Source organism: Aquila chrysaetos, chromosome 2, assembly GCF_900496995.4.
Source record: "Aquila chrysaetos chrysaetos chromosome 2, bAquChr1.4, whole genome shotgun sequence".
Taxonomy (NCBI): domain Eukaryota; kingdom Metazoa; phylum Chordata; class Aves; order Accipitriformes; family Accipitridae; genus Aquila; species Aquila chrysaetos.
In genome coordinates, this window is record NC_044005.1 from 18078136 (window position 1) to 18333628 (window position 255493).

General features: G+C 41.3%; 3 protein-coding genes and 2 long non-coding RNA genes across 14 annotated transcripts; 2 read left to right on the forward strand and 3 right to left on the reverse strand.

Annotated features, from left to right (window-relative positions):
- Positions 1 to 19524: 19524 nt before the first annotated feature.
- LOC115334744 (translation initiation factor IF-2-like) lies at positions 19525 to 23774 on the reverse strand. The gene is made up of 2 exons (XM_029999328.2): positions 23092 to 23774; positions 19525 to 21779 (listed from the first exon to the last, which is right to left on the reverse strand). The coding sequence occupies exons 1-2, from the start codon at positions 23772 to 23774 to the stop codon at positions 21584 to 21586; spliced, it is 879 nt and encodes a 292-aa protein (XP_029855188.1). The 3' UTR covers positions 19525 to 21583.
- A 176-nt stretch (positions 23775 to 23950) lies between these two features.
- PRIMA1 (proline rich membrane anchor 1) lies at positions 23951 to 78957 on the forward strand. Of its 2 annotated transcripts, XM_029999362.2 has the most exons (5): positions 23951 to 24055; positions 30282 to 30432; positions 54273 to 54402; positions 70796 to 71026; positions 74502 to 74609. In XM_029999362.2, exons 1-4 carry the CDS (start codon positions 23963 to 23965, stop codon positions 70809 to 70811), a joined length of 390 nt encoding a protein of 129 aa, XP_029855222.1. In that variant the 5' UTR covers positions 23951 to 23962; the 3' UTR covers positions 70812 to 71026; positions 74502 to 74609. The 2 variants fall into 2 exon arrangements, with proteins under 2 accessions (XP_029855222.1, XP_029855213.1); XM_029999353.2 differs by lacking the exon at positions 70796 to 71026 and having other exon boundaries at positions 74502 to 78957.
- A 25310-nt stretch (positions 78958 to 104267) lies between these two features.
- On the forward strand, positions 104268 to 106185 carry LOC121233865. Its single transcript, XR_005934149.1, has 3 exons — positions 104268 to 104280; positions 105829 to 105831; positions 106152 to 106185. It is a non-coding gene; the product is annotated as an uncharacterized LOC121233865 (long non-coding RNA).
- Positions 106186 to 107674: 1489 nt separating this feature from the next.
- Positions 107675 to 222882, reverse strand: UNC79 (unc-79 homolog, NALCN channel complex subunit). 9 transcript variants are annotated; one of them, XM_030000924.2, is made up of 52 exons: positions 222736 to 222882; positions 217142 to 217262; positions 211081 to 211226; positions 207469 to 207639; positions 204389 to 204481; positions 203018 to 203073; positions 201647 to 201776; positions 200024 to 200088; positions 198112 to 198200; positions 196899 to 196939; positions 195595 to 195623; positions 194279 to 194508; positions 193794 to 193965; positions 191196 to 191426; positions 189095 to 189285; positions 188064 to 188187; positions 186706 to 186846; positions 185115 to 185336; positions 184292 to 184519; positions 182743 to 182884; positions 182251 to 182330; positions 182018 to 182166; positions 180794 to 180951; positions 180260 to 180441; positions 178753 to 178954; positions 176923 to 177102; positions 175832 to 175897; positions 172561 to 172847; positions 168694 to 168876; positions 167685 to 167847; positions 164622 to 164774; positions 161930 to 163153; positions 159504 to 159611; positions 155665 to 155781; positions 153672 to 153755; positions 151175 to 151277; positions 149261 to 149401; positions 145223 to 145261; positions 144142 to 144254; positions 143970 to 144055; positions 142830 to 143003; positions 140968 to 141036; positions 140244 to 140354; positions 134429 to 134533; positions 129053 to 129130; positions 126406 to 126495; positions 121232 to 121407; positions 119361 to 119547; positions 117747 to 117944; positions 115467 to 115544; positions 109408 to 109449; positions 107675 to 108716 (listed from the first exon to the last, which is right to left on the reverse strand). In XM_030000924.2, exons 1-52 carry the CDS (start codon positions 222755 to 222757, stop codon positions 108516 to 108518), a joined length of 7971 nt encoding a protein of 2656 aa, XP_029856784.1. In that variant the 5' UTR covers positions 222758 to 222882; the 3' UTR covers positions 107675 to 108515. The 9 variants fall into 9 exon arrangements, with proteins under 9 accessions (XP_029856784.1, XP_029856824.1, XP_029856758.1 ...); XM_030000964.2 differs by having other exon boundaries at positions 164622 to 164771; positions 211081 to 211385; XM_030000898.2 differs by having other exon boundaries at positions 211081 to 211385.
- A 9368-nt stretch (positions 222883 to 232250) lies between these two features.
- LOC115338610 lies at positions 232251 to 237822 on the reverse strand. Its single transcript, XR_003922453.2, has 3 exons — positions 236612 to 237822; positions 234972 to 235778; positions 232251 to 233568 (listed from the first exon to the last, which is right to left on the reverse strand). It is a non-coding gene; the product is annotated as an uncharacterized LOC115338610 (long non-coding RNA).
- Between the last annotated feature and the right edge of the window lie 17671 nt (positions 237823 to 255493).

Genomic DNA, 255493 nt, shown 5'->3' on the forward strand with positions numbered 1-255493 from the left:
GGCATATTGTGTTTGCTTTGGCCACACTAGGCAGAAAGTCAGGAATGAAGCACAACGGCATGTCCAGCTGAGATGGGGTGTTCCTGCTGGTGGAGTCTGAACTGACACGACCACTAAAGGGAAGCCCAACTAGGAGGCATACGGTGAATTCATACCCACAAAAACACTATAAAATAACACCAGCACTGCCATATTGTCCAGTTTGGAAGGAAACCATATAACCACAGATTTGACTGAGCTTCTGCTGGGAAGTCAATGTAATCATCACCTTCAAAACTAGGCCTGTTGTCTGTAACATAGAGACAAATTGTTTACGATAAGCTTTCAGCAGTTCAATTATTCTTACCTATAGCAAGATTGAAAAGAGACTTCTCAGGGTGCTTTTTATCACTTTCCTTCCCTTTGTAGCACTAGCGAGGGCGCTTGGCTTTAGCAGGTCTTTTGACTCCCTGAGCTGAGGAAGTTACCCTTTCCAAACAGCTGGGTCCAGGGCTTATTGAATCCCATGTTGCTCTACAAGGACCTTTGGGAGCTGGCCACAGGCAGGCCAGCATGAAAAAAAGGTGGCAGAGATCTGCAGGATGTCACTGGCTTCAGCTATTTCATCAGCACATATTACACAAGGCAGAACTTGCCCTTAATATTCTTTTGTTGTTCTCACATCAAAGGGCTAAATTATGCCCCCTAATATGTGTAAGAGGCTTTTCAGTTATCTTTCTGATGCAAATTATATCATTTTGCATTATCCACTGATTATCTGCAGTTTGAAAAGTACAGCAGATGTTGAGCAAAGCCTATATGTCAGTTCTCTCCTGCTCTGAGAACAGCATCCAAGCAAGCAAAATAAAACAGCCCAATGGTGAATTCAAGTTTAGCTGTAGCTCAAGGGTGGAATCAGTCTCGGCTTTAGGAAATTTGTCAGGTATTTGATGAAACTGGGATTAAAGGACTGGGTGTGCCCATCTCAGCACCTGGATGTATACCTGGTCATCTCCAGCACATACATCCTCTCCCCTTGCTAGATGTCTATATTTAGGACAGTGCATCATTACATTTAACAGGCGCTTCAGGTCCATTAGACGACAGCCCAGTGTGAGATCTGCCCTCAGCTCTCATTGCACAACACGGAATAAGTTGCATTTGATTGTGGCAACATGCCGACAATGCCAAGGTTAATGAATTAAAGATGTAAAACAAAGAATGCTTAATGAAGTCAGATTATGAGTGATTGTTTTACGAGGTGGCATTTAGTATTAAGAGTAATCATTACAAAGTAAATCCTCTACCTTCCTCTGACTGGGCTCTTGTAAAGGTGCACAGCATTTTAAAACACAGCTGAGTTGAGAAAAAGCAAATACTCAAAAGGTCTGCAGAGCAACATCAGTCAAACGTGGTATTATTTACTGGTTTTAAGGAGCAGTGATAGGAATGTATGGGGGCAAAGAAGGAACAATATCATGACTCTACGCCTTGTAAATTTTATTATCATAACGTGGATAGACCATCTTTCTGGTTCTGTCTGTGTTAAATCTCAGCAAACTGGCTCCTTTGCAAGTTCAAGCTTTTGTATGTCTATACCATAGCCTGGGACTGTAGTCTACAATTACTAATTTAATGGTGGATCTGGACCATATCTTGTTGTCTAGTCAGATACACTACATTATGACAGAAGACCTCTCCAGAAGTTCACTGAGGGCACTCCCTCAAAATCAGAACACTCCCAGATGGTCAAACATACGAGACAGAAAGGAGTGAGAGGAGCCTTTTCACCCAGTTCCATCTATCCCTCTGAAAGTCTGAAGTTTTGTCAAACTCACCCAGTCCTTGTCTCATGGAAGTTAGGGAAGATATGGCTCTGTAGAGCTCTCCTTCTTCCTCCTATGCTGAACAACCTACAAGGTTGTAACGGGACCACGACATGCCTAAGGCAGGCCTCGACCACACCTCAGAGGACAGAGCACGAAAGGCAGCTGCCAGAGCTGGAAGAATCAATGTTGGCTCTTTCTCTTTGCCAAAAAGACTATTGATTCTCTATACTTGCTCCTATAACTTGGCTGACAGGTTCATAGGACAGCAAGAATCTCAGCTAACAACACTGCTGCTTCAGCCAGTTGTTCTTAATAACCCTGCCAAGGAAAGATTTATAGACAGGCACTGAGCAAGGCAGGAGGTTTTGGGGTTTTTTTAATGTAAGCACATATCTCAGGACAGTTTGCTTGTGTATCAGTTGTCTCATATTCTTTTCCACAAAGCTGCAAGAATACAGTCTCTCTGGAGTGTTTGATGGGTAAGAGGTTATATATGAAGCTGGGGTAAGAGGATATATATACATAAAGCTGTTTGCTCCGTGTGTTCCCTCACATAGGAGCAGCTGTACAATAGCATGGGTTCTTAAATCATGACTTTCTAGACTAAGGACTAACCCGTTCCCCCTTGAAGTTAATTAGAAAACTCTTGTTGATCTATATGGAGATTATATGCTTACCACAGTCAAGGTTTGGCCCTCAGTATGTCCTCTTTCCCTAAGGCTATCAGCTTGTTTGGCTGCTATTGCCGTGTGCACATTCTTCTTCAAAATTAATAACCAGGTCTTTCCACATGACCTCTCTGCTTTGTCAGACATCTATACCATGACCTTCTGTTTCAGATACACTACAAAATTGGCACAACGCACTGGCACATAAAGGCAATACCATAAAAATGGGAACAAAGGTGATTGGTTGGATGCTTACTGCTGTGGTAGAATATACGTCAAAAGAAGGAATAAGCCATGCTGAATATAGGATAGCTCTGATTTACTGTACTTTCAAACCATATCTTAAATACCCTGTTTTTGAGCATCGTCTGTAATTTTTTTTCCTCTCACCTTAATGCAGTCCTTTCTATCCCTTATCTTTACGTACTCTCTGTCCTCCAAAGAATATCTGGGTGGAAATATCAACCACCACAAAGCATCTTGCAGGCTGGCAGTTTGAGCATTACAAAGCTTTTATGGGAGCTATAAAGAAGACATCCAGCAAAAGTAGGTTGATATGTAAGATAGCGTCTGCACATGCTTGATACGTGACTGACTGTGACAATGTCACAAGATGGAAATAGACATTTCTCAAGCTTTACTCATCAAAAAGAAGCAGAGAGAAGCACGAGCTTCTTTCGTTCTGTTTTCTTTTTGTAAATGATCTTTCAGTAAAACACATGGGTGAAAGTCATGTTTATTTTGAACTTTAAGTCTTAGCTATTTGTTCGAACATCAGGCAGGTAACGTTTGGAGAACTTTTGAGGACTTAAAGACTCTCGCTTTGGTCTTCTACAGGATATATTCAATACTGGAACAAAAAGCCAGCATCCTTAGCAGCAAAACATCACAACCTTGTAAAAAACTTTACCCCTCTTGGATTCTGGCAATGCACTGAATCGGGAGTGAGCTTTGAACTCTGAGACTACAAGGTGTGCCTGGTTAGTTTTAGTGCCAGGGTGAGGAAGCCCCATGGAGACCAAGTATTGCAGGAGAAGAATTCAGTTACTAAGGTGTTTCCAGGTTGGATTAGGCTGAAATACATTCACAGAATGTGCTGACAGGTTTCCTCCAAGCAGGAACCAATTATAAAAGAAAGGCCATTTGTTTCTGTAAGTGCAAATCTAATTTCTGGTTATTCTTCTGGACACACAATATAGAAATTATCCTACTTTAATAGATAGGGATGGATCCTAAATTGTGCCTGAGCCTCCCAGTGCTAAGCAATTATTTCTCCCTTTTTCTCACCCAAAAGTCTTAGGCCAGTATATTAAAAATAACAATACCTTTCTAAAAGATTTGACTGTCACTTTGCTGAACAGTGGTTTCTGGCTAATAGGACACAGTTCACATTCAACCTTAAGAGGCCTGTGGTAGAAACTATTAAATACCCCAATTAGGAATGAGATGGAGCAGTCCCCTAGGGACCTTTGCTCTCTGATGTTCTCACTGCCACTGGAAGAATAAATAAGTGCAAAGCCTGTCATCCTAGCTAATAACTCCCAGAGACAGAGGTTACAATTACGCAATGAGAGTTAGCCCATGTTTCAATGATGTTTTGCAATTAAATTTGCCTCCCTGAAAGGCTTTTTATGACTGTGAGAAAAAAAGAGGTGGCAGACTCAAAGCATATGACCCAGCGGTCTGGGTTTCATGAGAGCCAGCACTAATCAAGCACAAAAGACATTTTTTATTTATAATGTACTAGTACCTTTCCTTTGGAGGGGAATATGAATCAGAAGTGACCAGTCTACAGGGAGTACAGAAGTTCCTTTACCAGGCAATGTCCTGGACTGTACAGGACCCTCCAGGGGGTCATCAGGTCCCCAGTAACCACAGCAAGGAGGAACCAGGGGAAGGACAAGGACTCAGCATTGCAGTGCCCTGTGGCAGCAGACCTTGCATGGGGCATTTGAACCCATACTCCTTTCACTAGGATGTTCTTCATGCTATAATCTTGTCCTGCTACAATTTTGATCACTGCTTTATGAACAGATTAATGTCTGATCTCTCATGATTACAAAAAAACAGGGTTTTTGCATGGTCCAAACCTCATATTTAGAAAAACATGAACAAAACCCAGTGCTCTGGAGGTATTTTTTTAAGTGGAGCTAAATTTTATATACATTACCAGAAGATGACATGTGCAGCAATTTGGCTTCAGAGCTACAGAACATTTAAGGTGGAAATTTTGCTGATGGGAAAGTCGGGAAAGGAAATTATAGCTGGAGCCTGCAAGGCTGGGAAGGGCGACATAGTAAAAATGTTTAATGCTTTTGAGGGTTGTCTGTATGTGCATGAATCAAAGTCAACTAACAAGACAGCTGGTGTTAAAGTCATTAGTGACAATTACTAGTTCAAGGAGTTAAGAAACAGCAATGGAAATTAATGATTTGGGGCTTTTATAATGCGACAAGAACGAGTGAGTGACAGTGCTGGTTAGAGCAGCCAGTATGATGGATACACTGGGAGGTCGGTTTAGGCAAGAATGGAGAAACTGTGGTTTTCTTACAAAGATTTTAATTCTTTACCTCCATCATATGTCTTCTATTAACTTTCAAGTAAAAAAAAGGAGCTGGATGTTTCTGTATGGACCAAACTGCAGCAGAAATAAATAGAAAGGCAGCTTTACAGTGTGCAGGGATTTCTACTAGCTGCCCTATGAGGGCAGATTTACAATCTCTTTACAACACAGAAGCAACCTAAAAAGGCCAAATCGGAGGATCTGACCCCTGCTTGAAAAAAAAAAATTAGAAATAAGTGAAGTTATAACACTTCTCTGGCACTTTTTCCATTTGCAACCCTCAAAGTGTTTTACAAACATTAACTTAGTGAAGACCCTAAGGAGTGCTTCGATAGTTTTCCCCTGCTCTCTATTTTACAGGTGAAAAAACAATGCTGAGGTGAAATGTCTTTCTCAAGGTCACATGCCGCCTGCCTTGTAACCACCAACTTCTATGCTCCTGCTCATACCACGAGATCACACTGACAAGTTAGCGTGATAGTTCCCAGTGTGAAATGGTCTCCTGGGAATGAAATGTGTAACCCGTTAAATATACAGCTTGCTTACATTTGCTTACTTTTAAAGTACATCTTTAAATAATACATTTTCAGCAAGCAATTTGAATAGTTCATCATTTATAACATTAAATCATGGCAAGGTGTTTTTTTGAAGTCAAATCTAATTAAATGACTGTTAACTTCAAACAAGAAGTTGAGCCTGTGATTCATTGAAGGGTTTATCTCTGTCAGATTTGCAGTTACACATATTAAAAATTGATCCAGTTATATATATATATATATATATTGCTGTAGTTGAAGTTATCAAGGTTATAAATTCTGAACAGTTCCCAAGCTTGTGGTGAGTAATACCAATTTTAGGATGACAATATTTAGCATAACCTTTCTTTTTGCACTAAAATGCATTTTTCTCTGCAACCTGCATCTTTAACCTCTGATATTTTCCCCTTCACAAAACACAAAGACTTCTGTTTTACTTGTGTGTTTTAGAGATCACTGAGAAGTAGTATACTTTCTTTTTCTTTTCTTCAGTGAGTGATTACTTCTGAAATCACTTTAAGTGCAAGGCATGAAATACGTCTTTGTGAGTTTACATGCCTCTTCCAAAAGCAGTGGAGATGCCAGGCCAACACATTCAAAACAGATTAGGTTTGGCGTTGTTTCCATATTTAGATGTCTGATTTGGGGTATCTGAAAAAGGCCCGATTCAAAGGGTGGATTTTCAGCTTGATGAGTGTTCCAAAAGATCATGTACATTTATATATGCAGTCTGTGTGCCTATGCATTGGGCTCTCTGAGCAGGTGAGTCTGGTTTCTGCTGTGAATGTCCCCAACCCCATTGAATGGAATCAAAATCCCAGATTCCAAATCCTGTATTTGGGTGGGAGGTGAGCTCACATGTCTCGTCTCGTCTGGCCATCACGGTGTCGAACAGTACTGGGTCACCTCCTAGGCCACAGCTTCTTCCATTCAGAAGAAACAGCATCATCCACTTGAACATCCTCCATGGGAGCTAAGATTTTTCTCTTGCTGCAAGTTCCTGCCGGTCTTGTTTCTCCTAACTGTTCATCTCAAGCCTTCAGATTATTCTCATTCTTGGATCTATTTTTAAAACCTTTTTTTTTCCCGTGATATATAATCAGCACTCACCTGACAAGAGAGTGTACTCAAGACTTATGAAAAAGCTGCTTTAAGACCACATGATAATAAATTCTCCTTAATCCCAAATATATACGAGATACAGAGCAGGGCCCACAACAAGTTTTATAGAAAGCATTAGTGTCAGCAGTTTAACGAGAATTAAAAGGAAAAATAACATTCCATCCCTGAAGAAAAATCCAAGTAGTGCATAAGACTAAAAGGAACATTTCTATAGGGAATTGCTTATGAAAAAGATTTTTAGTTCAAAATAAGGAAATCACCAGGCACTGCAGAAGAGTTACATTGATCAAAAATAGTCTTCTGAAATATCAGGATCCAAAGAAGAGCTCAAGTAAAAGACACAAATGAAAGGAAAGTAAGCAAGCCCAAATGCAAGAGAAACTCCATCTTTCATTTGCAGCAAAGATTGTTTGTGATCAGACTCCCAAATAAGACAGATGCGACATGCAGTTGGGAACATTTGAAAACTGACTTATAGCTATGATCCATAACAGTGCTAGATTTATTGACCACCTGCTGTGAAAATAGACCCTTTTTTTCCCAGCAAAACTTCAGCTTGTCATTTGTGAAGTATCTCCTGTGCTATTTTCACAATTTCCTAGAAGACGTGATTAACCAAGATGCCAGTGCTGCTATATTCTTGCACGCTCACCAATCAGTGCAGTATTAATAAGATGCCAAGTGAGACCACTGAACCTCCTGTTGAGCTATTGAAAGGAAAGTGAGCATGCTAAAAATATTTAAAGACATTTATTTGATTTCTCCACATGAAGTCCTCTATAATTTATCACTTCAGCTCATACTTGTTCTGTTTTCTGCTTTGTTTTATTTTAGAAGGGGGCCCTTCTCTCCTGGTTTTTACTGTAAGCACAGCAGAGGTTTAGAACGATGATGGTTATCAGTGTATTTCAGTCTCTGCGTTTAGCTATTTGTCTTGTCTGGTAAACTAGCAGACTTCTCCAGTTGTTCTGCTGAGCACAGAGAGGCTGAAATGATATACATCCCAAATCTGTATGCATTGAGCAATAAGGTTACAGTATTCTCTTCTTTGCAAGTATGTATTGTGTCCATAAATACCCAGAGATATGAATGGGCACAGTGCTGGGGCAAGCAGGGGATTGATTCTTATTCTGAGCTGCAGAAGAAGCCTGCTCGGCTTCGCTAAATCACAGTGAAACAACCCCCTCATCTAATGGTTATTTAATTTAATCCAACAAGTCCCCTTGGAACATGCAGGTTTTCTGTGAGAAGCTGAGAGCAAAATCAAACATGACATTTTGGGGTATTCATCAAAAGCGGTTGAATGAATGAATGTCTGAAAATAAACACCAGTTTTTCTCCAATATTTCAACAACTAGGATTGGAGATATGACAAATTTTAAAAATAAAAAGATCACCGTGTTTCCATTGTAAATTGCTGACGAAAAGAAGTGATCTGTTAAGTTTATTTGAAAACTTATGTTTACTTAGCATTATAATAGAAAGTCTTATAGGCATAGCAACAGCCCTGTGGAGTTTTTGGATGCCATGCATGCAGTAACGGCAACTATTTTTTGCATGAAAGTATGTCACAATCAGTATGGACTGCAAAGTGCAAAGGCAAAATACATACACGAACATACAGATAGTGGATGAAGTTGCCATTCTGGATTACCCAAGACTGGGTCTCTTACTACATTTACTAAGAAAGGTAACAAGGCATGTCTGTTTCTGACACTTCTAAGTGGACACCAAAACTAACTATAACACAAGCACAAGGACTAGATTGGTTGATAATAGAGAATAAAACTAAGTTTTTACTATAAAGCAAGTCCAAAATGCCCAATCCTAGCCAGACTGAGATGTCAATGTATATCTAGCTACCTCACAGGTGATATTAAAATAGAGAAATGGGTTGATTCATATGTGCTTGGGTGGAAAACTGTCTGAAAATGTAAGTAAATATATAAATAAATGGATTTATTCCATTCAAGGGAGGGCTGTGGGCATGTTATATATGTCTCCACTGAGCATAGAATAAGAGCTTAAGTGCCTGTGGAAAGAAGTAAGGGGTGAGTACTCCTGAAAGAGGGAGCCAGGCATTGCCTGTCCTGTGTACTGCTTACTACTCTTTTATTGTTCGGTCCTAGTTTCACAGGACTTAACCCCAGGCAGAGATTAAATGGAAACTTTTTAAGAGTTTAGACAAACTTACTGAGCCCATTGCATGCAACAGGACATTTTCCTTCAAAGGTGATTTATCTCCTCTATGTGGCTGGAGCAACAAATACCCTGCAAACGAACTCCACGCTCGCTCATAAAATAAAATCCACATTAATCTCAACTATCAGAGACAACTATAAATTGAATGGAAGTGAAACAGGGTAAAGAAGGTTTGGAAACAACAGCCACATCACTGGCAACACAGCCCTAAGCAGACGTCATGGCAATGCCGGCTGAGTTCAGCTGTTGAGAGGCCCCAGAGAACTGACTCTTGGGTCACCTTCAACATGGTTGAACATGAAACTTCAGGTCTCCATGAGCCACATGCAGGTCCTGGAGACCACTGTGGAGAATAATTATCTCTGCTCCAGGAAGGAGATCAGTAGGAAAGCTGAATTTTTTGTCCAGGGGTCAAGGAGCAAGTCATTGGAGAGAGGGAAGAGGGACATAGCAGAGTCTTTAAATTCTTTGAGTTATCCTAGCTCTATCTTTCTGCAGCCAGACTTCTGGGAGAATCACATTATTTAAGTCTTCTATAAGTAACTGGTTCTAAATGTCCTTTCTTGGGTTAAAGGTCAATACTGTTCTTTTCAAGCTAGCTCTGAGGAACCTCCCACATAACTAAACATGCTGTATTCCATACAAGCAGTACCTCCGGCTGGCGCCAATAGGATGGCATGGAGGGAGCAGGGGTTGTTCTAGATTGGAGAGCTAAGATAAGGAGGAGAAGAAGAAGCAGAATACATTGCTACTTCAGAATTTGGGGGCGGCTATTTTTACTGGATTATGAAATATGGTGAAATTCCTATAGTTTTCTTAGCCTGAATAAATGTATCCATTAGGGCCCCTTTTCATCAAAGAATACTGTATGCAAGTATCTGTAGGTGCATGGCCCCATACATCCTACAGATGATACACAGATTCAGTGTTAGATATGCACTTATAAAGCCTCCTGAACTGCCATCTAAACAAGCATCATTTGCTACCAGATTTGCAGTACACTGATATGCTGTGCTCCAAATCAGTCCTGGGTGAATTCCATCTCCGCAGCTCACCCATTTTTCTATTACAGCTAATCCAATTACCTCAGACTCTTATCTTCCTACCAGTGAGCACATATGTCATCTTCCTCATGCAAGTCATCCTGTAGAAAAGTTAATGAGCATATTTATGTGAGAGAAGTTATGGACCAAAGTGTTTATGGGTGCAGGAGTTTATTATCTTTGTGGTAAGCAAGGCAACATATTGATGGACAAGATGGATGAGTGTAATTTAAACAAATGAAAAGGAAGCATGAATGAGTATCTGAGAAAAGCTAACCTCACCCCCAGTTCAGACTGGAAATAGCAGAAAGAGAAATGTTCTTGAAAGCAGAAGGTTAACACTGGAGAAAGCTTTTGGACACAGATTTTTCCCCCTTTCCAAAAAGAAACTATGCAGAGTGCCCGTTGCTGATGGAGTTTCACACCCTGTAGGTGCCAGCGGGCTCTGACAGTGCTCACTAGAACTCTCTGCTTGAATCAAGCCAAAGCTAAAACTTGCTTAAAACCTGGTTCTAGCTAAAATTGGTTGTGAAGAGAGGACAATCAGTTTTTTCTTGCCCTTGAGGTAGTTATAGAAATGAGTTTGAACTGTGAGAGACAGAGGATGTTAGCAGAGCTGAAGGTGCCTGAAAGCCTCTGCATGCAGGTGTCTCACTGCAGGTGGGTTACCCCACTGAAGCCAGCATGTGAAAATGCACCCAGAGTATTTGTCAGTTTACCCCAAGTAATCCCAACCAAAATCATTCTGGTGCAATTATTCTCTTTCTGCAGCAGTGTGGTGGCTTATTTTCCAATCTGGCAGTGGCGAGTTCAGCTTCCAGATTCAAAGAGCGAAATGGGATCCAATAACTGCTCATAGGACGTGCTTGGGAAGAAGCCTGATGACCAAGTTACATTTGAAAAGATGAGGAGGGTGAGACCTGTACTAGCTGAGAGCTAATCATGCTCCAGTACCATAAAATTGGAGAGAAAAGGACTAATGCATATCCTGAACAGTTCTGCCAAACCCCACCAAGGGGGGCGGGGGAGAATGCCTTGGGACTCTGGAGCTGCACCCCAGAGAGTGCCTCTGCACCACCACCACCAGTGGAGCTGGGGAGAGGCGGAGTCAGCACTGGGTTAACCTGTAGGAGAAAGGAGGAAGGAAAAAGGGAGCTGAGAACCAGCCTGTTTGCTCTGGGACCCAAAACACCTCTTAGCTGCTCTAAATAGCTCTGTGTGGGATTGTCAGCATAGCTGATGCTGGATTATTTCGGCAAAAATGAGCATTATGAGAATATACTCAAGTGCAGGAGAGGGATGGGACAAACCAGCATCTGGTAAAACAGCTTTGTTGCGAGGCAATTCTTTTACTCAAGTAAAGATTTGTTCCCCCAGGCAAGAAGTCATCCCAGCTAAAATCCCCCATAATGAAAGAAGCCATAGGATATACCATCTTCAGGAGCCTGTTTCCTGGGAGCACACATTGCAAAGACCTTCAAAAGGACAGTGGAGGTTTGTTATGGAAAGCAGCATGGCAGACCCAGGGCTTCCTCCTGGCCAGGAAGGTCCTAACTCTGGTCACGTCCCAACTCTGGTCACGTCCCTTTCTGAAGGTAACAAAGACAACGCGGTCCTGCCTGCAATATCCAGTATACAATGGCAGAATTATGTTCCTGTAAGTCTAGGACAAGTGTGTGGAGCTGGACTCTGGATTTCCAGTTCACTGGACAGTGCTCTACAGACATGGGCACACACAGGCTGCTGCAGGCATTTCAGCTCCTCTCCCACAGCTGGGTCTCTGCAGGACTGCTGCTGTCACCTGGCTGATACATTCAAGGGAAACCAGAAAAGGGCAGCTGAGGAGCTGATTAGACAAATAGCACAGTGTTTCCAAGAAAAATTAAACTGTCCTTTGCAAACAAAGATACTTCAAAGACAGAGAATTACTTATCACTTTCCACTAATGCTTGCATTTTATACCTTCTCACTGTTCTGCTCTTTAAGACCACAAGTAAACTGGGGCATCACTGCCTATTTGTCCACATTTGACCAGGACCTTATTAAGTGAAGCCCCAATATTAGCTCATCCCTTGGCACTGCAGTAATTAGCACAAGGAAATAATATTCATATTAGACAGCCACTATAGCTTTGGATACAAAGAAAGCAAAATGGATGCGCTTGCTCATAAACAGAGAAATGTTTCCTCTGATTATGGGTTTCCTCCCTGCTCACTACAAACAATTGTCAACTATTCCTGCCTATAGGTGTATCGAGATTACTCATCAACAAGTTAACAGCAAGGCAATCCACAGTTGCTTCTGTAATTCAGGTTTGGGGTTATTACAGCAGCACAAGTCAGAAGGATTAAATGAGAAGAAGGGTATGCTGAATACAGGAAAATATTATATGCAAATTGTGATTATTCATTACTGAGTCACAAAAAATACGTATTCAAAATCTGTCATGGTTTAAAGTTTTAACAATAAAATGCTTTGCATTTATGTAATGACTTTCATTGGAGGATCTCAAAATGCTTCAGAGGCACTGAGAAGAATGCAAAATAATGTCAGTCTCACAGGGGGGCTTTGGGTGCATTTTTTTTCAAATCAGCTGCTAGTGGTGGGGTGATATGAGGCATAAGCTAAAGGACATACGAAGTGTCAGCAGAGGCCTAACAGTCGGTTAAACAGGATTGGACCTTCAAACATGGGGACAGACAGAACAGTGTGAGCGGCAGTCAGCAGTGTGAGAAGTACCAGACGTTAGCGTGTTACCTCCCAGGGAGCAAGTGTCCCCAGCCAACACATCTGAGACTGTGTGTGTCTGTGGGCTTAGGAGGACGCTGTGCCAGGGTAATCTGAAACGTGTCGTCATTAGCAAAGATTGGCTACTGTTGCCTCAATTATCTCTTCGTGACTCCTTGCACACCAGTTATCTCCCACCACTGCATCAGAGACATGCATGGGAGGGTTCCTCAAAACAGTGGCTCCCAGGGGTTTCCAAGACATCAGAATGTGAAAAAACAAACTGTAAACTTAAAAAAAAAAGCACACAGACTCTTCCCCCACCTCCTGCACAGACAAGTGGGACTAACAAGCAAAAAAAAATTGAAAAAGTGAAAACATCAACATTCAAAACCTAGCCCATTTTGAAACGAAAAACATCATGAAAATATGGCACAGGGTGATACTTGGTGGTCTGGGCAACAAAAAGGGCTGACAAAGATGGATCTGATCCATCCTCCAATCCCCAAACAGGTTCAGCCTCTGTTGATCCTTACAGATGCATTTCTAATATCCTTTAAAATATCCAGTGATAGGGTACTTAAAATTATATCCAGCCTCTTTCTTCTCTCTGATTATATCACATTGCCTACAGGTAAGCAGCAAACAAATATGTTGCAAACACAATAATACCCTGAAAATGTACTCACTAGCCGAGTATTATTAGTGCCAGCGAAGACATGATGTGGCCCATCACTCAACACAACAAGAAATCCCTTCCCCAAAGAGAACATGGGAATTTTGCAGCACGTTCCTTCATCCCTTTTCACATAGACTGAGCAGGGATGGTGGAAATTTAAAGCAAGAGAGAGCACACTTCAATCTGTGTGGAACAGAGCATGGGCACTGGCGTTAGGGGATGTGGCGGTGGAAACCTTAACCACTGTCTTCCTGAGAGCTCTCTCACTGTTTGGTGAGACAAAGCAGACTGCAAGATAAAGAGTGCTCCAAGGTGCAAGTTCTTCAGCTGGAGGTACTATGGGCTGCCAGGCCCTATATAGAGAGCTTTCTTCTTCTACCTAGTGCATGTATTTGGTAAGATGAAGAAGGAAAAGGAACAGATCAAGGATTTGAATGTTTCCAATAATAATGAAAAACAGAAAACTATAATCTTAGAAAGCTAAAGATGGGAGCTGAGATTTTATTGATAGGAGCTAATTTTTTCAGAAAACAATAAAGCCTAAATCCACTGGCTGATCCAGAGCAAAATCAACGGTGTGTTGAAACTGTAGACTGATAAATGTCTGCTGATATTGGTGGCCTTAGTAAGAGGACATCCTAGCATCCACACATTTTGCATAAGATTCTGCCAGGGAAGCAATTTGGAGTTAGTGACAACTTGTGATATAAAAGAAGTTACAGGCAGTGTAATTTGTGTTTGATTTCATGAAAACATCCATAGCAGAGGCTCAAGGTAAAGCATTTCAGAACTTACACTTTTTTCCTTAGAATTGTAATTTTCTAAATATATTTTTGTCTTTTCTTTATGTCTAGCTGAGAAAATACTTTGCAATGTGTATGCCACCGGGCCTACACCTGTGGTGAGCCTTGCTCCCAGACAAATGCCTTCTGACCCTAGAAAATACTCAGAGGGGACAATAGAAACCCACAGGATAGTGCCTGGTAGGACTGCTTTAGGAACACAAGCATGGTTGTTGCTGAGAGAAGTAAAATGCTTTGCAATACCTCAATGTCTAAAATATTTTATAATGTAGATTTTTGAACTTCCGTAACGGTGTTCATCTATGTTCTTCAAAGGCCAAGCAAGGATTAGTGCAGTAGCCAGTCCTGTTTGGCTGTCTTCTGTACAAGGAAGGTGACAAGGTCTGTCAGGCAGTCTGTGTGTGACTTTTTGATAGTCAGTCTAAGACACGAGGAAACACGTTCCCAGCTACTGGCCTAATCTAACAGTTACTCAGCTGTTGGATTAGGCTGGCCTAACAGATGAGTCTGTCAGATTAGGCGAGCCTAATCTAACAAGATTCTAGCAATATCTTACCAGATGTGAAGATAACCTACCACCCTATGGTCAGCAGGCAGATCTCAGTATATCTTCTGCATACCAGAAAGCATAGGCACCAGTTTAGGTGTCTTTCTTCTCTTTCTTCAGATAGATACAGACCACATGGGATCTAAGAAATGACAGCAGTGGCCAACTGGATTGGTGTGCGTGCCTTATGGTGACTTCAGACATAGATGATGCAAAAGACTTACAGAGATTTAACACCCTGTAAAAGCCTAGAAACCACTGACAAACTGGTAGATCTTCCTTCCCAGCTGCAGACAGAACCACAGTATATTTTCATGAGAGTACAGCTGTACTGGACAGTTTTGAATTAATATATAAAACAAAGGCCTGTATTACGTACCAAACACAGACTGGTTGGGAGAACTGGGAGCTGCTACCAGTAATGCCACTGGGAGCTGCCAATGTTTGTCCCAGAGCAGTGTTTGGTTCTCAGCATCCAGATGTTGGAGAGAAACTCTCCTGATTAACCCCAGTGCTATCCAGCTGCAGCGGATCTCAATGGTGAGCTGTCATGGTTTAACCGCAGTCAGCAACTAAGCACCACGCAGCCGCTCACTCACTCCCCCCCACCCAGTGGGATGGGGGAGAGAATCGGGAAAAGAAGCAACTTGTGGGTTGAGGTAAGAACGGTTTAATAGAACAGAAAAGAAGAAACTAATAATGACAATGATAACACTAACAAAATTACAATAGTATTAATAAAAGGACTGGAATGTACAAGAGATGCACAATGCAATTGCTCACCACTTGCCGATCGATGCCCCATTAGTCCCTGAGCCACAATCCCCCCCCCCCCACTCCCCCCAGTTTATATACTAGGCATGACGTCACCTGGTATGGAATACCCTTTTACCCAGTTTGGGTCGGCTGTCCTGGCTGTCCCCCGTCCCAACTGCTTGTGCCCCTCCAGCTTTCTCGCCGGCTGGGCACCAGGAGCTGAAAAATCTTTGACTTTAAACTAAACACTACTTAGCAACAACTGAAAACATCAGCATTATCAACATTCTTCTCATACCTAACTCAAAAACATAGCACCGTACCAGCTACTAGGAAGACAATTAACTCTATCCCAGCTGAAAACAGGACACAAGCTCTGCTGCCAGTGGTGTCTTTGTGATAGTCCCCCACTAGCTATGACTAATAACCGATCAATAGCTCTTGTTATGAGACAGATGGGCCCATTACAATCTGACCTGCTCAGAGTCTGGCTCTTAACTCTTAACCTTGGCTGTTATAAAATATTCACCAAAATTCTCTGTTAGACATTGGCACAACCTCATATTTCTTTCCCTGCCATTAAGAAATGTCACACATTCATCAGTGGCACGAATTACCACATCCACCTCACCACAATGGATGCCACATTTGTTGAATGTATTGTTAAAGAAACAGTAGAATGGCTCTTTACCAAAATCCACTGTGGAGCTTAGGGGTAAGTGAAGAGAAACAAAAATAACTTGGGGTGTGTTTCTACCAGTGTTTTTTTCACAACAATTAATAACACCTTCCTGATTTCCTCTTGAAACCAGGGCCAGACACAATTCACCCTGATGAAGTTTGGCAGAGTTTAGTCATGTTTTGCTAAATGGCAAAGGGCCTCCACGTTGCCCACCCAAAGGAGTGTAGGTTTGCATGTTTGCTGCAGCCTGGAGTGCCCTTGGTAAGGGATCTCTGCGGAGGAGGCTACAAACCCTTCCGAAGGGACAGAGGTAGTACTCTAAGTGATGGTAAGGGGAGGGTGCTCACCGGTGGGAGGAGTTCTCTGGGGCGCACAGTTTATATGCACATTCAAACCATGGTTGTACAGGTACCACAGTGATTCAAACCACAGTGATTCAAACCTGAAACTCCTTTTACTTCAGCCGTCCACATAAGGACACACTCCCGCTCTTCCCTGTGTACAGGCTACACCTCACTTCGACATCCAAGCATCTCCAAGTCTTCCTGATGGGGATTGCAGAGTAGGTGGGATGGGGAAAAGTGAATGAGAACACGGCACACACATCTCAAAAAAACCTCATTGTTATAAAGTTTCTTTCTTTTCCCTTTTCAGTGACTGTTCGTATGTGCATATACACATGGGTAACTCTCTCCTTCTGCCCCACACATGGATATTCCTCTCAGAGCCCCTTGCACTGTGGGATAATCCTCAGGTGAGAGAATGGCCCAGTGCAATTTTGCACAGGATTTTCACAGTCGGTGCCCTCTCCGACAAGGTGCAGGTCTGGTGTGCACTAGCAGTAGAAGAACTGAGGGAGGCAGACCACCGAGAACAACCTTCCATCCCTTCCTTCCTAAGTCTGTGCTCACACAGAGGTGAAGGCAGCGGCACCGGTTGCTCAGTTCTTCAGAGAATACAGTCACTCCCTCCTTCTGTCATCCCGTGTTAACTGCTTGCTTGCCAAGTCGTCTGCTTGGCTTCCTGTGGCAGATTTCAATTTCTTCTGCTCACCTGTAACAGAAACAGCCATTGCCTGGCAATAAGTGAATCCCTCACATCCATTCCCCCATACACAAATGTAGGCAGAGAGGTGATATGTCAAAATGGAGGGACCGCTGCCATCGTGTTTCAAATGTATCCCACTGACCAAAACAATAAGGAAAAACAATGGTGAGAAACTATTTACAAAGCTTGTTTTCAGTGGAGTGTTTCTGATTACTTCTATTAATTATTGAATAATGTCATATGTTATTCAAGCTTTTCCTGCAGTTTATACTACCATCTAACGCCCTTATGGACTGGAATCAATCAACCAGCACCTTGTGTTCCTGCCTCCTGTGTAAACGGTGTGCTTGCACGCAGGTCGAGAGGGAACCTCCGTGCGCCAGGGCTTTGCTCTGCTGGCTGCTGTTTGTCCTGCTACCCTGTGTCTGAGAAGCTCTTCTTGGATTATGTCCAGTCACGCTCTCCTGACCGCACACAGCAGCATGATGGTCTGTATTAAAATGCAAAAGATGTAGATACAAATCAGCTCTGCTCTGCTGTCTTTCATCCTCTGAGGGTTTTGTACCATGTTCCTCATCCTCTCACCTGAGTGCTCAGGCTGAAGCATCTCCACAGCTTTGAAAACAGATATTAACCCAGATGGTCTGTGTGCTCGCAGCCACAGAGACAGGTTGGACAACCTACACCTGAGATCCGCAGACCGACAGCTTTCTAAAATCTGGTTCCTAATGTTTCAGACTGGGAATCATGTCTATTAGAGGTAAGAAATAAGAGAGAGAGGGCAGAAAGATAAAGCAATGTTCTGTGAAATGGACCATATTTCACATATTTTTTGAAGAAACTTTGTCAAATATACAGACCTACAGACAATGGTTTTAGTCACCAATTCAATCATATTTTTGCTGGGCATAGAAACTCTTGGACTTGTAGTTTTGGGGAAGATTCTGATACTTGGGATTCACCAAACTAACAATCAAAATTAGATCAGTCAGACCACACAATTAGACCAAAATATGTGCTGGTTTCTATTTGCAGGGGGAGTTAAAAAAAGAAGCTATACTGGTAGTTTTTTTCTTAGAAATAGTGATTCTCCATCCTTGCCTTTCAGCTGGAACTACTTACACTCTCGTACGTTTACTTAGCCTTGTCCTTGCCATCTATCAGTTTCCATAATGGTCTGGGCAATCATGGTTCTGGTCTTATTTTATTCTGCATCTATAACAACCTCAAGGACAGTAGAGAAACACATCCTTAATAGTAGTATGGAATAGACAATGTGGTATCTTTTCAGAGCTTACTAAGGTTTGGTGAACATCTGTCACCTGATCGGCCATTTTCCAGTGGAGCAGCTACAGACCATAACCTATTAGGCAATTGTACTGGATTTCCACGGTAAAGCAGATGAGGAATTCCTCCTGGAAATTTGTAACCAGTCCTGCCTTTTACATTGGATCTGCAAGGGACCCAAACAGAGTCCAAGAGTAAATGTGAAGGCAATATGTGAAGGCAATGTTTTCACACTGTCTTCTACACATTCAAATAACAAGTATTTAATCTTCTGAAAAGACAGATGAAACCTAAGCAGCAATGAATATTGAGTGTAAAAGTGACATAGCACTTAAGAGATTCCTGCAACCTGCAGTTCACTCAGCGTGTAGGGACTTCATTATAGTAGCCACAAGGGACTAAGAATGCAATATCTGTAAGGAGAAGCAATGTGTTGTTTGAGCAATTGATAGAGCTGGAAAAACCAGACATATTTGGGACATACAAGCACTTCCTTACATCTGGGACTTTTCTGGACACTTTAATAACTAATCCCACACATTTTACCTTTACATTTATAAACAAAGAACAGTGATACTGCTGAGCAATCCATTTGCTGAAGAGAACAAATTGTGAGAAACTACCGAAAGTGAGTGAGCAGGAGGCTTGTTTATCACTGAACGCGGCATTTCAGAGCGAGAAAACTGAAAAGGCAAGAACACGCTTACATGATGTATAGCCATAGCTTTTCTGGCCATGAATACAAATCTGCCATGTCCTCTAATTTCAGGTGCTGGGGCATGAGCTAAAGATTACATGATGCAGTTTCCCACGTTGGTCCTATTCACTCCTCACCTAAACTGACGTGGATCCATTGATTTTGATGAAGGTATTCCTGAGCTATACCAAGGGAAAGGAGACAACCTGCCTTTGTTTTCCAGATGCAGTGCAATAGCCCATATTTATCTGGGAGAAAACTTGAAGAGCACTTCCTGAAATTCAGACACTTTTAAAACTTAAAACCCACTTCTAATATTTGATTAACTATTAAATTAATAGAACAAAAATGAAAGAATCAGTGTTATAACAATTTATTCTAGATGTGCTCAAAGTTGGGAATCTTTTCCCACAAGCTGGAATTATCAAACAATTGAACGATGAAGTCTTCCAAAAATCAAATCTGTTACTTGTATATGTAAATGAAATTAAGAGTCCTAGTGTTGTTCTGTATTCTTTAAAATAATTGGGATCATCAAGAAGAACCCTCTCCTCTCCCTGAGAATTGATGACGGTGATTGGAAAACTGCAAATTCCTCCACTGTTTCTGCTGCTGTGACCTTTGTTAATTTGTGGTCTCCTAAAAACTTCCCAGTAAGGTGTGGATTCCTGGGTAGAGACTCTAAACCCCAAACCAATAAATTTGCCTTCCACATGCTGAGAGCACTACTTTAGATATACGGACCAATAAAAATATCTTTAAAAGAATAGCAACAAAAATATTTTCAGTGCAAGTCAAGGTGATGCTGTACATTTACCAGCCTGTTGATGGTATTCTAGACTCAAAACCAAAAATTAATCTGAGAGATGGTGCTTTCAGGCTGCAGAAGGCTTTGAAATCCCAGTGCTGAAATGTTTTCTGTTTATGTTTTGGCTAGCATTTCACCAGTTCGGACACTCTTCTTGAGTCCATTGACTCACATCCAGAAATGTCATTAGCAAAAACAGCTTAAGTGGATTCTTCCTAGGCCTGACTGACCACAAAGCCTGAGAAGTGGTCACCTTCGCTTCCTCTGCTGCTGGGTCCGGCTAAAAGCCCACTCCGAAGACATAGGGACAAATTCTGCCTGAAGCCAGATTGGTGAGTATCTATTGATTTTAGTGAAGTTTTGACAAGTCAACCTGGAAGAGAACCTTCTCCCGTGCCCTCTGAACACTTGAATACATGTTGTAAACTCAATCTATACCGATAAACTAAATAGCCTCTTAGAGTCCATTATAACCATTATGGCTACTTAGATTAAAGGAGTACGGTAATATTTGTTTGTACAGCTAATCAGTGTTGCAGTCCTTACTAATGTTTCCTGAGTAGTTGCTGTATTGGAGTGTTAATCATGATTGTTCTGATTATCCGCAATTGTTTAAAAAAACCACAAAGCGAGCAAGATAAATACTATTCTGTGACAACCAAACCAAAGATGAGAAGGAAAAAGAGTAATGGTCATCATTCTATTGAGTGTTAATATTCATCTTAAATATTTGAGAGACTGCTTGAATGATGCTGTTTCTGCAGTCTTTTTCTGAAAACAAACAAAACAATCTTTTCAAATAGCTTAAGTTATCATTTTGAGGTGTGACACTTACTTGCAAGGCACTTTTCATCTCCAGAGCACGGAGCCAGAGCATGGACCTGTGTTGATCACACCAGCAAAGTATCTGGCATTGCTCCCGATTTCTGTGATGTGCTAAATATTTCTTGGAGGACAGGACCCCATTACTGCCTCCACCACCGAACACACCGCAGCCTTCAGGTAGCTGGATTTGGCCATGTTGTTTTGACAGGCAGGGAACCTTGTGCAGGTAACTTTAAAAATGTGCCCAAGGTAGCAGAGGAAGTCGTGGCTAGTAGTGGGACTACAACCCAAGAAATCCTGGTTCTGGTTCAGGGATCGTAGCCCTAGCCAATATCCACCTCAACACTTCAGTAGTGTGACTGCTGCAGACAAATCATCACGTTCTTCCTCATACCAGTCCTGGTGCTACAAAACACTTAACGTGTTATTAAGCAAAACATATTTCAAGCCTGTCATTTATTCAGGGCCTGCAGTCTTACAAGCACCATGTCATCTATCTTCCTTATAAGTGGGAAAAACTCCTGGACTCTATTTTCTCTCCATAGAAACTACAGAATAGAAGCCAATGCAATTAATGAAAAGCACTGGTATCATGTGGACAAGAATAGGGCACAAATTCAGCCCTTTCTTCAGCCATTCAGTCTAATGGGAAATATGCCTGTGTGTGGACCACATGATTGGGGCCAAAGACTGGATTTAATATAACCACAGCCCAATCATTTCCCCAAGGGAACTGTCAACTACCAGTGCAAAACAGAAAAGATGCTGATTACCTGGGCCAAACTATGCTCTTGTTTGTGTCAGAACAATATCCCTGATTGCACTTGCTTCCGTGCGACTGAGGGTCGAGTTTGACTCTGTGTCCTCAGTTCCCTGGGTTGTCTTTGAAGCACAGGAACAACGCTTCGAGACAGCGACTTGGACAATTGCTAATGGCAGAAAAATCCACCGTTCTTCTGACATTAAGGCATTGTAAATACTGAAAGAAAAGAAATCTGTGTTGTATTTTTTTGGCGTACAATGCCTAAAGCCTTATCTCTCATTCTGTCAGGAACCAAGAACTATGTATACAGATGGTGCAATTTATTATGTTCTGTACTGTGACCAAGTGCTGAAATACCTTCAGGAAATCACCAGAAAGCCTGAAAAGCTTTGCTGTCTCTTGTGACTCCAGCTCACTAAAACTATAATTGAATGAGCACAATATATTAAGCACTGCGTGTTACGCAGTAGACTTACAGAAAAGGACGCCATCTTTTTCAGCATCATTACAGAAAATATATTTGCTGTACAATTACTGCCTATACCTGTGGTAATAACATCTCTGCCTCTCTGTATTCTGCCCTTACAAAGCCCCAAGATGGGGATTTACAAATAAATGTCTAGGCTCAATGAGTCTACCTCAACTCATGTGTAACTCCTTTAAATTCCACTATGCCATTCTCATTTGTAAGATGTTGCTGGGCCTGATAGTCCTAACATTTAAACCAATGTCTGTTGGGGCTGAAATGAATGGAGATAGGTTGGTGTAGCAGTGGTACGAAAAGAGAATTTCAGCCCTCTATCAGCTGAGAGGTTAATGTATTTCCATTCCTGCTTCACTGAGCAGATTTTTATGAAACTGATTATTAAACTTGGCTCAGTGGGTGCCAGAAATACAAAGAAAAACTAAACTCAGTATCCTTAAACTCATTCATCTCTGGGTATGAAATATAAACCCTGGGCCCAACATTTTGTCCAAACCCATTTGCTTACTGCATTTGAAACACTGAAAGCAGCACCCCTGTGCCATGGACCCAACAGCAGACATTTATGGTCATCCTGATACCCACCAAGGCCAAGCTGCAGCAATGGCCACCATTCACAGAGCAACTGTTCTGCTCATTAACTGTTTCACTGGAAGCAAAACCATCTTCATCTTTGATTTTGTACTCTCCATCTTCAATTCTCTACTGTTTCCTTTCTGTGGGGATGGGAAGGCCAGGCTGCGGCACCTTGATATTGGGGGACGCTTTATCCACTTCCCCGCAAGCACTGTTAAAACATTTCCGCGTGCTTTGTTATTACATGGAAACACGAATGCCATGGAGCGTCCTCCTTATTGCATCCCAGAGACACTGGGCTGGGGACGCAGACCGGACAACTCCCACCTGTCACAGGACGAGCCCTTGCATCACTCCAGGGGAAAAAAAAAGAAATAAAATAAAATAAAATAAAACAAAAAAACCCAAACAACCCCCCCCCCCAAACCCGCCCCCCCCCCCCCAAAAAAAAAACCAAAACCAAACCACCTGGCTGCAATTTGGGATGAGGCTCCTCCAGGACACGGGGGTGCCGCGGTGGGTCCCTCGCCTCCCCCTCGGCTTGGTCCCGCTCCCGGGTGCGGGCAGCGGGCGGTTGCGGCGCCTGCCGGCCCCGCCGGAGCTCCCCGAGCCGCCGCGGGGGCCGCCCCCGGCCCGGGCCGGCCCCGCCGGGGCCGAGCGGGGGAAAGCCGCCGCCGGGAGGAGCCCGGGCGGGGAGGGAGAGACGAGGGGAGCCGAGCGCGCAAGGGACTGCCTCGATGGGCTTGAAAAATCACTGCAGCAGCAGCGGCGGCGGGCAGGGGGGAGATGCAATCCCCGGGCTGCGCTGCCACGCCGCTCTCCCCGCCTCTCCGGCTCCGGCAGCGCCCCCGGCAGCGCCCGGCGCCTCTACCCCCGCGCCCGGCTCCAAACTTTTTCCGCCGCCCGCTCCCCACGCCGGGGTGGGAGGGAGCCCCGGGCTCAGCGGTGAGCGCCGGCCGGGGAGCCCCCGGCGCGGGCAAGCTGCCGGCGGCGGCCGGCGGAGCATCCCGGGGAGGGGAAGCCGGCGGGGCGGGCGGGGAGGGAGGGGGGCGGGCAGGGCGGGGGTGGAGGCACGTCTCCCTGCTGGGGGAGCCGGGACTTGCAGGGCGCTGGGTTTTCCCGACCACCCTTTCCCCTCCCCACCCGCCCATCTCCCTGCCTCCCCCCCCCCCCCCCGCCTTCCCTCTTCCCTCCCTCCATCCCTCCCTCCCCTCCAGAATTAAAGTTGGGACAGTCGCGCTCCGGGGATGGGTGCGAGCCAACGCCTCTGCTGCCGGCTCGCTCTGCTCCCTCCCCAGGTCGCCCGGAGCCCGCGCCCCCGCCCGCCCGCCCAGGAGGGATGCTGCTCCGGGAGCTGCTGGGGCTGCTCCGCTGCTGCTGGCCCTCCCTGCTGCTGCACTGTGCCCTCCACCCGCTCTGGGGCTCCGTCCAGGTAGGGCCGCCCGAGCCTGCCTGGAGCTGCGCCGCGCCCGCCCGCCCGCCGGGAGCGGGGGACGGCGGGGCGGGAGCGGGGGGCGCGGCGGGCAGAGCCCCGCGGGGCCGGGAGCGGGGCCGGTGGTGGCGGTGGCGCAGGCGGCCCCCGGGGCGGGGAGAGCTGTTGCTCCTCTCGGCGCGGTGCCCCCCGTGGCGGCCGCTGCGGGACGGAGTGCGAGAGGGCTGGGCGGCTGGCTCCGAGCCCCCGGCAGCGCCGGACTCGGCGTGGGCTCTCTGAGCAAGAGGTAGTTGACTTTCTTCGGCGCGCCGGCGGCCGGAGGGTTTGAAAGCGCATTTTGCTGTAGGCGGCAAGGTGCACGGGAGGAAGCGGTGCACGGAGCCAAGCTCCGGCAGCCTAATTTTGGTAATGGTTTGCCGTGGGTTTTCGATGTTGATTGCGAACTGAGGATTCCCTGGGTAAAGGGCCGAATCGGCTTTCGCCAACTCCGACGCTGTGATGTCGTGTGACCTTGCTTGCAATGTGGGGTGGCCGGCGAGGCGGACTGGGAGAGATGAGTATACGGTGAGGGAGAGCGCCCATCCGGTTCCCAGAATCAGAACGGCAGCAAAGCTCAACTCAAATGCGTCACTTTGATATTTTAAAGTTTATTTATAATATATGTCTTAAGAGGAGTGATTGATGAGCCAGCCAAGTGCTGTTCGAGAGCAGAACAATTACAGTTTCTTTCTTGGAGAAAACACGGTGGAGACTCCACGTCTTTTACTCCCTGTTCTAAACTTAGTGACTCCCGAAAGATTAGAGAGAGATGTTGTTTGTTTTAGCATCTTGTCTCTTGCCGTGAGTGACACAGAGGATTTGTGCGCCTTAGAGATTAAAAAGAGCAGAAATACAGTAAAAACAACCTCCTTTAAACCAATGCCCCCATCGTAAAAATCTCTGCCGGCGCTACCTTCCTGCTGTCCTGCTCAAGTATTCAGGTAGCTAAGCTTAAGTTAAAACTGTAACCGCATTTTTAAGCGAAGTGCAGTTGTGTAAAAAGAGATGCCTTCTGCAACCTCTCTCCTGTAATCAGTCAGTCAATCAAGCAGGCAAAAAAAAAACCTTGCATAAATATCTTTCTGGCAAACTACTCAGATGATCTAAGCCAATCTTTCAAAAATAATTAACATTTGTAAGAAGTGAAACAGGCTCTGAGAAATGCAAAAGCCAAGGGGCCCAGCCTTTGCTTGCAATAATTTGGAAGTTTTGTTGTCCCATTCGTCAACTGTACTTGTGCTATTGCCTGCTGTTCTGTGGAAGGGCAATCAATAAATCTCCTCATACTCAAGCTTTTTTCCAGCTCTCCCAAAACCAGGATGCCAAGGCTCCCATCAGCAGGTACCAATGGGAAGGGCAGGTGTGGAGCGCTCACCGGCATGCTGGCCTTCCTGTGACTGAAACTCCCTCATCTTTGAATCCCTCCCATGACTCCTTTCCCTATGTTGAGTCATAATCCTTGCTCTTATCTTCAAAGTCCTGCAAGCCATACTCTCCTTGAGTAATTCAGTAATGTCGCATCATGTCGCTCCCCTGCCCCTGCTCCATCTATAGCAGCCATCGTGTTTTCTCACGTCTCTTCTCCCAGCCCCACTTCAGCCATTCGTCCCTGCGATGACTTACTTGTGGTGTGGCCTTCCCTCCCACATCTTTGCATTCCCTCCTCAGGCCCTGCCTTGAGGCACTTAAGAGAATCAGTCAGATGCTAATCAGAGGAGAAGCATTTATCTGATTAAAAAAACCCACAAAACTGAACCAAAACCCACAATCTTTTCTTATTAGCATCGTAGCCAGCACTGTGACAAGAAGGAAGGGATGATTCTGTCTGAGGCTTTTGACATAATTAAAAAAAAGAGCAGTAAGTGTCATGATAAATAGCAGGGTCACGTTTTTTCTGGTTTCATAAACATGGATCTGGATTAACTCTGATGTGAATTATGCAGAGCCGTCCTGGGATTTACGCAGCAGTGTTGAGATCTCATCTCTGTAGACTGCTTCCAAGAGAGAAAGCTCTTGCCACATCAGCAGGCTTTTAGAGGTCTCTGTGCCTTTTCAGTCAACTGCACTTTTCTGTTCAAGCTTTCCTCCTTTCACCTGATTCAAAAAGTCACAAGAGGGCCACCCTCTGGGGACTGTATTAATCCTCTTTTCCCATCCCACTCTGTAGAGCATGCTCATGGACTGCTGCAACCCCGGGGGAGTCTACTGAAATACTAAACGGCTCTGACCACATGCAGATTTATTCTTCCACTCTGTGCAAAGCAGGACTAGGACCACTGTTTCCGAATGAAACGTCAGATTAAAATAAATACGTCACAGGCACAAACTTCAACAGAGAGGCTGCAAAAGGAAACCATCAGTTACCACTTTCTGTTTGCTTTTCCCGTGACATTTGTGGATCAGATTTTCATTTCCATGAATATTTAAAAACATTCCTCCTTTTTGCAAGGCGTGTTCATATCAAGTGCCCAGATCCATAAAGTCAACTCTATGTATTTTCAGAGCAGGGCAAAAAATGCATCAGCTTGAAGTCCAGGCAACATATATGTCCAAACTGGCCAACTGCTGAGTGTGTTAAGAAAGCCTCATGCCAAGCAAGCAACCAAGTTTTAGGCAGGCCGAGGAGACACCTGCATTCCTCCTGCACCTGGAACAGCTGGAAGGTGCAGAAGTAACAACTCGGGAGCAAGCCCTGTGTGGTCCATCTCCAGAGATGTCCTCTTGCCAAGGCAACCTCTGTGCCATGGACTGCCTGGCAGCCTGGTGGGTGTCTGGTTAGTCATTATCTATGAAGTGCTTCCAAAGTCTTTCTGGGGCTGTGGTAGTGTCCAGCAGAATAAACAAGCAGTAAAGTTTGAGGCCGGGCTCAAATTAGCTGACCTGGCCAGAGAACGATTAGGCTCTTTCAACATGCCTTTTTTCTCCTGCCATCTCCTGTAAAGGCAGCTTACTTTGAATTGCAGACAGTAAGAAAGAAACATGGAGTAATTTATTTCATCATCCTCTGCCAGAGCAAGATTGTTCCCTAAAGCATATTTTCTAGTGATTTGTTCTGCTTACCTTTAGAAGACACAAGTAATAGCCTTCATTCCCTTCATAAAAAGACTAATAGACATCAACAGTGGGATTTATTTTTTTCTTGAAAAGGAGCCAAATGTCTTTTATTTTTTTCTTAATTCTATCTTGCTACTGTTAGTTAATCTTCTTGCAGCAGTCCTTGACTATTTCTCTCCTCCTCGAGGCCCTCAACCTCGATTTGGGTCTTTCCCTTTCCTGACAGATTTCAGCCAGCTTATGATATCTTTGTAATTTTAAACTAACCCTCTAAGACAAACCCCTGGTGAGGTAGTATCTGTGTTCCTGCAGGTATCTTCTAACAACCAGACATTTTACTGAGTGACAAGAGAAGGGAAACAAACAGGTGCTAAAGCCCATGCTTTTAAATGAGCATTTTAAAATGATAATGGGGAATTTTGATAAAGGTTCAGACTAAGGTATTGAGAGACAAAGCAACTTCCCCCCCCCCCCCCCCCCAGATAATACTTTACAAGTACACAGGAGCAGGGAGTGGCTGGGCATGTATAGGGTTAATCTTGTCTGCAAAGTAATTGAGAAAAATATCCACTGGTTTCTGAGGACACTCTATTACTAGCCTAAGGTAGGAGAGCCTCCAGAGATTTAAAAGCAGTCAATAGCTCTAAAAAAAGACAGAGAAAGCCTTTGGTTCTGGTTGATATTAAGTTAGAGCAATAAGTCAATGTAGCTTTTCCATACCAGCACCGTCTTCAGACTTTTATACACAAAGCTGCTTCTGGTCTGCAAAAGCAGCTGGCTCCAAGTCTGCTGAATGTTATTCCACCCTGTCTCTATCCTCTCCCATTGCACTGGCTCCTGCGAGACTGTAGCGAGCCGTAGGGGTCAGCAACCGGGGAACTAGGTAGGGGACAGTAATTGTAGCTGGGAGTTAATCGTTGCTTCCTAATCAGCTGCTGGGGCCAGCGGAGAGATGTCACCTTGCCTCTTCTGTCAGCACAGCAAATGTTGTCACACCAGTACAACTAGGAGGTACCCCACTGCGCGGAGCGGGTGCTCTTCTGACGGAGCTCCTCTTGGGAGAGTCCCTAACACCCCAACCCAGCGTGTGAACAGCATTGGAAGAGCTGAAGCAGTATGGAGGATATTCTGCTGCCTGTGATCACTTACTTGAAAAATAAATAAGCCTGCTTAGCAGACAGATTTATTACCAGCCGTGAGGGATTATGAAGCCGAGTCACTTTGATTCATTAGAGCATTCAGAGAGTTTGTGTAAGTTGCTGGCTGCTGTCTGGGATGGTCTTTAACCGTTCTCTTACTGTTACCTGATGGTGAAGGGGAAAGTTGGAAAGCACTTGTGCTGAATTTGTTTTTCCCTATGTTTGGTAATAGATTTTGACAAGCTGTTTAAAGAGCTGAGCCTTCTGACTTGTGCTGTGCCGAGCCATCCTTCCAACTCAGCTACACGTAGCCTCTTCTATTCTTTCCTCCCTCTCTGTAATATTTAAGCAACAAAGCCCTACCTCCATTTCCCCGAGGCCAGAGTAATGCATCTTTCTGCATTTAGAAACCTCCTACGCATGTGAACATGTCCTTTGTGCAGTGATGTTGTTTTAATTAGCCACGTCTCTCTTTTTGGCCAGAAATACATGAAATGACTGTGTACAGCTTTCCTGCAGCCAAGAGGCAGCACAGCACCCTTGGTGCCCAGCCGTGGGTGGTGGGAGAGGCTGGCTGGCCAGGCTGGGGGCTGGGGGCTAACGTTGAAAGGGGAGAGGAGACACTGTGTGCCCGGAGCTGGCAGGGGAAGTGAGACAAAGCTTGGGCAGGAGAGAGGAGGGGGCAGAAGGCAACCCTGGGTGACCCTGGGGGTAGGCAGGGAGGCAGAAGAGGCCTGCCTAAAACAGGTCAGAAAGCATGGCGTGAGACATCCTCTTTGTAATGACAACATGTCGTGGAAAAGAGCTAATTAAAGAAGATGATGTTAGGCCAAAACTATTAGGACAATAACCCGCCCAAGACCGAACCAGACAAGGCAACAGCTGAATGCTAGCATAACTATCCTTAGCTTAAGCAAGACACAAGTCTGTCCCAGGTGGTCTCCTAATTCTACATTCAAGGTGCTCGTTAGATAACGTGCTTATTCATCTTTTAGACTTTGTCTCCTTAAAGTTGTATCCAGTATTTTCCATCTATCAGTCCATTCAAAAAGAGCTGCTTAGAGACCTCTGAAGTTAACACCTCTCAGAAGCTCCGGCGATGTTCAGCAAATTTCCTTTTCATTAGGGACTTACTCCATTTTGTAGTGTTAGATTAGGAATTTTACTGAATATTCCTTAAATCCCTAGTCATGTAAATATTACCGATGGTAAGAAAAATGTGCTGTTAATAAACGGTCCTTGTCACAACTAGATCAACCCATTCGATATATTGTATACCAATACTGGCTAAATCATTGTCCGTGGCCAAGCGTTACCTACACTTGGGTTCTGCAGTGCCCACCTTCAACTTTATTACTAGCCAACACTGCATGTTACAGAAGCTACAAGTCACAGTCTGTGGCATTTCCATTTTGAGCATGTCATTGCTGTGGTGCACAGATGAGGAAAATGTGGGCTCCCTCTCCTCCTGGTGGGAAGTGAAACACTGTGAAATGCTCTCTGAACATCAAAGCCAGGCTGGCAAAGCAGAGGAGAGATCTCTGGCTTTCTGTTCTGCCATAAGGAAAATGAACATAATCCTGACCCTAACTGTCTTGTAATTTTTATTAGCTCTCTTTGGCTTGCAGCAATGACCCTGTGAATAATGCATGCTGCTAGATGGCTTTCCTAAGGAAAGAAGGCTTACGCAATCATATTGTCTGCCACTACCCGCCTTCTCCTTACCCCGTAATAACTCAGAAAGCAGCTGGCCAATTTCAAACAAATTTGACAGAGGGAAAGAGGTCTTGAAGATATTGTGTTAAGTAAAAAAATAAAAAATGGAAACCATGTAGGGAAGAGACCTCCTTGTAGTGGCCTTAGTGAGGGACATGAGCTCAGTTCTCGCTACAGGTCTGAGGTGCCACTCGGGTACTCAAGTCCGAGAAACACAATTCATGGAGAATCAGTTTTCACTGTTTCTGCTGCTCATGCAATGACTCGTTTCTTCACAGGTCACTCAGGGTGAGCCCCAGAAGTCATGCTCCAAGCCTGTAGCAGAGAAAGTCACAGAGAGCTGCCAGCAAATTTGCCAGTGCAGGCCGCCTCCACCGCTACCACCGCCTCCTCCACCTCCACCGCCCCCGAGGTTGCTAGTGGTGCCGAGTAAGTAGCCACTGGTATGGTTGTAGTGCACTGAGGGAGGGTGAAGCGATGGGGATGCCTGGACAGACAGAAGGAGAAAGGATGTGGGAGAGGACACAGCTAGCTCGTTTGTCATTTTCCACTTAGCAAATGGAGGAAAAAATGTTCTCAGTAGAGATGGAGATCTGTTTTCTGATCAATGAATAATGCTTGGCTTTTGGAGGAAAGCCAGAGAAATTCCCTCCTTTCATTGTATTATGTATGATTCCCTAGCTTTGAATGGTTCCCTAATGCCCTAGCCCTGGGAAATGCTTTCCTATGGAGATGCAGCGCTCTGCTTCCCCTTGAGTTACGTGACCTCCTGTTTCACCAGGTGTGCAGCTTGGAGGTCTGGGTGCTCCACGGCAAATTAATTTATAAGCAGGCAAAAATTCAAACACTCTGCCTAGACCATCCTGCAGATTGGCTGTCTTCAAGACACCGGAGCTCGACTGGTTTACCACAGCAGTGAGTCAGGCTCACTGGTTTTAAATTGCTTACAACTGTAACAAAAGTCAGAGGCATGTCAGGAGTCAATGGCAAGTGGGCAGTTTTCCCACTAATGCACATACAGGCTAAGACTCATCTATTTCTCTTTATACAAGTCAGTGCTCCCAAGCCTTATGCAGCCCATCCGAGCTCCTCTGAATTTCCAGCTGTGCATCCCCATGTCCAGCACACCTTGTGCCTGCAGTTCCTGCTGGCCACCTCTGCCAGCTTCCTTCCACTTCAGTATTTCTGTGATCCCCGACGCACAGATCCTTTCTGGAGAGCGATAGCCGGTGGTCCCCAGAGCGGCAGTCCCTCCACAGTGGGACGGAGCTCACCGGCTCTACCTGCACTGACTGGGTGCAGGGACATGGGCTGGACCCTGCACAGACACTTTTAGGTCTCAGGTGTTTGGTATTCCAGCAAATCTCCTTAACGCTTCTGTATCTTCGCAAATTTGTCTCTCCCTAAAAGGCTGCCTATTAATTCTTCTCCCTGCTTAGATAAACTCCCCTGGGAACAGTGTTGCAAAGTATATCTAGTATCCTTCTCAGCGCTTCCCCCAAGGGAAAAGAAATCATTAGGTAACATCATTTGGCTGTTTGTCTTTATCAGCGCTATCCCCAGATGTGCAGAAGACGCGAAGAAGGCTTCTGCACAGCTTTTAGCCAGGCAGAGGACAGGCAGAATTTTGCAGTGTGTTTTCTGCCAGGAGCGTGCTTCGTATTTGTGCCACACTGCAGAAATTTAAGGCAAAGGCAGGAAAAAAACCAACAGTGAAACACTTGGGAAAGGAAGTACAAAGACAGCTTGGAAAGCAGAGATGAAGGGTTTTTTTATAGCAGGAAAAATCTCTTTCAATGTTCAGGAAAATGTCATGGGCAGTAATATTGAAAATTCCCTTGATCTTTTTTCTCACAGTCAGAAAATAAAGAAAGTACTTTGCCACTCTGTTTTGTTGTCCCTGGGGTACCCCGTTGCCCTGAGGGAGCTGCTCTTGCCCACATGAGCCGCGGCAGAGCAGTGTCAGCGCAGGGACCAGCCCTGCTGCTCAGCTGTGCCGGGAGGAGGGCACTGCTGCCAGGCTGCTTCCCCTCCCCGGGCTGCCGCGTCTGAGCACATGGATTTGTCTCCTGTGAAGTGGGAAGGAAATCATATCAGAAAAAAAGAAGTCTGTCACACATTGCAAAAAGAGGAAGGAGAAATCAAACGGGCCTGCGACTGGGATAGCCTGATGCTTACTCAGGCTGGACTGCCAGGTGCTAACCCAGTTCTAAAAATGAGCTGTATAAATCCAGATGACTAATATTTAAACAAGTTATTTCATTTCAAATGCAATAAAAAAAAATAGATTACACATTCCTTTCACCAGTAAGCTTTAGAGTAGCAATCAAGTGCCTCATCTTGAAAGATGCTTTCATTATTATCAGCTGTCTAGGCACTGTGATTTAGCCCACATGTACAAAAATCCCCATCCTTGTGAGAATGAGCAGCCCTCGTGGTTAAATATTGATGTTATAGACACTGCTTTTAAACGGCATTCAGAGGAGAAGGCAGTAAAGGGGCAAGACAAGCTATTGTTAAGTGGTGGATGCTAGACTTGCACTTTCCACTTTTTAAGTGATTAAGTACTGGAAAGACCTCTGCAAAAAAGCAGCAGCCCAGGAGCTGCAAGTGTTTTTTTACCTTTACAAGGTACAGTGTCTGCGCTATGAGGCACTTCATAAAGATGTTGGCATTGCTCTCAGAAGCTTTGTGAGCCACAAAAGGCTGCAGCCTGCTAGGCACTGTTCTTAAAAGCTCTTTTTCCAATCAAACTGAACATTGTTGAAGGTTTAGATCATCTCTACATCCTTCTAAAACAGCTACTGTGGTTTGGGCCTGATGATTAAAGCCAACAGATACAAAATTCCTGTCCATCCAGTTACTACAGACACTGACAGCTCAGTTATCTGCTAAATGAAGTCATCTCATGCTCTTTGACATGTCCTGTCTGGTCCCCAGCTGCTGCTATGGAAAAGCAGGGGACCCTCTTTGTGTCCTCTCTATCAGTCCCACCTGAATGTTTTGCAAACCCTACTTGGATGTATGGGATAGCACTGAGTAACTGTTTGTGAGCAGCTGAATCACTCCCTGAAAGGTTTTTATTGTGCTTGAGGACAACTGAGGACTTTCAGGAACAATTACAGTGCATTTAGTGTCTCTTTAGACATTTCAATATTGACAGGTTGATCCGGCAGCAAATCTTTAGCTCTGCTTCCTGCAGATAGATTCATACAAAACCTGTTAAATGTTGTGAATTCCAGAATTCATGTATAATGACCGGTAAATGTGTTTACTCTGAGGGACGATAAGCTAATTCCCTCCGCAGAGGATGAGTAGAATCACACACAGCTTAGCAGTCAGTCTAAATACATGAGCGGTAGTAGAAACACCAACTTTACAGGCTTTAGGAGACACCTCACTGTTAATAGCCATGTATTTACAACAGCAATGTGTGCGGTGTGTTTCAGTGCACCCTGAGAAGGCATATCATTTGTTCAACAATATGAATATGGGAAATTAAATTAGATCATGTGGCTCATGTATTTCCAAATATGGACAACAAAGTTATGGACTGGTGAATTCAGAGAACATCTCTGCCACCAGAACTCCAGGCCCCAGGGAAGAAAACATAAACTGCTTTTGTCTTCCTTCAGCCATGACCCCAGGCCTCCTTTCCCCACATTTCTAACAACTCCTTCACACAGACCACTGGCATTTCCCATGTCCCTTCCAACCTCTGTCCTTACCTTCACTGCATCTGCTCTGCAGCTGTCATGGGACTTTCCCTCGTGGCAGCTTATCCATGTGCCTCCTCCTCACTAAGTGGAGGTCTCCTGGTCTGCCCCAGTGAATGTCTGCTTTACGGTATCTAAATGAAGGCTAGGATCAGCCATGCTGGTCCCTGTGGATGCTGATTCTCTCAATATTGCTAATTCAGCCTTGCCTCTTTCTGTAAAGTAGGACACATGGAGCATTTCAGTTTTGAGTTTCCCGAGCTTCATTCCAGATGCAGTTTGTTGGCGTCCCACTGAGATACTGCTGTCTTGTTCAGTATAGATGTGTACCTTACTGAGGGTCTTCAAGGAGAGGGGCTTCAGCCTGTATTGGAAGTAACTAGGATGGTGGGGACTGTCAGAAGACATGGTCGCTGAGCCAATTGCGGTTCCTCCAGATGGTCTGGCATATTGATGTTTCCGCAGTAACTCTCCTTACGCAAGCAGCAGCCTGCTCTTTAACCTGTGCCTAGAAAACTGCTTGTTGATGAAATGAAGGGAAAGCTCATGAGGCTTTCAGGGGCCTAAGGCCAACTAAGCTTAGATGCTGACAGCAAAGAAAGGAGGAACTTTCAGTGAAATTGAGTGTGTTCCCTAGATGTGGCTGTAATGACCTGAAGGAGATAGAGATGCTCAGAACCTGGCCTTTAATTAACTGTTTCTTTTTTTCCCCTCATCTGCTTTCCTCCTTGTCTCTGGATTTCAGCCAGGACTAAGGCAAGGTGGATGGAGTACTTGTTTAGGCAGCACTTCTAACTCAGCTTCACAGACCCATGAGATTAAGCTAGTTCAAATGATGTTGACCCTTCAAAATCTAAAGTACTGCTGTTGTCAATTCTTAAATGCGTTGTGTGCACGCAGGTTTCTCCAGGGGCATTGCAAGGAAGAAAGAACTTTGTTCGGAAGTAGAAGCTAGGCTTTCAAAACAGGAAAGGGTTAAAGCTAGACATACACTGCAGTCAGTACCAGTTTTAACCTGTGTAACATTTGAGGAAAAAACATTTCAGAAGTGACTTCTTCGAAATGGTACAAGGAAGAGAAAGGATGTTCAGCATGAACTCCTACTTGCTATACCCATCTCCCACATTGGGTGAGGAGTCCATGGCACTGCCATCCCTTCTCTGGATGATGGAAGCGTCCAGTCAAACATTGCTTCAGTCAAAATTTAGAGGAGGAAACTTAAATGAAAGTTTTTATCTGAGATCGTTACAAGCTGTACTAGTGCAGCTGAGTCTGGATACACGAACCAACCTCTGACTTGTTGGACACTTGCACATAGGTACATAGTGAAGCCTTTACAGCTCCTGACCTCAGTGAAAGTTTGCCCTGATCTATCAGTTGAGATAAAGCACAATCAAGTCAGTGCAAAGCCAAAGTGAATGACATCACTGCAGAGGATTCTAATCTCCAGGCTGTAATTGTATGGTTTTGTTTTTCAAGGTGAAATCTTTTCCTTTATCTTTGGAGATAGTGCATCTAATTAACTAATTATTTGGGCTGGTGAAAATGCCAAAATAAAAATGACCAACTGCAGGAAGGGTGCAACTTTTTGGCAACTATATCAGCACAGATGTATAGCTTAATTTCAGAAAGTGTGCAGCATCCCTTCACTGCAAATAGGAAAGCTAAGGACATTTGGATCTTTTAGGACAGATGGTCACAATGTGTGCATATAGGCAGGAATCTGAAGTACAGGAATGCTCTGGAACTTCTTAAACTTTGAGTAGATTTTAAAGCAAGTAAAATTTGCAGATTTGGCTTGCTGACTGTTAACAACATAGCCTTTCACAGCAGGAACCTCTTATAGAATTAAAAAACGTATGGCTCTGGGACATAAAAGAATAAGAAACGTTTTTTCCTTAGGCTTTTCTACGACCTAAATCCTGGTGGTAGAACGGACAGTGTGGATCCAGAGAATGAGTTTGAGCCGCATGCTGAGCACTGTCTCCACATGGCCATTCAAGCAGGAGAGCAGAGCATGGTCCTGATGCTTACCACATCACTTCTTATACTGCATGGGTACAGATGTTGATGCGCTTGCCTACACAATGCCAAAAGGACTTTTGTCCTTGGCAGAGGTCTGTGATTGTCCCCCAGGAGTTGAGGGGAGGTTGTGATTGCAAACTGAATTGAAATCCTCCTGGAGGCCACCACATGTTTTAAAACATGAGGTGCCAAAGAATTTGCTGCAGGCAGTCTGGTGTAGCTGCTGCAATATAGGTTGAGCTTCTCAAAGAGCTCTGACCTTAAGTTTCCCTTTGGGAAGGCCTTTTGTCTTGTGAGTGCTTTGCACCTTTCTAAACAGCCGCCGCAAATGCAATTCTGACCCTAGGGGCTCAGCTGGCAGCACCAGCATTTACCTACCACGCTTCTGCCAGAAGGACCGGTTCTGAGTAGTTTTGAGATATTTGGGCACACTTGAGGAGTCTTGGATTAACTTCTCCCAGGTGCTGATGCCCAAAGGAATTGCTAGCAAACAGATGGGGATGGTTTTGTTTTATAATATGGAGAAGATGTTTTCTTCCATACTTCATACAACATAGCGACTACCAACACTGAACAGTAATGAAAGAGAAGTATAGTAGCACCAAAATGGCAGGGGGCACATTGCCTGCTACACCAAGACATTTATGGTAATGACAGCTACTGTGAGAGAATATTGTTTTACCACAAGTCTGGTCTAGACAGTGATTTTTTAAATGCAAGCAGAATGCTGAAACAGGGAAGTCCTTTCAGTTTTGGTAACACAGCTGTCATACTGTGAATTACAGTCTTGTGTGAGAGCATTGTTTGTAATTTACAAAGCAAAACCAAAATTCAGTTCTTGTCTTCTCCCCCATACACTTTCATTTTACTGAAGGATTGTGACTCTAAGAACTGGCAGTAGGATTTTGAGGCTTTCAAATCTAAATTGAAATCCAGCCCTGCAGCCTGGAGTCATGGATGATGGCACATGCAGAGTCTAGTCCAGTTCCCCATCGCGTTGTTTTCACATCACAGACACTACCTTCTCTGTTAGCACAGTGAACCAAATCATTAAGCGTCCAAGATGGGATTTGGGCAGAGTTCACCCACCTAAATCAGAAATGCAATGATTAGATTTCCTGCCACAAACTGCAGCCACTTCTGATTTTATCACTAAAGACATAAAGACTTCACAATCCTAAAATTTTTTGCACTTAGCACAGTTATTTCTGGCATAAGAATAAAAGTTACAAGTCCTCACCTCCCAGTCAAAATAAGAAAATTATTTAGGGTGAGGAGATATCTTAAGCAGCAATCAAATATGAAGTTTGAAATAGCTTGGACATCTGGGATGTTATAGTAAGTCTGAAGAGCTGGATTAGTGACTAGAAAGCCTGTAAGACTGGAAAGGTTCATGCTAATACTTTCATGATAGGATTCTGCTATCACTCGTGCACCTAATATCTCCTCACATTAAGCTGTCGTAAACTCTCTGTCTATCTTTGTAAAACACTGGTTAGATCAGACTGTCAATCACAGCTTCCATTGCTTTCCCAATTCACAGTTTTTCACCACAATAAATTCTGAAATGTTTTGTCAAGTCTAATTTTTATTTAGGCAAGTGATGAATCTTCCCCCTGCTCTGGGACCTTGCAGATTTGTTTTGAATTTTTCATGCAGTAATAAATCCATATTATGGAAAAACCCACTCTCTTGAAAATGCACTCGTTCATACATTTTGAAGTATTTAAAAGTAAGAGCCTCAGGCCAGATTTTGCAGTGCGGGAATCAGTGGGAGTTCTGTTATCTGTAGATTAAAAACATTGTCTGATTTTGAAAAAAGAAGCATCAGATATTAAACTGATTCTGCAATTTCTACTGTGAGATGCATACTCCAACAGCTTGATTTTTTTTTTTTAGAGCAGAAGGAGTTGGCTAAGCTGAAGACATTAATTCCCTGTGTGGATGGCAGTCCATTTGTACATGCCTACCATTTCACTGATTGCGAAGATAACAAATCTTTAGTGAAGTTACTGTTGAGTCAGAGGCTGCTGATTTACAAGTAGTTGTAGGTTCCCCTGTCCATGGCAGAAGAAGTAGTGCCTCATCTCAGCAAGTCAGAAGTAAGCTGTTCTAACAGGGAGGGCTAAGCAACTGACCTTGGTAAAGCAGACCCACAGTAATCTATGTTCTTGGAATGGTTTTGTGCATTGTCTTTGTTGTAAACATGATATAAAGGTGTTGGACTGCCTGTGTAATTGCAACTTACGGGTAATTTCTAAGTCGATGTAGCAGATCAAGGAAGCAGCAGTCTGCACATTTAGGATGTTATCCCAAAATGAGTACATAGTGTCCATTAATATAGTACAAACATAGGTTAATAACTGATGCCACTGCCCAAAACTGTCATTAATAATTATGCAAGTTAGTTTAACACTTCTGCTATTAAATCATATCACATTATAACCACATATATATAGTAGCAAATTGTGAATTCCTAATTGTTATTAAAATTAATCATTTTATAGTTTTGAAGTGTCTTTTAAATGGAGCTGATATTTCATCAGTTCATTGGTTAGAAATATTTTACACAAAAATCTGTTCCTTGACAAATGCTGCTATTAAACAGGACTTTTACCAGGAGCACTGCTGCTATTAAACTGGACTTTCACCAATGGAGCAGATTCTATTGAATCATCCCTGGACATTTTCATTTCCTTTTAGAAGCAGTGCATAATCTTATTTCATAGCCACTATCAAAGGAAATGACTGTCAGTGGAGCAAAGGGAGGGTTTTGTTTAACCCTCGGTTTGATTTGGCAAGCTGCAGGTGCTCTACCTCAGCTTTACCGGGCATCATTCTGCAGCACTGGCTGCCTACTGCTGTAGGCTTCAGGAGGGAGTGATGGTGAGCAGCATCTCTGGAAAAGCTCACCTACCTGTGCAGGTTCAGACTTCTGTGTAAAGCCTGAGGGAAGTGCAGATGATAGCAACCAATTTGCTAGCTTTTGCGACTGTAAGGTGGCCTGTGCCTTGTCTTTTAGCTTTCAGAGAGTTACAAATATACTCTGAGTGGTGACTGAGGACTTCATGTTGGGCATTTGGTATGGTGAAATGACTTGATCTGTCAATGTGATGTAATTGTCATTTTAAGTATTCTATATTTTATGGAAACTGCATGAAAATTTATCAGTTGAATCATGTAATTTTATTTTTATTAGAATTAAACCCCTGGTTTGGAAGGCATTTCATACTTCAGCTCCATTTTACTCTGGGTGGGTCATCAATTTTGCTTCCCTTAAGTTGAACCTGAATACAATTTGGAAAAGGAACTTGAGTGTACTAGGTATGGGAATTATTAATTGGTCTCCTCAGGGACATTTTTAAGTGATAGCTGTGGCCCTTACTTCCAGCAATAACTGAGCCACTGAAGTGGTACGACAAATAAACTATGTAATATCAAACAGAAGGATTATGTTTATATAGATACCATACACTAACAGAAGTATCTGCTACATAGTCAGCCGGCTGTTCCCTAAAACTCAGACATATGACTTGCAATATGGCTTTCTTTGTGAAGTGAACTCTTTAAAGCCGTCTATACTTACCAATCTAAATTATATGTCTATTGTAGTCACTTTCTCCATATAGTGTCTGAATGCCCAACAGGCAAACCATTAATTTTTCAGAAATGGACACAAAACAGTGCCTTAGAAACTGCTGCTACTAACACATTAGGAAAATATTCCAAGTATTCCACAATCTGTGTCAGGAAATTCAGTCTGCAGTTGGCTGAAGCTAGTTTTGTATCTGCCTTCCCTGAAGGCACTAATTTTGAGAAAGTTTCGGCTCTAAGATGTGAGGCTTGTCCAATCTTTGCTGTTATCTGGAGGTTCCTGAGCTCTTTAAAAAGCCCCTAAGGATCTAAGAGATATCATCTTAATCATACCAGTAGCACTGAATTTTACTCACATTTCATAGCCTGTGACGTTGATGGCACCACTCATGTGAATACTGTTCAGCCTGAAGAAGTTGTGCAGATTTGGACCTTAATTTGATCTATATATAAAACATTATACCAAGAAAATCTGTCATCTTTCTGTGGAATTGAATCTGCCAGCCCTGAGGTATCTTATTAGTCATTTGGTGGCGAAAGACTGGTCATCAACGTAGGAGCTTAGACTTCTGAAATCATATTTCAGCTGCTTGAATTTCAGCCTATAGCATCCCTCCCTTGAAGGCCTGAGGGTTCACTGCTAGAACTGAAAGGTGGATAAGCTTTCAGAATACTCGACAGTGACGTACTGTGACTCCCGCAAAGGCGGTGTCCTGCCCACCCTGCGGGGAACGGTGGAAAGAGAGTCCAGGGTGCTGCTTCTCCCTCTGCCACCAGCCTGCTGGGAGGTCCCAAGAGAGTCAACTATGCTATCAGCCACTCAGAGTTACTGTATCTGAAATGGAGAATATTTTTTCACCTCCGTAAACTTTGGATTTGAGACTACTGGACCTCAAGCACTGAAGATTATTATTATTTTTAGGCTGAAAAGTGGACAGTAATTGCTATAGAATTGATCAGCTATGTCCTGTCCTACCACCCATTGAAGAGGAGGCTGCACCACCACGCAGCAAGGAGGACGAGGTGTTCACCATGCCGGGAGCAAGAGGCAGAGCCTATGGCCACGCCGCCACCGCACAGTAATGAAAGAAAGGAGGCAGCCTGAGGGGCTGGGCAAGAACCCATGGTGCAAAACAGCACCGTGTCATGTCTTATTTCTCCTCTGTCAGTGATGATACGGCTTCAACAAAACCCTGACACACGAGCGTGTATCGGCAGATGTAGGAATTAGCAGCCTGGAAGGGCTATCACTGTATGTACTTACAGCGTCCATACGGGTGCCACTACCACAGTACCTTAACAGGCTCAGCTGTACCTACCTTCACAGCACCTGTTGGGTCATGAATTTCATCCAAGGGTGCCTGTGGCTCAGTAAAAGCAAGGGCTAGCTTTTTAAGGGCTTTCATCACCTAAAAAAGCAGATAGGTGCTGAATGAGCTCTCTAAACCACTTAACTCCCAGCAAGTATCCTAAGCCATGGCCCATTCCACCTTATTTTGGAGAGGACAGATGCTTTCTATGTGCTATTTACTAAGTACTTCCTCGCTGTTGATCTGAGGTGATTGTGGCCAGCAGGTCACGAGGGAGGATGCCGGGAGGATGAGGCTAATTTTCTACTCATGTCCTTGCTCTTTGGCAGTCACTTCTTCATGAGATGCCCTCTGCAGCTGCACCGCCCCATGCAGGAGCCTGTCTCTCCCTGAAATACCTGTAGCTGGTCACGAGCGCATCTTCTGCCCCAAAACATCCTCTGAAAGAGCCTGAAAGCAAGCTAGGTTGACTGGGGGAGACAACTGTCCAGAAGACTCATTTCTCTTCCTACCTATCTTACTGTGGTGGATATGGGAGGTGATATTGGCTATGTGATGGAGGAGGAAAGCTGTGGGAAAATGCATCTCCTGTCCCCAGTGAATTCCACTTTGGAAGTGACCCTTTACTTCTTTCACTGGTCCCTACTTTTGTCTGACGTCAAATGCCTCAGGACCCAGTGCTGCAAGCCTGCAAGCAAAGGTAGCCCTTTTCCCAAGAAGCTTGAAGAAGCCTCCATGTATTTGATTCATAGCAGCAAACCTCCTCCTGCCCGTGTTAAAGTTGCTCAAACCTGTACCGAGCTCTGCGGGTCTCAGCAGGCAGGAGGCCTGCCACAGCAAATGCCGGAACAGAAGCTTCTGATTTTCTTCAACCTTGTTATGAGACGCAGTGAGGAAACCAGAGCCTCGCACAGCGGGGTGGCCGACCAGCTCCTCGCAGAAGCGGCCACGGCACAGGCATACCTGGGACACACTGGCAGGGGATGGGCCGCAGTACTCGCTTGGTCTGCAAGGCTGATTACAGCCTGTTACAGGTGTTAAATTCATTCTTAAAACATGTTGGGAGTCCACTCATGAGCATCATACTCGTTTTTAGATCCTCTCTAGGAAATCTGTGCCAGCCAAAGCAGAATGAGGGAAGGACATATATAGATATCTCTATGTATGTATGTATGTGTGCATGTGTGTGTGCTTGATGAATACTGATGCTAATATGCTTTCAGGTATCAGAGTGCCGAAACGGCAAAGGCAGACTTAGCATGAAGGTTCAGTGTTTTCAGGCCTCTTTTCTCCAGGGTGCTCTTTTCACTGCCATAATGTGACGAGGTCCCACAGTTTGCTGGGGCAAGCAGATGATCCTCAGCACTGATTTTTCCCCACTGAAGAATAGCCGGTGCTCTCTGTGTGCGTTGCTCGCCGCTGGAGAGCCAGACTGTGTGTTTGTGCAATGAAGTGGATGGTACTGTGCTGGCACATCTCTGTGCCTCTCAGTGGTGTCTCTGTTCAAAAGAACTGAGAATTACTGTCCCCAGGTCAGTGCTGTGCTGCTGTTGTTCTGCCATAGACCATGGCCTCGCTGCTGTGTTTGCTTGAATAGGTAGTTGAGGGGAGGGTCAGGGAAATACAGCTAGATCTTGTAGAAATATAGATGAAGTACTTAAAAATTTACATATTTACCCTATTAGAGAATTGGGAAAGGAATAACAACAGTGCTGACATGCAGCCTTATGTTGCACTTTTTTTCCCTACATCTTGCAACAGCTTGGAAAGCTGAGAGGAATTTCTGTCTTCTACCCACAGTGACACTCTGCCTAAGTAAACAGAGGTTAAAGCCTATGTGATAAAACTCAGAAGATTAAACTTATGGTTATATAGCTACATACCCAAGTTAGAGCATCCTGGCTTTTTGAGTGCTCAGAACCTCTGGAAATCAGGTTACCTTCTAAAATAAATTCCAGGCTACTAATTTAACAGCAGATTTTCAGGCACTTGTGACCTGTTTCTTAGAGGCACCAGATACCCACTAATCTGATCGATGACTCCTGCGTTTCAGAAAGCAGGCCACCGAGTATGGCAGGATTCACCTGAGTGACGGCTTTCATGGGGAGACAGCAGTTAGGACTATCTGCGGGTGTCACTAGGACTATCTCGGTGCTGCCCAGCTTGGCGCTGATCCAGGTTGTGGAGAGCAGGGAAATGTGAGGGTGCCCACGAGGCCCTCCAGAATGACCACGTTGCTGCAAGGAGGAGGCTGCCTTGCAAGGCACAGGCTTCAATTCTCATTTGCTCGGGACAGAAACCCATAGTGTGTGATTTAATCAGGGTAAAAACAATTCAGTCCTTTTTGCTGAGGGAGAATCAGATGGTGAGGGAGAAACGGCGTCTCATCGGGAGACTGTTGGTTAGAAAAACATGTGACAAAGTCAGACCAGAGGGCAGTGGCTGACGTGAGCGTCCATTGTAAAGATAAATGCCAGAGCCAAGTGTTAACACAGAAACTAGCTATGATGTAATCTCCTTAAAAGCCTTTTTTCCACAAGGCCTTTAAATGCTACCGCTTCTCCAGATCATGCTTTAGAGAACAGACTATCCTTCTGTGCTCGCTAACCCCACTGTCCTCCAAAAGACCTTGGCAGCTGAGACCATGTTTTGCTCCTATTTGTGGGGTCGTACCTCAGTTCTGGCAGGTCCCATGAGCTTCACCAACAACCTAAATAGGATTGAGGCTGGCAGATCTGGCCCTCAGCCTGTCGATCGCTTGGAGAACAGACTTTGCCTCCCTACCTTTTTTGATAGTCCTTTGACTGCTCTGCTGTATGCATCATCGTCTTTCCATAAGCATGTAGGACTCTGAACTGAAATACTAGTTTTCCTCTGCAGCCATGCAAAACTAATAGAAGTTATCCCACAAGCTTAGCATCAGCCCTTCCTGGGCACCTTACGGGATCCCACCTTGTTTCTGTCCATAGGTCTCGGCCGCACAGAGGTCCCGGGCAGGCTTGGGGCAGAGATCTGGCACCTGCCCGGAAAGTCAACAAGGGAGTTTGCTGCTTCCACCCCTGTAATGTAGTTATGGCCAAATCCGGTGTTTGCGTCTACTCTCAAGGAGGAGGCAACATGATCCAGAGGGTACGACTGGCTGGGAGTCAAAAGACATTTTGTTTCCTGGCTTTTTCACTGAGCTGCGGTGACTTTGCGCAAGCCATTTCCTCACAATGTACTTCGCTTATACCTGGGCTACCGATACTTTCATCTGCTATTATTTTTATTTTGGTCCTAATGATATGTTCATTATCTAAAGGACTCTCAAATCTGCCAGGGAAAAGCAGTTGCACGAGACCTACCAAGACAACAGAGCAACATGGGGCTTTAGTGAAATCCACTGCAAAACCCAAACCTAAATGCATGCAGGTTCAATAACCTCTAAAGCTTAGATCTTAAGCACCACACTTAAAACTCCCCCACCCAGCTCCTCTCTTTTTCACTGGCTGTATCCAGGCTCAGTTTTTTTCACTGACGGTTCCAGTTCTATTTCTTGCAATGAGCCACGCACTCTTCTATCGTCCATGACCTTCAGAAAACTCCTGCAGAACTGCCCCTTTCCTCCACCTCCTGCAAACTCCAGTATCCAAAACTAAGCACAAAACTGAGCATGTTTCTTGTTTCAGAAGGGAAGTATTTTTAGAAAGGGGGAGAAAACTAAGGAGATGAGGGAACCGAGAGTGTAGAATAACAGCGTCTACAATGTAAAAGCTGCGGGGGAGGGAATTTCTCCAGCATCATCCCACACATGTTTTTATTATAGCAGAAGTTCCCACTGCGTAGTGATTGCAGTATCCCCCTTAAAATTGTAGTAGGAACATATGCACAGAGCAGCTGCATGATATAAACTTGTCTGCAACATAATGTGATAAAGAGAAGTATCATCTGCTACAGGAATAGCTGATTTCTACCAGTATTATTAATCTAGCTACTCCAGGGAGACAGTAAATCAGGACAGGCTTTCTGCTGAGCACACCGCTATTGCCTGGTAGTAGTTGTTTACCCGACTAGCTCATGGCGCTCTGGAAATGGCCCTAAGTTTACAAGCAACAGGAAGGGTGCAGATCTGTAAGGAAGTAAAAAAATGAAAGAAAACCCACATAGATTTTTTTTTCTGGATCAAAATTTGCTCCAAAATTAGGGGATTCTTATTTTCTTTAAGCCAGTCTATTGCACATTGTGTACAGTTACAGCCATGCTCCAGAGGTGAGGGTGGTGGGATAGGATATTGCTGATCTATAACAGTTCTTTGGTCTTTCCTCACTGGCTAGCATCTTCCTCCTGTACAGGTTCTTTGTAGCAGGTTCTCAGGGAACAGGTTCAGGAGAGCAGCTTTCTGGGTCACTGCTCTTTGAGAACTGTGGTAATCCAAATCCTTTCCATCATGTTTGGATTTACTGGAGGTGAACTCGCCCCAAGTGGACTTCATCTGTTACTGAAACTGTCATCCATTCCTGCTTTACATTCCTGCTGCATTGGCCCAGTCCCTTAAGTTAATGATGGCTGTTAATAGATCTGGCTTTCTGTGCTGCCCATCCTGCACCCTTTTCCCCCCCGACTTTCTAAACGGGTAACAGTATGTCCATCGCTTAGAGCAGAACAGCCCTGGGAAGCCACAGTGCTGTGGGAATCTCATATTTTATTGTATTTGCTGGATTTAATCCACTCGACACTGCTTTAGCATTTGGAGCTCTCCTTTGGAGCTTGCTTTGTTTGTGCTTCCTGGGGAGGAAGCAAGGACGAAGCAGCAGCAGGGCTGGGGCCACGTCCCAACCGTTGTGCCCAGAAGCTGCAATGCCAAAGCACCTCCCTGTTGGACATTTAAATATCATAGAATCGCAGAATGGTTTGGGTCAGAAGGGACATTTAAAGCTCATCTAGTCCACCCCCCCTGCCATGGGCAGGGACATCTCTCACTAGATCAGGTTGCTGAAAGCCCCATCCAACCTGGCTTTGAACACTTCCAAGGATGGGGCATCCACAACTTCTCTGGGCAAATATGTGCAAGCATACGGCAGTGCATGTGATACCGTCTTGCTCCTCTAAGGTGGTCTGCTCCCAGTATCTCCTCTACGTCATTTCATACCTGCTAGGGGGCCGAGACTGTAGCTGCCATTGGGGTGCCAGGAGGGGGGCAGTCTGTGCCCGAAGCCCTCCAGCCAGCAGCTAAGTGGGTTTGGTTATGACCATGGCTTACCACGGGGCAAAGAAGTTGCCCCATTGCAGTTGTGGCCAAATCCAGTTTATCTTTCTTCAAGGTTAAATTGTGTGTACACGTCGCTGGCAGTGGTGCCTGGTGCCACCACCGGCTCAGGCAGTTGAGGCTGGACCTTCTTGGACTCCTCCTGTCTTGGATCCCCTGTAGCTGAAATCTGGGAATGCCTCTACCTTCCCCTCCCTGAGTCTGCTCACAGTCTTTGCTCTGCATTTGCTGTGTGGTCTGGAGGCAGCCCAGAGGAGGATTATGGCCTCTTGCGGGCTGCCTCCAGGGCCATGGCCAGCCAGTTGGGGAGCGGGGCTGACCCAGCCCCGGGCCTCCTGTTGATACCGGCATTGCCTTTGGCATTTGATGTGATGTGCTCCTGCATCTCCTTTTCAGCAGCTGAAGCGTGGCTGGGTGCGTTGTCTGCAGGCAGCAGCTGTGAAGGGAGGTTGATGAGGTGATTTTTGGACCTGTCAGGGAGACAGCAAAGTGCATCCATTCATATCTTCTAGCTCCTGTATCTTCAAATGAATCATTTCAGACACATACAGAGGTGCCCCAAATGTGGATGTTTGCCTTTACATGTTCAGCCGATGTAAGGAATCTCAAGTGCAGGGAAGAGGGAGAAGAAAAAAAGGAGTTGGTGGAGTTTCTCACATATTCTGTCACCAACACTTACTAATTAGTCCTGAGGAGCCACTCAGAATGCAAACACATTTAACAAAATTATTGGCAGCAGTTTCATTTACATGGATGCATATGTGTACCCCTTTATATACATACATTAAATATATGTATCATATATATCCTTTGCACATATATATGTGTGTTTATACACATAAATATACATGCATATGTGTATGCATATATGTATATACATATACATATGCACATATATTGTGTGTGTATATGTACGTACACAAACACCAGGGAGCTCCTCTCACAGCACACAGAAACCTGACACAGTTAGACAAGCCTCTTCTTCACGTGTCAGTGGAAAATGGCAATCCTTCCTTCTGTGAGCCTGTCTTTCTATTGATCACCAGGCTGAGCATCGCCTTCTGTGGGCAGCTGTGGTTGCGATGTGAACACGAGCTGAGGTTTCCCCCTGGCCACGCGCAAGCCCCAGGGCCTGCGTGTCGGGGCAAAACGTGAGGCTGGGGTGAGCGGAGGAGCCACTGCATGGCATGCACGCATGCGTGGCTTTCTGCCCTGGAAGGAGGCACCAAGCCCCCCCCATATCCAGGTCCCCTGTCCTCGCAGGAAATTTTCCCCTCAAATCCAAGAGTGCTCATGGATATGGTTCGAAGGGAACATATATTTTGCCTGTTCCTGAAATGCCTTTTAGAATAACAGCTGAAGATCTATATTTGTATCAAGGTCTAGCAGTACCACAAACTTCATTAGAAGGCTCTTTTGAAGGATTTGTTTTTCCTGTGCTGGCTGCCTCTCGCTGTTAGCAGCCCTGGGTACACACAGCATGTTCCTACCACGTGGATTACCCAAACACATCTGTAGCGGTTCCTACGTGACGAAATACAGCAAACAAAAAGGGGACGCTTGAGCGGATGCTGACTCACAGATCTCTCCACGTCACCCCAAGTTAGGTAACAAAACCTGCACCCAGGGAGCCCACAGCCTCCAGGGCTCTGGGGACTGAGCTCCTGACCTTCAGCAAAATTTGGAGCAGCGCTTATGACTGTCATCATGCAGATGCTGGGACAAGGTCTTCAGCTGTCTCCAGTCTCATGGCTGGGTGGACTTCTACCAGTTTACATCACCTGAGCTCTTGGCCCTTCTTAATTAGCTGCCTAAGGCTTCATTCTGATGTACAATTAAGTTAATCAGCATTAAGTTAATGAGCACTCACTTTGGGGTGAATTTACACTGCTGGGGAGAGTGAAGGGCCTTACGTGAAAGTAGACAAGTGATCTCAGGCTCAGCACTGAAATCAGCTTTCTCAGAAAAGATGTGGGCATGTGATGGAGGCTCTCCTTGTTTCTCATCTTTTACACAATACAGTGCTTATAGAGTTAGTGTCCGAGCCTTGGTGTCTGTGTGCGTGTAACTGTTCCTCTGTAGGGTTTCTCCTACCACAACCCAAGTTATTTCACATTAGTAAGGGGATTCATTGAACTCTATTCCACAGGGGGTTGGATGAGACACCTTGATGTGAAGAGACCCAGACTGCAATAGATTCAAAATCCCTCTCCATATTTAACTGGCCATGGAGTGTCCTGGGAGTGTTTTCATATACCTTGACATCTGAAATCACATCTAAACCTCTCCACATTTTCTAGGTTTGTTCCTGCATCCCAGTGTGAAAATGGCTGTAGGCACTAGTGGCTTCTCTCTGTCTTGCAAATGGGGATGCCAGCATGCAAATTATGTAAATATATTGAAATAATAAGGCAAATAAGAATGAAGATGAGACTAGAACCCCAAACCCTGCCTTAGCCAGCAGATCAACACGTCTCTAAAGTATGTGACATACATAGAGGTTGCTAGAAACACGTTGCCTGCATCTCCAATTCCTTTTTAAGTTCCAACCAAGACTGATAAAACATTTGAGGCCCTCAGAATATGATCCTGCCTTCAAAATAAAATCCAGTCTCGCTTCCTAGCATGCTAATTAAAAGTGCATGGCTGATTCAGGCAGCCCTACAATAGCAAGAGGAGTGCTGCAGGCATAGAGATGGCAGGGTTTAGCCTGTTGTGAGTGTACACTATTAAAAATGGGCAGATGTCTGATAAAGATGATTACACCAGCACTCTTGACCTTTCTGCAAGAACAGGAGTAAAAGCAGGAGGGAAAACAGTAATCAGTTTTGATTTATCTTGAAAGCACTCTTCCTTTTTTAGGCATGAAGTTACTGTTGTTGTAGAGAGGTGAGGGTGGTCACTGTCACCCCTCCACGTCGCATCAGTGCACACTCACCAGCTCAGCCCTGTGTTTGGTTTGGTTTGGGTTTTGTTTTGTTTTGTTTTGTTTTATTTCGCTTTGCTTTGCTTTGTTGGGCTGGCCGATGGGTGAGGGCCAGTGGAAAGAGATGCCCTGATGCAGGCTCCCTGCCTCGGCATCGCTGCTGAGGGCTGCACACAGGCACCCACTGAGCCCAGTGTAACCCCCTTGATGGAGCGCTTACTCTCTCCTGACAGACTTGGTGGTCTTACTTGCTAATGTCCCGGCATTCCTATGTGAAGAGCCATTAGCCTACAACCCATATTGCAATGGAAAGTAATAATCCTAATCAAAATAAATGACAGGAGTACTAGATTTCCAAAATCTGAGGTTTATAAAGTACAGCCTTGTCCACTAAAGATAACCTGAGGGCATATCCAAGGATTCCAAGTCCCGTTTCTATATTCTGTCGCAGGCAGTACAAGTATGTGTGGCTTTTATAACATACACAAAATGATTTAATGCTTAATCCAGAAGATTAAGACAGCTTCATCACTGTTTTCTGGTTTTAGTAGCTCAGGACAATTTTGAGAGTGACCCAGTCTGAGTTTTGCTAAAAAGAAATCAGAGACTTCTTTGCAATTTTATGGAAACTTCCTTTCCAGTGACACAACCTCTATTTTTGTGCCTGGACATTGAGGGAAACCCTCCATAGCTGAGCTAATCTTTCCTGGTATGCACATTTCTGGCTAGAGCCATGTGTGTACAAATACCTGCTAACATTAGAACTGGAGCTGTGTCTTTATGCTGAGCCTTCAAAACAAATTTAGTCAAAGAAAGCAAGTGTGTAAGATTTTTGTGGTGCTAAAAGAGTTTGCAGGATGCCTTTGCTCTAAAAGTACTTTTTCATGAATTTGTTTTCAGTAAGTTGGATCCAGCCACCCACTGCAGGTCTGAAATGGGTCTGTTTATTCATTGTATTTATTTAGGCCTGGTACTTTTGGGGATAGGAGAAGGTGTCGGCCCTCTAAGAGTAAACCTAACCAACATTTGTACTTCATAAATTTTAAGGCCAAGAGAAAAAAGGCATTGTGGTCATGTGGACTTTCCAGAGACAGAGCATTTTCTTTACTTAATTCTTATTCTGAGTCCAATCTCTTTAGCTGAATTTAGACTTCTTTTAGCAAAATGAAAAGTCTACCTTAAACTAAATTTTTCAGTTAAATACTCCACCAGAGCTGGTAGACTATTATAATGGATAATTACCCTTAATGATAATAATTACCCTATTTCTAATCTAAACATGCTTAGTCTCCACTTGTAATGGAGTACATTCCTGAGTCATTTACAAACTCTACCAGTATCCATCACCCTATTTTAGGGGGAAGGGGGAAGTCATTGTTAAAAAACAAATTCTCTCAGCAGAGACTTTCCATTTATAGTTAGATTTTGAGACATCCCAGTTCTCTGGCTTTTAACTCAATTTACGTGTGCCACGCTTACTGTGTAGCTTTATAGTTTTATAACCCAACTTCATGTGGAATTAAGTCAAATGTCAAACCAAAGTCTAAAGTTATCAGACCAGCTCTAATACATCTATTTACCAAACTAGTACTCTCCTCAGAAAATATGTAGTTAGTTTGATGTGTTTTCCTAAACACATCATGAGAATTGATGCTGTTTAGCATCAGTTATTTATTATAATATTATATTAATTGAATGAGATCTTCATTATTTTGGCAGGATTTCTGTCAGGATGATGGGCTGTGATTGCTTAGCTCACCCTGCTTATCTTCTTTAAAATGTCATCACTTTCCTACCACTTTCCACCCAAAGGTGTGTTCAATGTGCAGAACGACACTTCAGGGCTTAGGAGGAAAAGCACATTTTCCTCAAGTTGTTTTGCACTGTGAAAATCACTTTCTCTATTCAGCTGATTTTGAGACCAATGAAGAGCAGCCAGGAATGAGTCAAACCAGGAGGCAATCATGCTGGGAGCAGCTGAAGCTGCTCACATGAGACCAGTGATGGGTGCCAAGGGAGCAAACACCATGGCCAGGCTGGCCAGCCCTCAGCTCTTGGTAGTCCTGTGGTGATGACAAAGGGACTCCTTGTGCCCAGGGATGTCCTCCACTCCCCAAATACACTGCTGTGAGTGATGGCAGTACGTGGCTGGCTGTTTCTTTACACGACAAGGGAAAGGGCACAATTGGGTTCTGAAACCATACACATTTTGGGGGTTTATAATGGATTTGAAAGAGATGGTACAAAGAAGGAGGTGACCATAAGAATTGTTTTCCTGCATTTTGTCAAGGGTTTTGTAAGACGATGAAACAACTGGATATTGTCATTGTTACAGGTAGTGTGGGACATCTTCTGCTCGGTTTTTTTTATAATAATTTCAGTATCTCCGTAGAGGAGGTTTTGGGACCCATGTCTTCGCTCCTCCGGAAAGTTCCCGAGAAATGCACTGCTATTCCATGCAAAGTGGCACAGTTGCAAGAGGGTGCTGCAGGTGTCCTCACCCCAGGATAATTTCTGATTGAGGGCATGACACGTGCAGGCTCGGCCCCTTCCAGGTGCAACCTGTTTTTTTTCTACACTGCCAGTGATGGGTCTGGGAGGCAGGCACAGGAGGAAGAACCTCCCCAGCCCTGGGCTGCCCCAGGGAGCAGAGCTGTGAGCCCCAGCCCAAGGGGACGGAGACATCAACGCCTCCCTAACATCAAGAGCTCACTGTGGGACTCACCAAGAGGCACCTCTCTGAGGACATGGCGCTTCCCAGGCACCTTGCTGGCTTTTTGGGAAGTTCCCCTCTCGGCTGACTTTCCCAGCTGCACACAGAGGCATCCATGCGGGCCGGGCTTGGGTTTCCCATCAGCGCAAGGGGATTAAAAGCAGCTCTGCTCTTCCTCAGAGGATAACTGTGAGGAGAAATGCATTAAGGATGCCACGGTAATGAGGGCTATGTGAATGCCTACTGAGAAAGGCAGAAAAGAGCGCGCAACTAGGAGCTTATTGGAAAAAGAGTGGACATTTCTAAGGAAAACAAGATTACCTCGCACTGCAATAATAAGGGGTAGAAATAGAAAAGAATTTTTATATAAACCCGCCAGCCACTAAGAAACTGACTTTGATAGCTTCCAGTGTGATTTCTTACGCTTCTGAGTGCCTGGTCTGGATCAGTGGGGAAGGGAACTGAGCCAGGTGGATTAGGGGTCGCCTCCACATCAGCAATTCTTATTTCCTGTCATTAATAACTACATACAGGCTGTCAGGAGTCATATTCACTATTCAATCCCATGTATATCTGTTTATTCTCCATGTAAAAATGCTGCAGTAAACCATCAAGGAGCACGCGGTGCACAGGCACGTGGCAAGCCTTGCTTTATACCCTGTCTCTGCCATTTGTCAGTCTCATTTGTTGTGCTGAGGAGCAACCCAGTCTCACCATCTCATTTTGCTTTACGACTAGTTTGGTTGATCCTGCCTTTGAGGAAGAACAAGGACTAGCAAAGGATACATGTACTTGCCCCATTTTTTTATGATCTCATCTAATTTTACATGGCATCTGCTGATGGATGTGTTTTCTTTGATTTCACTGCAACCTTTTGTGTTTTTCAGGACAACACCAGGAGCATAGAGTTGACCCTGACACTGCCTGCTCCTTCATGCAAACATTTTGTCATCTTTGAAATGCCTTCTGTTCTGGACTCTTAGAAAATAACAATATTGAAAACTTTCAGAGAATATTAAAAACATTAGCTTTATCACAACACAATAAATAGTTCCATCACCCTCTGAAAACTGACTTCTGCAGCTGACATAGTAATAAAGTAGAAATTCAGTTGCTGAGATAGTCTGGGAGTGGACACATTGTCAAAAGACGAGCCAGGAACCACTAGTTCTTCAAATCACTTAATTTTTCAGCTTTATTTTTCTCTCTCGTAGGAAAAAAAAACCCAAACAAACACAAAAAAACCCACCCTCACAGTCAATATATATACAATAAATTGAAGACAATTTTTGCTAGACGAGTATGATCATGCTGATAGCATGTGTTGAAGGCTGATGCATGTGAGAAAGATAGGACCTCTTATGTGGCACCAAATGCTGAACTGCCTATAAATTATCAAGCTGTTGGCTTTATTATTTTGATTGCTTCTTACAGTTCTTTACCTAGTCTTTTTCTAAGGTGCTCCTGCAGATTTCTCGGAGTGAATGTTGCTAGTTCTTCTATAGATCATGCAACTGGAAAAAATCTCTCAATAATTGTGTACTTCAGGATTTAACCTAATGAGTGTTAACCGAAGAGTATGTGTATGTCTTTTCCTAATCAAACACGAGAGGCACAGGAGATGTCAGATCACAATAAATGATGCAGGTGTGATGCCATATTTGAACTTGTGCAGCTATTTGTGATGTGTATAACAGGAAGTTCAGAACACAGGATATATCGGATCAAATAATTAGACTCACCAAAAAAAAGCGCCTTTTGCTATATTTAATTCTCTCCCCTACTTAACTGAACATGTAGATTTAGATAGTCCCATTGACTGATTCATTATTAAACTTCATTTAAAGTGACCCAATTTCTCATGGAGTTTATGGGGTTGCACACACTGTGTTAAGGGTCTCTCCCCCCCTGCAATACACTGGTACTGCGCGTGGCATTGTCTCTTGCTCACCACCCTTCAGGAAGCAAGTGACCCCTCAAAGCATGGGAAAAGGAATATGGCCCTGACGGAAATTATTTTAACTAAATGCCACCAGTATTCCTTCTGATGCAAAATACTGCTTGTTTTGAGCAGTACTTACATAGACAAGTCTAGCCCTAAATCGAGTAAGAAAAAGTGTAATAATAATTGCTTGTATTTTCACAAGTTAACATTTCTTCTTGTTAACATTTCTTAACTATTGGACTTACAATTCAAAGACAATGTAACAGGAAAGAAGCTTGTCAGCTATAGTCCTCTAAAAGCAATTAATAAGTGTAATAAAATTCCTGTTCTTTTAAAACAAATCCCCCTTCCTCGCTCCAGGGTTAAAATGATAGCGGCTGCAATACTGATTGGTAGGCACTGCTGCAGCTCCCTGATAAACCTCCCCTAATGGGGTTTGAAAGCCCCAACATCTCTCTCTAAAACTAAATCTGATGCAGCAGGAGATGGCACATGCAGAGGGAGAAGAGGTTTCCCATGGGTAGCAGAGCTGAGCCTTTCTGTTTCGTGCTGAGCGCCAGTTGTGGACAACACTGAAACAGAGAGCTTGGTCATCTGGGGACCATGTCAAGAAATATCTAGTACCAAACAGAGGAGTTGATTGCTTGGAAAAAAAATGGGTCCTAAATGTGAAATAACCTCTTTGCATGTATCTATGGCCCTGGCATAGTACTATTGCATGGGTGACTGAAGCGTATCTGATTATACACTGTTCATTTGGGAGAACTCATGTATTTTTCCACACTGTTTTTACAGCTCCCAAGTCTACCTTTTGTCCCACTGAAGAGACCTGGTGGCCAGGCCTGGTTATTATCATTGCAGTATGCTGCGCCACACTAGTGTTCCTCTTCGTAGTTGTCATCATTTGCTACAAAGCCATAAAAAGGTAAGACTCCAGATGCTTTTACTATGCTTAGGGCAATGCAACCCCATAAAGGTTGTCCCAAGACTTGGCTGACACCGTGTTCTGTTTATAGGCATCCTAAAGGCAAAATACATCCTGTAGTCAATGTGCATTTTCACTGGAAAGTCACTTTATGTACTGTATCCTGCCTATGTAAAGGGTGAGGTTCAATGCACGGTCATGGGCATGAGGAGGCGAAAAACTAGAAATGGGACAGAGCCACAATGTTCAGATTAGTAAGAACTTGCCCGAAGTCAAATTGCTGCAGGTTGCTGGGGAATGTCAATAGCTTTGGCTTGGCCAAGTGTAGAGGTAGGAAACCCTGTCCTATCCACTTCTGGTAGTATTAGAATCAAATTCAAAACTTGTCTCTTTTAATGTAAAAGCCTGTGTGAAGCTTATGTACAACACAATGTGTAGTAACCATTTCAGCTCACTGTCTTTGCAATAGATGTGCTTGCATAGGCCTCTGGTAGTTAGAAAGTTACATAGAAAAATGGGAGTGGGAATAATTTCTTCACCTAAGTAATATTTCATATTTCTGGTGGAAAAAGTCAAAACTTGAACGTTTCTGTCTGAAGGCTCCAACTGCAAGTCCACAGTGTTGATTTAGAGAAGAAAGTAACTTGTGGGAATTGTAGCCCAGATGGATGGAGTTTCTTTTCTCCTCTATTGTTTTCAGTACGGCTCTGACAACACCCCACAGTCGTGGCTTCATGGTGTCACTGGTTTATACCATGGGAGTCTTGGGCAGGAGCTGTTAGTACAGCTGGGACACCCAGCCTGCAGTAGAGAATACAATATGCAATCCATAACTCATGAGATACTGCAGTGACATCTGAATTGTGGCTTGGATTAAATGATGTTTTTCTCAACTTTGTGATTTTTGAGTGATATTTTTGGGGAAAAAAAAAGGAAAAGAAATTAAAATACCTTTCATGAAAAATGTTATCTGCATGCAAAGCAATCGCAAGATTTTTTTTATGAGCCTTATCAGGGATATCGCAATGGTGGAGCACTGCACGTGCTTTGTGGTTGCCTGAAAACTTTATGCAGGATTTGAAGGATGGTGTATCCAAGAGCATCAAAACGGGAGAATTCAAACAAGAAGACAGAAGTCTGTATTTAATTTCTTATTAGATTTACATAAGTACCTTTGCTATTCTAGTTTAGCTAAAATGAATGCTTATTAGTTTTGAGGAGTTGGAAAGCTTTCACTCTAGCGACTGCATTTTTAAAAAAGCATCTATGGATGACTGAGATTGGAGTCCAATTGGATTGGTACCATAGTGCAAAATCTCTTACCTCTAGTTCCTAATCTACCATTGGCTGCTCATAGGGGATTGATCCAATTCCATGTGGAAAGTTGTATTAGTTTCAAAAACAGCTATTGTATTGATCTGCCTAGTGCCAAATTATGAATGATTTCTGCCAAGGCTGCAAAATACACCTACAGGAGCAGTAACTCTCCAGGGCAACTTGTGGCTAGCGAGGAATTGTTCTTCAAATCTGCTGTGATGCTGGTAGATGGGAGGAACAGAAAAGAAATTTAAGCATACAAATTTAGAGCTGCCTTGAAAAGGCTTTGGGAGTTCACGTAACAGTCTCATGCTTCATGTCGGAGAAGAATAATACCAATACTTGATGAAGACACCCATTATTTGTCAACAGTGTGAATATCAACATACAAGTCAGCCACTTGAATAGGCATTAGGCTCAGGGAAAAGTGAAAATTCCTCTTAGATCTTCTTATTGTTGACATTCATACTGCTGAGAAATGCTAAGCTGAAAACTGCTCAGATGTGGGCTGGACAGCTATAAAATAAAATCTTATTAATTATATTTTTATAGAAAACTAGAGCATTTCTTTTCATCAATGAGTCCTTCCTAAAACAGCTCTGCTAAAAGGATGCCCTAAAGTGCCTGGCTGCATTCCCCAGTAGTTCAGGTTCCTTAATCCGCTGTAAAAGATATCTATTGATAAACGCTTGGAAATAAGATAAGGCTTTTCACAAGAGAAGCATCTCTGCCTTTGACACAGAGTATTATCATGTATTGTTGAGCTGAATTGACTTTAGCTAGTGTGAGAAATCCTTCACTCTAGTTTTTACTGGGAGGTGGAGGTGGCTAGAGAAAATGTAAGGGGATTAATCTGGGTGATGCTGAAGCCAAGAGTCCCTCCAGTGTGTTTCAAGCCTCCAGCTCCACAGCCGTGCTCTGCCCCATTCTTTCTCACACCCCCATCCCACCAGCTCTCCTCTGCCGTCCTCCTCCTGGGCCCTTGTTCCTGCACATCTCCAGGAATTGGGACCTCTGTCACTGCAGCATCTCTGACAAATCTGTCTCCCACCTCCACTGAAGAGATAGTGAAGAGTGAAATAACAGCAGTCATCTGGTTGTAGGGTTTAGCAAGAGTTAAATACTTTAGCAGGAAAGTGCAAACAGGGATTTCTTTGCATAGAGCTTGGATCTGTTTTATTAATCCCTCACTTTCATAAGAATCGAACTTGAAGTAGAAAGAAAAAGAAAAATCCTGTTGTGTTAAAATCTCATTTACTGGTTTCAAAGGGCCAGACCCAATCAAACTCTCTGCTTTTCTGTAGCAGGAGGAGAGGGAGTGACTGTCCCCGAGGTAACATAACTCAACTGTATTTTTATTCAATCTATATAAAACCTGTTTCTCCTGGGGTGGTTTGTTTTCCCTCGTAAAAGCAAAAACTTCAGCATATGACCAATTTTAGGCACTAAGGCTTTTTGTGATAAAGTACAACCTAGTGGATTGGTGTTTCTGTGTATAAAATAACTACCAGAACCAAGCAAGCATGCTGCTGCCTCCATCCCTGCATCTCCCCTGGAAATACTCAGGTTCTCCCAATATGAAATGGTCATAAGAAATGCTGAAGTCCATTCCGGTGGGTGGATTTGACCTCTCTGGTCCATGAGGGAACTACTACCAAAACGTGTCAATCAGCTTTAATACTCAGAACTGCTAGACAGGTTAAAATCTTGGGAAGACACATATGGGGCGATTCTTCGAAGGCTCTTAAAGCAACCTCTAAATTTCCTATGATGTGTGATGCTGATGTCTGCAGTGTTGGACACTGCATGACTGGCACACCAGGTACAGATGTGTGCTGCTGCATAGATCAAGCACCAGAGGAGATCGCAGGTGATACTGTGTTGTGCTGCAGCATGGTTACACATGTGGTGATAGCACCCTCAGTTTGGCAGTGGAGGAACAGCTATTTTCTCTGATCTTGGTGACAGAGGGGTATTTCCTCTTCTTACAAAATGTAAATTTACTCTTAAGAAACTTTTCCATGGCACTTTAAAAAAAATTGAAGGATTGGCACTTAGCACCGGCAGCAATCACAGCCTGTGACGTCTGTAGATTTCTAGGACAAGCTTAATCACTGGCTAGGGCTCAGACCCACTGTAAGCAGTGGGACTTTTCTGCTCATTTCATGGATAAGGAAAGTGATCTCACAACAAGCGATTTCTGTAACACATAGCAAGAGCAGACGAATAACTGGTTCAAAATCTGGAATACCTGCAGGTATTTCTTTACCATGTGTCTGTCTGTAAAAGCCTGCCATTCTTTCTCTTTCCCTGGAAGACTGTCTCCAAGAAGTAGAAGCAGCAGGTCCAAGGACAATTCATAAACTAGCACAGGCTAGAGGAAGCTGGATCATTTCACTATTACATGGTTTGTGGACTTGGTCAAGTGCACCGTGAATGCCAGCAGCTCTAAACAACCTTCATCTGGTGTAAATCAGTGTGGATTCAAAAAACAATCAGTGGAGTTCAATTGATTTTAATCAGCTCTGGAGGTGACTGTGTCTTAAGCTTTTTTTAAACATCTTCAAGCACCTGAATAATAGTTAGACAGTAAGACTGGAGGGAATTGGGAAGCAAACACAGTAAAGAGGATTAACAAGGGTTGTTTGGTAAATAAGCAACTGAGATGGGGGAGAGAGGGACCTGCAGTACGTACTCCTATTTCTGCAGCTCACTGGTGTGTCAGTGTCTGTGAGGGGAGTAAGATATTTGCATAAGCAGGAAGAATAAATCCCTGGCTCCCTGTATAAAACTAAGGTACTGGAGCCATCTTTCAAACCTCAAAAGGGAAAGCAAAGCTGAGCATCCTGGTCTCCATGCCAGCTGATGCACCAGCTATGCAACCTGGCAGGAGGTGGTTCAGATGGTTTTCCAACACGTGAAAAACCTGCACTTAGTATCTCCAGAACATCCGTGTGGTCTGAGATGACCCATGAGCAGCCCGTTGTGCCTAGGGATGTGACTCCTCGGCTCTGCTGGATTTTAGGTAGGATGGATACCTCTGCTCTCAGATGTACCGCAGGGTTTGCTGCCAAAGAGCCCTCTTGCTAAGTCAGCAGAGAAAGCAGGCTGATGATAGCAAAGTTTTATATGTTGTACCTTTTACTCACTATTCTAACTTTGTCAAGCCACTGTTTTGTATGTGTCCCATAGCCTGAGAGAAAGGTACCATAAATGCCTACATATGCATTTCCTTAAATAGGCGCTGAGGTCACCTTCAATAATAATTAAATGGAAGAAAACATTGTACTGAAATAAAATGACAGGTCATATTTAAACTGTCTTAAAATTCATTGCTCAGGTATTTTCTAGGGTACTTGGCATTAGTGTATGATTTATGGACCCTGTATACTGCAAGGTCTAGTTTCAGTAGCAGGAGCAAGGTTCTGAAAGTTGGTTTTGTTTAACAAAATGGGGCAGGTGCTTGCGAGGGGAAAACACCAAGGCTTTCCTAAGGAGGGCAAAAAGTGGGAGTTGGGGCTGTGGTAAGCGTGTCCCATGGTGCAGGGATGTATGTCCCACCAAGCAGGCCATGGCCCTGCACCTCTTCCCCAGCCCATTTTGTACCACTTACTCCCCAAAGAGCAAGGACTGTGTAGTCCTCCACGTGGCCATCTCCTATGAGGCACTGAGGCCAAGCACAATCTAGTCCAAAATCATTATTAATTGCAACAAAGCAATGCTTCTCAGTGGGGGAAGAGAAGATGGAACAGTGTCCTAAACTTACTTAATTGCTTTGAAGTGGATATTCACGTCATGGCTGAAGACAGACAGGTCAAGGTGAATTGAGATTATTAATCTCTTCTATTCTCCCTGACACATTAGAAGGGTTCGTACTGAAATGGTGCCTTAATTCTCAGCAGGTCCCTGGAAAGACAGTAATTACTCAGAAGGTAAAGTGAGATAGTTGGTGGAAAAGCCGAGTTAAAAAGTACTGTTTGAGTGGGGGACACTCAAAGGGAAGAAGAAGAAGGTCTGTGGGGGCAGATCTGTGTGTCTTTGATGCAATTCATTGACGTCAAACCAGTTCAGCTCTGCAAAAGGGGTCAAGCCCGAAGAAGTGCCATTCAAAAGGGAATATGGTCTTCATTGGAAAGACCTGGGAGCGTCACTGAGAGCAGCTGAAAGAAAGACAAACTTCAAAATTTTGGAAAAGCAAGGAAAAGACAGTCACACTGTAGACTGATTATCTTTTCCACTGGCTGAATGTTGATGCTTATCAACAACAGGTTCAGCATCTACTGCTGAGCACCACTGTCCAGGTCTTCTGTCACCTCTAACCAAAACCCAATGTCCCCATGTGTTGCTTAGCCTCTATGCCTAATCACGTCCCAGTGGTGAATTTACTCCCATCCTTGGAATGATGTTGCAGATGATCTACTTATGACAATTTAAATACCCCGAGCAACCAGCAACCAATCTTTCTGCAGGAGATCCCATTTTTTAACCATCAAGAAATGAGTTCATAGAATCACAGAATGGCTGAAGTTGGAAGGGACAGCTTGAGATCATCTAGTCCAAACTTCTGCTCTAACAGAGTCAGCTAGAGCTGTTCTTTCAAAGCTATCACTATTTGTTAAACTAAATGTAGCCCTGCTTGATGAAAACTGAGTGCTAGTAGAAGGAAAATCAGTTGTTCTTCCAAACAGTATCGAAGCCTGGGTGTTGGTTGTGCAACAGTTTCCAGGGTAGTATATATGAGACAAGCTGTTGAACAGCTTTACAACTTGACCCAAGCCCCCTGGAGATGCCAGAGCTCTGCTGTATTTATTCTGCTGATTCCATGGCATCATTGGGGATTTTGGATGGGGGACTAATAGTTGGCGCGGCCCTATGTTTTTTGGGTGCATCAAGATGAGGAAGAGTTGGCCTCATTTTTTAAATAGAATAGCAAAAGTATTGCTACTACTTGTTAGCAGGTTCATTTGAGAGATCAAGGGTTGATGAGTGAAGTGGATAAAATAGCCTTTCAGTCAGAGAGAGATGGCTGAGCCAAGCCGCATGGGCAGTGCTGTGCAGGAAAGTTTGTTTTGCTGTTGCCTGTGCAGTATGCGTTGGTCAGATAAGCAGGAGGATCTGCTCTTCAGTGCTGTCAGTCTGGGATTTTTATAAGCACTACATGTTTGCATAACTATTACAGGGCAGGATTTCTCTGTCTCTTTTAAGTTATACCAAAGTCACATTCTGCTGGGGAGGAAGTTTGCTGTCATAAATGAGTAAAATGCCCCACTGTTTCTCATAACTGGGAACACTGGAAGCCTTAAGGAGGCCTTAGTCCATAGCATAAAACAAGTGGTCCAAATGTTTCACAGAATACTCTCCTATGGATCATTTTTCACTTGTTCACTCCTAATTTGTGATGTCTGTAGAGCATTATGGTCTATCCTGTGATTAATTAACTTTTCACTGTTACCAGAAACAAAATTGCCATTTTCCTGTTTTCTACTGCAGATGAGGGTACCACATCGAATGGGCAGAAATCTTGTGATAGATTCCAGTATTGTACAGTTACTGCCTTAGTGCAACTCTGTAATAGCCATGGGTGGATTTTACAGGCTCGTGCCAGAATGTAATGCTCGTGCTGGTCTGATTGTATTGCCTGAAATATTCCTGATTTACCCCAGCACAATTAGAAGATACAAGTGGATACTAGAGCTTTGAGACATATAGGAGAGTTGCCAGGTTTACTATGAGGTTTTTTATTACATTTTTTCCTGAAGCTGTAACTTCTGAAGAAATCTGAATAAGTATGAGATCAAGGTTCTCTTTACCTACTAGTCTAAAAAGTGACATTAAACTCAGGACTCTTACATATTCAAAATCCTACAAGGCAAAGAAATAAAGTTTTCTTAGAAATTCATTTAATTTTTAAGCCAATCATAGTTTTTACAAACTGACACGAGGGCACTTGTGGCTGACCCTGCTGGTGAAAAGTCACAGCTGTGGCTGAGATGTACCCAGCACAATGTGCAGGGACATTTGAAGAAAGTTTTTGGCTTGATTATCTAGGATATCTGAGCTTAGGACTGTGTTTGTTACAGCCTGCAAGAACCCAGCAGAAGCATCCTGGGATGCCTGGGACAATCTTTTTTTATGACTCAGAGGAAATTGTACCCACGATAGTAGGGTGGGAGGTGTAGATCTGTTACTCTAGCTCTGTGTCACCCAACAAGATCAATTCCCTCTACACAACAAGAAGCCCATAGGAACCTGCTGGGTGCCTTTATTGCCGCCTTTCGCTTTCCACAAAGGATTTGCAGTGCATCTGGAGTAAAAGCGGTAAAGCCTGTCTCCAGTGGCCGAACAACTGCAGCTCCCAGTGGGTTCAGCGGACACGATGGCTTTGCAGGAGCTCTAAAACCCTAAAAGTTAGAAGGAGAAAGCCAGAAAAGTATGGGAATGCCCTAGCAGCTCCCAGACATGCCCAGGCAGGCTCTGCCCAGACTCATTCTGCTCCGCCTCGGGGTGACAAGAAGCCAGACCTCACCGTGGAGCAGCTAAGCACCAGTCAGAGCCCTGCCCACCACACGCATCCAACCACCTTCTAGATGATCAGGACTGCTCAGCACACCTCTCAGCCCCACGTGCATGCCCCATTCCCCCCAGTCTCTGCCCTTTCTTGTTTCCTGCGGAACTTTATTTCCTGCATCACCCCCACATTGCCCCAGATATGACCACGCAGAAGATACCCCCTTCTGCCTGACCTTTCGGCACGCTTCTGGCCAGCAGCCTTGGCTTGGTGTCACCCTTGGCTCCTCTAATTCGTGGCTTCTGCTGACTTTGATTTTGATGCCTTGCTGTAACCGGGACTTGTGTGTGCAGAGACCCTGGGGAAAGGTAGAGCTCAGGGAATGGCAGGAGCTGCACTCGGATGCACTTTCTCCTGTGCAGGGACTCGCAGCCAGAGGTAAGGAGGCATCTGACAGCGGCAGTGTTGTTTCCCACTGTAATTTATGTGCATTAGTTTCACACCTTTGTCTAACTAGTCACAACTTGGTGTGCAAACAAGATCTCAGCTTTTCCACACGCTAGCTGAGAGCAGGTGTTGCTAAAGGAAGGCTCAGGGGTGCTTCTCCACACCAGCTGGTTTCGGGGGTCCCCACTGCTCTGAAGGGAGGTCACATCACACACACCCCCACCTTGTGACTTTGCTGCCGTGCAGCCACACTGCTGGGAGGGGAAAGGGTGCAGGCAGGGTCCCTCTTTGCAGAGCTGCGACTCTCCTCGGGCGGACATCGATCGTTGGCAGCCGCCCTCGAGCCCCTTGCAGCGGGGCTGCCACCACTCCTGTGGCTGCACCGTCTGATTTCTGCTACCTCTGCCCTTCCTTCTCTGCACCCCCCATACTTACTGCTAAATATTTATCATGCTCTGGGGTTGCTAAGCAGCACACGGCTCCCCGCTTGGGAGAGCCGTGCCGTGAAGGCGAGACACGCAGTAGGTCAGCGTGGGCAGAACTGGGGGTGGGAGAAAATGGCATCTGCTGGGGTGGTCCTGCCACATGCTTACCTCACTCTGACTCCGGTGTCCCCTCTGTCAGCAGGCATGTGGCCACCCACCACCCCCGGTATGGCTGGGCTGGAGAATGATGCTCCTGGTTTGTCCGTCTTGGAGAGTTGTTGGCTAAATAGCTATGTCAGAGAGCATTTGTGGAGATGAGCATCACAGCATCCATTCCCCAAGCTAAGGCCAGGTGATGGAGTGAAACATTAACAGGGGGTCTGATGTAAAGCATCTGATCCCAGCTGTGTGCAAGGCAAGAGTGGGGAAATAGGGACATTCCTCATTGTGGCCTTTGAAAAGAGGCCATGCAAAGAGGTCCCAAGTGGAGAAATGGTGCTGCCTTTGGTGCTTGCTTTTTGAGGCAGTAGCGTGAAACCTCATGAAAGATGCTAATACTCCCAAGAAGCAGGATGTGCAGGCTAACCTGGTTCTTCCCTTCAGTTGCTCTGAGCCCTGGGAAGCTAGTGTGGAGACTGGCTGAACTCAAACCCTTCCTCAGAAATTGTCCCATTACAATTGTCTAAAGCCACTTAGCTCCCAAACTGCACAAAATCAAATCATTGCATAGACATCAAGGTGTGCACGACTTGCTGGTTGCTCTGCCTCTGTATGGATTTGCCCCGTTGCACACCTAGAGCACGGGAAGTCTGGGACCACCCTGTGCAGTCCACTTACAGTGGGTTGCATTTATCCTGTAAAGAGCAGGGTCTGGCTCTGCAGTCTCTTCTTTGTGGGTGGAGAAAGTCAGAAGCAGCTGCTTGGAAATCAATGGTCTTCTTATTCTAGTTGGTGGCGGAGACAGATTGCCTCAAATGCAAAGTGATCTAGATAGTTGCAAAGGTCAGTTCATTTTACAAGTTTTAATTTTCTTCTCAGCTCCTTGCATTTATTTGTGTTGCAGACACTCTTCTATTAAAAACATTTCTATAACAGAAAATCTGCGGAGAGTTTTGGTTCATCTGCACAGAAATTAATCATTACTATTTAAATAATTTTGCAAAATTCTATTTAAATGATTCTGTGAAATAGCAGTAGCCTTGTTCTTCTGTATGGATCAAGTCCATCATTCAGATTGTTGCCTATGTTTGCAAGGGACCAAATAGCAAGGTAGTTATTTACATTGAGCAAAAAATCTAGGCACAAAGTAGCACAGAAGATCAACTTTGGTTTGGGGATGAAAATGTCCATTGCCTAAAACGGCAGTATCTACAGTCACTTGGCTGGTAAGAGTCATACTGTCCTTCAGAGACAGTGAAAGAGCAGTGAAGAGCAGGCCTTGCTCATCTCCTCTCTCTGCCCCTTGTTATTCCAACCCTGCGTTTTTCCAGTACTGATGCCCACCTTGACCTGGAGCAGGGGGCACCACCACCCAGGCAGTTTGCAGACATGGTAGGGAATTCCTGCACCTTTTCCCTCCTGCACTTTCCCTTCCAATATAGATACCTTTTTGTAAGGACAACTTCTATTTGGGAGCCCAGCTAAGTAATAGTTTATAAATGTCTTTTGCTGGCCTCACTGTAGCTGAGCTGAAGCAGTTAGGTAGTTGTCATGTCTTGTTCAATGTATATGTTTAGATGTGTTGTCTATATAAAAAAACCAAGGTATTGATCAGGATTGGTACAGCTGGGCACTTGAAAAACATGCTTCTCCAAATTTCCTAATTAATGTTTGTTAAGCACTTTGAAGATAGAAAGCATTGAATAGTGCTAGTGTTGTTCAATCTGTTCCAGAAGGACTGGAGAATTTCAAAGGACTAAGAAAGATCTCAGTTTGGGCTTCCACTGGTGTTTTTATACTACTGAGTGGCAGATAAGCAGAGGAGTGTTTGTTGCCTTCATTCCAGCACCTGTGAGAACGTGCATATCTCAGTTTGTGGGGGTCACAGAGAGCTCACAGATGTGTGCAGAAATGAAGGATCAAAACCGCATGTGCATTCACCTTGTGGACAGAAAAGCCCAGAGAGTGTGCACAGTCCAGTTTGGGAGCAGCCTTAAATTTTTGTCCAGCATTACACAAGCTCCATGACTTTGATTTTAGTGAGACACCAGTATAATACCGCTACTGCAGTAATGCATCTGGTCTGCACTAGTCTGGAGGATATTCACAGGAGGCCTCTGGGAAATGCTACTCTCTTCCCCCTTCTGATCTGCATGAAATGGGGAAAAAACAAAGTAGGAGAGTGTACTGCCTTCATTATTAGCTGTTACTTATTCCCAGCCATCGCCCAGACCCGGTTTATAGTACAGCAACTCGCCCTGTGTCCAGCTCTGACCATAGGTATTGCCTTCATCACTGAGAATCAACCCCAGGGAAACTGAGGCTGCACCTGAAGTTCAGTGAAATGATTTCTCCTGTTACATTGTTTGTTTCAGTTCCCTGAAGCAGTCAGTGTTCCTTCTTTTATACTTCAGGGTGGCAGCCTAGACAGCTTAGTAACATGGGACTGGAACAAGACCCTTGGGTCACCCTGCCTGCCCCCAATATTGCGGGCGCTGTGGTGTTTGATCTTTTCATAAACATATCGGTCTCCTTCTTGAAGCTGTGTAGTTTTCCTTCTCTCCCTGCTCCCTCCTGCAGCAGGCTCAGTTCAAACCGTTATTCTTCTGAGAGTAAAAGAACCTTTTTTCATCTCCAGCCTAAATTTACCCATGGCTTCTTCCCATTTCTTCCTTTCAGATGCCCTTTTCCTTTTCTGGTGTTCCCTGAGACCAATCCCATCCCCTCTTTCTTTCCATTAGACTAGATTGTTCAAGCTTGTTTATTCTCTTCTATAAGAAATTGGGACAGAAATTTGAGCTGGCTACTCTGTAAATTATAGACTTGTTAGAGCAGATCGTGGCTAATGCAATAAAGCTACACGTAATCCCAGTTATCTGGGTGCTACATATATATTGACAATCCGAGGCTGTTTCTGCATTGCTTGGCAGAGCGTGGTGCACCATGAACTGAGCTCCCTGAGTGTACCTTAGCTGCCTACGCTGCTCTGCGGCAGAACAAGCCTTTGAGGTGCAGGAGTGTGCCCAGCTCACCCCCAAAGGGCACTGCCAGTGCCCAGCACGCTGCCAGCCATGGCCATGGCCATCCTCCAGACATGTTTTGGCTTTGTTCATGCCTTCATTCCATGCATTTAATGTCTGTTTTTTTTTTTTTTTTTTTTTTTTTTTTTTTCATTTAGTGGCTTTTTGCCAGGCTGGAAGGCTGGCAACATGAACTCACTTTTTTACATTAGGCCCATTCATTTTTTTATCATCAAAACATATCGACGATGTATTCCGCACTGAGAACACCTGATGGATAACGTCAGCTGTAATATCCTTCCAGTCAATAAAACCTTTTAAGGATCATTATACGGAGTGCAAAGAATGGGTTTTAACGTGAGGGGTCACTGAAAGTACTTTTATCAATTATGTCAGTGAATAGCCCAGTATCCTAATAATAAAGGTGCTTCTCTTCCTTAAGATTGGTTTTGTGTAGGAGCATAATTCTGAAGTGAGCTTAATTGAAGACCTAGTAGGAAATGTGATTGCATCACCTTAGTCTCCCAGGGACAGATCTTCCTCTGTAACATCAGAACAAATCCTCCTCAAGTCCAACAAAGTCTGTGGAATTACTCTGACTTTGCACTGCTGAAAATAAATGAAGACTAAACTCCACTTCTTAAATTTCACGTGTGGCTCAGCAATCTACTGCAATTACTTGCAATCTGAACAGGCTAAATTCTCCCTTCAGATATACCCAGAGCGACTTCAGCAGGCTGGGATAGATGCACTTCTGCAGAAAGAGATCTGCCCACCACATTTTGCAGCCTGCGTGCACCAGCTCAGGGAACCTCTAAGTGCTGATGAATGGCTGCAGAGTGGCTCCATGTGGATTTTTTTTCCCTGAGAGAAGCACTCAGCAAAGGCTAGATCTTCAATCCGTGCACAGCGAGGGGGATTTGACTGTCACAGGGGAGCATGAACCATCCCAAAACAGAAATCACCCACATGCCTGCAGGGCTTGCTTAAATATACTCCAGAAACTGGTCAGCTAAAAATGGCTTGAAAATGCTCATGTGAATAGCTGGAAAAGAAGAAGCTCTCCTTACGAGATGGTATCTTGGGGTTAGATCAAAGCCTATTGCAGCAACATGACTTGCAGTACTGTGAAAGAGAGTTTCCCCTTTTGCATAATGGTCCTAGCACTGTGCACTTGTACAGATCTTCTCCCTTTCTCCACACACGAAAGACAGACGGAAAAGATCTGAAGATGTTAAAAATTGTGTGCTTACTTTCTCTTGTAAATCTTATTTATCAGCTGACCACTAGTTTTGTTTGGCTAAGAGTGAAGTACCCAAAGGTCTCTAGGGAAAGAACGGCCTTTTCTGATCCACAAAAGACACCTCTTTTTTCTTCATAAGGAGCAAAGGGGCAATGCAGCTTGAGGAAGGAGGCTTCCATCAAATGTCCCAAACTGAAAATAATCCAATATACATAGTCCTTCCAAATGGTGCAGGTAATATCGTCCAGGTTACCTATAAAACTTTCTAGTTTGGAAGAGTAAGGCAGAAACATCACATATTGTGATAATAAGTAATAAACACTGGGGCAAGACAGTTTGTCTTTTAGATGCTGGACTATCTAGCTTACCAGACTGGAGATGAAAACACAGGGAATACATGTAAAAGCCTTGCGAGGTTGAGAGTATTGAACATTGGTCCTCGACAAACATTGAGTAGTACTGAGTGCGTTGCTGAAAGTTGTCCAGATGGAGCTGCTGGTTTTTTTTATAACTGTAAAACATTTGCTTTGTACGTGGGAGGTAGTTCAGCCAGTAACCTCTTCCTACGAGTAATGAATAGTGTGCTGCTTGTTTTCTGGACAGATAGGTGGTCCACATATGCCTGTTAACTAATTTAATAGAGAAAAACTGAGATTTCAGGGAATTTTCATCATTAGGGTTTCTTCTTTGATTTCTATCTTTACATTGTCAAATAAAGAATATCCAGACTGAATTTTTCTGGTCCCTCTGAGACAGTCAAAGGGAGAAGTCAGAATGTGACTTTCTTTCCATGACTCTGAAAACTCTTTCCAGAGAAGTGTCCTTCTTTAAGGAGTCCCATATGTCTGGGCCATAGCAGCAGGCTGGCCAGCCCAGGTTAGGCATTAGGCAAGGCTCGTTGTGGGCAGCTGCACATAAATTCAATGGCTGTGTGCCAGAAAGCAACCGTTGTCAGTGCACTGAGCCCCTGTAGCAGGGGTCCTATTCACAAACTAGTCGTAGAAAGCAAGTTTGCTTCTCCCACCAGTTGCTATTGTGGGAACTGATTCACCTCTCATAGCTGATGGCCAGCATGAATCAAATGGTTGTTTGCTGAACGCCCCCAGTACTGAGATGTAAACAGCCTCCATTCACGTTCTTTATGTTCTTATAAACATTCAGGTTATTTGGAGAGATGGTCTAGTAATCGAATAATATTACAAAATTTATTCTTCCATTCCCATCCTGTATCTGCTAAATAAGGATGTTTTTGAAGTGTGACTGTAGCCCACACATCATCTTGTCTGGGCTTCCAGCAGTGAAGTCTACCCAAGAGCTCTAAACATAGCTGCCACAGGTACTGCTAGCATCCTAGCCCAGGAGATGAAGCTGAGTGAAAATACACTTACCAGATATTTACCCTGTTTCTTGGGTGACTTTTGTAACCCAGCAAGATGCTGCTGCAGTTGTATCTCTACTGGTATGTAGGTAGCTTGGATATTTCTGCTGTGCGCTGGGGGCACATCAGGATAAACCAATCCTATGAAACAAATGGGTGTGTCGCATGAGACCCAATTTTATTGAAAATCATTAATTTTTATGTGTTGGTAGCTAATGAAATATTCATTGGTATGGAGAAGAGCTTTGAAGTCATTGCACGTATAAGCGATACATCTTCAGCTCTCTGATTTGCCTCTTCCCTTCTGCCGCTTTGCCCCAGGGATCGGCAGGCACACATGCGACCCAGCACATGCCACCGCCAACGCAGGAGGGACACGCGAGCCGCGGTGATGCTCGCCGGTACAGCAGCTCGCTGGCTGCTTATCTTTCCCCATAGCACAGCCCTGTGCTGTGACATGCAAAAGTGGGGCTGCCCACATAGCTTGGTAGCAGCTTTGCTCATGGTAGGAGCCACCTCGAGGTGAAACTGCTTTGAGAGGAGAGACAAGTTCTTTACGTGTTATTAAAAGCACCTTCATGAGAGGAACTGAAAATGCGAAAGGATTTTTGGCACAGGTGCCTTGTACATTGGCACAGGTACAGCTGTGCAAAGGCAGTACAGAGATGCGTCATAGATCTCACTGCTGGTAAAATATCAGTTGATACGATACCCATACAGTGCAGTCTTTTTTTTTGTGTATGTTTTTACAGGTGCCTTTTAAGTACGATTTACAGTTTTGTACCACTGCTCAGGAAGGAGTGGAGTTGCACTGTGGTTTTCTGAGCACTGGGCATCTCCTCCAGCAACGCACAGAGGGAGGTCAAAGCAGCCTTTCCCCCTCTAACTGCATTTCAAAAGAAGAATGACACTATTCCCATTTTGTAAGAAACAGGGTAGGTGTTTCCCTCGGAGGATAATCCAGGGCAGCAAATCCTAAGCGGAGGCAGGCGTCTCCTGGCAGTGCTGAGTCAGGTAAGGGAGCCCCAGAAGGAGGTGAATTTAAGATCCCTTCATTTCTCTGCTGTCCACCCAAGGTGACCCCCTCCTAGCTTGGCTGGGTTTCTCTGGGGCCCAGCCTTCCCAGATGCTGGCCGTGGTGCACTGGCACTCAAGAAAGACATTGCTATGGAGGTAGGCAGTAAGAAACAGGTTTGCAATGCTCAGGGTTGTCTTACGAAATCAGGTTTTATTCTAAACTCTCATCCCTTCCAAGCACAAAGCACCTTGAGGAGCATGAGCATGCGGATTGCATTGTGTCTTTTAAACTCTGTTGCAGTTTACTCTTCCGGACAAAACTTCTGTTCCCATTTCCAGGTGATCTTATTCTCCTCAAAGCTTCAATAAGCCTATAAGTAACAAGGCAAAATAAAGTCCAGATTAAATGAATAGTCTGCTCAGCTTTTGCTTGATTTTGTCTGAAAAGCCATATATAGAGATTTTCTTAAGTGTGTACAAGTGAGACACGAGGTGAAAACCTCCCCCAGTACTCTACCACAAAACTGCCATACATACTGTAGGTCTATGCCAAACTTACACCAGTAGCTAAAGCTGGCAGGGAGGGTTTTGTCAAATGTACCAACTGAGTTTTGTGACTAGACATGATAAAGGGCCAAAAACTGCGTTTCCTCTAGGAAATTTTCTAAAGACAGAACATAGAAATTACGTTTGAATGTGCATCATTACGTTGACCTTTACGCAGGACTCTGGAGAGAACTGGTACAAGCCAATATCACAAGCCACTATGAATTTCTTTGATAAATAAGAGTTATAATGTGATCAGAACCTCATGTGAAATTTAAGTTTGACATGTGAAATACACTATTAAATGGCTGTTTGATGCTTTCTTGATTTTAGGGCTCATGCAAATTAATGCATGCATGGTGGAGAGGTCATTACGGACTCTGACGCATCATTTCAGGCGTGTACTAAGCTGTACAGAGTTGCATGTCCCTTTCATTCGCAGATGTTTGGCAAGAAGAGCGCACCAATTTGTTTGCTAAACATCAAAGCACAATGTGTAGCAAATCATACTGTAAAGCAATGCAAACCACTTGTTAGCGAACAGCCTGTTTCACCTACCATCAAGTGAGTATGTCACAGATATGAATAGTTCCCTACTCATTCCCTCACTAATTTGAAACATCCCTTTTACCAATAAAGAGCAACCCTGGAATGGAAATGCATAAATACATGGCTGTAGCGCTTCATCTAAAAGGGGGCTTGCAATATTACACATAGGAAGGTCATGCATAATCTAGCTTATCAGGCAGAAAATAGGATAAAAGGGTTCCCCTTGGTGTGTAAGAGGAAAACTTGCATGTTTGGATCTCAACGGTTGTCATGGTTTAACCCCAGCCAGCAACTGAGCACCATGCAGCCACTTGCTCATTTTGCCCCCCAACCAGTGGGATGGGGGAGAGAATCAGAGAAAAAAAAAAAGTAAAACTCGTGGGTTGAGATAAGAACAGTTTAATAGGACAGAAAGGAAGAAAATAATAATGATAATCATAATAATATGGCAATAATAATAATAAAAGAATTGGAATATACAAAACAAGTGATGCACGATGCAATTGCTCACCACTCGCCGACCGATGCCCAGTTAGTTCCCAAGCAGTGATCCCCCCCAGCCCCACTCCCCCCAGTTTATATACTAGCTGTGACATCTATTGGTACGGAATACCCCTTTGGCCAGTTTGGGTCAGGTGTCCTGGCTGTGTCCCCTCCCAAGTTCTTGTGCCCCTCCAGCCTTCTTGCTGGCTGGGCATCAGAAGCTGAAAAATCCTTGACTTAGTCTAAACACTACTTAGCAACATCTGAAAACATCAGTGTGTTATCAACATTCTTCTCATCCTAAATCCAAAACATAACACTATACCAGCTACTAGAAAGAAAATTAACTCTATCCCAGCCGAAACCAGAACAGTCAATGAAATTTGAGGTAAAAAAAACCTAGTGACACACGGAGCTAGTGGCACAAAAAGAGCTGCAGTTGAAAAATCGCAACAGGCCAAAATGACTTTGTGTATCTAAATATATCGGTCAATTTTAATCACTGTGACAAGTGCATACAAGTCTGCCAAGCCAGTGATTTAAATGGTGTAACTGAGTCAAGTTTGACCCCAAATCCATACCTGACATGCATTTGGAAACAAATTGAGTGAAGGAGTTAAACAGAGCAGTCTCCAAGTCTGGACTTTTGTGTCTGCCAAAAATAAATAAATGCCTCAAATAGCCATTCCAATGAGACCCGAGAAAGTAGTTGCTCTGTTTTGCTAGCACTAACCCTGAGCAGCTGATAAGGCAGAAGGCAGAACCTTGATAAAATCTCCATTCCACTATTTGCAGGCTCTGAAAAAATACATTTCCAGTGCATGCTAGTGCCAGTGGTGTAATATCACCAGCAACCTCTCCAGCAGTGTCTGCAGAGAGGTCTCACCATCGGAGGAGAGTCTCTGAACCTCCCAGGTCTGTGCTGGGAGACCAGCCTGGGGAGGGGAAAGAGCAAATGACAGCTCTCAGGGAAGAGAAACTGAAGCAAAAAAAGAGGGAGGAAAGGAAAAAGACTTTGAGGAAGACTGAAGAAGTCAGTCTTGAAATCACTTCTAGAAAAAAAAAAATGTAGATAAAAATGAAGATATTTTTTAACATGAAGAAAAAAGAGGAAGGCTAGACAGGGAAAGAAAATGGAACTAGAGAGGTGCAGAAACACATAGGAGACCAAAATAAAGAAGGGGTAAACAGGAGACAAACAGGTAGCAAGTAGAAGTGGCCAAAATGTCTTCATTTTTTGACAACTCATAGAGCTGATTGTCAGGTTTGGAACTGGGGGGGAAAGAAAAAGAAAAAAAATGGAATTTTTGAAAGCAGTAGAAGAATTTAAAGGCGGCCACACCATTTTTCCTGCCCAGGAAAAAATAAGAGAACTATTGCCATCAGATTCTCCATTCCTCTTGTCAGGGATGTGGCGGGGTGGATGGGTGCTTTACAATGTCACAAAAGACAGAGCCACAGGACCTTGTGTCAGATACAGACAGGCACAGCATGTTAATGGCTGAAAAATGGTTCAACAAACCCTTAGTCTCAACAACTCTTAGTCTCCACTTCCTTTCCATTTCCATTCTCTAACTGCTGGAATTGTGGCTGATACTAACAAACCTTAACTCTTACCAGCTAAAGAGAGGCATAAGGTATCACAACCAGAAGTATTTTCTTTGAGATGACAAGCAAAACAAATTTATCTTCCTGTAATCATTCTCCATAAATCTTTCATTAATACTTTGCTGAAATTAAATGCCATTAACCATTTTTTATTAATTGTTGTTTGTTTTGTTAAACAATGTCAAGAACAATAGCACAGACTGACTGTTGTATTACATTTATCTGGTCCTCTTTTTGCCCTCAGAAGTACCTTAAACTCAAGGCACTAATGTCTGAAATGTCTGGGTGGAAAGCACAAAGGTTTTTTCTCCTACTATGTTTAAAGCTTCAGCTTTAAATAAAGGTCACACCACTTTTGAGAAGAGAAGTTGTGGGGGAAACACTTACATGATGTAACATTGTCTGTTACGGGACTTATGCTTAGGTCTCCCTTTTCAGAGTCACTTTAAAATCCCAAGTAAGATGATTTTGCTCCGTGATGGGCAGATGCCTGTTAGTTTTCCGCACTTGCTGAGCATTGCCTGAATTGTCTCACAGTTAGCATTGGTGGTCCTGGACTGTGTTACCAAATGGTACCAGTGGCCACCAAACCAAATACAAAGAGTGGTTGGTGTTGGGGGGCTGGTAGATCACAGCAGGGCACCATGTGTCAGTCACTAACTCAGACACCTAGAACATGGACATCTGTGTCTGGGATAGCAAACTAGCCTTCCTTCACAGACGATGCAGAGAAACACGAATGCCTTGGGCACAAAGCATCTGTCTTATTTTGGGTATCCAATTTAAGCTGTTCTGAACTGTGTTTTAAGAGTGCCTGTTTCTTTCCATTGACTGTGAAGGTAGTCTGGGGCGGTCACCACAGATGTACATACCTACACTGGTCAGCTGAGTCCTCTCCTAGTGACCAAGCACAGTGGTTTTATGATGACTGATGAGTGAGTTGGATTCTCACTGGACACGACTGGTCATCATCCCAGTTTGAGTGACGTAGCACCTTGAGGAGAAAGGCCCAGGACTGCCCCAAGGCAGAGCCTGACCCAGCACCCCACACTCCATTCCAGGGATGAAGGTGGGGATGGAGGGCTGTCCTTCCAGCAGCCCTCGTCTCATGCAACATGCGTGCCTGTATCTATATACAGACTAGCATGGGGAGACCAACAGCCTATCATGAGGCCTTAGGAGCAGACCTCTCACCTTCCAGGTGGATCATGAGGCTGGACAAAATTAACTGCTGGTTTGGCCTGTGTTCAGAAAGGGAAAAAGAGACAGGAAAAGTTCAGTATTATGATGCACGTTACATGTCCTTGCTTTCAATCTGTATTGACAAAGAAGATATTTATGTCTGTCCTTTCTTCTCCTCCACCTTGCCTATACATCACTGAACCTGGGATCACCCAAGGAAACCAATGAGAAAAGAAGAGAACGGAACCAGTCGAGCTGAATATGCAATGACCTCCTCCCAAAACAGCAAAACAGTTGATAACAATGCAGTCGTATAATCCCCGAAACCCCGCCAAGGTGCAGGAGGTGGTAAACTTTCAAAGCACACACATGGAGTATGCAAGGTGGGTGAAATAAGGCAACGAAAGGAGCTCTGTGGCCAAGGACTTCATTTCAGAAATAGCACACGCATCAGTGATTCAGAAGAGAAAAGCAGGCTGCTCTTCAGGCTTGCTGCTTCTCCAAGGGAGGATAAACTCACCCAGCCGGGCTGCCCGGAGGAAAGGCCTCACAAAGGCATGAGCATTGCATGCTGCATCTCGTGAAAGCAATGTCGCGATGCCTCCCACTTCTTCCTCTCCCCACCCCCCACTTTCCAGTTTGAATTGAGTGTCCACAAAAAGCTGCTGAAATAGGATCTTTTGAGGAGAAGGTGATCTGCCAGAGTGGGAGCAGCTTATTATAAATGGGTCTGAGGGTCAAGGGCCGGAGGTGTCACCTACACGCTTCTCCAGCCTGTGCAGTTTTATACGCTTATACTTCATTCTTATCATTCTTACTATTTCATTATTAAAAAGGGAACAAAGGTTTCTGTTAAGCCATCAAGCAACCAAAAATTGCATGAACTTGTGACTTATCCCAGGAAATTCATCTGCAGGCTGGTGACTATGCAATTTCCATGGCTGAAGACTTTTCAGGCAAAAGAAATCAAAATGTAAGATTTTAGCAATTAGCATTGCTATCAAAAGGGAGATATTATTAAGAGGTGCTTTGTACGTTATTACTTCATAATCAGCCTCCTTTTTTGCATCACACTTTATTTTTTGTCTTTAAAAAAGTTCTTCCTTTGTGAAATTCTACACGTTTCTCTGTGTTTGCATCATGCTGAATCCCCAGGCAAAGCCCCACAGAAAAGATGTTGCTTACATCTTGGCGTGAGTATTTGGGCGGGATTCTGTTGAAAGGACTAGCAGCCCTTTGAAGTCCTCCTCATTCACTGATTAGTGTTGTTTCCTGGAAGTGTTGAGTCTCCTGAACTGACCCACGGAGGACATTGTAGGTATGGCTTGGAGGACCACTTCTGAGGGTCTGGTAAGCTGGTTGTGCCCACGTTAACTCAGTCTCTGCCTCTCCTGGGCAGAGATTGCCGATTGTGCCAAATTCAGAGTAATAGCTTAGTGTTGTACTTTCCGTGATGTGGATTGCAGACTACTTAAAGCAAAGCTGAATCCACCCAAATTCATTTCATGTAGGATCTCAGGTTAGACTTGGTAAGTAACCCTTAGGATAAAGGCAATGAGACTAGCTGAGAAACTGGTCTTTCCCCACCTCCTGAAAACTTTCCTTCATTTCACACCGCCACGTGTATGTCTCCATTACCTCTGTGCTGAAAGCAGCGATGCAGTGAAAGACAAATTTCCATGTTGGCTTCTTGTCTGGACATCAAGCTTCGATATCACTTGGTCTCCGTGTCTGTGAGCAACTCCCAGGCATCGACCCAGTCTCGCTCCGGGACATGGCTGTGCCCCGGCTGCTGTGTCCCTCGGTACTGCAACACACCGATGCTTTCAGTTTTATATAAGGATGTGCCTGAACTGCAGAAATCAGACCTTGATTTTCAACGCATTCCTGTCTGCAGTTGGTCTATCGCCAGGATGTAGAGTTTGGCCTGATGGTAGAGGAAGACAATGTTCTGCAGACCTTCCCCAAAAAAGCTCTGGGATGTTCAAATCAGCAGTTTCAGCTCAGGCCCATCTCTAGTTTTCTATTACCTATTGAACAATAAGGTGTATGTAAATATAAGTATCTTTTCAATGATAAAATGAAATGCTGCTATATACTGCTGTTGAGGAATTTATGGAGTTACTAATTTAGCTTTTTAGCCTGTCATCACTATGTAGAAGTTTAGCTTCATAAAATTATTTTTTAAAGGCTAGACTTTCTTGAGAAGTGAATGCAATTACAAAAGTGAAAGGGAATAAGTAACCCTTTGCCCAAGAGTATGATCATTCCCTGCCATATTCATTTTGTGTACTTGCACAAGACACAGAGATATGTTCTTAGATCCAAAGTGTGATAAAAATGACAGAATTTACACTTTGAGTCTAGTATCCCAAATGTTGATTGCCTAAAGCACTTAGCCCCTAAATACTATAATAAAAATATTGCAAGTATATTTCTAGAATATTTTTTAAGCTATAACATTTATTTTGGTGTAGTTACCTATGTTTGCCTTTCTTTTTTTACTCCAGTTGTTTCTGCCTAAGTGTGGCAGAGTTTGAGACTGGTTGCATGTTTAGCTGAGAGTATACAGTATGAATGCAGATGAGTTTAGCATGATACTGGCTCAGGATTAGCACTTTCTCCTAAAGGTTGTTGATTTTATTTATTTCCTAATACAGCTTTAAAGGCATGTTCTGTAGGGCCAAAATCATAAAAGGGATTTGTAGCTCATTATGTCCATCAAAATGTGTCTGGTTTTGCAAGAAAAAGTCTAAAGAGATGGTCACTGAATGCTGTCTGATTTTCAGTGATGTCAATGGTAAAATGTCCTCACTAGAGAAAACCCTGGTGCATGACATAGCCCACAAGCAAACCCACCCCAGGCCCCCTGAGGTCTTCTCAGGAGAACATAAACATTAAAAACTTCATGGAGAGCAGGGAGGCAGGGCATTTCAAGAAGCAGCACGAGGACTAGGATCTATTTTCAACTCTGCCACTGATCTGCTGTTTCCTAGCAAGTAATTTTGCCTCTCTGTGCCTCAATTTACCCATCTGTATAATCGAGATAAAAATACTTACCAGCTCTGTGACAGTATTTTGAGAGATATAGATGTATCTTATTTGTATAGGCAGATATACACTATCATTACATCCAACATGCTGATGTTAAATAAATGTATTTGGGCACATCATTGCCATAGCATTTCTTAAACAAACATTCCCCACTGTGCTTTTATAATCAGTTGGCCACAGAAGACCAGCAGCACACAGGCTGAGAGCTGCTCCTCTGCTTCTCTAGCTCTCAGCACTTACACAGCTGCATGGCAGGGAAAGATGGGAAATCTTGTACGGGGTAGTTTTGCCTTTAGATTCCTGACTAAGTACAGTTGACTACATTGCACCAAAATTTAAGGTGATCTTCAGAAAGGCACTTGGAAAAGTATACTGGAAGCAGATGTAAGTCTTCGGAAAAGAGAGGCTAGAAAGGCGGTGTCACTGAGGCATGGTTTCCGAAGTTTGCTGATGTGGTTTAAGGTTGCATTTAACACTCTACAGACTACTTGCAAAGCTTTTCTAAAAGAGGCTTCTGTGCTTCCTTATAGTACTATAATTAAATACAAAGGGAAAGGAGTAGGCTTGATGGATAAGGGCTTCACTAAGCAGTGACCCTGGATCTGGGCAACTGGCAATCCAAAATGCAGCTTTACAAGCATTTTGAGTTTGTTTTTAGCCACCAAAATATCAGGCGTAGAAAGGTCCTGCATAGCTCTGTTCACAAAATAGCCAGATCCCCAGCAGGTGCAAAGGTGGCCGATTTCTACGCAGAAGTTAAAACTGCTCTGCTCTGACCACCGCCAGACAGACTCAGAAAACTGCGGTGTTCAGTCTGAGGGAGAGCATCAACTCAAAATTTCTTCTCAAGGATCACCACTAGCAGACGCAAGCAGGGAATGCACTTTAAGGGCCTGAGCTGCAAAGTGTTGAGTTTCCTCGGTCCTCGGCAGCGCCGGGAAGGTGGAGCTGAAGCCCCAGCCCTGCCGCCCTTCCTGGCCCAGACCCGACACGGCGGTGTGCCCAGGAAAGCATCTCTGCCTTGGATAGATGCTGCAGAAACAGACGTGGAAGGAAAGAGGAAAGTTCTACTAAGTATAAGATACAAATATATTTATATATATCTATACAGAGACCTAATTGTCCAGTCTTGCATGCCATATGGTCACAGCATGTGAAGCGAGTGTGGGCCTTCTGCTCCAACCAGGTCATGACCATAGATGCTGCCAAGCAATGGAGAATCAGGCCTATGGTAGATATGTATTTACAATACTCCCTGCACCTGTACAAACAAAAATATATTGTTTTAAACTGCAAAATAGTGTGTTTAAATCAATGCATGAATGTAAATATTCTAAGATCTGCCTTCTTGACTGTGTACCACATGTACAGATGAAAACAAATATTGTTTATAGGAAATCTGTATCAGTGGTTAAATGACTAAAGAGAAAAAAAATATCAGAATAAATGTTGTCATGTTTCTCAAACAAGCCATTAATGTATATTTAGTATTTAAGGATATTGCTCAATAAGTATGTTCCGTACCAAAAACTGTGTTGCATATACAGATTGTGCAGTACCCTATTTTAAAAAGGCACCATAATTAATTTTTATTTTAAATAAAAATGTACTTGTAAAAAGTTTCCTGTGTCCTGTCAGTTATGTAGCTGAGAACGGAGTCTACACATTGAAGAGAAAGGCTGAAGGGAGGAATGGCTGCAGTGCCTCTTCAGGGACTTTTCTTACTGCCCAAATTAACCTTGCTTTGTGTGAACACTTTCTGTTCTGGTTTTGGAGAAAGTCGTGGCTGCTGCTCATGCCTGTGCTCAGCTGGGTTCTGGTTCTGTCTCGCCTAACCCTGCACTTTTTATTCCCAGATACACGCACCGCTGGTGCTTCATAAACGAAGGAGTTGTTACACTCGCACACTCCTGCAGCCCCCCAAGCTCAAGAAACCCCTTCTCTTTATGCCAAAGGTGCTGCGAGTTTCCCTAACAACATACTCTAGTTTTAGAGTGATTTCTTTATCTTTCACATAATACTCTGGGCCTCTGTTTGTTTTGGTGCAAGAGATAATGTGCACCATTTTATATTATAACTCCCTGTGTGGACTTCACCCTCCCTTTTCCACGCAAGAACAGAAGCAACTTATGGACCAGTTCTTCAGCAGATCAACACTGACTTACAGTAGCTAAACCCAGATCCTTTGGCCAGGATTTACCCCTTACAGTTTTATGCCGTTACCAGACAGGGATGAAGAACACAGTCTGTGTGAGGTCCTCTGAAGCCAAGGGGCCATCACAACCTGAACCCTCCTTCATGGTGGAGCTCTTCCTTCGCCAACCACAGAAGGACGCTAAAGTAACTCCCCAGGGACCACCAGGTACCTAAGTGAGGTCAGCTGAATACCAGCCAGGGGGTGGGAGGATTTTATTTTAAATGGGAAGACATCTTGGTTGCCTTTAATTCCCAAGACAGTACTCCCTAACAGTTTTCATTGGTCCCTTGGGAATGATTTCATATCCCAGTTTAAGGAAGCCCTTAAATGAGACAGACCAACAGTAATGCAAAGTGATCAGGTGGCTGTTTAATGAATTACAGCAATAACCATTATGCCATATACTATGATATCCAGCAGACTTACATATCAGACATGTTTTGCAAAAGAAAACTTCCACGTTAAAATCTCCCTGTGACCACTGAGAATGAAAATGCCTCTGGAAGGCACTGGCCCCTTCTTCAGGCATCGAAGCTGCCGGGTCAACATCCGTACCTCCAGTCTGCAGCAGAGGAAGAAGGACGTCACTTTGAAGAGGAGACTGCCATGACTGGGAAGCGACCACTGGGAAACCAGTCAGCAGAAAAAGGTAGGGCACAGCCCTGGTGAAATTCAGGTGAGGTCCCTCAAGTCCTACTAACAGTAAAAAAACCAGCCCAGAATTCGCAGCCATTTGGCTGAGCTCTCATCATGCTTTAGTCATGGTGAGATGGTCACAGGAATCAGTGCATGAACACGTTAAAAAATGACCCGAATACTGGTGCTCTTCAGCGAGCAATGGGAGTATTTGGTGCAAATCTGATTGGACTAGAGCACAGCAGAAGAGCTCCAAACCTAAACCCGGGGTTATGTCTTGAGCATAGCTGAAAACATTGGTAAATAATACAAGACACCACAACTTGCCACTGGTTTCATCTGGACACATCCATTGCCAAGGTCTACATCATTTTAATAGATGTCTGGTACAATTAGTTTCAAATTACAGCTGTCTCCATTTCTGAAAGATGCTCTGATTTGGGCATGCTTGATTCATGCATGTGTAATCTTTGGCCCCAGAACAATCAGATGTTTAAAAAAACCCACAATTGATGTTTTAGTATGTATTAGTCTTCAGCTACTAAAGTGTTAACATTCTTAATATTAATAGATATTTCTTTTCTTTAAAAAATATCCCTTCAGAGTTGACCTTCCGTTCAATAAAGATTTTATCTAAGCCATTTCCTTAAGGTTCTTTCATAACTATTATGTCTTCAACCATTTTTATAGCACAGAAACAATTGTCTAGTTGCAAGCTAACAGCGAAGTTGCCCTTGAAAGTGGCCTGAGTCTAATTAATTTTTTTAGTATTCAGGAAAAAATACTGGGAATATTAATACCAAGATTCCTGGCGTGTTCTGAACTTGTTTTATTTTTGGTTCTAGTTAAAACAAAAGCACTCGCTGCCACATTTAAACACTTATCCTGCTGCTCCTATCTTGCACTGTGGCACAGTTTGGTATATACATGGGCATTAGCAATTCTCCTGATTAGACTGAGCATCTGAGCAGTGCCTGTGCTATGCTGGTGTCCTCCCGGCAGAGCCCGTCCTGGTGTGAGCATCCACGCAGTGCTGCAAGCCCTGGCAAGGGCTCCTTACCTGAGCAGCTAACATATAACACACGGGATGTCCTGGCAGCCACAGAGGGAGGCACCAATGCCTGGATGAAGTGTGCGGCCCCTGAAGGGTATTTTCTGGGAGGAGGGAGGGATGGGGCCAGCGGCTGGGCACAGGATGCAGCACCAACACCCACTTTGCGCCCCCAGTACAGTCAGTCACTGGACAAGTTAAGGTATAGCGACAAAATGATTGATGCTGGGGGTAGGTGGTCAAACCCCCTTTATCATATATTATAAAACACCATAAAAATATTATACCCATGAAAGAATCATTATTACACTGACCAGAGTTTCTCATCAGCCTCCGGTGCTGCTGGGGAGGGGGCTGGACAGGACGAATGTCATGCATGGAGACCCAGCTCTGCCTCCCTTAACAACTTATAAAAGAAAACCCTACGGGCTTTAATTTCTACCTCACTGTATAAATGGCAAGGCTTTGAAAAGCTGATTTTATCATGAGTGCTGGCTAGATAGATCAAATCTTCTTTCTGGCTTGTTGGTTTCCTCAATCTGTGAGCTCACAAAAAAAACCCAGTTAAATGGTATTTATATATATCTGCCTGAAAGTATTTTATATTATATATCACTGTGGCTGAAAGAGAAAGGAAGTTCCTTTGTAAATAGCAGCTGGCTGTTTTGCTTTCCTATGCATTGATATAAATTTCATGAACTCGTTTTCGTGCAGCACAAAAAGAACTCGGAGCCAGAACGTGAATAAATTTCCCTTTACATTTGACATCGCTTCCCCCTGCACACACAAACAGAAATGCTTTCAGTATTTAAGGTTTCATTTAACACAGTCGTAGTCGGAAGCAGAAAAGAAAATATAAAGAAAAGCAGCGGTATGGCAGACACATCCCAGTGAATGAGCCTGTGAGCCAGAGACAGCCTTTCCCATTTTGATTTGTAATTTGAGGATAATTCAATTAGACATTTCAAGCAATTTAAACATTCATGCATTGTCCAGCACCAAAGCATGAACTGTTCAGCAGCAAACTAGACCTGACAGCCTTAGCAAGGCCAAGTAAAAATCCCAATGTTTAAAATGAAAAGCCCTCACCTAATTGATGCCTCCTGGAAAATTAAAAAAAAAAAGGGAGTGCAAGGGGACACAAGGGGGGTGAGAGAAGTACAAACGGCAGAATGAGGCGTATACCCTGGTTGGGGTCTTCACACCTAATTTGCAGCCATTTGCTTAACAGAATATTTCAAGGCCTGTATGTTCCTTTTAGAGAGAGATTAAAATACAATTGCACCTGATCGCCCACCTGCTCCACCTCTGTGGCGGTAGCTGAAAGGCAGGCAGGCGTTTCGGAGCAAAATGGAAGGGAGCTGCAGCTGCTTATGAACGCTGGATCCCTCCTGCCCGTGCTCAATAGCGCTGAGGCATCGGGAGGCATCGCCTGATGCCAAGGTCCCGTCACTGTGCCCGCGCAGCAGGAGAAAGTCCTGCCCGGACCTGTGGCCCGCTCAGAGACGGGAGGGAGAAGTCGGAGAGCAGGAAAACCCGTCACTGTGCCCATTTCACAGACGGCAAGGCATTGCACGGCCCCTTGTCCAGCGTCACGCATGGAGCCTACAAGGGGTCAGGGGCCGAGCCCGGCGTCCGCTGCCCTGCGCTCCCCGGCTGGCCTCCAGCAGCCAGATCCCTGTGGGGGGGAACCACGGGGTGCATGGCTCTGTGCCCACAAAACGGAGATATTGGCTGCTTGGGTGATAGCTTAGTGAGGTTAGAACACTGGGTATTATAATAATAATGCAAGAATTGCAGCGGGAATTTCAAACAAGGATGTTTCAGAGCCTTGTTTGCTTTAAATGCGTTGTCCCTTGTGACCTCTGAATCCAGGGGAAGGAAAGCTATTTGTCTTTTCCCCAACAAACTGCCCTGGAAGCAGAAGGTCACACTAACCTATCGACCGGCTGGCTGGCAGGCAAGACTGCTTTGATGGACACAGATTTGGGCTGCTCAAAGTTATTCTTTTGGAAACAACTTTTAGAGGCAGGTGATGAAAGCATCATGAATCATCAAGTAAAACTTTTCTGGCAGGCTCCATGCCTTTGGTGTCCCTTCAATGGCTCCTCAGAGAATTACTGGAGGAGAAAAACTCACCTGCGAAATTTTCGGGAATGTATCACACCCATCCCCTCTTCATTTTAAGCATTATGTAGGACCAAGTTTGGATGATAAAACCCCAAAAAGTACATACAGTACATGTGGATGCCTGATACGGTGGTAATTTTCCTTGAGCCTTTCTATTTGAAGACCCGGTGCCCAATGTGCTTATAACCTATTCAAGTGTGAACTGTTTGTGCTGAAATTTTCCATGCTGACTGTCTGCTGCAAGCTGGCCTTTGTATTCATCTAGGAGTTGCAGAAGAGCAATTCCATTGCTTCCAACAATGATATTTTGGGAAAAGATATTAAAACAAAACCCAACAGTAAGTTCTGACTGTTTTATTGAGAATCTCTAAATCCTCAAGTCTTTGGAGAAGGGATTAGTTTTGACAAGCAGATCAATGCTTTTACTGCCAGTTACAAGCCTCTGGAAACTCATGGTTTCCCTTCCTTACAGACCACTTGAACTGGACAGGTAAATCCTCTGAAAAGCCTGTCTGCGGTGAGGTTGCTTGGTGTCTGACATTCCTATTAAAATTAAGACACTGAATTTCCGTCAGTTCTTGTCCAAGAATTAATCAATTCAATATCTGTGAATAAAGTCAAGGGTAGGGATGAATAAAAGCAATTTAACTCATTTGTTTTAAAAACTCTACTTTTGGAGGATCAAAACTATTTGCAAATTCAGTTCAAAATTAGCAGTTTTACTCAAAATATTTGCAATAATTAGAGAGTTAGATGCTCTTATCTTCGGATATCTTGGTAGAAACAGGCCTTAGTAGAATAGGAAAACCACTTAGCAGAAATAAACAGTCTCAACAAAGGAGAATCTTCCTGCTCACTGTGTTAGTGGGAATGAAGGATATTTTCAACGTCACCTTGAAACAGGTGATGCTGATCATACATGCAGGTAGAGACCCTCAGCGTGAGAAATCCCTCAGATGAATGACCACATGAATCTGCTCCACCCTCCTCTTTCCTGGTACCTTGGGCAGTCCTTAGACACAGCTACAATTCAATGGCTATTCAAACATGCCTCCTGCATGTAGACACACTGGCACACACATGCAGATATATAGAGACATATGGTGTCTGTCCAGAAGTGAGCTGCAACTATTTGCAATTTTGCATGACAATGCAACGTAAACTGTTTCAGGGCATCTTTTGAAGCAAGCTTTTCTCCCTGCCCCGATCACTAAGGCAAAATTGTTATAATCTGATTCTCTTTTGAAAAATGACAGGGAGGAAATGGAGTGCGAGATATCTTTGGGTTTATCCTTTTTCCTAACTTTTTTAAGTACTGATGGTGCACATCTGAAGTTACCGAGGCTTTATGGGGATGGAGGAATGTACCTGAATGAAGAAAAAACAGATTCAGCAGCTGTGTTGGTTTTTTTCTCATGCCTCGTCACCTGCAGTATGAATTCAGGTCTCCAAATTGGGTTTTCAGCTGCATTTGAGCGACTCATCATTTTCAGATTATGATCTTTCTGACCCACAGCTGTATTCAAGGAGGCTGTCCAGGAAGAAAAAAAATGCAAATTTAGCAAGCAGTTCCCTAGCTGAGGAATCAGACTGTATGGTACCCACAAGGTAAACTGCCAGCTTCACTGGCTGTACTAAAAGCAGTGGAACTACTCGGTAGCAATAGGCATGGGAAAAAGCACCAGAAGTTTATTTTAGTAACTGTAATTTTGTGTAGGAATTATGTTGTTAAGATACCACAGAAGATGGAGCCAAGCACTTTTAGAATTAAAATTTACCATTTCTGGGCCAAAAAAAATAGTCTTCTCTGAAATGCCATTTACTGTACAAACAGAAAGCTGAGCCACCATAAGCTTGAGGGAGGCTCTAAATTCAACATTCCCTTTAAAAGAGTTTTAACTTACCAAGCTGAGTCTTGTGGTGAAATCCCATTTGGTATTTCTACTGTGCTGGCTGCTGTCTAAACGTGGTAAGAGACATTCTCTGCCCAGCACCATGTAATCTGAACAGGCTCAACTTTTGCTGTCAGGACCTTGAGGGATATCAGTAATATTGCAGTTTCATTTGTCATATGGGAAAAGAGGTTTATTCTCAACACCTATGATTTATGAAGCCTGACTTACAAAGCCACTGAATAGCTGAGGCAGGATTCCCCACACCTAATTTTAACCAAACTAAAAGTGTGGTGTTTAATATCTCTAAATTATCTAGAATATTGTCATCAGTGGAGAAAGACGGCACCTCCAGATGGCAACCCATCTTACCCTGAAATAAGTACCTACGCCTGGCGGGGGGACTGAACAGCCCCAGCCTATTTGGTTGCACAGGGACAACTGCTGTAAGACGAGATGTGGCTTCCAGGGTCTGAATTTATTGATGGTGAGAGGGCAGATGCTGCTGCATGCAGGCATTTCAGCAGGGGGTTGTCATACAGTCCAATGATGTTAGACGCCCATCCTAGTGGGAAATAATGCAAAATAAGGATGATAATAATAATAATCAATAATCAGAGTAGGAACAGTCCATCCAAAACTGGACATATTCATACAAACTTGTACAGAAAATCCAACCTCATTCCAAAAAACACAGTGGATTAATTAATACAAAACAAGACTTCAGAGAATTTGAAAAAAAACTCCGTGCGTGTGTGTGTGTGTGCATGTGCGTGTATGAGCACACATGTATGCAATTTAGTTCAGCCTGAGTAGAAAAACGTTATTCTGAAAATAATAATTTTTGGGCAGACAATATCTTTGAGGTCACTTGCACAATCTGGTCAGGCATCCACTGAACAGGACAACTGAAAAGCCTGCGGTGCATCCTCCTCACTCCTGGTAGGCAGCAGCACACGCAGCGCAGGCTTCCGCAGCAGCTGTGGGGTCGCGGCTGCTCGGAGCCTTAGCTTCCCTCTCTGGAGACAGAAACCTAAACTGGGACCTCACGGGGGTCTGGAGAGCATACAGGAGAGGAGCCCAGGGTCCCAGCCCAGCTTTCCGGCAAGGCCATCTCTCCAGTGTTGAAGTGAACATGGAAATGCAGGTTACAAACGTATTAAAACATTAAGCTCCCCCTCCCCACAATACATTTTCTTTTTTAGGTGAAAAAACTGAAGCGGCTGTAGGACACCTCCTTCAAATCTGTATTTCCTCCTGGTTTTGAGCAGTTCCTCGTATCAGGGAAAACTACTCAGATGAGTAAGTGAGGAAGCAAATGTCCTTTGAACTGACTCGCCTCTAGGGCAAGGCACTGCATCATCTGTCCAAGCTGGCTGGTCACACGCCATCGACAAGAATGACTGGAGGTGCCCGAAAAGCCAACTCATCCTTTCTGATGACTGCAGTCTGTCACCGTCGCCTGAATTCAGCACGCATTGCACAGACGTGCCCTTTCTCCAAGGGAACCGAGCAGCTGAAAACAACATGACACTCCATCAGCTTAGGAAAGCTTAAAAACAATCAGCACTGAGTTTGTCTGTGGGTTTTCAGGGATTTTCTGCCTTGACTTACATTTAATCAGCAGAAATAAGAAAACCAAATATTAAAAAAAAGAGAATGTAAAATATACCAGCTACCAATCCACCTTTCCCAAACATTTCAAGCTCACAAGCCCTGTTTACTCCAGGAAAATACACTTTTATTACAGGAATGTACCTGGGGATGTTATTTGTAGCATGAACAGAATTTTTTTAAATAGCTGTTTCACGATTGTTTTTCAAACCTGGTAACTGCTCTCCTGTTTACACAAACAACTTGTCTATACAGGGCAAGATCTGCTTCAGAACAATTTCTCGGTCAGATTATGCATCAGTACCTCTAGAGTTTGCCTGCAAAACGATCATAATTTAAAATCTTGCTTTGACCTGTATTAATGTTCAACTGTAGCTGAATTAAGACAATGACCTGTAAATAATGTGTGTGAACGAGACAGATCATCAGCTGAGGCTGCATACCCTTGATGCTAGATTGGAGAAGGGGATCCCAACTATCAAAGTCATTGCAGAAAGTACGATGCCCAGTGGATGATCCTGCCTGCTAACGATTAAGGATCTTCTGATGCTGCCAGATCTGTAGAACTGAAAAGGGGAAGCAGACATGTGTGGTTAATGTTTTTTATAGGGTGGTGCGCTACATGTACTGATTTCAGTGGCTGGGGTCCCATGGACTTAGCTGGTGTACGATCTGGCTGCTGGTAGGTTCATGTTCAGGCTTACAAGACCAGGAAGAGTGCTGTTACATTTCATGCAGAGTTCTGGGGCTTGAAGTAAGTAAGAGGATGTTTGTTGAAACCGAAGTATAAAAGATTTGTCTGAAATTTCCTTTTGCATAACGGAACACATTTTAAAATTACAGTGGAAACTAAAACAGTTATTCCATATTACGTTCTGCACATTTTATTCCATACTCAATATGCCAGGAGACAGACTAAGGAGATGCACGAGTGATGAGATTCTTATTTGCAGGAGAGGGGAAAAAAAACCTTCAGTAACGAAGACAGAATTCACCCACATATCATATGATAGTGATAACTTAACTAATATAAATTAGACATGGCATTTGGATGCTGAAGAATAACCTACATTCCACATTTGTTGTGATGATTCACAGCAATGAACTTGACCCAAAAAATGCTACATAAGTGCTCAGTGTTATTAATAATAATCATTATTCAGAGAATTCCCAGATGGATTAATTCAACTTCCTTTCTGCAGCAGCTCCGGTCTCCTTTTATTCAGCATGTTCATTTTATTCCTTTCTAATTAAATGTGATTTTCTCAGCAGATGCCTTTATTTTTTTATTTGACTATTTGACTCAGCAGAGCTGAGCAATAGGCATCCCATCCTGCTCGCCGACTTACCGCTCCGGCTCTGCCTCGCGGCCCCGCGCGCCACGTGCAGCCATCCTCAGAGAAAGTCACAGTTCTGGAAATGCACCGAAGGGAAAAGCTGTCACATTTTGATGAGGCCCACAGTGCAGATCACGTCTTCCTCTCTGGATTGATGTCAAATTATAATCACAAGGCCAGCCTGTACATTCTTGATACAACGTTTAGGGAATCATTCTTACTGCTATGATAAATGAAGCAGGCTACTAGGTCCTTGAAAACACAATCTGAAACTGTTCTGGAAAAGGAAGGTGATGGGTTTTTCCTGGTTCTTCATCTTCATGATTCAAAATAACTCAACAAAAAGACAGATTTTTAGCAAAGAGACACATTTTCAGGCCAAATTTAAACTCCCCCATCTGCTGTTATCAATGTAACTGTACCCTGATGGACCCCACCTGCACCCACAAACCAGAAGGGGAGATTGCCCAGCAGCTCAGGGAGTGTCACCAGCTGTATGGAAACCGAATTTATGTAATGAGGGACTGTGGCAGGAGCTTTTCCCCATGACCCCTGGCAGGCTGGGGGGACCTGTGCAAGGCTGTAGAGATGTGCTCTCCTGTACCTGCCAGGTGGCACAAGAACCCGTGGACAATGTCAGGCTCTGACGGGATGCAGGTACCCAGACGCTCATCTCCAGATACAGCACTGCAGCTCATACAAGCATTTGCTGCTGCTTTGCTGGTTGCCTACCTGGATCTTGTCTCAGAGGGCTGCGTTTTTGTTTGTTTGTTTTTTAAGGATAAATGCTTTCTGGATTTAGCTTGTGCTTTAAAACTTTGGACAAAGGAAGAATCAAAGCCTCAGTTTCTCCCTGGACCATGTGGGTGAAAGAGGCAACGGGCAAATCACCCCATGCTGAGTTTGTATTAGCCTTCACAGCTCACAGACAGTACGATTGGTCTCTCTCTTAGCCAGCATCAGTGAACATAGTCCCAAAGTTGAGGTAAACTGAGGCAACTAATTTGGAGACATCAATGCAGGGCCTGCAAAGAGCATTTGCTGGAGTCAGGAGAATTGTTTTTCCAGTGCCCTGGAGAACCAGAGATAATTATTTCCATATGCACCCATCATGTCCCTGAAGGCAAATGTGATTCCTCAGACAGAGCCCCTTCAACTCCCCAGAGGGGACATACACCCTATGTTTACTGGCAGACAGCACTGTAGGAAAAGACAAACTGGTCAAAAAGGTCATTTGTCTGATCCCATTTCCCAGTCACTAAGTTCAAATGATGGAGGTAACAGAAGTGACACCACTCTTCAAAATTTTGTTCTCTTTTGTTTTCTCTTTTCTCTCTTTTGTTCAGTATTTTGTTTACTGGTTGATTCTGTTTTCATGAGTGAGGGTTTTTTCCCCATTATTTTTTTTTTCCTAACCTCCTGGATACTACCATGATTTATAGCATTTTTTTTTCTTCACAAAAACCAATGTAATGAAAGAAAGAACTGTCTTATGGGTAAGTTATCAATTTCTGATAAAGAAGAGTCACCCAAGAACAGAAATAATGCACAGTCTTGCTCCACTAATGATTGCATGTTGCAATCTGTCCCTCCCGTAGGATTACACAATTTCGTGCAAAATAGAGCAGCTGCCATAAACCTGCTCCATTCATAGAAATGAGCTGAGATCTTCACCTGGTAAACAGTCATGTATCCCACTGGAGTCAAGTAACTTCAGTTTTATCGAAAGCAAAGATTTATCCCCTTTGCTCTCTTCACCAAGCTGCCAGAAAAAAACCAGTCCCATTGTGAGCCAGGATCTGCCTTATTCCCTCTCCCCGTCTGTGTTAACTGTGGTTGCTCCTGCACAGCACTGTGCCCTCTACCTCAAGCTCAAAGATGGCTTCCAGCCTCCCAGAGCTTTTCATTACCTTATCTCCATTATTTAGACAAATGCAGAACACTTCTCCAGACAGGTTGCAGGGCGCCAGTTTATCTGCATTATTAAAATAATGAGCCTTTATCCACAGTAGCCAGCCTCTCCTTAAAAATCAATCATTGCCTGATTAATGTTCTGTAAATAGGGGGATCTCCATGCTACAGTACTAGATGTACTGTTCTCCTCTTTTGATCCCGCTCCACTGTGTTTCACTCCTTGCTTCTTGTTTTGCTCTTCTGACATCACCTGGCCACTTGCCATCTTAATGTTTATTGTTAAATAACCAGTTTGAAGAATATTCACAATCAGTTTAATGGGACCTGTGTCACACATTCAAAGGAGTTTAGCTTTAATGCATTTACCTAGCTGTTCAGGGGCAAAGGGTAGCCAAGATGTCCTGAAGCTGTGACATGTTAATGATAACTGTTATCTTTGTCTCTGCACTGCCCATGAAAGCTTGCCATGGTCAGGATGTCTCAGGGCTAAGCATGATACCATGTAATTACATGGAAAGAGGAAGCCCATAACATTTATTGTATCCTGGGAATTATATGAAGCTATCCTATAGCAAACCAGTCAAGCGATCCAGAGCTTTTTGGGTGTCATACTATTTTATATGTTCTTTTGAGGATCACTTATTTCTTTTAAATGCCAGGTTATAAAAAACTGTCAGAGAAAGACAAAGATGTATATTTTCCTTATGCTCTGGCTTCCTATAATCTTACAAATTATAGGAGGGCTTCTCAGAAACATAATCCTATAAATGTAGCCATATGTGCAAATAAATAGCATTTCAAATGCTGCCTTCTAGGGGCTCTAGCTTTGCTACTTAAGACAAGGTATGCTTTTACGCTATCTAGAAGCCTTGGCAAGAAGAAGAAAAGAAGAGTGTCTTTAAAAAATGTGGCGGATCACCATGTTTCACTTAAAAGAGATATGGACACTAAGATATACAAATCTAACATAGTGAAATAAGATGGAATATGGCTTCTTTTTGGGACACAGGACAAAGGACTTACAAGAGTCAGTCCCAATTTTCTGACTTGTCTACTGGAATAGAAGTTCCGTTCATTGCAGAAGGATAATTATCTTCTTTTGGCTCCATGTGTGAATTTCCATCCAGCTACGGACTCTGCCTCATCGCAGATGGGCATATCATGAGAGAGGTCCAGTTATGCTGGGCACTGTGCATACATATAACAGAGAAATATCCTGTCTCCGAAGAACTGAAGAGATAGCAAAAGCTAGGAGAAATTGAGAAATTTTACTCCCATTTGAGTGACCTGCACAAAAAAGAAAGCTCACACGGAATAGCCCAAAAAGCCCACACTTCTTGGGATGCCCATAGCATCCAGTGAATTGGGGAGGTCTCAGCAAGAGTCCGGGAAGCTGCCTCCGTGTTCAGAGTCAAACCATGTCAGTGTGGCCCTAACCCCCCAGTAAGCACCTTTGGTGACAGCTACATTCTGAGCCACAATGACCCATATTCTGTCACTGTCCGTGATGGAAATTACTGCCTTCTGATGCTGCTTTTTCCTTGGTGTTTTTCCTTTTGGAAAAAATGCATTTTTCTTTCAATGGAGAAAGCAGTTCAAAGGCAGGATATCTTTCCCTAACTTTCCTAAAGAGAAAAAGGAGGTCATATATGCTGGCATTTTCTTGTAACCACTTTAAACATCTGCAGACCCTCACGGTATGCTTGTCCAAACCAGTTAGGACAGGAAGGTTTCTATTTTTCTTTCTAGCTTGGGGAGAAAGTTCATAAAACAAAAGGAACATGCCTCAGAGCAGCATTTCAAACAGAAAATTATCTACCCTGAAGATGTGAAAACCCATTTTGCTATATTTATCAGTTTCATAGCAGAGAAAGGTCAAAATGTGAATTTATCCAGCAAAATCAGCAAAGCCTCTTAGGCTTCCACCTTCCCAACTGGCATGAAACTAAAGCTGTATCTTATGGTTTAATGTTGGTGGGGCTTGGCTTTTTGTTGTATATGAAAATGTTCTATAGAATGTTTGGGGTATTGAGACAACACAGGGCCAGAAAAATCAGATTAAAATTAGCAGTCCACAAATGTGGAATTAAAAAAACCAAACAACAACAACAACAAAAAACACTAGGAAAAATGATGCAGAACCACTTCTACTCTAGAGAGATCCAAACCCATTAAGCTAATCGGTTAAGCAACTGACGTTTGGACCTGACATTTTTTCTTCATTTAGGATCTTTCATTCTTCATGCAAGAAGATCTCTCATTATTTCTTATCTAAACAAACCCAAATATACAGTCATTCTTCTGCAAACAGTTTGCTGATAAAATTTTCCTCTAAACAGTCACAATCTGAAATTTGAACTGTGTGACTTATATGACCTATTACATAAATCCTATTTTCTCTTCTCTTGTGAACCAATGACCCAGACTTTATAAACAACTTCCTTTAACCCTTCTTTAACAATTAGTTTCACTCCAAAATAAGTTTCAAGATTTTTATTTTTAAAAAACAACAGGGAGATGGGTGACAAGATGCTTTAATGCAAATCCCCGTTCTGTCATGTACTTCTCCTAAGACACAGACACGACAAAGCCAGATCCCCAGAAGACATCTGGCAGAGCAATCCAAAAGACAGAGCTTTCAAATGCCTCTTCAGCTGAGAGGGGCTTAAATTCACAGGCTGCTGGGATCCCCCCAGTAGAGCAGCTCTGCTCTGGGCACACGCATGACTCCATCCGTCCAAGCAGCGCTGAGAGCTAAAAAACTCACCAGGAATCACAAACCAGTTGTTTCTTCTGCCCTGATCTGACCGGGGCTTTACAGCCTGGGGTTAGGGCACGGACCAGAGGTGGGAGGCGTTTGTAATCAGTGCCCCAGTCTGGTCAATATTGTGCGAAGTGGGGAGAGAGGAAAGAAAAGAAAGAAATCCCTACCCAACAATGCCAGGAAAGTCCACAGACTGGAGGTAAGTGCCAGATTCAAACCTTGGTATAAATCAAATTGGCAAAGCATCTGCTCTATCTGCCAGAGAAGTGGGAAACATTGCATTTCCCCATACCCCACCATGGTGGCTGTACTGCATGCAAGTAGAACTGAAACGAGTTAGGCGTTTAACTAAAACCGGCTAAGTGTTTCAATACTGTTTTCACAAATGCTAACTCTGCACTGAGGAAGGCACATACCACCAGGAATCATTTAGGCACTGAAGGCCATGAGCCAGACCAGTGATGGCCACTCATTTCTGGTTTACGGGCTCCTGTGGAAAGCCTCCTTAGAAATATCAAACAGAAATATTACTGTAGGTATATACAAGCTTGCTTGTCTTCATCAGCTTTCACAGCTTCCCAGGAAGTATTCTGTAGGCATCCAGGGGCCTGGTGTGTTGAAAAGCATCAAGTTAGAGACTGAAGACACGTCTGTGCTCTGAGTGCAGCCGTATACAGAGGTCCCTTAGCTAACACTAAGTGAATCATCATTGAAAGTAAACACCTCCATTTTCATGACAGAGTACAAGTGGGCACGCAGAGGAGCTTACATGCCTTGACTCCATTCCCTTACAATAACTCATTCATGCTTCCATGTTTTGTATAAATATTCATATCTTGCAATAACACATCCATTATCGCTCTCTCTATCCTATATAAATAGCCACCACCAAAGCCAATGGATACTGACCCACTTTAGACAGCAAAGAAACAAGTATCTGTCCTTCGGGATGGCTCTTCCACACCACACTCGTAGCACAGCAAGCAGGCAAGCGAAGCAAGCCCATGCCGAGCACCAGGCTTACACACCATCATCCCATAAAGAGGGAGAAAAAAGCTGAGGAGTGGGGCAGGCCAGCGGACTGCAGCAGGGTGGCACCATCTCCATCCCTGAAACCATCGCGGTGCCAGACATTAAAAGGCTCTGCTGTCTTTTCAGTACATTTCTGCTCCTTCCCTCCCCCAGGGAAGTTGCTGAGATTAAAAGCTTAGAAAGTCTTCTAGTCATGGCAGTAAAAGTGGGTGCATTTCATAGGGTCCCTTTAGCCTCTCCATCAGGATCAGAGGAGAGGAGACCTGCTCACGTCCAGCCCTGAACTTCCCCTAGGTGAAGTGCGTAGCATCCCCGGCAAAGCTTCTGGAATGGGTAGTTAAATTGTTCCAGCACAGGCTCGCACACCTCCTGGGGCTGGCATGGAGGGGGTTTAGCAGGAAACCAGGAGCACGGCAGGGAGTGGGTCTTCTGATTCCAGAGAGCTTGTTTTTCTGTGCTTTTCCTACTCCATCATGCTCTCTAGAAAATGAATGACCAAGCTTGAGCTCTAACAATTTAATTTTCTGGGTGTGTTTTGTCATTGATCAAGAAGTTGCCTATTTTGGACTTTAAGTGATTGTCTCTGAACTGTTACTTTATATATAGATGCCTGCAACTGAGGCACCCTGTGACATCTTTGCTAAGCTAATCGGTTCCTGCCACTGAAGCTTAATAAACGTTACTCCTCTGCCATGCAAGGCCTGAGGTTGTTCTGCTGAGGAAAAGACGGGTAGAAATTGAATTTGAAGATAAAAACACTTTCTGCAGGATCAGAATTTGATATAAGCCTTAACCCTTGAATGTTTCTTACTAAAATAACTCATCAAAACTAAGAAAATTAAAACATCCACTTTTGTAAGCAGCAATACTTTTTTCCCCTCAAAATTAATTTACTTACATGTCTGAAGAAAAAATGCAGACTGTATTGCCTTTATGGGCCAGATTCTGCCATCCCTCCTATGTTGAACCCACTCTATTGCCAATACAAAGTTGAATTATCATTGCTGATAATTGTAAAAGGATAGTACTGGATTTTGGTCTGGTATTTGGAAAGTTCCCTCTTTTCAGTATTTTGGGGTGTTTGATGACTACATTTCACGCCTTTGAAGGAGTGAAGAACTTTGGATTTTTAGCAGAAGTTTCCCGTAACATCAAATCCTGCCACACAAGCAGGACCGCATGCACCGCTCCTCTGGGGGAAAATGGGCTACAGCTCCCTTGCGCAGAAGCAACAATTTAATGAACCCCTCTTGCATCACAAGTAGATGTCCTACATATACCAGGGAGCTACCTCAGGGATATAAATTACCATAAAGAGATCAGACGTGTACTGTGTCACATACGCCCATCGGTAGCTTGGGGTCCAGAACTTTAGTGATACAAAGCACTGAAGGGATCAGACATTGACAAAATTAAAAGCCATCTCTCTAGAGAAAATACAAACTATCCCAACAGCCTGTCGCACTATTGCTCATCTCTTCCTTCTTCTGCTTTTTTATTGCTAAGACCTTTCTTTCTCAATTTCCCCTTTTGTTTAAATTTAAGAACATCTCTTTGCGTCTTAACAGGAGGAAATATTTCATCCCAGAAATGTTTACGGGTCACTGACAATGATGCACAATTTGTGTTTTGCTCATTAAGGACCTCCCAGCCAAACTTTGGCTCTTCCCTATCCATTGCTTCAATTAACCTTCCATTTGGCATTTGGCTGCCTATTAATGCTAACAAAATATTGTTATGAAAACATATCAAGTTGCCCTTCTTAGGCTATAATCAGTCTTTCTGGCATGAAGTGCAGTCAGGTTCAATCTGGACTTTAAGTTCACTTCTAAATTTCAGAACATGATGCAATCTGTAAAAGTTCAGTAAGTTAAATTCTTTCTGCGCCATCTGATATGTGAGCTAATCTACTTTTCCATTTAATTTTTATATGCCCTCAAAGCCAGATATCACATCCAGAAATAGTTCCATCTGAAATGTTTGTTGAGTGGGTAAATTCCCCTCTATGAGTACTGGAATCCACTAAGAATTGTCAAACAAACTTTTGATTTGGCTTTATTTGTTTTGCTTACAGGTCCATGTGGAATTTCCTCTGCTGGCCCGTTGAGACCCCATAGCTACCTCAGATCTTCATCTCTTGGGCCCTTCAAATTCCTTTTGAACCTGCTCATCATTTTTTGTGCACAGAAGATCTTTACACAGAGACACTGGGGGTAGGCAAGTTCCTTTTACATTTCTCAGAAGGCTTCACAAATATAAAACTCATTTTCATAAAACTGTTCTGAGGGAGGTCAGTCTCACCTCCCTTGCAGTATGATGAAGGAGCTGAGACACAGATGCTTTGTCTAAGACTAGTCCCCCTCTGGGACCGAGAGGATGGAAGCCACGTCCGGTCCCAGGGCATTCCCGTGCAGGCTCATTTGGTTGCTGACAATTACTCAAGTCAATGTAATCACTGTATCTCACTTAATGAATACCACAGACTAAACAAAGGTTTTTTTCCTATATGCATATTACGTAGCAGATCTATACAAGTCCCAGATTTAGTTTGCCTCACAAAAACATAAAACAGTTGTTTCAGTGCTTCAGGGACAACTTAAACTTGTGTATGCTGGAATTGAATGTAGTATCAAAGTATATACATTTGAAAATGTGACTCTCCGTGATGACAAAGGAGATAAGATATTTTGAGGACAAACAAATTTAGTTATGTAAATATTACTTCTTTTATTCCAAATGTTTTGTTCCTAAGTATTAATTTAGAGGAGATTTTAGCTTGGCTAATCCAATAAAGAGCAATGACTTGGAATAAAACCAGCAAAATTACTCCAAGTCCTCTGCTTTCTCTTGTGGCAAGCAGTCTATTCCACTATTAGCTTTTAAGCTTTCAGTCACAGCCTTTCCATCTCACCCACTGCTGACATTTCCCAAATGAACCGCCTCTGTGGATAGCAGTGTTTCAGCAAACAGTCATCGTCTCCTGCCACAGGATAACCTACAGCTGTCTGATCCAGTGAACCTAATCAACCTGCTGGGGAGACCTGAATTATTACCGAAGTAAGTCTGATTGAAATTAGTGATTCCCTCCACTTAAACCCAGTGTGAGAAAATGAGACCTTGCATGAATAATTACTGAGTTATCTCAAGCAAGTATGGAGCAATAACGACCTGAAATACCTGCGTTGTTCTGTCAGTACTGCATGAATTACTGGAATATTTGGTAAACCAGTTGAATGCCGATTCCAAGTTTGTTTGAGATTGTCATCCTGGGTATAGCTTTGTATATGAATGAGTCATAACAGTTACAACTTATTAGATTTCTTAGGAAAGATCTCAAGGCTCTAGCCTCAACTATCTGCATCTCATAGGAAGAAGTCTTAAATAAGCCTTAGCAGATGTGGCCAAGAGCCTCTCTGTGACTGCTGCTGATGCTGAAATAAGAGCCTCCAGGGACAAAGGCATCACAGATTCTCAGCCCTGGACATGGCACCCTGGATCAGGAATAGAATAGAATAGAATAGAATATTTCAGTTGGAAGGGACTTACAACGATCATCTAGTCCAACTGACCACTTCAGGGCTGATCACAAGTTAAAGCCTATGTTTGCCATGGCAAAAGGAAAAGCACTGTGGAAGTCAAGGAAGACTGCCGGACTTCAGAACAAGTCCGACACCACCATATCAGTCAGGGAAGAAAACTGCTCAGCCTGTCTGAATGAACAGCTCAGGTCCGTGGGCAACATGAAACCCCACCAAAAGTACCATTTAGTCTAAAATTGTTCTGCTGGAGCAGTACTATTGCTGGCCACAGATGCCTTGATATATAGGTGCCCACTATCAGTAAAGCTTACTTCCCTTCCCACATGGGATGAACAACCTGCTGTAAATGAGCTGACACCAGCACAGCTAGGACATTGATTGCTGTTGCAGACAGGCAAGCCTGCAGTTGTCCCCAGGATGGGAGATCATGGTCCCAGCCAGTGTCCTGATAGCTACAGGGATGCTGCTCTTTACAAGAGTCAAATACTCTGAAAGTACTGCGTACGTTCAGCAGGTGCTTTTTTAAAAAAAATAATCATAAAGACCTTGCTTTTTCACCATGGGTTCATTCTCAGAGAATACTCCTCCTTATGGTATCTAGCCCCCGTAGGCCAGATGGTGAAACTCTGCTCCTGAGAGGGTTTCCTGAACCATGAAACCAGTGGAGGACCATACTCCAATCACCCTATTTGCTCCAAGCAGTGCCTTATATCACAAGAGACTGTAATGAAGTCATTAGGCCTACTGGAGGAGAAAAGAGCTATTTAAAGTAGATCTAGCACCAGAACTGGACTGAAGTGGAATTTTCCATTTTATGCATATGAAAGATTAGGCTGCATCTGCGGCACGCTGCTGCAGAATTAGCCGTGGATCCAATTATGACTCTTTTCCCTTCAGCCTTGTAAAGATCCCTATCTGAATTCGCAGTCAGCAGTAAAGCAGTCAATGTTTATCTAAAATGATTATAATGCTTCCCTCTCCCTTATGCTCCTTGTCAGTTTGTCCCTAGATTGCAAGAAAATATATTGTTTATCCACCCTGGAAGCATTTCCCAGACATCTAGGGAAGACCTTCACGTGTAGCAGGTGGTGCTTTTAATGACCAAGGCTTTTAACTTTCATAACTATGGTGTCACTACCAGAAGTGCTATTTGCTGCATGCTGTGGTTTAAGGGTAAAAAACAAAAACCCCAAAAAACCCACAACAACAAAAAAACGCTAACAAGCGTGTCACCTCAGCACACGGCCTCTCCCTTTCCTGGGCTATCGCAGAGTATAAGCCCTCTGAAGGTTACTTCTCTGCCTGTTTCAAGTATTGACCTTGATGTCCTGTCCCTTACAATATTCTTTAAAATCCATCATCTGCAAACGAAGTTTAAGTCAGAAAACCTAATTAGTAACAGAGACAATGAATAACAAGCTTAAGGGGAGGGAGGAGAGAACCTCTTGCAGGTGGCCAGCTCTTAGCTGAATAATTCTCCGTGCAATGGTCATGCTTCAAAAATTTAATTCTCTGTAATTTCATTTAGGATGGGGAAAACAAAACAAAATGAGCAAAGTGATATAGGATTTCATTTATATTCTGACAGGTACATTCATCTAAAGTTTACCTATAATAGCTGCAGTTACTGTACCTTTCTTCCAAAGCATTTAATGGTGAAACAAATGGCAATAAAAAAATCATACAGGACCTACTTGGCATTGCTATTTGCTATTTTTATACCAAAAAAAGAAGTCTCCCTACTGTCAGGCTGATTGTATTAATCTGAGATTCCTACGGTCCTTCAGACTTGATTGCTTTTTGATTCTTGCTTAGTAGAAGTGGCGATAAAGAAGCTGAAATTGTAATTCCTATTTAGAAGGCAAAGGGGAGGCCACTTCAGTTCTGTGATGAGTGGCACATTTTGTTGCTTTAATTAAAAAGTTGTTCTGAGAAGCTTAACTGCTTCTGCAGTATTCAGAGGATATTCAGAGGACAAAAAGGATGGTATTTACAGAGACACTTTGGGGATCACCCTTGCAATTTTTCTGAGATATGTTGATGCTCTTGTTTAAGCATACTAAGAGAAGCAGAGAAGTAGTCATTTAATTTGAAATATTCTTTTTATCTTAAAAAAAAAAAAAATCAATCCTCTCATTGACGGAAATATATTTTCCTTTATGTAGTTTTTAAAGTGCTATCCATCTCTATTAAGGCTCCTAAAGGGAGATTTTCAGCAACAGGACACCCTCTAAAACCAAAAAAAGACTTAAGTATCAAGCAGTAATTGAAGGCCTTTAGCCCAGAACTGCAGTGATTTTCAAGAGCCTGCTCCCTTTGAGATGAATGCCCAGAAACCTCTAAGGGTCAAGGTTTTTATTCCTTGAGAGTAAGCCAAAAGTGAGCATCACTGTACAACCATGAGCTACCATTCTTTTCTGGAGATAGCAATGGCTGACGGATTCATCAGTGTATTATGCAATCCTCTGAGCTAGCCAGACTCCCTCAAGACTCAATTTTCACTTTTAAAAAATCAATACACTTCACTGGTACTTTCAGCTTTTCATATTACAACAGCATTGAGAATTAATATTTTACTGAGATTAATAACAGTGTACTAAGGAGGGCATGTAAGATTTGGGTCCATTTCAGGATCATTTGAGAGCTCAGGTGAGATGCTGTTGGCTTAGAGATTCTAAGTTAAATCACATCTGGGTTTTTTTATTTGATAGTGCCAGGATCCTTCATGTTCTCTGTAACTGTAAGATCAACTGTTCCTTTTGCATTGGAATCATGACAAAGGCCCCTGCTAGCTCTAGATCTAAGCTCAACCCAAACTACACAGACGTATTTGATGTGCCTGCTATGTTTTCCTCTGCTCTAGGTAGCAGCAGAAATACCTCTCTCATGTCAAATAGTAAAATTAGCTGCAAGGGATGTAAATGTCCCAACATCCAAGGTTCATTTCCTGATCTCTGAAACTATCCTTTACCAGAAAATTGAATTGCAAGTTAAGCTTGTTCTTGCCAAATCTTTTGCTACAGGTCAGAGTTGTCCAAAACTACAGTTTTCACCTGTCAAGACACTGAACAGGGAAGGAAAAAGCTCAGTCCCACTCAGTTCTTCCAGTGGACCCCCAAGTCCATGTCCTCAAACAAAAAGGGCAGTAAAAAGGCAGAATCCGTCCTCCTGTCTGCAGATGGCACCTGAGAAGAGGGTACAGCTGGCGCAACTTCATTTACTCAAACTACCTAACAAGGGAGGTAATTGCTTTGTAAAAGCTATGCCATTAGGGCTAGCAAAAATCAACATGCAGCATATGGAGTCCTTCCTTGAACAAAGCAGCTGATGCCTTCCAAAGGAGGACTTCAAATTTGAAAGCTTGCTGCATCCTTGTTTCTGAACAGGGGCCCAGCTCTCGAAGAATCCACCCAGCCCCTTCAGGAGGGACCCAGATTCCCCTGTTCTGTCAGGCACGTTTGCTCCCTAGTGCCCAGCAATGCCTCCAGCTCTCCCCTCTACCTTTGCAGGGACATTGGTGGTAACTAACGCTGGGTAAATGGGACAGCTTGGGGTCCTCCCGTGAGGGCTCTGAGCATCGACTGCTACAGAGGTAGCAAGGTTCAGGCTGCCTAGAAGTACAATAGAGGCTGTGCCTAAGATGTGCCTTGGTCTCAGGCCCCGTAGTCAGCTTGGGCACAACTCACACACGTGCTACTGCTCCACCCTGCTCGTGACATGCTGCCTCCGAGGCCATGCCCCTTGGCCGTGGTGAGGATAGTGAGTGAATGCCTGTGCTGTGAGGCAATGCCTTTCTAGTTATGAACCGAGATCTAGCTTGAAGGGTCTCCCAGCATCTTCAGATGCTAGTTGACCTAGGAGAAGCTGACCCTGTGCTGATTACATTATCTATGTTGCTTACCTCTAGTTTTGCTTTGGAACTCTCTTGTAACACCTCAACTGAACCCTAGTATGTGTGTGCTTTTAAATACCCCCAGCTGCTATCGCTTCCCTGAAAACTAACCTCTGGCTAAAATTTAAGATCCGGGTTCCTCAGTAAAACACCAGCTGGAAAAGTTGGTCAGGGAAGCCTCAGACTGGCAGAGGTCTACCTGCGCATCCCAAAGCATGTAAGTGTGGCCTCTCCCACTCACACCTGGAACAAGGGAGGAACAGCCAGCTCTTCCTTGGGTCTTCAGGTCTCCGCAGGCCATGCTCTGTGCATTCATGAAGAGGTAAGGGAGACCAAAGTCTCACCAAACCCCCTCTTGCTTTGCTGAGTGGTGAGGGAGTAGCATTATGTCACACTTGGGGCTGGTCCATCAATGGAGGCCATAAGGGGGACCGGTTATTTGCCCCCCTCTCCTTTACACATCCTAACTAGCACACACTCACTATGAAGCCCAGGAAAGATGCCACAGTACATAGGAAAACACTCGAGCTGGGACCAAGCAGAGCCTTGAAATGCTGCTGTGGATTTAACTTCCTAGCCATGTCATTTTGCTCCGTTTTGTGACACTTGAGGCAAAATTATTAAATTCCCTACTTCTAATACCCTCATTTGAAGCAAAGCATCTTCAGCAGCCCTAATGTTTGATCTCAGCCTCACAGCTGGGGAAAACTAGCAGCTGTTTTGCGATTCAAAAGGAACAGAACAATAACCCACTGAGGCTACTTCTCCTGTATGTGGACGGGTGAGTCAGATGAATAATTGGACAATGCAGATCAGTTAAGCCTAATTCAGTTAATAGAATTAATTTGCAAATTAGTACACATTAGGTGAATCAGCTGCAATTCATTTTGACAGAAATGTTAAAAAATATTAAAGTAGTTACAATGAAACATAGATAAATATTGCAGCTGAAAATGTTCCGAAGAAGGCAGTTGCTATGTGTAAATTTTTGTCTGTAAAGGCTGGGGATGCACACGTTTGAGTTTCATAAAATCAGCAGGAAGCATATTTGCTTCCTGGCTTGTACAGCTTTTATCACCCTGACAACTCTCAGTGGATGTTAAATAATCATTAGAGTAGGGCTGAGAAAGTTCTGATTGGGATCCAGGCATAGATGTTGTTGGAGATGATATGGGGTCTGGTACAAGGAAAAGGAAAGAAATGGTTTTAAATTTGAAAGCTGGCCTAAGAAAATCAGTTTGTAAGATAATCTGGCCCTCTCACACTCTTCCTAGGAAAGCCTGGAAACACGTCTGGGCTACTGTTATTAAGTGACACACACTTAGATCAGATGAGCATCTGATATTTGAGACAGCTTGGTGTCTTCACGGTGGTGATCACTGGGAGGAAAACGCCAGTAGTATTATTTTATATGCTACTGAAAGGCTGAAAAATGCTTTGGTCAGGTACAGTTAATAGGATCTCCTGAGCAAAAGTAGAGCTGCAGCTACTGGAGCACTAAGATGATTTAGGAGGATGCTGAGCTCTGAGGTGTGATCAAAGCAAATTGAAGAACCAAGATGAACACAGGAGAACAAATGTGCAATCCCCCCTGTGACAAAGAAGAAAACCTCCATTGTTGGCTTGATTGTGCAATGATGGCAAAACCTGGTGTTGAATAAACGTATCTGGAGGAAGATCAAATCATGGCTGCATCAGTTTAGCAGTTTAATCTGACACCTCCCTGGAATTGACTAGTACCAGAAACATATTGCTGTGGTGCTCGGTTGCTTCGCAGTATCAATCCTTGTTCCTTCTGAGCCATAAATACAGGATTTGATCCTTAACAGGTATGAATTGTGCCTTTCTGTAGATTTCAGTACAGGTCTGGCAGTTTGTACTTGCTTTGGATCTCACTAATCAACACCACATACACAGGATTTCCTCAGTAGTGCAAAATGGGTAACAGTTTTAATTAATTATTTATTTCTTTTAATGATAGTCCTTTGTATTCTGCTTTACTGACACTTTCCTGCATGGCAAGGATTCACAGGTTTGGAAAAGCTTTTGTAAAGAACTTCACTGCAATCAATGTGACCTCACATGAAAGCCATGGAGCTGCCAGAAAAGCTAACCTGCCTAAAGAAACTATACCTATAAAATTTTTATTCTGCGTGTAAAACTTCACAGGCACGCTATTGTACATTTTTGAAAGGATTTAAAATAGTAAAACAGCCGTAGCAGTTACGTTGCCCAGCTGCTGAATTATACATTGAGAAAATTGACCTGGCATTACATTGTGCCTATCAAACTTAGAGCCTCCCGGCTCACAGTCATGGCTTGTCAGGTTTGATGGGGAGCTGGTTAAATGCAATGTCAGAGGAGGTTACTTGGGGCGGTGCACAGAAGGCTGCTCGCCAGTCGGCTGGCAGCCCTGTACTATCTATCAAATCCAGCAAAACACCGGAAAGTAATTCATGATGTAGACCTCCAGTGATTGAGTCATGGGTTCTGCTTTTCCATGTTAATGCTTCGTAACTATGAATGAGAAACCAGCCACCCTTCCCAAGCACCGACAGCTCTTCACAACCTCCTGCTCCTTGCCCACAAGTTACGATACACAAACCACACAGGGCGATAGCTGAAAGCCCCCCAGTTCCCAGCTGCAGGATTTAGGCACCACAGCAGCTCACCAGGCTGGCCAGGCCTCATCGTCGTGTGGCCTTCTGTTATCTGACCCAAGGCATTTCCAGTGGTGGCCCCTGACTCCCCATCAGCAAGCCCTGGGGAGGCCGATGCCAAGGGTGGATTCAGGTTCTCTGCCTGATCCCGTTGCAGTTGGAGAGGCATCAGGACACCTTCCCCTCCAATTGCTATTCTCACTGCCGTCCCTTGATGCTTAGCCTCCAGCTGAAATTGTGCTCAGCAGGGAGAGGCAGAAGTGGATGGAGTAATTTAATTCAGAGTTATAAATCAACAGACAAATGCAGAGCCCTTCCTTTCAAATTTGCATCAAGCCAAACAAACAGCGTGTCGACTTTAAGCCAACTGTAATGCTGTTGCCGCCACCTGATTTTAGGCAGACTGCTAAGACAAAGACCCACATGGTTGACTAAACAGCCTTCGTGCAATCAAGATTCGGATCCTGCTGGAAGAATATAGACTTCGGCCCTGCTGAAGAGTCACATTAAGATGCAACAAGAAAAACAGTGGGTGAAACCCCCCCAGAGCTGTGTGCAGCTGGGGGAACAGCGCAGGAACCTTTGCTGCAGAGCTCTTTTCCAGGACACACTAGCAAAGACTAAACAGCCCTGGGCTCTGGTAATCTTCATCCAGCTTGAAAGGAGGCCATGCAGGCCGGAGTTCAGAGAGATTTTCAGGCCCAGAACGTTCATCAGTCCTAGAGCACATTGACTGTTGTCATCGCATGAAAAACTGTGTGATTTTAGGGCTTTTGACCTGCCACAGCTCTAATGAGATATTACAGAAATGTCATGTATAAGATAAGGCACGTATGTAGACAGTAGCTGATGTGCTGCAAAAGCCTTTTGTTTGTGCAATCCTGCATGTAGCTCAGACAGCGGCTTTCTCAATAGGCAGCAGGAAAGCACGCGGAGGTGCCCAGCGAAGACGTTAACCTTGCTTTCAGGACACCGAGTTATGTAATTCAGCGGTACGACACGCCATGGCCGGTGTGGGGTTTTAACCGTCGCTTCATCCAAAGTGCCCCACGTTGTTGAAAATTTCACAGTTCAGCGCACAGTAAATTGATTCTTTTACTAGGTCAGGCCTGGTAACAGGCATTGATTTAAGCAGCTTATTGCAACAGATGACTAAATGCTGTTCCTAAACAGCAGCTCTCTATGATCAGACAGAGAACAGATTCTGCTCCTGGTGACATCCCCAGAGACACAGCCGTGCTGGGAGTGTGGCAGAGCAGGAAGACTGGCCTCTGCTATTTGGTAGCATTTTCAGGGAACACCAAATGTTGTTTACTTCCTAATCTTCCTACAGAATGTAAAGAATTGCTGCTCTGGGCTATTTCAGAGAGATAATGTGAGTGACTCACTTGAGTTGTCTATTGACCTCAGGCACTGTAAAGATATATTTTACAGTGCTTTTAAAAACAATTAGTGCAGATTTCTGTACTTCTGAAGATGCCTAGAATGCACTTAGAGATTTTCATGAGGTGTTAAACCACACACATCTGGCCAAGCCCCATGTTACTTGTTACATTAGTCAACACATCCCTAATCATTGGTCGTACCATCTTCCAGGCTGTATTCTCTATGCTAAAGCAGCTTCTCAATTCATATTTACAGTCTTAGTTTGCCTACATATAACAGCTCTATAAGAACCGTATTAATTATAATCAGCGAGAGATCCATACTAAACCCTATGTCCAGACATGGAAATAGATTCTGTGACCAGTTCTTATCTCTAAACCCTGAGCTGAAACCAGATCTAAATTCCCACAAAGTCTTTAAGTGTTTAGTTATGGACCTGGATTCAGCAGGTCTGGTTTTGGCTTGTGTTTAATTTTAGATAAGGCCCTGGAGGAAAGAAGGACCCAAGAAAGATGGTTAATATTCAAGGATAAACTCTTCCAAGCTCAAGAGCAATCCATCCCAATGAGTTGAAAGTCAGGCAAAAAAAAATAGCCAGGAGACCTGTGTGGATGAACAAGCAGCTCCTGGCCAAACTCAAACACAAAAAGGAAGCATACAGAGGGTGGAAGCAAGGATGGCTATCCTGGGAGGAATGGAGAGACACTGTCCAATCATCCAGGGATGAAGTCAGGAAAGCTAAAGCCCAGCAAGATTTGAACCTGGCAAGGGATGTCAAAGACAAGAAGAAGGGCTTCTGTAAGTACACAGGTGACAAAAGGAAGATGGGGGAAAATGTGGCCCTACTGCTTAATAAGACTGGGGACCTGGTTACAGAGGACATGGAAAAGGCTGAAGTACTGAATGCCTTCTTTGCCTCAGTCTTTACTGGCAAGACCGGCCTTCAGGAATCTGTCTGAACATTAAGAAACTTTTTTGCTTTGAGGGTGACTGAGCACTGGCACAGGGTGCCTAGAGAGGTAGTGGAGTCTTCAACACTGGAGATACTCAAAAGCCATCTGGACGTGTTCCTGGGCAACTGGCTCTAGGTGACCCTGCTTGAGCAGGGAGGTGGGACCAGATGACCCCCAGAGGTCCCTTCCAACCTCAACCATTCTGTGATTCTGTAATGACTATTAGCTGATTAGTAAGTGACAAGGGAGGGGAAAAAGGAAGGGATGGGAACATGTATAATCATTTCTGTATCACTTTGTTCTTTCTTCCCCATAGCCAGTCAAAAGCTGGGAAAAGAAAACGCTATCTCCCTCTCTTACCATTATGAAAAGTTGGGAAGAAGCCCTCCCTTATCAATGCATGCAGGTCTGTGCAATCTCAATTCAGCATGACAAAAATCAATGCCTGAAACACTGAGAAATTATCATCTGGTGGATCTCTTAATAATCTTCACATCAAGACAGAAATGTTTTCCAGAAACTCAGAAACTCTGCTTAGTCAGATGCAAGCCACTCACCTCAAGGAAATACAAGCAAAACTAGTTACAATTAAATAGCTTATGATGAATCTTAGATTTTCTTTTAGATAGTCAGTCCAGTTTAAGTTTAGACTCCATTAATGTGTGAATCTGAGAAAGCCAAATCAGTTTCTCTCCACTGCAAACACACAGAGGAGCATCTTTTAAGCAAGCTAGCACATGCTTTACTGTCTTTCGTTTGATTGGTTGGTTAGTTTGGTTCATTGGTTTGGGGTTTTTTTTAAAAGCATAATGGTACTTTAATAGCATATCTGCAAACATTTCAATTTTTTTCTTTGGTAAATGCACTGAGGAAAGATTGACCCTCCACAACAAGTGAAATGTACTCAGGCAGTTCTTTACAGGTATGCCTTTCCATTTCCATGCAATCAGAGAGGAAAAATGTTGATTCTGAGAGTGGTAATAAAGACTACGAATTTAATAGCATTCTAATACACAACTTAAATGTGTGTTTGTTATTCTTCCAATCAGTGCATTATAGGAATAAATACAGAAAATACAACTGTGATTGCACAGAGGTGGTAAATCATGGTGCTCTCAAGATTTTATGAAAAATCCACTGAATTAATTGAGTCTCCTTAGATTCCAATAGCCTTTGGCTGAGTCCCTTAATGATATTAAAATCCATCTGTTATTAAACATCATGTTTAATACAATAGTATGCAAATGCTGTGATTTGTAAATATCATTATGCAAAAGTTCAGGTCCAATCATGCTCCTCTTGAAGTCTGCAACATAATTTCTGTAGACATCAATAAGAATAGGTCTGGGATATCAATTTTTAATTGCACTGTGTACAAGTATTGACAGAAGAATACAATACGGTAGTCACAAAATTAAAGAGGCTTCTATGAAACCTACAAAGAAGAGCAGCACAGAATCAATGAAGTAAAAGCAGTATTTCAAAAAATAATAAATCAGACTTGGCAGTTTTGGAAAACAGTACTGAAGAAAAAGACAAATGAATTGGCACAGTTTAACAACCTAATTTCTAAGTGCACTTTATAATAACTCTCCTTACAAGCTGCTGTTTCCCCTGAAGATGACGACAAAAAGCCTCATTAGAATATCACTGTTTTATAGTGACAGGTTTTATTGCATTGCCAGCTGTGAATCTAAAAAAAAAAAGACACCCCCCCAACTCCTATAAAGGTTCCTAAAACCCGTTTTCTTTTGTTATCGTCAAAAAATAGCAACATAGCACTTCCATATGTTTGTGAATAACCACAATTCTATTTTTAAAAAAAATAGAAGTTAAAGAAAAGTGATTTTTGTCTTAGCTTCAAAAATAATGTAAAGAAACATTTAAGAACAAGATATTTCAATGATCAGAGAGATATGTACAACGTGATAGATTTGAGTCCAATCCTGCAAATACGTGTTCATGAATGCAGACTTGAGAACCTGTTGATCCTGAGTAAGTGTAATTAAAGACTGGCAGGATCAGGCTTCACCCATTGTAAGCTTTTCCACAATCTGTCCTAGGCTAAAAAGTATAGATACAGTATATACTCTGTATACTGATTTATACAAAAGGTCTTTTACAGCTCTAACCCTGTTATTGCTAGGCTAAAAATGAACATTTGGAACAAATTACATGAATCACAAAGGATAAAATTGAGATGCAGCTTCTGACGACTGAATTTCCACTTGAGCCATTTTAAATTGGGTACACTGTAGCCATTTGCGGAGCACAGATGAGCTATTGTTCATTTGTCCTGACCCCTGTAACATCCTTAGGCTGTGATGGTTGACATTGCTCTGGATGGCTTGGAGGCGTAGCTGGAGTCCAGCAGATAAATGCTGTTGAAATAATGCAAAACATTCAGTTTCCTTCCTTTAATACATATATTAATACAGCACTGTGAAGGGTACTGGTTGTTGGCCAGGGAAAGTTCTTCCACTGCCCCAATGTCACATTTTTTTCTTCCACATCCTGCACTGTAGTGTTGCCATGAAAGGCCAATGTGCTTACAGAAAGAACTCCATAGTGAGACCAACTCCAACACTTTTATTCTCATCACCAGAATTCTCTTGACTGGCAAGCCACACTGATCCACCTTGCGCTCTCTCTTACAAACAGGGCCAGCAGCTTCACCCAAGCAAGCAGGCCCACAATATCTGCTACAGAACCCAAATCTCCTGAGTTGAGAGTCCCAATCCTGATTTGTCAGGGGACTCTCAAGCCTAAGACATCAAGAAAACCACAGCTCAGGGAACAACCAAAACAGGGAGAAAAGGCCCTGCCACAGAACCTGTTAGAAGAAAGTGTTTCAGAAGGGAAAGGGAGAGCAGTACTGATTACAAGACAAGTATCTTAGCTGATGATGCTCACACTTGAGACCTTCAGTGCTGAGCCATCCAGTGCATCTGGATACACTACAATGATCTATTTTCAGAGAGTCTGGAGACCACATCTAATGATTTTATTTCCAGAATTTACAGAAATGTGTAACACTAAGAATAAAAGGATAAGGTATTAGAAACAACTTACCTTTAGATTTGACTGTATCATTGGCAACCACATTGGTATGAGCTGTAGGAAGAGAGGTATATTTTGTTACTATAGAAGTGACTGTAAACATGCTCCAGTTACTGTGAGACAGAGATGGGTATATCTAACCCATTTAGCTGTCTGAATGGACATAGCCTGAACAACAAATCTGAAAACGTGGTTATTTTTAAATGATGCATATGTTTTGGGGCAGGTAACTCTCAGAGGTAAAGAAGCCAGCTTCCCTTGTTTGTAGCTTGATGAATCACCAGTAGCAATTACTGATACCCTGTTTAAGGCAACGGTGAGAGTACAGAATAAAAACTTGTTAAAGGAAATCACTTCTTATTTTCCATGTGAGGGTGTTTCTGTACATGCAGGTGAGCAATACTGCAATAAGTACAGTAAACATTCTGCATGGCGAGGCCTACGTCAAGAACTGAAAAATATGCAGCAGAAGTTCCTAATAATAGGCCAGATATTTAAATGGTAACCAGCATTTTATAAACCACTAGCCACATCAGTGCTTCACTGCAGAATGTGACCTGTAGGCCTGGGAGCACAGGTAAAAACTCTTAACTATCCAGAACAAGGCGGCAAGGAGGTCTGTGAATCTGTCACCCATGATTGGCTTGATAGGTATTTCAGTCTCCTGCTCTTCAGAGAACTTTTATTTCTGAGTAAGTATAACATGACAAGCTTATGGAAGACAGAGAGGCATTTCTAGCAAAAGTATTCATGTTCTCCAATATTAATTTAACCACCAAGGTTACTGCTCTAAAATGTTCCTCCAAATGGCATTAAAATTTGCAATTTGCCAATTATGCTACTGGGAGCTGCAAGTTAAACCTAATCACTATTGACAACATTAGATAAAGTGCTGCTTCCCTTGTGCAAGGAACGATAATTGTTTCAATTTCAGTGCTGTTTTGCTGGAGAATCATATGCAGCGCTGTCAGGACTGATTACTTAGTCTACCACATGAAGAACCATATTCAAACCTCAGCATTTACAGACAGATGAATGCCAAAACAGCTGGAATACAGCCAGATGGAGCAGACACGCGAGTTCTGTACATCCTTCCATGGGCTCTCACACTAATGAAGTGCTTAATCAGATCCAGTGACTGCAAGTCCTGATGTGTTTTTTGGAAAGCAGAGAACAGGTAAGCATACTGAGAAGCCATGCTCCATGCCCCACTGCCATCAACAAAACGTCACTGAAAATTTCATCCAGCATTAATGAAGTTCCTCTGGAGCTAGCCAGCGGTGACAGGACTGGTGTCAGAAGTATGTCAAGCAAGGAGGGAAGCTAGGCAGAATACTCAAGGTACCCCTCTGCATCTGAACCAATTCACTGGACATCTTTTACAGTCAGCTGAGAGAATCAAGCACTTCTCACATCCAGTTCATCTTGTCCCAAAGCAGGTATCTAAAATAGATCAAGATGAATCATGTCCAAAAATACCTGTTTATCTCCACTGACTATAAAGGGCACTCAGGGAAACTATTGATATCTACACTGTAGAGGTCTAAGGTTAGATACAGATCATTGTCCTCCATTGCCACTTCTGTCTTCAGGGTCTGGACACATTTAGGGAAACAAAACATTCTGCTGCAGGCACAAGCAAGCAAACCCTCCACTCCTACAGCTGCCAGTTAGATAAATGAGACAAGAAGACATTTTTGTTGAAGCACTTGAGGTTTATAACCTAATCCCCAGCCAGCCTTTTCTTCACAAAGGAAGAATACATAAAGCTAGTTAGAAAGAACAGCTGGAAGAACAGACTGCTGTCAGACACTGTCAGTTTTTTGGAGTTCATATTTTCAACAGAATTATGTTGATTCCAGTGCAAGTTTTGATGAAAACCAGGCTGGAGAACAGGTTGGTCACTGTGCTTTTCTGGTTCCCCAACTCTGCTGCCTACCCAGTTCTCTAGAATTCTACCCAGTAGCTGCCGGAGCTGCCTAAAACCCCTGGGTGTCTGGAAAAGACGTTGCAGTTTGCTGAGCTGCTCCCTTCTCTGCTGTAGGCTCCTGAATTCCTCAGACATACATCTGATGGTCAGACAGAGAGCTGTGATAAGCAAGGAGCTGGTCTCCATCATCAATGGCTGTCCTGGGATGTCTATTTTCCCAGTTCCTTTGACATAGAAGGAAAGCTGAACACTTTCATTTTAGCCCTCCTAAAGCAGAATGCTTCCCCTCAGAGGAAAATATAATGAATTAAACATATATGTGGGTATGTGTGCATCTGTCTAAATGTGTGTATATATATCTATCTCCAACTTAAAAAGAAAAATAAATACGTAACACTTGAAATGTTTTCACAGGAAAGAAACTTTGTTTTCCTCGGCAGATTGGTAAAGATAGTCTAACATAAGATCAAAAAAATATCCTCTGAGAGTACAGAGAATGGCTCATAGACATGTCAATGCTATCAGTGCGAGTTTAATTTAATAGCAAAGGCCAACACAGTACGAGGAAGAGGAAACCTCACAGCACCAACACAAGGAGGAGATGAAGGAGTGCTTATCTCGGGTATAAAGCTCTTCTTTCAGTGAAGGAGAGCTGAATTGTTTACATGTTCTCTTTCTCTCTTGTTTTAGGACATATTTTCCCCTCAATTGTCATACAGAAAATGGCCACCTAAGACAGCTATCCCATAAACCACCTGGCATCATGTGACATGCACCACCTTCTCATTGTGGTGCATTAAAAATACATGTACATCATGCAATGACTTCATTAACAAATGAAGTTTCTGCAGCACCTGATTCTGTAGGTGGAATAAAAGACACTGTAGTAAATATATGAATGATAAAAGGTCAGGATCTATCAGTGCTACTGTACTCAGTTCCAAGAGGAAGTCATTGGGAATTATTAATTTTGCTGAACGAATCTCCAGAAGACTGTTAAGAATGTTCTGTTTTAAAAATCTCTCACTACACTATGTACTTTCCTTCAGTGAAAACTAAACCTTGTTTGAAAGGCTTGTATCTAAAATAAAATTTTAAAAATGCTTTAAAACACAAGATAAAATGGTTTCATTATCAAAGGCAGGGCAATAGAAGATTGTCTAGCATAAAACAAACCACCAAAAAACTGCCCAGTCAAGTAATATTCAAAGAATTATCATCCTTGCAGACTTCTGAAGTAGGACTAACAAAGTTCAGGTCTTCTTCAGAGCCACTGAAGAAGAGACAGTCTCAAAGCTGATCTTTTTTTAAATTACAGAGATGCCACTCACTTACTGGTTCCTGTGTGAATTAGCTTTACACTTTTGTCTCTTTGAAGGACTTCAAACATACAGTCAGTCTTTCCCCAAAATCATGACACTTACTTTTCAGATCCACAATAAATATTTTTGCAATTAGTTAGTTTTGAAAAAAAATAAGTAACCTGGGACTACGAATCCTATAACACTACTATGTATATATATTGTTCCTGCAGGATTTCACTTTAGGGCTAAGTAAAACGGATTTGGTCAACCAGATTCTACTCTTCCATCTCCCATCCACTGAACATGAAAGAAAGCTTAGCACTTTTACCTCTGAATTTCACAGGTTTATGAGCTTGATTTTGTAGTAACAATGTCCTTTTAACCTGATTTAGCATATTATTGATATATACTCTCAAATATAACCCCCTGAAAGCATTCATTTGAATTGTGACAGGAATTTGGCCCTAAAGGCCTCTCTTCTCACAGCTTTAAAGCCATTCTTCATCCTTGCCAAATTCTGGACATCCTGGATTGGCTGAAAGAGAAGCCCATGTCTTCCAGGGACAGCCATGATCACTTTAACATCCCATAGTGACAGAGTTTCTATAGTGAATCAAGTAATTACTGACTATAAATCTGTATTTTCACAATGATTGTGAATACTTTCATGCCAGTTAACATCAAGACCTTCAATTTTAGCTACTTTATTTTCAATTCCTGCTTGACCATAAAAGACTGGAGTAAAACAATAGTCAGAAGTTTCCTTTATGGCAACAGAAGAACTACATAAACCAACATATTTCAGTTAGATTCAGAGTGCATTTAAATACTTGATTTGTTGACATTCTATGTGAAAACTCCCTTCAGAATAATGCAATGGGAAAACATGTAAAAAAGGCTAGTGAAAACGATTTATGCTTGTGAGACTACTCCAATCCTTTGGGCATCAGTTCTGAAAATGCTGATTTCCACTGATTTCCAAAAAAAAGAATTTTACATGAATGGACCATGCAGGATTTGATTCTCTAATCAAAGAATACCCTGTCACACATCGTAGGGGAAGAAGATCGACTATCAAATAGTATTTGACTAAGTCAGACACGTAGGCATATAATAAGAAAACCACTGTGGCACGAAGTTTTTGTTATCAAGAATGATATGATCAGAACAGTGAAGTGATCTGCAAAGGACCTATGATGATTAAGTTACAGAATGGCTGAAAATTCAGAGACTACCTAGAGGTTCTCAAAGTCAGTGACACCAGTTGAGTCTATTAGAGGAATAAGACCATTGCAACAATGGAAGGAGGAAGAAGATCAGAAGTTCATTTAAAAAAAAAAAATAAAAATCAGAAGAACTTGGATTTGAGATTATGGTCTGGTCTTACTTCTTACCAGAGATTTTATTTTTTGTTATAGAATCACAGAATCACAGAATGGTTTGCATCCTTAAGGATCATCTACTTCCAACCCCCCTGCCATGGGCAGGGACACCTTCCACTAGACCAGGTTTCTCAAAGCCCCATCCAACCTGGCCTTGAACACTTCCAGGGATGGGGCATCCACAGCTTCTCTGGGAAACCTGTTCCAGTGCCTCACCACCCTCACAGTAAAGAATTTTTTCCTAATATCTAATCTAAATTTACTGTCTTTCAGTTTAAAACCATTACCCCTTGTCCTATCACTACACTCTCTGATAAAGAGTCCCTCCCCATCTTTCCTGTAGGCCCCCTTTAAGTACTGGAAGGCTGCTATCAAGGTCTGCCTGGAGCCTTCTCTTCTCCAGGCTGAACAATCCCAACTCTCTCAGTCTGTCCTCATAGGGGGAGGTGCTCCAGCCCCCTGATCATCTTCATAGCCCTCCTCTGGACTCGCTCAAGCAGGTCCATGTCCTTCTTCTGCTGGGTGCCCCAGAGCTGAACACAGTACTGCAGGTGGGGTTTCACAAGAGCGGAGTAGAGGGGCAGAATCACCTCCCTCGACCTGCTGGTCATGCTTCTTTTGATGCAGCGCAGAATGCGACTGGCTTTCTAGGCTGCGAGCGCACATTGCTGGCTCATACTCAGTGTTTCAGCCACTAATACCCCCAAGTCCTTCTCCACAGGGCTGCTCTCAATCCACTCATCGCCCAGCCTGTATTTGTGCTTGGGATTGCCCTGACCCATGTGCAGGACCTTGCACTTGGCCTTGTTGAACCTCATGAGGTTCACACAGGCCCACCTCTCAAGCCTGCCAAGGTCTCTCTGGATGGCATCCCTTCCCTCCAGCATGTCAAGTGCACCACACAGCTTGGTGTCGTCGGCAAACTCACCGAGGGTGCACTCAATCCCACTGTGTCGCCAACAAAGATGTTAAACAGCGTGGTCCCAGTACCAACCCCTGAGGAACACCACTCGGACATCAAGCCATTAAGTGCAACTCTTTGAGTATGACCATCCAGCCAATTCCTTATCCACCGAGTGGTCCATCCATCAAAACCATGTCTCTCCAATTTAGAGACAAAGATGTCATGCAGGACAGTGTCAAATGCTTTGCACAAGTCCAGGCAGATGATGTCCGTTGCTCTTCCCTTATCCACCAACGCTACAACCCGATCGTACAAGGCCACTAAATTTGTCAGGCATGATTTGCCCTTAGTGAAGCCATGTTGGCTGTCTCCAATCACTTCCTTACTTTTCATGTTATGCTCTCCTAGGTTTTATTTCTGCATTAGCATTCAACCTCAGCTTCTTCCACTTTCTTTTTCTGGGTGGGAGGGGAAGCAGAGGACAGTATGTCTAGGAATCACAATAGACAGGGAACATCATTAACTAAATATTCATGGTCTGGTATGCCTACCTTTACGAAGATAGTAGAGTTGCATTCCTGTAAAGCTTCCATTAAACTAATCACATGCAGGCATACCATTTCCACCATCTTGAAAAAAAAAAAAAAGCATAAAAACAAATTAGTGTCCAGCATAACAGTGTTGTAAGCTCAGCCAACAGTCTCTAAAAAGAATCTTCCTGCATTTGCTTGGCAATTATACTGAATCACTAGATATGCATTTATTAACCACTGACATATAAGATTAAATATTACATGAGCATACAAAGGACATTTTTCTTTATTTAGTTTTCCCCTGATGCAGCAACACCTATCTGTTAAATATTTCAAAGTGCTTGATGTATTTTAATTCGTATCACACATCAAAACAAGTTGCCTTCAGCTTTGTTCTTTTCAGACATCATAAATCCTTTTACATGCCTTTGCTGTGTAGTTCTCATCAATCAGTGTGTCAGAAATTGATATTTTTATTTACTGTATCTTTGAAAATTAGCATACCCACAAAAAACATCTTTTTCCCCCCCATCAAAAGACAATTTATTGTTCTGAACTGGCAGCTAGTCCATAATTCTTCCATTTTGTACCATGAATTATGACAGATGCAAATATCAGTTATTTGGAAGTAGACAGCATTTTATGTTTTATATTGTGTAAATTCATAGGTACAAGACAAATACCCTGAGACAGCAGTGAGTATTTACAGTGCCTGTCTGAACTATGTGTAAATTCCCCTTGGTAATAATAAACTTAGCTTTTATGTAGTGCTTTTCATCTTCAAAGCGCTTTACAAACACTAACTAATTAACCTCACAACACCCCTGTGAGATGGGCAAGTATTATTATCTACATTTCACAGAGCAATAGCTGAGGCAGAGTGTTTAATAACTTGCACTAAAGCCACATAATGAGATACTTTCAGAATAAGGATTGGAACTTCCAGGTCATATTCTTGTTCTAAGCCTTGACAAGAAGCCTTTGTGTCTGACTAAACAACTGGTTAGTTAGAAGCATTATGCAAATTTCCTATTCATTCAAATGGAGCTTCATGAACTACTGTTGCCAACAGTGGCTTGTCAACCACAGAGACCTCACTAGATGTCAGAGGCTAAAATATAATTTAAAGACAGCTTTAGGTGGTCCTTGCCTGTTATGGACAAGACAAGGGAATAGTAACTGGTTCAAAGACATTCAAGTGCAGCCCATGCAATTACAATTGAAAGGGCAAAGGTCCATACCTGCCTGGGGTGGAAGATGTTTCACACGGGGAAAGGGGATTTACATAAAATAATTTCCATATAGATAGCAGGTCTCCATTTAAAAAAGAAAAAAAAAAAAAAAACAAAACAAAGAAAAAAGGAAAATCCCAAACCTTAGGAGCACCTGACTTAGAGGACTGGGCCACATATAAAGAATCTTTCTCTCTCAAAGCTAATATCAGGTTCTCCAGAGCCAGAGCTACTAGTTACCATCTCAGTTAAAGTTTAAAAGTTTTGACAAGTCATGACAGACTTGTCATGACTTTCTGGGAATTGGGAAACACAACACATCTTGCTTATCAGAAACAAGCTCTCAACCCTAAGCCTGCAGGCGCAGAGAATCATTAGTCAATGGGAAGCAAAGGTAGCACCTATGAAAAGGCTGCTGGAATCCCTCTGGGTTCTTATTGTACAAAGCTGCTCCAACAGCAGTGAGTGGTTGGGATAAATAAATGCTTAAAACTTATTTCCAAAAAATGGTCTGGACAATTTCTGGATGGAGTGAACATTTCCCTTTCAAACCTTATCTCTAGAGATACCTCCTTCAAGTCATTCATTACTCAAAAATGTTTCCAGAGATATTTGTGTAGCTTATTTTTGATGAGTAACCAATGAGTTATGAGTAGTCAAGTGTCAGCATTTGTGTATTTTTTCACCATCATGTGGTAAAAAATATTCAAATGGATATCCACAGAATTATCCTAAAAAACTTGGTTGCTCCTGTAAGGCAGAGTCAGATGAAACAACAGGACCACTGTGAAGAGCACGAAGATATATGAAATGAGACCTGATGCAGGGAGCCCTTAATCCAACAAGCAGTGACTCTAGCTCTTGATTCTGTTTCAGGCAGATCCTGGCTAGATCCTTTCAGGCCCACTGCAAGGTTAAACCACTACCAATTAGCTTTCCCCTTAATTTCTCAATAGCATCAAAGCTGCTTTATGATGTTATTCATAGTCTTGATGTATTCCACTGAAACAAAGCCAAACCCTCAGAGTTTAATCTGTACTAAATCTGTACACAGCACCTGACTCACCACTTTGTTATGTGCCATTAGCTGTAGGATGCTAGGTGTCACTCGGCTCCAGAACTCCAGGGCTGTAAGGATTGCTGTAAAGCTAAATTCGTTCTGATTCTGGACTGTTGGAGCTACTGCTGTTTGTTCACAATACACTGTCCAGAGCTGAGCAAATATAAATGCATGGAAGAGGGAACACATGTGCAGAACAGATGTCTGTAGAAACAGAAAATAGAGGAAAATGTTTATTTAAGTAAGTGTATTGGGATACAGTGCAGACGCTTTCACCATTCTCTGTCTTGCACCCCACTGTGCAGTCTTGCCCCTCCCTTTCCCACATGTTTCCCTCCCATGAGACACTAATAAGTCAAGTACCCTTGATAGCATCTTCTCCGTGTTTAAAAACTGGTTTTATATTTACAGACTAAAAACTGCATTTGCAAACACACACTCCCATGCAGTCTTACTGTATGGCATTAAGGTCAGTCCCTTTATAGAGAAGGTTAGTTTTGCAGAACAGCGACTCAGGACTAGTTCTGAGACTTTCTTGATGGAAAACTCCACTGCAATCTGTGGAAGGCCTGGAGGCTCTGGCATGTATGACTGCATTTCAAAAATGCTGCTGCAGTAAATCATTCAGATTCTGATCACCTGAAAGGAACGCTATCGTACAAAATACACAATCTTACATCTGTTCTGTTAATCTGTCATCCATTTCTAGCTTGCTGGGACAGAACTTCTCACAGTCAAGGAAAAGTAAGTTTTGAAAAGCTAACAGAGAATTCATTTTGCATACTCAAGCATGGCTCTTTGCTTATATGTGTTATATATCACAGTGTCTGAGCCTCCAGGAGTGCTGGACATTAACTACTTCATTACAAGAAAGATGCTTCTGGTAGAGATGTTTTCTCAGCTTGCAAGTGCAATAGTGATTCATGCTCTGTGGTAGTATGACTGCACCAAACATTGCAATGGTTGCTTGGTAACTGGAAAGAGGTATTTGAAAGAGAAAAAAAAGGCCAAAGAAATGAATGGGAAGCACCAGTGTCTTGGCCGGGTGAGGGGAAAGAAAGGGGGATTTTACGTATGAGATAAACGTGTGATCATTCTGCTTCTGTTGCTAATAAAAACCTGATTGGTGTCAACGAGTGCTGCTATAGCTGTGTTAAACTACTGTCACAAATGGCTTACGATTTGCAATAACTCTTCTTGTCCAGAGCAGCTTGAGAAAAAAAGTTGTGCTTGAACCATCACTGTTTGTAATTAACTTTTGATCATAACATTATTTATAGGTTATCCAATTCCACTATACAACTAGGATAAATAACTGAGAGATTTGCTACAGAGGTAGTCATTGCTAAAGCTTCAATTTGGAATTCAGTTTTTCCTTCCTCACTCCTGTGCTGAGATATTTTGAAATAGTTGAATCTCAAACTTAATTGTTGTGATTTCATCACCAGTTTTCTATGCATGAAGAGGCAGCTATGCAAGAAAAACTAGAGATTTCTTTCCCTAGATCTGAGGTTTTAATAAGGTTTTACCCCTCCTTTCTTCTTATGAAGAAATAAAGAACTGTTTGCAATAATAAGGCCAACATATAACACATCTCCACTTAAAACACAGAACCCTTACCTTTGATTGCTCTGGAAACCCAATCAGAATAACAATAAGGTGGTCAGCAATTTGTGAACCCGCATCCAGCGGAATAGGCATGCAAGATGATGGAGAATTTGGACAGACAACATTGTGTGTCAGAGACCCCAGGAGTAGCCAGGACAGCAAACGAATGTGTGAGACACATTCTATGAACTCTTTGGGCCTGTCAAGAAAAAGCAGATTTTACAACGATGCTAAGTTTTCTGGTTTTCCCCAAAATACGGAGTCTCCTTATGCACACTAGGCAGATGCAGTCTCAGTGTGCTGGAGGCACAGATCATTGGTACAGCTTATGGGAAGACCAGAACCACACAGAACTTAGTGGACTTGACGTACCATTAACAAGTCCAACAGAACATATTTGGTGGGTCTAAGAAACTGTGTCTATAAAAGGCTGAAACATTCACAGATTCACTGCTTTCATACACAGTGACTTTTTACACAGAAATCATCAGATGGCAAGGGTTGCCCAAGTGGAAATACTCCTCTCAGCTCCCCTAGACAGCACACAGCTGACAGGGCGATGGCAGGAACTTCTTCATGCCACAGCGAGCTCCAAGGCAGGCACCATGCCTTACTTCCAGTGTTCCACTTCTCCATTGGTAAAGTAGAGTTAATTTCTCTTTTTCTTAGCCTCTCCTTGGACATTTGGACTGCATGCTTTTGAGGGCAGGGACTATGCTTTTTTGTGACAGTTAAGTATTCATCCACCATCTAGTGCAATGTCTAACTGTAAAGCAATGTGCTTCTATAATCTAAAAGGGAACAACACTTTTCTGGTGTCATCTTGTCTGTCGCCTTGCTGCTACAAAGTTCAGATTACATACTCATTTGAATTCAGAGGCACAGGAAAAAAATAATTGGTTTTTGATCAATAAATCACTACTTACTAGGCCACTCTCACTACTGTTTTTAATTTCTACTTTGATGTCATTGTCAAGGACTCATAGAACCAAAGAGGTATTCCATTAATTTATTTTTTTTAATAGACTCTGATATGATGCTCTTCTTAAAGGAATTCACTACCTTCAACTCAGAACTCAGAACATACTCCTTTTTTTACATGTAAGAAACTAAAGTGCGAGGAGGTGATAACTCCATATTTCCGAAACTACATATGCTCTACATGAAAGTACATGCAGATGTATCTACAGGACTGGAGCCTAAGCAGCTTAGTCCCCAGAATCCTGGGGCAGGTAGACTGGGACAAAGCTGGGACAAGAATACAGGTTTATTGAAACACAGTCCAATGGTCTACACTCAGAACACCTTATTTGCTGTCATTGTAAGACCAGGGACAGTATCTCCCTTCTTTTTGAAGGTAAACCACTGCAGATTAGGATTTCTCACAGTGAAAAGGGATAAAAAACATGTCTTGAAGAACAAGATTTCTCTCATCTAACTTTAATCAGATGAAGTTAGTATTTTTATCAGCATATCAATAGGCTTACACTTACAGTTCTCGCTCATTTGTACTCCATAATTTCAAAGGACATCTCCCATTGTATTCTCTGTAATGCCCAACATATTTTCTGTAATTCTAGGACTCATCAAGTACCTGTGTGCTTTTCACTGTCTATATCTAGATTGAGAATCAAGTTAATTTCCAGGGCAACGTCAGTAAAGCCAATGGAGTTGCCTCCACTGTCCCTTTGGCATGTACTCTAAATATTGGATTGATGAACTCCTCAGTTAAGGATCAGGGAGCTCCTCACCAGTTGTTTCAATTTCCCACGGCCACCATTCCCTGCTGCAGGTCTTATCTATGGAATCTGGCAATAAACACAGAATTTTGTGAAGATTTCTAACTCATTTTAGTATTCCTTTTTGTGGAAAAGCATTCTCACCCTTGTTGCATTGCAGAAGGAGGATGGTAAAGCCAAGGCAAATATCGGATCACAGCTTTGTTGTCTCTGTGGTTTCCCCGTGTGATTTCCATAGCAGCAATCTGAGCTAAACCAACTTTCAGATGTCCACCAAACGTGTCTTCATGCAGTGGCTGAGAACAAGTCTTCATGTGACTCTGCAAGGCAAAGATCTGATTTCCTACCCAAAAAGATTATTTCACTTGAACTAAGTTCTTCCAAGCAACAGTGCATCCTAATTAATTTCCCTTCAATTCCTTTCTCAGGGTCTCTAACTGTGACTACAAAACTGCAGAACAAAACTCAGAAATAGATTTTCAAAAATTCTCCAGTCCCTATATTAGTAACAGCTTTATGATGCAGATCTTTCCACAGAGGACCACATTTTCAAGAGCCCACACAAAATATGAATTGTGCAAAATGTATAGGCACCTTTTGTATCAGCAAACTCAACAGCTGATGAATACAAACTAATGGTTGCACATCCAGACAGCTTAAGTGAAGGTGAAGGAATCTAACCATTTAACAAGATAGCACCTGGGCAGGAAATGCCTTCCCTGTCCAATATTCTATTTACACGTACAGAAATAAGCTGCCACTCATTCACCGGCAATGACTATGTTGCACTATTCAGCTGCTACAAATGCCTTTAAGCCCTGGAAATAAAAGGGCTAAACCTTTTACCAAGAAACATGCAAATATTTATGCCTGGAAAGGTAATTCCCTCACTACAGGAAAGACATTGAGGTGCTGGAGCGTGTCCAGCGAAGGGCAACCAAGCTGGTGAGGGGCCTGGAGCACAAGTCTGATGAGGAGCGGCTGAGGGAGCTGGGGCTGTTTAGTCTGGAGAAAAGGAGTCTGAGGGGAGACCTTATCGCTCTCTACAACTGCCTGAAAGGAGGCTGTAGTGAGGTGGGTGCTGATCTCTTCTGTCAAGTAACTAGTGATAGGACGAGGAAATGGCCTCAAGTTGTGGCAGGGGAGGTTTAGGTTGGATATTAGGAAAAATTTCTTTACTGAGAGGGTTGTCAGACATTGGAATAGGCTGCCCAGGGAAGTGGTTGAGTCACCATCCCTGGAGGTATTCAAAAAGCACGTAGACAAGGCACTTCAGGACATGGTTTAGTGGACATGGTTGATCATTGGACTCGATGATCTTTAAGGTCTTTTCCAACCTAAATGATTCTACGATTCTATGATTCTATGAATTTATTATCCTGCTTTGTCAGCTCTAGGGAATGTTTCATTGGTGCTTCTTGAGATACTTCAATATTTCTAATTAAGGTAACTTTGCATTACCTTCTGTTACTAGACTAACAGAACACACGCTGAGTGCATTTGCTTGCATAAAGCAGAGCCATATGCTTTGCACAAGAAAATCCAGGTCATCAGTTATTAAATTATTATAACAGGATAAAAATCAGTGGACCAATAATATTTTATAACAGATAAATATCTGACCCCAGCAAAATACACTCTCAGAAATCACTTAATTGAAGTCTCTTTCAAGAGAAAAATAATAATGTACCAGCACGAGTATCTAATTACTTTGTTACAGAGCCAGGTAAAAAGGATAGGCAGGTATGCAGGCAGATACATTAAACTTCTTCAAAAATGGTGGAATTTTCTAAATAAAACCTTACTGAGGTTTACCAATTAAAATGTCATTCCAAAGGGAAAAAAGATGATAAACTGAACAGAAACAATACACTGGAACGTGATTATCTTGAGCATTAACATTTATACCTTTTTTATAATGCAGTAGTTGCTAATACGCAGGACTGAAAATAATTAACCTCTTTCAAAGAAACTATTCTCAGACACGCAAAATAAGACATTGGAAATTAATAAACAACTTTAACTATTTCTGTTCACTGAACTTCTACAGAGAGTAGAATTTTCAAAGTTTGAAAACCAAGATTAAAATTTTGCTGTTGGGATTGTTACTGGTCATATAAATCATATAGTATTCTTTGTGTTAGTTTGGTAGTCCAGATGCTGTTGATAATAAACACTCGTAGTAAGAAATTTTACAACTGGATAATCTTAGGACTCACTTCCTAGAAACACATCTATTAATAAAACCCAAGCAACATAAGTGAATATATTAAATGAGCTTACAGGAATTTGAATCTAGATGTTGTGAATTTGTTTAAAGTTCTGACTATTTGTAAACTTAGAAATGCTTACAAATATTTTCCCAACCATGTTGGAACCACAGAATAAGTTTATCTGGTCTGGTTAAATAAAAACTGCCTTTTCATTTTCCAAAGACAGCCAAAGCTTATTCTTTACAATACATAAAATTATGGTAGTATTTGACTCTCCTATTACATTAATCTTGTTTTCAGATTCCTGTATCACATGGCTAAATCAAAACAACATGAAATTTTAGAATATTTGGTTCTGATTTAGTTTTAAATGGCCAGACTATGCATTTGGGAAGCTTCTTGTCTAATTTCAAAACATAAAAGTGAAGAGCTGAGTAAAGTTTTAATTCATGTCCTACCTATATCCTTGTATAAAAATTTAAAAATAAATAGTCCTACTAAGCATAAGAAATTATCATCTTATCAGACTGAAGCATTGTAAGGGCATTTCTAAAAATCAGACTACAGTTCAAGGGAGAAGGGGCAGAAGGAAAAAATGCAAATGGCAGAGAGCTTTCTACAGAAACATTTTACAGAGGAGAGAGGATACCTGCAAGTATTTATAAATAAATTTTCCCCATTCCTGGTTTCAGGTAAGCTCATGTTTTTCTGTGGAACTGGCAAATCAGATGTCTGTCTCCCTCATTTATGATTCATTTGCCTACCTATTCTGAAAGCAGTTCTGAACTGTAAGAGAAATAGGTGAATAACTTTAAAGGACAGAGTGGGAAGACAATCCAATTCAGCTGAAAATGATTAATTAGTCTGTGCTTTGAAGTAAACTTCTACTCCAGCACAAAAGGCTGCTTCCCTTATTAGAGTACTTTTTTAAAACTCAAAGGGATTCAAGGCATATGGCCAACAGGGTAAGAACTTAACAAAAGTGATATTTTGTCCAGTAAAACAAGGTTACTGCGAGTTTCAAGAGACATGAGCTTCAGTTTAGTTGGGATTCTTTCTGCTTTGTGGTAAGTATTATTAACTTGCAATAAGGTGTCCCCTCTGGGGCGTGAGGTAGGATGGAGGGGGCAGGGGGACAGTGAGCAAGTAAGTGTGCGAGAAACTAGTAGGGTAAAAGTTCTCATCTCATTGCTTCATAAATAAACTCCAGTATCTAAATCCACTACAGGTTATCATTTACTCTATCTTGCCTGCTACACAATGCTTGCATGAACTTGTGGCATAAGACACTCCAGTGCATTTCCAGTAGCTTTCAGCAGAGGACTGGTGCAGTAGTAGAAGGGCCCTTTCAGGGAAAGACTATACTGATTTATCAGGAAAACAGACCATCAACACCCTTTATTAGCAGATGCACTCTGCTAATAAGAAGCATAGTGGCTCTTGAGGTTAGAAACAAATGCAAGAGCTTGGTCAAAGAACTTGCCTAGAAGATCACATGTGCCAAAGCCCAGGCATGTAAGCAATGGCAATATGATTCAAACTAGCTAGAACAGGACAGCACTGTTTTCCTGTATCTGTCAACTGAGCTTTAGACCACATAAAAGGAGCTTGGCAGCTACTTGACTGTGCCCAGTAATGAAATGCCCTATTTCAGTTGACGTACTTCCCCTTGGATCATCAAGTTGCTGGTGTACGAGGACTAAATTTCTACTGCCAGATTTCAGACTGGCTGAATCTTTGACAGCATAGACTCTCCTCCATATCTGTAATGGTCCCTCTGCTGCGCTCCCACACCATTCATTTGTCTTGCCAGCTTTGCAGAAGTTAGAAGCATCAAGGCATATTCACACCTCTGCCTCCATTTTATGTGCTGAAGGAAATCCACCCTTGTGCAGGGTACCAGTATGTAGCTCAAAAGGCTACGCTCTAACTTTGCCTGGCACTGAGAAGTGACAGATGGTTCCACTATAAGACAGGTGTTTGCCCTCTACAAAAAGGAGGATTTTAACAACCAAAATTTCACTTCCAGCTCAATGCTCACTTAGTACTCAGCTTCAGATGATACAATAAAACTGCCTAATGGGATAGTGGTATACTAAATAGAATAAATATTGCCCCCTCCACAGCATTATGACTATTAGTGATATATTAGCTGAAATATTATATTAATTCTTTATTTAAGCTATTAACAATAGATGCTACTTTGCTAGCAATTGAAACAGCTACACTTCTATTATTTCCTGTTATACAGCAGCAATGTTACTTAGCCTAGTTCTTTTCTAAAACATCTTAAAGAATTTCCATTTTGTAGGAAATGTAATAGATACTGGCTTCTCCCATGAAACAGAAATTCCAGATTTTGACCAGCTAGTTATTACTAGGATGTTTTCATGAAATAAATAAATAAATTCCTAAATAAAATATTTTATGCTGACAGAAGTATTTTCCTATCACTCCTGTTAAAATTTGGCATCAAACTAACGTACAGAAACCAAAAAGCAGTTTGGACTACAGAGATAAGAACTACTCAATTCTCCCCACCTCAGCAGAATATAACCTGACAATGAAAACAACAGTATCCATAAGAAAAAGGACCCCCACCCACCCTTTTGTTTTTTTAGGTCAATTACTCCATTTAAATAACCTCTGAACTTCCAATTAAATTGTCTGTTTGTGCATATGAGACACAGGATTCCTCCAGAAGAGTGCAATTACTTGTACAGGCAAGGAGTTTTATGTTTCCAAGGGTTATATTAAACATGACTACTTCTCACAGTGATTTTGGTATGACATTAGCTTATCATCAACATTTCAGAAAAACTTACCATTAGCTTATCATAATTTCAGAAAAATCAAGCCTGCGTTTTTATTGTGCTCACTACATTTGAATCAGCCTCCATTTCAACACTGCATAAGCTACTTTTTACTGATCCCCCAGAAATGTCTAATCTATAAGAGTACTAACATTTTTTAAAAAAGAAAGAAAAAACCTGTCAGTCATCCTCAAAGACTTCCAACCGTTTCTCCCAGGCAGGTTCATTACAGAAAACATTTTTTTGTTAAAAAAGCACATACACTTTAGATCAATGTATGCCCAGAACCAACCTTTAATTTGGTTAGGGTATGCATATCTGCAATGAAATCCAGCACTTCCCCAACATACTGCCTCATGCATTCCATTGCTGCTGTTCCACACTAGAACACAAAAGAAATAAGTTTAAGTACCAGGTTTTGAATATGTTCATGTTTTTGTCTTTGTTTCTTGTTCACCAGAACACAATTTGTCTGTCTCAAATTCTTTATTTTACTTTTTAGTTAGATTACTTTAATTAGGAATAGGTATTCTTTGATGTTTTTCTTCTCACTGTAATATGCCCTCTTATCTGATGATAGTATAAAAAGATAGCCCAGTCACTGTAGCTTCTTCACACATCATAAAATACCCTTATCTGTGACAGCAATAAAAGATTAACTGATGAAACTTTCAAGAATATCCTTGTTATGTCATCCTGAAATTTACAGTGGTCCAGAATCAAAGTCTTAAAAAGTCACTGAGAGTTTAACAACTCAGTTCTTCAAGCAGCTGAGCATTTCTGCAAGTGGAACCAACCAGCTACAATCCCAGAAAACAAAATTCAGTCACAGGCACAGATGCCCTTATGTTCACATTACTCATGATGGAAAAACAGTTTAAATGACTGGCTTCAGGTATTTTATGTGTAAACATCACTAAAATGAACACCACTGAAATTTAAAAGTTACTTTTTTTTTTCTTTTTTTTAAACTAACAAATGTTTCTGGGCTATTCCTGAAGCAAAATCATTCAAAATACAGCATTCTAATGGCACTTAAGCTAGTTTCAATTTTCAAAAGGGGAGGCAAGGACTATAAGAGATAAATGAAATCCTTCATGAACTGTTCCAGTTTGACCATAAAAGTGTACAAATTGAGAAGCAACCTGTGCCAGAGCAAGAACAACCTCAAAGGGAAAACAAGATGACTCAATGTGGTGCTTGTTGTATTCCCACAGTACAAATTTTCTTAATCCTTTTCCTAGAACACAATGAGAAACGTGAATCTGGCCTTTGGCTAGTACAAGACAAGCCCAAGGTGTGCAAAGTAGTCAACAGAACAAAGCTGTCAGATTAAATAAGGGCTTCGAACAGACCAGAGAACCCTCGAGAGAAGCTTTCAGAAGGTGATGTGACTGACCCACTAGGTATCATATAAACTTCTGTTTACATGTTAATAGTCTGAGGTGAAGATAATGCTAGCTGAATTCAAGGGGAACTATGAATGCCTCATTCTCAGGGGCCAAGTAAAAGCAATGCTTAACTTTTGAGGCTAGATGATGACATTATCAAATTAGGTATCTTTAAGTCACCAAAAACTACTGTATCCAAAATCATAGGCTCAGGGCAAAACATTGCAGTAAAATTTACAGGGGAAAACTACTCTTCTTTGACCTCTATTTAATTACCTACACTTTGAAGCACAGAAGCTGATTACCCTATCTGAATATACAAATTAACCAGATTTAGTTTTGATCACAAAATTATTAAGCCATAATTGAGTTTTAGTGGCTGAAATTTGAAAAACTGCTAGCATTCTATTTTTAAGCAACTGACCTGGGCGCTTCTCATTTTTGTATGTTAATATCAATCTACACAGTGTTGAACTATGCCACCTTCTGGCTTTTCAAATGCTATGCCTGTCAGTTCCCTTGACAGAATAACAAACAGTAAAACAAGGTCACTGGCAGCCCTGTCAGCATATCCTCCATCCAGTTTATGTGGACTAAGGATTTCACATGGGTTCCAATATATTGAATAATAGAATTATAAAAGATACTATACTCAGATCTCTGAAAATAATGCTCAGTTGCAAAAGACTTCTCTCCAACTATCTATTCTGTTTCATTTAAGCAGCAGGCAGCCTGATTCTCTATGATTTCTTCTTAAATGATCAGTTTCCTATCATACCTTCTAACACCAATGTTAGTCTACCTATTTAAAGCAAGTATAAATTAAAATATTCTGTTGGGAGGAAAGGTATTATTAAAGATTTGCATTAAAAAAAATCACACATTTCAGAAGATGTACAGGAAAGATCCTGTTAGGTCACCCCTAAAGCTGAGAGAGACACAAAAAAAGGGAAATGAGTTTTCCTCAGCTTGTGAAGCAGATCTGGGCTAACCCTCATCCATCTGTTTGGGAACTCAGTCACGTGTCATGGAACAAGTCAAGACCTCCAATTGTGCTACTTCCTCGCATATTCACCAGGTGCATTTTCAGAGCCTAGGCAATTATCAGTACTGGTAATTTAGCTACACTCATCAGCAGGATATAGATGAATGCCTTATACATTACCAGGAAAATACCATTAACTCCATTCCTTAACCAGCTAATCTTTTGTGAGCACGGAGGCAATGGCTTGTAGCTTTCTTCCCTGCCACCATTTTTTGAGGTATTCAGCTGTTCTGTTCCCCACATGTTGTCTTCTTGAGCGTAGGCTCCAACTAGTCTGTTACATGACTAAAGAATATCAGTGAAAGTAAGGGAAGCAACATCAAGTTCAGAACTTTTCCAACGTTAATAAAAAGGAAGAAGCATCTCAACCTCTGCCTGCAATACACCTTGCCAACCAGAAAAGAAATGAAAAGGAAAGAACATTAAAATGAAGCAAAATGAGCAGAATAAGATACATTTTTTAAAAACCAAAACTAAGAGATGGAGTTTAATTCAGTACTCACTCCAGGCATAGAGGCAATCATCTGTTTATGCAAGATTGTTGACTCAGCTAGTTTTGTTCCAGCATCTGCACAAACAAACTAAGAAGAAATTAAAGACAAGTTATTTTTTAATTATTTTTGGAGGAACTTGAAGACATTAGTAAGTTATTCATTACTTTATTAAAATCAGTTCAGAACTCTTCTTGCTTTTATTCACAGTAATTTGCCTTTAGAGCTCTCTTTCTTTATAAACAATCTAGTTAATTCACCATTATAAATTAGGTAATTTTAATGAAAAAAAAAATCTGACTTTAATGTGCTTAATTAACACATATATGCTGTGCAGGAGCAATTTGAAGAATATTATATAATAAATCAGACCTTTCTTATGAGCAAAAATATATATCTTTGCTATTCCTTGCATATATCAAATGTTCCTCTTTCATAATGCAAATCACGATAGAGGATGATAAGGCAGCATGCCATGTTCTTCATTGTGATATTACACTTTCACTGAAGTTCTACAATGATGAATTATATGAACAATTTTGAAGTTGAGAACACACTGGTAGGGTGTGGTATAACTTCTGCATAATACAGGCCACAATACTACAAAAATACAAGCTGTTTCTGAGAGAAGGTCAGTATCATTCTGTTACAGTAGAATATCTCCAATTGCTTTTCTTATGCTTTTATTTTCCTTGCTTTTTTTTTTTTGCTTCATTTTATTTCCAAATCCCTTGACCCAAAATCTCTGATGTCCACTTCATTCATACATTAGACCTGCTAATACTGTTATTTAATCATTATAAGCTTCAATAATGCATTGGACACCCTGCAGATGATTTGCCTGTTCCTAAAACTTGTCCTAATAGTGTAGTTGCACTTGAGCAATTTCTCTCCGTAGTGATGCAATGTAACTTTCTAAGAAAGAGCAGACAGAAAAGAACTGTCAGACTAAGGCCTAAAGCTTAATTTTCTTTCTTGAAAATTAATACCATGGTACCTTCACAAGCTGAGACAGATATTGACTACACAATATATTTTACAGTTTTTTGATGCATGTGTGTTAGCAGTACTCTCAATGACTGATCGCTCTTCTTGAAAATATTTTTAAATATTCCTTACAGACCTAGAATTTACTCTTACACTTCCACGAGCTTTACCTTTCAATAACAGATTTAATCTGAACTCAGACTGCCTACCAAGACTTGGAAACTACTCAACCTATGTCTTCATGAAGAGTCTGTTCTTTGGGATAAATACCAGAAAGACATACCCGAGTTTAGATTAATAATCTATTTAGGTATCCTCAGACATAGGCCTGGCTCCAGCTGACTCTTCTAGTTAGAATTGATTTTACACCAGAATAAGCCAAGTGGAAATAAAATGGGAATCTAACTCATATTTCAGTTGAGAGATGGCCTGGTGCTCTTCTGTACCACAGCTCTAATAATTACATGGGAAGCAGAAGAAAGCCCTAGGGTTATGGGCTGTATCAATCCAGTAAAGACAGTTGAGTCTTAGTTCAAACAGCAACCATGACTCTCCACTCCTCTTTTAAAAGAAGGACCATTAATGGACTTAGGCAAATAGATGACAGATTTTCTCCTAATGCACCCTATCTCAGAAAAAGCAATGCTGACGCTGAGTCTGCTGGACAACAGATATGTTGTTTTCCTGTGTGAAGAATTTCTCAGTCAACCATTTTTGTGTAGATTAGGGTTCCCTTGTACTACATTAGCTGCAAAAAAGCACCATAATTCCCTGAAGAATCTGGCTGAGTATATTTAGCATCCAACAGTGAGTTCAGTGCACTGCTACAGATATTGTATAGCACTCACCATATAAGTCAACAAAAAACCCTTGCCAAAGACAAATGTCATTGATTTCAGACATTTTCTTTTAAGAACAATAATAAGAAGCGGCAGGCAAAGCAACCTCTACTGGCCTCCTGTAAGCTTTCTACATCTTTTGCACAGAGGAGTTTGTGTTAAATAACAGATACTAATTTATATGTGAAAAACAGCTGACAAACTCCATTCCATTTCTAATGAATAATTAGGCCTTGTTTAGCTTATCTTTCTTATCATCAGACTGCCAGTTCCAAGGAACTAAAGTTGCAATGCAGTCAAAAGAGGATGGGGAAACCAAACTTAAAATGACAAGTTTCTTACATTTCCAGTCCAACTCACTGTCATTTATGTTATCTCCCTCTACAAATACTATAATACATTAAGACATCACTAGCAAGAGATTTAATGCCAGCCATACGTAAAGAAAAAAGGAAAGAAAATTACCCCCACAATGCAAAAAGATGAGAAATGGGCAAATAATTGCCTTGCCTCTTACTAGCATTGTCTGCTAAGATACAGCTGCAGAATAATGTCTAAATGGGAATGTCTGCTGACTGTACTGAATTATCTACATACCATAATCTATCTATATTATACCTCCATACATAATCAGAGTTTTTAAAATATATATTCTAATAAACATATATGTAATTTTAAATCCTTCCATTCAGTAATTAGTAGATCAGATCTTCACAGAAACATAAAGTGGAACCACTAGATATACACAGATTTACATTAGCTGAAGGTCCAGCCCAAAATAAGAGTCACCTAAACGAAACAGATCAGATGATACACTGAACCTTAGAGCCTGACTGAACAAGCAAATCCTAATGAGACACTAATATAATTTGAAGTCAATGGAAATCCTGAAGATGTGTGCTGATGGAATGTGAGCGGGAGAAAAGTACTGGGAAGCAAAATGCTGGGTGAAGAAGCAGTTCCTATGGAAACCCATGGAACAGCAGCATGTACATGATGGCTTTCATTTGCTAGGACAAATCAAGGAGACAGACTTTCTGTACCCTTTATCATCCAGGACACCTATGCAATGATAGGGGTGATCTGGTTAAAATTCTCATTCTTTGTAAAGTGGGATAAAGTTAACTCTCATCTTAGCACTGATGTCACCAGTGACACTGATGGCACCACATAATCTGAATGAATGGGGGTGTCAAACGTACATTCCTAGGAATTCCTTTGTTAGTCAGCCCACAACTGATCTACCATTAAAGTGCTCTGCCTCCTTTGTTATCTCGAACATTTTGACTGAATCTCTGTATTCTGTGCGCACTATCTGTATAGAATCTTGTACACAGGCTAACATGTCCATAGGGACATGACTGTCTTGGAAATTAAAACCATTTCCATTTGGTGCTGTGTTAACCCTGCTATAGCTTTATGGATTCAAAACCATACAACTTGAACTAAAATTGTGGCTTTGTGTGGTAAAGAGGTGAACCAATCCCTTCATTCTATTAATGACACCAAAGAAAATTAAAATAATCAGATACATATGCGTTTTTACTAATAGTTTTCTTAAATTACAACGGTGCTTAAGATGGGCTTAGTGGTTACCATGGTATTTAAATTCAAGAAGCTGTTGAATGATTCAGACCACATACTACCAAGGGCTGCCAATTTGCACAGTCAATGGGAGGAGTAGCCATGCCTCCAGTAGGCATCTATGGCAGATGGTCTGAATACAACCCCTATTCTTTACCATTGACTGCATAAAAACAGAAGCTGGCTGCTTTGGATAGCAGGAAATATGAATCACTTCATCAGCCTCTGAAAGACAGACATCATAAAAGACATTTATATCCACATTAGGTGCTGTTGTGTAAGGTATGAATACACCGCAAAGTGAATACAGCATATGGGGACAGTGCTAGGAGGAAAACCCAGGCAATTATCATTTTATCTTCTCTCATAAAGATAATGTAAGAGAGTTTTTCTTACTGTGCCTATCAGGCGATTGACTCAATGTGAAGGACAAGTGTTCACCAGTTAAATCCCACTGCCAAAACTGACGTGGCATGTTTTGCATTCTCAAATGAGGAATTCAGGATTGACTAGACTGTGGGATTATCACCCTTTGGGGTAGCCATAGGACTGAGCTATACAATAGAGCAGTGCAGAAAAATTGCTTTATTCTGTAATACAGGAAACAGTCAGTTCAAGTCAGCAAACACTGATGCACATGGTATCAAGCTGCATCACTGCACCCATAAGACAGAAAGAGTTTGGTGGTTGTTAAGTGATTTGATGGTCTTGCCTGGGACTGAAAAAAGAAGTCTGGGCTTAAAAAAATTTAAAAAAAAATGCAAATTTCTGCTTTTGAAATTAAAATGGATTTAAAAAAAATGACCTTTTACCATCGAAAGGAAAAAACCCAAGTGTTATTCTTCCCCACACCAATATCTTCCCCTAACATTGATGGCATAATAATTGTTTTCAGAGTTATCCTAACTGCCATATAATTTCACCTGTCAGTATTATTTCTCTGTCAACTTGCAACCACTTATTTACTATGAGTAATGTGCCAGTACTCAAAAGAAAACGAGCCCATAGTAAGCTATATGAAGCTTTGGCCCTGTAACGGGAGGGGAAAGAGTGAATGGAGCTGTGGGGCTGGGAGCATTACGAATGATCCACATAACAAACATCTTGCTTGAACCTTATGGAGTGCTGTTATGCTGGTCCCCTACCATTTAAAGTTACTAAACAGATATAATGGTTAGCTCATTGTATACAATGAGAGCCCACTACCTGTGATTAAAATTGATGGACTTCAGTAAATTGTTTTTGCAGGACAGGCTTGTGGCGCCAAACAGTACCACACCTGGCATTTTGGAGGCAGAAAGATTTTTCACAAGTTTGTATCTTACTTCATCAGATTTTCCTATGAAAAAGCTAGCTTAACTCCTACCTCAGCAATCCACGGAATGAAATGAATGGAAATATTGTCTATGTATTCTTTGCTGGAAAATTCCATGTTAAAAGAGAACAGCCTTCAGGGACTGGAGACAGCTTACTGCCTGCCTGAATAGACAGAAACTGAGTTCTGGCCCATGACCAACTAGCATCTCTTCCCACACAAACTGCTAACTGGTTTTGGGGCTATGGTATGAAGACAAGGCAGCAGCTGGGGCAGCTGCCGCACTGGGACATGGTATGAAGCTCAGTGGACTCCATCTTTATGGGTCCCTTCCAACTCAAGATATATTCTATGATCCTCAATACGTCAGCAATGATGCACAGGTCATTATCATCCCGGAAAATGTGGATTTCCAATTTAGTTTCTTAAATTAAAATTTCTTTAATTTCTTAAATTAAAATTCTTCTTTTTAGTGTGACAGTCTAAATGTATGCACCTACAGTTACAAATGTAACTGGATTTTGATTCAAAAAATTCTTGCTTTCCCTGACATTGCTGGTACTTTCTGCAACCATGATGGACTTGCTTTTTTTTTTTTTCCCCTTGCCCTGAATCTGGGCCGAGACAGGATCAGTATGAGAATTACATGGGAATCTCCTGTACCTGCACCAACAGCAGCAGATTCATGTCTGGTAAGGGTGACTTTAACTTGAGTGCCTGCAGTAATTCCAATATGACACTGCGCGTCAAGTAGAATTTGTCCCTTTCCTACAACAGAAAAACACAGAATTATGAATGTCCTGAGATTCACTGACACACACCAATAAACCACAAAGATATTTTCATCTATGTTTGAGACTAAAAAAGTTACAAAAGTGTTCTGGTTTCTCCTGTCTTACAAAAGAGGAGACATTCATCATTTATGTAATTCTACAGACTTGATTGAACAGACATCAGTGAGGGTGATTCTCATTTGATGTTGTATCAGGCACTATATCCAAGATTTTAATATTTCACATGTGAAATATAGATAGATTTTATAAAACAGTTATAAAGCCCAGGCAATGCAGTGTAGCTTTCACTACGTAGTTCCATATAAAGGGAAAAGCAGTAAGGATTGACACAGGAGAACAAAACTGGCAACAGTATTTACCATTATTCTTTCATTAAACCTGCCAGAAATGGTCTACATTTTACCATACTTTTTTGCTGTTGTCATTCCCCTTAAAATAAGGGTGCCTGCACTAAGGCAGCTTGGACATCTATTTTCATTCATTAGACCAGCAGTTACTTTTCCATTTACACAATAAAAACCATCTTGGCCATGGCTGCTACAACAGAAACATTTTAAAACATAGTGGAAAATCAGCCAATGGAGATTACAACACAGAAGCCTAAGAATAGAGTTGTAGAGCTGAGACAGCAAGGAGGTACAAGAGATAAGATGAGCTTGTTACACATCTTACTTTGACATTCTCTGACTTTAGATGATAAGATAAAAATGTGGAACAAATTTATAACCTGCTACTGACCAGAGCAACTCAAGAATTTTGATCAGCAGGAAGACCTACATTAAGCTCTCTTTCAAATGACCATCAGAGATGAAATAATGTTGTCTAATAAAGAAAGCATATCCAAAGTGTGCTTAAGATTTAAAGCCTAGTATCTTCCATCTTGTAAATCACGTGCACTTGCCTGCTCATTTAAGTTAAATGGGTGGAACTTTTTACTCAGTCAGGGCCTCATTTCCTCTGTGACATCTGTAAAATGGGATAATAATGTTTGCCTCTTCCTCAGAGAACTCTTGTGAGGTTTAGTTAGTTAGGGTCAGTTTGAAGGCCACTTTCAGCTGCACACAGTAGCAAGTGCAGCTAAAAGGGAAGGAGTTGGAAGAGATGAATGGCTGGAAGTGAGAGTGAGCTTTGGTTGCAGCAGACCAAGAAGCCAGTCACCAGTGTTCCTCTTCAGAGAGCTGATGTCACCACATTGTATCTGCGTAGCATACTGCCAAAGCTTACAACAACAGTGTGTATCTCCCCCAGTGCCCACATACCTTTTAATGAAAACAGATTTTAAATATCAGTCCCTGATTTGGGAGAAGGTGCCAAAACAACAGAATGGTATGTCTTTCATGAACGTTATGAGGCCAAACTGTGAATCAAGAGACCTTACTTCAAGTTCCTAGTTTGATCTTCAATCACATGGAGCGTGCAGACAGATAACACATTTAGCTGATGGAACGGGCCCCAAACTGCAGCAGTCCTTGTCTACCTACATTGCTGCAGTCTAGGCAGCTAAACTCATGAGAAGCTAACACTCTAAAGAAAAAAAAAAAAAATTCATTCCCTTATGGGAGCAGCAAAGACTGGATCAGTTCAGCTGTATTATGAAACCATTACTTGAGGGGACAAGTACTCAAAAGTCACACATCGCACATTCTTGAGCAGTGCTCTGGTAAGAATAATACAATATAAGAACATCCAGGAGAGGTCAGACCAGAACAAATGTCCTCAGTAACTCATCTCCAACAAGGCCACAAACAGATGCAAAAGGAAGAATAAAAATAAGGCAATCATGTATAATTCCCACTACTAGTCTCCTAGCTACCAACTATCTTCAGCTCAGGGAGCTTCTGAGCTGAGTGTGGTTTCTGTATAATTCATAACTCTCAGTGGATTTCTCTTCCACGTATGTGTCCATTCATGTCTTGGACCCACGTCAACTTTTAGCACCCACAGTACTTGGCAAGGAGTCACACGCTGTTGAAGAACCACTTCCCTTTACTTGCTTTGACACTGGTTCCTACAAACTTAGTATGTTCTTGTTCTTGTACTGGAAAGGCATGAAATTACCCATCCCTGTCTGGGTCACTTGTGACCTTACAGAGCTCTCTCACATTCCCATCAGTTGTTGCTTTTTCAGATTGAAGAGCCCTAACTTAGTTCCTCTGTATGTGGAACTCATCCCACTGTTTGATCATTCTTGTTACCGTTACCTGAACTTCCTCCAATTCTACTATATTCTGACTGGGAATGGGGAACCAGAATGGTGCACAATACTCAAGGTGCAAATAGACCCTGATTACTTGCTAGAATTCACCAGCAACAGTGACCCTTCCCACCATCATATGCCTTCACAGTCCTGAGACACATACAGAATGCAGTGCCATGCTTAGACAGTTGACAATTACATCCCCCAGAACACTGGACAGGAGTTCGTATCAGTAACCCAGTACAGTAGCCTACACATACTGGAAAAGAAGTAAAATTCTTTCAAAAGCATTCAGCTATTTTACAGACTAACACCTATGCTACACAGGATATAACTGGGTTATAATAAATTGTTTTGTCAGAACACTGGGAAGGAAGCATAGGCTTCATGAATCCCAGCTTTCCTTGGCTCTAAGGATAACATAACAGTGAGCTACCTCTTTCTCAAAGAAGTCTCCTATCTCACAGTCTAAACTCTTAATGTTTGTTAAGGACAAGCAGTGAAGAGACACGAAGCAAAATCAAGCAAAATGTTTTTGATATCTGACCTCTTGCTTCCTGCACTGTAAATCACGAGTGATGACACTGGTGTCAATAGCCCAGAGTACCCTTCCTATCGAAGTCTACTTATTCCTATCATTCTGCTGGTGATAAATATGTTTAAACATAGTTTATACATACTTTAAGAACTTTATATTCTGCCATGGAGCTGTAAATGGGTATTAGCTCCATGAGAACAATGCCCAGGGGAGTCACATGTGTAAACCTGGTACCAAAGAGTCAAGAATACAACCCCTTTAGCCTCTGTTAAACCAAATTAACCGTCTTTAATGTCTATGCATCCCTATAAAAAAATGCCTTGCAATCTTCAAACTGTGACTTGCCAGAGGTCTATGTGTAGAACATGAAACTACTGAAGTTTGTTTCTAGCAGTATCTCAGGGCCCAAACTTGGTAATAAGAATAGTAAATTTGGTTCTTTAATGGAGTGGTATGCTATCCTCCAAGTAAGCCAGTATAAAGCAAAATTCTTTATTTTAGCTCTGTTGCTACTACAGTAATTACAAATACTGAAGATTGGCCACTTCAATATTCTTTAAAAAAATTCAGTAGCGATATCATGTCGTGTCCAAGTCAGTGGCATTCTGCATTTACTTAACAAGGATCAACAGAATGCTAGCAAAAGGCTAAGTTTAGGTTCAAGCTTCTGCAGCTGTAAGGGATAAGCAAGCCAGAAAGTGTCCATTTTGGACCTTAAGATACTTGAAAGAAAAACTAAAGATAAGAAGATTACAATCCACAGAAGAGATGCTACTTTCATGTGAGAGTTCCACAGGCACTGAAAAAATCATATTGCTGACCTGGAACAGGCACTCAGACAAGGAAATACCAGATTGATGTAAGTCTTCAGGCTCCAAGACAAGAGAAACCAAGATATTCCTGCCACAGGGTATTAGGAAAATGTTGGAGATAAAAAAGATTTGGAGTGGCTATACAGCACTGACCTCTACAAAGTGCATGTCAGAGTGGCTTGGTCTTTGAAAAGACAAGAATCCTCCACAGCTTAGCTGAAAGGTGGTGTTTTGTTCCACCCAGCACATTCAAAGTAGTAAAACAAGTAATTAAATCTAAATAGTTTAAATGTTCACAAATTATACCCCTTCTGGAATTCAATTCTACATGGTATTCTACCACAAACAACACTTTTACTTGGCTACAGTTATTTCCACTGTAGAGAAACACAGACATCACAACTGATTTGTTTTTTTCTAACAGCAGTCATTAATTTGATATTTCTAATGCAAAACCATGGTAAGCTTTCAGAAATAACAAAGATAATGTAGTGTGGAGTTCCACTAAATTAAGCATTTTGTGGCTGTAAATTGCAGGAGACCATTCACTAATGATTCCATTTCTGGGTCACCAGGTTGCGTTAAACTAAATCAAGAAGGAGATTTTACCAAGCACTATAATTCAAGCTTCCTTTGTGCAAGTATGTACTTAGTATATTAATAAAACATTGAACCAGGAAGCATGCAAGAAACACATGGGGGTTTTTAATACCATGGTTTTAATAAAATTTTTGTGAAATAACTGAAACTGCGGAGCATGATGGGAGTGAAATGTTTCCTGTATTTCAAAATCTGCTTTAGCAGGCAGATGTGAAATAGTCCTATCAGGCCAACAAATGCAAGAGGAACTTCTTTGCTGCAGTTTTAAATGTGGTGGGGTTTTTTGTTTCAATGAAAAAAACCCACTGTTGGGCTTTAAGTTAACATTTTTCTCACTTTGCCTTGCCCAAAGCCTTAACTATAGGTCTAACTCAAATTACTTCCAAAAGCTGGACGGTTCTTTCTATATTCAGGATTTTTTTCTTTCATAAACTCTTCTCTTTCAAATGAGACAAAAAAGGTAGTATTTGCTTGCTGTAATTAAACATACTGTTAGTTTCTATTTAATGCTTCAAACCATTACATCTGGTAAAAGTTTTTCTTATTTTCTTGTGGTGCAGTTTTTCTGTGAGAGTGTCATTGCTTTTATCATTTCTTCTCCATTGTTTGTCTAGTGATATTTTAAGCCTTATCAAGACCGAAGCAATGTGTGTTCCAGCTGCACGTTATCAATACAGAAAATTATGTAGCTACTTATGAGAGAATGTTTCCTGAGGATTAATTACTGTTTTGACAAACCTATCAAGGATGAAAAACTGTGCACTTAGTGGCTGAAGAAACATTTTTGCTCAGTACCTTAACAATTACATAATGGAGCATGTGGGGCCTTAGTAAAAGGTTTGATTGGTTTTTGTGGATTTTGTTGATGTTCAACTTCTCACCAGTAGCTACGAAAATGAACTTGAGTAATAACTGAGTGTTATTTGTACACCATAGCTTTCATCCAGGAATCTTAAAAACTTTTTAAAGGTGCACACATACTGTTCTCTTTTTATATAGCTTACAACCATGCACGCCAAAGTGAGATACCTAATACAGAATGAAACAGGATCTAAGCTGGGAAGCTCCTAACTTGGAGTCTTCCACTTTATTTAGCTATCTGTTGTCTCCCCTCACAGCTGTGCTCTCAAAAGGCACTACCAGGAATAGTTAAGTTTTTACTGCACAAAGTATGTGGCTAAACTTGTGCACTAGGAAAGATATGACTGTACAGACATTAAGTCATGCATGATTATCAGATATCATCTCTACAAGAGAAAAAAATTTCCAAGTCATGAAATCACACCAAAATACTTTTCCAAGCAACTTTTTCGGCAGGTTCCCTTTATGCGTGTGTATACTGTGAATGTGAAACTCAGTGTTATTAAAAGGCACTGAATTGTGATCACTACTTGATTAGCCAAACTACATTAAAACTGTTGACATGTCTGAAACTTGACACTAATTTCATCTTTATTTACAAACATACTACTTGAGGGAAGTAGGACTTTGTCCTATTTTCAGTTGTCCCTAAAGGAAGATATAGTCTCATTGTTACCTTAGTGAAGGCTCGGTAGCACAAACCACACAGTTCCACCAGGTAGGCCAGAGTGAAGACAGCATTCTGAATTACAAAGCTTAGCAATTTTGAAAACGGCTCCAGAAGACTCTGCAGTGACATGATTTAGAGAAATCAATAACTGGTTGCTCAGCAAAACAAAAAGCATGCCAAATCTGAAGTGCCTGAATGGAACAGCATTATTTTTAGCTCAGAGGCTATCTTGCTGGGGTTTACACTGTTTCAGTCAAATGGCTATTCTATTTAGCATTTGCTTTCATGCTTGTATGAGAAATTAGAAGAAAAAAATTAGAAAATAGTTTCACTTCTGACACAGTGCTTATGAGATATAAGAGATTCTGTAGTGTTTATGCAGGAAAACCTCCTTGACCTCAGTGGAATTGTACTGCAGAACTTCTAAGGAAGTTCATTACTATCTTTTTTTTAAAAAAAAAAAAAAAAAAAAAAAAGAGGAAGGGGGGGAAAAAAGAGAACATCAAATCCTTAAGAAGATATACATTCACACCCACACAGGAATGTAATCCCACCCACACTTTACTGTAACCTAGATTCCAAAGCTCTTATCATTCTCCAAAGAGTATTGGACTGCACAATTTTATGCTTATATATAATACTTTCCTAGCTAGGGGATAAGAACATGTTCATAGAATAGCACAGGCTGGCTAAATCTGAGGCAACAGAGTTTTGTCTTCTTGGAACTTACCCTGGTGGCACTAGTGGTAGGTATCTTCAACAAGCAAATCATGATTCTTAAACTAGAATCTAAAGAACACTGTGAACATATTTGAAGGCAGGAAAGAAAAAAAAAAAAGAAAAGAAAAAAAACCCCAGAGTTAGTACCTTTCTGTGCATGTCTTGCTTTTAGTGGTAGCAGCTATGAATAAGTTATAGGTGAAGTCTGAAAAATTATCCCTGATGATCTTTACTTACTTTGCCTAAACTGGCTTATTCCTGAACACACAATCATACCCCTTCAGTGGTAACATACCACAGCATGGGCCTTGAGATGAGAAAATTTCACTAAAGGGCTAGTTTAGAAAAGTTAACTTTAATACTTTTATGACAAAAATTTCTAGAAATATATTTCCACTGTAATAAAAACGGATTGGGGGGGGGGGGGGGGGGGGGAAGAGTGGATTAGCACCATCTACCTCATTTTATATTTCTGTGCTTGCCCTGGACTATGACATTTTCCCCCACACCCCAAGACAGGGCTGCAAGTCACACCCCATAACATCAGAATGCACCCTGGCAATAGCTGCTCCAGATGCCCTTCTGAAGTTGTTCCTCATGGTGTAATTGATTTTTCTTATGAGTAAATTACAGATGTTGCAGCAGTGAATGGGACTTTTCAGGGTCTACACATTATCTTGCCTCATCCCTGCTGCAAGCATCTAGAACAGCAGAGTCATTTATGACCCTAGAGGAAGGAACAGGAGATGGAAAGCTCAGGAGCAAGCAATTTTTTTACTTGTATCACTAATGATACCTCCCATGAATAAGAGGGAAATCAGAGTAAACACTCCATCTAAATGTTCTGTGAATGGCAGCTATGCAGTTGGAACCATTAAGATCCAATTAATTTCTTTTTATTTATTTCAATTAGACAAGATGCAACGGATTGGGGTGGCTAGTATGCAAAGGGAATGGTTATTGCCTGTTTGGCTTAGTAAGTGCTGCAAGATAGTGCCTCAATTTACCAAAACCTCAAGAGGTTTCAATATCTGACTATTGCATAATAGTGCCAAGGAATTTAATATCATTCATGTAATTTGGTGGTGACACCCAATTTAAAAGACAATGTTATGTCACAAAGTTAGATTTTGGATCCCTCAGCTCATATTGAGCAACACTGCTTTGCACAGAAGAAATTACCACTGGGCTCATTCACACCATAGGAAATAGCATACGGGCATCAGAATCCCATGTTTACTGGAAAGACTCAGAAAAGTTTTTGCTGTGTTTACTGAAAAGACATCTGGAAATGTACACACTAGGAGATAAGATCCATCTGTATGTGCTCTGAGCACTCAGAAATCAGAGCCCAAAGCTTCCAGATTCAGTTTCTGCAACCATATCCTGATTACAGCCAGAACTACAACCTGGTCAGCCAAACACGCTAGGCTCAATTCCCAGTAGTCTCAGTTCTCTCTGCCTGTCTGACTGTTGTGTACTTTTAGCAAATTAATTAGGTGGTGGTGCTCTTCTTTAGAGTTTTATTTTGTTTTAACAGTTAAAAACAGATGGATTTTTATTGCGAGAATGCTGATTCTCTCAAATGCAGTATTCTAATCTGACAAAGACAGGGCATGGAAAGTGTAAAGGAAAAAAACCAACAAAGAGGTGAAGAGTACTCTGGTCAGAGTTGTTACTGTTACCCACAGAAAATATAATTAAAGGGACGGATCAGACATGTAATAAGTCCAGTCCTCCGGAAACTTTAGTTGAATCATTAGAAAATATTCACAACAACCTGCTCTGATTTCTCATCCACAGCTTTCCCACTGTTTCGGTACATCCTGACCAATGGCAGTATAGGTCATTTCAGATATCCATACATCATACCTTTAGTGGCAAAACACAAGGGAGTTTAGTAAGGAAGGTCTGAAACTGATTACTAATTGTGGTCCAGAGGTTGCTGGGTGAATCCATCGGCAAGGCTTCCATAAAGGTAGCGATATTTTCCAAGCAGCGTAGCATTGCACCTCCTGCTGGTAAATTCTTTTTGTTGTTTAAACCCTGGGAAACAAAACAAGAACTGTAACAAATGTACACATGCAGAAATGGTCCCTTAAACAGTATTTGGAAATGCTGAGGTTAATTTGTTCAGCCCAAATACTACTTACCTCTTCTATAATGGTAATGATAAAATGTTGTGTAGGGAATTTGAACTGTGTATGTGACAGTTAAGTCTAGTTCAGTTCCTAAAGTATGGGCCAAAAGATTTTGAGCCAAAATGTTATAAGCAGGGTCCTAACTCATAACCTGCTTAGACTGACACGGCAGCAAAAAAAGCAGAACTAAAAGTATTCACCAGTGGATCACCCATGTCTTCCTTCGGACAGTTTTAAACAAGATATGTTCATTAATGTTCAGTAGACTATGTATGCTTTTTTGGCTTGTATACTAGGTTCAGGCCCGGAAAGACATGAGCAGTTTTGAAGTGAGGTCAAAATCTTTGTATGAAGCAACCACCATGTTCTTGGAAGAGCAAGATACATGCAAGTGACTAGCGCTAGTGGGAGGATAAAAGTTACAGTAGAACCAAGCCAAGTGCACAGAAGGCAGTCAGGGAAAGGCAGGCAATAAATCTTTGTACTACTTAGAGAAACTGCCATCAGATACAGGGGAGAGGGAGAACTCAGATGTATGAGCAGAAATACTCCTGAAAACCAGAAATAGTGCTGGGGGAAGGGATGGCCCGGACTACCAATGTGTAGCACAGCTCCAGGAGCTGGTCAAAGGGAAAAAAAACCCAACCAAACACCACCACCAAAAAAAACCAACCCCAAAAAACTCAGTGAGAGCTAAACCCAGAAGGAAAATGGTGAGGACAGCCTAATCCTGCTTCCAGGGAGGACAAAACAAAAATTCACATTGTTTTTGGTGATGCAAGTCTGAACTCTTAATGAATGAGAAGTGATTCAATATGCCTGGTAATGCTAATAAAACTAGCACCATTAACAGAGCCGATTGCCAACATACCTCTAACAGCTGGCTCAGAGCAGCAATGGAACTCAGCTCACTGAAGTCCATAAGAGATGTGGCCAAGGTCCTTAAAAAACTCCCATCTGAAATTCGAATGACATTTTTGCACTGACTGTCCGCACAGAGGTAACTAAAAGGGTCAGAAATGCACTCAGGTGCCACACATTACCTTTAATATTGCTCTGGAAGAGCTGGGGGAAGATGCCATTGGGAGCCAGCTGATGGAACACACAACGGAGGAACTGCTTGGCCACACCTGCAGCATTTCCAGGGATCATCATGCTGAAATGAAGGGAAGAAAAAGGAAGAAAAAAATTGCATTGCAGATGAAACGCTTCTCAAAGCTGACTACATGGAGAAAATAAAGATGATCCTATTCTTTTTAATTATGTAAGTGTTCAGTCATGAGTGAGACAGTCAAAAGCAAAACTATCCTGACTTCCCAAAACAGTTCAGCATATTGATTTTATGACTTCAGCTCAACTATGCAGAGCTGAAAAAGTTACGAACACATACGTAAAGTATTTAAGTCTTAATAAATAGCTGCATTTTTCCTGATTCTCCACATAGTTTCATTTGTGAGTCATCTGAGTTTGAACTATAATCCTGCTCTCACCTTGTGTATTTCAGTGATACAGGATGATGTTCTTGGCTTTAGCATAAAACACATGAACAACAGGTAAACACACACATTATAATACTAATTTGCCTCTGGCGGTTTCCTTCAAGAGATTAAGTACTTCCTAATCAGTCATACAATTAATGGTTTCATTTAAAAATCTACAGTATTATCTATTTACTCGTAAACTGCACATCTTAACATGTTTTACAGCTTCTCAAAATTAATTTATCCTATTCAGCATCTGATTTACATAATGAGACATCACTACCAGGGGTTCTACATGGCCAACGATGATTCACTTGATTGAATGTATGGAGATAGTTTATCAAGACAAATATTGAACACAGAACTAGCTAGAAAAAGCTGCACTAAAATTGCAGAAACCAGAAGGCATCTTTAAATTATGCCTGAATCTGAGTTTTTTCAAGTTCAATACATATGAATATGGGCTCCTGTTCATCTTCAGAACACATGAGATATTTGAAACAAGTGGGAAAAGGACAGGTTTTTCCTCTTACTCACAAACCTTAAATAAATTTTTTAAAAGTTAAATTTAGTTTCTTTCAGGGCCAGGGAGGATGATGCTTTAATTGTTTCATTTTGGCCAAGGTATCCTTTGCTACCATACCTTTCTGCTTGATTAGAAAAACTGGTACTTGATGCCAACCTGGAATAAAAATAAAAAAATAAGTGAAGCTTATATGCTTTTTTTGTGTTTCATTTTTAAGTAAGCCAATAAAGTACCACTTTTTTAAAATAATAAACATGAATTTTAGAGAACATTTAAAATGTCACCAGAAAGGTCTTCTGAAGAACACATAAATTCAGTCAACTCATGTTTCCACAACATATAAACTCTATTCAGTCTTGAAGTCTCGCAAATACTTAACAGCTCTAAAGACAAATCTACTTGCCTCCCTGTACTAGCGTGAAGATAATGAAGTAAAGCTATTGCCTTACATGCACATCACGGATAATTACTAACTTAAGAGGGACTTGGAGAAAAAAACGTTTGCCAGAAGCTGCCTACTGACTGAATTGTTTCTGATTAACACAGTAACACAGACTAAGCCAAAATTCTCTGCTTGGCAGTCTGAAGTGAGGCTTCTAGTTCCAGATTTTGGCACCTAAATAACTGGCCTAATTTCAGAAACACTAAGTACCTACAAGCTCTTACAAAGTCAGATGAGAAACACTGGGTTCTCAAAAATCAGGTCATTTATTTTAGTACCTAAATGTAAACTTTAAAGCCAAATATAGGCATTCAGTGATGAAAATACTGAACACAATCTTAAAGCAAAACCATGCACTTCAATATCCAGGACATTTAAATAAATAAAATCAGGGCTTATAATATCAAAGCAACACACCTTTATACTAAAAGTCACTAAGAAGCAATTATAAAGATGTACACTGGAAGCATCTCTTACATACAAAATACCATGCAATTTTTACTGTCATCTGCTGTGCATCAGTATTTCAGCTGGTGTAAGCTGATATGTCTAAACAGAAAGTTCATAGAGCTATGCTAATTTACATCTGCTCATGATCTGGCCTTCAATGTTTATCTTTGATGCATGATCCTTCTAGGCTGGATTTAGCTGTTGCTCAATCCTCTGTCGGCCTCTGTTCTGAAGACAGTTTCCTCTTTAATCACCACTGCAAAATCCAAAAAGGACCCTAAGGCAGCTCAATCAAATGCATCATTGTAAACCAAAATGGATGGCGATTTTCATTAATGATGCTTGACAAGCTGGGGACACAGCATACTTTCAACAGTGCAATAATCTCAGGCCTGATGGTGCAGGGGATTGAAGATTATATTCTCCTCAATTGCCCCAGCATAAATCAGAAAAATTCATTAGAGTCCCTGACTCCACTGTTGTTAAGAGGAGTCCCCACTAAAATACAACATATTAATTCTGGTATGCAAAGCTAACTCTGGGTAAAACAGGTCTGAAGCTACCTTCAAGCAATATAGACCTTGATTCTGGAATAACTGTAGCATCTGCTTACATTAAAGCACATGAGGATTTCTGCAGAATGCAATAAGACTAATCACATGCCCAATGAACATGACACTTATTTTCAAAATCTACTAAAGCATACAAATACAACAGCATAAAACATTTCTTCTAAAAGAAATTAAAGTCCTATGCAAAGTTTTTCTCTCCTTTCAAATGCAATAATGCAAGTATGGTTTTTATGATAAACAAAACATTTGGTTTCTAACTTTGGAAAAACTTCATAAGACATGAACTACACTAAACGCTCGGGAACATCTGAAATTTTTGAAATTTAGTGCTTGTATATATTTATCATTACTACTCTAAATATTTTGTTGCACAAAGACTATGAACCCCCATCATTATCTTTGCAGACCACAAAGCAGAACAGTAAATGGACAGTAGACAGTAAATGAATGTGTTCAAATTTGTACATGTTAAGAACAGAAGTTAAGCTTTTCAAAGCTCCTCACTAACACAAGAGCCCAAATGCCATTTTCAAACAGGGCTTTGATGCTTGGAAATCTAAATCTCACTGGAAATCAATGAAATAAGAATAAGTAAGTCAAAAATCTTGATTCAGGAACTAAAGCATAAAGTTAAGTGCATACCAGAGTCTTACGTCAATCTCTAATTGTGAGTAACTTGAACCCAGAACTTTTTCTCTTCTGAAAATCCCATTAGATGCCTGCCTGTACCTGCGGGTACCCAAATAACTTTTGAAAATCTTTCTGTGTATTGTTTAGGTATTCTGAAAGACCCTGGATTTCCTAACTCCTTGTTTCCTCTTCTAAGCATGAAAGTAGTAGCTCTTTTTCTAAGAATAGAAATGCAAGAAGTCTAATTCATTCTCACCTCTGCTGTCAGATGGGTATTTGGAGGTAATGATATGGCACTGCTTGATGAAAGACAGCAACTTAGGTTATATACCTGAGGCACCTGAATGCCTCTCTGCTTGTATATGCTACTTATTTTGCATGTATTCAAAATAATGTCTTTGTGAGGAGCCTCTTACTGGACTTGTCAGAAATGACAGCCAGTAGGAACAACACAGGACATTTACCAGGAATACCCCATGTTGCATGCCATCTGCTGCTCTAAAACAATCAGCTGTCTCACTCCAAAGATGCAGCATTTCTTCCTCAAAGCACAGAAAAAGGTAGCCCACTTGGCCCTCATCTCTTGATAATTTATCTTCCAAATGATTTACTCTCTGTGGCCATAGCACTGCTTGTATTTACAAGAATCACACAGAATGGATAGCATCTGTCTAGATTAGAAATGTCGCCTCCATCACAGTTCATTAGCAGTGACAGCAGGGAACTGCAGCCTTGCAATTAATGGAAATGGAGGACTTGAATAGCTGCTGTGTTTAAACGGAATTGGGAGGTAGTGGAGAGGTAGGGCTGTGAAGAGCCATGCCCCTGCAGAAGTCACAGTCAAGGAATTTTAACTTCAGTCACTGAAAAGAACATGGAAAAGGAGAGCTGTGCATCATTTCTGCACTTCTAGTGCTGCTCAGAAGTTTATTCTGAAACACCCTCAACACATCCCATCCAGCTTTTAGGCAGGAAGTTGTGGAAGTCGCCGAGGCAGCAATGACAAGTAATACAATAGTAATGGTGCACTTCAATTATCCCATGCACACCAGTTAAAAGTCACAAAAGAAAAATAATAGACACCAAATGTTTAAGACCTTACCAGAGACAATCTCATGCAGCAGCTGGTTAGGAAGCCCTCATAAGGAGATGCAACTCTTTACTTAGTCTTAATTAGCAAACAAAATATGGTTGAAAAGCCTGAAGAGCTTCAAGTATGCTAATGAATGATCATACCTAGGAGTCAACAGTCCTCTAGGAGCAACAAAATTCAGAAAAGCTAACCACATTCGTGCACAACTTCTAAAGCAGGAACTACATAAAAGTGAAAAATTCTGTCAAAGCAGCAAAAAGGGGTAGCCGAGAGAATTCAGTCTTTACAAGAAGCACAAAAGCTGTTTCAGAACATTACGTTGGAAGCACAGGGCCAAGGTACCCCACTTGTCAAGAAAGACATCAAAAGAGAAAAAGAAAGGAAAGGTGAGGGAGGTTATTAGAAAAAAGAAGGCTTCTTTCAAAAAGCTGAAGTCATGTCTCAAATGAAAGCAGAAAAGAGCATAAAGTCTGACAAATCCAATGTAAAAACCACAAGAAGGCAGGCCAAAAAATGGTTCAAGGAGCAACTAGCAGAAGCAATAAAAACTAACAGTAAATTTTACTTCAAATAAAAGGGGATCAAGAAGCACACCAATTGCTGCATCAATTGCTGTTCAGGTAATAAACAGGGCACTCAAGGAAGATAAGGGTACTGCAGAAAAACTGAATTAATTCTTTACATCACTGCTTACAGTGGGACAAGCCAGGGAGATTCCCAAACTGGAACCTCCCTTTGCATGGTAAAAGGGGAGGACATCAAAGGATCTGCCCAAAATTGAAGTGACAGTGGAAGAAGTTACATAAGAAGTTTATAAAATGATGAGTAACAAAGAAGCAGACAGAACCAGATGTTTTTCACTTAAGAGTTCTAAAATACATAACTTCATATAGTGAAGTTTATGTAAACACAATTCCAGGCAGAAAATTCTTTCAATCATATGGGAGAGAGGAAAGTTGTGAATTTACCTTCCTACAGACTGCATGATGTCCAACAGCAGAGGAGCAGCCAAGTCTGGACTAAGGTGAATGAAGGTTGAGAGCACAACTATGGCCAGGCCTAGTGTTTCTTCATCATATTCTTCAAGAATAGCCCCACAGTCATGGCACCTGCAAAGAACAGTTTTAAAAACTGACATTAACAAATTTAAAACAAAGTATTACTATATATACACGTGTAAAATTTTGTCTTTTAAAGTACTATTATTTAGTACATTCTATTCAAAATTTATTTAGAAAGATAGTGTAATTGTGATCTTTCTATAATTAATAACAGTCCATGGCTTTCAAACATTAATAAACCTTCTCACTTGCTGCACTGGCTGTTTCTTCACTGATAAATGAAAGAGGGCCACAGGGCAGGCCTTGGTTTGGGTCCTTCATTGGTAACTGTTAGCCAATTCCCTCACTGTATTGGACTGCTTCAGTTTGCACTATCCAAGAGAAATCTGCAGTAATGAAGACTAGCCCTCAGCAATGTGAACACAAGCCAGTTTGTGCAACTTGGGCTCAGGCGAGGGCTCAAGTCCCTGACACTCTTCTATTTAGCAGCGCAGACACAAACAATGACACTCACAGATGATCTTAAAGAGATGGAACAATTTCACATTGTCCTTCCTGTCAGTCATTAATTATGAATAACAAATTATACAATTAGGAAACAATGACCTGATTGGTTCCCACAGCAGTTATAGCTATTAAGAAAGAAATGAAAGGACCTCTCAGGGGCAGAGAACCTTAGATTTCAGAGAAGTCTCCTTTCCCAGGGCAGATTTGCTGCTGAGTCACTTATCCTTCCTGAAATGCTCAAAGACAACTGATGAAGTTCTGAAAAGGCTTCGTAATGTCTAATTATAAAGGGGATGTCAGATTTAGGACAGATGAGACAGGCTTTCACAACTTACGAAAAAGGCAAACCAATGTGGGGAAACTGGCTTATCTCAGCCCAGTCGGAACGTTTGCTTAATTTGATCAATCAGTTGCTAATGACTTCAACAGATTGTGATATTGTAACTTAATGGAATTGTACAGGCAATTTTCTTGCCTTTGTTACTGAACAGAAAGAAAATATGCCAACAAAGTCATGAAAGTCAAGCTCTGTATGTTAATAGGTGGTGCTAGAGCTTTGGTGAAATGGCCAAAGGAAGAGCCAAAGATAAGCCTAACTTTTGGGATGCTTCACTTTGTCACATAATAAGGTCCACTTCGTCACAGCCTGCACAATGGCCCTGTCTTTCTCCAGTGATCATCCTGGCATGTCTGTCTACTGGACTGAGCACAGGAGCACAAGCAAGAACTTCCAGTTTCTCTTCCCAATTTTTGACCAAATTAATGCATGGCTCCCTGCTGACTGCTTTACCTCTCCATTAAATGAGTACACTTACATTTAATCCTTCCTTTAGAGGCATTTTAACCAACCAGTTAAGGTTTGCAAAAACTTCCGGGATCAGTGAGTATCAGCATTAAAAATGCTATGTTGATTACACATGATTACATATCAGCAGTTACCTATTTCAACAGAAACCCAAAGGAATTTTAAAAAAGAGCTTTTTTTTTCCCCACGGTGAAAGTGGTTTCTGATGGATCACAAGGAACCCTTGATTTAAAATAGGATGGGAAGTGCTTCCACTGCCCTCCGTGCACACGCAATAGTCTGAGTCATCATTTTGCCTCTGCAAACTCACACAGGTCCTACTGAACTAAAAGCACATCTTGCTGGCAGTGTTTAGAAAATGTTTACCTTGGGGTAAAAAAATTAATTAAAAACTTAACATAGAGATAAATGATAGAATGGACTTGATATTTCCATAAAATTTATCTATACTTTATTTGACCTATTTGAAGTTCAACTAGTTCTTTGAAAGGAATAGAAAAAGAACTTACTTGTCAGTCATCACAATGGGCTGGTCATCAGCAAATTCTTCTGGTGCAGGTACAAACATACTGACTATGCTGGGTGCTGATAGCAAGCTAGATTTTGTGGCACCTTAAGGCAATTGGGGGAAAAAAATTAAAAAAGAAAAGGAAAGAAAATCACTAAACAGAAATCCATACTGCTTGAAGAGTAGACTTCTAAAGAAGAGCCATAATGGTTTTACTGTGCATAGAAATAAGAAACAAAGTGTGTCTACAAAAGGATATATATCACATCCCTTGCTTCTGCCAGATTATTCTAATTGCCTAGAACTATCAATTAAAAAAACCCAAAAACTTTAAAAAAAATCCTTGGAAAAAAGATAAAGAACAAAAATTCCAGGAAGACGGATGTAATTGCATCTACTAATTTTTTAGGAAAAGAGGATGATTCTACAGTTGCTATGAGACTGGACACCAGAAGATTTGCAGTCTTCCCCCATACTTCTGGGAAATTACATTCCCACAGCTCTCAGTGACATGTAGAAAGGAATAAGTTCATATGTCTCAAGACCAGGTCATCAATCTATTCATACCATCCCTAACAGAGGCATAGGAGAGAAATCAGGAAAGGACAGCTAGAAGAAATAATTCATAAGGAGGTGAGAAAGACTGAGAACATTGGAGGGCTGATGATTAGAAATGCTTTCCATTGAAAGTCTTCACAAGCATCTTTATTCTCCAAAGCTGAGTTGTTCAGCTGGGGGCATAGCCACTGTGATCATGCCAACATATGGGGTTCCCTTTGCCTTTCGCACTTTTTGTGCACCTAATTTCTGATAGACGCTTGTTTTAATAGGAAAAGTTATGTACAATGGAAGATTCAAACTCTTGACTTCTCTGAGTTCTGCTTTCCATAATTACAGCAATATAGAGTAGTCTGACAGTCTAACATCTCTCCAGTATGGTGGTTTTCCTCCCTTGGTCCCTTTGTTTTCATTAAGCAGACAACAGCAATTGCAGAAAAAAACATACAGAAGAGGCAACTCTCCAGCTAGTCTGGTTGCTAAGAAAACCTTAAGAATAATCAGACTCATTCACGAGCCATCAGAAACTTGGATCAAAGCAACTGTGACATACGAGCTATTTCATTAATCTGAGATGCCTTGTGATGATAATTTAAATATTGTTAGCAGCTTCATTCTCCAGGTCACTAAGACAGAAAGAGACATTCAGTTCTTAAAAAAAAAATCTCTTTTGTTTGCCACATGTAGCTGACATGATAGAGACAGTATTACTCCTGTTCCCATACAGTTCAGCTCCAATAATGCATCCAGGGAGCTCAGCAGGTAGACACCATCATTATGTATATAAACTGTCCCCAAAGGCATCTAATTCTAAAGACCAATCTATGAAAAGCTCATTTTGTGAACCAGTATTTAGAAGAGTACCAATGCCGTTTTGGTGCCAATTCAACCACAGATTAAGTAATCCATTATTGATTTTCTTGCTGGTTGCTTCAATCTGCAGATTCAGATTTAATGTTAACATTAGCCTGTTCTAGTAATATTTAACTATGGAAAAGGAGGAAGCTTCTCCACCTAAGCTAGGTTCAGATGGACTTTCTGATGAGATAATCCCAGTTACTGCAGGAAAAGCAAATTTAATATCAGCTCTCAGGCAAAATAATCTAAGAAGCTACCACAGTTTCTGAACTCAAAATATGTGGATTGATGAGGGCTTGTTTCCCAAGAATAAGACAGGTTTTAAACAATCATTTTACTAAGTATGAAAGGAAACACTTCTTTTGCATAGAGTTTAGCACTTCATAATTGTCCCCCGAGATTTTGTTGGATATGAGCAGACACTCCAGGAAGACCAGAATACTCTTCAGTAATGTAGGACACCATCCAGAATGCAAGGAATAGGAGTAGATTTTCACATATTTCTAGCCAGGTTTCCCCCCCCCCTCACAAATCAATAAAGACCCCTCTGCCATAACTTTGGAAGTTTCACTGTCATGTTCTCTAGATGTAAATCCCATTGCAGCACAAAAATGCTAAAAGCTGTCATAATGCAGGTTACAATGTTGGAATAAGACTTAACTACTCAAAACAAAAACGTCCTCTCTCGTGCACTGAATAGTAGGAAAAAAACATGATTTAGGCAAAGAAGCTAGGTCACTGCCCCACTGCAAGGCTGTAAGAAAGTCTGGATGTATTTCGGCTGTGAGGAAGGAGAGTTCATAAACAAATGAGATTCAACCACACTCTGCATACAGAGTCTTTTATTTCCAGGTTGACAGCCAAAACAAGTACAAGCAGAAAGCCAGTACTTCTTATCAGTTGTCCCTATCTTGAATGAAATGTCTTGTCTAATAATTTTTTAATAACCTACATTCTGCAGGACAGTTGAGGGCTTTAATACAGCTGAATGGAACATAAAATTCAGTACCATTAGCTACTAACCAAAAAACCTTCCTGGCAGTCTTAGCAGAAAGATCAGGTCAAATGAATGCTGAACCAACCTCTGATTCTTAGTGGTGGTCCCTCCAAGTCAGGGTTTAGGCAAACAGGGACATTGCACAGCCGCTTTCCATGCTGCATCTGCTCTGTGAATAAATACAGAACTTCAGTCTCCAGAACTATGAATCCAGCATCTGTCAACAACACCACAAGTCTTACACAGTTAAAAGAAGAGAAAGACAATACAACAGCTATTGGAAAAGCAAAGAAAACAGTTACATTTTTAAGCATAGAAAAGAGTGGGGAGGGAGGGGGAAAGATGAAAGAAGTCCACAAAGGAAAAAGGACACAGATAACCTAATACCAAAGAAGGCATTTTAGTAAGTAAGTGTCATTAAACAAGAAAGCAAGTGCTAGCCATAAAGATTCAACAAGATACGGAATATATGAGTCACTAAAAGAGAAAAACAGCGTTTAGAAATACCAAGAGACTAGAAGTCAGGTATAGTTTGTGCTGACAGGAGCTAGACAGAAAATTATTTTATTTTACAGATAGCAAGCTTAGGAAAAGAGGGGTTTGAAATAAGAAATGAAAGAGACACATGCTAACTACCAGTGTAAACAAAAAAAAAACCCAAACATGCATGAACCAAGCACGCATCATATACTTATGCGGGATAAGTTATGCACACTGAGCATTTGTCCTGAAAAAAAATCCCAACTGTTTTCTGCCCAAATAATAATTTTACTTTGAAGCCAGTGGTTGAAAAAGAGACTGAGAGACGCAAAGCTTTCCGGAAAAGAACATTTTACTTTGTATCTCCACACTTGGAGGACTTTAGCCGGAATGAATGTTGGAAGGAAAAGTCATAGATGTTCTGAAGAAAGCTAGTGGACTTGGAACAAGATTAACAAGACAGAGTTCCTAAGTGGTTTTGAGTATTGACTTGTTCTTTTTGAATATAGGCTAACTACTTCTTGCAGAATGAAACCAGTAACTTTTTCACCTCTAAACCCTTGCCTGAGAAACTCAGTGATACCAGCTAAGTCTCTTCAATAAATAAACTTACCTGCTGATAGGACAAAAAACCCATTGTTATCATTGACAAATTCTGACCCTTGTGATTTAAGGATCTCATGCTGAGCATGCTACTCAGCAGACTGGAGTAGAAAGGATAATCCTGAACTACATACCATACCTTTAGCCATCCTTCAGCTACAAGATTTAGTTTGATGGAACTTAACATTGAAGACTGAATTAAGCAAAAATTTTAACTCAGCTGTCCAGAACTGGTGGTGAGACATTAATTCAGCATGCTAATTTCCATATAACATTTTAAGCACTCCTTTCTGTGGACGTGTCTGGATCTGCTGATAAATTCCCAAGACGCATGATTCTGTAATGTCACTAACATCAAGACAGGCAATAAAATATCTACCATTTATGATAAACCGGAATGAATTCATTGTTTAGTGACATCTGCTATGAATTTGGTCATAACAGAAAATCTTTTATAGAAGAAAAAACCCAAAACACTATGTGCATAATTCAGTTTTCACTGCTTTGCGTTCATCTTAAAGGAAGAAAAAACAGGTCAGTGAGTGAACAGAAACTTCAGGTGTTCAGCATGAGCTGGCAGAAACTCCTCTAAAGAGAAATCAAACTGGCTGGTATAAGGCACAACTCCTTGGTGTACCTACATCATTGTAAACATACATGTATGCAAATAAATGATTCCATGCACCAGGGATGAAATCCTATACCTAATGAAATCAACAGTGATACTTCCATTTCATTCAGTGAGGCCAGGAAATAATCCAACTAATATGCGAAATTGTAGGAATACCACTGTACCAGAGGGACTACCTCCCAAATATGTAACTATTCCAATTCATACCAGGTGAGAATCTGGTACTCGCTACAAAGTTTCACTTTAGACTTGAGATTGATTACTTATCTGCAGTAGTAGAACAGAAATACTCACTTTTTTAATGGATTGATACAGAAAGTAATTGGTTTAGGAAACACAATAAGGAACAATAAATGCAGCTCACCAGTATCCCAAGTGCTGATATTGTGGGGAGCACTAGACTGGTGTTCCAGCTGCCTCTTCATTAGCTGGTTCATTGTCAGAGCTCCCAAAGAGCCTCTTTTCATTTGTCTGAACTGAGCTGCAAGTCAGAAATGCAAAAGGATTTCAGGGGCTCAGACAACATGTAAAACGACTCTTATTTCCTGATCTTACAAGCCAGCATGAGATAAATACTGAAAGGACAATGACTGCTTGCTCTAAGGATCTTGCTCAAGTCAATATGCACTTTTCACACAACTACACAGGGTACGCTTCTGGCCCCAATGACATCAGTCATCAGTGACTTGGATTCAGGATCTCATCCACTGTGTCAACTGTCAGTGCCTTTTTGTCTCCAAATATCATGAAAGCTCTTCAGAACACTTGGTATCTGTGAAGTGTAAGATACTACCCCAAAATTCCCACGCTGACAGGTGATAGATGTATACTTCAATCTCACTCACATACAATGTACCAAGCAAGGAAACTTGGTCTCCTCCCATCAAAGTATGGAGGCCTGCTCTGTCCATGCTCACCATAGGAAAACAAATTCACTGACTGCATACCACCAGCACACTTCATGGGTGACAACCTAAAGAGGTCTCCTAAATACCCGCCACTCAGGCATAACACCTGCACATTCTTCTGAAGTGTGAAGCCAGCATACCTTTGAAGGTGTGTCCCTTTTGTAACTTCACTGCCATTTTTCTTACATGGAGCTATCAAGCAACAAGGATTTGATTTTTCCTCATCTGACTATTTACAATACTTCTTTAAATGGATATTACCGTTTGCTTTAAGAGACGTGTCTCACTGAATAATGCTCACACATACATTAAAAAAAAATAGTGGATTTAAAACTTAAGACTTTTGTGATCATGTATTTTCTCAGTGCTTAAACGGAGGAAGAAATAGATCATATACAACTCCTGACTTTCTTACTTTTTTCTCCATTCATAAGAAAATTCAAATTGAATGAGCATAATACATTTGCTTTGACAGTTGAGTCTAAGCAATATATTTCCACCACTGAAACCAAAATCATTGTTCACAGTATGAAGAGAGAGTTTTAAGGCCCTGCTTGAACAACACATGTGAGACTGCTCCATCTCCATGCAGGAAAGCTTTTAAAATGTTGCCTTAAGTATATGTTTAAGTGCTTTCCTCAACAGGGCCTTAAAGCAAGGGCAACAAAACAAAATCTCTTAACGTTTATTTTCATCTGCAACTACATTCAACATCATCAAAAAGAGTATTAACATAACATCAGGTAGTTCTGTTCTAAAATTCCAAACAGTACCCAGCTAGGCTCTGAAAATAAGCCCAGCATTTCACATTATTAACTGTGATGAAGAAGTACAGACAAGGGATAAACTACAGCTTTCAGAAAACTCAGAGGGGTTGAGTGCCTTCTCCTAAACTTGTTCTACTCAGTTTCTATCTAAGAGTTTCAAATTCAGAGAAAGCAGAGTACTCCCTAACAAAACAAATACAGGCCCTGAATAATAATAAGCACAATGGTAACTTCAGGGGGAACCTGCACACTGCAATTATTTTGTTAGGTGAACTATTTTAAGTTTTCCCTCATTATATCCTTTCAACGTATCAGAGTGCATTTAAACTATATTTTTGGTCCAAGTACAAACTTCTCCAGAATTGCTGCAAAGCAGTCCTTGTATATCTGAATTTCTGGAACTGAACCAGACCAAGAGACCATTCCATGTTTCACTTTTGAAAGTTATATTGCAGCTGCCTTTCACAGCAAATTAGGAGAAAAATAGAATTTCCATCATTTCCAGGGCAAGGATTTTAAATAGATGCTTTATCACTTTATCAAGCATAGAACTTCCTGATGAAAGAACAGCAATTAACGTAGAACTGACAAGACTGCTTGGAGTGCAGATGACTGTCAAAATATAGAAATTTATCTCTTTGAATTTTCTTAACAGCTTTTGCGATTGTAATTTAAAAAATTCCATGCATATTTCACATAAGCAGGCTATTGTTGAGCAGGTTTGGATTTCCGGGGTTATTTACCTGATTTCTCAAGGACAGCCATGATTTCAAATATTGATAAGTTAGGAAAAAAATCTAAAAAAACAAAAACCCCAGAAAGCTCCCAGCCTTTGAACAGTGTTGGAGCCAGACTGATTACTGTGGACCAGCACATGACTTTTCATGCCTATGACTGACTAGTGGCATAGGGAGGAAAGTTTTCATCAGGTTTTCTACAAGAAACCTAACAATCATGAGAAGATCGGTAATCTTCATACAGTAGCTGGTCAGCCTTTCATATGTTAGCTAGTGATCTGGTCAATCATCCCCCCACTGCTGTGGAATTCTCTACTCAAGAAGAGAAGTCCAAAGGCAAAATCTTCCTGTCACAGTTAATGATGTATGCTTTCTGTGGCCAAGCACTGGCTGTACAAGTAATGTTATCTATTTGCGTTACAGAAGTGCCTTGTGCTCACAGTCCTGATCAGGGCTTATTATGCAAAGCACTGCAAAGACACATAGTAGAAGGTCAAAAATATTTCAGTCTAAATGGACAAGAGACACAATAGAAGCAGTCATGTCCCTTTTTGCAGTTGGAAACTGAGGCACACAGAAAGAGGAAAGGTATATTTACAAAGGAATGTAGGCTCAATATTATATAGATACTATTCCCTATTTCATATATTGGAATTTACAGGAACACATAATACTCAGTTAAACCAGAGAGATTGATCTTAACTGGCATCTCTTTAGCTGCTTTAGTAACTGACATCTTTATCATTAGGTGGCCAACAAATGTACTTTATGAGATGCACACAACACAAGACACTTGTGGTAAAACCATGTTCAGAACATGGTTTAGTGGGCACGGTTGATGGTTGGACTCGATGATCTTGAAGGTCTTTTCCAACCTAAGTGATTCTATAATACTATGAAAACTGGAGAGGAAACCTCTAATTTGGAGTACTCATCTAGCATGTCTAAAATAACATCTTCCTTTAATAGGCCAGACACCCCTTCCAATCAAATCAGCAGAAGCTGTATTTCAGAAATTAAAATTTAACTTTTCTACAGCAATCTGAAATTGCAGTTCACCAAGATGGTTGAGCTGATCTAGCAGCTCACTGGTATCAAAGCAGGTCATCATTTCCCCTCCCTTTTCTACTAGTCAGAGTCCTGCCCCATCAACCTTCAGATGTGTTACCTAGATGGACACGCCGTTCTGAATTTTGTTAGTGTTCTAAGATGCCTCCACCTTGCAATATTATCTACATCTGCTCTGTTAAGCCATGTGTTAATGTCTACTTAAACCAACCCAGTTCACTTTCCATTGAAATGGGTATGGGAGTCTCAAATAAATAATTACCACATTTCAGCAAGTAGCTGAGGAAGTGACATTTCAAGGTATTTTACAAAAATTGCAAGAGATTTTTTTTCCTAAGGTACAGCAAGAAATGTCCTGAAGACCATAGTAACAGCCCTGTGGAGCTCTCATCCTCTGCTTCTGTGCACTGACAGTTGACAATGCTTTCTCTCACTGGAAAATAAACATTCAGCTTTAGTGAAATACTGCTTTTAGCTGCTACCTACTCTAATTCAAGAAAACCACATTTGTCAAATTTGCCATGTCACAACAGAAAATCTTGCAGCCACTAACTGCTAAAATCTTGCTGACCATCACAGATTTAACAGATCTAATGATATCCAACACAGCTGTACTTCCAAGATTCAATGAAACTCAGGGGAAGGCATTTACCATAGATGATATGCATCTGATGCACAAATACAGCAACTTAGATTTAATCCTCAAACCAGAGGTAAACTTACTTGATATGGAAGAGTGACTACTGGTCTCTGGGACACCTGCTTCAAGGGTCGGTGCAGATGATGACTCTCTTGGCATTTCTAGTGTTGAAAGTCCTTTGGCAGCAGGATCTGCATGTGAAAATTGTGCTTAAACTCTCAGTATTTAGAATCAATAAATATTTTCCATCCGCTTTCTCCCTGGATGCGTTTTTCACATCTTTTCAGTCATCCATTCACCATCTGGCATTCCCAGCAGTTTTAAAAGGATTCAGTGTGTGCACCATAAGAATTTTTATAGAGGCACAGGGATCTATGGCTTAAAAGCCCTTTTTAAAGGAGATTCCTACCTATGCTCTTTAGAGCTCAGAACTAATAAATGCACATAGAGTTTGATTTTGATCCCACTCAGAGAGTGATTATCAGAACCACCAACATGGAAATAAGAAAGGTACCACTGATGTAAAGCTAGCTTAAGTGACAGCTTAGCATCTTTTAAAAGCCTTATCTCCAACATGTTATCAGTTTTCATTCAAAAGGCTGCTGATCCTAAAGATTCAAAAAGTTTAAGATTCTATCACTAAAAAGAAAAATAAGCCATTAAAACTGTTTTTATTTTATGATAACTGATACTGTCAACATGGGAAGAATAAAGCAAAGAAATTTTCAAGTGTTGATGGCTGGTTTCAGCATATCCTATAAAAATGCCTACGTATCTCTGCTGTAAAAAGTTTCAGGCAGGAAACTCTGTAATCCAGTATTGTGCACTTGAAGAAACAGCCCATTTGGGTATTTAATTCAGAGATCAGTTATATCAGAAGCCCTTCTAAAACATATGGAAGTATAATAGGCTGAAAAAGCTTGAGTAAGACTTTGAAATGATAATCAGCCCATTATGATGGCAATATTAAGCCTACTTAAACGAATTACAAGACATATGTTCTCAAATAAACTAATCAATAAGGATAAACAAAACAGAACATGAGATACATTACACTACCCAAGTCACTAAATTACCTAGTTATCTGAATTGCCTGCATCAACCTGTGAAGTAAATGAGCACTTAATGAGTCATTGTGAATGTTTTATGCTCCCCTTGGATGACATACTTAGATGCATGCAACCAAATGACCATCATATATGCTATAATCCTAGGTTCCATGTGGTGTTTCAGAACTGGGACAGCCCTTCCAAACAGTTTCAAGGATAATAGTGTTAGTTATTGCATGAAAACTGGCCCTTACTAATGGTCAAAAAAACATTTGAGACTAATTGCACAATTCTTTCATGATGATTCTTCTCCAAGAACCTATGTGAAAGGTTCAAAAGTACTCAACTCCCTTTTGTTTTTACAAAGCTCCAGCGGTTCTTCAGCTTACTGGAACTATAAATGGGACAACAGGCCTGAAACGTAAAGGGAACAGCATAACTATCATCACACTGAATGATTTCTCCTTGTAAAAGTGGAATAACGTAATAGGAAATTATATTATGGTTCCCTCTGAAGCAATTAAGAAAGAAGAAGTGAGGTCAGGAATGCATAAATATTCCTCCTCACTTCACTGGCAACAAAGAACTAAGGCCTGAAGGATTCGTGCCTTTTTTAATTAATATGTTAAAAAAAGACCAGTAAAATTCTAATAACTGAAAAATACTGAAAAAAAACCAGCCCCAGAATTAAATAGGCAGCAGCATACAGTGTTTAAAACTGTTTGACACATCCAACTGGAAACTGAGGAAACAGCTAAAACACACTTTCTCTCCACCTGAAAAGTTTAGTAACAAAACCCTGTACTGAAATGACCTGAAAAAACTTGGGATACACAGAAATACTGTATGGCTTTCCCCATGCTTGAACTTTAAATCTTTAACAAACACAAGCCATGTAAACTTTGTGGATATCCAATACAGAGAAGGCTACAAAAAGTCTTTAGTGTATAAAAACAGAGTATGTGTGTATGTCTGATCCTAAATGAAAACTGCAGTTAATTCCAAGTTCTGAAGTCTACAGCCTGCTCAGATTTACACTTCGTGATCCAGTCTGCTTTCCACTGCCTTATGCTTGCAGAAGAAATAAAGGCCAAAAATCACTACACATGAAAGAAAATCAGTGTAGCATGGACTAGATTAGCAGGATAAAAGGCACAGAAGTATGACAATTTTTCTGACTCCCCGGATAAAGAGGCCATGGAGTTTCACTCCCTAACTTCGATATCAGAACCAATGTTTTTGTCACTGAGCTCCATTTCCTTTCCAAATGGGCCCTCATACATGCACGATACCTGTATGGTTAGTACATTCCTTGTGAGAAACAAACGGCTGAAAGCATTCAGCTCACTCAGACCACATCAGATGCTATATATACACATCTCTTCTTACACTGTCCTGGCCTGTTACTAAAACCTTCATACAGTAATAAGCCTTTTGACTGGGTCAGTGATTGAGCTCACCTGCCTCCTTCTGCTCTCCCAGCTTGTCAAGGATGTTAAAGGAAATGTCCAGGTATTCTCTCTGAATAGCACTCACAGCAATCTTCCTCTGCTTCCTCTGGCGAGGAACAATCTGAATCTTAAATTCTGACTCTTCAGTCTCCTCTTCTTGTTTCTGCTCCGTGTTTTGTTCAGTGTCAGACTCTGTGTTGGTATCAAGTTTATCACTTTCTGTTTGGTTTTCGGAATCTTCGGGGACTTTAATAAGGACTGTCTTCACATTTGGGCTTGGAATTGCTCCACTAGGTCTAATTTCCTCCACACTGAGCTCGGAGTTATCATCAAGGGACATTTCTGGAAGGGCAAATGACTTCTGCAGCAGGTCCCTTTTCTGTTTCAGTGTTAGTGGGTTCCCACAGGACATGTCCTGAAGTTCTTCTGACTTAACTAACTCTGAAGAGTCCTTCTGATCTTTGGAAGAAGTGGAAAGTATCTCCTCTATTCCTGATGAAGCATTGTTGCTTGTATCCTTAGAACTAAAGTCTTTGGAGCAATCTTCAATGCTGAACTGGACCAGTGGAGTTGTGCTGAGGCTGAGTGCAGAGACATTGATAGGAGTTGAGGGAGACGACACAGCAGTTTTGCCAGAGACCTCATCATTCAGCTGGTTTGTTGTTTCTTCTTCTTCATCACTCTCCACTATTCTAAGGGGAGGAAGTGGTTCAAAGACTAAAGAGTCACTGTCTGAAGTGGAGAGTGCTGAATGCTTTTCAGGACCCGATGTTGAGTCAGAGGACAAATCTATCAGATCTAAATCTTCCTTGGGATCAGTAGGTTTAACTGGAGAGTCCACTTTCACTTCATAGGTTTCCATGCAATTTAGCCTAACTTCTGGTATGACAGGTCTTCTTGTTTCCTGGAAACTCTCTGTACAAGGAAGATTTTCTTGTGTTTCTATATTTTCAGCTTTAGTAGAAGAATTCTGCCGACATCGTCCATAATCACTCTGCCTGTGTATGGCGTAAGCAGCAGGGACAGGTGGTTTTTCTAAGTCACACCGGTCTATGCAGGACTTCCTGCGATGTTCATCTAATGAAAACAACAGGGAGTCTGCATTCCCTATATCAAGAGATTTTTGTTTTAGAGAGCGCAGTTTTTTTTTCTGAATGCTTTCTTCTCTCACACAGCGTAGAATACTGTCTTGTAAGGCCCCCGTCTCTCTATATTCAGCCAGCTCTATTTCACCTGATTAAAACAGAAAGAGCTAATACTACCTCAGTTGGAGACTTCTGGCAGATATCTTCATCTTTATCTCACAATTCAACATGACTGGCATTTCAAATACAAACCCAGTATTAGTCAAAATTGTCTAGATTTTGTTTTAACCTCAGAGCCACATTAGGTAGATTTTTACAACAAACAACAACAAAAAAACCTACTATTTGGATAATAGGGTTTACCTAAATTCTGTCCAAATTCCACTCATCCTGGACAGATGTACCCTGAAGACAGAGAGTTTAACCGTATGCATTGACAATAAGATGGCACAGGCAAGTAATTTCTACAGACACTTGGGATGGCTGCGTTAGGCATGAGAGATGAAAGAAGAAATGAGCTACACAGAACGCTCTGAAGAGGTTTCAAAATAATTTTGGACAACAGCATTGTGGACATCATTTGACCATCAGCATATATTAGAGTACACCTACATATTATTTACTGCAGCAAAGTGGGCTTAAAATGGATGCCTCTAATTCAAGAAGCAAGGGTAGCAATAGCAGTGAGGACGTCACAGCACAAGCCTGAGATCAGACAGGTTTTCAGAGAATTTCTCCCCCAGTGATCCTAGACCCCAGCAGAGTCTAGCAACCATCACACCACATAGTCATACCTCCTCATCCGAGGGAGGAGTAAATTGAGCACAGTTATACTTGCTGGTACTACCACTGCATTGGTATTTTGCTGTGTGAACACATTCATTGAGAATATTTTAAAAGGTTATCACTGTTGTTATTTTGAATTACATATTTTCACATAAACCAGAATATTCCTGATCATTATTATCCCCATATTTCAAAATGCTCCACATATGAATCACCATGCAAAAAAAAAGCAGTGAGAAAAGTTGAGGTAGATGTCCGCTGTAGTCAGAATCTTTCCCCCCGCCATGCAAACACCCGAAAGAAAAAAAGGCAGGTGGGTGGTGGTGGAAATCTCAATTTTTTTAGAATATTCATTTCAGAAAGCTAAATTTGAAAACAAAATCCTTCCTATTTTTTGAAACCACCAAATGACCCTTTTTACCAATAGAAAACCATAATATTTGCAGCAGCAACAAAAATTTGCTTACCCTAGAGTCCCAGCTCATCAAATATCAATTTCTGGGAAAAAATAAATTTGAGCAAAAATTTTCAGCCCAATGGTGGAAGAAAATTGCAACAAATCCTCTTAAAAATTTTTACATTCAAAAGAGCTTAAAGGTTCAGAAAACAACTGCTGAATTTAGGTATTTTTATTTTGGAGTGCCTACTTTGAGATTCCTGTACAAGAATTCATTCAGGGAAATGAGGAGTACTTGCTCTCAAAAGTCAGACAGAGTACTTGTATTCAAATCAGGCAGTGCAACAAACTCTACAAAGAAAGGTGGTAGCTTGAGACTAAGAGTAGGAAATTGTATTTCTGCATGAGTTTATACCGACAAAACAATTCATACTTCTCTGAGCATTCATCTCAACTGGTTGATATTTCACCATTTTGCTGCCACCAATTCTTTTCAGTCTTGCAAAGAAAGTTTGAGATTCTTTATTGCAAGGTCCAGTTGGTGTATCATGAATATCAGATTCATCAAAAACACTGTCTTCCTCTGCTGGAGAAAGAAAAAACTTTATTACTCTTAAGAGAGTGCAATTCCTTGAATGAAAATCTGTCTATGTAACAAAACCTCAGCTAGTTTCAGTTAAACTTGAATTGGAAAACGAAGAATCATCTGAAGTTTGCAAGAAAATTTATATCCCAGGTATAACTTTGCCATTCTTGTTACATCTTGAATTAAGGTCAGAAAGGACAGAGATAAATGAAAAATGGGTTACAATGCAACAAAAGTATACCAAAGCTTTTACCATTCTAAGCTGACCTTTTCTACTGATAATAATACAGATTCTGTAGATGGAAGAAATACAATAGATCTGAACACTGACTTGAGTAAATAACTTCTATAGTGCTCAGTGAGAAATGCTAAATGGAAGAAGATCAAAATTAGTACAAGAACTGCAAGGTCAGGAAAAAAACAGCAAAATAGGAAAGTGAAAAAGGAAGAAATGGATAATCTTGGAAAGTTGGTAATAGTAATAGAATAAGACCTAAGAGTATGAATTATGAAATTATTGCTCTAAGTAGTAATAGTGAAACATTATGCTTCTAATTTGAGACCTGCTGGTTGAAAATGGCAGAGAGAAAGAAAGTTCCAAACCTATTTATCCATCAAAAAATATCCACATCGCCTGTATGAAATGGCTATAAAAAAAGAAATAAAAAATGAAAAAATCCATATCTATTGTGTCTAGTGATTCGTCTCCAAGGAAATAGGAAACACTACTGAGACGATAAAGAAAACAGAGCGCTCGAGAGAAGAAACAAAAAAGTTTGCCTTGTTTATTCTAGGAAACAAACATGAAGAGGAAATGCATTTGGTGTCTAGGAGTGAAGAGGCAAGTAAGCCAAAGAGTTAGAATGGCCAAAACCTGAAGACTTAAACTGGACATTAATATCTTTAGCTTTGAAATAGCTGGAAAGTTTCTGCTACATGTGAAGCTATGGAGCTGCCACCTAAAAGCATGAAGGATAAGATACCTAACTGATATGATGAATCCAGAAAAATCAATTGAAGTTGATAATAAGAATTTCCACAGGGACTGGGTTTAATAAGTTAGGAGATCACTTTTAACGTCATGTCCTATGTGTCTAACTTCTTCCCCTTGGCTACAAATGCTTCTTCTCACAAGATTCATCATCAGCTCTACAACACTCTGCACACTTGCCATGATCCCCTTAACAAAGTTTGGCAGAAAAATTAGGAAAAAGGTTCAATAGTGCGAAAATCCATCTTTAGCATAGGGATTCTTGCTGCCTGACAATGAAATCCTCGTCTGTTGATCATCTAAACACCACCTTGGATGATGACAGCAGCACACACACTACCTGACCAGAGACTAAACAAGCCTCCTTAGAAAAGGTGGGAAAGGCTTCAACTTTCTAAGTCCCTATGGAATTATATTGGCTGCTGCTTGCAGGTAGAAGAAAACTTTTCTGCATCCTCTTTTTTCTGCAGCACTTCAGCAAAGGAGGAGAATCAGCCCTACAATTAAGTCAGCATTTACAGAGTAAAATTTGCCCATTTGCGGTCCTTTCCCTCTAAGCAGCCCAAAGCCCTTCACGACAGCTTTGGAAAGCAAGTAAATATTATTCTCCTTACATTAAACATAGGCAAACAACAATGAAGTGAGACACAAGGCCACCCAAGGAATCAATGCTAGACATGGAATTGGAACACCGAGTTTTCTAAATCTAACTTGGCACTTAGGCACCTTGCTTTGTCTTAGAAATGTCTCAGAATCAATCCAGAAACTGAATGCATATTATAAATGTATTATTACTACCCTCAGCGTTATTAAGTCTTTATGAATTAAGTCACTAACTCAGCTCAAAATAAAGACAAATTCATAGTAAGTCCACAGTTATCTGAACCCTCTTAGCCCTCCTCCAGCAATACAAAATGTCCAACTGGGTGAGAATACGCAATACATCATTTACATCCATTTTAAGGTTGCTTTAATTGGCTAAAGCTAAGTAATAGGGTGTTCAGGTAAACAAAATTTTGTGTCCTTGTTCTGCTGGATATCTTTTTATGAGCAACAAGCAGCAAAAGAGGAAAAGGTACTGATGTGCATGAAGAGTCCTTCTTGTATTCTTTGGAAGAAGAGTTTGCTGCACACTAGGAAGACTGTTTGAGAGGGAGGATGTAAATAGCAATAAGCGGCTAAAAGGCAAAACAGCTGAAAGGCAGCTAAAGATTAACATCAAAAGAACCTGTTAAACTTTGATCATAAATACTTATCACATAATAAACTTCACAATTGTAAGGACCTACACTCAGTGACACCACATTATTTCAAGCCCCCAGCTTACACCAGTTCACACCATCACAGTACCTCTGCTACAGCTAGCAAGCACATACAGAGTTAACAATTGGATGCAGACTTTAAGGGTTGAATCATTCTCTTCTGCCTTTAGACATCCACATCATATACGTCTGCATGTAAGCTAGTCAACTTCAGCTCCTTTTACAGAGAAAACCAAACTATAGACTGAATTCATCATTTTCTCTTTTCAACATCAAGTATTTGCTACTATGCCATGTTATTATAAAGTATAATCAGAATGCTGTGTCAGACTGGTTTCACACTTTGTGTGTGGGCAAGATCAGTTATTATCATCATAGAAAAGGCCAAGGACTATCCAGGCACAGTGACTGAACTACTAAGTCTAAGGTACACTCCCTCCAAGAGATTGTTAGACTGCTGTGCTATGGTAGCCTACAGAGAAATTGTCAATTTCTTTTACTATAGATGGCTATAGCTGGTCAGATACAACACACCTTAGACTTAATTCTGAGTATTATGTTCTAAAATTCAGACCATATTTACCCATTTCTACAATATCTGCAAGACTTGATGAATTAAATCAATGACTATCATATAAATGAGAGTGTTAAAAGTACCTTTTTCCTTTTCACTGTATCGGCTTATGTTACTGTTGTCACTATACAAAGGACCAGCAGTTGCATGGGGCTTGCAGCTGTGATATTGAGCATTGAGGGTATTGACTGTGATGTGGATTAGGTGAAGTACAATCTTGCTGATTTCACAGTCTCTGTAGGGGTACTGTTCAGTGAAAGAGAAAAACTTCAGCTTAAAAACTAACTTTTCTCCTTGGATAAACATTTAGGCAGTAAAATAGAAAAATGACAAGAATATTGTCAGCTGGATGTCCTATGCCTTTCTTTGATCATACATTTCTAAATACACCATGAGAAGCAGAAGTGTTTTCATCTTTGTACACAGAATTATTTTAAAGTTTTAAAAATCCCTATTAGCAACATCTAATACATTGTTTTCTTGACTTCTATATGACAAAACCAGCTATTAATAATAATGCAAAAGGTCTCTCATCAGAACTATTCTCCAAATACTCTACTTCAATCAGCACATTAGCATTCATTTCTAGTATCTCCACTTCCTCGTATGCCCTATAGACCTGACAGAAATTTGTTAAGCATATGAAAAGTATTCACAGCTCCATTTTAGGGCATAAACACACTACATTTTAACAACACTTCCTAAAAAGCATCACTCAACTAAAGAATACAAGCTGTTAAGCTGACACACCACCCATTTAAAGTTACTAATATTTTTTAAAAACTAATTCGAAGTTACTCAAAATACTCTTCACTGGAACTTTATACAGCATTTTCGTATTTTCAAATCTATATTTTTCTTTCTCAGGTAACCATGTGAAAGACAATATAGACAGCAGAAGTAAGAGGTCAGTAGCACAGATGAAAGCCTAACTACCTCAGACACTGAAATTAAATGCAGTAAGCAAGCAAATCAAAGAAGAGTGTTCTTTACAATTCCTTTCACTTGCAGTACAGTTAGATGTTCCCTGTAATAAATTTCAAATTGAAGTGTAAATTTGAATGTGGACGGTGTCTTTTTAAGACCACTTACCTTATAGAGAATGACAAGCAAAGCCTTTAACCACATCTGCCGAATGTGAGGTTTGAGGGACCAGAGGGAGCAGCGAGGAGGCTGCTGAAAGTAATGCCGTAGCTGAGGACAAGTGCAATATTTCAACACCTGCACCACCAAGGGAAGAAGGTGTTTACCCAGGTTGATGTTATAGTCCATCACCTGAAAAGCATAGTAGCACAGGAGTTAGCTCACCAAAATCAAATCCACTGACATTGAAAAGCAAAATAACTAATACAGTTGAGGTATCAGTTAAGTGAAAAGAAACAGACATTTTTAAGGAAGTCTCACTATCAGTTAGAAACTTTCTGCCAGCTTGCCACATTCTCATTTTAGCTACATAGGTAAAATGAAACAAAAAGATGTGTTCTGAAAATGTTTCATCCTGTACAGTCTAAATTTTAGCATGCATACATTGGCAAGTCATAAAATATATCATGCTGGGATAGCCTTGTATTATAGCCCAAGCTGATCATGCTTCAACAGACAAAATCATATTAGGTATATCTTGTGTTTAACAGATAGGATGCAATTGTGCGTTTTGGGAGGAGGGTGTGTGTGTATTTTGGTTATTTGGGTTTGTATCAACACTGCATTGCCTGTTTTCATTATTTTCTCATCAGGCTTGTAACATTAGCTGTTGGGTTTTTTTAAGCCCCATGTTCTGGAATCTGGTAATGAGACAAGAATCCCACTCTTCACTATGGTGAAGGCAAGAAATTGTCTGCGATGTTATGCAGAAAATCAAAGCATGCAAATCCTAAAGGATCCAAGAATAAAGCTAATGAAAAAAATCTTGCTCCAAATAAAATGCTCATCAATTTTAAGTGATAGTGTTGCTGTAGACAGGTTACTGTTATCACTGCTAGTCATAAGCCTTGCTTCCATCATGACCTTTGAAGAGCATCATGCTATTTGGTGCCTATCCTTGAGGTTTGAATCCTGATTGTTAGGTGCAGTGTGGCCATATATTCCCACTACCCTGACACAACTGTGTTTTCAATTGAAACTGCATTGCTATTTTTCATTATCTTTCCATCAGTCTTGCAACATTAGCTATTTTTATTTAAAGCCATATGTCCTGAAATCACCAACTAAACTAGATCATAACAAGGATCCACAAAGACCTTGTCTCTGATGCTGACCTATACTGGTTGACACCCAGGAAGGTATAACAGCAAGCCAAGAAAACTCCAGCACAGCCCCCAAGATCTAACACATCCCTGCAGTTTCGGTGGACTTAGTGCACTTTACCAGGAGCCCTGTACATCTAAACAGACACAAACATCAGTTTCATCCACATGATCCATTTCCTTCAGGTCTGTATTTCTTTTTTTGGTTTTGTTTTTATTAGAACAAGGGGATGAGCCTAATTTACAAACAGAGAACTCATCTCTCAAGTTCCCTCCTGAACAAGCTGACTGGAAGTTTTTTCCCGTAAAATCCTCTAGTTCAATGTGCAGCTGTCTCAAATTTTTGTGCTGCGTGCATAGAGCTAAATAGATGAATCCCACGTCTATCCATGCAGGGTTAGCCTGTCGAACAGATGATATATAATCACCAAATATCGTCCTACCCTGTAACGCCTTGTCCCCTCAGGGTGTGATACAGTTATACAGCATGGTTAGGAAAACTCATCCATACAAGGAAGACAGAGCCCTTCCTTAACACAGCACATACTGTAATGCAGACATGTCTTAAGCTGAACAGACACATTTTTTAAGTTGTCACAGGAAGATCTAGAATAAATGATGTTGCAAAAGCTGAGCAGAGCTCAGCCTGGGATGCTGAGCAGTGCCCAGCACCGCTGACTTCCTCACTCCGACAGGCTTGTACAACATTGCCACCATGCGGGGCAATGCCGCAGTGACTGCTAACACCAAAACTTGGCCACTTCTGCTGCTAGGGAGTGAAAAAGGCATTTTATGCTTTCAAGAATTCCAACTATATAAAATTTTATGATGGAAAATACTAAGAGACATTTGATTTTTCTTTTTTCTTGAACTGACCATTCCAAGCAAGCTTGGAATCAAAATCAACGAACCAGCAAGTCAGCCCAATCCCAACCTTTGTGGAGCTGATTGGGGATAGCAAATATTTATGCCTAGGGGAGGGAGTGTAACTGAAATATCTCTTATAAAAGAAAACTCTGTACTGAGTTTTCACTCTGTAAATGCATCTTCGGATTGCAAACAGCATTTCTCTTGCAGCAAAGGTGATTCCTAACACAAAGCAGCCCTACAGCTATGAAAAAAATCCCCCCAAAATATAAATTAAAGTTTTGATGTCTGCTACATGGAGAAAAATCCTCGCGTACTGAAGTTCTCAAACTCCATTTGACGTCAGGGGAGCCAGGATTCGACTACGAAGCTTTTCAAACAGAAACAGTGAATTTGGCTATCAAGAGACATTTTAAAGGTGAAAGAGGAAAGGCAGGGACTGATATTTAGAGTTGCAGTAAGTAGTACTTCTGAAAATCAGGTCAATTATGATCACTGAAGTTTGCCAATCCAAACTTGGAAAACATGTAGAAAAACGTGGAAGATACTGCCCTGTGACTAAACTGCCACTTCCAGACTCTCAATAACAGGCCTGAATCTCCTTTTACATGCTTCAGCTTAAAACTGTACAGATGAAAGATGATTGACAACACATAGCAAACGGTGCTCCAAGACAATGGATCAGGATGCATTTGCAGCTACCCAGTTTGCATTAACACCTTCTATTTTGCCTGCTGAAATATGGATACCTGATTTCTCCATAACTGTGAAAGTTTATCCAAGTATCTACATTACAATTGACTTTGAAAAAATCACTGATTGCAGTGTATGAACCAGAAAATCCTGAGAAGAATTGCAGATACAGAAGAGGCCAGGATGGCTTTGAACAATGTTTGAAGGTTACAGTGGGCATTTTAAGAGCTGGGGCAGTGGGAGATCTGAAATCACAGCCCTCTCTCTCCCCTAAGGTAATCCTTTACGAGAGACTGTGATAAGGAAAAAGTGTGGAAGTAATGATGATGCTTCACTGCAAATAATAAGAATACTATGCAAATGTGAAATGTTTTTCAGCCTAGCATCACCGACTACTCTATCAGTAAGAATTAATTGAGCCTTAGAAGAGCCTTGTGAGGTAGGAAATGACAGTCATCCTTACAAGATGGAGAAAGAAGGCACAAGGCAAGGATGTGCTCAGTCATTTATCACAGCAATATAGGCAGAAGGTCATCACGGTGGCACTACTCCCTAGGAAAGGGAAAACAAAGTCCTGGTGCACTCTAAGGAAGAAGGAGAATGAGTCTCCTGCAAAGTGAAGAATGTGGAAGAGTTTACAGACCATTCACGCTGGAAAACAAGCAAGAGCACATGGGTCCCAGGTCTTCCTGAATGGGAAAGGAGGAAATGACATGTGAGGAAAACAAGGCATTCAAAGGCTATGGAAAGAGGGCAAAGAGGTTTGGAGCAGTCTCTGATTTTTCATACAGTGGTAGTATTTGCATGCCTACACACACACAAAACTCTTATCTCTATGCCAATGATGCAGCAATTTTAGAGTACTAGTAGGAAGTTATAAATTAGCATACTTCTATTTAACTATTTACTTTTTAACTGCAAAGTAAAAACCTACAAAAAGCACTTGATTAGGCTACATGGAGCCTTCTGAGAGTAAAGAAAAAGCAGCCATCCTTATTCCCAAATACTTTCACCAACTGAAGAGGCATTAAGGAGATTTAAGTAGGATTACTGCACTCAGCCATTATTTTGGTACAAAGAAGGCTGTGCTACCACCATTTCAACAACAGGCAATGAGAAATAGCTGCAAAAAGTAGTAAGTGCCTTCACCTACTTGTGCTATTCCAGCAATAAAGGCATTAAAGCAAGTCGAAACGCGCATTTTTTGTGGTGCAATCATGAAGCATCCTTCCTGCTGATCATAACCAAGCAGGACATACAGATGGCGCTTGACTGTGTTGAAAGCTTTAGCACTGCTGATGTCCGACTCAGCGCTGCTCTCATCCTTTGCCATGAACTTCATTAGCACAGTAATGAGCTGGTGGACAGTCTGGTGATCAATCCCAGCATCCTCTGGCAGCAGGTCTTTTATTGTGTTATCATTCTCTGGGGAGGGTTGTCCTATCGGCACAGGAAAGACATTGGTATCAGACACTAGATAAGACTGTAAACAGGGTACAGAATACACCAGAATTTTTTTCCAGAGTTCATTGCTCCATTTCTGCCCAAATGCACATGGTGAAGTCACAGGAGATAGGCATGCATTTCTGAGGGCATTGCTCCCCTGTTGCCTCAGGCTCAACAGCACAGTAACACCTACGGTGTACACTGAACTCCGTTTCTCAGCTTTCCCATGTTTAACAGAGCTGCTTATCTTCCCATCCCAGTGCATTTCTGCCAAATTGAGTGCTATTATTCCTTGGCATCTATGCAGTAAAGGAGAATCAAATCCCACTGCCACCAGATTCTTATCTGGCATAGTTTTCAGTCTTTCCTCAGCAAATGTTAGTGGACATTAGTCTTTGCCAGCAGAGGATGTACAAAACGGCAAAGGTAAGAGATGAAAAAAATTCTACCAAATAATGATTAAAAACAGAATGAAGACCAACCCTTTTAACAATGTGTCCATATTTCTCTCAAATAACTTCGGCCAAAATGTAGGCACTATAATTTATTAGGTTTTGGGACACAATGTATTACATCAAAACTTTGATGGCTTTTTCCCAGAGAAGAAGCCTAAGACTTGGTTTATAAACACTGAATGGAAATAATTAATCAGTAATACTTTGCATGGGAATATGATTGTGTGAAAGACGAGAGACTACTTACAAAGGACAAGGAAGCTTGGGTGCTGGCTATCACTATCCAAGCAAAACAGACATGCTGCAAATAACAGTTGCCAACTGGGCAAGTATTTTCATTTTCATACTTCAATTTTTTTTTTAAATACAGTATTTCCAGTTGCTTTTAAGACCATATATCATTAGTAGAATTCTGTAGTAATTGCCTTTGGAGCTACCCTCTCCCATTTCACCCTATGTGTAAGGCCTTTTTTTAGTGCTTAGCAGTTCCTATGATCTATGTTATACTAACACTAGGAACTGAATGAAAAAGCAAAACGTATTTCACACATCAGTATATCTGATTGTTTTTATTAAATAATTCTGAATAAATGCATAGCTAAAGCACAGTAAAGTGTATTATTCCAACATGCTCTGTTTTAAAACAGTAATTTAAATTAAATACTTCTGTATAAATAAAATGCATTATATGTGCATTATATGCAATAATAAGGAAAAATTATTTCCACTAAGATAATCAGAGAACAGAAAATATTATTTTGACAGATCAAAACGCGGCAATAGTTGGAAATTAAGTTTTTATTACACCATTAATTTTAGTTTGTTCATTAAACACTGTAACTGTTAACAATTAAAATTAATTGTTACTAAAAATGTATTCTGATGTATTTTGTGATCCGTGGTTAAAAATCTGTCTAACGGAATAATTGAGATAAAGCAAGCTGGTGTGAAGCAGAATTTTAAAACAATCTACTTGTTTTTATTTCAAGGATAAATCCTTTCAACTATTGGACACAGTCCTTACTTTTGCAAGAACAGTTTAAGTCAAAGTTTACAGGACAGACCCTACAAACAAGATTAGCCCAAAGTATAAACTTGAAATTGCTCCTGCATGTCTGTGTTAGGGTTACTAGCCAGCAACTAATATCCACTTAGTCTGTTAGAGTTACTTACGTGCCTTAGGATTTATGTAAATTCATAACTATATATTTATAGCAAATGCTAAAAAATATTTTAACATTCTAATTTACCCATATTCTTAATGTAATATGCTATTCTGACCAGGGACTCCTTTGCTGGTGCAACTGCATCTGTCTTAGGTTCTTCACCAGCAAAACTACACTGTCTGTAATTTTTTTAAAAAATTTTTAAATATTTTACATTTTATTGCTGGGTGAGCAAAGGGGTATGTTTGATTGGCTGTTTTGCTGAGCATGGGAGAAGGTTGCTATTTCTATGATAGGTGAAAAAGAAAACTAGGAGGGGAATTTTCAGAATCACTTCTATTAAGAATAACTTTCCTTTACTGGTCTCACTTTGGTAAAAAGAAACCATGAACTTCATATCATATTTTTTATTCCATACACTTTTCACTGTGAATTTTTTATTTACAGAAACCTTCCTTCAAAATGAAAATTCTCTATGCAAACTGTTGCTGGACCAAGATTTGCAGATGCAAAAAGAAACCAATAAATTCTGAAATAATTAGAATCAGAAATACAGCAAGTACCATTTTCAGAAGCACCTTAAAAATGTATACAGAAAATAACTTTAGCTTTGTGGACATCAACTGAGAAATAATCTTTCCACATATTACAGCCGGGTTAAAATTTTCCATGAAATTGTATCAAAAAGATGCCATTTTCATAAAGATTATATTGGATTGTTTTCTTCAGCTCTACTTATTTTCATCTCTATTACATGTTGTGAGATTTTCACTAAAACAAAGAAGGAGATAAGATTAAATGAGACTACATGATTGTGGGGCTCTAAATAAATCCTGGTTCTCCAAACAGAACTCAATGAGTTCTGACAGAAGGGTGACATCTTCACAAATTGTCAGTAAATACAAAATAAGGGACTTAAGATGTCTGTAAGCATGCAGAGGAGACAAGTGTAATTTACAGTACTGACAATCAAAGGCATTCTGTCTGCTGTCTCTAAAACCTGAAGGCCAAAGGTCAGGCTGAACATAGGTGACCCATGGGGCCAGCCTAGTAAAGATTTACTTGTTCCTGCAAGCAATGAAACACAGGAGGATGAGGCACTGCCGGCATAGCTGAGTGCCTCTGAATAACCTCCTCCCAGCCCCAAAGTACTATTTACAACTGGGGGCAGTTTTCAGTACAACTCAAGAGCAAAACTTCAATTTGCACCTTTTGGAACCATGATGAGACGTGATTTCACTGTGCCTTTTAGACAACTTCCATCTTGCATAAGTTTATCTCATGAGTCGACAAGAAAGCCAGTGCTAGTGCCTTCCTTTTCCTGTTCCATCAAAACACCCCGCCTTGTCAAACCCACCTGGTGTTTGCTCTGGTGTTCCTCCAAGTGCTGGAGCAGACTGCTCGTGTCTGGTCAAGCTCACAGCTTAAAAAACAACAACAAAAAAGCAACTCTGTTTAAAAAGGCAGTACTGACATCTTATACTTCAGCATATATTCAGTGCTAGCATATTTATGTTCATTTACTCATGCACTGTCGTCACGCAGTGAGTGTAACCATTTGAAACATGTCACTTCTGTGCCCTACAGATTTTGTGTACCATGTTCTATAACTCTATTGTTCTCCATCGTTCAGTTTTGCCGATACAAGAGTCAACACACAGGAGCCCCTGTGCAGGATCAAAAATTGGTCAAGAAGGATTACCTGAGTCCCAAAATATGGTGGTGGTTGTTTTGGAGAAAAGAAATTACCTTTTAACTTAATAGTTCACCAGCACCCAAGTTTGAACTTTTTATCAGTTCCTATTATATGGGTAGGAGCAATGTGAGAGGTCCAATTTGAACATAAAGACTAATCTGGGTTTGTAAAATTCTCTAATTGAGAATGGGTAAGCTTTATTTCTGCTCGGAAAGATATCTGTACAGCGCTGCATACAGGCCTATGGTTTTCCAGCACCTAGGTCCTCCTATAGAAGCTGGCAGGAATGATGGACATTGTTTTCTTAACAAAGGAATTCTGAAGATATCCAAAAGCTCATCTGAGACATTAACAGTTGTTTTTAAGATGTCTAAGATATGCTGCATACACTGATTAAAAATTACAGTTAATAAATAAATAACATAGGAATTTTTCTGTAAAGACTGTATCTATTTTAGACAAAACTACTGTGTATTAGCCACAAATAAAAATAAAGATCTATCCACAAACTAGTCTTGGAGCATTTTGTTCTGGCATTTTAAACAAACACAGCATAGACATAATGTTTGTCTATGTTCTTTGTCAAACTCACTAACTTGTCATTATTTGAACAATGCCCAAATCAGTCAGAAACCTAAATTTTCTATCCCAATTGGGTAAGTGTTGACAATTCTGATGTGTACCCAACAACAGGATACGATCCTAAGGGAGAAGATACAGGTGTGTCACAAAAATATAAATAGATACTCAACGAATTTTGGTGGTTAAGGTTTCTGGAAGGGAGAGCGCTCTCTTTGACTCCACTGGTCCCTTCACACTGTCCCTCAGGGAACGCACACTCTTCTGACGATTACGTGCGAAACGAGCCCTCTTGATCTTCCACATTGCTGCATCACTGAGGTTGGCGACATTTGTCCGGACAGCAGTGATAGCTTTGCAAATGCAATTGACCAAGTTAGGATTCATTCCACAGCATGGTGAGGCCCTAATGCTGCCAAGTGCCAAATGCAACTGGGCCCCAGGTCCCACTCAAGTCAAGGAAGCTTCATATGGGCTCGAGGGGTCCATCTGCAAGGTACTCATTTGCATGCTCTTGTTCTGAAATCCACAAAACCCCAAATGGCATAACTGTGTTAAAAAAATTATGCTGTTACTTCTTTCTTTAGAGATTGGATAAAAACAGGTTCTTGAAACCAAAACCTGAATTTCAGGCTAAGGGGATACAAGCTGTCCTCTGTTTAAAGTGGCAGAAATCTCACGAGTATGGATCACATTTAGTGCACTCATACCCAAATGTGGCCTCTAGTTTTGCCTCATTGACCTCCTGTCCTGCCTACACCTATCATCCTGGATTTGAACAGCGCCTCCAAAAATCTGTGAGTGTGATTATGTGTTTACAGTGGTGTTACCAGCAGTATCACTACATGTCTTAAAGGGGTCACCAATAGTTTTCTATACTCATGTCTATAGTGCATTCAAACCCTTTGAGTTTATCTGAGCAACTAAAGCCAGTAAGCCCATCCTTTGCACCACTTTTATCTTTGAAAAGGCAAAAAGAAAGGCTAAAAAGAAACCTGAAAAATATATTTTGCATATTTTAAATTTTAAATCACTCCCAAATATTCATATTTAAATATATGACCCTACATTTGCAGCCAGAGGTGCTGGAAACTAGTGCCGAGATTCCCTCCTCAGGCCACAGAAGCAGTTCCCAGCGTTGGGTCAAGCTACTCACATATGGAGAAGAAAATATGTTTGCAGTTCCACTCATCTCCTGTATGGATACAGCAGCAACACCTGGGCTTTTTTAGGCTCTGGACTCCATGCAAGTGTAGAAGGAGGCATTAGGCTGCTGAGGGAGAACACGCTGTCCTAACAGCTGTCTCCAACTCCTCCAAGCAAATCACATGGAAATAGATCTGCTTCATGGGCCACCACTTGGCTAAGCAAGTTTTCAATTACTCAGCATGTTAAACAATCATGCACAAACTATTTTTTAGCCTTCCCCAGTGAATGGAAGGAGACATGGTATCTCATCAAGAAACCAAGTATGAACAGGACAAACATTTACAAACACTTGCCACTGCAGGAATAGTTAACTGAGAACCAGCTCTAAGAGTCAGTCCATGTACCTCTTGTGCTGTGCGCCATATATTTGTTTGTTTTTCAAGGGTTATACAGCTCCTAGGGCTGTCTTTGTATAGACCACTACAGAACAGGGTCAGGCATGACCTAGGCCTTTGAGAATAGCAATGCTGATAGCATAAGAACATCTACAAAAGAACAAGTGGGTTAATGCAGGCTGCAACTAATCATAGAACCAGACAGCATTTCAACCAAGGCTGGCAATCACATCCTAGTGAGAGTAAAACATGACGCCCAAAGGTGCAACAGAATATAGCCTAATCCGTATCCAGGCAGTCAAAAAATGCTCTCTTTGAATTCTGCTCTTTTGGCCTAAAAGATTACTTAACTTCAGATAATTTATACAGCTGAGACCTACATCTCTCTCAGACCCTTGCAGGCAGCTGAAATTCCAGAAGCTGATAAAAGGTGATGATATTGATTTGGACTCTGCTTACTTGTTGGGAAAGGGAATTCTTTGTTGCAGTCCAGATGAAGCTGTGCTTCCAGAGACAGGGTCTCAAAGCGATTCACAAAGAACTCCCAGCTCAAAGCTGGAATATCCGCTTTTAGAAAATGAAGTAGCAAAAGCTTACTAAGAATTGTGGGCCTGTCCTTGACAACTGTGTCAAACTGGAAATCAAGGCAGAGGCAGAGACCCTATAGAAGGAAAAAAAAAACAAACCAACACAGAACTGAGATGTGAAAACCTTAAGCATTTTTTAAAGCAAAGGGAGGTCAAATCTCGTAACTTCTGCTGTTAATTAGTACAGGATAAAGGTTTAGCTCCTTTTTCCTACCACATCCTTTAAGTCAGAACTAATGCTACTGATATCAATGGAAAAGTAAGGTACGTAAGGAGATAAATGAACATCATATTTAGAATGTAGAATTTGCTAAGATTTTGAGGAATACAAAGGTATAAGCAAAGTACCATCCTACTGCACATTTGGTACACGATATCAAAGTATTCTCTTCACACACCCCTCCCTGAGAAAAAGCTTATATTTAGGCAACTGAATCAAGCCCTTAATTACAAAAAGAATGAATCACCAAGCCCAAACAGAGGAAGAAAGATTATACAGTGAAGTGTATCAGAAGCACTTTGCCTCAAAATGCTTCTGTATTTTATTTGCACTAGAATTTTGGGTGTAGCGTCAAGACTTACGTTTGCGAAAAAAACCCACACATTAAATATGAAAGTGCAGTATACTGGTAACAGTCACAGTGAACTCAGTGAATTCAAGTTCTCTGGAAGCTATTTTGAAAAGACACTATAGGGAATAAAACTAGCAAGTATCAACAGCTTTTTATAGGCAGTAACACTGAACTTTTTAAAATACATATTCATTCTATTCTCCAGAGAACTAAACTGAATTGTGCACTAAGAATTTATTTTTTTTTAATATTGCTTCTTTACATAGGCTCTGATCCACTTTCATACCTGCTTAGTTTTAATCATGAGAATTCTGATTGGCAGGGTCTCTCGCATGCTGAAAATTACATGCCTAAGTATATCTTGAAAAGATCAAGACCATGTTTGGTTCTGCTTGAACATATTTTCTCACTGTCAGCTCACCAGCATGTCATAAGACTTACAATTTTTTTTTTTAATTGAAAAATGTCAATAAATTTTAAAATAATAAAAATCATTTACAGCTTTCTACCATAGCAGTTCAAACACAACAGTAATCCTTTGCAGTCATCAAAGTTTTTACGGTTGGACTCGATGATCTTCTTAAAGATCTTTTCCAACCTAAATGATTCTATGATTCTAAGTCGGGGCTAGGGCAGTATCATTTCCCTTGGCTATTTTGTGCATATGTCAATTACCAAGACCCATAAGGGTCTTGCCAGAAAAGGTATTAGCAGTGACCATGATGCTGTAAGCCTGAACTGCTTTGAACTTCAGGTGAAAACCCAGATTCTTGTTTGAATATACTTTTTCCCATATAATGAACCTACCTGTAAAGCTGGTCTCTTTATGGTGTCAAGTAATAGCCCCGCTCTTGTAGCTACTGCTGGGTTGACATCTTCCACAGCAGTCAGGAAACAGCAGAATGCATGAGCCAAAGAGTACTTCAGTAGGTGGTTTTTTGTCACAGAGTGAATATCCAAAAATCTGCACAACACAGCCACCTTCTCCACTGTAGCAGCCATGCCCCCAGACAAAGAAAATATGTATATTAATTTAGGCAATGGCTTCTTTATGTCCTGATTAATATACCTCTCCTAGAAATATGCACATCTGAGAAAGTAACAACAAAAAATAGCTGGCAAGTGTTGTAATTTTGATTTCATTTTGATTATCCAAAATGTCTCATGTTCTCCTCTATTTTACCATTGTTGTCCCATGGTTTTGCACCAGACTATCTCCAAAACTCCCCAAAGGAGCAAAAAGATAATACTCTATTACAGGTCTCCTCAGTTACAGCAGAGAAGGCTCTACCTCTTCAGTGAAGCAACAAAGAGCAAACAGTGTATATTTCTCAGGCCTACCTGCTTCAAATCTCATCTTCCAATCTTTGCTGTTGAAATTGCTGTTTATGATTGTCCAGAAAATGTCAGCTCCATGGGGAAGAGAAAGTGCATGAAGAAGAAGTGGGACTGCCAAGGAAGAAAGCTGAGAGAACTCAGACTTCACAACTCCCCATAAGCTGGAAAGACCAAAAAGAGCAAGCCTGCTTATAAAAACACTCCCTTGACATCCTTTCTTCTAAATCTCTACACTGTATTGTTGGTGGGAATGCACTTTTCATGAAAATCTCTATGAGCCATCCTGAGCATTTACGTGAATACTACAGAGTTGCTGGTAGGAGAAGAGAGCTACTTGCAAATCTTCAAATACAGCAGTTTTTCTTGAAAATCCAGGTTCAAATATTCCTTACATTGAAACACTTCAGATTTGACAAGAGTTTGGCTAATTCAAGACACAACTGCCATGGATCATAGTCTATGCTATGAATTAGCAGTTTCAGCGCGACCAGCTTCAGCACATAAGCCACATGAACTGTCTTGGCATTACAAATCACATGCATCCACAAATGACTAAGACATTGGGTGTTCAAAATTTGCTTGTATTTAGATTCGGGACAGATTCTCTAGTCTGCTAAAAGCCTACAGTCTCAGGAGATGCTCAATGAAATTGACAGAGAGCAGCTGTAAGCACTGATGAACACACTCTATTTCAGAACATCATATGCTGATGTTTATTCAGTGAGTTTTCTGCAAAAGTCTGTTACTCTGAAGAGAATCTTAAAATGCACAGACTTCAATCCAATTCACTCTGATTCTAAATGAAAAACCTTCCTTTACTTCTTAAAAATAAGGTGCAATACTATTGTTCTCTCAGCTTTAATGCTAAAGCCCTATAAACTGTGTGCCTGCCTCTACCTCATCCTTTATTTTATTTTGTAGAGTCAGGGAAGATACCTTAGTCTCAGACAATGCTATTATTCAATATGAGCAGCTCTGACTCACTGCAAAACAAGTAGTGCATGACAGAGTAGCCCTGACAGACAATGCAAGGTACCTTACTTTCATTTGCAACTACTTAATTAGCCTGTGCAACATGCCTTCATACAGTTACTTAACCTTTCCGGACTTCCCTACCACCCTTTGTTAATTTTCCACACTAAACCTGCAAATTCTTTGATGCCAACAACGAATGTATAGTTGGAGAACCAACTAAGTGTGAAGACAAAATGTGCGATAAAAACATACCTTGCAATCAGCATGTGATCTTGAATATAGGCAAGAAATTGTGGATGGTCCTTTCTTGCTATATACAAGCATTCCCCATGAAGACAAAGGATCTTCAGACAGTTCAGCATGTTAAAAAGAATGTCTGGTTCTTCAAATCTTGACATTTCCTGTGTAAGCAGATGTACTACTCTCAACACAATGACACCACTTAATCAAAAATTCAAACTAAACAAACAAGTAATCAATGTTACCTGCAATATAGTGTATATGAGCTTCAAGGTAACTGGAAGTTGCTGATAACAAAATTTTCTTTCTGTGTCATTCTTTATTGCTGTTAAAAATGTAAGTTACATAAAATGTTGTTAAAGTTCTCTCATCTGTGGATTCAGAATGAAACTAAAGAATGTCAAAGTCATGAGAGATAAATTAATTCTAGCCACAGTAACCCTGCAGTCAGTAAAGTTACAACGGCATGGTAACTGGTATGCAATGTTTTTGCTACTTTATATGTTCAAAAAGCCAAGATTTCTTCTAACACTTTTTTGAGACACAATCACACTTGCTATCAACATAAACACATCTTTCCTATTTAATTAATTTGTTAAAGAATTAAATGCATGAGAAAAAAGTGACTGTGCATTGTTGGACTTGAAAGACTGCTTCAGAACCTTGTATTCTATATGAGTAGAAGCATTTCATTTAAAGCCTTAATGAAATTCTCAACTTTCTCACCCTCCACCTACCAGCATTGTCTGTGGTCTCCGTGTGATTTCCTGGGTTTTCTCCATGTTTTGGTGCCGATTTGTCTTCCTCTTCTCCTTCAGTTCCTATAATAAACTCAGGTCTAGTATACAGAAGACTATCCTCGAGGTTATCTGTGGGCTCCTTTAAGAATATAATAAGTTAAATTTGTTTCTTGATGTTATCTAAACACATGAGGCCGTATCCTGCCGTTTAAGTTACATTTGGTGTGATAAGCTGAGCTCAAATGAGGCAGAAACTGCCTTAGTTCCATGTACACTTGTGCATTCAAATCAGCTGTGCATCTAAAATTCTGCATCAGCACATACCAACAAGACTATGTTTCAAACATGGATTTAAGTGATACTACTTAACAAAAATTGTATATCCATATTGGAGCTGAGGTGGATCCAATCACAGGGCTGTAGTATCACCAAACTTGTCATCCATGCCTCAGAGGAGTAGCAGACAGGAACAGGGTATGTTTCCTCCACTACTGTAGAGTTACAGGCTTAGAGGTAGGAGCTACCTCAATCACTTTTACATTGAAAAAAGGACCAGGCTGGAGTTTCTCCTGCCTGTGGCCAGGAGCTCAGGATTACAGTTGCCATTGTGACATTTATGTTATAAATTGCAAGGTGGATCCTAGAAATTGTACCAAGCCCCAGCACTCAAAAGACTTCACCACTTGCTATTTTATGGTTGAGGTGAGAATTTAAACTGAAATGGCATGAGATGACTTTTCTAGCACAAGTTACTGAAAAACCACATGCACAATACCTACTATTAGCATACACATCCAAATGGAATTCTTAAACTTTTACACATCAAAAGGCATCACTATGCCCACCATTGAAAAAAAATCACTAATAAACATCCTGTCACTACCATGCCAGAGCAAATGAGCACTCAGAATAAGGGGAATGATGCTGTCTTCTGAACTATGAGATGGAACAGTTATGTATAATAGACATACAGCTTAAAATAAATTAATCACACCACAGGTAATGCTTCGATTCTTCTGCAAAGCTACAAAGGACTTTAATGATGACTAGTGATTGGAGAGTACATATCTGTGTCTGATAAAGTTGGATACTCAATCTGAAGTATATTTGGTTTTTCAACAGCGCTCAACATTTTCAACAATCAAGCACCAAATAAAACTTGCTCACTTGACAACTGATTCACTCAAAATCATTAATCATTTCAAAATATCCACTCTTAGCTTTTAAAAGATGAAAAGCACTAAGTATTAACATTTCACATTTTATTTAAGACAGAGTATCATAGGAGTGCCCTTCCAAAGTGAAACAGCACTTTAATGTTGATGGGCGAAGAGTTCATACTGGATGAATATTGCCATCTTCCTTGGGTTCTCTGAATCAATTAAAACTTAAGAAATTTTACAGTTCAATGGCATTTTGCTTTAACCTCCCAAATCCTCCATGCCAAAGGTCAGCGCAGATTTGCTCCCTTGCGCACAATGTACTGAGAACAATGAAGAGGAGTTTCAGTACACCAATAATATAGGCTCTTTCCTGCTCTACTTACCACAAGTCTAATTTCTTCTTTTGGAGCAAGCTGTTCCAGCAGCTCAAAACCCAGCTGGTAACACAGAATGCTGGACTGACACAGACCACATTCAACTGCTTTTTCATCTTTCTGACAGGTGTGAGAACCACCCCAGGGTGCCTGGAACACATTGTTTATGATGGATATTATATCTTTTGAAATACTGTTCTCTAAGCCCAATGTGACACCATCATCCTGGAGTTCCATCTGAAAGAGAGTGAAAAGAGTAAGGACTTATTATTTATTTAAAAGCCAGAGCACTAACTATTCTGCTTTTTCCTACATTTCTGCTAGTGTTATATTACAGTACTGGGAAGAGTTTGAGATAAACTGGAACTCACAATTTTAAACTGCCACTGGTGTTGAGGCCCAAGCTCGAACAGCTAGAGTAAACAGACAATTTCAAGCACAGGATCCATGGATTTTACCTGGAGACAGTTATCCAAAACACTTGGCCCTGGCTTCACAATGTACAAATTTAGCTATCCAAAAATTATGCATCTAATCTAAGCCTATCAACAAGCCTCTGCTTCTAGTCTGTAGAAATAAACATATCTCCAAGCAGAAGTTCATATGAGCTATCTAACATGAATGTGGAGGTATCTAACTTCTCTTCATTGAACATGCACTTGTAACTCCTATATGGGTAAAGGCAGATGACAGCTGTAGAGGGATTTAAATGTTTTATACTTCACGCCAGTCCCTTAGCAGAAAGGGACTCAATACAGGATTAAGGGAGAGCCAAAAGTGACTAGAGAACTTCAGTGTCCCCTCAATGTGGGTGCTTTTGTGCTGCGAGTACCTGCTTCAAGATGAGATCAAACATCAGAATGAAGCAATTAAGATTCATTTCATCATCTTCACAGTCAAAATCAATTGTCTTTCCACTGGGGTGTCCAAAGTTCTTGAAAGGGCTGTGAAAAGGACTACGTATTGGACTCCGAAATGGGCTCTGGAAGGGGCTTGGGAAAGGACTCAGCATGTTATGCTGAACTCTGCGCCCAGGGTCAGAAGCAACGCTTACCTGAAGACATAAAGAATCAGCATGTCCAAATGACTGTTATGCATGTAAGCAAACTCATTCTATACGAAACTGCAGAAAATGGCAAGAACTTCAACAGCCTTACAATTCCCTTCTGTAGCTTTTTTGCAAAATCTACACGTGTCCCTTAATGCCATTAAATGATAAAATACGATAGAATTACAGGAATCATATTCTGCACAGATGTATACATTCTCTTAAGCTAAGTGGCTGACATCCATTATCTTATTCCTACTAAAGAGGAATTTTAACATCATAAACCAAGCAGAAAATTGGTGCAGGCAGTAAAGCAGCCATCAGGTTACAATTATCTGCTCCATGATCCAGGGACACCGACTTCAATAGTAGGAGGCTATCTCAAGAGATCAATGTAACTAAGGCTATACCAAGGATACAGGTAGCTGGAAATGAACTAGACGCAACAGGAACAGGTTGTGCATGTCTGCATTGATTTATGTTCACACCACAGTAGGCCACCTGAACCACCCTGAGAACCTCTAAGTGTTGAAGGCAGGTACACAGTTAGATGACACATGAGGTCTACTTCCAGGCCAGCTGTGGTCTGAAAGACCAGACAGTAAGTTTCTCCATTTTTTCTCTTTAGTTTAGAAATGGTCATGGGCTAGGTGTGGGAGTGCTCTCTGCAGAGCTACATCAGAAGAAAGGCAGCCCACATGTAAGGAATCAACAACTGCCTAGATGCTGTAGTTCCTTAAACCTAAAGATCTGACCTTTCAAGCACTCTTGTTGCTGCTGTCTTTGAAGCACTTTGTCCAAGACTGGGAAGTTAGTCACATCAGTCCAAGTATGTGTAGTGCCTACAGATTTGTACATATTTTCTTCCAGACCATAAGCCTTTGACAGGCAACTTTAGATCAATTTTTGCATCTCTTGGATGGGGAAAAAAATGCAGGGAAACAGAAATAAATTCTGCTCTGTCACCCTTCCAAAACGTACCTAGGCCCACCAGATTTGTACTAGAATACAGAAGCTCACTCTGGGTGACCAATTGTCCATAACAACTTGTTGTTGACGGTTATTAATAGAAGGTGCAGAGAATGAAAATTGTCGGAAAAGATACCAAAAACACTCCAAACGTATCCCAAACAAACCAGTTCACTAAGGAAAAACTGTCCAGTTTTTCTGCAGTTCCTGTCTGCATTATCTTTACACTGCCCGTGTCATAGAGTGGTATTAATTTAAGAAGTCATGCCAATTTTCTTCCATTTTCAAAATTTATAGTGCTTCCGATCAAATGCTGCCATATTGAAAGATGACATCTTAATTCTTCACATGCATTCTATTAAGAAAACTGTTCTAAGCAAAAAAATAAGCAGGATAAATAAGTTACCCTCCGAGCTGCAAGATTTCCCGCCAGTTCACTGACTCTTGATTTTCTTTGATTTGCTAACTCTTTTACAGAATTAACTCCATCAGAAAACATGCTAATTAGTAACTGAAGAGGAACAACAATGTCTAGTTCAGATAACACCTGAGGAAAGACAATAAATAAAAAAGCATGAGTGTCAAGTTTGATCAAAAATGCCAGCTACTTTATAAGAACCTTTATCGTATGATCCTCAGTTCAGCAAGTTCCACACATTTAATTTTGGGATTCAATGAGGTCAGCTGCAAGCTTAGATTTCTGTTAGAATCAGGGCAAAAGAGAACTGGCAAAAAAAGGGTATTTTCAAAATATTTGTTGGCATCCGCTCGGTGCACCTTGAGATCAGTTTTATGCACAAACACACAGGGATGTGAGGATGTTCCACAAAAATATTTCTGTAAGCCAGAAGTATTACCAATACTTGGATGAATAACTATTTACTGTATTTATTATTACTTAAAACTGAATTCCTGTATTTATTCTAAGGATCTAGTCAGAATGGTAGCCTACAGGTGTCAACATAGTGACAGGATGGTTATCTGCAAATCACTGAGAGAATATTCATCACCTATTGTCATCAACACTCAGACAAATATGAGCTCGTTTGTAGTTGTCATTAACTGCTATTATGTCAAGAAAAATAAAAAAAATCATACTTTACTTGAAAACTCTGCATACCTGAAAATTGCTACAGTCATCAGGTAAACCGGTCTCTGCAGAAGCTAGACCAAAATAACCCTCAGCAGAAAAGAAGCGATAATGAAGAATACAGGTATTATTCTGAGGTGCTGTGGAAGATTTTATACCCTTTTGAATTCACTGCCCCCAGCTGACATGATTGTCCCTGTAGCTTTTGAACATGAACATTGGGTGAATGCCAGCTTTGTGGGCAAATACAGCACAAATGAGCCAGAGCAGCAGAAAACTTCATGAGTACAGAGCTAGTCTAATCCAGTTCTTCATATGCAGGAATAACTACAGCTGCTTCTGGAGTCTGGAATTAATTTTGGAATCCACAGACCAAATTCTGTGGAGACTAAAAACCACTGCTGGCAAAAAGTCAGCTGAATGGCCCTAAAGACTCAACTGACATTCAAAGGTAAAAGGAATTTCCAGGCTTCCATTATATTGCCCGTGATGGGTTAGCAACATAAAGCTTCCCAGGATCTGTCTACCAACCACCATTACACTGGGGCTAAGCAAAGGGCAGAAAGGTTCCATGATCCTTGGAAAAGTGGCTTCTTTTCCCACCACCCCCCCTCTTTTTTTTTCTTTTCCAAAATCATAGGCTTCAGCATGACTTGTCAAGAGAGGACACTTACATGCAGCCAAAGCAATGCTTGCTCTTGCACAGAGGATGGATACCCTGTGAATCGGCAGCTAATGAAGCCAAACATCTCCTCCATGGAGAAAGGGAGAGGGCAAAGTTCAGTGTCAAACATTTTGCTGAAAAGTAGAACAAAAATATAGCATCAATGAGTTACCATGGCATATGCTGTGTGAGATAAAACAGAAAACTGGTAGAAAGGCAATCTCACTACCAGCACTGATGATGCTTCTGTAACCTTACTTGCACCCTCACCCTCCACAGGAGTTGAGCTAGGTTGCTGATACCACCTGTCCTGACTGCACAAGGTCATCTTTGAATGTGATGATGCACCTTAAGAATTTACATCACATCTCATATTGTGCCCAGTTTCATTTGATAGCAATAACTTTTTCAACATCCAGTGTAAAAATTGGAAAATTTCTCATTTCACCACTCTTCCGCTATTCCATGTTTACACTATAAAAGTTTACATCAATACCTACAAATAAAAACTTACAGTCAGTTTCAGAGCCTCTTCATCAGTTAAAAGCCAATGTGAAGTTTTATTGTCAAAGGCATACATCAGCCATGAAATTATGACTGAGACAGCCATGATTCTTATTCTGGTATTTTCTTTGCTCAACAGGGGAAGGTATTCACTAAATCAATACAAGTCATCACTCTTTCAGTGACAACTCTGCTAATCCCCACCATTTCTCATCAACAGCTGGCCAGGAGGAGAGAGATGCTTCTTCCACAGTGTTGCAGGAAGCCACTGAAAATGTGCCTTGCTCACAGCAAAGAAGCATCCATGTAGTTGGCTCTTGATACAGATTCAAGAATATCAGGAGCAATAAAAGGAAACTTTCCCAAAGCTTAAGTGCTTTAGTCTAAATATGAGTTATAAAAAATTCAGAAGCATTCACTCACTACTGTCTATTGCACACAAGCATTTTTGTTGTTGTTGTCACCATCTAATTGTGCTAAAACCCTCAACAATCAACATATGCAATGATAGAATGGTTCCTACATAAGTCCACATACCTCAACACTTCCCGGAACTCTTTCAGCTGATTATCAGGTACTTCCGTCCTTATAGCTTCCAACCACTCTGGCATAATACATTCCCACACCGGCTGGTTTATCACATTGTATGGAATCAAGCAAAGGATTCGATTCAGCCCTTCTTTTAATTGGGTCACAGCACTACACGATTTGTCCCAGTATCCACCAACCTGTGGGTATTTCCAGGAATCATACTGATGAATGATACTTCTAGACCCTGTAACTTGCCCAGCACCATAAATTTGCTCAGTGTGTTGCAGCCAGAAAATCGTGGCAGGTGATCATCAGTACCTTCCAGCCTGAATTTAGAACTCAGCCATGGAGATTGCATTGGTTCTTTCCTCTCTCATTTGACCCACAGTACACAACAGCACTGACCAAGATTTAGATGGTTTGCTCACTTCCAGGCCATGACATAGAGTAACCTCTCATTGTTTACAGTTCTCAACAAGGGACAGATTTGTTTGGTCAAACTTGCACCTTCAATTATTTGCACTGGGCAACTTGTTACAGAACTTGGTCTGTACCAGGTGTTCTTCTGTGGTTGTTTATTTTGGGTTTTTTTGAGGGAAGGTTCTAAGTGATGGAAACCAAAAAATATACTTCTAAGTAAATAAGTAACTGGCCTACGGAGACTAATTATTCTAACTGACCTCGGATCACATCTGCTGTTCTTGACTAATGGCTCTAGAGATTCCTGCTGTTTTGGCAGCAACTATTGGTAATCTCAGCCAACAAACTATTTTTTCTCCATTCATCACAGCTAATTTCATGGCTGTTTGTCTTCATGTTCTAGTGAACCCTTGCAAATTTGGCAAGTTGCCAGTCTAGTCTTAAGTATTGCAGCAGAGGTAAAAACTCAAAAAAGGGGCTGGATCCAAGACAAGAAAAAGATCCATAACAGATTACAGCATGAGGTTCAGTCCTTCCTTTCCCCTTTAGCCTCAAAGCCCTGATCTCTTTTCTTCAGTTCTAACATTCAATGCATCCATCCACCCCTTATAATTCCCTCAGCTGCCCTCCAATCCACCCACAGCCAGGTGTATCTTCAGAGCGATGGTTCAGAGTAAGACGTGTGCTGGTCTGCACATGTACAGCAGATCCCATATATTAGGTCATGAAAAAAACATGGATGCACACTTCATCCCTGATGAGGTAATACATCTCACATGAAGTCTTTATGGCCCTTCCTAGTCTAGCCACTTAATTTTAGGAAACAAAACCAACATGTCCTCTGGACATTTTATATAAAAGGGTCACAAAATGAAAGTCTTAGAAAAGCACATGTGGTATAGTTGGCAGTGATAAACGAGGAAAAAGTCTTAAATCCCTCTCAAATATAAAATTCTTATTTTCATGCTGATGTTTCATTTTCTATAGAGGAATATTCACATGCCTGACTTTGTTGCCTGTCTTCACTATCCAGGTTAAGTGGTGAGTTCTGCTTCATAATTAATGGGCAGAAAGAAAGATTCTTTCTAGAAGTGATTCCAGCAATGGTCTCACTTAGGCACCCTGAATGACCTTCCAGATAAATCTCTTTCTCTCCATCAGCAATAAGGCGAACCATGGGAGACTAGTCTCTTAACCGACTCATTTAAATTAGGTATCTGAAGCTACAGGGGATCAGCCCAAAGTTCCTTTCAGTTACAACTGTGTGATTTCATGAATCTTAATTCACAGCTGCAGAGATAAGTATGCAAAGAACAGAGAAACATTAGTAAAGCAGACTAGTAAAGGACAGGCTTATATCTGGGAACAGACCAATGATACCTTTTACTAAAGACAAGCTCAGGAGCTTCAGCAGCATAATGGAAATGTGCAGCTATCAAAAATGTACAGTATCTTTCAAATACCTGTAATATTCTTCCAACCTGTCTTCATATTACTGTAAATAATCCCCACTCTCTAACACAGTAAAACTAAAAATGCTATAAAGAGGAAAAATTCCTGAACTCCACTGCTCCCTCAACCACTGAGATTTCTTTTGCTTTGACAGAGCTGGGGGAGAAATGGTCTTTATACTTAAGACTTTAATCTCTGTGGCAAATAAAGGAACCTTCAGATAAATTATTCTTACCCTGGCAAACTCCATTGGTTTAGGAAGGAGGCACATAACCATGACATCAAACCGGACATCACAAACAGTCTTCAACCACTTAGTAACAAACTGCGGTTTGAGCTTTTCAACCAGGCTACCGACTTCATCATCCATCATGTAAGCTGTAGAGTGAAACCACTGGAATACCATGCTAACCAGCCTTGCTAAACTCTCTGTGGGTGTATTCTCACTAGGAGTGCAAAGGCTCACCTGGAAGACAGAAACACAAATCAAGTTTCATTTCTAGAATTAAAGGTGGGAAATTGTTTGTCTACTGTATTTTGCATATTCTCATACATACGAGGATGCAGATTACATAGAAGACAAATGAGCTGATCAGTTTCAAGCAGAGTTTGGCACAGGACAATTGACAAAACATTTCCAAACCAGAAAATAACAACAAGAGGGGAAAAAAACAAGCACTGAATTTTTTGTTTCTTAGTTTCAACCCTGAAAACATCAATACAGAATGCTTTGACAACCTGAAACATTTTGGTCTGAACTTTAAAATTACTTTCATTTCAAATGGTAATGTAAAGCCTGGTAAAATATATGATACACATACACACATATATATAAAATGTACAAGATAAAAAGACAAACCAAATAAAGTTTCAAAAAGTCTGAAAGAAGAGGTCTACTTTATTATATTAAGTGATCTTTGCTTTGCAAAAAGGTTCCAATTTTTATTTTCTGTCCTCATTTAAGGCAGGAATATGAGTTTTAAGTCCTCAAAAATTCTCAAGTAATAATTAATATTCTTCTCCCCTTGTCCAAACTCTCTTTCTAAAACAATGTCTGCATTGTAAAACTGTCCCAAATCTGAGACCAAGTCTGTACCTGAGTTCACAGACCAGGGACACTGCTAAGCCCTTAATTACCTGCTATTTGAGCTCTTGGCATCTTCTGGGGACAGGAGACAAAGTTTCAAGTCAGGTTGCTGCACTGAATCCAAAGAATGGAAAATAACAGATGACAGGAGATTTAGGAAGTTCCTTTAACCATCTATCAGCTGTTTGTTGCCACTTCCTAGTGAAAGCTCTACTCTCAGCACTTGGCAAGCTGAAACCAGTGACTGCTGCCTTGCAGCAAGTGAACAAAGGAGAAACATTCATGTCATTTCTGGGGAAACAGCTGACAGCACTGGTTCCCAGAGAAAACCAGAATCCATCTTACAAGTGGCTTTTCCTCCATGTTTTTTCTTGGGATGAGGCAGCTAACAACACCCTTGCCAATTCAAAGGACAGTCTTTATTGTTCTACTTCATTGCAGGTTGAAGTTAAGGTGTTTGCTTCCTGGTGCTTGTCTCAGTTGAGTGTTAACTCAAAGGCAGTATCGGCCGGCAGCCTTTTTACTAGGAACTCTTGAAATGAAAGGTATTCATTTTATGAAAGAAAACAGCAACCCACTCTTTCTCACAAGCTGGTGTCATCTCTGCCAATAGTTACTACAGAGAGATCAAGAGATTTTATAAGAATAGAATGAAGTCCGTGAGCTCCCCCTCCCTACCACAAAGGTAGACTCTCAATGTCAAGGTTGAGGCAAGTACAGTGTAACAAAACCTGTTCTATTCTCACTTCAATTCCACTTCTGGAAAGGTAAATCTTCAGTCTTTACAAAACATCATTTGAAACAGAATACATGAATATGACATAATAAAAAAATTTTTAAAAAAAAGGCTTTAAGTCTAAAACAACATTAAAGAACAAAATCCACAAGATATCAGCAGACTATAGTTTACTCATGCAGTCACTTGAAACAGCAGAGCAGCTTTGTTGGCATTGTGGGATTCTAGACCTGCCACCCTGCTGTCCCTGTCTCTGTTTAGATGATGGATGAGGGGTCCTACTATTCCCCTCTTGTCACTAGGTGACCAAAGAGGAGGGAGCCTGAGAGCTCAAGGTGAATGGGAAAGAGCCTGAGAAGGAGAATTCTCCTTAAGGAGAACTGCAGGATCCAATTTCTGAGGATCCACCAGGTTCCAGCCTGGCCTGCTCATGACCTAGCCAGCAGCAGCCCTGCTATTTTGGAATAATCTCTGCTAGCTACTACAGGCTTCATTCTGTCAACCCACGCCAGGTGAATTAGCTGGAGTACAATGACTGGAACTGATCCAGCTAGACCAACCTGAAGGCAGGAAGGAAAAGCAGCCCACTAAATGTCCTCCAGCCTATTCACAGGTAAGAGAGAAAGCTGAGCTTCCAGAGACTGATGTTGAAACACGAAGGTGAAAGGTAGATCTTTAGGGGATTGCATTTTAAGGTTAAAATAATGGAACTCAGCAGGGGGCACTTGTGAACAGAAGATGACGGCACATAGAAAGCCAATAAAAAAACTGAGAGTGAATAATTCTGTCATGCACTCTGTATACAGGAATCAGAGGCAGTCAGCAGCTCCACCCAAACTAGTTCTGAAATCTCCAAGTCTGACAGCTTCACAGAACTCCTTTTTGCTTACAAATCAGGAAAGTATCCAACTAAAGCCAAGAAGTGGAAAAAAAAGAGATATAATTGAGGCTTCAGAAAGAAAAGGAAAGGGAAGTGAAAGGAGTGAGAGAAGAGAGCAAGAATTTCTCACCAAGAACCAGATTCCAAACTGGCTCAGGAGGCGCTGGTCATGCTTGTCATCATCTTTATTATCAAAGTCTGTGTTGTCCAGGGAGTGATGGGAAGAGGAGAGGCCCATCTGTCTCCTGCGGTTGAGTTCATGCTCCCTCTGCTCAGCATGAAACTCTGCTTCCTTCAGCAAGCTATAAAACAAGCTTGTGGTCAGTGAATGCAGCTTTCCTGCACTGGATACAGGTATCTGATCAAGAATAACTAAAGGTTAAGGCATCTGATGTCATCATTTTCCTGATAAAAGTAATAAAATAACATAAAATTCTAGGATTCAAGGCTGACTTCTTCCATGAGGACAAGCTGATCAGCTGCAGGAGTTCAGCACCCCTGCTCTGAACTTATCCTGGTGAAACCAAAATCAACTTGCACAAGATTTGGAGGCAATATTTTCATGAAAGCCTGATCATGCTTTACATATTGATGCCACGTAAGCTGCCGTATTACCTGATCACAGCTTCCACAGTACACACAAGTTCCTCCGCCCCACACTCCCGGGTATTGATAGGGGGTGGCGAGGTCTGATAAAGATGGGTTTCTGCGGCTGCCCCAACTTCACTGCTGTGATGATTTGAATGGCATCTTTTGCAATAGCGCACTGGCCTGTTGCCATGGCGGCCACAGCAGCCCGCTGAGAAGCACGTGACAACAGCTCTTCTGACATGTGAACTACAGTTCTGGAAAATAAAAAAGAATTTATTAGGCCACAAGTATCAGGAAGTGGAACTGAAAACAGGGATGACAGTCAGCACTGGGGAACTGGCTCTAGCGTTAGTCATTTCCAAAATCACTATATATAAGCACAACTGTGTGCAAACTCCTGATGCCAAGTGTCACTGAACTTCCAGAAAGATGAGCTCAGGCCTAAATGCTGGGCCTGGACTTAAAACGTCACAGTTGCTCTTCTTTTGGAGCAGACCAAACCAACACATAAGTCATCAACCTCAACTTTCTGGCTTGGAGCAATCTCTAAAATTTACAGTAGTTCTTTTAACCCCTGCTTATACTTCAGAATGTCTTTTTAAATTACGTGCAGCAACAGGCATATCCTTAGGAGTGTAATCAATGGTGCCACATCAGTTTATGCTATGTAAGGATCTGCCTTATCATAGGTAACTGTCCAAACCTCCAAAATATGCACTACCTTTATTTTTGCCACCTGGTAATCCAGCCCAACATAAAAGCTTTCTTTACCACATAAGATCTAGAATATGTTATACACTGTATTCCTCATTATTAAAATGTTATTAAAACATATTCCTCATTATTAAAATGTTATTAAAACACACTAGCTGGTATGTATTGCAAGCAGATTCTTTTTGTCAGCAATCTTTTTAGAGCCAAGCACTGAAGACTTTCAGTCCATATATTTTTAAAAATATACAGTTTACAGTAGGATTTTTGTCTAATGTAGGATTAATCCAAGACTTCAAGGAGATGAGAAGATATAAACACTTAGATTTAAAATTAATCTCTTGCTCTATCCTCTTCATAAGCAGAGTTAAAGAATAAAAACTGAGCTCAACTGCATAATTGAATTGCTTTACTAATTGCCATTTCAACAAAACCCTAGAACATCAAACATGAGCAGTTTTAACAAAAAGAAACCTTGCTGCTGAATCATTCCCATCCACCAACAAATGCATTCATGGAAAAATTGTGAAAATTTGGAATGGTACAAAAAAGAATGCACCACATAGTAATGGAATGACACTACACACAACATCAAATCATGCCCCATCACACAAATGACTAAATCTTACCTTCTTCTGACATATAGCAGATATTTCAGCTGTAAGGGGAAGGCATACAAAACATCAACACAGAATGACGATCCTTCTGTTTTACTATGGCAGCCATGGAAAAATGGACTTGCTGCAAGAAGTCTCTGAGGCTAAACTTGTGTTTCCAGATATTACTGAAACCTCTAAGCCTGTTGGACTGCATGAGGTAGGACACTGTGTACTTAGGCCTACTGGCTATTTCTACACTGAAATAAAAGAACAGCCTTGGTGCATTAAGTGTGGTGCGCTCTGCATGCCATCCACCTTCTGCCTATGCTTCTGCCTCACGGACAGGCTCGTAGAAGTACACCTGTAGGCACACTACTGTGGCACGCTGTAGGAGACATGGCTCAGATGTGCCTACGCTGCCTGTGAAAGCTTGCAGGATAAAAGATTAGTGAATATGGTTGAACAATGTAAAAGCAGCCACTATGTCTGTGGCCCATAACTCCATAGCAAAATGTTTGCAGATTCAACCTGTAAGCAGTAGCTATTCAGTCTGTTGCCCTGGCAACATCTGATTCAGTAAATATAGATGGCTGAGTAAAGAGAAGTACTTCCCTTAAGTAAATAAAACATTCTTAATTTGGAGTAGATTTCAACTAAAAGGAGACAGAAAAAAAATCACCACTGCTTAAGAATTTTCAGTTTGCAGAACAAAGAGAGAGGGAGTGTCTTTGTTCTGTCCTTTAAAGGCTTTTTTAGAGAATATGTGACAGCCCTTGTAAACCCAGGAAATTCTGATTAGTCTGTCAACAAGCTTTGTCTGCATTCTGGTACATAATAAGGTGTCAGGCTCTCTCACTGGCCAAAGGACAATGATTGGATCAATGACTGGATCATTGAAAAATATTTTATGTCCTTTTCCGATACCCTTTACAGCCTTCCGTTCATAGCATAGATTCTCAGAAGCTTTAAGAGCTTTTGAGTCAGAGCCAGGTTATTGGAAGAACTAGCCCCTTTTTTTGGACACCAGTCTGGGACACAAATACTTTTAAAAAACTTGGGCCCAGCTGTGGCTGCTTCAAGATTTGAAAATCTGTTTGCTGTCTCTGTTTCCTCACACGTAAAGAGTTGCAGACTATTTCAGATAGAGGATTAGTCAATTTTTTATAGTACTTTAAGGACATTAAACAGTATTAAGTGCAAGCTACTCTAAAATTTTAGAAAATATCTTTAGAATAGAACACAGCATTTCAAGTAATACAGTATGCAGAAATATCAGTAAGCATAGGGTTGTACAATTATGATTAGTTTGTACCTACCATTAAAATACCTCTTACCTTGTGGTAGAAGAACATCAATCAACCATTCACTGTGATCCCTATAAAAATTGTATATCTAATTAGCTTTCCATTTTTTATATATATATGCATTTATTTTTGCACAGAGGAAGTTATCTAAATTAATGTGGCAGGACTGACATTATTCTGAAGCTGGTTTTTTCAAATGTAGTTTTATAAATTGCAGGCTGCTTTACATTACCTCTCTTTGTTGTGCCTGTCTTATTGCAAATTACCACTTTGCTGATGTTGGTCCACCAGGCTTTCAAAAAATTACTTTTAAGGCATAAATTTATCAACTTAAAATAGTGTGTGCTCTGAAAGTCTGATAGCTAAGAAATGATAGTGAAGAATAACAGATGAACATAGGGAAAAAAAAACGTACCACTACTCTTTTCTGTGAGCCTCCTTAGAAGGTATGCTTCTACCAAATTCAATTACTTTTTCCTGCAGCTTTAAATCAATGATGACTTAAAAATCTAAGGTGAGATGTAACTACTTTTCCTACAGCTGGTGTGATAGAAAGGTGTCTTAAACTGGAGACAAAAAAACCCATGTAGCTTCTGAACTACCTGTAACCTTGTCCATTTGAACTAATGACTGGAACTCTCCATAAGTATTAATAGATCTTATAAAGTAATACAAACCAAAAAGTAATATAAAAAAAAAAAAATTTTTAAAGTTTAAAAAAAAAGAATAAGTGAGGTTAATTCATCTCAGGCTATATTTCTTCCAGGTACTGGACAAGCCTGGACCAATTTCAATTCTTCACTCTGCTGCTTCACAGTATACCCTAGAGAACAATCTGAAATACATGTTACAAAAAAGTAATGAAGTCTCTGTGAAAGAGCTTTCATTGTAATGTCCTGCTTTTAACAGCAACTAAAGGATGAGGACAAAAAAACGTTTCATAAGCAAAAGCTTGTACATTAATGAGGTTCCCCTACCATAGTCAATGCATCCCACAGTATCTATTCATTCAGAGATCTTAACTTTAAAACTCACTACTGTTCAAGCTAGATGCAAATGCTGATCATGTGGGATAAATTTCTGTAATCCTTATTCATACTGAGTGGCGGTGTGCTCCATATATTTCAACAGGGTTATCTATATAAATTATATGCTAATCATACTGAAATAAAGCATAATTCCAGAGTTCTGAATGCTGCAGTCTGACTACATCTGATCATTTTCCAGCTCTTAGTTTACCTACCCTGCAATTCTCTGGCTGCATTCTTCACAAAGATATAGGGGAGGTGGCTTATCACCCAAAGCCACAGACAAGGATGGGTCAATGCACATCTGAAACACAAAGAAGGAAAAGAACTAACACATCTGTTCATTGCAACTCACTGAAAAAGTTCAACACATTAATGCTAGGACATACAATCTAACACAGCTTTGATATGTGTTGAGAGCATTTAGTATTCTAAGAGTTGGTACTCAGCATCTGGCAGTACAGGATCTCAAATTATTTCTAACAAAGGAGAGGGATGTAACTGAAAATGAGAGCCTATGGGAAGAGAACAGGACATATTTCAGTATCAGTACTATCACTCTCTGAAAGACAAGTATATTTTGTGTCTATCAACTTACTCTTTGTTTTTTTCCAAAGAGATAGTCACTTAGAGGTTCCATTGCTTAGGACAAAGTAATGTAAAAGTCTAGATTTTTCTCTCTCAGTAACACCTCTTAGGAAAAGCTAATTTTCAGTCATCAGAGTTGTTAACTATACAGCACAATTCCAGTGACAGAACGAAGACTATGGACCCACAGTTCCCTTGGTAGCATAGGTCCAAACTTTGTCTTGCATTAGCTTTTATCCTTAGCCAGTTACAGAAAACTACATTAGCCAGTTACAGAAAACAGTTAGCAGCCAGTTACATACACATTTGTCTGTTTTGTACTATTTAAGGAAGAGCTGCACAGTAGTATGCATGCACAATATCTTAACCACTTAAATCAAAATGTTTCTTACTCCATTCAAGCGCAAGATCTTATTTATAAAGACAAATGCCTCTTTGAATGTTTCTCTTCTTTGTTAACCAAATTTACATTCATCTATCCAAAAGACAACAGGCTGCATTTTTCTGAGTGATGACTGATCAAGACTGGTTGTATCAAAGTTAAGCTAAGAGATCATTCAAAAATATTCAGGTATTTCATCTGCAAAACTCGGAACTGTAGATTTCACTGATATTTTGCTTTACTCAGTGATCAGTCTGAATCTAGTGATCACTACAACATGAAGCAACACCTTCCAGCTTTTTTTGCTATGAAAAGGGATCATGGAGAATGATTGGAGTGGGCAGAAAAGTGGTCCCTTGCAGGACTTGTGAGATAGGTGTCACTGTTATGCCCTATCAGTATCATGGCCCGTGGAAAAGGCTCACTGAAGAACTGTTTGACTAATTTGATTACGTTAGTATACGAATTGATGCCAGAAAAACTGGTTGTATCTACATATTTAACTAGATACAAATCGAATTAATTAGTACACCTAACTGTAGTATGTTCTGGACTTGGGATGCTGTTCTTGCCTCTGCCATCAAATTGTGCTATGATCGTGGTCAAGCCATTTTACTTTGTTACCCGGCACGTAAACATGAAAGACATTTACCTCCCTCCAAGAGGGCTGTAGAAGAGGTAAGTAAAGCTTTGTTGCGATTTGCTTTAGGACACATTCCAAGCAAAGGATCACAATCGGAGTAGGTGCGTTGTATGACCTCAGTCAAGATACCAAGGTGAACATGTACCTATGTAACTGACATAATGTTTCCTGTTTATAGCAATATTTGTGCACATATTTACACACGTATATGTGTTCAGGAAAATATTTACATGGTTAAGCCAGGAGCCAGCTTAGAATTTTATAAAGTGCTCTGCAACCGTCCCCATGTTTAATACGAAGACTTGGCCCACAGTAGTTGGAGGAAATATCCCATCTGGCTTTAGGTAGCCAAGGAACGTATTCACAAAGCCACGACCTGGTCTCGACAGGCTTTGCTGTTCCCTTAGCTCCTGCTCTTGGTCACCTGCACACAACCAGACCATATGGCTGGAGTCTAAGTGCAACCTCCTATCCCCCAGATAGTTGGGTTTGACCCCTAAAGAAATAGCAGTACCTTCACAGCTGGTTTGTTAATCGCATTATGGCATTCAATGTGCTGGCAATGAATAGGATTCCAGGCTGCAAAACCAAAACAGAGCTAATTAATAAATGGAGAAAATATATTTATATTCTTTGTGTCTAGTGGTATCAATTGAGAACAAGATCCTCTTGTACTAAGTACTATACAAATATGAGAGAAGACCTAGCCATTCGTCAGGAAGCCTAACAATTACAATAAACAACCTAGAATATACATGCCTACTGACGTGTTTGGGATATAATTATGAAATGAACCATGAACTCAGCGAAGAAATGGAAAAAGTGAGAAGCAGACATCCCCATTGTAGACCCTTCCTGATCTCACCAACACCTTTAATTAATTAATTAATTAATTATCTTTCCACTCCAGGAGCAGGATGGTAGGAGCAGCTGACCAAATTCAGTAACATTCTCAGGCAAAATGAAAACACAGCTATGATAAAGGAAAACTAGTCCAGCCACAGAAGGAGCCTTAGCTTTGTAATGACAAGAAGTAAACAACAAAGGTATGTTCAAGTGGCATCACTTGGATGCTATACAGGATGCCCCCAGGTCAAAATGCCATGCAACTGCAGATAATACTCATCCCATCCTGGGATGCATTAACAGAACATTTACATATAGGAAAATTATTCCAGTCCACCCAGTGCTAGTAACGGTTCAATGGAATATCATGCTTAGTTTACAGACCTGCTTGCATGAAAGAAGTGATGTAGAGCAGTACAAGAAGAATGTTTTTTTAAAAAAGTCAAGAAAATCTATCAACCCTTCAAGGGAAGGCTTTAGAACAGATCAGACAAACACATAACAGGAATATTCAGGATGTACTTGGTCTAGGGGGTCTTCTAAGGTCTCTTCCAACCCTTCACTTTGATTATTTAAAATGTCGCATTCTGGTCCAGAAATTTTAAAAGTGAACAAAACACATCCCATGTGACAGAGATTATTTGAAACAGGTTGAGACAGGCAAGCAGGAAAAGCAAGTCATGAATTGCTGCTGGAGACTCCCCACCATAGAAGCACAATCCCATCAGTACCATTGGGGAGTCTGGTGGACAGAGGACTTCGTACCATCCGCCTACTCAGCTCCAGCTGCATTGCTGGCTTTGTCTCTCATTTTCACCCTATAGTCAACCTTAAGAACTTTTCCATTATATTGACTGCACCTGACAAGACCTGACTTTTTTTGACAGTAACAGCCAGATAAGGAATCTTAGCAACAGCAGCAGTGATAGCAGCTGGCACAACAAAAGCAACCAAAGCAATAATTGAAAGGAACATAAGCCAGAACCCTTGTGAGGACAATAAGGCAGTTTCACAGACCATTTGGAACACTGTATATATTTCTTCTCCTGTTCTGGTTTAGTTAGTATTGGGAGTTACACAATATATTTAGTAGCCACAATCACAGTTTTTATTTTTCGTAACATCTTTTGGAAAGACAGAGAAATAGATATTGTATATACTTATGAAAGTACCAATTTATCAAACAAAAGATTTCAAAATACATCGTAGAATTGTAAACATGTGACATTAACACACTTCTGATCATCTCCTTTATGTTTATTTTGGCCTATACAAAAACAGCTGCACTGACCTGTGTACTGCAGTCCTCTGTACTCACTGATTGCACCAGGTGGTTTTAAATTGGGCCAATAGTGAAATAACATTTGTACTGCTGGAGGTTTAACTTGAGATGGTCCATAGGCTATCACATACAGCAAATCCTAAGGAAAGAAGCGTATAAAATGTTTATTTTGCAAGGTAACAAAACACAATTCAATACATATTACTTGTGTTCAAAGATACCTGAACACACAAAATGTATATGTTTCATGCCCTACCAAATGTCCTTTGTACGCTCTTACAAGTAGATTAGATGACTAACTTCAGCAACATGTTCACAATTGGCTTCTGAGTTTGATCAGAGCATCCAACGGCTACCACCCACCCACACAGCGTACTAACATAAAGCAAATGAAGCCTCTGTCTAGCCATGGAGCAAAGAGGTGTGAGATGATAGATAAATAAGTGGATTCAGATCAGATTCAGGCTAAGACAATACTCACAAATAGTCCTTGTAAAAGTTCAGGCCCACATGAACTGCGAAGATTGGTCATTACTAAAATTTCTACTAACCAGAGCCACAACGACATAGTATTTAGGAAATGGAGCTGTGTTCTACAAAACATGAAGCTGCTTCTGTAACCCAAAAATCAGAGAGACCTTCCTCTCCATAATCCAGAAGAGGATTGGATATGAAGATGTCATGGTTTAACCCCAGCCAGCAACTACGCACCACACAGCCGCTCACTCACTTCCCGCCCAACCGGTGGGATGGGGGAGAGAATCGGGAAAAAAAGTAAAACTCATGGATTGAGATAAAAACAGTTTTATAGAACAGAGAGGAAGAAAAAATAATAATAATAATAAAATGACAATAATATTAATAAAAGAATTGGAATATACAAAACAAATTATGCACAATGCAATTGCTCACCACTTGCCAACTGATGCCCAGTTAGCTCACAAGCAGAGATCCACTCCCCCTCCCCAGGCCAACTCCCCCCAGTTTATATACTAGTCATGATGTCCATTAGTATGGATTATCCCTTTGGCTAGTTTGGGTCAGCTGCCCTGGCTGTGTCCCCTCCCAACTCCTTGTGCCTCTCCAGCCTTCTTGCTGGCTGGGCATGAGAAGCTGAAAAATCTTTGACTTAGTATAAACACACTACTTGGCAATAACTGAAAACATCAGTGTCTTATCAACATTCTTCTCATACTGAATCCAAAACATAACACTATACTAGCTACTTATAAAGAAAATTAAGTCTATCCCAGCCGAAACCAGGACAGAAGATCATTTATAACTTTTTTGCACACAGTCAGTTCAATTTTCAAGCCATCTGGTTTTCATTACTATCCAAATACAGTCATTTCCACAAAGTATATATGATCATAAACTTACTTTCCATACTTCTTGCTTATATTTCATGAGGCATTCCAATAATTGGCAGTGATACACTGAGAGAGAAAAGACAGTATAGACATAATATTGAAATGGAAACTCAAGTTACAGAAGCGATGTAATTAGCTGATTGGTTTTGCTTTGTCTGTCCAAAACTCACTATGTCATTTAATTACTTTTTATTTTAAAGGTTTTGCTGAATAATCATTGCTCTGAGAGTCATCACAAAAGATTAAAAATTAAGTATTAGTAACTTGTTTCTGCCAAGAAATGCAGTAAGATGAGTATTAGGAGTATACAGCTTTTTGCACATCAATGGAGATCTTTTTCAAACACATCTAGTTTAAGAATACCTGCTAATTCACTTAAACTTTGTCCCTCTGGCACAGCGTAAAGCTGTAAATGGGTAGGTATCTTGTCATTCATCTTGAGGCAGTAACAGAAGTCACATGTAACAATACATTATTCCCATGTATACCAAAGGCTATAGGAGCCGCTCTGCATCAAACAAACATAAGAGCCAAATGAACTACTTTATATGTTTGACTTGCCCAAAACCACAGGGGAACATTTTCTTCAGATAGCTGGAACGTGGAATTCAAAAACAAAAATAGAACGTTTCATGAAAAAAACTAACTTGTGCGGGTAGCTTTTAAAAATAGTGTGCTGCTTTTATTTACTGTTGTGAACTACATTAGCATGATGTGAACTTCTCATGCACATACTGCAGCGTGGGGTTGCTCCCCACACACACCACCTACCCATCTACATAAAGCAGGAGATAGTTGACTATCCTGCAATGTAACAGCTCCCTCAGGTTAAATTTTGTTTCAATTTGGGTATGTGATCCCGCTGATTTAACTGGCACTGCACCACAGTGAGAAAGAATGGCCTTGTGTTTAGATACTTATAATTACATTTAAATTCATTATAGTTCTGTTGAGCCTGCAGCCCACATTACCTGTCGTCTTTAAAAAATAGTATCAGTTGTGAACTTGGTGGGATATGAATCATAGTATAAGACAAAGTGTTACTATGAATTTGTATAGTCAAAGTTAGTGGTGATTTCTCTCCAACACTGATGTTATATATCAACACTATTTTCTGATGTCAAGCAAGAGCAGATCGGAGTCTCCAACCCTGGGCCAAATCCTATTTCTTCATCACAATGAGATTTCTTATCTACACAATGATTACTTCAAGCATGATGCTCAGAAATTCCAGTTTTGACTAAAATCACTTATTTTTCATCCTGTGTTGGATGGTGAGACAGATTTTTCCCATTATCTGAACTTTTCTGATTGCATTTGACAGTACTGCATGACTCACAGTTTTGAAGAGAATGATACCATGCTGCAGGTTTACACATACCCGGGTTTGATGTGTACTGCATTGCAATCATTAGCATTGATGATGCAGATAGATTGACATGTGCTGGAACACCTTCTCTTTTTGAGGATCCCACTTAAAAGAAAGGAAAAAAAAAACAAAAAACATTTTCTATTGTATAACAAGGAAAATTAGGCAAGAATAGCATATAACTGATTCCAACTGATGCAAATAAAATTCCTAAGGTACTATGTCATTAAAAAAAAAAACAATCAAAAAAACCCTAAAAAACTAGAGACATTCTGTATCGGGAGGGTGTGAAACCCCTCTTCTGTTGGAAGAGAAAGATCACTAAGAATATGGAACTGCTTCACAGACCGCACACCTGGTTTTCCAGATCAGTAAGATTTCATTCTCAGAGCTGCATTAACCAAAGACAGTGATCTTCTCAGGCACTCTCCTTCAGCACCCACAGACTGGTCAAAACAGCGTCACTTGTATAGTCAAGTGCACCTAGGGCTTGGATTGTAGGAAAGGTAAGGAAGAAGTGGAGAGTGAAGAAACAAGAAAAAATGGAAAGCCTCCTGTTGAGGTATACTGATGAAGGGCTGGGGCTGGTGGTGGCTGCTGGCTGGTGGTGGCTGCTGGCTGTTGGTGCACAGCTCAAATTACTTCTCAGGGAGCACGTGGTATGAGTTCAAGTTATAGCCACATAACAGAGAAATTAGTCCCCCTTGTTATGTGAACTGTGCCAAGATAATGATAAACAGTAGCACTGAAGTGTAGCTAAACTGTTGTAACTTTGACCTCACACATAAAGTGGCTAGAGTTCCTTCTGGTCTCCTATGAAGTGGTTACTATTAAATGGTATACTTGGAAAAACCCTGCAGAGCATAGGTGTTTATTTGCTGAACTATAACATGGCAATATGGCTTTGAAGGCAACCTCCTACACAGAGATGTGGCACGTATCTTCCCATCCTCACTCACAGCACTTTCCCAAGCCTGGCTGCCAGGACCCAAATACCAAGCATTTGGGATAGAAGCACAGAACTGTAGCTACCAGTTCAGTGAGATGCTTTCATCCCTCCCATCTGGATCTCCAGCTGCTTACACAATCTCTTGCATCCTCCCTTTCGATTTAATTCAGAGCTGAACACTAGGGGAAGGAAAGGTTCTGCACTTGCCTTGTAAAGGGGCATATTCCCGGTGGTGAATTAGGACACTAATTAAAAGACCACTCGACTGGAAAAGAAGGAGGGAAGGGGAAATGCAGAATTTCTCTCTTCTATCTGGTATTCCACATGACCCAACATTACTATGGCTCTCTTCACTGCACTTCATTCTTTTTGAATCTCATCCACACACATAAGAGCCCTCAAATTATTACAGCAAGGTCTATTTGCATGGATTTAAATTGCAAAATACTCAGCAGCTCTAACCTGGCAATTAAAATGTGGCCATCAGCAGAAAAGTAGGACACAGTACTAGAAGCCAAATTTAAAGAACAGCAGACTGGTTTCATACAGAGATCTAACCAAAACTGAGGAAAAAGGCAGCATGACAAAGGTGTTCCCATGCTGTATATGGATGCAACCTCTGCCAAGGACAGTTTGGGAATAGTATCTATTTAAGTAAACCAAGGATTTGGCTCAACCAGTTGTTTCAGAGAATAGTTTTACAGATCTGAAGATAGACAGGACAGGATAAGTCAGCTACATCAGTTGTTCTTTAACAGGTAACAGTAACGGAAGAAAAAGTAGTTTAATGCAACATTCTGTTCTTAACCCTGAAGAGGATCTATTGCACATATGTATGAAATATATCTTAGTAATTTTTAATTGCATACTGTTATTAGACCTGTCAAAGGTAACAGAGAAAACATCATTGCAATGTCTCACAAGGGACTATTTTACATGGGAAACCGAGGTACAGAAGAGTTAAGGAATTCCTCCAAGATCACTGACTGGCAGAGCCAGAAAATGTAGATGATAAATTTCCATAAAATCTTAATCTCAAAACACTTGACCATGCTTCTTTCCATGTTCTAACAGCATCTTCTACATGCTTAAATCACATCAGTGTTGATCTCTGTACAAAAGTTGTTCATCTTTTTCCATAAAGGTCTGGAATACAGATAAGGAAGAGACATTCTCACAGAATCACGGGATGGTTGATGTTAGAAGTGACCTCTGGAGATCATCTTGGCCAACGCCTCTGCTCAAAGAAAGGTCAACTAGAGCAGGTACTCAGGACCAGTTATGTTTTGAGCATCTGCTAGGATGGAGAATCTGCAACATCTCTGGCAAACTGTTCCAATGTTTGATCACCCACACAGTAAAAGGCTTGTTGGTTAAAAATTACTTTTAATATTGATCCTAATGCTTCCACCTGCAGACCATGGTTAAATTTCTCGCTACTACTGAAATCCCAACAAGCTTTTTATCAGGTACATAGACGAGCATTCAGAACACACCTCAGGATTCACATTGTGCAGGGATTATGAAATTACGTAATCATGTGAAACCCTTGGGAAGGGGAAGAAAAAAGAAAGAAGAGAAAAAAAGGCAGGCACTGTCAGATTCACTCTTAACACTTATGGATAGGAGACATTACTGGCACAGCTATTTAGTACAGAATTTAAAGAGAAAATGCCAAGAAGAGAGGGAGGGGGAAAAATCAGAAATACATCACAACATCATTACATTGAGAAGAGTCATTCTTGCACATCCAGATATAGTCCAGATGCAAAAATTACGCATGTTGCTATTGCATCTATCGTTTCAGGAGCAGTTTGCCCATTGATTCTGTATTCAAAACTCCCACGGCTGGCACTGAAAGTTCTAGGAGTCTGAAAACAGTGTATTTCTTCCATGAGCTAAACTTCACCCTTTAAATGAAGAATTCACACAGTAACACAGCATAATAAATAAATAAAAATTACAGAATTGTTTCCCTTTGAAAAACACTCACATAGAATTATTTTACATATGTATATACAGTAGATTGATGTTCCATTACAATTCTATGGCAGATCAAACTTTGACTCCTATAGTCTGGTACTATTATAGCAGTGCACCATGTTTTCTGAGACATAACAATACTAGAATGATTTCTACTTACATATAGCCATAGGCAGAAAAGATGTGCTGAGATACTCTATAATATCCTTGTGCAGAAATGGAGGAAAGGTAGCTAGTGTTGAAATCATTGTATAGGGTAAAGTGCTCAAAATATCATCATTGAGAAAAGGAAGTAAGCATGTAGTAGTGTAAAAAATTGATTGCCCAAGATCTGTTGAATAAAATGAAATAAATACAGAATCATTACAATGGAAAAATAATTATGACTATTTACCTTTTAGTTTACAAAACTATAAAAGAAAATTACATTTAAATTCAAGTTTTCCCTTCAACGTAATTTGGGAAGTTAATCACTATAGACAAGAAACTTCACCCATCATTTTTAAGCCCCTCCTAAAATAGAGTGAAACAGCTGTTCAACAGTACTCAGAAGAGCTTGAAGGGAATATGTATACTAGAGCCAGTAAAATAATTTATTAAAATCAATGTTGATTTTAATCATACAGTGATTAATATACAAAGGTCTGCATTTAAGCAGAGATGTTATTAGAATCAGAATTTGATACGCACTTTGGTATTGAAAGGCCTGCTTTTGCAAAAAGCATTCTAGTCTTTATCAGTCATAGAAAAATAAGATTTTGATCTTAATTACCCTCAAGAAAGCTGCAAAGTACCCCCCACATAGAGACTACAGGACACATCACTGTATTTTTCAAACAACATGTGATTAAACTATAGATCTTGTTTTCCTGAGAAGCCATTGAGGCCAAAAATGGCCAAGGCTTAAAAGGAAAAGAATATTTATCAAGAATTTCCATACTTACTCTAATTAATTATACTATAACTCTTTGGAAGGGATACTTAAGAAATGTGCAACATTTCAAGATCCAAAGGGAAGAGATAGGTTATTGTGTATCTGGGCACTGTGGAATCTCTATACCCTCTTCCAAATGAGGAATTGAGCTGGGGCCAACAACCCGCCAAGAAAGGTTACAGCACTCAATGAACCCCAAGTTTGAACCTGTATGATGATCCCAGTACATCAGAAGGCCTTCCCCCTGCATGAAAGGGATTAGTTTTGTTACTCACTCTGTAACCTTAAGTATGTTACACAGGCCTTCAGTTTCATCTGTACAACCAGTATGATTTAAAACTGCCTCTGTAAAGCGCTCAGAGATCTCTAGCTGTAAACATCATGAGTCATAGTAAAAATTAAAATTAGTACTCCACTTCAGTGGTTCTGGCAAGTCTTCTTGCAAGGGTCTAACCAGACCCTTAATGCTAGAGAGTGCTTCTCTCTTGCAATACATATTTACCAGCTAAGCATTGAGAGTTTTGTGTAATTTGATTGGACCAAAGCTCAGGACTGCCTAGCGCACCAGTTGTACTTACCCAAACAACATTGATTGTTCTGATAAAAAAAAAACCACATTTCTCTTAGTCAAATGCTAAGCTGAGGGAGAAATAAATAGCAAGTTTTACTGTAAAATTTAATTCTCCATACACAGAACCATAAAAAATAGCAAGTGACCTCCCCTTGCCCCAACCATGAGTCAACCAAATTATTCCTGGCAGATATTTATCTAAACTGTTCTTAAAAATCTACAAGACAGTTCACTCCTCCTGGAAATTCATCCTAGTGCTTAACCATCTTTATCATAAAAAGGCCTTTTTTTTTTTAATTTCCATTGCTGCAGTTTAATCTTGTAACTTCTTATCCTGATCAACTGTAACCACAAATAGTTTGGTTTAGTTTATTTCTCCTCACAGCAACCTTTACATATTTCTGTATGATAATCATGACTCCCTTCCATTTTTATCTAAGCTAGACAAACCAAGTTCTTTCCATTTTTCCTCACTGTTCACATTTTCTAGACCTCAAATCATTCTTGTTTCTTTTTCCTGGATTCCTCTCAAATGCTCCATGTCTTTCTTGAAGCCAGATTGACAAATGTGAAATTTTTTCTCCAGCTGAGGCCTTGCTAGGGCTGTTAGAATGACAAACAAAATGCTTTGGGTGTCTCATACACAAAATACCTGTTTACATATTGCTGGAATAAAATTAGTGTATTAGTGACTTATGGTCTGCCTCTGATCTACTGTAACACCCAGATCTTTCTGCAGTACTGCTTTCAAGGTAGTATTTCCCCCATTTCATTTCTGCCTTTGATTTCTCCTGCTTAAACATAGTATTTTACATTTCTCCTTTGAAGATGTTTCAAAACAGAATGCAATTTGCCAAGATTGTTTTGAACTGGGTATCTTTCTCACAAAGGACATGTTATTTGCCATCTTGATAACCCCTGCAAATCAAAGTGCTCTCTCATTTCTATCAGCCAAGTAAAAAAATTAAAATATTTAGTAACACTAGACCCAGCACAGACTCCTGCAAGATTCCCACTTGGTACACCCTTCCAGCTGACAAGAGCCACTGGTAATTACTCCTGGAGTGTTTCCTCACTCAAGTGGAGACCATATGTCTCAGATTGCCTATTAGGATGTCAAGTGACACAGCAACAAAAGCCTGACTAAGGACAGGAAAACCCCACCAGGAGAGCCATTGTGGTGCCTTAAAAAGAAATTATGTTTGCTCAATGTTATTTGTTCTTTACAGGTCTCCATTGCTTGTTAATTATCACCATGTTATCCATTTAGAAAAAGATTGTTTTGATAATTAACTTCACCATTTCTAGAAATTGAAGTTAAGTCAACAAGTCTGTAATTTGCTAGGAGCCCCCCTTTTGCAATTTCATACCATTTCCTAGTGCAGTAGTCTTTGATTCAAAACACGCTGCTGCCAACTCAAAAGGAATTCAGCATTTAACAGAAAAAACTTTCCTCCTGAAGAATTTCAGCAGTGTATCAGATTGACAACAATCTTCCTATACTGAACTATGTAAGTAATACACCCTGATACCATGGTGAAAATTAATATTAGGCTTATGTAACATAGGGAGAACACTGGGCTCCTGAATCCCAGTCTGAAAAGCCACAGGCTAACAAGCCAGACATATGCAGAACTTGAGGGAAAATGATATAAATACAATGCAGTCACAAAAAAATCTTGTGATTAACTACTTCAAAACATAAGGAAATATGGCTTTTCTGTAAGTCAGACAGAGATATTGCTATCTTTTTACCCAGGAATATTTTAAAGCCATCTCAAATTACCATTACCATGTTTTTTCTTCAATTAAATGTATACTATGGTCTATTTAGAGATGGACCTTCACCAAAACACTCAATCTGCATATTCGTTATAGGCCAGATACACATTTGCAAGAAATTTGTGCCTTTTTAAGAGAGCCACCCCAAAAAGACTAGTCTGAAGATATCCCAGCAGATTCAAATTCAAAATCCAGATTTTTTTAGACCCATCTGTATTGTTTTTGTTACATACCGTTGTATTTTAGTTACATACCACCAGCATATCACTAAAAATCAGACAACCTCAGAATTCAAACCCAAATCCACAGTTAGCAAAAAAAATCTTTTATTTAAAAAAGTCAAACCAAACATTTGGATATAAACACATCCCAGGAGATTTGAATTCCAGATCCAGGTCAGTTTAGGCCCATCTCTTCTACTGCATTTACGTATCATTCACAGCACTGAAGTTAAGCGTACTGGAAGGGTTCAAGGGCCTGCTTACCATGTTGACCATGTTGTAGCAAGGGAACTAGATCCAGCAGTGTCACCAGTGTCACGTAAAGTCCTTGATAGTCCAAAGATGGGTAGTCTGATAACTGAGCATCACGACTTTGCTGGCCACGTTCAGATGGAGCATCTCGCAGGACGCTGTAAAGGAGGGAGCGAGTAACAGTAGGGTTGATGGAACTGACCTGTGGTCTTAGAGATGGGGTGAGTGGGAATGGCACAGGAAAAAGACACATGGTCATGGGCACTGTCAAATTGGAGGCATCTTGATTCTCCTTCTTCCCTGTGCGGGACAAAATGCTGTTGGGGGGGACAAAGAAAAAAAAGAGACAACAAAGACACAAAGAACAGCACATTACATTGAAATGACACTATAAAACAAATAATAAAAGACCAGATACATCCCACATAAGATGCAATCGCTACCGAAACCAGCATGTCTACAAATCTAGCAACCATTCACTTTCATGCTTCAAGGTAAGAGAATTTAAAATTGACATCTAGGAAAATTTCATTGCATCTCATGTGTTATCTGGTTCATAAGGAGCAAAAATATAAAAATGCATGTTTCAGTGCCCTACCCATGTTTCACAGTTAAGAAAAATTCTGAGAATTAAAAGTGTTTGCTATGGAAAAAATAGCTGTGTCAAAATAGGCTGGTATTTTGCTCTGAGATTTTGAGGATTTTGAGAGATTCCCCCCCCCCATAATCTTTTGAAACAACTGACTGAAAACATGCAAAAAATAGGTGTGGCACTTGCAGAAACATGTTTTAGCAAAGAATAAACATGTGTGTTTGTTAAGATAGTCTTAAAAATCACATGTTTATTGCATTAAAATAATGTCTGTATGTATTTTATGATACTGTTTCATGACCACTCACTCAGTATCATTTGAGATAATGAAGTTTAAACAGGCACATGGATTTAGAAATAATATAATATTTCTAAAATGTTAACTAAACTACATTTGGAAAAGTTATAAAATAATATATAGTAGATGGTCTTTAGCATATGTTTGTGAGCTAATGATAATGGTTGTTTATGTGTGTTTTTAATTTTGCCCATGTTTAGGGAGGAAACATTTTACTTTATGAATACAAACACTCCTTGGGTAAATAGTTACCTTCAAAAATCTAAGGGCTAAGCAAGCAAGACCAATTATGTAACTGCAGATCAGACAGTATGTTACCATACATTCCTGCTGTTACTTACGTTATTATTCAACAAAACTCACTATAAACTAAAGGAGAGATAATTTCAAAAAATAAAAAGGATTTAGTGGGAATCAAAATAGAGGCTATACGTCAACCAGCTTGTTATGTTGTTTTAAGAATGTTGTAAACATGGTTGTAAACATGTTAATCTAATTTATTAAAAAAAAAAATAAAACCCACTATTTTAAATAGAAATAAATTGTCACTTAAGCAGTGTTATATTTTAGTTATCAGGCAATTATAGGGTTAGTTCATAGTCTTCATATGTGCCTATAAAATATAATACACCTTTTAAATATATTAAACCACACACAATGCTTTTTTTTTCAAAGCATGTTTTGCACCTCTCAGTGGTTGGGATTTCCAAAAGCAGGTGCTGTTGGTTTAACTCTGTTCCCAAAGTCAGTGTTAAAACTTATAAAAGACAAGTCAGTGGCATTAAAATTTCCACTGACTAATGAAGAGCAGAGTTATGTCAAGAGGGAGCACTTCTGGAAACCTCGGTCCTCTTTAACAGTACAGAAATCCCTATCGTATAATCACCTTAGCAAAGATGTATCTTACCTCAAGTCAATTCAACAATTTACACAAGTAAGCTAAACTCTTGCTAAGGTGCTTATAAGAGAAGGTGTCATTCATTTGCCATATATATAAAACACTTTTACGAGTACAGTTCTATGCCAAGTGGCTACTATCACATCACACTTGCAGTCAGAGATGACAGACATCGTCTGTTTTAAGAAACTACATGCTTTTTTTTTTCCTTTTTTACTGTGCCTTACGTATTTGGCAGATTATTTTGGTTTCTGTTACCCAATGTCCAGTACAAGAAACATGGTGACTGTCATGACAGTGTTTATGAAATCATATCAGAAAATCACCTAAGATCTAGTATGACTTTAAAAACAAATTATCAGAGTGCTGATTCCTTTTAATTTGCTTGATGTTCATTTGCCATACTTTGCAGCTCATGTTTAGAGATATGAAGGTACTAAACTATATTTCTTCCCTGCCTACCAACAGATGATACCAATTACCCACCCCTTTACTTGCCAACACATTACTTCAAGCACACTTATTTCCAGAAAGGATATTACTGTATTAATTAATCCTTGCTTTGGAAAGTGTAAGGCAGTGATGGAGAGCTTACTCTACAGGCTTCCCTTCCTTTTAACACAGAGCTATGGCCCATCTATGGATCAGAGGCCAAAGCACACCATCTTGTATCTTGATCGGGGCATCCTTCTGTTCACTTCAGGAACAGCAATGAAACCATATATAAATTCCAGCGGCAACCATGCCAAATTTAAAAAGAAAAAAAAAAAAAAAACCAAACAAAAAACTTTCAGACCCAGGCTTTTGCCTGACCCATATATTTTAAAAGCAATAAACAGAAGAGTCAAAACTGAAAATCTAGGAAGTCCCCTAAGACCAAGATACAACAATTGGAGTTTGCTCCTGTTTCTTTTCAAACCAAGTACTGAGAACTCGGAGTGTCTGCAGATCATAACTCCATACTGAACTTGCTCCGAGACAAGTGACAAAGCTACCAGGGCTTGTTTCAAGATTTGTACATCTTTGCTGCAAATCTATCCCCAAATTACTGCCTTCCAGGAAAGGTTTCCTAAAATGCCTACAAGGGAATTGTATCTCACCAAGGCACCAAAACAAGCTTGAGCATTAATTAGCCACTGGGCATTTCTAACTATTCCTTACGTAAAACATTTTACTTAGAAATATATATGGAGAATTTTCTCCAAGAAAATGTGAAAGAATGAGCTGTTCTGCAACACGTTTATTCAGTCTTAGATCATTCCTCAAATGAGGGAGTAAACACTGAAAATGAGCAGGGCATGAAACAAATTCATGCTGTAATGTAAAGAAATGCTTTTGCCCAAAGAGAAAATTAAAGAAGAACTAAATGAATCAATGTGCTATGCATCGTGTATGGTGATTTTATGTGATGTTTGTTCATAGAAATAAGGAATTTTATTTTTTTCAGCCATTCCGCATCTGTTCCCCCCACCCTTGAGCTTGTGATTTATTGAGGCTACGTACAGAGCAAGGGAGCAAACTAATCCCTTGTGCAATCCAACTATAGCTAGCAGATTGACACCAGGTATGAATGTGATCCAAAACAGTGGGCATGCCCCACTGAAAAGAACACAGTCAATGTGTCTATAACATGGAATGGTAAAAAGTATAATAAACAGTAAGAGCTACACCTGTAAAACCCCATCATCATATGGAATTTCTCTGACTAATCACTATTCCTCCATTACTCCTATGAATACATATGTTCACCAAGAAATGTTTGTCCTAAAAAATTCAGCTGCAAGGAGAGTACGCATCAAACTGGGAAATATTTTTTAAAGTTATTTTAAAATAGTAGATGAACAAAAGCAACCTATTCTGAAGAACAGATCCAAAATCTCCAGAAATCAATGCGCATTTTTGCTACTGTTTGATCAGTATTCTCTTAGCAGCCCAAACTCATTGCACATACTCTGTCTCAAGCTAGAAAGATTATTTTCCTCCATGTACTTCAATCATTGATGTTAAATCTTGCACGATGGAGTCTCAGTGTAGGAGGCAGAAAGAAGACTCGGCATGCAGAATATTCAAAGAAATTTCTGAACACGCTCTTCATTAAGGTTCTTAACCAGTCTGTTTAGTTTTAGGGTAAATCTTGTAGAGATCTGCACACAGTGGGTGGGAGTTTCCTTCTTTCCATCTGCCACACTAAATACAGGGTGCATTTTGTTTTGCTTTTTTATCCAGCTTCTTTCTTAGTATCAGCAAGTGTATTAACTCATACTGGTTCAACCATAGCACTCCGACATTGACCCACAGTTCAAATTCCCCAGTTACAGGGATTCAGAATGTGGATTTGACCTTTCTGAGTATCAGAATTCAGTCCACTTAAATTTAGTCCTGGCTTCAATTTCTGGTGCCCTTTTAGCTCTGAGGCTGATCAGATCCCAGATCATGAATGACAAAGCCATTTGTGTAGACCTGCGTAGCTATACTACGTATCAACAACAGGATTTTGGTTCAGTCCCATTGTGAACATGAAATAAAGAAATGGAGTTGCTCAATTGTGCAATTGCTGCCCTGATTTCTGATCTGCTCCCATAGTTGCTAAGTATAAAGCTTTTTCAGTAATCCCAGAAACATCACTGCTCATGGTGTGTGAAGAATTTGTCACACAGGACATGTGAGCTGTACTGCTCAAAGATGAAGACAACAGGGTGGCATAGACACTTTCTTTAAGCAGCAGACTCTAAATCCATCCTGTCCCAATAAACTTCTGCCCCAAAAGAAACGGATCTCATTATAGCACTTGGTAGTTACAGCTAAGAGAGAAAATATTCAGAATCAAGTCCAACTTTCTTGCTTTAAAAGCTTGAAGGCCCACAGCATTTGAGCAGGGGCTGTTTTGTCATACAGAACCTTACTTAAATGTGATTTAAGTGTGTGTGTTGTGCAAATAATCCATCAAACAGCCTGATGTGGGAACAGAACCACATTTCAGAGGTATCTTTAGTGACTCTTTGAACATTTTTTCCCCACTGCTGCAATATCATGAGACAAAATTTAATTTATTAATCTTAGAAAAAAGCCCTACTGGTTGCCATAAGTTTCTTCAACACTCTAAATGATGAGGGAAACAAATTTCACAGTGGTTAAACAACCTACTCTTGAATTTTCAAAAGTACACAGTTTAAGTTTGCAGTGCACTGCTAACGAGTATTTCTATGTATCTTTCCTTCTTATAAACAGGGTCAAGAATTTTGATACATCCCATGCACTAGTTCACTATAATGCACTACTGTCATTCTTTCAAGTTTAGATTCTTGCTTCTCAACTTGTATACGTCATAGGGGTATGTATACAAATATATGGGTTAATTGTATTTTGTTCATGTTTCCTCATCAACTATGACAACGAGCTGTATTTCCAAACTAGCTTCTGACAGCAGGGACAATCTTTCCAGGTATAATACAGGAAGCTATGCATAGAAATGCAGTTTTAACAACATTTTTCTGGATGTGAAAACTAGTGCCAGCCAAAACCTGGACAGACAAAAATCACCTCTTCAGTGTCAAAAGCCATTTTAAAAACAATTTGAAAATATGAATCCACTAGGTAGCACCGTGGAATGAATGTCATTCCTAATTAAGTCTCACAATTTTTCATATCTTTTTAGCAAGACGAGGTAGTATTCCCTATTCAAAATGTATTCTGTAATCATATGGTATTTAGTACTACATATTATTACTAAATATTGGACTAAATCAAAACCCTGGGTCAGAACAACCCTGACCTGTTGTTGCCATCCAAATCCAGATGCCTACCCAAGCTTTGTGTCTATTCATATTGTTATAAGGGACTGAACCAGAACCCAAACATGACAGCCAGCTGAACTATGGCACAGTAAAAACCTAGCTCTCCTCATCTGGCTCATCGCTGTAGGATCCTGAGGCACCAGGACTGTCAAGGAGGTCATGAGTATACACATCTAAAACTCTGTAGGTCACAAACTCCTTTCTTCACAAGTTCAGCATGTTTGTGCATTCAGCTAAGCCTCAGGAGTGCCAAGCAAATGTGTAATCAACCAAGTTTATTTTAGAATCAGCCACTCAATAAGCAGCTCAACTGGGCAAATTGGGCAACAGCCACTGGAGAGATTAATCCATACCATTCTTTTCTTAAATTATGCTCTGACTCTTTTTGGCTAAGCATTGACCCATTAAATCTTGCAACCAATTCAAAGTTAATCAATACCCCCTACAATTCTTTAGCTCTTTTCTCTTCGAGAGCATTAGTTAAAACTTACCTCAATAATGTCTGAGAAAAGTATTTCAGAGTATTTGCAATGTCAGTTCCAGAGGGCACAGGGTAAATGTTGTGGAGAACGCGGTTGTGGTATTCCTGAAGGTAACGGATTTTGGAAGCAACTACATAAAAGACAAAAAACAAACACAGAAACTTTAATTTAGGTTTTTTGCAGACTTTGACAGAATCATATCTGTTCCTACCATTTCTGATTTCTTTTTTAATTTATAAATTAAACTGTAAGAACCAGAAAAGTCTCTCCATTCCTTCTATTTTGACTTAATAAATTGAACACTCTAGTGCAAGAGTGCCAAGGGGAAAGCATAGAAATGAATGCCTGCATCTGTATTAGACCAAGTTAGTGTTAGCAAATTAAAAAAAAGAAAGGAAAAAAAAAACCAAACAGTAAAACCACAACAAAAAACCTAACCAAACAAAAAAAACCCAATGCACTTCTGTGTCTCCAAGCATCTCAAGATTCATTCATAATGAATGAGTCACTGGATCACAGGAGGTTCATGTGAGATGGATAAATATTTCTACAGCCAAAGCAGAGAGATAAGCTAAGACAGAGAAAGCTTATGTGATTTACTTTAGGCCATACATTTACTTTATGCAATGAACTGAAGATATGAAAAGATATGTGCTGTTTATTCATGTGTCTTAGGAAATCTGATCAAGCAGGTGAGGGGATTTCAAAGAGCAGTAGGAGCTCTACACCTTTACTGAAACCATTTTTTTGTTGTTTTAGAAATAGCGGGTCTATTTTCTAATAGAGATCCCTGTTCAGTACTGGAAAAAAAGGATTACCCACAATAGCTGCAATACCTTCCATTGCCTTATATGGTACAAGACAGTCTCATGCAGAGACACCTGAGCACACTCAACTATCTTTTGCTCTGCTCAGACTAATCAACTCGGCTGAGAAACAGAATGCATTGGCTGTGGCAGAGGGCTGCACCAGCTCAACTGCGCTTCCAGCTAGACTGCTCAGCAGTTGTTCATAGCATCACTCTGTGCAGACACAGCCTCAATGAAAGCAGAGCTGGCTGGGAACTCTTAATCATGTTAAAAATGCACCAAGACTGTGTAATAGGCAGTTAAAAGGGGAGATGCTTCTCAATGACTTCAGCCCTTAAGCATACGGATTATGACAGTCTTTCACTAGACCAAGATATACCCTGTTCCCCTACAGGGCTCCTTCAGTGTGGAAGATAAATCATGCTTCCTAAATGAGCAATTAGTCAATACTTTGTTTTATTCTCATTGTTTCTCTTTATTAAAGAATGAATACCGTTTAGTCCTCTATCGAACAGAAGGGCACTAACTTCCTGAAAGACATCGCTATGCCTCCCACTGCTACTGTATCTGAACGTTTCATGAGCATTCTGATTTTTTTCTGTATCATTGACAAGTTGAATGAGAAGGGGTGACACTGTATCCATATTACAGAAAAAGACTGAAGGACAGACACCAAGAGCGAAGTGTCTGCAACCGCTGTTGGAGGCTCAGCTTGAGATACTGAGTCATTTTGCCAGTATAGATAGCAGTATGTACTGGACTTTCACATCCAGTAAACAAAAGCATCTGTGAGTGCCCAGTCACACAACAAATGAGGTTTGACAATTTCAAGTCAGTTATCCATAAAATGAGGAACACTCAAACAATCATCAAGCGAAGAATACTGTTTGCTTGAATTGCATGACAAGAAACCCAGTCTTCCAGCACCCAACTGCCCTCATCATGATCGTCCTTTCTCCCATTTCCTGCTGTACTGACTGTAGCCTTCCAATTTCTGCAGCAAGTGAAGCTCCTACAGAGAAAATTCTCCCTTGTGATATTACCCTGCTTCATCACAGGGAGCAAGCCTGTCATGTGACTGAACAGGGCTGGGGTCTATGGGAAAAAGGCAGGTAAAAATGCAATTACGGACACTGTCATAATGCATACGCAAAAGTAATAAACTAAAGATGCATAAGCAACTTAATTATATTTCCTCACTTTTAAGTGTTTTACTTCACAAATTTATTTTAAGGTGATGTTAATGGATCATTAAAATCAATCACTACTTTTTTTCCCCCCAAACTGAAAACAGAAGTTTTGTCATGTGGACTCAGATTGCTTCAGTATAGCTAGGAAGAAGATGAGAGCCTTTCAGGCCACCACATCAGCCTGTGGCACATGAACTGTGCTTTGCAGAAGGTTATCCCTGTCTCTGTGAGACCAGCCATAACCAGCTTCCTACACACGCCCAAAACCTCTGGGGTAGTAACATTTGGTCATCATGTGTTTCACTCCAGGTTACAGAAGTTTAATTTAGCAGTCCAAGACCTGCTTTCCCCCTCCTCATCCCACACCTCGTTCCTTCTGCCTACTATCTCAGATGTAGTCCCAGATTTGCAGGTCAATTTACCAGATTATTTAAAGATAGACACTTTTTTTTTTTTTTTTAAACTGTTATGTAGGCCCCTATAAAAACTAATCTAGATTAGGTTAGATTAAGAAAGGAATTACTTCATAAATATATTTTGTGACGCTACTTTCTCTTGCTGGGGAAAAAAAAGAATATGAAGCCAGGCATATTTGCAAAGAAAACAGACCACATTTCACAGTACCCAAGAAAGAACAATTCACAGCAAGATGCACGGTTTACTGTGGCTGCCATGGTTTGCTGTCAGATACCTTTAATCTATTTATTTCTATTAATCAGCATTATGACACAATTGTATCAGGCAAAATACCAAAACAGAAAACTTATTTATAAAGCCTAAATATTAACAACAGCTTTAGGCCAATGGTTTTAACCTCACCTCTCACTTCTGTTTCCCAGAACACTGACAATTTCAGCACAGCCTCCCAGAACACAAAGAACTTTCTGAAGGAAAGCCCCAGAGCAAAACTTTGCCAGCTTTCAAGATACAGAAGTGTGCAAATGACACAATTTTCTGAGTTTCCGTGCACCCGGAGATACGCTAAAAAAAAAAGTGATGTCACTCTGCAGAAGTACTTAGCCATTGTCATAGGGTCATCACATCAAAAAAAATTTTTAAAAAAAGAAAAAAAGAAAAAAGTTATTCCAGTATACCTTGCTGGGTATCTCTCCAAGATCTACACAGACCTAACTAAACTCCCTAGCCCTCTTGTAAGCATTGACTGAATGAAGAGTGAAACCATTAGGAGTCTTTAAAGATGGTCTTGGTTGCTCCACTGTCCTGGAGAAGCACAGAGTGGGCATCAGGCATTCCCAGGACATCACTTACCACAACTAAACACCAGTTACTGCTATTTAAGGTGAAAAAGAACTAGTTTTCTTTGAATACATAGAACACCTCAGGCATGCCGTGATGAGTCAAATGATGAAAGTCACTGTCAATACCGCTGGTATGAGATATGAGATGCATGTCGTCACAAAAAAGGGAGGCTTCTCGAGACAATTTCCCAGATTGCCACCATTTTACCTGTTGTTCATACAACCTGCCAAACAGCTGTGGGGTGGCCACAGATTCATGTTTAGACCAGCGCCTCTTCTGTTCTGATCAGTCTGTTCCCTCATTTGTAGTGTTTTGCTGCTGTTCTTGGTAAATTGAGATTCATTATGACTTGTGACTTGACTCCTTCCCGAGACATTCTGGTTCTTGCCTGTCAGCCAATGAGGGCAGAAGCAACAACAGGAACAGTTGGGGTTTGAAGGTTTTCCTGGTAGTGATGTACGCACATCAATATAATCCTTGTCAGAGTCCATCACCACTTGTCAAAAATTGCAGGTGAGGGAATCTTGAAGTTATGTAGTGACAAAGACATTTGGTAATGCCGTAAGAACTAGTCAGGGGTGCAGCTTTGGTAAACAAAATACATTCAGTAGGTTAAAATGCACAGGATATGTCCATTAACCGAATACTCTACCTAGAGCATCATGAAAAAGAACGTTAGGAGGCAGAAAGACCTGAAACCTGGACCCCAAGTAAAACTTAAAATAAGAGCAACAGGAACATGGCAGGCCAAGATGCAGCATCTTGAACAGTGCAAGGGGATGGAAAGAAAAAATAGCCAAGGACAAAATATGAAAGAGAAGCTCAAACAGAGCAGACTAAAAGGATGGAGGTACAGAGAAGGCAGAATAGAAAAGGAAGAAAATGCCAAAGGCTGTGTTGGGACAAAAGGCAGCAGAAATTCTTCCACATGCCAGTGTGAAAGAAGCATAATTAATGTATCACAAGAAAGAAGAAACAATTACAGAACTGAGGTGGGGGGGTGGGGAAGGCAGAAAGAACAGAACAGTACAGATCCGAACATTGCACACTTCAAGGCTGCTGCATGGTCAGAACATTGTGTCTCTATGAGGCCAGAAGTGCATCCCTAGAGCAATAAATTAGCATCCACATCATATTTTAATATTGACATCATCCATCACTGTAAATTAGCAGAAAACCCTAAAGGAAAAAAATAAAAGTATTATTTTACTTAGATCAGTTCAGCACAGTCGTATATAAATACAAGGATCCCTCCCAGCGACCTGGAGGAAGGAGACAGCAAGTCTCAGCACGTGAGGTGTCAGAGCACATCATGTCATCATGACAAACATCAATCCAACCTACTGGTCACAGACTGCCTGGCTCACAACCATGACACTGTATCAGGAGAGAAAGTAGCTTTGATACAGGCGACAAGCTCGACTACCCTGGTATTTTTCTTTAAGCCTCCCACCAGGGCTCTTGCAGACGCATCAGTTGTTGTCAACAGTAACAACAGTGGGGAACACTAGCATGGCCCAGCTGCTGACATCCCAACTGCCACGTCATCTGATCTTGCTCTGATGGGAGCTAGCCAACATGGTGGTTAAAACATCCGTGGCTGTGAGAAGGCATGCTGGGTCCCGGGCAAGGGGATGTCAGCACCTGGGGGGCTCCTACTGGGAGAGACTGGGGGCTGTGGCTGGCAGCGTAGGCAAGACGGTAACACCCAGCCTACATTCACCCAAAAGGTGAACAGCACAGGCAAGAATGACAGCACACCTCCCTTCTCGCTCCATCTCGCAGCAAGACCACCTTCAAGATGGCAATACATGGGTCACCTCCCGTCTCTACAGCCAGATCCCTAGTCTCTCTGATGGCTACATCCTTTAGGACAGGGCACAGCACCGGCAGATGAGGCAGGCTGGACCCTTCCCGCCGCGGGGCCGAGGGCCACGCCGGCCGTCTCAATCTTAACTCTCACCCCCCGATCCCCCATTTCTTCCCTCACGTCCCCGGCGCTGCCTTCGCAGAAACAGCCGCCTCCCCAGAAGGGCCACCCCGCCAGCGAGGCGCGGGGCGGGAGGCGAGAAGCCCCGAGGGCCGCCGCCACCAAGCACTCGGCGGCGGCTGAGACAGAAAGAGCCAGAATGAAGGCAACCCCCCCCTCCCCTTCCACCAGCTGCTCCGAGGCGGACGCCACAGAACGCGGGAGGAGGCCGGGCAGCGCTACCCCGCCGGGGCGACTGACAGCCGGCAGCAAGGCAGCGCCATCGGCGGGAAGGCTCCCCCGGCCGCCCGCCCGCCCCCCGCTCCCCTCGGACAGGCCCCGGCCCGCGCCGCGCTGCCCGGCCCCGCCACTCACACTGCTCCGCCTTAGTGGACATGCTGCCGCCCCGCTCTGCCCCTCAGCCGCCGAGGAGCGCCTGCCCCCCGCCGCGCTCAAGGCGGCGGCGGCGACGGCTTCACCTCAGCAGCGGTGCCGCTGCCGCTGCCCCTGCCGCAGGGCTGCGGGCCGAGGAGCGGCGGGCGGGCGGGCGGGGCGGGGCTGGGCTGGGCGGGAACGCACTCTTAAAGGGAAAGCGCGTCTGGCGGCTGCGGAGCGGGGGCCGCTTCGCACGGAGGTCTCGCAAACGAAGGGGCGGGCGGAGGGCCGTCCGCCCTGGGGCAGCCCTGAAGCACCCGCCCCAGGCGGGGATGTCACCCCGCCGAAGCGCCGAGTTTGGCGCAGCTGCCGGGCCGGAAGATCTCGATGAGACCCCCCGGGCCTCGGCGGTGCTCCCCGGGGCGTCGAGGGTGTTTGGGACTGCTGAGGGGGCTGGTGGTGCGCACCTCCCGGGCCGACGCCCCGCTCTGCGGGGAGCTGCAAGAGGGGGAGCGCGGAGCTGGGCCAGGGACGGTGGCATTGTTGTCAGGGGTTCTTGATGGGGCTGTGTCTGTGGACTCCGTTTTATTCTTTGCTTGAGACAGGAATGTTGTTTCCTCGAGTACTTCTCCCCTCGCCCCCCTGGGCTCCAGCTGTGTACCTCAGGAGGGCTTGCCATCAGGTGCCTCTGGCCCGTTTCCCCGCTTGTTTCCATACTGTGACAAGCATCTCAGGACCGTCATGCCTTCCCGGAGGAGACAACGGCTGAGCTCAGCCCCGGCTGCCTCCCCTCTCTGTCACCAGATCCCAGCTATGATTACTGCCCCAGGAGCCATCAGTGCAAGTCAAAGGTGGGATCGGAAGACCGGTTGTGGTTGGACTACAGTAATAACAACACAATTCATTTGCTCCAAGAGAAATTAGTTCACCAGCGTGTGTCCTGTCAGCTTCTCCAGTGTCCCGACTTGGCCTTACCAGGTCTCGGAAATGAATGGCTGGCTACAAGTTTCCTCTCTGAAACTTTCCAAAACAGTTTTTCAGATCCTCACACCTCTGAGAAAGGCATGTGCAAGCAGTAGTATTTCATCAGCCAGGGCATGGGAGCCTTGATGTTTATAGATAAAAAGCCAGTTGCAACAGACTCTCCTCAAAACACTGGGCTGCGTAAGATGAGTAGGCCTGCGGCAGCCGGAGGGAACTGTGCTGTGGAGGTGGAGGAAATAGGTACCTTTTATTATTCATCATGCAAGGCAGTGCCTCCAAATTACTGCTGCCCTGATTTGGGGACGATGCACATTCTGTGCCAGGAACTACGGTAAAGGGGCAGATGCTGTTTGCTGGCATTTAACAGGTTGGCTTTTTTTCTCAAAGCAATCTTCTAAAAATACTGCATGTGCAATGTTTTTTCAACAGCGCTTAATTAGGTCCAAAACAGAGCTCTTGCTGCATTTCGTTGAGGCCATAGTTCTTTCCACATTCCCTGCTGCTTGTGAGCCCCAAAGAGAGAGCGGAGCCAACTTAAACTACTACCACTGGCTAGTATGAATAAGCTGCCATGACTATAGTGGGACTGATCAGCAACTAAAAGGCATGAATTAACTGGTAGAGGAGTCTCCTCCATTTCCCTGAGCAGTACTTCACAAAACCAAAGAGCATTCACCCATTCCTATATGTGGTTTGCTCCTTCTTCCTGTTGAGCTCACTGCAAGATCATGTAGGTTGCTACTTGAGGATTCAAGTTTTCTCTTTTACACTTAAACATTTAAGAGTGAACAGTTAAGTTTATTCTTTTATTAGAAACTGACATGTGATACCAGATCCTACTGAAGTCAATGAGAGTTTTTCTATTTATTTTTATTTAATGAAGTGCCCAGGGAGGTCATGTGGTGCTACAAGCCCCACTTCCCCCAACCCTAGTCTCACAACATAGAACATCAGTGATTGAAATATAGACAAATGGCTTTCAGACTTAATTGAAATAGGCTGTTGAAGGCAGGTTTCGTCTTGAGCTTGAATTTCTGTCTGTTGATGCAACAAATCAATCTGAACTGCTTTATTGCTCATTACAGAACAATAGGGAACTCTCTGCACTGAGAGGAACTGAGCTCCCATAGGTATCCTTTAAAATATACCAAGTGTTCACATACCACTGTGGTGAGCCTACTAAAAACACTCAGGATGATAAAGCAGGAATACACTGAGAAAATATGAATTCCATTTCTCATGTAAAATTTCTTCTTTGGTTTAAGTGCCTGCAAATTGCAGCTATGCCTGCATTTATTGAACAAGGCCTATACAGTTCAGCATGTAATTCAGGTACATGAAAAGCAATTTATTGCTTATGAGTCATTCTGCATGCCTAAACAATACCTAAGCCCCGAATAAATCCTGATACAAGTCATCTGTTATTTGGTCAAACAATTTGATAGATTTGCCTAGTTTGTTAATACAAGTATAGAGACTTGTGCTTTAAATTGTGAACAAATGTCATAAAGGAGCAAATACAGAAACATGGCACTCTGGGAATTAATTTCTCAAGTCCCTGTGCTGAATAGAAGTCACCATTTCTCAGCAAAATCCTCATGAATTTGCCTAATAAAATGGGTACAGTCCTCCACTGGAAACATTTTTAAGCAGCTAAGGTTTATGTCCATATCCTTTTTACCTCTGCATGCACTCAGTTAAGAGAAAACATAAAAGCTGCAGGCATCTGAAAGTCCACAAGTCATTAATGCAAGAACATATTTTTAACTATAAATTCATGGGGAATGGAAAACTTACATACCAACTGATGAAAACCAAAAAGAACAAATGGTGCTTTTCTGAGTTCATGAGTACAAATTTCACAGAATCATAGAATCACTGAGGTTGGAAGGAGCTTCTGGAGCTTGTCTACTCCAACTTCCCTGCTCAAAGCAAGGTCAACTACAGCAGATTGCTCGGGGCCATGTCCAGTCAGGTCCAAATAACTGCAAGGATGGAGACCCCACAACCTCTCTAAGCAACCTGTTCCAAGGTTTGACCATCCTCACAGTAGAAAAAGTTTTTCTTATGTTTAAGTGGAATTTCCCGTATTTCAGTTTGTGCCCATTGCCTCTGGTCCTGTCACTGACTGCCACTAAGAAATGTCTGGCTCCATCTTCTTACTCCCTCCCCTCAGGTATTTATACATGTTGACAAGACACCCCCCCAAGCCTTTTCCCATTGAGGCTAAACAATCCCTGCTCTCTCAGCCTCTCCTCACATGACAGGTGCTCCAGTCTTTTCATCGTCTAGTCCTTCCCTTGACTCACTCTAGTATGTCTGTGTCTTTCTTGTACTGGTGAGCCCAGAATGAGACACAGCACTCCAGACAGGGTCTCACCAGTGCTGGGTAGAGGGGAATAGTCACCTCCCTTGACCAGCTGGCCATGCTCTTCCAAATGCAGCCCAGGGTCCTGTTGGCCTTCTTGCTACAAAAGCTCATTGCTGACTCACGGTCAACTTGGTGTCTGCCAGGACCCCCAGGTCCTTCTCTGCAGAGCTGCTTTCCAGCTGGTCGGCTCCTAGCCTGTACTGGTGCTTAAGTTATTCCTCCCAAGGTGCAGGACTTGAATTTTCATCTGTTGAACTTCATCAAACTCCTGTTGTCCCACTTCTCCAGCCTCTCAAGATCCATCTGAATGGCAGCACAAACATCTGGTGTATCAACTGCTCCTCCAAGTTTTGTATCATCTGCATATTTGCAGAGGGTGTCCCATCAGCTGGGTCACTGACAAAGATGTGAAACAGTACTGGCCCGGTATTGACCCCTGCAGTACAGCACTAGTGACTGGTTTTCAGCTGGACTTTGTGCCACTGATCACAACCCTTTAAGCCTGGCAGTTTGTTTGACCGTTTTTCAATGCACATCATTGTCAACTTATCTAGTCCATACTTGATCAGTTTGTCAGTGCCGATGTTACTGGAGACAGTGATGAAAATCTTGCTGAACTAAAGATAAATATCCACTGCTCTCCCCTCATCCACCAAGCTAGTCATTTTGTTGTAGAAGGCTCTTGGGTTGGTCTGGCTTGATTTTCCCTTTGTAAATCCACACTGACTACTCTCAATCACCTTCTTGTCCTTAATGTGTTTGCAACTGCTTTCCAGGATTGTCTGCTCCATCATCTTCCCAGGGATCAAGGTAAGGCTAAATAGCCTATAGTTTCCTGGATCCTCCTGATTGTCCTTGAAAATAGGAGTGACATTTGCTTTCTTCTGTTTCTCAGGACTTTCTCCCAGTTCCCTTGGCCTTTTAAAGATAATCAAAAGCAGCCTTACAATGACATTGGCCAACTCCCTCAGCACTTGCATGTGCGTCCTATTATGTCTCATGGACTTGTGTATGTCTCTTTTTTTTCTACTGGCAGGTAAGTCTTCCTTGTTCCAGAATGTCCCACTGGCCTCAGGGCCTGGGATTCCTGAAAGAAGGTCCTACCAGAAAAGACCAAAGTAAAGGAGACATTGAGTAGTTCAGCCTTTTTAATTTCATTCATCACCAGGTCCCCTGTCCCATTCAGCAATGGACCCACATATTCCCTAGCCTTCCTTTTGCTGCTGATGTCCCTGCAGAAGCCCTTCTCATTGCTCTTCATGTTCCCTCAACAGATTCAATACCTGGAGGGCCTTGCTTTTCCTAACCCCATCTCTACACAGTCAGCCAGTATTTCTGTGTTCCTCATAGGTCACTTGCTCCTGCTTTCACGTCTTGTACACTTCATTTTTATGTTTGACTTGTCAGGAACACCTTGTTCATCCATGCAAGCCTCCTGTGACCTGTGCTTGACTTTGTCCATGTTGGGAGGGACTATTCTGGCACTTGAAGGAGGTGATCCTTGAAAATCAGTCAGTTGGATGTCTGGATATTAAGGTGAAAAACTATATTCAAAAGAGCTACAAAATATACCTACCTCTTACAGAGGAATTAGTTATAAAACACATTCTCTGTTTCACTGACTGAAGAGACTTAATTCTCATATTTCCTTCTACTGTGGCTTTTGCAGGATGAGGTAGATAAGGTTTGGGAAGCATACTGTTTGTGTACTTTGTGCTGGTTTTTAACTAAACTTTGTCTGCCTTAACAGTGTGCATTGCAGTTACAACATAATTCAAGAATAAATTAATGAAATCTACTGTAAGAAGAAAAGAAGTCATCCAGAGCTGAACTTACTATTTATGTGACTGTTGTCACTTTGGATTACATTTTCAAGTATTCAGCTCTGAACAGACACAAAATCTAGTGTTGTTAATTTGTTTTAATCTCCAAGCATTAACAAATCTACTTTTAGAAAGGTAATCCTTTCTGAAAAATACAAAATCCTAAGCTCTCCTACCTTTAATCATGTACAGAAAATTTCTTAAATTGTTCATAAATTAAAGTGAATGTATGTATATATAAAAAGTAAGTCTGTCTATCTATCTGTTTACAGGTATATATGTATGCATTTGTATATAGAGGTGTTCACTCTTGCCAACTCTTGATACATTCTCATGGTGTTTTCCTTAAAGGCTCAGCTTCCAGAGTCAGGAAATTACATGAATCTGTATTTGAATTTTAAATAAAAGTTAGTTCTTGTCTGACACATTCAGAGACTCAAATGCAATATAAACGATGTTTGAAACAAATGAGGATTTCAGTGCCTAAATGGGAGGCAAAGACCTAAATGCTTTGTAAGTTTTATCAAACAACACAAAACAAAGACAGCCGACTTCCAATTTAATTTATTTTAAGGCAATGTCTCGATTTTTTGAAATTTCCTCACAGTTTCTGGCAGAAAGTTATTATTAACTGCATTGTGATAGCGATATTAAACCTGCAGTAGTGGTGGGGAAATGTTTGGAATGTCTCAAATTCTTGCTTTAATCACTGCAGGCTTATCTGAATTGAAGGCTCTGCCATGAGACAAAGGAGGCAAGGGAGAGGAGAATCTGCCTGGAAGAAAAGCAAAACATAACGAGTCAATTGGAGCAGGAGAGGGCGAGCACTCAGGACTTTTCAACCCACATGGTGCTCGCTAGGTATTTACCAGGCTAACCTAGCCCAGATGCAAGGTGCTTGGTATGGGACTGGAGTCCCTGAACAGATCCCATGTAGGGACCAACCTCCTCCCTGTCAAATTCAAAGAGCAGATGGACTCCCTCAGGCTCAGACATGTGCATTTGACAGCAATAGTTAGACTCCATTAAATTTAATTTGTCCCTAAATCTTTGCTCTCTGTAAGCATTAATCTTCATGAATGATGGTAAAATAGATAATCGCTTGAGGAAAAAGTCTATCTGGGATTAAACTGAACCATTAGGCTCAACTCAGGCTACAGCATGTATCCTGGTTGACACAGGATGATTTCTGGAGCTGTTCCTCAGGACTCAGACACCTGTGTGAACTGGCATCAGCCAAGAGACAGTGAACAGGGAAGGCACCTCTTCTTGCTCACGGAAGATCATGTCTATGCACAAAGGTAACATAGTATTACTGACAGCTTGTATAGTCTTTTGTGGGAAAATAATTTCTTCTGAGGAGGAGATACCCAATCTTAGCCTCTGTGCTGAGACTTAAAAATGCAAGGAAAACTTCCTCTCTCGCCTTTGGTGTTACTATCACACAGCACTATGTACAGAAAAAAAAATCAACCAGACCTCCTGCTGTGGGAGGACAAGAATGTAGCTATTCTGATGAAGGTGTAGAGTCTAGTAGGATAGAAATTAGGATAGGATAGAAATTAGGATAGGTTAGGGAAAAGAAGAGAAGAGAAGAGAAGAGAAGAGAGAAATAGAAATTAGAATAGAATAGAATAGAATAGAATAGAATAGAATAGAATAATAGAAGTTGGCAGTCATGGGAGAAGTGATCATGGTGTTATCAGAAGTTTGGCTGAAGCCACCAACCCACATCAGTTATGCCATCTGGCATGTGACAAATGCATTTCAGTCATCACTGGCTTGGGTTGATTTAAAGTGAGAGACTGAACAGTAAAGAGCTCTGGGTCTCATTGCTAGTACTGTGATCCCAACAGAGTAGCCATTTGTGATGTTAATATTTGTTCTTTCTCTCCCCAGTTTAGAATAATTAAGACTTCAGGAAAAACAATCATTAGGAAATACAGTGGTTATTTGGTTGTATTTACGAATCTGTAATTTTCTTCTTACTCTGAGAATTACTTCAACTAACTCTGTGGATGTTAGCTTTATTATTACATTTGTCAGTATCTGTCACTGTAAAAAAAATCTCTGATAAATGCCCTCAATTTCTCTTCTAGAGTAATCTCATTAGCCTCTAAGTGAACAAAAGACTTAATTTGTTGCCATAGCAGTGGAGTTTTGAGAAATAAATTGTGACCTGCATAGAGAACTAGCACAAACTTGATGAGCATGCACTAGGCCTGTTATAAAATCAGAGATTGGCTTTACTACCTTTAAGAAGCACGGTATTTGTGACAGCGAGCATGCCGTGTTTGTGAAAACTAGCATCACACTGGCTGAATTACATCTCCCCCCAATAAGCTGAATTTTTTTCATACCTTTAATCTCAGACTTGTGCAGAATTGACTAGACCACCTACCTACATGGCTAAAGTAAAAGCACATTGTAGTGTTAGTAATGGTTTAGGAATTAGAATGACAAGTGTCAGAAAACTGCCTTCTTAAACCTATCGCAGCATCATGCCCCAAAGGCTAAGACATGAACATGGAAGACAAGGAAACCCAGAGCATAATTTTTATTTTGCTTTAGTATTTCTACACTGAAGTAAAAATGTTTGGGAAAGGCCCCTGCTGAGCAAAAACTGAGACAGAGAGCAAAAGAAGGCATGAGATTTTCCATGAAGGAGGTGAGGGGAAAGCATGTGACATTCAACGCTGCTAAGGTCCTCAGCGTTTTACTGCATGTGTACTATATTTGTGACCCATGCCAGGGTGCAGGTCCTGGATCAGTAACAACTAAAGTTGTCTGACCTTGCTCATGTGCTTGAAGGCTACGTTCCTAGCAGCCAGTAAGCTAGCTAGTCTCTCTTCCAAATTGGTTTGCTCCACATAGGAGTCCAGGAGCTACATAAGATAAACTGAAGGGTGGACTATCAGAGACTAGAGCCTTGATGTGAAACACAAAGCGAACTAAATTGACAGAACTGGGGCACTCTTAGAGCAGCCTGTAGGAAAACTGCTGCACTTTACACAGGAATGTGGATATTTTTCTCATCTGCAGACCCTTACAAATTGTCAAGTGGATGTGTTGCCTTACCTACAGCAAATTTAAGCCTACTGACAATTGGTCAGTATTCCCCAGCTACTTTTTGCAGACCCAGTGTGTGTATGGACCATAAGTTGAATACTGCTGGGTCTCTTAAATTGTGAGCTCATCCAGAGCATCCATTCTTGAGAAGAGGCAATATAGTGGCTGAAAGGCACCATGGCCACTTCTCCTTCTACTTAGTCAGAGCTATAATGAGTATTTTAGCATAAATACGTACTGCAGCACATAACTATTATCACAAACCATGTAAATATTCCAAAGTTTAATTCAATACAGGACCTTTTGTCTTAGCTGGAATGGCTGTTACTTATGTTCCGATGGAAGGACAGGCTTCAGCCGCTTACCCTTAAGCATATATGTGTTACCTGTGCGACAACCTGCAGCCAGCTTTGGCACATCTGCAAGAAATGCAAACCATTGATGTAGATACATGATGAGAAGCACAGCAGGGACCCTTCCTCCAACAGTCTGTTTCCACCTCCTCCTAACCTGCTGCCTGATCTTGGGCAGGCGCTTCCTGCTTGGTACTCCCCATCTGTAGCATTACAGGAGAGTGGCTCTTGCCTCTCTTTGCAAAGGGCTCCGCTGATGTCCACATGTAAAGCTCAGCACCGCTCGGGGAGCCCTGAGCTGGCAGGGAGCCCCAGCACCGTGGTACCCATTGGGCTGCAGGTAGGGTCGTTCCTGCCGAAACGCAAAACTCACCAACCATTTTGACCAAATGGCTCTAGCTCTGGGAGCTGCAGGAAGCCTGAGGAAAAAACAGCTGGTGGAGCTGGAGTTCCAGACACCACTGGCTGCATTTATCAGCCCAGCCCTGGCTGAACCCTGGCTGGTTTAGGCCAGAAAATAAAAACTCTTGCACTTGGTAAAGCTTACCAGCTCACTCATACCACACTAACAGCAATAAAGGTGCCTGCAATGACCCGGCTTCCCTCCTTTTCATCTTGGTTTTCTGTGCACCGCATTCCCCAGAGCTTCCAGTCTCAGGATTAAAGATCCATTTGCAATCCTTCAGTAAAGAGGGCTACATGAAAACAGCAGTATTTTAAAATACCTGCATGTCATGGTTTAACCCCAGCCACCAACTAAGCACCACACAGCCACTCGCTCACTCCCCCCACAGCCACTCGCTCACTCCCCCCACACCCACAGTGGGATGGGGGAGAGAATTGGAAAAAAAAAAAGTAAATCTCGTGGGTTGAGATAAAGACAGTTTAATAGGACAGAAAAGGAAGGGAAAATAATAATGATGATAATAATAACAACAACAATAATAGAATATACAAAACAAGTGATGCATAATACAATTGCTCACCACCCGCTGACTGGTGCCCAGCCAATCCCCAAGCTGTGCTGTCCCCCAGCCAACTTCCCCAGCTTGTATACTGGGCATGACATCACATGGTATGGAATATTCCTTTGGCCAGTTTCGGTCAGCTGCCCTGGCTGTGTCCCCTCCCTGTTTCTTGTGCACCCCCAGCCTCCTCGCTGGCAGGGCAATATGAGAGGATGAGACTTAGTATAAATACTGCTTAGCAACAACTAAAACATCAGTGTGTTATTGTGGTGGTGCAGCGCCCCGGGCCACTCCAAGACCTCACGATAAGCCATGCATGCTTTGGGAAAACTCCCGTTGTGCCATTATCTTAGTTGCAAGCGTGGAGGCTTATGGGCACCAGGCACCCCTGGCCACCCCTGGGCCATCTGCTGCCTGAATTGTGTGTCAGAATGGCTCAGCACGAATGGTGGCCAGAATGTAAAATAATGACCGAAGCCAATCACCTCGAGACTCTGTAAATAGCGACCCGAGGTGAGACCTTCTGAGCTCTCTGGGACCGCAGCAGGCTGTGTGACCCAGCATCTCCCCCTGAGGTGGGATGACAATTTCGCGAGGACTTCTTAAAGGCCTGATTTCACAAGGTTTACTGACCATCCGTTGATGAATGCCAGCACTTCATGAAACTCACAGAAGGGGAATTTTAATCATAGGTTAACCTCTGTGTGTGGGGAGGGGGGTAAAATTTCGTTCAGAATGGTTGTATCTGTGTGCGTGCATTTGCAGTTTGGTTCAGAACTATTTTGCCTGTCTGTGTGCGGTTTGGTTCAGAACTATTTTTTCTGTATGTGTGGTTCAGAACTGTTTTATCTGTCTGCGCGTGTGTGTGATTTGATTTAGCCTCCATTTGTGTGTGCAACCCTCCTGTAAGTTTCAGGTGATCCTTGCCATTTTCAAATCTTTAACTAAGTTGCAAATTTTATTATAACAAATTCCATAGAATCACTCTGTTAAATTGGCTGATGATTAAGGACTGTTAAAATTATACAACCTAATCTTGTGATCTATCTCAAAATACTAATAAATCCTAAATCATTGCTAAACCAAAGCTGTGCAACAAAATCTCATTCGTGACAGTTACCAACATTATTCTCATCCTAAGTCCAAAACACAGCACTATACCAGCTACTAGGAAGAAAATTAACTTTATTCCAGCCAAAACCAGGCCGCCGTAAAATGTAATCCATATTACTTTTAGGAAGAAATGCTTGAAGTAGACTGGAAATCTGAAAAAAAAAAAAAAACCAACAACCCTTACATTTTAAATAGTCTCTTTAGGTAAGTAATTTCTAAAAATTATCCCTCCTTCAGTATAAACATGCCTATATATCTATATTGCCAGATATTAAACACCAGATGGCTTTTTTACCGCATTTCATCTAATGCAGTTCTCAGTGCTTCACTCATGTACCCCAAGTACGCATTATAACCAGGCAATCTTGTTATTCATTGCCATGATTTAAGAGGACAAGTACCAATGACTGAAATGTCACATCTTACTGATTTATTTAGGTATTACTAGGTGAGAGAAGGATGACAAAATCAGATGCAGGACAAGCAGGCACACTGAAATGTTCAAAACCGTTTTTTACAAAAGATTCTGCAAAATAGCCTTACTGATTTCAGTGGATGCACTCACAGAGTGCAGGACCAGAGTTTCAGAGTACTTGCCCAGCTACATTTCAGTTACTGGCATGGGTTTTTCTCTGGATACCAGGAATGTAGGTGCCTATCCAAAACTCATCAAAATCTGTGGGAAACTTTCCACATACATAACTGGGCTTTCAGATCAGGCTGTTCAATTCAGTGACAAAGCTACAGGTTTTTTTGAAAAAATAAACCAGTACCGCTTTCTTTAAACAGTCAGCATGCCTCCATTCTCACTCTGAAAACTTCAGTCATGGTTAAAAGACTGAAGGGAACTCAGAAAATTTATTTGAAAACCATACTTTCGAGGTACAGCAAGAATGTACACTTTTACACATTCACAGCCCTACTTTCAGAATCTGTTTTGATATTAGACATTAGAAATGACTTAATGGAATTATAAATCATATTCTACTAATACTTAAGCATCACAACTAATGCTTAAGCATGACAAAAGGTTAATAGTCTGTATTTATTTGCCAGACAGACATGAGATCATTAGAAGACATTCCTTTATAACACATGTAACATGGCATAACAAGTATTATTTATTGTACATATTTCAAATATAGTCTAGAGTTTAAAGTATTTATCATAGCATTCATTAAAAATGGCAACCATGGGAAAAACTCTCAAATGTCACAAATTTTAATCTAAAAATTGAAAATAAATTGAAGTATCTGACAGTCATGATCTGCAGAAAAACATTTATTCTGGTGGAAGAGTAGATTGGGTGGGGGAACACACCAAAAGAACACATGTAAAGATTAAAGATAAGCTTTGAAGAAAATCATCTTAAACTCTCAGAGGTTTTGTCCAAGATGAGTATAAATGAAACTACTATAAAAATATTTTTCCTGTATTTTCTCCCATTTATTTAGTTTAAAGTTTTGATGGTACCTGTGTGAGTCGGCACAAGCAGGACGCAGGAACAACCACAAAACCACAGATGAAATGCAACGAGTAAATTTATGTCTGTTACCTCACCAACCAGGGGATCCCTGAAGCAGCACCCGGGCAGAGGCACACAAGCAGGAACGCAGAGCTTGGTCCATGGTAGAGGATCACTGAACCTGCTGTGCTCCCCCGTATTTCAGATATTTGCGCAGGCAAATTCCTTCCCACAGCAGGGCAGGAATCTCAAGCATGTTCAACAGGGTGCCTCTAAGTCTATCACAGGCATATGTTATCTAAACACAGATGTTCCGCTTGTCCAACACACAAGGCCAAACAACAATTCATATAATGTATGTGTTTTTCAACACCCCAGCTGCAAGTCACTTGGGCATGTTTACAATCCTTCTCGCCAATCTTCCATTATTTTCCCACAGTACCTGATGACAGATTCAGACCGGTCCACGCAGACTGCAGAAGGTGATGGAAGACCTACCACTATTTTGCATCGCTACACCATTTTATATCTAGGTCCAGTTCTACAACATCTGCAAAAGCTTTCTGACTTGGGACCTGTCCCACAGGGCTGATGATAGTGTGTGAACCTGGGCTTTAGTTAACTATATTCTCTGTCAGGACTTTTGTTTTTTTTCACATGGAAGTAATGAACCTGAACTCATTTTTCAATCATTTTGTTTTAAACTGGCCCTCAAGCCACTGTGTTCTCCCTTTCAAGAGAGTCCAACTTAGGAGTATTACAGTTTATTGCAGCCTTCAGATCTTAATTTTGAAGGGATGTTTTCTATTTCTTTTTATAGCTTGGAAGGTGGCACAGGAACCATCCAGCCGGCCCAAGAACTGCCAGTGAAAATGCTGAGAATCCAATGATTGCCTCCTAAATTAAAGGAAATAAAGTTAAATAAAGCTGAACAAACTGGAATGCTTCCAGGGTAAGCAGTCCATTGCCAACCAAATTATGTGGTATTATTGAACTTCTGCAGCTATAATCCCAGAGACGTGACAGATTCTAAAGGAAAAATAATCCACAGAGGATTATTTTACGTGTTTGGACTAGAAGCACTAGTAACCCATGGCAGTTGGAAAAAAATTATTTTAGTTCATGCCATGCACAAACATGCTTATACAAGACATATTTAAAAGCATAAAAGACACATTAAAAGAGATGGCAAATTTCTTGGTTTCCTACAGATTCAGTACATTTTGTGCCTATTTCTTAAGCTTTTTATGAATAAAATCTTTATAGAAACAGTATTATTTGCTCAATAGTTACAGTAGTGCAGCTCACCACTAATCATATACAAGAGCTTTGGGTATCTACTAACACTGGGAGTTGATATTATAGGGGAGACAGTTGCTGCTAAAATTTAGTTATAAGCCTTCTATTAGAGTACTTGTGCTGGGGACTGTAATCAAAGCTCATAAATTGGCACCTCACAGAAATGGGATTTTGTAACGCATGTCTCTGTAGGATGCTGTGACAGCATTTGCTTCCCCTCAGGAACAAACTTGCCATCTAGGAGGTGGGAGGAGAGGAACTTCTGCAAGAAGTGGAGGGGAGTTCCTGGGGAAAGCTGGCTTCTAGCTGGGATGAAGACAACCTATATTGTCTACATAGAAGAGAACAGCGAGGGGAAGCTATTCTGAGAAGACTGGGACCCAAGCTCTGGGTAAGGAAAGGAAAAGTGAGAGCGCAAACACAGGACTCACCACCAGTCCCACTTTTTCCTCAGGTGGGGAGCTGTGGATACAGCGGCTGCTCCAACTGGCAGACCTGAAGCGGAAAAGTCGGGATCCGTGGTGCATTATAGGGCCCATCGTTTTATCCCAGTAAGGGGAGAGCACAGCTGGGGTATCCTGACCAGCCAGTAACTACTGCCAGGAGCTTCCTTTGCTATTTTATATTGCTCAAAGCCTATAGGATGCTGAATTCTTTTCAATGAAGGCAAGGAGTCCTTCTGCTTGACAGTCAAGTCCCTTCATTTTTAAGCTGGGTGCAAGAAGCACCAACAGAAACCAAACTATACTGGGTAGCTGCTGTCCTTGGGTCAGCACCAGCAGGAGTGTGTGTATGTGCCTGCTCTCTGGGAAAGCAGCACCTTGGATTGATGCAGCCACCTCCCACGGGCTCACTGACTTATGTTGCTGAGCCCAGCAGATGGGAGGAGCCTGTCTCTGCTGATGATGCTGTGAGGCAAAATGGAGAAAACTGTCCTCCCATCTGCTAGAGCCTTAACAGTCTTTTTCTCCCTATATTCATACGCACATGCCTCTCCACAGAAACTATCTGCACCCCCAATTACACACTCTCTGAAATTCCCATTTGCCCACACTTGCAGTTCCCTTATCACCTTCATCCAAAAAATGATGTGACCCATAAATGACTGGTACCTCAAATAAAATACTTCCCTGCCCCCCACTGCAGAGCATATCTCCTTCCTCCGCATCCTACCCAAAACATTGCTAATCTAGGTGTACAAAGAAGCTGCGAAGCAGCATGCTGGGAGAGCAGCCATCCACAGCAGGGAAACGTCGAGCCATTTGCCCGGGTCCAGCATCGAAGCAGAATGTGTGACAGGGTAACAGACAAAGGCAGAAAAATGTTATCAGCGTTACCGGTAGGAGATTATTTAAGAACAGAAGTAGCTGGGCAGGCACAGAGAGGGATGTGCCCACTCCTCTGCATGCAGAGCTGGATGGATGCTGGGGAGCTACGGTGCTGTGGCGCTAAGCCCAAGCTTAGGAGCTATTAGCCGAGGACCAGTACTATGCTAATTAAGCAACTCAACTTGCAAACTGGGGCTTGTTTATAGCTAGTCAGCTTTCACCAATTGCAATCAGACATCTGACAGTCTACGCACATCTGTATAAAATGTGTTACTTCTGCACTCGGAGGTCAAGAGGCAGGGAAGTAAATAATCCTCCCCTCAGTGACAGACTGTGCCGTTTCCAGTATGAACATTTTTGATAGATGAAATCTGTGTTTGTTACATGCAGACATGAAGTTTTCCACGCGGCTACAGTAAATGTGCAACTTATTAGATTCCCTACTCATTTCTAACTACATTTTATTCATTTCTTCTGTGCTTTCTTCTGCCTTTAATTACCAAAGCCTGAAGCAGACAACTATAGCATCCTTCTCTAGGCTTCTCGTCAGAGTACATCCTCAAAGCTCACTTCCAAGACAGCCCTGCAACGTGGTGGTGGTGGTGAGAGCCCCAGCCTGAGGTTTTTTGACAGTGTACAGAAAATGTTAGCTAGGTGTGAAGAGCAAAGAGTTAGCAGTCTACACAAACAAACAATAGTGGATCAATGATTAAACAGACACAGCTGGCATGTATTTTACCAGTGCTGTGGTTTTGTTATCTCAGTAAATTTACTTGCTCAATTTTATGGAGGAAAAGAGACAACAACTTTTTTTCCTGTAAATCCTCCCTGAACATTAGATATCCTACCTGTCTGTAACAAATACTGAATTTGTCCAGAACTAAAGATGTCTGAGAGGTGTGTCTAAAGTAACTAGAGCGCAAAAGACTGATTTGCATTCATCAGCTGTGGCAACAGCAGCTAAGCACACAATAGATAACCCTAAGCAACCAAACTTCCTGAGACAGACCCTCTAACACCAAGAGATTGTCCTAGATATATATGATATTTTAAACTAACAGTTTTCAACTTCTTCTACTTATTTTCAGGTATTTAGCTTTGGGGTTTCATGCTTTGTACATGAACTTTATTTTTCTCTACAGCTGTGAGGATTGGAAACTTCATAAAGTTATACTGAGATTCTCCTTTCATCTTCCAGCTACCTCCCACACAGACCTCACTAGCATTAATTCCTGCATTAAAATGAAATCAAACACTGTCCTACAATAGCAACAGTGGCTCTCATTAACCTTACCAGGCTTGGCAATTATTTTCCAGCTTTCTATACATTCACTAGAAAATGAGACATAATCTTATTTTTCTAGCAAACCTTCCAGCTACTCAGCTGTAAAGTCCAAACCACTCTCCCCCATTACCATAGCCCTCTGCTCACAATAGTGCTGCACCCTGGCTTTTACAGCCAGTCTATGTATTTTCACACAGCAGTGAACAGTATTTGTCAAAGTCCCTCCAAAAAGGCTCAGCTGTTCTTGGCTCAGCACTGGCTCTTTTGCTCCTCACTCAATCTGTGTCTCATTTAGTGCCTGGGGATGCTCAGCCTGCTCCAGCCTCACCTATACTTGCATTGCCAGCCCTCCAGACACTACTTATCCACCACTTATGAACACTAGGAGTTTTCGCGCATTAAATTTAGATTTGAAAAGCCTTTTGCTGTTCCTAGGTTTGTTAATGGTCCCTTCAGGGTGGCAGGAGGACTTCAAACTCTCCTGGCACAGATCGTCCAGCAGCTTTCTTCTTCTCTGCTACCTTAAAAAATACATTCTGCATTTTTCCCAACATATCTGATCCCACAGGATGGTTCCTTGCTCCTTCTCTCTTTCAGAGCCCTGCTTTTAAGTGTATTTGCTTTCAGACTGCTACCACTGGAATAATTTAATTTTGAGTTGCTGAGGTCCCTTCTTATATGTTCATTAGCCAGTACCGTTTCCTCACATCTTAGCTGAGAGGGCAGATTCTCTAGCCACTGCTGCGGTGATACAGGTTATATCATCCCCATCAGTGCTAGAGCAAAGCACTTTCAATTAACGTACACAGAGACAGCACCAACCCTCTGATGTTGTAGTTCATTTTCTCCCTCATCTGCTCCTGGGGGAAGATTGCAGATAACAGTGTAAGGCTGTTTCAGCAGTTTTATTTCAGCATGAGACCGCTTGTTTATTTTATTTAAAAAGTTGAAGCGAGTGTCCAGGAGGTTAATGCTGGGCCATATTTTCCATGGTACTCGGTTTCAGAGTATCACCTGAGGAAATCAAGCCTGCTGCACAGAGAATCATTAACCCTCCCTGGACATAGACATTGAGACATTGAAATCCTTAATTTAAAGGGAATGGAACATACAGAACTACGACACATGTTGAAGCTTCTCTGAAAATTACCACTCATTATCACTGATCTGCAGTTTTTTCAGTCCCGATATAATTACTCCAATGACATCACTGGAGGGAGAATTTTTAACCACTCTTTTTTTTTTCCTGGTCTATCTATAATAATACCCGCAGAAATAAAACCCTTCATATTATTTCTGAAAGACTATTTCTCATTGTCTTTGCTTTTTCATAGAGGAAAACATTTCAGTTGGAGTGAACCAGGTTCTGAACTCTCACTGTCATAAAAGATTAAAGATGCATCAAGATACAGAGGAATTCAAAACAAGAGTCTTACAGCAATATAAATTTAGGACAGTTGTACTGATGGTGGTATTTAACCAGTAGAACTACGGTGAAATTTAAGTATCTAATTTGAAAAAGAAGTAACCACAATTACCTTGGTTGGTTGGAAGGTGGGGTTTATTTTTTCTTTTAATGAGAAAATCTCGAGCAGAGCCAATTTCTAATGTTGTAACTTTCTCGCCATAGGTTTTATGTTTGAAAGAAAATCAGTTCTATTTCTACTGCTTGGACACATTAAAAAAAACCTGCCTTCAGTAAAATTAAATATACTTGATATTCATAAATGTGCCTGATATCAGGAATATTCTATTTTTCTGTAAATTGAAGATCAATAATAAGTATAGTAGAATATAGAGGATTTGGTGGTGATTCTCCTCTTAGCCGCTTCTTCAGATACAGAACAACACACTTTCCAATTTGCAAATAGAAACTATTCTAATGTCTGTTTCTAGGATAGACACAAGCTAGATGTGTTTTAACATAAATTCATGACCTTTTTGTTCTGAACCTTACAGGAACACTCGCTTCAGCTGCACAGGCTCTTAGAAGCACTTTTGGGAAAAAAGGCTGGAAGTGGTTTTTCTGAATGGAGCAGTGGGATTTGGCCAAACTGACCCCCAGCATAACCCTGAACATGAACGAGCACAGTACCCCTACACACAGGGTAACCTGGCTCTCTTCGATCCTCTACCTGGGCTTTTTGTGTCTTTACAGTGCAAACACTGCCACCTGGGGACTGCAGAGCTGAGCCTCCCTCCGATTTTAAAGTGGGAAAGCTCATTAACTTCAGTGAAGTTGCTCCTGAATTACAGAGAAAGGAACCAAACGCTGGAATCAGATGCTGCATGTTTATAATCCAGAATACATGTTGCTCAAGAGCATTGCCAAAGCAAGCTTAATAACACTCAATTGCATTTTGAATAAACAAACCATTTACAAGCTAATTATAGATATCATTTTGCCTTGAGGATTTAATCAGTATTTGATATTCTACAGGTTGTTTCTGTGGAGAAGAAAAATTGAAGGCAGGTCCTTCTTTAACATAATCCTTCTTTTAAGAAAAGCAGCTGAATAATTCTTCTGTCCTTGAACACAGACACAAGAGATTTCTTGTTCATAATTCTACAACTGTTTTTATTCTGAAAAAAAAAAAAAATAGTGTCCTTCCTCTCAACTCCAGTCTCCAGTGAATTCAACCCCCAGACTTTATTGAAGTATTTAAGTTAGGAGCGTGGACACCATAGGTTCCTTCTATCGTTTTTTATTTCTTCATTGTGTAGATCTTACCTTCCTGGAGTGTGCACCTAAGATCTGAATCTACCAAGCAGATGCCTTTCTTCCTCTACTGACTGTAAGAGTGATTGTGCTCCTAACAAAGATACCTTGGTTAAGTACTGACGTTTGATGGGATGAATCTATGCCTGACTGCTGCCAGGCTCAGAAAATCAAGGAGGCTTTCACGATTGGTGCAGGCTCTCTGCATGGACCTAGCAATGTGCCTACTAATACACGAAAACTGGTATTTCTAATTACTTACGAATTTACCAGAAAGAAAGGCTGGTGCATTATATTACTGCAAGTATTGCTTCAACATTTAATAAGACTGCTCCACATACTGTGTATACACAAGGAGAAAATATGTTCTTGATTTTGTCAGTGTATTACCCTAAGAACAGTAAATATAATATCACTAACATAAGAAAACAATTGATCTAATTGTGAACACTTATAAATACTGAGGAGGAATACAAGAAAAGAAGAGGAAAGGAGAGAGAGGACATCAGTGAGGAAGGTTGTGAGGGATCTTGAGATCAGAGCCTGCTGCTTCAGTTCCTATTCTGAAATCCATTTAATTTTAGAAATACCATTAAAGGCAAATGGAGAAGTCATTCTCTATCAGTGTCTTTCAGAGATCACTGTTAGTGGTTCCACTTGGGCACTCAGGTACTGCAGAAATTGGGAAGCTGCCCTTGCAACGATTCAGAGCCTGACTGCCAATTTGTGTTAAGAGTTCAGGACGAGCCCACAACCAATTGTGAGAAACTCATTCTCCACCCCAAATTGTATTTATGACATATAAGGGCTGAAGAGCAACTAGGCTCAGCCCTATCGCTGCGAAACTGTACAAGGGGAGAAAGAAGTGAATGATTCAGTTTATCATCATGTGGAAAAAAAATCCCAACCCTTTGATTTACTGCCTGAACAGAGCACATAAGAGAAGAGATAATGGAGAGAACTTCCTAAGTGAAAAAGTTAAGGGCAATAAAATGTTCATGTGCTTTGATCAAGAGCACAGCACTCCAAAAAGGGCGACATGCTCCTACATTTTGAATCACTGTACTAACAAGGAAAACTCCACAAAATGGAATTTACTAACAGAGGACTGATTGTCTCCTCCTGAAGTCTAGGTAAGTCGTACTGGTGACACCAGAGGACTCAGAGAAGGTTTCGTATGCTGTTGTGTAAACCTTATTAAGAAGGGCACCAGGTGACTTTTTAATTTGTCATTTACTTCAAGCTCAGATTGATCAATAATAGCAAAAATAAAAGAGCTGAGAAAAAAAATCCCATAATATATGAATGCATCGATCTCTTTTGCAATCAAGCATATTCAAAAGCACAAATCTCATTAAACAACATTAAATCTTCTGTTGCTATTTTAATACACACCAAACTTTTAATTTAATTTCTTCTGGCTTTTTAGCATGTCTTTATTTGGTTTAAAATCATAAGGTAATTTTTTGTGCATGCTGTTTTGTTTTGTGTGTAATTTAAACCTGTGACAACTTTTGGTCTTCGAGACCTATTTCACACTGTAGATGGCACTAAATCATTGCACAACACAAAGCAGACTCATGGTTACCTACATCTGGTTGGGTATATAGTGACTTTGTCCTGGTTTTGCTCTCCTGAAGGATAAGATTTTTATCCACCTAAGTAAGTAGCATGATAAACAACTTAAAGCTTGCTTGCAACCTGGGACAAAAGATACTCTCTGCTATGCTTTTGACTGATGTATACAGTATACAACATTTTTGTTCTGTGAATTCAAACAATACAATCAACTAGTAGAAGAGCTGGAGTACAGAGATTACTTGATGTGACTCTAGGCTAGGATTCCTCCAGCTGTCCTGGCACAGCTAAATGCCAGCAAAGTCCCCGTTCAAAGTCTGAGCATCTGAACGGTACAGTGCCGTAAGACTGCTCTTGGACATGCTGGGGACCTGGCAGGCAGTCTAGCCGACCAGAGATTGAATGTGGCTTCCTGGGCAGTGCAGGGGCAATAGTAGAGGATGCTGCTTTCTGTTTCTGGCCACAGCTGTTCCAGTACAAAGCAACTGCTTTTGAGAAAGGCTGAAGATTTTGCAAGTTCTTTCAACAGATATTTCTGTATATGGTAAGGACCCAAACTGGCTGCTGCCTTTATTTACAACCACAAAAATAATCAATGTATTGCTAACACTGGTAGAAGCAATGAAATGCTGAATTCCTCTGAAAACTATTCTAATTTCATAAAGGGCCTTTATTTCAATTTGGGGATTAACCTACATCCACCAGTCAGTGATAACGTTCCTCTCAATTTCAGTGGGACAACATCAGCTTTTTGCCCTTTTACTTGAGACATCAAAATTTCAAGACTTCACCTTTAACAATATTTGACTTTTCCCTTCTGTTTAAATGAAGATGAGACTCCTTAGTTTTTCTGTAGGGAGCAGTAAGAGAGCTAAGTATTGTTTATATTTTTCCCTTGAAATCTGATGAATAAGCAAATGACAGTCTAGAGTCCTAGCTGGTATGAGCTGGCACTGTTTAACTGAAGACAGTGGCACTGGGCCAACTCAGACAGAGGGAGGAGACAGCCCATGGTATGATTGTTCAACACATTGTATTTTGGACAAGACACAAAACTGATCCCAATGGCTGGTAGTCATTAGCTGGAGACATTCTTGCAAAAGCAAGCAAGTCTCAGTACACCGATTCATCCAATTTGGATAAATGCATTGTGCCTACTTTTAAAATCACCACACTTACTGTTTCTTTTTTCATCAGATCCCAAGAACACATAACCTTTTAGCTTTTTATTCTGTTGTGGGTAGGCATCACAAAGTAATTACCATGTTTAACTCTGGAGGATGATGTAATCCTGGGGCCCAGTCCAGAGCCAGGTCATTCATTGCAGTGAGTGATCTTTGACATCTTCGTCTTCTGCCTGCACGGCTTGTTTTTATGTCCAAAGTTTGCTTACAGAGAATTACAGACTGAAAGTGAATTCTGCCCATAGGAATCGAAGAGCACTTATCTGGTGTGCAGCAAAGAAATGCAGACAATCCTGAGCTTGTAGATATGACGTTAGCTCTGGAAATGCCCAATACTTTGCTAAATATCTGTACTACTCTTGGAGTCAGGTTAATACCCCCAGGCAGTGGTGTGTGGATGTAACAGCTCAGCTGCACTAGCTCCATTGCTCTGAGCAAAGACTTTTACTCACAGTGCCTGATCCTGGACATGTCTCTCCAGAGCACAGGTTTAATTCAGCAGGGTATGGACTGCCAATAGATGTCATGCCACAAGACTACATGCTGTCCATATATCTATATACAAATGACTGCATGAGCTACACTATAGTCTAAACAGGCCAAATAAAACAACTCTTTAGAAAGTGAAGTACAGAGAGAATCAGACACCAAGGGGGAAAATTATCAGGATCTGACATCAATTCATTTTTGTTCTCCAATATCATAAAAGGAATTGGTGGAGTCACTGTCCCAACAAAGCCTCAGAGGCCTATCTTTACCCTGAGACACCACTTTCACAAGCAGCTTCTGCTTTCACATAACCAGGCAGCTGCAAAGGTCTACAGAAGCAAAGCTGGTCTTACCAAGGTAACACCTTCTGGCACATCAGGCTCCTTTATTTTTAAAGGGCAGAACTTGAGCCAAAAATAGATGTACATGTGGTGGGAAAAGCGAGGAGTAACAAGGCAAATGCCATATGCAGGACAGCAACCAGTAGCAGCATACCATTGCTCATAAGATTCATAGCAGAAGTTAATTTTAAGGAGGGATTTGAAAAAAGCCTTTTGCACAGATCTCCTCCCATGTACATGGGATGGCCTGAGGCAGAGGATGAAAGCGCTTGGGAGAAAACAAAGATCAGTGTACAATGAGTGTTAACTTCAAAGGCAAAAAGGGAGGCAGAGTCAAAAGCTTGAAACATAAGCAAAACCAGACTTTCAACAAATTATTCATTTAAACCACTGTGATGTTCTATCCATTTTAGTTTACTGCATTCAGAGTTGACTTTATATGTTAAGACCTACACCTCTACACTGCATCCAAAGACCCCTGAATTGTCAGTCAACATAGAACTACATCTGACACAGCTTAAACCTACTTCTATTTAAAAGGGGCTTCCAAGGCAACCATCTCATTCAGGTAATTGCTGTAACTCCTTCTGTTAGCTTGAATGCTTTGCATGTAATATATGCATACTACACATTCTATATATGGTGGGCGAGTGCAGCAAATTCTAATCCTCAGTTGTGATGACGTGGGGATACAGTCCCTCATCCCCAGCAGTTATCCTGTGAAAATAATAGGACCCCACTACAGCATATAAAAGTTCATACATGAGTTCCTCAGATCTTACCTTCATATTTTAAAGACTCATCAGAATCTAAGTGTCAATATTTGTGTGATTTTCCATCCACTTTTCCTCCTTTTTCTCTCCTAAGAAGAAACTTTGCTAACACTCTCAACATCATCTCAGATCTCATAGTAGGGAGTCATAGGTTTTCATTAACTGCTACTTACTAGCCAAAACCTGTTAATAACATTCCATTTAGCCCTGAAATGCTTTGTGGCTTGGTGTAGAATTGCAGATCTCCCTGGCATGATCAGCACCACCGATGTCAGGAAGCAAAACGTGGGTCAGTCCCAGCCGTGGTACAGCCAACACTGGCCTCCTATGCACCTCTCAGGCAGAGACCTTATAAGGCAAAAAATCCTCAGTCAATGCTTCATAGCTTCCTCCTTTCCAGGACTCGGATCTTCATGCATAGTCTGAGAGTACCTGTTGTGGTTTAGTACCCCAGCTGGCAACCAAACACTACACAGCCGCTTGCTCACTTCCCCTCTGGTGGGATGGGGGAGAGAATCAGAAGAGCAAAAGTGAGAAAACTTGTGGGCTGAGATAAAGACAGTTTAACAGGTAAAGCAAAAGCCGTGCACACAAGCAAAGCAAAACAAGGAATTCATTCACCCCTTCCGATCGGCAGGCAGGTGTTCAGCCATCTCCAGGAAAGCACGGCTCCATCACTAGTAACGCTTACTTGGGAAGACAAATGCCATCACTCTGAACATTCCCCCACCTTCCCTCTTCTTCCCCCAGCTTTATATGCTGAGCATGACGTCATATGGTCTGGAATATCCCTGTGGTCAGTTGGGGTCAGCTGTCCCAGCTGTGTCCCCTCCCAACTTCTTGTGCACTCCCAGCCTCCTCGCTGGTGAGGTGGGGTGAGGAGCAGAAAAGCCCTTGACCCTGTGTAAGCTCTGCTCAGCAGTAATGAAAACATCCCTGTATTATCAACACTGTTTTCAGCACAAATCCAAAACATAGCCCCATACTAGCTACTATGAAGAAAATTAACTCTATCCCAGCCAAAACCAGCACAGTACCTCAGGACAGGAGCTTCTAATTAACTTACTTTGCTTCTCAAACCCTTTATTAAGGTCAGCATGCAGAGAAGGAAAGCTGGCCAGCTGGAGTAGTCTACAGAAGCATCAGCAGCTGGGGGTGAATAAGCTGCTCTTCCAAGAAGTCAGCTGCTTTTGCAGTCAAAGAGTCAGGGTCCAGGCAGCAAGCAAGGATTTAGCACTGAGGGTGAAGGAAGGCAAGCCACATTCCCCAAAAGACCTAAATCACGCAACTTCCATGGAGGAAACAAAAAGTGGCATTAACCTCTCCTGAACTGGACAGACCCACACAATACTCTGTCCTGCTGTTCCAAGAAAAGTGCATTCAAACTCCTGGAAAGAGATGAGGAAGCCCCGCCAGGTCACTGATTATTTCCTCATGCTCTTCATCCATATGAGTGCCAAGGATACTGCTAGGAGAGAGTCTGAAGGGATCAGAAGCAACTGCAAGGTGCAAAGAGCAAGCGTGAGGCAGCAGGGGATTCAGCTTATACTCTTTTTTCTTCTTCCAGTTATGAAGTAAGGGCAAGAAAGTGAGAGACACATCTTGGAAATGAGCATTTGTCTGCATAAATGGTAGCAGCAGAAGGACCTGGGTTCTCTGAAACAATGTTCTACAAATTACTGGGTAGATGTTCAGCCCACCTTGTCAAGAAGTGGGGATGGTATCTTTGCTTTGTGTTCATAAGGGTCATAAGGAGGTCATGAAGGACAATGAATCTATTCCCTAAATATCTCAGATATCTGTATATTAATGCAAGAAACACAGGAAATAAACAAGAAATGCTGGGAATCTTAAATACAATAACCCAGCTACAACTGAATTTGCACAGCTGAGTGTGGGATAATCCATGTTACCATAATATTAACATATGGATAGTGATAAAGAAGGAAATGCACAAGGTGGTGTCACAGAGACACTAAACAGGACAGACGATGCAGACAAGGCTTTTTGAGAGCAGCTAGCAGAATCAGCCAAAGCTCCAGATTTGGAAATAATGGAGACTTCAGCATCTGCACATATAGTAGGCAAAAAAAGATACAGAAGAGGTTGTCCAGCAAACTCTTGGAAGGTGTTGGTGATGTGTTTCTTTAGAATACAGGTAGAAGGGAGCTTACCTTCCATTTGATTGCAAGCAGTAGGGAGGAATGGGTTGAGAATGTAGAGAGGAAAGGCAGCTGAGACTATGAAGTAACAGTGTTCCTCATTTTCATGAAGGGAGTGAGGAAGAACAGTAAAATAAAGAACATGAACTCTGCTTTCTATGAAATTCAATAAACTCATAGATCCTAAGGAAAATATGCCCAAGGGGAAACAGAGTCTCCGAAAATTGGTACTTCCTTAGAAAAATACGAATGGCACAGCTGCAGGTAACCCAAAATGAAGAAAGAACAGGAGATGATTGTAACAAGAAGCCAACTTGTATTAGTCACAGGCAATTCAGCACAAACGAGGAGAAATTTAGACAAATAACAAAGGACAGGATATTCTGCACCCAGGATAACCGATAGCACAAAACACAAGAAGATAAAAAATTGGCTAACTCAATCATTTCGCAGAAGACAATGTCAGAGATGCACTAAATGGCAAATTAAACATGGGTCAGCATTACACTGCTGGAGAAAAAGGTGCTTGTATTGGGTGATACACAAAAAAGCATCGTCTGTGAAGTATTTGAAGGAGTCCCCTACAGCACATGCTACTGGTAAAACCTGTGCTGCAATTTGGCTTCCAGTTTGGGACCTGTACTTCAAGAAAGATGTGAGCTAATCACAAAGACAACAAAGAAGTGTGAGGAGAATGATCAATAACTACACAACACATCCACAGGGAAACACTGAAGAAATTGGAATTGTTTAGTCCAAAAGCAGAACTGGGGGAGAAGGTGTCTGTCTTCCAGATTTGTCCTATAAAAGTAGTTGCAAAGACTAAGAGAGTAATCTGTTCCCTGTGTCTGCTGTTGACAGGACAAAAAGTAGTGAACTTAAATTGCAGAAAAGGAGATTTAGATTTGACACTAGGAAAATTTTGCTGATTGAGAGCAATCCTTTACCGTGCTTAGCTCTGTTTAGGGAGGTTAGGAGATCTCCATCATGTTGACTGCTTCTTTACAGGCTGCCTCTCCTTCTGACCGCTGGCTACTCTGCTTGTTGCTCTCACTTGGCACTCCAAAAACTTCCAGCATCTGAAGGTGTTGTTAGCATTGCTCTTTCACTGACAATGATTGATTGCTTCAATTTTTTTTTCTAACCCTACCTCTTTCAGAAACCAGACTCACTCAATCTTGTCCAGACACTACTCAGCTTGACAACAGCTTCATCATCCAGGTTTCTTTATTAAGGCAGTAGAGCAAGTAGCAGTAATAACTTTGCAAGATTTGTCCACCGTTGATCAAGCAACATCTCAGGAGGATTACCCATTCAGCAACTTGAATACAAAGAACAGGCTTTATATGCATGTCATCAGTTCTTGTATCACGCATTCTCCCACTGATCATCTACTATCATCTTTCTAGCATGAACTTCCTAATCAGTTAGTTAGTTTATCCATACATTAAGCACATAGGCAAATTGCAGTCAGTGCTACAAATTCACCTGACACTATGTAACTTCAAAAGCTGTATCTAGGTTCCAATGGATAACTATTTTTAACATCCGTAACTGCACTTTATGACATCCAGATCCAGCTGAGTCATAGCAGGGTCTAATCAGATAGATAACTTATAGGATGGACCCGTTCTGGGTATAAATCAGGGATGTACATTAAAAAAAAATATGTTGTCCATATGTTGACCTTTGCTCAGCATGCTGCAGAACTTGGAAGGTGCAGATGGCATGAGGCAAGTAATTCCAGGAAGAGAAAGGACTGTCTCATAGCTAGGTGCTCTCCTGGGAATCCAACCTTGCCTCTGCCAAAGAATTACAGTGTAATAATCAGGTATCAAACTTTTCGTAAGTTGTGGTTAGCTGTTTGCTCTTCATCCTCTGACTGCTTGACTTGAAATCTTGGTGCCATATTTGCAAAAGGGCAGACTCACAGCTGCAACTGAACTGAACAGGAAATATGCACTGAACACAGCAAGTGCTACAGTACTGGTAAGTATCTGTAAGAGCCTGTATACCTTAACTGAGCCCCCACAACAAGCAGATTCTCCACCTAAATAATTCTGTGCCTCATATTGTAATCTACAGGGTGGATATAATGACTGTTTTTTATAAGTTCATTAGTGTTTGTGAAGCATTCATATGCCACAGAAAGGGCATTAGGAAGTTAATAACTCTGCATTTAAAGCAGAGGTTGAAGTGTGCAGCAAAGTAGGCATAGCACCATACCGAATTGGGAGGAGAGATCAATATATTGAGTAACTGCTCATTCAGCGACCATCTTACATTGTGCACATTGCTCACAGAAATGGGTCCTGTGGAAAAAAAAAGGGATCATTTGATAAAGTACTAAGTGGTAGGAAAAGACCAGCAGTGCAGGTATCTGCAGCCAAGGCAAGCAATTGCCATCATCAGCAGTGGTTTGGTTTTGGCATCTTTCTCTACACTGACAAATTACAAAGAGCATTTACCAAGGAATGCAGCCACATAATCACTTGATTATGCCCTCACCAAAAGCATCAGTGACACAGTACCATCAGTAACAACAAACAAACAGTACACATAACAAAACCCTTTTAAGGATCCAACTAAAGGTTAATCCAAGTGACATTTGATTTACAAGGAGGTAATATTTCTTTTAGGATATGCCTTGGTGATCAGACTGAGAGATTTTCCCTATGCATAATCATGAGTTATCTACATAAAGGTTACACAGGTGAAACAATTAATTTTGTGTGCTTAAATTTGAGATCTTCATTGTGTCTCCCAAGTAAGTTTGTCTAAATGTAATGCTCACGGGCTGCCCAGCATTGTCAGCCCATGGACTTCACAGGCAGTTAGTTTCTGGCACAGATCAGCAGCAACCTTGTCTTCATTTCTTGAGGTGCTTGGTTGCCCCACAAACGGATGTCTGTCCCCAGGCCTCCCCACCCTAACATGGGAGTCTAACGTCACTTCTTTTCCTCACGCTTCTTCAAAGGCCCCTGATGGACATGTATTTTGTGCCACTTGCCCCGTGCAGGGCCTGTTTAACACCTCCTTCAAGGTCATAGTTTGCACTTTGTTCCTACTGGATGCAACTATTTCACCTCATCAAACTCACCAGGTTTCCCAGAAGCGCAGAGTGGCTGTGTGCCCCTTAGCTTTCCCCCACGGGTGCTGATGGGGAATTTGCTTCATCACAGAACAGGCAGAGATCCCATAGCAGCTAGTTACATGGTAGTCCCCGCTGCAGCTGCCCCAGGGCAGCCTCCTTCTCTCCTGCTAGCAGCAAACAAAATCCTCTACCCTCACCTCCCTTCCCCTGCTCTCTTGCCAGAACACAAGGCTTTCCTCGTCTCTGCATGATGATCTGGTGACTCAAGGAACGAGCAAAATCAGGGCAGAAAGAGCATGTTGCTGTCATTGCTGTGCTTCCACACCACCTATTTTATTCAAGGAAGCAAGTCTCTTGCTCTGCCATCACTGATTATAGAAATCCAATTATTGTGGCTTGCATATCAACTTCAGTCTATTCTTTGAGGAGCTGTCAGATGGTGTATAATGAACAATGTGTATATGAGTATGGCGAATACCCTTCTACAAAATTTTAAAGTAGGTTTAGGTAGCAAGAGAAGCTTAAATAGTAAGAAAGACAACAGACAAAGAATAAAATTAGATAGTAATAGTCCAGATCTGTATATTTGCAGAATCTCGTCATTATCCCTGACAAAAATGAAGCCTGCTTAGCATAATAAGCGTCAGTCTTCAACCTGTTTTTCGGCCCTTGAGGATTCAGTTATTGTGGATTAGTTACCAATAAGCAGATAATACTTTAAAGTATTCTATGCTTTTCTTTAGCCATGATTTACTGCCCTGACTGCCATAAAATTGAACTGAAATATACACACTAAAAAAAAGTCGGGATAAATTGGACTTTAAGGATTTGATCTGTAATGCTAGAAAGTCACACTTCAGATTGTCATGAATAAAAAGGTATTGCTTACAGCAAACCAGAAAGCTGACATTATTCCTGTAGTAAGCACTCAGAAGTACCTTTCTGCAACATGTGGTGTGACCCCCGCTCTCACTGAAAATTACACACATCCAGTTTTCTCACTGGTTTGCAGGAGGCTTTCTGTACCTTGCATGACCACAACTTCCAGCTAATCTGTAAATTCTCTAGAGCGTGTACTGTCATCTGAGTTTGGCATACCATCCAGCACAGCGGGACCCCAGTTTTGATTAGTGCCTCCACACAACACAGCAATACAAATACACGGTTAATAATAATAAACAGTACATATTTGGAATGAAAAGCAAATAAACCATCCAAAAGTCTAAGAAATCAATCATGGACAAAAAATGAACCAATGGAAGTGGACTGTTTTTTTTTTTTTTCCAAGTGTATTTTCTCTTCAACAAATTCTGATAAATATCCAGAGGGCACTTCAAAGCTTGAGCTCCCTAGTGCAAATGAAGGGTAAATGAACTACCATAGACATCTGGGTTGGTTTTATTTTTAGTAAGTGGTGGCACATAATCAATTTTTCCTACTAACACTCTTGAATTTGGAGATAAAATGCAATTTGTATGTACAGTGATTATCATTAGTAAGTATTCCACAGAAGTCCCTGCGAAAACATGAATAAAGCATTACATCATTCTGTATGAGCAGAGGTACTGAGAACCGTTGTGTGGCTCAGTACCTCATTCTGCGCTTTGTTCTAAACAGGAGACGACATTTTACAATATTTAAGGCATATGTATGATTTTGCTCATTAGGACATCAAGAGATTTTTTTAAAACAATCAAACCAAACATATCTCAATCCTGCTAAAAATGGAAGATCAATTTATTTCTGAGAGCACGATGTGAGGATTATAATTAGGTGATCAGGGAAGTGATGTGTGTGCACATGCTCTGGGGGTGTTTGTCAGATGGTGTGAATCTCCTATCCTCTCATCTCAGAAAACATATTCACCTGCATGTAAATGCAATTAGCTTCCACTTCCCACTCCTCCACAGCAAGGTTTGTAACTCCGTGTTTTATAACCTGTCCCCTGCACCAAGTTCCCATGTGGCAGAAGGAGCTGGCCACCTTACTTTTGGTGCACTTCCCAGCTGTCTAGCCCATGAGATCACACAGTCCTCAGAGATAATGACACTGCACTGCAGTCAAGGGGTGACCTCTATGCTTTAAAAAGTCTAAAGCAAAAGCACATGGTAACCTTCCTCACTTCCAACCTGCCAGATGTCTCCCCAGGTTGTTACCCGACACACTGTTTGTCTCTGAGTTATAAGAAAGAAGGTTATTGTAGCTACTAGAAGGATGATTATTGCAGAGCAAGATCTTGGCACTTTGATCTAACCATGCATTTTGACTACACTCTGGTTTATGATATTAGAATATAAAAAAAACATTAAAGAAGCAAACATTCAGCCTGAAAGACTTCTTTTCCTTCCTTTCTTCTCGTTTTCACTACCTGTAAGATTATGAGCCGTGTTTGCTGGAGGGAAGAATGGATTTTTTCACCTACCTACAGAACTTTGGCAACAAATTCGTAACTAGTTCCTGTCATCTGAAAACCAAGTTGGCATACTATTTCCCACCAGTCTGAAAGCTCTGTGTCCTGAATCTTACTTCTTTAACTTCAGCTGATTCTTATTTCTATGCTGGTCTCAGCAAGCCACTGCTAAAATTGTAACAATGGTATTATAAATCATGAATGACATAGAAAGGCAGGGGTTGTCTCACACTGTTGATAATTAAGCACCTCAGCTGCCACCATTTCTCCTACCAGATATATTTAAATTAACAATTCCATGCGCATTAAAACTACTGCAGTTTAGTTTCCTATAGGTTTGTGTCTGTTGGTTGCTTGACTTTGATGGCTAAGACAAACAAAGCCTTTTCTGTAGTTGCAGCATCTGTAAGGACCTGAATGAGAAAAGGATCAATGAGTTAAAAAATTTTTACCACAGAGGTCATAGACCTAAAACCATATATGCACAGGCAAGCAATAGGATCATATATACCTCATTCCTACAGAAAACCAGGGTAAAATAGAACTAAGCTGAACGCTGTGTATGTGGTATTCCATGGTTGTGGTTCCTAATAGCAGGGAATGGAAAGCGGGTTAGGACAGGCACAAGAAAAGAGACAGAAATAGAAGATGGTAAGGCTCTAGCAGGCAATAGCTCAAAGAGGCTGAGCTCTGCCTGCCAGTCAGTTTTATTAGCTCTCCTGACAACAGCAACAGCAGCTTGCAAAGACATATTATTTACAGAGCATAGTCCCCCTTGAACAGATATAAGCATAACCCTGACAGTGTGTCATCTATTAAATTGCAATTATAAAACCTCCCTCATCTCAATCTGCTACTGTGCAGGATATGGAAGTCAAAGGTTGTGCTTCTCGGACACTACAATATTGGAGACCATATAAACAGCTAAGATGGTTAAACCCCCAAGGAGTACAAGATACTGTCCATCAGCCCAACTAACTGTGTTTCTCTTCCATTTCTAGGCTGAAACCAGCAAGAAAACAGTCAATAGCATGGGCAAATATATTAGAGGTTGTTTTTTCCTAGCTTATTGGTAAGCTGCTCAGCATTATGGGATGTTACACCAAGTGGTAGTTAGGGAGGTCTGCTGCATTTAGGCAAGTTAATTACAGAGATGGTTGGAGGATAGCATGATGCCAAGTGGGAGGAAGGCTTCCCTCCAGAAATGGACTGTCAGCAAAGTCAAGAGGGGATATAATCAGTCATAGCTTGCCTTTACCAACCAAGAATGATCACAGATGTGGCTTTCAGCTTGCTGAATATTTTTTGCCATGTGAATTCATCAGATTTTTGGCCTGTACATGAAACTTTTTTCTCAGACCCTCTCATACATAGACACATGGTGTTTAGTTCTTTTAGAGAGCACAAGTAGTTTGGTTTACTTAAGTGGTTTTATTGTTCTAATAACAATTCGACATGTATTTTTGGTCACTTTCTCTGATTTAGAAAACAGTGATTATATAGACATGGTGGCTGGTATGTTCTGATCCTGACTGTTATCTACACACACCCTTCTTTGAAGAAAACGTAGCAGGAGTGGTACCAGCACAGTGCAAAAAGCTACAAACGTTTTTACTGCTGGCACTTACTTTCACCTAGATGTGTGAAATGCTGATTTCTGACGCTGAGAGAGGTTATCAGAAATGGGGGAGGTGGTTGGAGTTTATTTCCAGGTGAAGAGTAGGTATTTGTAGCACGAACAATAAAACTGGAATCTGACTGTTGCGTCTGTAATAAGCTCACAGCAGTTTGGCAAAGCAAGGAGTTAAACATACGCTTAACGTAAGCAGCTTAAGGAAGTTCCAAGGACAAAGAACGTGTGCTGACAAACCACTTCTATTGCAGACACCTCTGTACCTGCGTGTAACAAGGTCGTGAGATCTGTCACACAAAGCAAGCAAAACACGCCCG

Bases quoted from the DNA above. Each gene is read 5' to 3' on its own strand.
- LOC115334744 (XM_029999328.2), bottom strand. From the start codon at position 23,774: ATGGGCGGGTGGGGAGGGGAAAGGGTGGTCGGGAAAACCCAGCGCCCT. The intron at 21,780-23,091 runs GTGGTTTGGTTT...CTTTTCTTTCAG, and splicing joins TCATCCCAAATTGCAGCCAG to TATTTACAATGCCTTAATGT.
- PRIMA1 (XM_029999353.2), top strand. From the start codon at position 23,963: ATGCTGCTCCGGGAGCTGCTGGGGCTGCTCCGCTGCTGCTGGCCCTCC. The intron at 24,056-30,281 runs GTAGGGCCGCCC...GTTTCTTCACAG, and splicing joins CGCTCTGGGGCTCCGTCCAG to GTCACTCAGGGTGAGCCCCA. The intron at 30,433-54,272 runs GTAAGTAGCCAC...CTGTTTTTACAG, and splicing joins GAGGTTGCTAGTGGTGCCGA to CTCCCAAGTCTACCTTTTGT.
- UNC79 (XM_030000898.2), bottom strand. From the start codon at position 222,757: ATGTCCACTAAGGCGGAGCAGT. The intron at 204,482-207,468 runs GTAAGTAGAAAT...CTTTCTTTTAAG, and splicing joins TTTTCTGCCTATGGCTATAT to TGGGATCCTCAAAAAGAGAA. The intron at 143,004-143,969 runs GTATGTTGGCAA...TTTGTTTCCCAG, and splicing joins CTCTGAGCCAGCTGTTAGAG to GGTTTAAACAACAAAAAGAA.